The sequence below is a fragment of the Danio rerio genome, chromosome 15 (assembly GCF_049306965.1).
Source record: "Danio rerio strain Tuebingen ecotype United States chromosome 15, GRCz12tu, whole genome shotgun sequence".
NCBI lineage: Eukaryota > Metazoa > Chordata > Actinopteri > Cypriniformes > Danionidae > Danio > Danio rerio.
In genome coordinates, this window is record NC_133190.1 from 21,893,988 (window position 1) to 22,150,000 (window position 256,013).

The 256,013-nt window shown below is 36.4% G+C and overlaps 4 protein-coding genes across 6 annotated transcripts; 3 read left to right on the plus strand and 1 right to left on the minus strand.

Moving 5' to 3' along the window:
- Nucleotides 1-5,662: 5,662 nt before the first annotated feature.
- On the plus strand, nucleotides 5,663-162,091 carry zgc:77784. Of its 3 annotated transcripts, XM_073922898.1 has the most exons (29): nucleotides 5,663-5,789; nucleotides 16,359-16,422; nucleotides 16,620-16,799; nucleotides 41,244-41,570; nucleotides 72,986-73,143; nucleotides 77,342-77,462; nucleotides 77,553-77,691; nucleotides 80,096-80,223; nucleotides 104,677-104,801; nucleotides 114,662-114,833; nucleotides 118,264-118,469; nucleotides 121,844-121,925; nucleotides 123,313-123,481; nucleotides 135,499-135,665; nucleotides 135,804-135,922; nucleotides 137,432-137,648; nucleotides 137,768-137,886; nucleotides 137,967-138,138; nucleotides 141,924-142,139; nucleotides 142,232-142,274; nucleotides 144,711-144,850; nucleotides 144,942-145,211; nucleotides 145,365-145,479; nucleotides 150,152-150,355; nucleotides 156,702-156,856; nucleotides 156,959-157,057; nucleotides 157,169-157,318; nucleotides 160,991-161,115; nucleotides 161,442-162,091. In XM_073922898.1, exons 3-29 carry the CDS (start codon nucleotides 16,658-16,660, stop codon nucleotides 161,451-161,453), a joined length of 4,092 nt encoding a protein of 1,363 aa, XP_073778999.1. In that variant the 5' UTR covers nucleotides 5,663-5,789; nucleotides 16,359-16,422; nucleotides 16,620-16,657; the 3' UTR covers nucleotides 161,454-162,091.
- Nucleotides 162,092-214,135: 52,044 nt separating this feature from the next.
- Nucleotides 214,136-220,889, plus strand: lim2.3 (lens intrinsic membrane protein 2.3). The gene is given in 5 exon segments (NM_001002587.1): nucleotides 214,136-214,238; nucleotides 215,980-216,170; nucleotides 218,956-219,105; nucleotides 219,400-219,534; nucleotides 220,712-220,889. Coding segments are annotated over 4 exon segments (519 nt in total). The 5' UTR covers nucleotides 214,136-214,238; nucleotides 215,980-215,995; the 3' UTR covers nucleotides 220,771-220,889.
- Nucleotides 220,890-222,803: 1,914 nt separating this feature from the next.
- On the minus strand, nucleotides 222,804-238,822 carry hspa8b (heat shock protein family A (Hsp70) member 8b). Its single transcript, NM_001200012.1, has 9 exons — nucleotides 238,538-238,822; nucleotides 235,930-236,139; nucleotides 230,445-230,650; nucleotides 230,041-230,193; nucleotides 229,406-229,961; nucleotides 225,422-225,624; nucleotides 225,141-225,339; nucleotides 223,351-223,583; nucleotides 222,804-223,273 (listed from the first exon to the last, which is right to left on the minus strand). The coding sequence occupies exons 2-9, from the start codon at nucleotides 236,132-236,134 to the stop codon at nucleotides 223,085-223,087; spliced, it is 1,944 nt and encodes a 647-aa protein (NP_001186941.1). The 5' UTR covers nucleotides 236,135-236,139; nucleotides 238,538-238,822; the 3' UTR covers nucleotides 222,804-223,084.
- Nucleotides 238,823-240,578: 1,756 nt separating this feature from the next.
- si:dkey-4p15.5 lies at nucleotides 240,579-249,454 on the plus strand. Its single transcript, XM_021466394.3, has 12 exons — nucleotides 240,579-240,928; nucleotides 243,024-243,188; nucleotides 243,332-243,445; nucleotides 244,925-245,151; nucleotides 245,808-245,992; nucleotides 246,083-246,155; nucleotides 246,242-246,339; nucleotides 247,004-247,084; nucleotides 247,178-247,349; nucleotides 248,241-248,337; nucleotides 248,997-249,014; nucleotides 249,116-249,454. Exons 1-12 carry the CDS (start codon nucleotides 240,880-240,882, stop codon nucleotides 249,220-249,222), a joined length of 1,386 nt encoding a protein of 461 aa, XP_021322069.2. The 5' UTR covers nucleotides 240,579-240,879; the 3' UTR covers nucleotides 249,223-249,454.
- The last annotated feature ends 6,559 nt before the right edge of the window (nucleotides 249,455-256,013 follow it).

The following is a 256,013-nucleotide window of genomic DNA, read 5'->3' on the forward strand; positions in this document are numbered from 1 at the left end:
ATTTGCTTTTCCTGATATGTATGTTAATGGTTACAAGTTTTCAACTTTCTTCAAAATATCTTCTTTTGTGTTCAACACAAGAAAGACACTAATAAATGTTTGAAACCACTTGAGGGAGAGTAAATAGTGACAGATTCCCATCCCTTTAACACATTGGTGTTGATTAAAATGAGAGGAAGGTAAGGCACTATTTTACCTCAATAATTTTTGTGCATGTGATTTAATAAGATATAATGATTTATGGTTCTAAACTATGTTTAGGCAGAAGTTAGAATACCTTTATAGCAGATTTTTTTTATTTTTTATTTAAGGTTAATGATGTAGATGTAGGTGACTTTTTAGCAGAACTTTTTAATAATTATACTATTATTTGACAAATGGTGTTCCTTGACATGAGAGTAATGCACTATTTTAATTCAACAATATTTTTATTTTGTGATTTATTGATTTTTTTTATATTAATCATAAATCCATTTATGACCGGTAACCAGGGGCGGACTTAGTAATTTGGGCGCTCTAAGCAATTCCAGGTATAGGGCACTTGCATTGAAATTTGAAACATTCTCTTTCTCTATATATATTTTCTCTGTAGATATATTTTCAGTGAAACCTTTATCGTTTTAATGTAAAATTAAATACAAATACACAAATAAAAAACAAATTGACATACTAACCATATGTACAGTTAATAAACCACATTTGTGATTACATTTTAATATTTGCATGTGCAGTATAGAAATAGGGTTTTACTATTCATGAGGCCCCCCAGTTTAAAAAGAAGTAATAGCGTTAAAATCTTAATGGTTATAGACAGATTTTTCAACATAAGATAGAAAATTTATACATTTTCTATACAATTAATTTAAGCAATTCGTAGCATTGGTTGTGGCCCTCTAATTTCCCAGGGCTCTAAACAGCTGCTTATCTCACTTATTGGTTAGATCCACCCCTGCCGGTAACAGCTATTTGAATGTTAAAGATGTAGATGATCTTTTTTAGCGATACTTTAAAGATCATAGCTGAACTCATCCTTGGTGATTCACAAGTCTACACTTTAAAAAAAAGAAAAACACGTACAAGCAAATCAAAAATGAATGGCTCCTTAACTTTTAATATCCTTTAAGTATTTATTTGAATGTTTTTTTAAAAAAAGATTCTCACTCAAAAACAAAACATTTTTCATGCATCAATTTTGATCACATACAAAAGAGTTTGATTATTTATTTTCAGACCATTTCAGCTTTTTAAATCTTTTAAAATCTTAATTTTTTAATGGTACTGTAAGTGCCAAAATCTTAAGTAAATTTCATTACATTTACATAAAAATGTATTATTGCAATAACAACAATCCAAACCCTTACTTAAAACAATATTGCCTACAAAGATTTTCCACGGACAGTCAAACTATGTGTACACCTTTTGTCTATGTACTTGTCTATCTGTGCGTACATGTGTGTAATGTGTGTTTTTCTTAACATATTTATTGTCTTTCACATACTTATTGTCTTTCAAGTATTTATTGTTAGAATTTATTGTTGTGTTTTTGGAGTATGCTGTTTGCATTGTCTAAATCCAGCACCTAAGCTTTTCACTAATAGTACACGTGCTGCTGCTGATGTGACAAGAAAAGTAATTTTGAACACAACAGTTCTGACTGAAATCTGACTTCAAATAGAATCTCATTAGTACACACGCACACCATACCCAATTAATTGATCATATATATATATATATATATTGGAGTCAGAATTATTTGCCTCCCTTTTTTATATATTTCCCAAATGATGTTTAACACAGCAAGGAAATTTTCACAGTATGTCTGATAATATTTTTCTTCTGGAAAATGTCTTATTTGTTTTATTTCGGCTAAAATAAAAGCAGTTTTGAATTTTTTAAACAATATTTTAGGGACAAAATTATTAACCCCATTTAAGCTTTATATTTTTTCGATACTCTACAGAACAAACAATCAGTAAAGACTTGCCTGATTAACCTAACCAGCCTATTTAACCTAATAGTTAAGCCTTTTAATGTCATTTTAAGCTGTATAAAGTGTCTTGAAAAATATTTAGTCAAATATTATTTACTGTCATCATGGCAAAGGTATAATAAATCAGTGATTAGAAATAAGTTATTAAAACTATTATGTTTAGAAATGAGTTAAAAAACCTCTCTGTTAAACAGAAAATGGAGAAAAAATAAACAGGGGGGTGAATAATTCAGGGGCTAATAATTCTGGCTTCAACTGTTAATTCAAATTTATGAATAAAACAAAGATAATTGGAGCACATTTAAGAAAAACAATACGCGATATTTGTTTTTCTCTTTCTAGATTTCCCATTTAATTGAATGTGTTATGTTTCTTTGTAAATATGAAATTTGCATTTTGAAGTTGGTACATTGTAACCGATTTTTATTTTTTCAGTGATAGGACAGTGCAGCATCTAAGTTAACTCAGACTCAACTTCATTACAAGTTTATGGAAAATAAAATTGAAGCAAGGTGCCATAACACAGGCGAAGTTCCATGTGCACATTACCAAATTATTATTATCACAAAACATACAATACGTCATTTTTACATTTATTTTATTAATGCAAGAAAGACACATACAAAAAAAAAAATGATATATATATATATATATATATATATATATATATATATATATATATATATATATATATATATATATATATATATATATTGAAAAGCATAATAAAATTATATAGAAGTGCAAAAACTCAATAGGTAAAACAAAATAAAATAACAAATAAAGAAAACAAATATTACAAATAATGCTAGGTCTTGCTTATTCACAATAACTTAAAAGTGTCAAACAAATAAATGGTTAGCTTTTTTGTACTCTCCTTAATGGTATTTATATAAATATAAAACATTTTAAGAACCTCTAAAATAAGAGGTTTCTGATAGCTAAATTTACATGAAACTTGGTCAGTATAATCAAAAGATTTATAACATAAGCTTCATTTTCTTCTTATCTTAGTTCAGAAAAAACAAAATAACATATTCATACAGTAAAGAAACAGCAGTATATCATTTGTATATTCACCATACCCATTTTGTATACATTTGTATACATTTTTAGATGCATCTCCCTCCCCACTGGACTCATTTAATGACCTAATGTCCACCATTATAAAATAATTTCTAATTTTGTTTGTCCAGCATATAGGAACTCTAAAACGACGTCCTGATAGCAGCAGCTGAAACACAGAATACAATGGGTAATCCAGGGTCCATAAGATAACTTGAGCTCTCATTAAAACATTACAGTAAATTACCAATGGACCAGTTTGGTTAAACTGATCTTGCCGGCCATCTTCACAAGTCTACTCGGCCATGTTCTTATTTGACAGACTCAGATTACTGCTACAATGCATAAAGATAAAACAGATTTAATAAATTGTTTATAAAACAGTGACATCATAGAGGTACCTTTCTTTTTTATAGACAGTCTGGGTACTGTATCTACTGGGTGTATATTCCTGGTTGGAATATCAACATGTTGTCGATAATGATATTTATGTGTCAACAATTTCAATGTTTAAACCTTTTAATAGCACTTTCCTTCCCGATGTGGTCTTAGTTGTCTTAGTTTATTATCTTGTTAGTTACAATCTAACAAAAATAAAATTAAACAGACTACACCGCATAAAAAAAAAAAAAAAAAAAAAACACCATTCCTATTTCACATTTCTGGGAGTTTCCCAAATATTAATAAGATCAAAACAAAATTTTCCCCCTCCTACAGTTATTTCACCTACAAGAATCATTTTCAGTGTTTCCATCAGCCTGATTTAGTGCAGCCAATTACCGTCTGGCGTGTACATTGTGACACGGTTTGGTCTGTGATATTAGACTAATCAGGAGCTACAGGAGGAAGCAAATGCAGACCCCGATCTAGGCTCATTCGCACCCTCTCCGATCGGCCAGTTGCCATAGAAACACATCAGAAGTTCATGCATTAGGGCTGCTCAATTATTGGGAACTGGTGAGCTCAGGTCTTTGATTGTCTTGTCTAAGCTTAATGTCTAACATGAAATACAGGTGCAACATGTCTGGCACAAAGACTGCGATTAAGAGAAAATTGTCAGCTAGAAGTCGTGGTGGTGTCAAGCTATTCAGTTATCCGGTGTTAAAATGATAGCTCTTTTCCTGAACATAAAAGTATTTTGAAGTATGTTAGAAACAGGAAGCCACTGATGTGCATAGAAGGTTAAAAAAATACTATAAATGTCAGAGTTTCCAACTGGTTTTTAACATTCTTCAAAATATCTTCTTTTTTGTTCAAAATAAAGATAAAAATGTTAAATAAGTTTAAATTTAAACTAAATTTACACTGTTAAAATTAAACTAAATATGATGGGTTGTATTAAACACTGGTCAATTATGAACAAACCCAAATGCTGGGTTATTAAATGTCATTTAAGTGAAGTTTATTTATAAACAAATTTCGAAAGGATCACATGCTTATGTTTGATCACAGCTGGTCCCGCATTAGCTCATGCTCATGCATGACCAATCGGATGATTTAATTCACCATAAATAACCAGAGTCCCTCAGGTTCTCCAGTTTCCTTCCATAGTCCAAAAAACTTGTGGCATAGGTGAACTGACCAAACCAAATTATCCCCATAGACGAGCCCTTAATCAGCAGTATATCTCTCGATAGCAGTGCCTAATTTGTCAATAGCCATAGATCGCAGGGGAGTTCTCGAGATCTACCTGAGCTTAAATTCCCCTCTCGCACTGCAAACGGGAGGGAGCCCAGGGCTCGAGGATCTTTTGAGCTCAGGTTTCTCTCCCTGGACAGCATGCCAAACATGCTTTATAGTCAATCATCAGCTAAGTGTGAACTCTTGAAATGTAATTTTAAAAAGATTACCCAATGTTGGGTTTGTCCAATACAACCCAGCATTTATTTTACAGTAATTACTTTGAATGTATTTCAAGTATTTACATGTTAAGATTAAAATATATACATTTTTAAAGACTCTGGGCAGGCTAAACAGTACAATTATAAACATTTCTATACTCAGATATTACAGCTAAACAAATTTAGACTTGCGACTAGCTGCTTGAACATTTTTGGGGTGTCTGTGGGTGTTACCAATAAAAATAGAGAACACTGAGAGGGAGCTGCTGTCACCACTGTCACCAGCAAAATCATGTCTTAAGGTTGTTGATTGATGAAGCAGTGACAATGTATAAAAAAGATTTTATGGGCTGTCAATGTTGTGAAAGCAGCACAGAGAGAGACAGCACAGCCTGCACATAAAGAGTGAGCAGAACGAATTTTGACAGACACATTTCACCATGACTTAACATTTTCTTCCTATTCAGTAGCATAATATCCAGCAGGATTTCTATGTCACTGAGCAGTATTATGGGAATACCTGCATTAAAGAGGTGGTTCACCCAAAAATAAATCAAAGATTCTGTCATTATTTATTCTCTGCTTGTTCCAAATTTGTTTACATTTTTTTTCTTTTGTAGATCAAAAATATATATTTTTAAGAATGTTGGAAATGGATTAACATTTCCTACTATAAATGTCAGTGGCTACCAGTTTGCTTCATCATATAACTCATTTTGTGTTCAACAGTCTCAGTATTTGTTAATGATGTTTCTTTGTTTGTTTTAGGATGAAAAAAGCTGTAACAGTTAAATTAGGCTGCTGTGCCTCTGCTCATATAGAGCTCATCCGCTTGTGACGTCACGTGAAGAGGCTTACGGATATGGTATCAGTATAGGAAGACTCATCAAATGGTAATAAAAACGTTTACAAAGTGCTGTAATACTTTCGAAATCATAATTACAATATATATATATATATATATATATATATATATATATATATATATATATATATATATATATATATGAAGTCAGAATTATTAGCCCCCCTGTTTTTATGTATCAATCATTCATTCAATTTCTTTTTCAGCTTAGTCCCTTTATTAATCTAGAATCACCACAGCAGGATGAACCGCCAACTTATCCAGCACATATTTATATGCAGCAGATGCCCTTCCAGCCACAAACCATCTCTGGGAAATATCCATCCATACACATTCATTCACACACACACTCATACACAACGGACAATTTAGGCTACCCAATTCACCTGTACTGTATGTCTTTGGACTGTGGGGGAAACCAGAGCACCCGGAGGAAACCCACACACACGGAACATGCAAACTCCACAAAGACCTTCTTTCTGTGAGGCAACAGCACTGCCTACTGCAACACTGCATCACCCATATATCCATGCCTAATATGGCCAGAAAGTGATACATTTTTTCTTAATTGAATTAAAATTTTGGTATTTGTGATGCAGCCAGAGACTGTTGTGTCCACCATGATTTTATATAAAATTCCCTTTGATGTTTGATATGACTAAAAAGACCATAAACTTATATTTTAGTGGTTGGACCCAGAAACCGTATTTCATACATCACCGATACATCACGACTTAACAAGCGGATAAATGTCAAAATGGCTGAGATAGCCTATTAAATCAAGGAAGACGGTTACTTTTCACAGGCACACATTAACTTAACCTGAACACTTCAATTTTTAATGATGAAAAATGTTGTTTGTTTAATAATTAACATTGATTTCCAGAGTATTTTTTTATACTCTGGATGTCTGTTGGGTCCATGTGCGATGCGTTCATTCGATTTTCGTTGTTATCATTTTCCTGCATTAAGTAACTTCTTTTGTGTTCAACACTCTCGATATTTGTTAAAATTGTTGTAACAGTTAAATTAGACTTCAGTGCCTCCAGTCAAATAGAGCTCAACAAAGTCAAAATAGCTGAAATAGAAAAACAGATTTTCCTTTTGGAGTTTCTTTTACTTTTCATGTCAACTCAAGCTCAACACTTACGTTTTTAATAATGCAAGAGTGCAAGGTAAGATTTTTGCTGTTTAATATTTGATATTTGTTTTACAATAGAAAATGTCAAATGACTTAGAGTGAAACCTCTAATGCAAACTGCTGACTTTTCAACAGATGGTAGCTGTTTTGAGTTAAAAGTATGAATTAATTTATGTTATTCAACTGTATGTGACATGACAAAAAGATTATGCCTTTTTTGCATTTTAGTCTATTGTACATGCAAAATATTGCTCTTTTTAATTTATTTGACAAAAAATTCAAATCAATCTCTATTAGTTTTCTATATATATTAGTTCTTCTATATATATATATATATATATCTACTGTATATATGATTTCCCAGTGTTTGGTTGTGGCTGGAAGGGCATCCGCTGTGTAAAACATATGCTTGATAAGTTGGTGGTTTATTTCACTGTGACAACCCCAGATTAATAAAGGGACTAAGCCGAAAAGAAAACGAATGAATGAATATAGGATATTTATTATATATTACTCATATAATACATTATGGTATATCAAATAAGATATAGCTTATACAAATAAATTTTTTTGTAATTAATTTCTTTATTTTGTAATGGTAGTCACAGACTTCCATAGTCATTTTTTCATGTATGGTAGGCAAGTTAAAGATTACAGTTTTCTGATAAACTTACATTTTTACTTATATGAGGTAAACTATTATACAGTAGCCCCAGTTTTAGCATTCTTGCATTTACTATTTTTCATTATTTAACTTAAATTTTCTGTTTTCTAGAGTTATCATTGATAAAATAAGCCAGGTTTTGTTTTGTCTATGCTTGCAAAGTTCATTTAATGCAAAATAATCTGCTAGTTGAGGTCATATAATTTAAGTTTTCTAAACATGAAGCCAAGTACACACAACCTATAGCTTTAAACTCATTCTGGCTTCAATAGCACAATCGCCTCACAGAAAGAAGGTTGCTGGTTCGCGCCCTGGCTGGGTCAGTTGACAATTCTGTGTGGAGTTTGCATGTCCTCCATGTGTTCAAGTGGGTTTCCTCTGGGTGCTCTGGTTACCCCCACAAGTGCAAAAATCAAGTGGTATAGGTGAATTGGGTAAGCTAAATTGTCTGTATGAGTGTGAATGTGTGTGGGGATGTTTCCCAGAGGTGGGTTGCGGCTGGAAGGGCATCCGCTGCGTAAAAACTTGCTGGATAAGTTGGATAAGTTGGCGGTTCATTCCGCTGTAGCGACCCCGGATTAATGAAGGAACTGATATCTATAGGCTGCTTGTTCACTGTCATTAAGCTAAATTCCGTTTCTCTTTAAAGTATTCTGTAGTTGTGGTTGTGTTTATGTGTGTGTGTAAATATATTTTTGTTTTTAAATAGACAGCTAAACAAAACTGAAGTATCAGCATAGGTACTGTATATGTGTATATATATATATATATATATATATATATATATATATATATATATATATATATATATATATATATATATATACATATATATATATATATATATATATATATATATATATATATATATATATATATATATATATATATATATATGCCAAGTATTTTGTATTCCATGTTGTATTATGGAACATGGAAATAAACGCAATTAAAAATAAGAGAACATAAGAATTAAACATTTTTTTTAATAACATTAATAATAATAATAATAATAATAATAATAATAATAATGCAAACCTATTTGGCTCATATATTCAGTACATTATTATTCTGACACTTCTGTTTTGTTTAGCTGTCCAGTTAAAAATCAAATTAAATAGCTTGTCATCTAAATGAAAATGCCGTAATATATTTTAATCTGAGCTTTCGCATTTCTAAACATGTATAAAGAAAAATAATACATGAGTCTTCTCTGCCACCTAGTGGTCATGAATGGGTGTCAAAGAAGTCAAAACGACTTGCTACTTCTGGCAGTTTTATCAAATTAATCTTTTAGGAGAAATGTTCATAAGTGCAGTTCTCAGAGAAAGATATTTCTAAAAGACTTAACAAGTGTTTGACAGCTGTAATGTGTGTGTACAATTTCAATCCGTACATATAATAAATGGATTTAAATCCGTTTTAAATCTAAGCCAAACATACACAGATTTACTGGCCTATATAACAAACTCCATATTGTACAAAACTCTACTGATGTAAACTATCTGCCAGAGGTATTACACAACCATTAATCCAGATATTTCACTCAGAGAGGTTTTGACCCAGTACAGCTCAAGTACACAAAGACATATGGGGCATGAGTGACTAAAATAGCATCTGACCCTGTGAGAATCACACCAGTTCTCTACACTGTGAACAATGCTCTCGAATGTAAGTGCCAACCTTTGTGTTAAGAGAATAATTATAATTATATTAAGGATACACAAATTGGACCCGAATGGTTTAGATGCCATATTAGGTGGATTGACATTTTGCTACAGTAGCTAATAATTTTAAGTCATTGTTTGGGTTTGTCGTGGTTTTCAAAAATGTCACTATTTTAGGTCATTCCTGCTGCATGGAGAATTGCAAATATTTCACATTTCAAGCACAAAACTGATGAACTTACTTTAATCAAGCATTTCTATGTGTAAAAAAACAAAACAAAACCATGAAACAAGTTAATGTTAAAGTTAGTGATCATTAGTTAGTTGGTTAGTTGGACGTGTTTTCGATGGGCTCCCACATTTCTTAACAGCACATGTTAAGAAAAAAAAAAACAAGTTAAACGTATATATATATACATTCATACATACATACATACATACATACATTCATACATACATTCATACATACATACATACATACATACATACATACATACATACATACATACATACATATACACACACACACACACACACAGTGGTGCCTGCAGCAGTACAGCACTGTGCGTACCTACCATGGGAGGGCGTCAATTAATGCCCCTTTTTGATTTATTTATTTTATTTTTTTTACATAATTTCAGCTGATTGTTAAACAGTATACACTACAATACATTGACAAATCAAGAAAGAATGAGAATAACTAAAGGTGTGCGTTTGTGTTTAAAGTGTGTATGTACTTGCATGGTGAAAGATGGGTAAAAAGAAATCTATTGGCTTTAGTTTTGCTAGTTGTTTTTCCCGCACATTAAATATTATAATTCAGATAGCTATTGTTCAAACAAGGTTCCAAATAAGTAAGTATATCGTTTTAATACAGCTAAACTTAATTGTGACGTTTGCCAAAAGGCCTAAAACTGATGAGACAAACATTGCTTCCCTACACAAGACTGCACTCATATCAGCACTTGAGCCGGGGGAACTCCAGGCCCAGCCCATGTCTGCGCAGCATCATTGCATGAAACCACTATCATTCAAGGTGTTTTAAACAATCTTATCTGACAGAATGGCATCAAATCCTCAGCAAAGGCCCACCATTTTTCCCTCATTGTCCATGTCAAGCTCACCAAGATGCAGCACATCCCTATTTGACCACAGAAAGATCTTCTGGCAAGGCTGCTGTCACCTCTGTTGATGCCAGCTAAGATTCTAAGCTTCCAGCTCTTCACATTTCTGCCTTCCTTCTGACTTTGGATCTAGCACCCATGTTGTGCAGGATTAACTCAACCTGGGAAAAATGGTGTATGCAGTGTCCGGCCAGGCAAACCAATACAACAGCAGCCACAACTCCAACAACAAGTCCCAATCACAGTTGATCAGTTGATCAGTGTTAGGGTCCTGGATGACCTCTTTCTGTCCGGCACTTACCTAGGTTTATCTTCCCAGAGGAGGGTGACAACGACAGATGAGGCCAACTCAAGAAGGCATGCTCTTTTGCAGGGCAGACAAGCATCCAGCCCCTGGAAATCCCTGGGGCAGCACCTACACATCAACTGCCTTGAGATTATGGCAGCTTTCTTAGCCCTAAAAACATTCATGTTATCCCTGCAGGGATGCCATGTCTTAGCCCAGTCAGACAACACAACTGTGGTGAGATATAAACAACCAATGAGGACATAAGACTTAGCTGTTTGATAGGATGGGCAAACTGAACATCAGAGAAGATATGCTCTCTAGAGGCAATGTAGCCTCAGGCAAATGGATGCTACATTCTGAAAGAGTTCAGCAGGTCTGGACTGTCTTTGGGAAAGCAGAGGTTAACTTTTCACTTCAGAAGACTACTCTCACAGCCCAGCATATTTTTTGATTTAGTGAGATGCAGTGGCCTAGTGCTCACCTAAATGCATTTCCCCCAGTAATGCTGATACCCCAGATTATCAGGTGAGGCAGAGAAACGAGATGCTTGTTTTCCTTCTAGTGGCCCAAACCCAAATCCTAAACCCCTCTCTGAAAGCTGGCCAACTCAAGTGGTAAGACTGACTTAGTCATTAATCAGTTTAACCCTCCTCATTCTCAGTCTGTATCATTGCAGGACCTCTCTGTGTGTCTGAACGTTTCATTTCAGGCCACTTTTGGTTATCTTGAAACTTAAAATATGCTCCTCCTGGAATGAAGCGAGATAAGTGAGTCAGTGACATGCAAGCACTCTCAATCAGTACTTCCTGTCTCTAGTTTGGACCTGATCTGCTTTGGTGGTGGTGTAAGGTGCTGTCAGTCATGACGAAGCAACTTTCCCACCGGATAGTCATTTGATTGGACTCGTACATGTTAAAAAGCAATGAGAGTTAACGTTTAAAAGGGAATGTTCTGGTAACTGATATAACCTCGATTCTTTGAGACATAAGAACGAGCACTTCATCACTGGCCATGCTAATTTCGACAAGTTATTTGACCGTAACTTAAGCTAAATAATGTGATGAATGGCTTGATAGACTGACTTTTAAAGAACCTGGCACTGCCACATCCGGCAAGCTAAAGCTGTGTTTTGATTTTCAAGTAAAACAGGAGTTTTCCCCTGAGATTTGTCCAAAACAATACTTGTTTACTTTTATCAGATATCTGTATTAACTTCAGTATCTGTACAGTATAATTTGTCCTCAGTAAGTTGAAACTGAAAAGTTTTCTGCAACCTTGTTCTCTTGTGGTTCATTTGGAGGGATGTTAGTGCCGAGAACATTGGGCATTGTTGCAAGTTGATGTCTATTTATGGTTCTATTCTTTGTTTGGTGTTATATGTCTGTGTGATCATTTTAAAATTACATATAGACTCTGAATAATAAGCAAAACATGTCAAAATACTCACCATCCTTCGGTTTATTCTCTCTTCAATCGGGGGTCACCACAGAAGAATGATCCGCCAATTACTCTGGTAAATGTTTCACACTGTGGATGCCCTATCAGGAACATCCCAGCACTAAGAGTGCAACCCTCAGTGCTTGCAAACACCCACACGGTCTCCTATTTACACACTATTGCCAATTTAGTTTATTCAAAATCTCATATACCTCATGCATTTGGATTGTGAGCATGTCAAAATATTTATCAAATTGTGTCTCAAAATTATTTCTATATGTGCTTGACCACACATGTTTTACATGTAACCACCCCTGTATTACATTCAATGCTTTGCTGCTGGTTTTCAACTCAACATCTCAAATGTTTTTATTGTAAATGTGTATAAATTGACTTATGGGCTTAATTGCATTCTGTTTTTCAGTGCTGGTATTCCCTATTTTATTCAACAAAATACCAACAGTCAGGCTGGTAGGATTTAAAGTATCGTAATGTACATCCTTAAATACAAGTATATTTTCAACCGATCTATTGAGTGTGTCACAATGGAATAAACATATTAAACGTAAACACACCAGGGCATATAAAAATTCCCTGAGTAACAAAAATAAATGTGTAAACGTCTTGAACGATCTAAAGCTTGTATTACTGCACTGAAAAACCCAACAGTAAACATTATTAAATGGAATGAGTGTAGGTTTAACTCAAAATTTACTGAAAGTTAATTCTACTCGTTTAAAAAGTTTTGAACTCAGTGTTGAAGGTAATGAGTTAGTTAAATACCTCCTTACGTCAACTTAAATGGAGTAAGTTTACAGTACTCATATAGATATTTTTTTTAACTCAAATGGTTTAAAAATTGCAATCGGTTTCCTCAAACAGTTTGAATTGACTTAAAGAGCCCATATTATACATGAAATAGGGTCATATCTTGGTTGTAAGGGTCTCCAACAACAGTCTAATATGCATGCAAGGTCAAAAAACACTTTCATGGTCTTATAATCTGCATTTATTTTTACCTAATTATCCCAGCGACTCCTGTATGAATCGTCCAGTGATTCATTTGTTCCCAAACCCCTCCTTAGCGCGAAGCTAATCTGCGCTGATTGGACCGATGACAGTCTGTCGCGATTGGTCGACTGCCTTCAGTCAGAGAGTGAAATGGCCAATAGCTAATCAGCAATTTAAAAAGTAATCACAGTTCATACACGCTAGATAGTGTAGGCGTGGATTTTAGCTGCCACACACACACAAACACACACACACACACACCTCCGGACGAGAACGCTCCCGCTTCCTCCCGCACCCGCCAGGTTTTAGCCTTAGAACCCGCCCCGTATTCTGCCCGCCGCGCCCGATCCCGCTAAAGAGCGGGGGAGAACAAAACCGAAAATCTGTATAAACACACACACAGCACCAAGCATAAAGCTCTCGCTCGCTCGCTCGCTCGCGCTCTCTCTCTCTCTCTCTCTCTCTCTCTCTCTCTCTCTCTCTCTCATACGCGCGCGTGCGCACTAACACACAAGCACCAAGCAGACACATCTTTCTCTTTCTCAGGCAGCCCGCTCCCGTCCCAAATCAAACCCGTTACCGACCGCTCCGGCGATTTATTCGGAAATTTATTCCCGCGCCGCAGAAATCTGGCGCGGGGACAGCCGCGGGTATGCATATACCTCTAACGTTACCACGGAGCTCCATAAACAAAGCACCACGCGTCGCGTTTTTAACGTGACTTTGCACGCGATAAGAGAATATAGCCAGTTAACCTGATACAGTACACTCGGTTACAAGTAACAAATCACAACTAAATACATTTGCAAGCTAGAGTCAACGAGGCAACAACTTTAACCGCACGTACTTACACTTGAGAAATGGAAGAAACCCATCCTGATGTCCATCAGTAAGTTACTGATCCTTCCTTTAACAAACGCAGATGAAGTATTCTTTGTAGCATGTAGCTTCCAGAAGTTTCCAGTAGTTTCCAACTGCTTGGCTATAATGCTGAGGTTTCATCTTTGGGTAGAGACTCAATATATCCATCTGCAATGTGACTTCAATCGACCGGCATGTTTGTGTGCGTGTGTTTGTGGGTGTGTGTGTGTGTGTGTGTGTGTCTGGGTTACTGCGTCAGAGGGCGGGGCCTCAGGTTTGAAATCTCCCGGGTTTGCGCGTGCACGTGAAAAACTTTGTTTCGTTCGTACGTCATGGCGAAACACCTAATGAGTCGGTATCAAGGCGACTCGTTTGAAGCACTATGAATCGACTCTTTTATAGATGAATCAACAGTTTTAAACACTGTATTCTTACAGATTTAAGCCTTAGCTGGATACTTCACTTCACTTAGAGCTGTGTTACACACTACATGGAGGGGAATTTTCAAAAACCCATAATATGGGCTCTTTAACTTGTTGGGCTTTACAGTACTCAGTTGATTTGAATTCTCTTCATTCATTGGGTTTCACCGTGCTCAAATTGCTTCATTTAATCAAATAGATTAGGTTCACAGTACTCATTAGGATTAGTTTTTAATTTTTTTGTTTGTTTGTTGGTTTTAATGAACATACAAACATACAAAAAAGGGCAAAGGCAATTGTATCAGTAGAGAAGTATAGCAGCAAAAGGCGATGAGAAAAAAAATCAATAATTAAATGAATAAAAAATAATAATAAAGAAATAAACATACAAACAAAATACAAAAATCATAATACACACAGTTAAGCTGTGATTAAGGTCACACATATTATGAAAATACATCAGATGTGTTCATAGAGGCTCATTAGAGGCATCCCCTTTGTTTTTTAAGTAGTATGTATATTGTTCCAAGAGCATTGTTTCATTCAAGAGTTGTATGAAAAGTTCAAATGTTGAAGGTCTTTGTTGGTTCCAGTTGAGCAAAAAGCATTTTATTGGTAGAAAGGAGATGATGCCAAGTCTCTTTGTAAAAGTAGGATCAAGTGTCTTGTTCAGTTCTGTACCAAAGAGGTATAGTGTTAGTGTGTTGTCCAATGGAACTTGCAAAGCTTTGGCTGTCCTGTACTGCTTTCCAGAAAATCTTTTGCTTTTTGCATCTCCAAAAAATGTGCATGATTGATCCTGAATAGGTTTTACATCTGTGGCACCTGGATGATACATGAATGTACATTTTGCTCAAAGGAAGTGGGGTCAGATACATCCTATGCATAAATTTATAATTTTGTTCAATTATTCTGTTATTGGAAAGGGTAATGAGAGTATTCTGGCAAATAGCCTCCCACTGATTGTCATTAAAATTATATTCAAAATCTCTTTGCCACACGTTTTTTAAGTGATCCCAGTGAAGAGTTGTATAAGAGTGCAGAATATATCTCTGAGATCTTTCCTTTTAAAGATTCAGAATTCACCAAAATCTCCTCTATATTGGACAGCTTTAGGCATAGTAGACCTTACTTTTCATGACTAATTGTCAAATGGCGAATTTGCAGATATTTATAAAAATCTTGTCTTGGTATCTTGAACTCTTGTCTTAAGTCGGTGAAGGACTTAAGTGTATAATTGATAAACAGATCTCGAAAGTGGCATATACCGTGTTCCTTCCACTTTATAAACAAAGATTTCCCAGGTGAGGGTGGCAAATCTGGGTTAGGGGACAGAGGAGCTAACATAGATATTTTAACAGAGGAGCCACAAAACCTTTTTGCATCTTTTTGATGCAATCAGTTTCTTAAAATGGTTTGAATTGAAATGGTTTTTACACATTTGGCATGTATATCATTTTTATTTATTTTTTTGCTTCTGTGTTTCTGAGCACTGTATATGAAAGCTCTGTTTTGTAAAAACAATATTTAAATATTTTAACAGCAGCTAGACTAGATTGAATATCTATTTTGAACGCACATGTTCAACAATGAACAGTCCTCTCTTATTCAAACATCTGCTAGGTCGCACAGAGATCTGTGTATCTGGAATTCATCAGATAAATCAATATGTCATCAATATGAATCATTGCAGGGGGGGCAAATGTCCAATGTTAACTGCCCCTTGGCTTTTTAGACTCAACAAAAGTAACAAAAGGGAACAATGAAGTGAACCTCAGCTGTGAGAATGCACCTCATCACAGAGACAAAAGACTCACATATTCTGCCGTCATAAACACATTCTTTGGTTTTATTTTTGTTCTTTTATAGTGTGGTGCTCTTTTCTTTGCCAGAGGTGCTGGTTTAATTGCATAGAGTTAAAAAAAAAGAAGCGATCTGTTATTAAGCATGTGTTGATTCTTTGGTACAATCTGTTGAACAGGTTCTCTAGGGAATCTTTCGAATCAGATGATGCAGATGGGCAGAACAAGGAACAGAGATTGAATGTGAGTCAAAGACAGACAGAGACTGTCCACACTCGGGCCTAGTAGTACTCTCAGAAGCTGAATCAGATGCATTTGTTTCACCTGTGCTTTCAGACCAAGATATATATATATATTTTTTTTACCAGTAAGGCTATCTTGGTCTTGCCTGAATGAATTTATTTTAATGCAAGATTATTTTTTTCAACTGAGGACTATAGGAGATTACAGTGGAAACATTCTGCACTTAAGAAGAAAGATGCTGCTCCATCTGCTCAGAGCACTTCTTCAGCTGAACATATTTACTCAATCTAGAGATGCAGATATAACACCAACCTTCACTTCAATCACGATGAAGAGTCTGCCACACCTGGATTTGAGGCAAGCTGTTGATGTGAATGGTGAGTTAATTTGCCTTTGTCTAAAATATATTTTAGAAAATGCATTTTTGGTACGTTTGCATGACAAAGGGCAGTGAAGGCAAGCTCTAGAAATGAAGTTGCACATCCCTGACACAGATGGTCAAATAGAAAAACTCTCATTTAAGTTTCACATTTTCAGAAAGCATTAGGATTTCCTTCATACAATTTTACTAAAATGACAATCTGATGCATACCAAGCCAGTAAATGATTTCACTTTATAAAGAAACACTATAGGGTCCACACTTTACATATTTTGGATGCCTTGTTTAACACAGCTTATTTAGATAAACAGTTAATTAAAAGAGTGGTCCATGAAGAAACCGAGTTCTGAATGATATGTTCCCTACATAGTGTTCGCTGATGTCTACCCCCTGGCCACTGAACACTGAAAACCGGTTGAACTAACGAATAAGATTTGCCTTTCACGGTTTGCAGTGTCTTTGACAAAACTTATTACAGAAGCGGTGAGGGTTTTTAACCTGTAATCATGAAATCTGCATAAAAGTACATCTCACACAGTTTATACCCCTAGAATGAAGTCTTTTCTTGAACTGGAATCATGGGAGGTAGCATTTATGGTTGAATGGAACAAAATTCTGAAGTGATTTATAGAAACAAAACAAAATGTGCAGAGCAGGGAGTTGTGAGGACCAGGATTGAGAAATAGAGGCGATAGCGGTATACTTTACGAAACGTTTACTAAGAAAACACTTTGCATTATCAGGCAACAATTCATGCTTATTAAAAGTTGTGTTTTTTTGGTTGAAAGCAGTGTCATGTAATTGGCCCATTAATAACTCATTTGGACAATTTTGTCTGTTAAATACAGTACATTATAATCATACATTTAGATGCATCCCAGATTGATTCCTTCATCCATTTTCTTATCGCCTTAGTCCTTTTATTAATCTGGGGTCGCCACAGCGTAATGAACCACCAACTTATCCAGCATATGTTTTACACTGCGAATGCCCTTTCAGCTGCAACCCAAAACTGGGAAACATCCATACACACTCATTCACACTCATACACCTTGGACAATTTACCTTACCAAATTCACCTACAGCGCATGTCTGAGGACTTGTGGGGGAAACCGGAGCACCCGGAGGAAACCCATGCGAACACAAGGAGAACATGCTAAACCCCACACAGAAATGCCAACTGACCCAGCCAGGGCTTGAACCAGTAATCTTCTTGCTGTGAGGCAAGAGCGCTACCCACTGTGCCACCATGCTGCCCGCATCCCAGATTATACACTCTGTTTTCATAAGTAAAAATAGTGCAAGTAGTGTGCTTACTTTAAAACTTCCTAAATAAAAAGTGGGTATTGACATACCCGGATGACACTCTAATTTAACTGGAAAAATAAAAGTTGAATGTTGGATAATCCTTGGTGTCACAAATTTAATTAGTAGGCTACTTCTAATTTTGGTTTGGTGTTTTGGCACTTTGATGTGTTTAACATGTTCCCTTCAACCATCGAGTGCCTTAATGTTTTCACTTCTAACTTAGTTAAAGTTAATACATTATATGGTTGAATTAGTGAATAAGTACAGGCTGTTGAATGCTTAATACTGATTGGTTGCTGAACAATCTAAGTAGTGAAATCATTTTCATAAAAATGCACAGATAGTTCCAGGCAGGTCTTTATTATCACTATGCCTACAAAAGCCTATGGCTCAGTGGTTAGCACTGTCGCCTCACAGGAAGAAGGTCTCTGGTTCAAGCTCCAGCTGGGTCAGTTTGCATGTTCGTGTTAGCGTGGGTTTCCTCAAGGTGCTCCTGTTTCCTCCAAATTACAAAGACATGCTGTACAAGTTAATTGAAAAAGCTAAATTGGCCATAGTGAGGGTGGGTGCATGCGAGAGTGTATGGATGTTTCCCATTGATGGGTTGCGGCTGGAAGGGCATCTGCTGCGTAAAACATATGCTAGAGATAAGTTGCTGTTTCATTCTGCTGTGGTGATCCTGATTTATAAAAGTACTAAGCTGAAAACAAAATGAATGAATGAATAAATCGGCTGTAGTGTATGTGTGTGAATGATTATATAGGTGTTTCCCAGTGCTGGGTTGCAGCTGGAAGGGCATCCGCTGTGTAAAGCATATGCTGGATAAGTTGGTGGTTCATTTCGCCATGACCTCAGATTAAAAAAGGGACTAAGCTGGAAAAAAAAAATGAATGAATGTGCTTGGGTATGAACAATGTGCTTATGTGTCGTAACCATAATTTATGCATAATAATTAACTCTGGTCCAGAGAATTATTCCTTACAGAATGTATAATGTGTCATTTGGGACACAACTAAGATCTTGCTCATATAGTTCAGTATTTGTAAAAAATGTAATCTGAGAAATGACTTTTATTCACCTGAGTGCTAAAACAGGTGCAGCCTCAAGGGGCTTCTCAGCTGTTGCCATGACAACCGTAGAGGAGTGGCCCCTCGGGGATTAGAGAGTCAAATACCTTTGGTACATTCGCAGAGTGTAAAACCCTGGGGCAATGGAGATATGACTTTACCCTCCATCTTCATCCCACACTGAGCCTTTGTCTGGTGCTTATTTATAATATCCTGAAGTCTGGAGAGTTGATAAATGTCATTGCTGTTTGATGTTGAATTATAAATAATGAGTTCCAGAGCAAAGCTCCTTCATCCAGTTCATAATCATTTGAAAGGCAGAAAGTTTTGCTTTCACCACTGTGCTGTTGCTTCAGTCCATGATAATGTGGACTCTCTACTTTGGATAATTATTTGCTATATGGTTAGGAATTTAGTAAAATAATATGTTTCAATATATTATTAATATAAAGTAAGTCTGAAGCTATAGCATTTATAAAGCATACAGTGCTCAGCATGTATAAGTACAGTACACCCCTCACAAATTTATCTTTTAGATTCATATTTTAAATATTAAGCTATACAATATTATATTTGTGCATATACATTAGATAAGTCAGTACTGAAGGCCAGTCTGGAGCTTATCTAACAAAATAACTTAAGATAACAGTCCAAAAACTAGAACACCCAAATAGATATGTTAGAGAAAAATATTAAATACAAATAAATCAAAAATTAAGAGAAGCAAAAAAATGGAAAAGTTTAGTTGAAATTTTGTAGGTTGTAATTTTTATTGTAATTGCAATATTTTGCTTAAATGTAATTGTTTTATCTTTCAATTTCTAAATATGTTTGGTGACTAAAATATTATTTGAATAAATAAATCTGTTTAATCAATCTGTTTTGTTTAAATGCACCAAACTACATTGTCTATATTCACTGAGAAATGGATAAAAATCTTTATTTTAATGGGGTGTATTCAATCATGCTGAGCACTGTAGGTACAGTAAAAAGTACACAGATTTGGAAGTGTGCATAAGATAACCAAAACCTTAATCTCTGAGAGTAAAGGAGAGTACTGTATTTGTAAGTGAACTGACACAATACGTCTGGTATATACTGTATAGTGTATATTCACATAACAATGACAACCTGGCAGATGTAGTTTGGAGCTTAGGCGAACTACACTACACTAAACTGCATTGTAGTCTGTTGAATAGTTTGGAAACTTTAAAGGAAAATACAGTATATACACCAGTAGCCCAAATAAAATGCAAAAATGAAAATGTAAATCAAATCCTTTGCCGTATGATAAAGTATACGTTTTGACTTCAAACTCGAAAATAAAATAAAGAAAAAGCAAAATAAGGTCAAAAATCTTGGTGTGATTCTAGAGTCAGATCTGAGTTTCCACATGCATGTCAAAGCAGTAACTAAATCAGCACACTATCATCCCCAAAACACTGCAAGAATTAAAGCTCTTACACACCGGGACGCTTTTTCCGTTTATCGCCAGCGTTTTACGAGAAGTGTTTACGTATCCAAGCGATTTTCACTGGCATCAAGCAGAAGAGTATGCAAAATCACTCCTTGATGTTAGATGGCGCTACACAACTCTAAGCATCTAACACCCACTTGTAAAACAGAAGAAGAGGAAGAGAGGAAGTTCACATGCTTGTTATTAAAGTTACTGGTGACTCGAACAAGGATGGATGGTTCAAGCAGCAGTTCCAGCTCTAGCGATGAAGAAATGATTGTTCAGTGCAATAAGCAGCTCCACGTTCATATGGCCTCTGGCAATGACTGTAAAAAATATGGACGACGCGACAGCCCCTTTTCCATTGAACGCCTTGAGGGCAAAACGCCTGCTTGACGGGCACAAACTGTCGCAAAAGACTGCTGAAATTGGAGCCTTGACATGCGCAGAAGGACTGTCTGATGGAGCCAGAGGAGGAGCCGCGAAAATGAGCGGAGTCGAGCTTCCAACCAAACGCTTTATGTAAAATCAACCACGCCCCCCGAACTTCTCAGCATGCGTTTGCTGTCATATCAACACAAATGGATGTAATAACGTTAACAAATATGAGGGTTTTATATATTTAATCGCGCAAGCTCCGGGCCGCAGCGCATAACCTACTCGAGGCGTCGCGGGCTGATTCCGGCTCGCATGCAGCAGCGCCGGCTGGAACTGGCTCGAGTGTATTTTGCTATCTGGGTGGTTAGGCGTGTATCAGCAAACTGATAACGCCCGAAAAAACCCCTGACCTTAGCGAATAAACAGTGTTCCACCAGGATCATGTATGTCAGAAACTGTAGTTTACTGCTGAACTCATTTTGTCATGGTAAAATAACACAGAAATCGAAAAATAACACTTCAGTCTTCTGCCGAAGCTCAGACGCGCTGCTTTGAGAAACTGTCAATCACAACTGTCAATCACGATGACACGCCCAGCATTAAATTACTGCTAAAAACAAACTGTTTACAAAATTGAAGATCTACACCTATTTCAGCACAATAACCAGTGCCTTAATCGACCAGAACCATCTTTCGGAACATTTTATTGCAAGTGTAATACATTTTTTTTATTTGGGCTCAAGTCTCCTTCATTAACACGGAGGAGGCGGGCTTTATGACTTGTACTGCAGCCAGCCCTCAGGGGGCGATCTAACGGCCGAGACCTTCACTCAAACGCAGGCTTGCGGCACACTTGGCCTCTGGGCATCTTTTTCAATGTGCGCTTGCATTGACAGTTTTGTGCTGGAGCGCCTCCAAGTGCTGTTTACTGTAACTTCAGCAGCTCTGTGCACGTGAAGAAAAAGGCCAATCTGATTGGTGGAGAATGTTTTGAAGCGGCGCGTCAAAACAAAAAAACGAGCATGAGGCGTTTTTTTTTTTTTAAATGACGCTTATGCATCTGGGGTTTTGCACGTTGGTCTGCACGATCACATAGGCGCCCTTTATTTAGTTACGAGGAGTTAAACGTTGAAGGAAAACGCAAGCAAAAAAATGTCTCGGTGTGCACGGGCCTTAAAAGGAAACTTGTCCATGCATTTATGACCAACAGAGTGGATTACTGTAATGGACTCCTCACAGGCTTTACCAAAAAGAAAGTCAGACAGTTGCAGTTCATCCAGAATGCTACTGGATTCTGCCAGGATTCTGACCAGAACCAGAAAATCTGAGCACATCACACATGTCCTCAGGCTCCCAGTTACATTCAGAACAGATTTTAAAGTATTTAGGCTTGTCTACAATTCACTAAATGGCATAGGACCTCCATACATAACAGATATGCTTACTGAATACAAACCTAACAGATCACTCAGATCATTAAGATCAAGCAAATTAATTTCAAGAGTCAAAGCAGGGTGAATCCACCTTCAGCCACCATTAGCCCTACTGCTGGAATCAACTTTCAGAAATGATTAGATGCGCTCCAACATTAGGCACATTCAAATCAAGACTGAAAACACATTTGTTTAGCTATGCCTTTACTAAATGAGCACTGTGCTATGTCTGACAGATCACACTATTATATCTTTCTTTTCCTTTTCCTTCTTTTATAACCTGTTTTAGCACATTGTAATCTGTTTTAAACATTTTTAATTATTTTAATTTTATTTTCTTGCTTCTTTTATTCTTGTTTATGTAAAGCACTTTGAATTATTATTGTGTATGAAAAGTGCTATATAAATAAACTTGCCTTGCCTAATAGCATGCTTACAAATCAAACTGTACTTTGAAGACTCAAAAACGTGAAATTTGTTAACATTTAAACTCATTCTATTGCCATTTTTTAAATGAGACCCTGATTTTAGTTCTTCTCATCACTTAACTGTGAGTACTGATATCTCCAGCAGGTGGCAGTAAATATATATTTATTTGAAGCACAATTATCAACCCCTCCAGCGGTAACTATCAGTTTCCCAGACCATTTTCATCATAATCCTGCACAAATCCCTCAATAGTTTGTACTTCTCTGAAATCACTTCCCCTAAGTGAATTAAATAACCAAAAGTGCATGTACCACAATAGTCCTGCTATTCCCAGCTGAGGTCACAGTTGTGTCTATTAGAGGTCAAACTGTGAGGTTTTATTGATGTTGCCAGGCAGGTGTACACCCTGCTCTTTTATTCCAAATGACCTCCCCAAAACACCCCTCACAACCATGCTCACCCTAACCTATACATTTATCACCCTGCGTGTTTATGCTCAGATCAACGCCCTCACTTCTGTCATGCTCTTATGTAGGCTATTGTGTCCTCACAGTACGCGTGTCTACTTGAACACACGTCCTGGGAGCAGCAGGCCCTTTGTTCTGAGAAGCTCGCCCCTGCCCCGGAGTGACCCGCAGTCTGTGCCTCCGTCCCCCACCTCTCCCACCCCTTTCCTGAATCCGGGAGAAATACAGAGCCAGGGCCATATGGCACTGCCACACCACTGACAGGAACTGTAGACAGCAGAAACAGAAACATGGGCTATAGGCCAGCTTAGGCCATCAAGAACCCAAATACGTGTTTGTGGTTCGCAGCGGTTAGGTTATTTATAGCGCTGTGCGTTGTTGATTCTTCAGCGTGTGTTTACATGGAATCGTACCTGCAGGTGCTTGGCCTAATCAAGAGTACTCAAATGTTTTTGCGTCAAGAGTTCTCTTCAAACGTCAACCGTCGTTTCTGTAAAAGAGCACGGATGAGTCAATGTTTACCATCACGTGCCGCTTCAGTTAAAGAACAGGAAGGCAGTCACAGGAGGAGGCAGACGCTAACCTGCCTCACCTTTGCACTTCGCTTGTTCTGCTCTTTCCATTTGCTCGTGTAGTGCGTCATGTGTGGCGAGAATTTAAAGAGTATTTACAACGGAAGAAAACCGGCGATGCGCTGTCATGCTCTTGCCGAGGAAAATGCATTCTAGAGGCCCTGTTTAAACCTGATGTTAAGAAGCAATTTCATCCATCAGATTACAAGTGGATGATGCTACAGTACATATGAAACATTTTGAGTTAGTCCACTTTTGACCACTTTCAGGGGTAGTTGGAAACGCATTCGTTCAGATTGCTCTGCTCTCTCATGTGGTTGAATGCATTCAAACAGCCACAAAAGACCACTTACTCTCCTTCTACTGATTGTTATGGGATGTGCTGTGAGAAAGCGCACCAAAACAAGGAATTTATTTGCTACATTGCTGCAAAGCACACAGATCGCAGTGGGGATCAAAATTAGTGAACAATTTATGAACACTTGGTCTTTTGCATGAATATTATAAGCTTAATTGTTCAGAATTAATTGTTCAGAACAGTTTTGGCTATAGTAGAACAACAAATTAATTAAAAGGATAGTTCACCCAAAAGTGAAAATTATGTTACTAATTATAGACCCTTGTGTTGTTCCAAATGACCTTCATCCATCTTCAGAACACAAATGAAGATATTTTAGGTGAAATCTGAGAGCTTCTCATTTTCCATTGACTGTAGGGTTTCAGCAAGTCCAGAAAGGCACCAAAAACATCCTAAAAACAGACCTTCAGTGGATCCATCGTAATATTAACAAGCTACAATCTTTGTGAATAAAACAAAAATTACGACTTTATTAAATATAATTTTGTACTCAGTGTCAGTATTGTATGCGTTGATGAGAGTGCTGTGTATTGATGTATACACAATGTAATACACAATTTAATAAGTAATATGATTAATTTTCTTTTTTTTTTTTGGTTTGGAGTTGTATCCCTTTTAAAGTCATGCTCTATTACACCTAGTAGGATAACTACAAATAGTCAAATTACAAATAATAAAATTACAAATAATATAATTTTGATTTCCACTGTACGATAAAATTGTAGCAAGCCCTGCACTCTTGCTTTTTTGCACACTCATAATTACGAATATAATGTAGAAACTGATAAAGTCAGAGCAAACCCAGCAGGCACAGAACATTAGCACGATGTCAGATTGACGTTGTATCCCAATGTCGTGGGTTGTTGCATTTTGTTTGGAAAGAAAAAATTGGGTAAACAATGTCCAACGTCAGACAGACATTGCATTTTGGTTAGTTTTCAACGCAACCTAAAAGCAACAAAATATCAACATCCAATGATGTTACAGCTTGACGCTGTGTGGATGTTACCAATATGACATCTATTAGACGTTGCCATTTCGGACAAATAAATGTTAGTATTTGACGTCAACATGATATGAAGTTTATTTTAAACTAATTTTGAGAGAATCACTTATGATTGACTACGGCTGGTTCCCCATTAGCAAAGCATTATTCACCAATCAGACGATTCTTAACTCACTATAAATGACCAGAGTTTCCAGCCTGATCTTTTGGTTTGAAAATGTACGATTTTAAAAAGGATGCTTGGCACCCAATCCCGCCCCAAAACCCAATTAGATCGTACAAATTCATATAAATTAGCCACTAAATCAAAAAATTATGAATTGCCGTGCAACTGTGTTGGAGTTTCTTACCTCAGTTATCTTTGTCATGAAGAATCCCCCCTTCCACCCCTACTCCTCCTCCCTTTTTCTTGATAGGGTGGCATGGCGGCCAATGGTTAGCACTGTTGCCACACAGCAAGAATATCACTAGTTCAAGTCCTTGCTTGGCCAATAGACGTTTCTGTGCAGTTTACATATTCTCCCTCTGCTCGCCTGGGTTCCCCTGCATTCTCCGATTTCCTTCCACAGTCCAAAGACAAGCGACATAGGTGAATTGACCAAACCAAATTGGTACCATTGATGAGCTCTTAATCAGCAGTAATTTCTCCAGACCTACCTGAGCTCAAATTCACCTCTCACCCTGCAGACGAGGATCTTATAAGCTCAAAGCTGTCTCCCGGTACAGCATGCTAAACGCTTTATATTCAATCATCAGCTACCTGTGAACTCTTAAAGTTGGTTTAAGATATTGGCTTGGCGTTGGATTTTAGTTAATTTCCAAACTTAAAATCAGCAAAATATCAACATCATGTGACTTCATTATTGGACTTCAAAATAGCATTGTCCTGGTGGCCTAAATCTAACTAAATCTGCTGGGAATGTTCCTGACAAAATATGAACACAAAAACCTCAAGCCTAAGGACTAACATCTATTTTCAAAGGATCCACAATGAAGGAAAATCTAAAATTGTAGTTTAAAATCAGTAAAAACCTTGAGAAGATGAAAATGTAGTAATATAGGACATATTTGTTCGGCTGTCAAGTTTGTTTGAAATGTGCCACAAAGTGTTCGGAGACCATAGTTTATGTGGCAGAAAGAAATTATGACTCATTCTGTTTTTGATTACAGGATAGCAGGGCGATAATTTGTTTGTGGCGGCACTGGTCTGAATATGTCTAAACACATAATTGTGTGTCATCTGCAAGACAATCATTGCTGACATCCTCCTTTTACACGTAGGTGCATATTGGTGACAAGTGTATCGCTGAAATTGCCAGAGAAAAGGCTGAAAGTAAACGAGCACTTCTGCGTCTCAATCTGAGAGAGTTATTATATTAATTAACTGTTTTATTTATGGATCGGGAAAAAACATTACTGTTAGAATACTGACAGGGCTGTCAATTTTGACAAGAGCAAAGAAAGCATAAATCTGTGGATGCCAAATTCATGCTTTCAAAATACTTGTTATTGATGCAGTGAGATCTTGATGAAGGTTTTCATTCGGATCTTTCAGACATTGTTTGCTATTACTCGGAGCAATTTCTCAACCGAGGTGAGGAGAATTTCAATTTGTTGCACAGTTGGTTTCCTTAGAGCTCGCAACTGTTGTCTGTCCTCTGATTCCCGGCCCATTTTGGGCTTCAAAGAGAGACAAATGTTGGCTTCTCACTTCAATAATGGTGGTCTTTCACAACAGACACAAAGTCAATGCGGTAAAGAAAAACGGCACATGGCTTAAGGAAAGCCCTGGAGAACAGCACTAGTAAATCTCAAGAAGGCCGATCAATGAGGGGTCTGATTGCATTGGAAATAATGTCCGCTTAATGGTTTGCTGTAAAATATAGCCGCATATCTATTCATCAGAAGTGCGTCACTGAAAAGACATGGCCAGACAGTTTAAACAAAGATCATTTCTGCTTCTGAATACACTGACATTTGTTGAAATCCCTGCTGACAGGAAGGGAAACAAACAAACGTCCACAGGCTACAATTTAAGCGAATAGCCCTCAAACATAAACGGCTAGCTTTTTGATTATATAGTAGGTCAGCCTGACATAAAATGACAAAATGCTATTGTTAATATTATTGTTTGGAATTTGTCAACCTTCGACCAATATTGATAAAAATCAGGATTTATGTAGGATTTAATGTGAAATATTTTCTGTAATATAGAATATCTATAACATTTATTGAGTACGTTTACATGGAGACCATCAATCTGATTTTAATAGGATTTAGACAATATTCTGATTAAGAGTCTACCATGTAAACAATGATTTTTGATTAATTTAATATGATTAAGATCATAATCGAACCAAACAGATTGGATCAAGACATGTGGAGTATGTCGATTTTAGTCGTATTATTGAAGTGCAGTACAGTCATGTAAACACCGCAATCAAACCATTACCAACATGCATTTTGTGAAAGGATATTCCAAAACACACACACACACACACACACACACACACACACACACACACACACACGGATCATGAAAGGAACATTCAAAAAGCACACCTTCAGATTAAGGCAAACAATTAAATTACTCATGTCCATTTAAATGTAGTCACTGAAATTAATGGTATAATGTTTTATACCTTAATATAAGAAAAGAAATATGTACTGTACATACATATTAACCACAAACACATTTAAAAAGATTGTTTTTGCTGCTAGTTTGTACTATTTATTTAAAATAAGCTTAATAAACACAATTCTCGAGGTTGGTTTGGAGCAACTTAATTGTTTTATGTTCATTCATTCATTTTCTTTTCGGCTTAGTCCCTATATTATTCTGGGGTTACCACAGCGGAATGAAAAGTCAACTTATCCAGCATATTTTTTTCGTAGTGGATACCTATCCTGCTGCAACCTATCATTGGGAAACATCCATCCACACTCATTCACATACACTGCGGACAATTTAGCTTACCCAATTCACCTGTACCGCATATCTTTAGACTTGCGGGAAACCGGAGCACCCGGAGGAAACCCATGCAAACAATGGGAGAACATGCAAACTCCACACAGAAACGCCAATTGGCCCAGCCGATGCTCGAACCAGTGACCTTCTTGCTATTAGGTGAACGTGCTACAGTGTATATATATATATATATATATATATATATATATATATACACACACACACACACACACACACACACACACACACACACACACAGTATAAAGTTATGTTAACTCAAACTGTTTGAGCAAACTGATTGCGGCAAACCATTTAAGTTTTAAAACAAAATGGTTTGAGTGCTGTATTTATTGTGCCACATACAAATATATTGTTTGTGTTGCTATCATTAAACTTGTAAAGCATTAGTAACTTAAACAGCTAAGGTATCAAATCACTATTAGTTCAATTAACTTAAACTTGTCAATTAGCCTAACTTAAATGAAGTCCAAGAACTATATAGCAACTCAAATGGTTTGGTATTCCTTGTAGCATTGGTGTTAACACACACAAAAAATAATTAATTCATTCATAACTCATTTGATAAGAGCTGTAATTGATATAATAGGTTTATGAGTTACCATAACTCTTTTGCATTGAGTCAAAGTAACTTTTTTTTAATTCTAAGTTAACTTGATATACTCAGCCTCATAGGTCCAAACATTGTTACATTTCTTTATGCTGGTCAACACTAAAGAATGTATTTTAAAGAAAGTTAAAAACCCATAGATTTCAGAAATGCAAATACTGTGTAAGTCAATGGTTACAGGTTTTACAACATTCTTAAAAATATCTTCTTTTGTTTTCAACAGATTTGGAACAAGTATAGGGTGAGCAACTGATGAAATAGTTTTCAGTTTTATGTGAAATATGCTTTTAATAATAATATGTGACTACATATAGCATATTTCGAAATATTTTATAATATCTTGATATACTATAAAACTAGCCATATATAGTCATACAAACAATTTTTAAGCATTATTAATAAAAAAAAATACAATATCATTGATTAATTTAACTGTGTCTGCTATATTTGTATTTCTACCTTTGTTATTATAAAACAAAATTAACCTATGAATTTAAGTAAAAACATATAAAATACATTTATATAGAAATAAAGATTTCCCCTATGGCGAAAACCCAGTTTACGTTCAATAGCAGCGACAGTCAGCGACAGCGATGCAAACTGTCGCTTTAAGATTTGTTTGTGAGGCGCGCTCTGGTCTCGCGGACACACTATACTGACGCTCCGCTCCACGCGCTTCATTCCGCAGAGCGCGGACACACTCCAGCGTCTCATTCAAGCGCCTCACACTGAACTGAATGGACGAACAGCTCGTGAACTCACTGTACGACATTCAGCGCTTCAGAGGACGGACAATACGGTCAGATGAGTGACGGAGGGAGTGAACAAACTAGTGAGAGCTCGGAGTCCTGCAGCTCCGCGCGCCTCTCAGCAGACATCACTCACACTTTATCGTAATGCGCGGCTGTGGATTTCTCCAAGAGAGCGGCTGAAGTGCTTTTCAGCTCTCATTTTTATTTCATGAGTTCAAATTGTTTCGCCTGACATGCTCCAATGAGAATATATTTTGGCTGAAACTATAATCTATTCTTATGCCGTAAAGAAGAGCGCAAGTCTTGTTGGAAGCCGGACAAATGGCTTCTGTTGTCATAGGAACCCTGTTATTGATGCTTTACAACATCTGCAGCTCTTCAGGTGAGTTCAAAGAATGACTTCAATATTGCACTTTGAAAGTAAGTTCAACATTTAAAGGGGTAGTTCACCTAAAAATAAAGTTCTGTCATCATGTTCTTATCCTCAATTTAATTAAAACATATTTTAGTTCCTTACTTTTGATAAACGCACAAACACAAAAAGATATTTTGAAAGACGCTGGTTGCTGATTGACCTCCAGCATTCTTCAAAGTATCTTCTTTTGTGTCCAACAGAAGAAAGAACATCAAAAAGGTTTAAAACCACATGAGGAAGAGTAATGAGGTCATTTTGTTTATTTTTTTTGTGGGGGTGAGCTAACCCTTGAAGTTATACACGTAATATCTGACTGCAACAGACTGCCTGATGGCTTTCACTTAGATAAGTAACTTAGTGGATGTGAATTATTTAATAGGCTACAGTAGATAAAACTATCTATTATTACAGCAGAAAATCATGCATGGTGAATTACATCAGATCGCATCTAGACAAAACATCAACACAAAAACATTTCTGGAATAGCTTTAAGTTCATTACTACTTTAAAATTTGGTATTTGCAACTATTTGATGATAAAAAAAACTCTTAAATTCAAATAAAAATGACAGAGGCCTCTGTGTCAAGTTAAATAAATGAAAACAGAGATGTTTTTGTAACGTAATTAAGTGAAGCATGAGACAAACTTTCTTTTGAAAGATTAAAAAGTCACTCTGGATACAGCAGAAGACAGCTGTGCTATAAAATATTCATGTTCAGGCACTCATCAAAGCATATTACAAGGAAGTCTATTGTGTTTGATTTCTTCATTTGTTCGCTAATGATACCAAACAAGTACAGGAGTGCAAATTCGCATTTCGTGCTGTGAATGAAAGGCATTTCTTCTAGAAATGCAGTTTCTTTTTCCCTTGGCTTATTTGATTGTTTTTCAACCCTACACACAGACTCTGAAATCAATAGTTTATTCGAAATCGAAAATTCTGTCATCATTTACTGTTAGAGTTACTTCTTTTAATCTTCCTTGAGTCTTCATTTGATGCAAAAGTTGATATTTTGAAAAAGATTAAAAACCGGTAACCATTGACATATATATATATATATATATACATATATATATATATATATATATATATATATATATATATATATATATATATATATATATATATATATATATATATATATATATATGTGTGTGTGTGTGTGTGTGTTTGTGTGTGTGTGTGTGTTATTTATTTTTTCTAAATATCTTTGTGTTAAACAGAAGAAAGAAACTTATAATTGTTTGGAACTATTTCAGGTTGAGTAACTGGTTAGTAATTTTTAATTTTACAGTGAACTTTCCATTTCAATCTGAATTTAAACGGATAGTTCACCTCACCAAAAAATTCTGCCGTCATTTACTCATTATTGACTAGTTTCAAACCAGTTTGAGGATCTTACTTGTGTTGCACAAAATAAGATATTTTGAAGAATTTGGGAAACCTGTAAACATTGATTTCCACAGTATTTGTTTTTCCAACTATGAAAGTCAATGGTTACAGGTTTTCAGCATTTTTCAAAATGTCTACCTTTGAGTAAACTGAGGGTGAGTAAATAGTGAGTAATTTTTATTTTTGCGTGAACACAGCATCAATGAAAACAAATTAAACAACATTTAACAATTCACATTTTACATTCACAAAATCTATTTGAGATCTAATTGTGAAAATATTCTTCACATTATCAAAAACAATGTCCTTGTACAACTCTTTGCTTATTTTAGAGTGTAAATATTTCTACAATAAGCGCTTCCATGATCATACACACCCTGCAGTATGTTTACTGTGTTTGATTGCGGTGAAATGACCTGTAAGAGACTGACCTAATGCGTTTGGCAGGTGCAAAGAGGGATGCCGCTGCTGTATCATCAGTCTGCAGGGCGGCATGATGTGTCCCCCTGCTGAGGCCAGCTTAATGGCCTTCTGCATTAAAGGAGACAGCGGCTGCTGTACACGGCGAGCTTTAGAAATAGACTTTATGAGTTATGCATCTGTCTTCCCATTGTGGGGGTGCCCAAGCTGAAAGGGTGCTTAAAATAGAACAACGCTTGTATTAATATGCAGCAGGTTTATCGATTCGACTGTCAGCTGTGAATATGAAAGGCATTATGTGCTGTACGCTTTGAGAAAGTTCGAGAGTTAAAACATACTGTATAATGTGAGAGATGATAGATAATGCCAGATAATAGCAGACTTTGTAGTGCCGTTGCTAAGAGACATCTGTACCACACAAGGATGGATTCACAAATTGTTTTCAAAGGTGCCCTTAGTATTAGTTTCACCAAACATGAAGTAGCTAAAAGATTAAACATTTTTTTTTTTTTTTTTTTTTAAGTAATCAAATGCATTGTTCATAATATGCAGTACTTGGATTAACCGCAGCTCTACAGATGATTGTTTTATGACACAATTGATCACATCAATTGATAGCATCACATCAGCTTAATTTCTCTTAAGACCAATGAGTTATTCAGCTTCATGTTTTTCATTTAGCAAATAAATGATTGAGGTTCCATTTCTGTAAGTGAATGTGCTTGTTCCTTAAATAGTAGACATGTGGGTGTGTTTGTGTTTGTATTTATTAGCGGAGAAAACGGCAGACTGCAAAATCTCCCACTGGTGTCATTAATGTAAAGTCTGCAGCTTAGAACAGACATAATGAATGTAAGATCCATCCGACCATCCATCTGTTTGTCGGTTCATCCATCCATCCATCCATCCATCCATCCATCCATCCATACAATACATCCATCTATTTATCTATTGGCATATCTATTGGTATAATTAATTAATCTTTTTACCCATCTATCCATTGGTCCATCCATTTATCCATCCATTCAACCATCTTATTCTTTTAAGCCCTCCATCCATCCATCCATCCATCCATCCATCTGTCCGATTAACTATCTTTTCATATGTTTGTCCAACTGTCTTTCCATCTATACGTTCATTATTTACCCATTCCTCCATCAATCCATCTTTACCTACACTGTAAAAAGTGAACACTTAAAGAAATAACTTCAACTTTGACAAACTTTATTTCTGACAGTTTTCAGTTATAGATTCATTTAGTTATTTTAGGTGCAACAAGTTTTAGTAATTTATTTAAGAAAACAAGAAAGGAACAGTACATACAGTACAAACATTCAATATAATATTTTAAATATAATAATTCATTCATTCATTCATTCATTTTCTTTTCGGCTTAGTCCCTATCTGGGGTCGCCACAGCGGAATGAACCGGCAACTTATCGAGCACATTTTTACGCAGCGGATGCCTTTCCAGCCGTAACCCATCTCTGGGAAACATCCACACACACTCATTCACACACACACTCATACACTATGGGCAATTTAGCCTACCCAATTCACCTGTACCGCATGTCTTTGAACTGTGGGGGAAACCGAAGCACCCGGAGAAAAACCCACACGAACGCAGGGAGAACATGCAAACTCCACACAGAAATGCCAGCCGAGGCTCGAACCAGCGATCCAGCGACCTTCTTGCTGTGAGGCGACAGAACTACCTATTGTGTCGCCCCGTAATATAATAATATTAGTAAAAATACCTTTATTACAGTACTAATAATTTCCTTCTTATGTTAATATAATAATACTTAAATGTTTTGTGGCAAGTACAAGTATTCCTCACTATTAATAGTGAACAATACTTATACCTGCCATAAAATAAATTACTAAAACTTGTTACACCTAAAATAACTAACTTAATTTATTACTGAAAACTGTTCTAAATTAATATTGTCAAACTTAATTCATTTAATTGGAACAAGTCAAAGTAATTTGTAATTTGATTAAGTTTTCACTTTTTACGGCCTATCTATCTATCTGTCTATATATCTATCTGTCTGTCTGTCTGTCTGTCTTTCTATTTGTCTGTCCATCCGTCCGTCTATCTATATTTACACATCTATCTGTCTGTCCATACAGTACATCCATCTATTTATCTGTGTAATTTACTCTCCATTCATATATTTATCCAACTGTCCTATCTATTCACCCCACCATCTATCCATTCATTTATTTACCCATTCTTCCATCAATCCATCTATCCTTCTATTCATCTATTAGTCTCTATCTGTTTATCCTTCCGTTCGTCCATCCATCTGTCCGCTCATCCATCCATCCATCTATCTATCCATCCATTCTATCCATCTGAACATTTTGTCAATCCATTCAGTACATCAATCTGTTCATATATTGGCTAATAATTTATTGTTCTTTTTATCCATTGGTTCATTCATCCATCCATCCATCCATCCATCTATTTATCTATTGATCTATTCATTAATTTATCATCTTTTTACCCATCTATCCATTCGTCTGTCCATCTATTCATCAAACCATCCATTTTCCTAACCCATTTGTCAGTCTGTCCATCCATCCATCCATCCATCCATCCATCCATCCATCCATCCATCCATCCATCCATCCATCCATCCATCCATCCATCCATCCATCCATCCATCCATCCATCCATCCATCCATCCATCCATCCATCCATCCATCCATCTATCTATCTATCTATCTATCTATCTATCTATCTATCTATCTATCTATCTATCTATCTATCTATCTATCTATCTATCTATCTATCTATCTATCTATCCATGAACTTAGAATTCATTTAATTTATTTGATAGGTCAATCCATCTATCCATCCTTTCATCTATTTATCTCTATTCATTCATTCATTCATTAATTCATTCATTCATTCATTCATTCATTCATTCATTCATTCATTCATTCATCTTTCCGTCCATCCATCTGTCCACCCATCCATCTATTCATCATCCGTTTACTTGTTCATCTATCCTTTATCCATTTACACTATCCTTTTGTCCATCCCTCCATCCATCCATCTAGTTGTCCATGCATGTACTCTGTGTTTTTATTTTTATTTTTTTCACAGACAGCTCCAGACTGCAAAACCTCTAGTAACTGTTATTAATGTAAGAGGTCTGAAGCTTAGACCTGACGTAACAAATGCTGTTCGGTTTGTGTTACTTCGCAGTTTCAGTCACGTTAGGGCAAATGGCCAACTACGAGAGGTTGAACGGGGTTGACAGAGATAATGGCTTTTCTGAAATGATGACAAATGGCCTGAGATGGATCACCCAGCGGAGATGTAAGCTGTCACAGTTAGCCGATAAGAACAGTTTTTGTGGTGCTGTGAAAAGCTCTGTGCCTGGCGTAATAATGTGCCTAGGATTCGTACCAGCACATTCTTTCATGAACTTCTGTTTGTTTTGTTCTTTGAACATTGTTCACTCGTATGCACCCATTAGTAATGTCCATTGCGAAAAGCATTAGATCATCACTGATCCCGGGGAGCCAGGTTGATGATCATGTTATTTGAATATGTTTGAAGCAAACAGCTTTGAAAATTCGTCTGGGCATGAGGTCCCCGGTCCCTGTTTTTCATAACATATTAGCATTAGTGATGGTACATTTAAGCCCTAAGGAAAAAGAGGGTGAAGCATGCATGTCTAATATTTGTAAATATTAATTACTGTAATGCGTTACATAACAACATAGCTTGTAGCAACTGGCTAAATATAACTTACGTCAACACTGTTCCAGAAAACATGCTAACCTAACATTGGTCTATCTATCCATCTATTTATCCATCCGTCCGTCCATCCATCCAACTAATAATCCAAAGGTCTATTTTCAAAGTTTGTATAAAACATATTGAACCAAAAAGGCTTTTGTTAATAAAAAATAATTTGATTAATATCTTACATTAAAAAATAAATTACTCATCTTGTGTTCAGTTTGGACTGGCTCACACAACTGTGCTCTTCAACAATTTCTGCACTGCTCTGTCATGAGCCGTTACTGTGACCCCTGTATTAGCTGATGCTGAATATTCATTTACCAGCATATTACATTTCTTTTCTCCCAGCTCAGTTCTACTCCGACATGTGGGCTGCCCAGCATTGAAAAAATGACGTTGCAATATTATTTTTTTCTGCTGCTGTATATACATTCACTGGCCACTTTATTAGGTACATATGTCCAACTGCTCATTAACATACATTTCTAATTAGCCAATCAAATGGCAGCAACTCAATGCATTTAAGCATGTAGACATGGTCACGATGATTTGCTGCAGTTCACACCAAGCATCAGAATGGGGAAGAAAGGTGATTTAAGTGACTTTGGATGTGGCATGGTGGTTGGTGCCAGATGATCTGAGTATTTCAGAAACTCAGTGAGCAGCAGTTCTGTGGGTACAAATGCCTTGTTCATGCCAGAGGTCAGAGGAGAATGGCCAGACTGGTTCCAGCTGATAGAAAGGCAACAGTAACTCAAATATCCACTCGTTACAACCGAAGTGGGCAGAAGAGCATCTTTGAAGGCAAAACACGATTAACCTTGAGGCAGATAGGCTACAGCAGCAGAAGACCATAATGGGTTCCACTCCTGTCAGCTAAGAACAGGAAACTGAGGCTACAATTTGCACAGGCTCACCAAAATTGGACAATAGAAGATTGGAAAAGCGTTGCCTGGTCTGATGAGTCTCGAATTCTGCTGCGACATTTGAATGGTAGGGTCAGAATTTGGCATCAACAACATAAAAACATGGATCCTGCCTTGTATCAATGGTTCAGGCTGGTGGTGGTGGTGTAATGGTGTGAGGGATATTTTCTTGGCACACTTTGGATTCATTTGTACCAATTGAACATTGTGTCAACACCACAGCTTACCTAAGTATTGTTGTTGAACAAGTCCATCCCTTTAAGACCACAGTGTACCCAACTTCTGATGGCTCCTTCCAGCAGGATAACACGTTATGTCATAATGCGCGAAACATCTCAGACTGGTTTCTTGAACATGAAACCACTGTACTCAAATGGCCTCCACGGTCACCAGTTCTCAATTCAATAGAGCACCTTTGGGATGTGGTGGAATAGAGCACCTTGGGATATGGACCCAAACCTCTGAGGAATATTTCCTGTACCTTGTTGAATCTATGCCACAAAGGATTAAGGCAGTTCTGAAGGGGGTCCAACCCGGTACTAGTAAGGTGTACCTAATAATGTGACTGTTGAACGTATATACAGTAGTGAAAATTATTTCACTAGATGACTTCATTATTTTATTATGACTTGATTGGGATGTTTTCTAGGGGAGTGTATCTTCATAAAACATAATGAGCATATGACTAGAATAGATAAATATAATAGAGCAAAGATAAAAATGAAATGAACAGTGCTTTATGGTTTTTCTGGAGTGGAGGCGGGAAGTCTACCAGTATTTTATTAAGAATCAAATATAAAATAAAATTGTACAGTCTTCATTGTGTTAATACAGATTAATCTCGAAATTGCAGATCTTGTAATGTAACTATTACATATTTGCACATTGCAATATTTAAGCTTAAGTGATAAAGTATATTGTGCAGTTCTGTGTCAGAGTAACCATGTTTTTACATTCAGGAATATGTTGTGAGGGCATGCACGTAATAAAACACATCCAGAAACCCAGTTTTCCCACCAGTCAGGGACTCACTGACAGAATCTGTGCAAATTAGCATCTCACTTCTATTTCTCCTGTGATTTTTGTGCGTAAATATTTAACACCGGTATGTGTGACTGTATGGCAGAACCTTCATCCAGTCCTTTTCTCAGTTGATTGCAATTATGTCGTGGGACTAATTTGGTTCACATATGTAACCTGCTTTCCCGTAAGATGTGAACCTATTAATGTAGCCTTATACCTCTCGTTCGCACTTTCCAAAAGAAGCTGTGACTGTGCATGCCGTGAAATCACTGATAGATAATTATCCTTTCAAATCTGCGCAGCTTTTCATGTGTGATGGGACTGAAAGCACAGGCTTTTCTCCTCTCCTTTCATTCTCTCACAAGGACCAATTAGCTTGCCATAACTTTAAAAACGATGATGCCTCTGAGTAGTGGGGAGTTGTAATCTTGACTGTTGTAAACGGTTGGAAACATGCTGTAATATGCAGTGGGAGCCTGATGAACTACTTAGGTGTTCATGACCAAGTTTTTATGAAAGTCATTAGTAACTACACTGGAATTAGTATTAAAAAGAAAACATCTTATCCCATCTAAGGCCTGTTGTCTTCCACTAGAGTGCTTTCAAACAAATTAAGCTTTTATCTGTCATTCCAGGGGTGCTATTATTCGATGCTAGCACACGCACACACACACATGTCAAGCATAGAAATTTTCTGTCCTTTTAGCATCAGTTAAAGCCCAACACATGGCCATTGCTGTGCCTTGTACTGTAAGTATTTCACCTCTTAAAAGCTCCAGCGGACAAAGAAGAAGCCCTCTCTGTTAGTTCTGTAGCTCTGGATGGAGCAGAATTCAGCACTAATGGGCAGTGAGGTTTGGAGCCGCATTCAACAGCCGTAGCCATGCTAGACTCAGCCTTCATGTCAGCTTCTTTTAACTCCGCGCTGATTTCGTCTGGCTTTCCGGGCTGAAAGCTTAATAGGTGCTGAGTCATCAGCCTTTGAGAGGTTCATCCCCAGCTCCGTTTCCCCGCTGGCCATTAGAAGGCATTCGCCCCTCGATCCTGCTTTTGACGGATGCCGCTAAACACTGTAGTTGTGTTGTTGAATGCTGCACCCCAGGCACTCGGTTTTGTCAAGTTTTTAATACAGAAATTTTTGTTAATTTAATTTGTCGCTAGTTTAAGGCAGTTTGTTTATTATCTTTGTTTGCTGATTAAAATAGGGGAAACCATCTAAAACACAGTGGGACAATATTTAGAGAATTAACAGCTAAATACTACAAACTAAAACTGCATTAGGCAAGCATTTAGCTAATGCACTACTTGTGTTCAAGGTAAGAAATAAGATGTAGCTAAGGGTAATTACATAAATTTGTGCATAGATTTCCAGCAAAAATGGATATCTAACCCTCAAATTAAAGGTAAAGACTTGTTCCATATGTAAATTGAACCAACAACCTTTTGATTACTAGCCCTGGATAGATAGATAGATAGATAGATAGATAGATAGATAGATAGATAGATAGATAGATAGATAGATAGATAGATAGATAGATAGATAGATAGATAGATAGATAGATAGATAGATAGATAGATAGATAGATAGATAGATAGATAGATAGATAGATAGATAGATAGATAGATAGATAGATTTAATGGTGATTATCATCAGTTATCCTCATTATCTGGTGACACTGAAGCGTGAAATAATGGTTGATGAACATTCAGCTTTGCTGTTACAAGTATAAATTGCATTAAACATGTACATAAACACAATCAAGTCCCACGAGCCTGTGTGCACAAAAGTCCCTATCGGCATATAAAAACAAGCACACACACACACTCGGACTTTCCATTGGTATAATTATTTTGATACTTGATAGACTGTATGTTCTCTCCCTCTACCCCAGTGGTTCACAATTCCAGTCCTCTCCATCACCCCTGCTTCTCCCCGGCCAAGACATTTTATATGTCTTCCTTATTTAACACACCTGATTCAAAACATTAACTTGTTAACAGAGAGATCCATCAACTGATACTTGTGTGTTCCATGTCTCTCCATAATACAGACATACAAAATGTGCTGGACGGGTGGGGGAGTAAGAGGTTTGTGGGGTAGAGGACCGGAAGACTGGACAACCCTCACAGGAAACATTTAGCATTTTAAGATTTTCAAAATAGCTTTTTCTGTGTAGTTTATGAGCGTTTTTTTTAAAGTTTTATATATTTTTTTGGTTCTCACAATGTCAGAAAAAAAAATAATAATAATAATATATATATATATATATATATATATATATATATATATATATATATATATATATATATATATATTAGGGATGTAACGGTATCAGAATTTCACGGTACGGTAATACCTCGGTATGAATGTCACGGTACGGTATTTATTGAATCATTTACAGGAAAAAACAAAACTTATGAAAATACTCCAAAAAAGTGCCAAAAGTGTCAATGACATACAAATTAGCCATCTACAGTATCTGTAAGCTTTGAAACAGGAACTTCAATTTTAATAACAAAAAATTATTAAACCATGTAAAAAAATAAAGTTTCAATTTAGTATTGTTGAAAACTCATCACATTCAACATTTAATCACTCACTCACTTAGATAGAGATGGGTTTAAAGGAAAATTATCATATAACTATAATCTGGTAAAAGCTGGTATCTCTGGGTATTTACAATGTCCCCTGCAACAGAAAAAAAAACCCTCTCATTAGGGACTGAGGTTTCTGGGACAAAGATATGACTTGGCCCATGTTGACAGCAGTGGGTAACGTTGTGCATTGTCTTTCCCCCACTTGAGAAGACAAACCATGAGTAAGATAGAGGTCTCTTTGCGGTACAAGTCAATGTCTGCATCAATCTGAACAGTGTGCTGTGTTTCTGTAGTCCCCATGACTGTTATTAGTCGTATTCCCCAACTTGCAGGCACTTGCACACATAGGGCTCAACCTGTGCAGTGCACATGCCCTTTTTAGTCTCGGATAGAAAATGCCCTTCCAAAACGATCAAAAGTGCCCCCGCGACGCGACACAACCTCCGTCCAGCCCTTCAGTAGGTGCGCGACAACATCGCTCTTGAGTATGCGCGCTCAACCCCCCCTCGGCGCTTTACAATACGCGCGCGACTACACAGCTGATCAGAACGCGCGCGGCAACACAGCTGATCAGATCTCGCGCGACAACACCGCTATTCAGTACGCGCGCGGCGACAACACCCGCTTTAGGTTCGATCATTTCCATCTTTTTTTCATCTCCGCTACTAGCAGCACACTCCATTTCCGCATTACTGGATCCGTAGCGACAACAGACCGCAAAAGATTATGGCCACGCCTGGGCTGATGGGAAATGTAGTTTCAGCTACCTCCCGTTCGCTTCATTCGCCTGAGCAAATTTTCTCAGAAGACCTATAGTTTTACCGAGTCATGCGACTTCGGTAATATCGAAAAAAATTTATATTGCGGTATGACGGTATTTACAATACCGTTACATCCCTAATATATATATATATATATATATATATATATATATATATATATATATATATATATATATATATATAATTATACCCTCACTCTCAACTGCCAGTTCAAATAATTTTATTTAATTTTTAATTTTATTTTTGAAGTGATATGCCTGATGTTGCTTTTTAACCTTCACTGTTGATTTCCCCAGGGTCCCGTCCACGTTTGGAGGATTCTCCCCCCAGGATAGTGGAGGATCCCTCTGATCTGATCGTGTCAAAGGGTGAGCCGGCCACTCTGAACTGCAAGGCGGAGGGTCGACCCGCTCCCACTGTGCAGTGGTATAAAGATGGCGAGCACGTTGAAACTGATAAAGACGACCCTCGCTCTCACCGCATGCTGCTGCCCAGCGGCTCACTATTCTTCCTGCGCATCGTTCACGGACGCCGGAGCAAACCTGACGAGGGTGTTTACACTTGTGTTGCCCGCAATTACCTCGGAGAGGCCGTTAGCCGGAACGCCTCACTGGAAGTAGCCAGTAAGTACTTTCTTGCACCTGGTTTTGTGATTGGGGCTGGAGCATAGCTGTGCTGAAATAGAAGTAATCTATCCCTCTCAGACATGGCCTGAGGTTTTGTTTGTGGAGTTCTTTGTGGCAGGCTGCTGGTGAGTTTTTGCCTGGTGTGACAGTGTGTCCTCCTGCTGTGTGACTGTGCTTTGGGCCTTTGGCTCAGCCCTAATCCAGCTCGCTGGCACCAGAATGATGCCATATCTAGCTTCTCCGCCAGAAGAAACTGGATTAGCAAAGTTTGTTGATTAGAATTGGAATGCGACTAATTAGAATCCCTAAAGTTTGCTCATTTAATACACAAAGCAATAAAGTGCCGGTGCCTGTTTTCACAGTACCATCTCATTTCCTCTTAAACCCAAAGTATACTTTGGATTTATTTGTGTATACATATGCGTATAGTGCTTATGCAGCAAAATTTGTCACCAGCACAGTGTGTGTGCGTGGAGCCCAATTTTTTTGACCATGAATGCAAGGTAAACGTACATATTTTTCAATAAAGGATGCATTTGTCTGGTTGCTAGATTACAAAAAACAATGAAAGCAAACACAATGGACAAAGCAATTTTATTTTAAAACCTTAGCTGCAAAAAAAATGAAGAGTTTACAAACTGCGGATTGCTTGCTTTTGTCATGTTAGCTCACAAGGTATTGTCTTGCAGTTGTGATTCAAAACATTTGTGTATAAATCCTGTGAACCACATTTGCTTTTGTTAATACTTAAATATAGATTATGGTTATGCGTAATTTAAACTTATGGCAAACAACTCTCATGCCATTAAACACACCCAGAACCATTTATTTCAGATTTTGCTATAATGTAATAAGAACCTTTTGAATTTCCAATGAGACTGAGTTGAAGAAACAAGTAGAAAGACATGTTAATAGTTTATAATTTCATTTATTCATCCATTTTCTTTTCAGTTTAGTCCCTTAATCAGGGGTCGCCACAGCGGAATTAACCGCCAACTCATCCAACACATGTTTTACACAGTGTAAGATTACCCTTCCAGCTCAACATATCACTTTGAAACACCCACACACTCTTGCACACACTCACATACACTACGTCAAATTTAGCTCATTCAAATCACCTATGCAGCATGTCTTTGGACTGTGGGGGAAACCTGGAGCAACCGAAGGAAACCCACGCATCCAACGGGAGAACATGCAAACTCTACACAGAAATGCCAACTGACACAGCTGAGGTAGAACCAGCGACCTTCTTGCTGTGATGCTTAATTCACACAGGGCTTCAGCGTCAATGCTTGACAGAGGGTGTGTCTAAAGTCGGGGCTAACACGATCATCATAGCAGCGTCAGCTAATGAGATTGGTCAGCAATCTGCTACTGTCAGAGCTAGTGTATTTGCATACAGCGATCTGATTGGCTGACGCTTACGTTGGAGCTTGAATAGTTGAGAGAGTCCAAACTTCTACAGCGAGCAACGCCACTTAAGCAACGTCGACTGATCCACAATGCAGTTCCGCAATGCCTGACGTCACCCATTCAAGTGAATGGGAAGCGTTGACGCTGACGCCCAATGAGAATGTGACGTGAAGCGATTGTTCTACCCACTGCGCCACCGTGCTGCCCCAGTTTAGAACTTCTAGAGATAAAAAGTGCAGACAATAGACAATAATAAATTTATGCAAGAAACATGTTAATTCATACTAGAAATATGCTAACAACATGTTAATTTGATTTGCAAAAAGACTGCAAAAACATGCATAAATCTGAAGTGTACACTGTTAAAAGTACAGTACAAACCGTAAAAGTAATTTAAAAATGTTTACTCTAAACTACTGTATTTGATTAATGTATAGTGTTAACACACCAGTGTTTTGAAGCACTAACATCTACACATCATTTCTTTTGTTACACAGGCATACATGTTAACACAGACATGTTAACACAACCATAAATACACACTACCTGACAAAAGTCTTGTCATTGATCCCAGAGCAAAAAATAATAACTTGACTTCTAGTTGATACTTTGGAAAAGTGGCAGAAGGTAGATTTTTCTGATGAATCATCTGTTGAACTGTATCCTAATCATCCAAATACTACAGAAGGAACCAGCATAGACCCAAGATTCTCACAGTCATCAGTCAAGTTTGGTAAAGGTAAAAATCATGGTAGTATGGGGGCATGTGAGAGATCTGCAGAACGGATGGCAACATCAACAGCCCGAGGAATCAACACATTTGTGCTGCCCATTACATTACTAACAACAGGAGAGAGCAAATTCTTCAGTTGGATAGCACTCCTTCTCATACTTCAGCCTAAGATAAAGGAGAAGGCATTGAAGATGAATATCTTGAAGAACTCTGGGAGTCCTGCTGGAACGCTATCTTTGCCATTCTAGATCACGTTTTCAAGTTATTTGAGTCATTGCAGAAATGTATGGATGCATAAAAGAACAATTATCATGCAGGGACTTCTGGGAAAGTCAATTTATGGTTATTCACTATATATATTAAAGAAACTTCCTTACCAGGTTACGAATTTCTACTGAACCATTTCCAGTTTGTTTTTTACCCTTGAAATCACTATAATTTATTACAGTGCAGTTTTTTAACTTTATGCAAACTGCATCTTTTACACTACAAAACTTACACTTCTTGAAGCTCTGTCTATATATAGGGACACATTCTATTCATAAATATAGATTTGACGATGAACTGATATAAACGGCAGAGGGTCAATGTCATATCGAGCCCTCTTTAATGCACCTATGCTGTCTCACCGAAAGAAATGATTAAAGTGTTTCCCCGTTCGAAATGGAATGAGATCTTAAAAATAGACATCCTTAACTGCCGAGGGAGAGTCGAGCCCTTAGAGCCATTACAGACTTTTGCTTACTGTCCCAGAGGACGCCGAGTAGCGGTGCATGCTGTGTGAAAATGATTTGCAATCATGCACTCGGTGGTAGATCTCATCCTGAAGTCTGCATACTTACTCTCCCAAATAGCTGCTCATATTTTTGTCCACCGTATAAATACCTGGAAGGGGAATACCAGCAGACTGTAGCGCAATGTTTTTAAGACCCAAATCTCATTATATCCCACTATTCATTCTAAAAACAAATTGTATTTAGGATTTTTTTTGTATTATTTCCAAACACAAGATTTGCCGAATGATTCTACGTGGCCTTTGAATCCAAGGCATATTAAGTGATTATTATTATTTACCATATAAATGCCTGGAAGGGGAATACCAGCAGACTGTACACTGTTAGACTTTGCCTCAATTTTACAGTTATTTACCACAAAATTCCCCAGTAAAATACCACACACAATCTTTACAGTGCACTACTGTAATATGCACTACATTGTGGGATATTAGGATATCAGGATGTCTGCATATTAGGAATTTGCGGTATTCTACTGTAATCAAAAAGTTCTGTTACTGTAGTTGAAGACAAAAAATGAGAAAAATGCATTCAATTCAGTATTAAACAGTAAAGAATGTGTAAAATGTGTAAAGGGCATTTTACCGTGAAAAACTTTTTTACGGTGAAGAAATTAAATTGCAGTAGGGCCCTGCTACTGTAAAACACATTTACAGGTAAGTTACTGTAAAAGGGGAGTTGCGTTAACTTGCTGGGAACAGTTTTGCCAGTAAGATACAGCAAAAATACAATAAAATTAACACTGTGGTGCAGTGTTTTAAGGACCCAAATCACTAGTCATGTCAAAAGCTCACTAGTCATTCAAAAGCCAAAATGTAGTTAGGATTTCTTTCAAACACAATTTGCTGAACAATGCTACATGCCCTTTAAATCTAAGTCAATATTACAGTTATCTACTGCAAAAACAACCAGTAAAACGCCACATTATTTTTTTACAGTTCACCACTGTAATATGCACTGCATTGTGGGTCATTTTAAAACTTTTACAGTAACTTACTGCATGTTAGGAATTTGCAGTATTCTGCTGTAATCAAAGTAATCAAGTACTGCTACTGTACAAAAAATGAGACCAAATGAGAACAAATGTTGATGAAAACATTTGTTTTTAGAAATGTATTAAAATCAGTAGTGAACTGTAAAGATAAAGGTTTTGTACTGCTAGTGTAAAATGTAAATAAATTACAGTAAAACTACTGTAAAACTGGTCATATTGTAAAATGTAAATGTTTTAAAGGGCATTTTACCATAAAATAAGTTGCGGTTAGGCTATTTTACTGTAAAGAAATTGAATTATGGTAGGGCCCCACTACTGTAAAACACATTTACAGGTAAGTTACTGTAAATGGGCAGTTGCGGTAACTTGCTGGGAACAGTGCTGAGGAATGTTTTAAGACCCAAATCTCATCATGTCTCACTAATCATTCAAAAGCCAAACTGTAATTAGAATTTTTCTCCAAGCACATTTGCTGAATGATGCCACGTGGCCTTTACATCTAAGTCAATAATACAGCTATTTACTTCAAAATGTCCAATAAAATACCACATTTATTCTTGACAGGTTGCTACTCTAATATGCATTGTGGGTCGTTTTAAAACTTTTACAGTAAATTACTGCATATTAGGAATTTGCGGTAGTCTACTGTAATCAAAGTAATCAAGTACTTCTACTGCTACTGTACAAAAATAAGACCATTGATGGAAAAAAAAAATCATTAGTAAATACTGAAAATAAAAGTTTTGTACTGCTAGTGTAAAATGTAAATAAATTACAGTAAAATTACTGTAATTTTTTTTAAACGTGTTAAAGGGCCTTTCGCAAAAAATAGGTTGCATGAGGGCTATTTTACTGTGGAAAAAAATTAAATTGTGGTAGGACTCTTCTTCTGTAAAACACATTTACAGTACTATACTGTACTGTTTCTGTAAAGGGCAGTTGCAGTAACTTGCTGCCAGTAAGTTACCGCAAAAATACAATAAAATATCTAACAATGTAGCGCAGTGTTTTAAGACTCAAATCTCTTTATGTCTCAATATTCTTTCAAAACCAAACTGTATTTAGGATTTCTCTCTAAGCACAAGATTTGCTGAGTGATGCTACGTGGCCTTTAAATCCAAGTCATATAAAAAAGTCATCTAAGCAGAGTTACAAGATGATTTATTATGAACGATTAAAGCCAGAAAGAGAAAGGAATCATTCATGGCTCTCTAGAGTCCGTGTAGATTTGTACTCAGCACTCTTGTGAGTCTCAAATCAGCCTGGATATTAGCTCATGCTGCACAATGCTCGTGAATTCAGCACTCGTCCTTGTAGAAGCTGAGACTCGGGGTCATACACCAGGAGACCTGGCTCACCGCTGGCCGTATCTTCTCCTCAGCAGTGATTAATGTGCTAATTAGAGCTGGACAGTCGCCAGCACGAGCGCGGCATGATGGCGGAGCGGGTGGTTCATGAAGACGGAGGATCCTGAGGGGTACAACAGGTGAAGGCAGAGGCGATCCTTCACACATCCTGCAGCTCAGATTGTAGCAGCAAACCGATTGATGTGAGGAGGGGGAAATGATGGTATACAACATGGGATCAGTCTGTTTGTGATGATAAGTGAGCAATATTTGCCATAACAATCGGATGTGGCCGTGTCCATCTGTTAGATATTTCAGCTTACACGACTTGTAAACACATAGAGATAGAGCTGGGTTATGAAATGCTCACTTTGTGCTTGTTTGTCGGTGAATCACTTGTGTTTTTCAGTATTAAGCCCATGTGTGAGGTGATTAACTGTTCTGGTAGAGTCATGAACGGATGTGAGGGAGAATTTTAGGAAACACATTTGTTGTTTGATTTATGCTCACACATTTTTTGTGGTCATTTTTGGTGATAATAGGTTAAATTTGTGCTGTTTTAGTATCAATTGTGTGTTTTGTTGTGTTATTTTGAATGAGCTTTTTTATAGATAGATTTTTGAGGTTATTTTTTGACTGATAGTGGTTTTAATAACAATTGGACGATTCCAATTCCGATGTATATATCAGCAGTGTTCATTTTTGTGATTGTTTTAGAACTTCCGATTCAGTTGCTTATGGGAGAAATGAAAAGGAATAATAAATCACAGAAAACGATCAAATTACTCACTGTACAATCAAGTGTGTTCATGACTATACATAAAAAGTTGAATAATATAATAAGAAAAGATCAGTTTGCAACATCAAGCAGCATAACGAGCTGTTTTTCAACCTCTAAATGTGAATGGAAGGGACTGAGACTGGAAGTCTCGAGCCAAATAGATACAAATGGCTGCTCCCGCTTATACGCGGAGAATGAGGAGAATACAGTTTATTGTTTAAAGCAATGTGTTTGCTACTTTTGTACTATTTGTCTTAAGTAAAATAACTGTCTAATGAGACAATCCCCTTTTTTTCAATGCGTTCAAAAAATGAACACATTCTCTTATTGACTGCATGATTCACTATGACTACTTTAATTTTAATTCCGCAATTTATTTTTTAAAAGCCAATCAACTCAACTAGAAAGTAACTCGCATTACATTTTCCAATAAAAAAAATTACTTTTTAAAGTAATACGTTAATTGATTGTCATGAAAAGTAATATTTTTATTACGTAACTCACGTTAATTGTAATGCGTTGCTACCAGCGGAGGAAAGAGTCCTGAAAAATCATACTTAAGTAAAAGTACCATTACTTGCCTAAAAGTGTAGTGCAAGTACAGTAAAAGTATCTGTTGTAAATATTACTCAAAGTATGAGTATAAAGTAGGTCTTTTAAAAGTATGTAGTGAGTATTACGCTGTAAAAAGCTGATGTATTTACATGTAATTTTTGCATGTGTGTAAAAAGTAACATTCTGTAGTGCATCTAGTAGTACATAGTGGTAACATCCACACAACTGTAACATCATTAGAAGTGGATGATTGATGTCGGCCTGATGTTGAGTTCTGACGTCAACCTGATTTTCATTTTCATACAAAATGCAACATCCTCCTGACATTTGGGTACCATATCAATCTTACGTCATGTTGATGTCTTGTACCTGTAGGGTGTTTAAGGCCATTTTAGTCATCATACAGTAAACATCCGTCATCTTCTCACTAGTGCATCTAAACAGTCTCTGGGTCAATGCGTGTAAAGATTTTGGACACTTTCTTGGTCACTTTCAATGCTTCCAAACAGTTTGCTGCAATTATAAATTATCCATGTCTTGAGGTAGTTCAGTATGATGTGATTTACCTTCTGTGTGCGATTTGATTGGACAGGAATCAAAGGACTGATTTTTCTAATCCACATAGACAAGAGAAAATAAAGTAGTGACTGCAGGTTTAAGAAAAGTAGTGAAGTAAAAGTACAGATACAGCACTAAAAATGTATGCAAAGGAAAGTAAAAGTACACATTTTTAAAAATACTTAGTAAATTACAATTCCTGAGAAAAATTACTTAATTAAAGTAATTTGAGTATTTGTAATTAGTTACTTTACACCACTGGTTACCCTTAACATTGTACTGTATATCAGTATTTGTCACTTGCTTGACATTTTTCATAAAACTAGTTCATGGTTTTGAAAAGTAAAAAAAAAAAACTTTATGGTACACTGGTTATTACTTTTATCACAGCTGTATATTTAAAAAATATATTTTTAGATGAACATAGATTTGTTTCATTTAATGTTAAACAGGAAGGCATTATTATTTGTTTATTTGCCTGACAAACTATATTTTGTACATATTTCATTTACTATAGGGATTTTATTGTTTATTTTACCCAGACATTGTAGAGCTCAGTGACTTTGCACTAAATAATTAGCTATTAGATTTTGTTATTTTAGTATTTTCATTCTAAAGCAGCAGTTTTTAACTGATCAAAAACAGATGATAAATAGTTTGTTATAAACTTTTTCTAAACTAAGTTATAAATAGCAGTATTTTTGTTATGTGATTGGTAGTGGGGTATAGGCACATGGTGTCACATAACCAGCAACCTGTTCCTGAAAGATCGCTGGCATACATGTCATTCAGGAACTACATATCCCAGCATGCCTTTGCACAAACCAGTCACCATTAATCACACACAGCTGAATATCGTCATCAATTGTTTGGACTATTTATACACATTGGACACACCAGTCAATGCGGAATCTTTCGGTCACCGGACGTCAAGGGAGCGAAGACAAGAGGTTGAATCCAAATGCAATTTTTAATGAAAAAGATTATTTGTGCTGGCAAAAACAAATGAGGTCAAAAAACAAGAACTCAGGTATCATGAAGGGCATTGAAAAATGCAAAAACAAAGCGATGATCAAAGTACAAAAAGTTACAAAACAATCATCAAAACATAACTAGAAAAACTATAAACAGGACGACACTCACTGAAACCATACAGGTACTGACAAACAAAGATTCCGCATTGACTGGTGTGTGCAATGTGTATAAATAGTCCAAACAATTGATGACGATATTCAGCTGTGTTTGATTAATGGTGAATGGTTTGTGCCAAGGCATGCTGGGATATGTGGTTCCTGAATGACATGTGTAGTATGCCAGCGATCTTTCAGGAACAGATTGCTGGTTATCCCTGCTGAAAAAAACAGCTTAAACCAGCCTAGGCTGGTTGGCTGGTTTTAGCTGGTTGACCAGGCTGGTTTTAGAGGGGTTTTGGCCATTTCCGGGCTGGTTTCCAGCCATTTGCAGCCTGGTCTTAGCTGGTCAGGCTGGGAGATGACCAGTTAAAACCAGCTTGACCAGCCTAGCCAGGCTGGGAGCCCAGCCAAAACCAGCTATGTCCAGCTTAAACCAGGCTGGTCAAGCTGGTTTTAGCTGGTCATTTTCCAGCCTAACCAGCTAGGACCAGGCTGTAAACCAGCCTGGAAATGGCCAAAACCCTTCTAAAACCAGCCTGGTCAACCAACTAAAACCAGCCAACCAGCCTAGGCTGGTTTAAGCTGGATTTTTCAGCAGGGATGTGACACATGGGTTTTTAATTTCACACTTTAAGGTCTCATTTCTTTAAAAATCAGTGTTCTTCACTGCCTGATAGATACACTCACTGGCCACTTTATAAGGTACACCTGTCCAACTGATTGTTAACGCAAATTTCTCATAAGCCAATCACATGGCAGCAACTCAATGCATTTAGGTATGTAGACATGTTCAAGACAGTGACTTTGAATGTGGCATGGTTGTTGGTGACAGACGGGCTGGTCTGAATATTTCAGAAACTGCTGATTTAGTGGGATTTTCACACACAAGCGTCACTAGGGTTTACAGAGAATAGTCCGAAAAAGAGAATGTATCTATTTGGCGGCAGTTCATTGATGCCAGAGGTCAGAGGAGAATGGCCAGAATGATTAGAGCTGATAGAAAGCCAACAGTAACTCAAATAATCACTCATTACAACTGAGGTATGCAGAAGAGCATCTCTGAACACACAACACATCAAACCTTGGCAATTCTGGAGGCAAAAGAGGTTGCAACCCGGTACTGAGTATATACTGTATGATATAAAGTGGCCTCAGCCTCAGATTACTCTGCGTTAAATTTAATTTCTCCTCACCATGTCTTTAAAATATGACTGTTTAATGTACCCCAGTATTTTCAATGGAGTCTCTGTGCTCGTCTGCTGATCATGTAATTGCTAGTGATGTCAGGATCTTTCATATCATTTTACGCTTGAACAACTAAATGAATGCTTTAGTCTATTTAACTAAATATATTGTAATTACATTACAACATCGATGCTGTAAAAAGAACCTTAAGAAATTGAAAATAGTCCCATTAAGCTTTCACCAATTGTTTATCATTGGCTGAAAAATACTAGCTGTGCATTTACCTCATTGTAATACAACTTTTATAAACAATCTTGATTTAGTTAGTAGTCAAGGCAGCAGTTGTGATTTTCAGTTCGATTTTTTTGTATCTATTATTAATTATATTTAATTTGATTTCAGCTTCATTTCAGTTACTAAAATAATTTAATAGATTTAATGAACGATTATATTTTAACAACGTGAGAGAAGTACATTAGGTAACACTTTATAATAACTACACACTATAAATCATTTATTAAGCATTAGCAAATAGTGAATTCATCATCTGTTAAGCATTAACTCTACATTAATAAGCGTTAGTAAGCAGTTTATAACTGCAGCTACAAATGCTCCATTCTTGACTTATAAGCACCTATATAATGTGTTTAATGATTGTATTTTCATACTCAGTTAATGATTTAGTTTTCATTACTAAATTAAGTATCGAATGATTTACAAACTGTTTGTATTTAAGAGTAGTTGAGGGTTTTTAGGATCATTAAGAATGAGTTAGTAAATGATTTGTAAACTATGGAAATCAACATGTATATGTCTTATTATTCAGGCATATATTAATAATTACTATATATGTTAATAAATTCTTTATTAACTCAACTTCATGCAGTTTTGTGATCTAAAGTGAGGACTACTCATGCTTTATAAATCCCTTATAAATGACAAATAAAGGCTCAGTTAAATTCTTAACAGGAAAATTAACATTATTCATTCCTATTCATTTAAAGATACACAAATGAAACTGTACTTCAAATGAAAAATAAATCTTTGCAACCTTATCTAAAATAAAATCACTGTAGAGTTTAAACATTGCATCTTATAATGTTAAATTATTATATTGTTGTTGTTTTATCCAGTTGGATGTCATATTTTGAAACCCCTGTTATTTGGCAATGTTTAAACGTTACAGTAATTTTACTTTTTAGAAAAGTTTGCACAGATTATCGTTCATTTGATACTGAGCCTTTATTTGTCATTCATAAGGCATTTATAAAGCATGAATAGTCCTCACTAGATAAGGTCACAAAACTGCATGAAGTTGAGTTAATGAAGCATTTACTAACGTATTAGTTAACTATTAGTTAACTATTAACTAGTATATGCCTGAATAATAAGAATTATAAATGTTGATTTCAATAGTTAATTAATCAGTTACTAACTCATTCTGAATGGTCCTAAAAACCCTCAACTACTCTTAAATACAAACGGTTTGTAAATAATTCGATATTTAATTTAGTAATGAAAAATAAATCATTAACTGAGTATGAAAATACAATCATTAAACACATTATATAGGTGCTTATAAGTCAAGAATAGAGCCTTTGTAGCTGCAGTTATAAACTGCTAACTAACGTTTATTAATGTAGAGTTAACACTTAAGAGATAATGAGTTCACTATTTGCTAATGCTTAATAAATGATTTATAGTGTGTAGTTGTTATAAAGTGTTACTGTACATTATTTTTAGTGAATTTAATTGGATACAAAAACACATTGCGACACACAAGCTCTTAAAATTCACTACACACTCGAAGGGGATTTTTAAACAGCACTCAACCACAAATTATCGGTGTAATAAACCCTGCTTTTAACCCCAGGTAAATGAATGTTTCAGAAGCAGTTTTAGCACCTCTTTTGCTCTCTTAACCCCTCATTGCTGTGCCAAAATTATAGTGGAAAGTGAAGCAGTATTAGGAGATTAATTGTTCACCCTACTGTAGGTAAAATTATTTCACCACAGGGTTAACTATAACAAGCATGAAAACCTCTAACAATACATGCTTTGAAAAAAAAGTCTGTGTTTATAGCAGCGACGTTTCAGAAAGCGACTTTATTCATGATTTAAACAGTCCTAGCACGTATAAATTTCTCTCTAAATTCAATGCTTTGTTGTTCCTGCGTTTCAAGGTGCTTTGGCAAACAAATGATCTGCATTTTCGTGAACAGCCAGAGTTGTTTTGTAATATTGAAGGAGAGAGGGTTCAATCTAGGTCTTACTCTAATATATTAATCCATCCATTGTGGAATATTGGGGGATACGGTATTATCCCCGTAACATATGTATGACAAAGGACCAACGCTTAATCTGACGTTCGTCATTATGGCGGAATGACAAGCAGAGAGATGCTATTTTATTTCCATTTTTTTTTGGCAAAAGAAGAAATTTAGCTCTCGGCTTGAATAAGAATCCATTCACGTATTTTCTCAAAATAGCAGCTTTGTGTCGAAGCTTTTATGCAAGAGAAAAGCTGTATCTATTTCAAAGCAGTGAACGTGGCAGTCTGTCTGGGGGAGCAAACTGCCGTGTTCCCTGAGCCTGGATTAAGATAAAGTAGGACAAATGAAAAATAAAACTTGCTTAAAAGGCTCTAGACCCAGCTGTCCCTCTTTCTCCCTGTGTGGGATTATAAAGTAATGATGCTCCGTGGCAGCTTTCCCCTAATACATCTTTCCCCGTGCACTCTTATCTAAACCCTCTGAAGAGCTGTTAGGGGATTTCTTGAATGCACAATATTGTTGAACACAACGTTCTTGCTTTTTATCTCCCATATCTTGTACGTCTATTTCATGTAATGCGTGTCAAATTTTCAGCAGTTCCACTAGGAAACACAATTTGCGGCTGTGTGACGCCAGCTTCTTTCTTCTTATTGATTATTCAATAACTTCTGAACGTCCGAAAGCGATGTTGAATGGGATGTTATCGGAAGTAAACACAAAAGACGTGGGGATTAACCCAGTCACCGTCTCTCTGGGTGGGTCGATTAGCCGAGTCTCGGCACGGGGAATAACGTGGCGTGGGATTAGCCCACCTCTGGGATGGATTTATTTATGTGGCTCTGAAGTGAACAATAATAACAACATCCTGTCTAGTCCACACATACTTCAGTCGTAACCCTTACGCTGCCATATAATTACATGTTAGCGCCTAACGTGAATTCGCATGTACTGCAATTGTCAAGCTGAAAGTGTAGGAGTGCTTCATTTAGCAGGTCTCCACCCACTCGCATACACACATGCACACACACACACACATACACACATACAACAGATGGCCGTTTGTCAGAGCCGACACTGATTCTTCAGGTTAGAATGATTGTCCTTTAAAAGGCAGACCTATTATACAAAGTTCACTTGTATAAAATAGATGTGTGTCCGCAGTGTGGTTAAACAACCAGCCAATAATTGTGAAAATCCACCCAGTCCATTTTTTATAATCTGCATAAATCATCAACTCTCTCTCCAAATGCACAGTTGCAGATTCCTCATCACTCTTATGTAAGTTTACTCACTGTAGCAGCTAAAGATTTACAATGTCTGTGCCAAAAAAAAGTACAAATCTCCTGCCGCTGGATTAAGCAGCATGCATACGTTTCCAATTGACTTAAGATATTGTTTTATATAATTTATAATAATTTATATAATTTTTTAAAAGAAATGTGCTAAAAAAATATCTGTTTTCATTCAAAGATGCAAATTAATTTTGGCGCAATCTAGAATAACGCATAAAAGACGTGTGAAAAAAGCAGCATTTTCATCCAATAAGTCAAAGTGAACAAAATCGTCACTTTCTGATTAACTGGCGCCAAATACATCAAGAGTAAATATGGAATTTTTTGAGGTAGGAGAAGCTGTGTGAGTCTGTTCCTTATTTAATAAGTGACTTGCAGATCAGAAAACTATTAGACACACAATGAACACATGGTGGTGTTTAAAGGCATAAGACGCAGAGCGCAGACACTTTTGACAATTCTGAAGGTGATTAATAATATAATAATACTAATACTGAAATGGTTAAGGTGTTTTAGAATGACCAAAACAACATTTCAGATGTTTTACTATGTGCTCAGCCTGCTGGTTAGTCCATTCACAAACATTTTCACCATCATATGATCTCTTATAACAAAATAACATCACTATTTTAATGCGCACCTGGAATTTTCAACAGTTCAACACCTGTATTTGCAAAAAAAGTTTCTAAACTCTAATAAATAACTTTATATCCAGAACATGTCACTTCTTGTAGTGTGTGTCCTTTCCGAGTGTGCAAATGAAAAGGAATAATTTGGCTAAAGTAACAATTGTTTATATTTACAGTAGAGCTGTGGTGAAAATACTACATCAATTCAGAGTTTTCAAAATACAATACATAACTATTCTATCTTGAATCAATTCTCAACTTAGTTTTTAACAGCAGATGGCGCTGTGTTCTTCACAAACTGCCGCACTTTGCTTGCTTCCACTTGCTACCGCTTGAAACTAAATTAATAATTACTAAAATTAGGAATCTTTTTTTGGCATTTATATAATGTTATTATTATTATTATTATTATTATTATTATTATTATTAAGATTTGTCCAGTATAGTTTAGATTTGCCCACCTGTCAGGTTTTAGAGACAAATCCATCACCATAAGAATCGTTTTTTTTCACCACTCTTGGTTATTATTGTTTATTTATGGGTTTGCTAGAAATTAGAACTGAATTTAGAAATAGTTTTGGTATATATATGAACAAACGAAACAAACGAAAATAAACGTGTAGGCTAATGGATGTCTTCAGTGGAGTCCTTAAAATAGCACATATCCTTATTGCTTCTGTGCCATGCGCTTTAGATTTTGCACCCAGATCCTTAAAGTAGAGCCCAGTGTGTCTAATAATACATTGCAAATTCTACATGTAACAGCATGTACCAATATTCTACATGAAGGTCATGTGACATCTACCTCTTTCCTTTAATCCCAGTGAACCCTGGATCAGAGCATATGATCAGAGCGTAAACATAATTAGAACTAATTAAAAAGATAATATCGGATCAGTTTATGGTTTCAAATACTCGCCAATACAGCAGAAATTCTGGCATCTGTATCAGCGAGTATTTTTTATACTAGAATCTGTATCGGAACAACCCTAGTTGTTTCTTAAGTGTCAGAACAACACAGAGAACTCCGCCCTATTTTGGAAAACATAAAAATCATGTGTTTTTGCTTATTCTCAAGCTATAATAAATGATCTGTGGGGTATTTTGAACTGAAACTTCACAGACACATTCTTGGGACAGAAGAGATTTATATTACATCTTGTGAAAAGAAGTATAATATATCCCCTTTGAGACCAGACTCTGAGTCACAACGGGTGATTGTGTTTTGGGTCTCTGTAGTAGGGGATGCAAATGAGCTGCCGTGTGTAAGGAAAGAGAGCGAGCGCGTGGTGAGTCAGTGGTGGCCTATTAATAATGTACATCCCAACAGGCTTGTCATTTACAATCATTCCATGATCTCTACAGGAGGGCAGAGAAGAAAGACTTCTGGCCTTTTGAAATGAGCCCAACCTGGGTGAGATATTCAGCTTGGCAAATGTCCTTTCACTGCCGTAATTCAAAAGCATGAGTTGTTTGAATGTGATCACATTTCGATTGGAGCACCGCTTTTGGGCGCAGTGATGAATGTGTTTAGGTCATAATTATTGCAGGGGTTTCCTTTGGCTTCACATATAACAGATTAAAAGGCAAACTCATGAAAATGGGTATGTTCTGATGATTAGTTGCTTATTTATGAAAGCAGCGGATATGTCCTAGACCCAAGACCTAGACGGTTTGTAATCGCTGAAGAGAAAGCATTTCCCGAAACTTTCGTTGACTGATGACTCAGGGAAATGAATGAATAATGAAGAATAATAATGCATAATAGAAGGCTGGCAGGGATAAATATGTTGCTGTTTTGTCCATTAAAGGCCTTTTAGAGATGTGGATATTATTATTTATGTATCATAATTATTTATCAGCTTATAAATGCGTATACATTAGAATGTGTGTTTAAGGCTATCATTCATTTTTATCTTGACTTACAAAAGGAGTAGAAGTTAAAAGAAGTCTATTTACCAAAATTATTTTTTCAGGCATATTTTGATTATTAGTTTGATTATTGTTGTATGAAAAGGCAAATATACTGATTAACAGTCATTTTAAATCTTTATACTTTAATATCTTTATACGGTTTCCTGATAAATTTACTTTTTTATATTTACTTAAATTGATAAATTGAGGCTTTATCAATTTGTCAGTTAATTTTTTATAATATAATAATAAAAAAATAAATATAAAATAAATGGTATATTTTTTTAATTATTGAGAATTATTATATTGTTTCAGAAATGAATAAATGATGAACAATAATAATGCATAATAGAGAGCTGACGGATAAATATTTTGGCTGTTTGGTGTATTAAAAGCCTTTAAGAGATGTGGATATTATTAATATATCATAATTATGTATCAGCTTATACATTTTCATACATTAGAATGTGTGTTTAAGGCTATCATTTATTTTTATCTTAACTTACAGAAGACATGCACAAAAATGTAATTACATGTTTATTATTTTGTCAGGCATATTATAATTAATAATTTGATGATGTTGTATTAAAAGGCAAATATAATAATTAACAGTCATTTTAAATGCTTTAATATCTTTATATACTGTCCTTCAAATCAGGAGGCTTCATCAATTTGTATAAAATAAATTATTTGTTTTTATAACAATTCAGAATTCAGCATGTTGTTTTATTTGTACATAAATATTTGTCACATTTTAACTAGTGCTGTCAAAATTAGTGCATTAACGAATGCGATTAATTTGAAATATTTAACGCGTTAAAAAAAATACTAAATTTACGCGGTTGCAGTTTTTCTCCTGTTTTGGCTGACGTGTGCTCAACATGCAAAGAAATATGGATAAGACCAAGGAAGCACTTTTTGAAGGAAAGTTTCAGTATAAAACAATTAATATCGCATTACCTGGGTATCCAGCATTTCATCTAATTTCATATGTTTTATTTTTAACTTTTGACTTTTGTATTAATGAAATTTAATACCGCATGGCGAACGGAAAGAAAAACCTCCACATTTCGTGACTCGGTGGTCCTTTAAAATAATCAAAAATTGCTGTTTACTTGGTAAACTCCTATTAAGAGTATTATCTTTATCATTTTAAAAGCAAAGTATTGGTGTCCAAAATTGTATCAGTAAAAAGTGCCAGATGAAGTCGCGAGCTGTCAAAGACAGTGCATTCCTCTGCCTTTCAACATGTAGCCTCAAACGTTTCATTAAGTTTGACGTGTTTCCCCCTTAACCCTCTTGGGTTGAAGACCGCGTATAGGCGTTTTCATCTGTAGTGTCATCGAACTGCTGAATTGATCTTAAATTACACTTTCAATTTTGATCGTAAAGATAAGATCAATACATCAATCAAATCTGTTATGTGTCTACTTTTTGTTGTGTACACTCACAACAAGAACAGACATGGGTGCTTTTGCAAAAACAGGAAAACAGTGTAGGCATTCTGTCTTTTCCCTCTCCATGAACTGCTTTTAGAAGCACATCAGTAAAATGTGCTGAAACTCAGCAAAAACAAAACGCACAGAGATGAGACATGTATCTCTAGAAAGCTTGAAGTGTCTACCTTTAAATGCAGCTATGCATGTTGAAAACAAGCATTGCTTGATAAAGTAATCAGTATGAAACCAACGCTATGTCTGGTTTCTCAGTCTGATCTCATTAGATTTAATGCGACCACACCAGGAGGCATTGTTATTACAAGCGTCTGAAGACGCGTGCAGACTGTGGTCAGAAAAACACGTCACTAATATGAAAGGAAACTCAGCAAATAGCCAACAAAGAGGAAGATTTATGATATCTATATATAGCTTGATGTGTTTACTTTTGCATTAACCAATTCAAGTCGAAAACAAATGATCTCTTTTGATGTAATCCGTATAAAAGGACGGATTCTCCTATATTGCCTCATTACAGCTAATGTGATCCCGCCTCTCAGTAAACACGTTGTTCATATGTAAATTTCCAGATGTGAAAACAACAATGGTAAAGGACCAGTGGCAAAGAGAGCTAAAGTAGATAAGAAGTGCTCCCGGTTTGCTCAGTAATGCGAGTAATGTTGGACTGTGTCATGCCGACAAACTATTAGCTGAAGATGTAGCCATCAAATTCACAAAAATGTATAAAAATGTTGCAAAAGTGGACCAAGATAAAAAATAAAATCCTGCGTCTGTCAGTCTCCGCTGATGTCAAGAAGGCCAGGGGTTACAGTGAAATACTGCCTTTTTCGCTTTTGTAGACTTTGCTGTTCTGGGTTCTACTAGAAGCCCTGAGTTTTGAGATCTTAAATTTCTAAGTTTCTTTCTTCTGTTTAACACAAGAGAAGATATTTTGAAGAATGCTGAAAAGCTGTAACCACTAACTTCCATACTAGGAAAAACAAATACTACGGAAACCAATGGTTACTGTTTTCCAACATTTTTCAAAATGTATTCAGTTGTGTTCAACAGAAGAAAGAAAATGTTATAGGTTTGACACCAGTAAAGGATAAGTTTTGGCTGAACTGCCCCTTTAAATGATATTGAAATGTTGCTTTAGCAATCAACTAAAGTGCAATGATTAGTTTATGTTCTACATGTGGTATTTGCTTTTATTTTAGCTTTATTTAAATGAATAACAATTATTTTCTTGTAGTATTTTAGTTAATAACCACTGCTGTGGATTAAGATGCATAAACCTGAAGTAAAACATTTAGAATTGAGTTTATATTGATTTGTGTTGTGCAATGTCGGTATCTAAGCAAGGGCACAAAAGCAGAATGAGCGGTGAAGGGTTTTATCTGTGATGCTCCAGATAAGACACAAAACTCAGCAAGCTCAGAGCACAATGCGAGTCAGGCAGAGATGAGCACAGCATCACACAGACAACACACTGGAGTAGCAGAGAAATGGGCATGACTGTGAGCAAGGTGAAGGCTTGAAGCAGGCCATTGATGAAGTGCGTGATGAGATCTCAAGCACTGGGCTGGACTGACCACTAACAACAGGACCCAGAAACACAACTCAAGATAAACCGGCAAGAACGTGAGGGAGGAGAGCACACAAGGACCAGGTGAACAAAATTAACGAGAGGTTGTGACCAAGAGAAACGAAAAGGTGGGACTAGAGGAATGTCCTTGTGATGCTGTATATCTAGGCTGCCACGTCATCCTGTCCCCTAACCCATACAACCATAAAGGTCGTTTGTCACTTTCTTGAAATACTGTGTGACCCATAGGAGCATTTACTCAAATAGCACACCTGCTGGGAGTAAGACATAATGCATTATGCTCCTTCATTTACTCTACATAACAATCTGGGATTTGTGTTGCTCGACTGTTGATCATTGTGTTAATGTAACAATCATGGGCTTGATCTCAGAGGACACACATGTGTAACTTAAACTGAAAAAACAGCTTCCAAGCCTTTAAGGGTACATTTTGTGAATGGGAAAACTATAATAATGCTTAAGGTACTGTCTAAAAAGATTCTGCATTTTGATTGACAAAGCCATTCCTTTACATCATAATTTGATTATGTCACCCATGCCGGTTATTAATGCCGTCATTTAGTTATGACACACACAGCACAACACTTATTATTTTTATACCAGCTTAAGGGCACTTAAACTTAAAACACAACTATACTGTATATGTCTCAGGGATCAAACTCAGTTCCTGGAGACCCGCAGCTCTGCACAGTTTAGCTCCAACCTTAATTAAACATGCCTGATCAAACTAATTGAGTCCTTTAGGCTTGTTTGAAATATGGGAGACTCCCGGGAAAACTCCCGGGAGTGTTGGCAGGTATGGACTTCAGTGGTTCAATTGTAATCATACAAAGTTCCAAGCTTCACTGGGCTTTGGTGCCTTGCTCAAGAAAATCATCTCAGTCTTGGTATTGAGGGTGGAAGATGCTGGTTATTTACTCATAGTTCCTACAATCCCTGCCAGTGCTGGGACTCTAAACTGTGACAATTCAATGTTTCCTCTAGGATTTTTTCCAGCTGTGGTGGCAGGCCTTTTTTTACACAGATCTACCAACTACCTGTGGCGTTATTTCAGTGACAAATGTCGTGAGAGCAGTGTTACAAGTCGAGATTGCATTTATGTAATAGCCTACGAGCATGCAAATCTTTTTGCCTGGTGCCGATTTCCTCTGCTCATGCATAAAAAACTTCTTTCTCGCCCCCTCAAATATACGCTGCTCAAGCGCAGATCTCTTTGTGCACCCTCAAATAAACGCTGCTGAAGTGTGATTTTGTGCGTTTATATAACAAGTATGTTTCCAACATTTATAAGATTTGCTAGGAATATTTATAAATGTCTCCAATAGACCAACAGAGTGGTATTAATGCGTCCTGAAGTAAAGTGAAAGGGCTATATGATGTGTTTGCTGGCATCACGCAGTAACCTTAAAGGGTTAAACGCACAGCACTACTACGGTTACAGAAAAGTTTGCGCTGTTATAATTCACTTACCTTTGTTTTGGTGCTATTATCACCTGCTATTAAAAAAAACACAACTGAATGTTTTGAATGAGAAGCTGTAATCTAGCCGTTGCAGGATCAATTTTGGCATGGCACCCCGCCATGGAAGGATGAATGTAGCAGAAACCATGCAATTAGATCACAGGTCCAAGTCTAACCATTAGGCCAAACCTAATTACAGTTGAACCACTCAAGTCTCATGAATGATTTTGACAAGGCTTTTGGTTTCAGGGCTGCATGGTGGCTCAAAGGGTAGACTAAGGGTGTTTTCACACCTGCCTTATTTAGTTCAGGTGAATTGCACTAGAGTTCGTTTTCCCTTTAGGTGCGGTTCATTTGGGCTGGTGTGAATGTAGCAATTGCACTCGAGTGCACACCAAAAGCGAACCACAAAAGCATACCAAGACATCCTTGAAGAGGTGGTCTAGGTACACTTTCAAACGAACCCTCGTGTGAACCTAAACGATCAGTTCGTGTGTGGTGAGAACATGATCTGAACTAAAACAGACCCAACCGCAAAAGGTACTGAGTCTCTTTGGACTAATCCAACTGCCATAGTCCAATGCACTGTCCCATCTTATGGGGTGTGGAGGAAAAGTATTTGTTAACAGCGTTTTACCAACAATTTTAAAAAGAAAGAGAGAAAGAGGGAAAAACATTATCTGATGGATTGTTGGTAATATTTCCGTAAGATGACCATGTTGCAGTTTAGCTAAATTAATTCATGCCCCCTCCTGAAGTGACTTGCGATGCTCCTTCACTGTTTGCAATAAATTAAAATATTTTTTTCCAGCCTAGCCGTGCTTCATTCTTGAAATGTATAGTTTGTCTAAAGTGATGTATACAAACTAAATAGTATACTATGGCCAGGGATACAATCAGCCAGCGTAGTCAGTCCTCCACGGTAAAAAGTGACATTTTATATTTTAAGGTCGCATAGATAAAATGTCACTCAGCTGGCGTTTCTGTGTGGAGTTTGCATATTCTCCCTGCGTTCGCGTGGGTTTCCTCCGGGTGCTTCGGTTTCCCCCAGAGTCCAAAGACATGCGGTACAGGTAAATTGGGTAGGCTAAATTGTCCATAGTGTATGAGTGTGTGGATGTTTCCCAGAGATGGGTTGCAGCTAAGTCGACAAGAAAATAAAAGATGAAAGATAAAATTTCAGGCACATATGCGACCAAAACTGTTGCAATTTTGAGCCCTGTAGTGTCTATGAAGGATGAGGGAGCATTTGGGTTTCATTTAAAACATCTTAATTTATGTTCTAAATATGAATGAAGGTCTCAAGTGTTTGGAACAACATTCAGGTAAGTAATTAATAACAAAATTTTCTCTTTTTTGGGGGGATGAGCTACCCCTTTAAGAACCTTTTGTAATTAATCTTTAAACTGGAAACTAAACTGTTTCATAAATGTTTCCATATGGAACCACTTGACAACAATAAAGAACCTTTATTTTAAGTGTTAACAACATCATTCTAAACTGTTTATGGGGAGATCATAGAGTGACCAAAGATTTTAGGAAATTGACTTTTCTGCAGTGATCATAGTTCATGAACTACAGTAGGCATGTGCATTCATTACACTTGATTTAAAGATAGTTCATGCAGATTTATTTCTGTACATAATTTCAGCAGATATAAAGTAATTGGCTCGTGCAGCATATGTAGGGAATGATGATGGTGATGATGATGACTTTGCATGGTCTGCTCGGTGGAAGGAAGCCAAGCAGAATTAAGAAAATGACCATAATGTTTTGTGCCGGTCACGTGCCCCGGCCGAGCTTTCAGCTGTAGCTAATGAGTCTCTCGGCTCATGTCACTCACCCCACAGATGATTAAAAATCACACTGCTTCCCCTGCATCGTGCAGGATGAGAGGGGGGGAGAATGTCTTCCCGAACACACCGCCAAGAGGGACGAACCCTGTCAGAGCCAAGCGCGTATCATTCTTTCCCATAACTAGGCATGTGGTATCGCCCAGGGCACTTACGAGCTTTGTGTGCGGGCTGGACGGCTCTAGGTAAACGGTGACACTATTTTACCCTCTCTTTTCTTAACCAGTGCTCATGAATAACACATGGCCTCGTCTCCTGAAAAATGCAACATGCTGTGGGCTGTTTGGGAACAGCCTGTCCTTGTCCTTGCTTGTGCATATGCCTCCTGCGAGTTAAATTCTGTTCAGGAGGTGACGGGCCACCACAGTGGACTGCAGGGGAAAGAGAATGTATGCACACTGCCAATTTGCAAGCTCATGCATACATATGTGTATTACACTACTGTTGTTATGTGCTGTTTGGGAGCCACCGGTCACCCTTGCATCAGCTGTCATTATTGGGGTCAATCTGCACTGGCTTGAGGGTTTCCATTGGGTGGGTTTTGTAGGACAGATGCAATGGGCTCTTTTTTTGCAACATCTGCGCTCTTTCTCTCATAAAGCGGGCTTTTATATGCCTGTGCTTTGTTTGTACACTGTCGGAGTGGCCCGAGGGAGTGAGTGGACGCTCATTTAACTGTGACAGACAACTATGATGGAGTCAACAGCTCTTTCGGCCAGTGTGGGGGGAAAGGACAACTGAATCATTTTATTGTCAGTTAGTTTAAAAAAAATAATCATTAGCTGTGGGGAATGAAATGGTTTGTGTGCATGGTTGGTAGCTTTTTCAAGTAAATGTCAAATCTGCTGTGGAAATGGCTTTTGGTTTTGGGGTGAATATATTATTTTTCATGACTGTATTTTGCGTTTAATTTGCCAATTATAAATTTGCTCTGACTCAAGAAAAAAATAAACGAAACAACTGTTGTGTTTAGCTAAAATAAACAGTAAAGGGGTGAAACACTAATAACGGTTTATCTTTAAATTAAATTATCATTTCAGTGGCTAATTATTGATTAATAAAGACTTTTTTGTGTGTCTAGTTTTTTTTAACAATGCTATATTTTGCCTTTATGTGTGTTTACAGTAGTGGTATTTTGGCAATTTTTGGTATTACAGTGGTCCCTCGTTAATCGTGGGGGTTATGTTCTAAAAATAGCGTGCAATAGGTCAAATCCAAAAAGCAGTCTGCTTTGTTTTGTACAATTATTATAGATGTTTTACGGCTGTAAAACTCCTCAATACCCTCTTTGTACACTTTTCTCCTTAATGTTTTCACACTTTTCTCTCGTTTAAACACTCGTGTAACTTCTACCTTCCTTTATCAAGTCCAGAAGTCCAAATTTTTGTGCGATGGTAAGCATCTTTTGGGTGCTATCCTCGGTTCCTTCGATGACGCAGAATGTTTCGTTGACTTTATAGTGTTTGTTGGGGATAAAACTAAAATACAGTACAGCACTTCAGTTACACTGCTTGCGATCAAAGATTATGTGAATTTGGGAAGGTGAACGCATTCTGTACTGTACAGGAGACACTGCACTCAGAAGATTGATTGACAATAGTCTACAGCCAATCAGGATGCTGAACAAAATGCGCTAAACAGGATGTAGAACACAATGCGCTGTAAAAATAAAAAAATAAAAAAGTCAAATTGCACTAAAATATAATCCTGCGAGACTGTGAAAGATGAACCGCATTATGGCGAGGGACCACTGTACATGTTTATCTCTTACCTGTATTAAAGGAAATTTGCTCAGAAGCTCACCTGGTACAGCACATCTTTACACTAGAAATGTAAGTAAGTAGGTAATGTGTGAAGCAAGCAATGTTTTATATCTTTTTTTATCTACTACTATAGGGTTTAATATATGTGGAACATTGTTAAAAGTGATAAAGCATTAATTATTAGAACCACTCATCAGTCATTTGATTTCTGCAATATGTTAGGGTGACCAGTTGTCCTTGTTTTTAGGGGGACAGTCCTGGATTTTGGTGTTCTGTCCTCAGCTTGAGCATTGGGGTTGAAGCACATTGAAAACACCCTGCAAAATAGATGGTGATAAGCCCTTAAACAAGTTGCTGCTGGTTACAAGTTGAGGCATTTAGTGATTATTTTCATCAACAGAGGGCGCTGTGAGTTACGCTGATTATTAATATTATTTATTAATAATCATATTATTTTGTGCCACTATTTTATCTAAACTTGGACAAGAGCAATATATATATATATATATATATATATATATATATATATATATATATATATATATATATATATATATATATATATATATATATATATATATATATGACAGCATATAAAACTCACAACTATTTCAAAACTTTTCAAAACATTTCTTCAAACTTTTACAAAAATATGTTGTCCTTTTTTTTTTTTATTATTAATTTACTTTTCTGTTTTAGTCTTACATTATTTACACCAACAACTGTAGTAAAAAAAAATTTTTCAGTTAAAATTTATCAGTAATCTCAAAACATAAAAATATTTTAAATATATAATGTTTAATATAATTTGTACGGGTCATACATTTTATGCTTAAAGGTGCAAATTGCAGAAACGTGCTAAGGATTGAGTTATTAGCTGAGCAGCACGCTAACCTCAGTCTGTCTAAATTTTCATGGCTAGTCAAGTACAGTTAAGAGAAATATTCATTTTAAAATGCATTTTTGATAAGAAACTCACCTGCAGGGTATGATCTTAAAATGTCTTAAAACTCAAAAAGCTAAGTTTTAAGCCTTATAAAGTCTTAAAGGGCACCTAGGTTACCCCTTTTTTCAGATTTAATATAAGTCTTTTGCGTCTCTAGAATGTGTATATAAAGTTTCAGATCAAAATACCCATCAGATTTTTCATTATACCTTTTACAAGATGCTGTTTAATACTGGTTTCCAGCAGGGGGTGGTTTTGTCGTACTGCGCCTTTAAGACGATTCTTTCCCGCCCACTTTCTCGCCCACTACATGCCTCCTTCCTCAGCTGCGTCAGACAACAGACAGACTTAAAGGAAGAAGGTCTCACGTAGCGTTTGTGAGATACTACAGTAAGAACTAACCTTTACTAATCAGTATTGTGAAGTTGCATTGATGAGTCACACACAATATCGTTACAAAGTGCGCGCGTACACACACACACACACCACAGATGACACACACACACACACACAGGCAGGCAGACAGAGCGTGCTTAGCTTAGTCAAGGCTAACCTCAAGTACTGTGTGGATATCTGTTATGCTAATGTACAAAATAAATCTGATTTAACTTCCACAAACCGGGATTGAAGCGTCTTCTTTTATAATTGTTCTGACACGCGGCTGTGCTGATGAAGTAAAGCTGAAGTAAAACGCTGTAATTAATTGATGATTGCTGATCCTAGCGAACAGAACAGACCTTTTATTTCCGGTTGCTTTGCGTATGTCTGTCTGGTCTTGTTGACATATACACGCGACTACCGGAACATGTTAATGCGCGCAGCTGTCAATCAATTCGGTGGGCGGGGGGGATCACACACCTACGTAATGGTGCGATCGATTTGAAAACAGCTCCAATTGGCCGACCCTTTTTTTTGTAGTTAAATTGAAAAAAAAGGACTGGGTGTGTTCATATCATCCCAGTATGACGGTCTATACACTATACCAACACACAGATCTGTCCAAACAGCTTGAAAAGTAGATTTTTTACTTTTTACAAACAGCATAGGTGCCATTTAAATCTACTGAAATATTGTGTTGTAGGTCTTAAATATCTTTTTTTTACAGGTCTTAAGTTTGTTCATGTAGAGCTATCCAATCTGGTCATTAACACATACAATCACCAACAATGCCAATCTCAATAAAACTTTACTGTTAAAGATACTGACCTGACCTAGATTTTTTATTATAAAATTATTATTATTGTATTATTAAATGTTTTAAATTATATACATTTTTAATAGGGCAAGCGAAAGAAAATTCCCAACAGGGACATTTAAATAAAATCCTTAGCATTGCCCTGCATAAGTCTAAAATTTCATTCACAATGGTTGTAAAAATGTCTTTAAAATTCATAAATTTAACTTGGTGAAGCCTGCAGAAACCCTGACCTAGTGATGTTGTGTGTCGGACTAATTGTTAGCTTAGCAACATGCTAAGAGAGAAGAATCTGTATTTGAAAGGTTAATAATTATTTTGGCATTTTTAAGTTATGGGCATTTTTAGAACAATCAAAGTTTTGTGAGTCGTGACACATAATATGAAACTAGGCTAATTTCAACATTAGCATGTAATTAGATTGCAGGATCCTGAAAATAAACATCAACCATTTAATGATTTGCCAGGCTGAATCTTACATGTGAACAAGGCTTGAATGTACAGTAATGTGGCAGATTGTGTTGGATAGTGAAGTGTTGAAGTTAGTTATGGTCAAGTTAGCTGCCCAGACTGACAGATGACCGCTTCAGATCCTGACGTGACTCACTTATTGCCCATAGACAGACCCGCACCATTTGTCCCAGACTGAAAGGTATGAATATTCATAAGCAGGAGATGAGGAGCATGAGTTGCGCTTACAAAAGAAAATGGAGCACTCAGAGCTCTGGATCTCACCAATAACATGACATTTCGATGAATATTTATAAGTAATTATCACAAGTCGTTGCGTTTATAAAGGTCTGCCAAGGGACGGTGCAGCCAGGACTCGGTAATTCAGCAGAGGTCATATCATAATTATGAATCAATGGCTGAACTTATTTATTTGGAATCATATTCATGCTTTACATTCGTGTGCAGCCCACGACTGCAGAGATTACACCTCATAATTGAGGTGTTAATCGAAAAATTCATTCACAAAGTGTTTAAGAGATGAGACGGGAAGATATCGCGGCTGTCAGACTTGATTAATCTGTGGACACTGGTGTAGGTTTTTATTCCCCAAATCCATTTATATTTGTCTGAGATGAGAATATGAGTGGCATTTATTCTTGTGTGTGTATGTGTGTGAGGCTGTTGAGAGTCTAGAGCCCGCAGGAGTTCACCCTTTGATGTAGGAATCTCAAAGGGCCCCCTGAGGCAGATGCCATGGGGCAGGGGTCGCATTTTTAATCTGTCAATCACCACTGGGGATTTATGGGTAACTTTTGCTGCCAAGCCAGGCAGCAGGGAATGCAGCATTCAGCCGCTCACTCTCAGTGTGAAGGGTGTAGGTACTGAAAAGAGAAGGGGCCAGAGTTCACCATGTATGCTGTTAACACTGACGCTTAGTAAGGTCAACATAAGCAGCCACCGCTGAATTTGGATGTCTGCAGAGTTAAAGAATTAGTTTCCCTGTTGGAGTTTGTTTTGCTAGGCTTTAATGTTCTGCCCAAAACCGAGTGAGACGTCAGCTGCATTCAGATCTTTTTGGCACGAACAAGATGACGAGGTATTTAGTGTGCATTATGGCAGATTTTTAACTCTACTTCTACAAAATGATGAATAAGAAAATTTGTGGGTTTTGTTTTTTATGTGGTATAATCCTATTCTATTTTATTGTGGAATGCTGTGAGATTTTGTACACTGTTCAGTATAGCTGCACAATATATAATTTCAGCATCGATATTGCAATGTGCAAAAAGAAACATCGCAGGAAAGAGTTTAAAGCATTCAGACACAAGATATTGTACCGTTTGTAACTTTAATAAAGACAAATTTTATTGAAATATATATGCAGTTTTATCTTACATTATTCAGTTTTAGTGTACTTGAATACTGTTCAAATCCCCAGAAATCCGTTAAGCATAGTTGGTATCACTTGACCTTTGCTCTATTGTTGTCATAATCACCAGCAATCTAGTCCATACAGATCACTGGAGAGCTACCAAAAGAACTAAAAATCCTGTCATGCACCACACACTTACACCTGTTCCTGTTTTACCTTAATTACACGCACACACACACAGCCGGAGGATCGTTATGAATTAATTACTTTAAAAGCAGCACAAACACAAATACCAGTTGCGGAGTCTTGTTATATTGTTTTTTTTTTTAACATTATGGCGTGTTTCCTTAGCCTTGCCGTGTTTGACCCTTGCTTTGTTCTGATTGTTTATGTTGTTTGCTGGCTGTACTGACCATATGCCTGTTTATTGACCACAACTCTGGATTGCCTGCATGCATCTGCTTGCCTTTGTTTTGACCATTGCTTGCCTGACTATTATAATAAATAAACCTGCTTTTGGACCCCCAACTCTGTTGTCAGCTTCCTTCACATAACAATTGTATTTATAAACCTGTAATTTGTTTATTATATGTTATGCATGATTGACACTTTTAGATCACTCCATATAAATCCAAATTAATTTAATACATTGCTTTCAAATAGATTATTTTGTTTAGATAATATTTATTCATTCCAAATAGACCTATTGAAGTTATCTGGGGAAATTGCACTGTAAAAAATGCAGGGTTCCACACAAATTTTTTTATGTTGTCCCAAGCACAAATCGATTAGGTTAACTTAATTATTTTTTTAACAATTTAAGTGTTACAGTCACCAGCAATCTAGCTACTACCGATCGCTGAAGAACTACAAACCAGCCACCGCAAACTACAACTCCTAGCATGCACCACACACACACTGGTTCCTTTTGCCGACTGATTGCAAACACGCACAGCTGCTCAAAGCTGCTCTTTAACTCATTACATAAACTATATACTGTATACATCACACATGCACACGCACACATTGCTGAGTCTTGTTCTACCTGTAGCATCACAAAGCATTTCTCCTTGCCTTGCTGTGTTATGATTCTTTGCGTTGCTTGTTGATTTTTGATGCTAGCCGCCTGTACCAATTTCTTGCCTGGTTTTGACTACTCTTTTGGATTGCTCATTTTGGTTCTGTTTGTTCCTTTAATCAACCCTTGCCTGCCTGACCATTCTTTGTGTAATAAAGTTTCTGCAATTTGTTCCTCACCTCCATTGTCAGCTTCTGAATGTTACATTAAGTGAATTGAACATAAAACAAAAATTAAATCAAGAGTTGTGTTGAATCGGCACATTTTAAATAAGTAGTTTAATCATTTTTAGGTTTCCATTTATATCGCAACATGTAATGCAGAAAAATGAAATATCGCAGTCAGATTTTTCCAGTATCATGCAGCACCATCATACAACTTAGCTAGTTTTTAGTAATTCAGGGATCAAGTAAACATATAGTTTTTTCCTTATTGAGTTGTTTCCTTAAAACAAGCAAAATAGTCTAAAATGGGAAAATGTTTGCATAAATTGCCGTTCATAAACAATCGTTTTTGTGCTCAAATGTTTGAAACTCTCTTGAAATGCTCAGTCACAGGCCTCAAAATACAAATGATAATCTTTCAAACTAATATGATTAAACTTAGCAGTGACTCTACAAATCATGTGATCTGTAGCAACTCGTCAACTATGATTCAGACTCAAAATTGCATATCTTGCGATGTGACTTGTAAATGTGCATGTACAGTATTGCGACATAAATGCTGAAATTATTGTGCAGCCCTACTTTAACTCATAATCAAGATCTTTCTAACATGAGTTGAGCATTGCCTTAAGATATCGTGTGTTAAGAAATTTCTATGGCAATATTACTCTATTTGCATTCGAAATCACAAACTTTCCTACTATCAGTCATGTATTCAGTGTGAGACTCATACAATGACACCATTTTCGCACACAGAATCTTGTCCATTTTCTCACACAGGCACAGTAATATTTGTCTGTATGTGTTATTGATTGCTATATTTATAACATAGAGTATAAGCAGTATTAGAGGAAATCCTCATATTACAGATTTTCAAATAATTGTATTGACTTATTCTCTCCCGTATAAGTTGGTGCAGCCATTCAAACCTTTTTTGCTCAATACTTCTGACCTCATTCTCTTTTGTTGATGTTTAGTTGTAAAATCAGTTTGTTATGCTGCTAGTTTAACTGTTTACTGCCATTTGTTATTCTTAGTCATTTCCCCATAGGCAAGTGAATCAGAAGTCCTGGAACAATCGCAGAAAAAAGCTTCCTCTGCATCAATAAATCAAAAAGTACATCAATGGAAAGCTGTTTTTTTTATTATTTTTCATATTATGTATGTGTATCTCAATATCAATATCCAGTAATTGCACTTATGACTGGTTTTGTGGTCCAGGGTCAGTATAGTCTATAACTCAGTACTCAGCCTGTCACAATCAAAAAATCGACTTTTCTCACAACACAACACAACACAACACATTTTTGGTGATGCAACATATATCGCCCTTACTTAAAAAACAATTCTATTACCATTTTAGCTGATCTTTATCTACATCTCTATTTCTATTGGTGGTTGTCAGTATGGTTAAAAAACACAATAGTATTTACTATAAATTGCTTTTGTAAATTTTCATGTGGGTGTCTGGCAACTAAAAATAGATCTGTTACCTTTTATCATGTATGTTTTTGTTAACATTCATGAATATTAATTTATTTATTGAGGACATACAGTAGGTTTTCAGATTCTGATTACAATGGCCAATTATTCAGATGACTAATTAAATGAGATATTCATAAGAGTGAAAAATTATTTGTTCTTTAGAAGGTTGTACTTGCATTGTTTTTTGCAAAATTTGACTGGATTGTGCTGCATTTTTATTGGCCCTTGTTTTTTGCCCAATAGGTCTCCGCACAGGTCACATGACTGAAAACTATCAACAGGCTGTTGTGCTGTTAGCTTAGCAACATGCTCTACCCATAGACTCAATTCTTAGTTTCACACAGCCCTTCCAGCCACAACCCAGAACTGGGAAACAATTCTGAGTTACTAGTGCTTATATAAACTACCTTACCTAAGTTTAAAGTTAATAATGTTTTAAAATATTTTTGTCTACATTTATTTGATCTAAATACAGTAAAAACAGTAATATATGACAGGAAGGTTGCAGTATGAGGAACTGCAATGCAGATGAGAACCGAGATGTATTTTGACTCACTGATAAATGGAATGACTCACTGATGAATAGAATGTTCAAAAAAAAAAAATTAGAAATGACTTTGCTGTCACTTCTGATCAATTAAAAGCTTCCTTGCTGAAAGAAAGAGTGATTTTGTAAGTATTGGGAGGACCACTTGATTTTGGAGCAGACCACTCAGGCCATGTCTCTTTTCTGCTGGTCAATTATTCAGCTGTATTTAAATGCGAGTGTGTTGTCATAAAAACACTTTTATAATTGATAAGCTGAGAAAAGCCGACAGTGCATTGCAGGAAGGAGATTTGAGGACAGTGCGCCTCATTCATCTCTGACTCACGATCACGACAAGCTCCTCAATGAATATCCATGAATAAACTTGCTGCACAGGGGAGCAGATGAGAACAAACTGAAGGAAAAACAATACATCGCACAGCTAACACTCTTCTCAATCTCCTACAGTTCTCCGGGACGATTTCCGGCAGCCTCCCAATGACGTGGTGGTGGCAGCAGGAGAGCCCGCGGTGCTGGACTGTGTGCCTCCCAGGGGTCACCCTGAGCCCACCGTCTCCTGGAAGAGGAACAATGTTCGTGTCAGTGACAAGGACGGCAGGATCTCTGTGAGTCAATAGCAGAAAGTGCGATGTTGGCTCAGGAGGGAAGGCTGTGACATCATGCTACTTCTCTGAAACCAGCATCGACTGAGACATAAATCAGTGCAGTCGCTCTCCAAAAGATGAGATCACTGACTTATAATGATGAAGTGTCCAGTCAAAATGAAAGGGTGTCGCTTACATGATTGTTCTAGTTAATTAAAAACTAAAGCCATAAATAAGCATTTTGTTATTTGCAATGGTAAGTGTTTATAAATACAGATGAAGTTAGAATTATTAGCCCTTCTGAATTATTAGCCCCCCTGTATAGGAAGATTTTTTCAACACATTTCTAATCATAATAGTTTTAATAACTTGTTTCTAATAACTGATTTATTTTATCTTTGCCATAATGTCACCAAATAATATTTGACTAGATATTTTTCAAGACACTTCTATACAGCTTAAAGTTTTATAACACATTTCTAAACATAATAGTTTTAATTAATAATTAATTTCTATCAACTTTTATCTTTGCCATGATGATAATACATAACATTTTACTAGATATTTTTCAAGATACAATTGCAATTTAAAGGCCTAACTAGGTTAATTATTCTAATATATATAGATGAATATATAGCCTAGGAGGGCTAATAATTTTGACCTTAAAATGGTTTTTAAAAAATCTAAAATTGCTTTTATTCTAGCTGAAATTCAACAAATAAGACTTTCTGCAGAAGAAATAATATTATTGGAAATACTGTAAAAATTCCTTGCTCTATATGTATTCTGGTGTAAATGTTTTAAAGTGTAAAAGGGAATGGAATTTAGTATATGCCTTGTCGAATAACTGGAAAAAAAATGGAAAAATATGTTTATTTAAAACATTTAAATTAAATTTATTAGTTAATAAAGACACAAAAATGACAAAAACACTTAACTACGCTAAATAATTACAATTAGCATGAACATCTAAAAATAAAGCAACAAACTCAATAAAATGAATAAAATATATGAATAAAAACAGACATAATGTACATACCAATTACCAACCTACGTCACACAGGTCCCCGGTTGCAAAAAAAGACAGTCTGCAAGAGCAAACATGTCGTGTTGTGCGGTAGGATGCCAAATTCGAAAGTTCAAAAATAGAAAATTTAACTTTTACCATAAACCACACTGCTTTAATGCCAACCACAGACGTCTTTGGCTAAAAGAGAGCTGAATGAAGTGACAACCTAATTAGAAATGCTTGACTTAAATTTGGTTAATTAAAAATTGCGGACACTGAATGCTAAGAATGAAACGTGAAAGTGTAAGTTATTAAGGTAAACTTAGTTTTATATTCCCACATTCAGTCAGTGACAACTTGTGACACTCTCCCTACATTGTTTACCATGGCACTTTAAATATTCAGTCTGAAATAACCTGCAAGTGTGACTTGAAAACAACATTAACGCTGCTTATTTGACTGTGAACAATGTTGTACTTAGATAGTCGTTGGCTGCAAATATGATTTCGCTATTTAGATTTTGCAAGTAATACTTTAATGAGATTATATTATTAAGGAGAAAGCCCGAATGTGTGAATATAAAACCAACTTTACCTTTATGTTTAACTTCACATACCCTGCTCTTCAGGTGTAGTTCGCTGTCAGCATGCAGTCGTTTTGCTTGTTGATGATTAATTTCCCAGGCCTTGTACAGTTCTGTCTTCTTTCCTTGTCTTTGGCTAGGCAGAATCTCGGTTTTTAGCACTACATAGTGTTGAATCTGGTAATCATATGACATTTTTTCTTGCACATGACCACACAGAACAGCATTTTTGGCATCCAAAGCCTTGTAGGCCTTTAACTTCTCTCTCGAAAAATAACTTGGAGCTTTAATGAGATATATATTTGCGGCTGGATGCTTGGTCATTTCGTCTTATCCAATATTCATTGGGAGGGTGCCATCGCAAATGGAGATGTCAGATGAACGCTGCTAACTCTAATGTTAATTTTGCCGAATCACTGTGCTTATCACTGGATGACAAGCTATTATAACACGCTGAAAGCATTATTTAAATAATATATATAATATGTGATCAATATATCTTTTATGTAATTAATATATCTTAATATAGTTTCAAAGACAACAACAAACTCTGTACCGCATCGGATGTCATTCCCTCGCTGTAAACGTTAGCGCTCCCTGTAAGCATCCTAAATGTTTACAAACATGGTAATAGGTCTATAGTGTATTTGTAATACACTACTTCTTTCTTCTATTGTTCATTTACGAACAATAATTCATTCATTTATTTATTTTCTTTTTGGATAAGTGCCTTTATTAATCTGGGGTCCCCACAGCAGAATTAAGCGCCAAATTATCCAGCATATGTTTTACGTAGCGGATGCCCTTTCAGCTGCAACAAAGCTCTGTGAAACAAATAATAATTTATAGAGGTAAAATGAATAAACCCAATATAGACACATTTGTTTAAACAAGAAAGAATATTTTCAAATTGTCAAAAACACAGCAAAGTAACCAAAAGTAAAAAAGTAAAAAAAACTTAAAATGAAACCAAAATGTCATTAAAACTAATAATACATAAAATATTTACTGAGTCATACTAAATTAACACATAGGGCTCTGTTTGAGTGATCTACACGCAAAGTATAAAGCATTTAGCATTAAGGCCATGTCCGAATCCACTTTTGCTATTTTAAGTATGGAAATATATGCTTTGCGCTGTGCTGCATGATCAAACAGTGTTGTGCCTATTCTCTTAATGAGTTATGGGTGTGTTTTAAGAATAAACCATTAGAGTCTCATCTCCCATCCCCTTTAAAAGTCGGTTGCATCGTGCCATTTTGCATTTGCTATTTACATTGCTGGCTTTGTAAAAGAAAAAACAGAAGACTCACTAGCGAGAGAACAGTTAAACAGCCCATCTGCAGCACGAGGATAAAGAACGAGCCTCCTCCATTCAGCCTTTTTACTTTCTCTTTAATTTTCCACTTCACTCCTTTACTTTCGTAGAGTAAGGAAATGGTGGAAACTCACCTCACTTCACCAAAGACATCCATTTGCCTACATAAATAATTTTGCTTGTTAAGCGCAAAGATGGTCTCAAAACTATTTCTAAATTCAATTTTAATTTCCAGCAAACTAATAAATGAACAATGATAACGAAGTGTTATCCAAGTTATATCCAAATACACATGCTATGCCTCATATTGTTCAAAACCTGACAGGTGGACAAATCTAAGCTTATTTTTAATAAAACAATATAAATATGCATAATAATAATAATAATATACAAAAGCAAGTTGTCATGAGTAAACTAAAAAAAAGCTCACTGAAATGAAGAAGGCATGGAGGCGGTAGTTTTTACATTTACGTAGAAAGTAAAAAATGTTGTAAAATTTTAATCTTTTAATTTTTTTTTCTTCATTTGTAAAGATATCTGCGTATTGCTGTACATCCTGTGTGTATTAAGCAATGTGTGTGCCTTTAGTGTGCACAACTAACGCACTGTGAGCTGGACTTAAGACCTGCTTTCAGTTCCTCAAAACAGTCAAAAATGTGCCTCAACACACCTCCTTTCTAGATCAGAGCACCCATGAGTCCACAACGTGGTGCACAATAGGAATAGTAGGGTTGCTCTGTTCTGAAAATAGTAACAAATCTTGCCAAACACGTCTTGCGCCTTACTGCGTCGGGTGTATGATAGGGCCCCTAATGTTATGTTTTGCTGGTTACTGGTGGTGTAATGTAAACCAAAAGTGAAACTATATATATTTTTAATGTATAGTAAATATAAAATATAAATAAATGTAAATATAAAAGAATATCAGTATTCAATGCAAAACTAAAACATTAAAAATGCCAATGAGCAATCTTTGCCAGTTAACTGAAAAAGTTTTGAGATTTTACTTTTTTCATTAAAATAAATATCATCATACAGGCAATTAATGAATAAATCAAATCAAATATAAAATTAGAAGTAATAAAAAAATAAAAATAAACATTATAATGGTGTTAATTAACACGTATGATTTCTGAAAAATCAGTTTGGTTTTGTGAGCTCATATATTTGTTAAATAAATGTAAAAAATCAATAGTTGAGTGCACCCTAATCTAATTTCTTTTAAATCAAGAAGAGATTCAATATTACTGAATACTGAAAATTCAAAATCAACTTGAATAGTGATAAGTGTGATTTTTCTCTTCTTCAGATGCGTGGTGGCAAGCTGATCATTTCTCACACCCGGAAAAGTGACGCAGGCATGTATGTGTGTGTGGGCACCAATATGGTGGGCGAGAGAGACAGCGATCCAGCCGAACTGGTAGTGTTTGGTAAGTCTAGTTTCTGCCTCATTAATTTGCTTTTAACAAAGTGGTGAAAATAAAAGTGTGTGTGTGTGTGTGTGTGTTTTGTGTGAGCAGAGCGGCCGGTGTTCATCCGCAGACCTGTCAATCAGATTGTTCTGGCTGAGGAGAGTGTGGATTTCTTGTGTGAGGTTCATGGAGATCCGGCTCCGACCGTCCGCTGGAACAGAGACCAGGGAGAATTACCACGCGGGAGGCAAGAGTCTGCTTACAAACACTCGTGATGCTGTTACTGCAGTTCAAATGGCAGTTAAATGGCATATTACACAGTGACAGATAAGAAAATCAGCTTTCTGTTCACATTATCGTTGAATTAGAGAAGAAGAAATTTCCGTAAACATCAAACTGAGCATTATGTAACCTCATATACTCCATTAAAATAGAGCAATAACATTTGATTCTATAATACAACAACAGAAGCTTAAAGGGACAGTTCACCCAAAAATAAAAACTTGATGTTAATTTATTCACTTTCATGCCATCTTAGAGGTGTGTAGGTGGCTACTCTTTGGTATACTCGCATGAATTTAAATCTGATTTTGTTTTTATGAAGTTATGGTTTTTGGTGATAAGTGGGGGTGGTGACGCTGGGGCACTTCAGATCATTTTGGAAGGGCACTTTCTATCCAAGACTAAAAAGGGGTTGTGCACTGCACAGGTTGAGCCTTATGTGTGCACGTGCCAGATTGACCTTAAAATGAATTTAAAACTGCTTTTATTCTAGCCAAAATTAAATAAATAAGACTTTCTCCCAAAGAAAAAATCAGATCCACTGTGAAAATGTCCTTGCTCTGTAAACCATTATTTTGGAAATATAAAAAAAAAAAAAAACTTTAAAAATTCAACTTTATATGTACAGATGAAGTCTGAATTATTAGCCTCAATTGTTTTTTTCCTCAATTTCTGTTTAATGAAGAGAAGATTTTTTTTCAGCGCATCAGGAGGGCTAATAACTTTGACTTCAACTGTATATGGACAAAACAGCTTTATTGCCTGTGAATGAAACATTCAGGTGTTATGAAGAAGAACAGTCTGTGTGTACAAAAAATAAACTTATTTACAACATTTTTAGAGTTCATTACAGTCTAAAATAGTGTTTCTCAACAGGTGGGGCACCCGTAGCAGTGTTTTGAGTGGGTTGTGGAGAGATTGTGTGATAAATTAAACAGAAAGAAAACAGTATCTAATTCAAACTATTATTAGAAATATGATGGTAAGTCGGTAATGATAAAAAAAAAAAAGTTTTTTGTTTTTAAAAAAATTTTTTGGAGGTTTTCTTTCGATATACATGAAACCAAAATATAAAAAATAAAAGAAGAATAAATTAAAAAATAAAAAAATTATATTGATGCAAAGCGAGTTGTTGCTGGCTGCACGGTCACTTGTTTGAGCCTCGCCTGGGTCAGTTGGCGTTTCTGCATGAGTTCTGTAGAGTTTGCATGTTCTCCCCGTGTTTGCATGGGGTTGCTTTAGGTGCTCCGGTTTCCAGCACATTACAATGGCATGTAGTATAGGGGAATTGGGTGAGCTAAATTGTCTGTAGTATACAGTATGTGTGTGAATGAGAGTGTATGGATGTTTCCCAGTGATGGATTAGAGCTGGAAGGGCATCCGCTGCGTAAAGCATATGCTGGATAAGTTGGCGGTTCATTCCGCTATGGCTACCCTAGATTAATAAAAGGACTGAGCTGAAAAGAAAATGAATGAGATGTCGCATACAACCAGAACTTTTCCTATGCTGGGATTTGTCTAGAAATCCCTGCTTTATCCTTATTGTGCAGTTTGTAAAGCAAACACTCATGTGAGGACATCCTGATCATTATGTTGACCCACTCTTTTAACACAGGAGCGTTAGAAATTTTTCAATGCTTTAGAATTACTCAGGCTATTACAGAAACCCCCCACCATGATCACCGTAAAATCTCCCCTAGTTGTGTTTGGCAGTTGTTCCCTGTCCTCCAACAGACATAATCTCGATGAGAATGGTACAGTATTGTTGTTCCAAGCCATTCTCTCAAAATATTTTCAAAGTTTGATACCACATACATTAGGCCGAATAATCAGACATTCTCAAATACAGTGAATAAAACAAGTACCTCTTTCTTGTTGGCATTTCCAGCATAATATAATGTCATTATTTAACAATAAATGCAAACCTAATAAATGTAAATTAGTCATTTTTATTCAAGTGCTAAAATGAGGAATACTGAAATGACAACTCTGCTTTTAATACTAAAGTAATGATGAAATAAAATACATTTTGTTAAAATTAGTAAATTTATATATATATTTTTAAAATGAAAACAAGTTTGTTACCATTCGAACAGATTGTTAAAAGACTCGACTTGTCCCATTATTTCCCCATACTGTCTCCTCTCTATAATGTCAAATAAAAATAGTTGATAAGCTCCAAGAGGAAAATATAATTAGTGTTTTAGAGGGTTTGGGCCACAGTGCAGTGCAGTACAATGCTATATACAGTATAATGGAGACCCAGAGAAATGTCCACTGAGAAAGCAGAGGAGCGCAGACAGGCTGTAGGAGGAAGGTGAGAAGACTGTTCAATCTGCTCTCCTTTTTTCACCTTCTTGGCTCAATAGATTCGAGATCCGCAGTGACAACAGCCTGCATCTGACAAGGGTCCGAGCGGAGGACGAGGGCACTTACACGTGTGTCACCGAAAACAGTGTGGGCAAAACCGAAGCCTCCGCCGTGCTGCAGGTCCATGGTAAGACATGCGCATATGCATGATTTCCTAGCTTTTTAATATTGCTTTCAGTGTTGCTAGTAACTAGTTACTGTAACTCAATTGCTTATCAATTAAAACAAGCAAAGGAAGAGATTTGATCTTGAGTAATTTAATTACAGTTCATTTTATTTGCTTTAATGGGATAATTCAACCAAAAATAAAAATTATGTCAATTATGTTTTGTTCTGTGATATTTTGAAGAATGTTGGAAATCTGTAACCATTGACTTCCATTGTAGGAAAAACACATACATTGAAAGTCAATGGTTACAGATTTCTTTCTTCACAATATCTTCTTTTGTCTTCAACAGAAGAAACTCATAAATATGTCATGTTTTTTTTTCTTCATATTTGATGAATTAAGATCAGAGTCCAAAAATTAGTACAGCCTTAATTAATAAATTAATATGTTGAAGAAAATACAAAAAGACACCTTTTTTACCACTTTTTTAAGATTTAGATAAGTCTTTTGTGTCTCCAGAATGTGTTTGTAAAGTTTCAGCTTAAAACACTCATCAGATTAATTATTATACATTTCTGAACATCTGGACTTTTCTGCTTTTAACAGTATGTAGTTGTTTTTGTTGCCTGCAGCTTTAATCAATCCCATGTGCCTATCAGAGTGTGCCTCAATCTCAGTCTCGTCTGCGTCAGATAAACAGGACAGTGACAGACATGAAGAAAGCAGATCTTACATAATGTTTGTGTGAAACTGTTAAAACTTATTAAACATCCACAAGCCAGGATCGTCTTTTATTATTGTACTGCCATGCGGCTGTGGTGATAAAGATGGTAAAATTGTTGTAATTCATTCCAAACATGCACTTAAAAAAAAAAATGATTTAAACTTGTAAAACTCACTCTTGATCACATTTGATGATGACTGATGATCACAGCGAGCTGAACAATTCTTTTAATCTTGGTTGCTTTGCACACGTCCTGTCTTGTTGGTATGATTATATGCGTTACTACGGAGACATGTTAATATGGGGCTGTCAGTTGATTCAGAGGGCGGGGAGAGCATACTCCTACATCACCTTGCGGTCAGCCTCAAAATAGGAGGGATTTGGATCCAATTTTACCATCAGGAAATTAAAAAAAGAGACTTTATATCATCCAAATATGATTGTGGACACACTATACCTACACACAGTTCTGTAAAAACAGCTTCCAAGAGATGATTTTCATTATAGGTGCCCTTTAAATACAATTTTGATAAACAAGAGAAACATAAAGATTATTCGGTAGTTTGTATTATTATTGTAACGAGAGGACGCTGACAATGGAGTTCAGGATCTACATGCAGTTTATTAATAAGAGTATTCAGACAGACAATGGTCAAATAGGTCTAAACAGTATCATAGAGGTAATCCAGAACAGTAGTCAAAGTCACATGGAAAGAAATCAATTCAGGCGGCAAGCAACGTACAGTACATAAGGAAACAAGGCTAGGATCAAACACAGAAAGACTTAGACAAAGAAGTCTTTCTGAAATGCTATGTAGAAATGCTATGAAACGCTATGTATTCTTACAGATAAACAGTAAACAAGACTCAGCAAAGTGTATGGGAATGTGAGGTGTAAAAATAGTCCTAGTAATAAGTCAATTGTGAGCTTCAGCTATGTGTATGTCAGTGTCTGAATAATTGTCAGCTGTGGCAGGAGTGATGAGAGCAAAGACTACATGGAGTTGTGGTTCATATCAGTGACATATGTATAGTTCCCCAGCGATCTGCACAGGCTAAATATCTGGTGATTGTGACAATTATTATTTGAATTTAAATGTACTATCTTTTATGATGTTATTAATTCTTTTTGATTTGGTGACCATGCACTTATTTTAATGTGTATCACGGTTTTCCTTAAATACACCAAATATATTGGCTTTATTCGCTGAGAAATGGATCAAAACATTCATTTAAAAAGGATATTTTCATCAAAATGATAAACTGCATCAGAAATTATATGCGATATATGGTGCTGACAAATGCTGTCATTCCTTTGATAAAGCTAAAAAGCCGTGACTTAAATGTTAAGAGTTTTCTTCTGTGTGTTGACATTTGTAGATATACTTTAAGTAGTATGACTACAAAAATTTCCTATTGAATACAAAAAATGTCCTATTGAATATTAAAAAAGCTTTAATGACATCAAAATTTGAAATTTTGAATGACATTTTTATGGTGTATTTTGTACCCATAAAAACACTTTAAATGTAATTAATAACTTTTTTGAATTTAACTCTTACCCAACTCATAAATCTCAAAGAGGCAAGCTGATATTCTTAGCGTCATGCAAACTGTACAGCATATTGTGGCTCATCTCTATTAAATAGTCCTCACCATGGCCATTTGAACATGTCAGATGCAATCAGCCTATTCTGTGTGAAGTCAAATGCAAGGATTTATCAGTTCCTCTGCTGCTGCTTAAATGTTAGGTCCATTCTACCTGGTAGCTCTGTTTTGATGGAGATGTTTAGAAAATGAGCATAGCCATACACGTAGCCTATTTAAAGTATAACCAATTTGATAGTGTGTGCTAGACAAAAAAAAAACAGTACAAAATGAAAGGTTCATACTTGTCTAGTGAATGCTCATTTTCTGTTTTGAGGTAACTTTCTGTTGTACTTTACTTTTTAAAATTATTATTAGACTATATTGTGTGCCAGTGGCAGACATGTCCACAGAATTTGATCAAGTCTTTAATGCAAGCATCGTAAACATGTTGTGTGTGTGTGATGTATGTTTTGTGATGTTATTTGAATTGCAGCACAGGGAAAAAGGCATAAAGTACTGTAGCTTCTTTCTTGTAAAAAAAAAAAAAAAACAGCTCTGGCAGTGAGAGTGGTTGAGCTTAAGTGCATATAGCAATAGTGTACTCAAAGAGGGGAGGACTTGTCAGATCCTAGAGAGCATTTGATTGTCTGATGAGAAACTGATGTATGATATGATATCAAAATAAATGTTGAATCATTTATGTATAAGTGACAAACTACTACAAACTTTGGATTCTAACTACGAATTTTGTCACTAGCTATGTTTCCATCCACCTATTTTATGTGCATTTTGGATATGTACAATAAGGAAATAAAAAAGATGCGCATAAATTTTGAAAATGCACATAAAAACATATGCACAAAACTAGGATAAACTTTATATCAAATAAGAAAACATGCACATAAACTATGATGAAAGCATTTTTACCACACAAATTCCAGTCTGCGGATTAAAAAAGCTCATGTGGTTTTCTTATAAGAGATCACGTGGTGATAATCAACACAATCTCGTAACTTTTTCATTTAGTGGCTAATTCGTACAAATTCGTACGATCTAATTCGTACATTTTAGTACGATTTGCATATCCCCCAATGACGGTTGGGTTTAGGGATGGGGTTAGGTGCCACGCCTCCTTTTTAAAATCGTACATTTTCTTACGACTGAACTCGTACGAATTCGTACGAATTAGCCACTAAACTGCCAAAACGTAAAATACTTACGTTTTCTCGTGAGATCAGGCTGTGATAATATATTGTGTGATTGGACAATCCAGCAGGCTGAGCACACTGTAAAACATCTAATTGTTGTTTTGGTCATTCTAAAACACTTGAACCTTTTCAGTATTATTGTTATTATATCATTAATGACCTCCAGAATCAAGAGCGTCTGTGCTCCTCATCTGACGCCTTCAAACACCACCATGAGTTCATTGTGTGTCTTCTGAGACGCAATAATTTATTGAATAAAGAAAAGATTCATGCAGCTTCTTCTGACACAGTAAATACATTTTATTTTTAAAATTCGGTGCCAGTTTATCACAAAGTGATGATTTTGTTCTCTTTGACTCATTGGATGGAAACGCTGCTTTATCCACACATCTTTAATGGGATATTCCAGTTTTGTGCATAAATTTAATTTGCATTTTTGGATGGAAACATAGCTACTGTTATAGAGCACATTAGCTTATAGATAACATTAACATTTATTAATTACTGTATAATAATAACATTCATGTCCACAGTTGTCGGTTTAGTTGTTTAGCTACAAAAACAAGAAGATGAATGCTAAAAGCAGAGCATGGCAATCTGTTTCATTATGGCTGCATCTAAAAGCTTTAAAATCCTGCCTTCGGAAGACCAAATCCAAATTCTGCTTCACCTCCTGTCTCGGGAGGTACCTTCTTTTCACTGAATATTTTTGAAGGCAGTATCGATGTGCTGTTTACTGCCTTTCATTTCTAGTGGTTGACCTAAAATACAAAACGGGCGTTTCGAAGTGCTTCTTTTGGTGTGGTTTTGTATGGAAATGTTTGTTGGACCAGCATTTTCCACTTTCGATGACATTTCTAGAGAGAAGTTTGTATGGTAGTAAGTGAATTTTCCATTAGCTATCATTAAAGCTATCTCTGTTTTGTTGTACATTCAAGAGTTCACACTTAGATAATGCCATAATAGACTATAATAGCAGGGTTGGCATGCTGTCCCGGGAGAGAACCCTGAGCTTGGAGAGAGATGAGCCCAAGGTTAACACCTGGTCAATGAGCATTAGTAGGGATATAAGATCAGGTATTTCTTGAGAGCCCCCATTTATAGTTAGGCTAATATGGTGGTTCTGATTGATTCAGAATGTATGCTTTAAGTGCTTATGATTGTTATTACAATTCGTTTATGTACATGTTTTTAGACTGTGGGAGGAAACTGGAGTACCCAGGGAAAACCCATGTGAACATGGGGAGAACATGCAAACACCACTCAGGGAGTGCTGACTGGCTCAATAAGAACTTAAACCTTTGCCCCCCCTGCTGAGTCGCCGTGTCGCCCAATCATAGAATAAGGAGGAGGGAGAAGGAAAGGATAAAGGGGTGTTCCAAAAAGGAAGAGGGAAGGAAGTTTAGGCAGTATATTTATAGTAGTTTTAGAATGATCTAATAGACTAACTAATAATTAGCGGAAAAGATCAACTGTAGTCGATCATATCACTCTTGAAATTAGTTTGTAAAACTTCACTTATTTAACTGTTACTGCTGTCTCAGTAGTCTAAATTCAGTTTCAACCTGTAAAGTAGTTTTTAACAGGGCTGCCATCTTTTCATCTGTGACATCAGCAGTGTCATCTATACATTTTTGGCAGATTTTTCTAACCTTATTGAATTTATGGATGTTTAACTCTAGCCAAATCATTATGCATATATGCATTAATGCATATGCATTATGAATCAAAAACAGACAATGTCTACATTAAAAGTCACCAAATATTAAATTCTTGTTTCTGAATTGAAGTCAATGTCAAGAGAATGACACTGTTCTCCCTGACATATAAAAACTACACTGGATGTTATAAATATAACAATCAACTCTCATACAGACAAGCATGGCGCTGTGTGAGAATGGACGTGTGGTGTGAGCATAGCGTCATGAGTCTCACAGTGATTGCATGACAGTTGGCAGCCCTGTTTTTAGTGATGCATCGGACACGACTCATGCTGATGATATTGGGATATCATGAACTATAAAGCTAAAAGGCAAAGAACAATAAAAAAAACTAAAATCAAGGAAAGACTGTTATTTTGAGAGTAAGTTTGCTTTTCATTCAACTTGTCTGCTGTTTTTTTTTCAGATTTGTTTAAAGTGATCAAAGGTTTCACTAAACTCACTTCAAATTTCTGAATTATACAGGCTTATTTAGACAGAAATCTGCTCATGTTGTGTCCTTGTTTGGATTATGATTAAAATGCAGTGGTTTTCTTTAATCACAACTGGAAATAGCACCGGCAGAACTTTACTTTGTATGAAGAGAATTATTTTATGTAACTTGATTTGTGATTCATTTTAAAAGTTCAATTTGTTTTTTTTTTTTATATTTAAATTTTTAAAAAATAAATATGTAGCAATATCCTTATAAAAGAACATTGTTTCATTTACTGTGCAAGTCTTTAATTTTATTATTATTATTTTTTTACAAAAATGTTGAGAAAATGGAATCAATTATTCATTTTTTTTCGGCTTGTGCCGAGTTCAGACTGCATGATTTTGACCCTGATTTTGACTCATCGACAGGTTTTGAGAAATCACTGACAAATGGCTAAAATCACAGGCAAATCGGTGCTCGCTTACATGAGTAACAATCACACAGCGTAAACTACGTATCAAAGACGCGATCTAAGAGAATCGCTGAAGAGTTGCCAACACCCGTGAGATATTTGGCATACCTAATATTTGGAGCTGTCTGCGATTCAAAACCATGCTGTGTAAAATGTGTTCTGATTGAAAATAACATTGCCGATTACCTACAGCCAATGAGAGAGCAGCATCCACTAGTGTGGGTGGAGGATGAGGGAGATGTTAAGAGGGGTACTTTTCAGTCTATTTGGAGCCCAAGAAAATGGAGGAAAAACAATTGGAAATTTGGCAGGAATTTGGAATTTTGGCTAATATCACAACTGGGTTGAAAATGAAAAAAAAAAGTTAAAGAAAAATTGTTAATTCCCTTCAAAACCCAGGTGAGCAAAATAAGTAAATTTTCTACCTTACTAGCTTCCTTTTCTACCCTAAGGCTTCTTTCTTATCATATAGCTTTATTTCAATGTGGTGATGTCATTAGCCCATGAACAATTCATTCTTGTCATCAAACTATTTCATAGCTGTAACATAAGGCATTTCAATAATAACTTGTGTTCATGTTAAAACAGCTATCATGATATTATTGATCAATATGGGACTCTTTTTGAATTCTCGGAAACTACAGAAATTAAAATTGTAAAACCGGACATACGTTGAAACAATTGTTTTTGTTTACATCTCTCAAAATGGTCTATATGATGTGACCTTGCGTTATTTCCATGTTACTTCTCACGTGAGTTGGTTGTGAAATTTAGTTTGCAGACCAAGACAAAGTTGTCAGCGATTCTTCCTATTGTAAAGCCATGCCGTGTGAACCCCCTTGTCGCCGATCCATCTTGCAGTGTAAACAGCAGCAATGAAACGCTACCCCAGATAGTCATGCAGTGTGAAAACATCTGTGTCAACATTATTTTGAAAATCGTGCAGTCTGAGCTCGGCATTAGTACCAGATTATTATGAATTCAAAATTGTGAATCAGAATGTTATGCCTAGTTAGTTCAGTCACCCAATCACATTGGGATTCCATTATGTTTTTTATTTTATTTATTTTTTATTTTTTACTTTACCCTCATCATAGGCAGGGCGAAATTAAGAACATACTGGACCCTGGGGCTATAGCTAATCCAAGGGCCCTGTTCATTTCATCACCTCACATAAGTATCTTTTTTGCTCCTATTATATTAATATTATTAATTTGCTAATTTATATCATTATAAAATTTAAATTTTCCTCTTGATTTATATTTGATCATTTGATCGTGTTTTCTATTTTGCTAAAGTAGGCAAACAAGCATACAAAATTAATCACATAACATAAACTTTTAAAAATGTAAAAAAGCTGCCAAAATAAAAAATAAAAAAAGCGCATTTGCAGTACTTCCTAAATGAGTGCTTTACAATACTTTAAATGACCATTAAAAAGTTTATTTTAAACTTCAGCTGAGCAGAAATGCTAAAATATCTTTAAAATCCATGCTTTTATTTTCCCATTTGGTCTTTGGTCAGCCAAAATACTGAAGATTAGCATGTTTTATTTTTTTCCAGATATATTGTCTGATGAAAGATAGAGCCTACAATCCATTGCTCCAAATTCATTTTTATAAAAGAGGAAACTCATAAATTCATAATTCTTAAAATGGCTTAACTTGAAGTGCTGTAAAAACATTTTGTGGGAAAAAAAATCTTTTAAGGTACTTTATGAAATATTGCCATATGGCAACATTCAACATTCAATTTCAAATGTAAAACTTTCCTTATAATTAATCTTTTTTTTTTATAATTTAATTGATGTTGCAGCATTATGAGCTTTAACACAAAACATATAAATGACACCTTATACATACTTTAACACAACTCATATTCCAACAGCTTTCATTCATTCCATTCTTTTTTGCTGAATATTATTGAAAACAATCATAATATTGTATTATCATCTATACAACATACAATAAATATAAACATTTTCTCCGAGAAATATTGTAACAAATAAATAACTAGTCGGTAACACTTTACAATAAGATTCATGCATTTACTAACATAAACTAATCATGAACAACACTTGTACAGCATTTATTAATCATAATTGAACACTTACTAATGCATTATTAGCATCCAAACTCATGCTTGTTAACATTAGTTAATGCACTGAGTTAACATGAACTCACAATGAACAACTGTAATTTTATTAACTAATGTTAACTAACATGAACAAATACTGTAGTAAATGTATTGTTCATTGTTTGTTCATGTTAGTAAATGCATTATTTAACATTAACTAATGAACCTTATTGTAAAGTGTGACCAACAAGTCTAGTATATCCAGATGCATCAGAATAATGTAGCTACTAGCTGACAATGTTTATATATATTATACTATTTACTATACTACGCCTGTCTTATCTGCATCTGAGCTAACTTACCTGAACTGTCTCTATCAAATGTCCAGTCTGCATCATTCTCATGGTCACTAAAATCCATCTCATCCTCATTTTCATCTGCAGGAAAAGCCAGTTCTGTCCTTTTCTTCTTTCACTTACCATAGAACATGGTGGTGCTTGCTAATACACTGTTCCCTGTATTGATATCTATTCAAAAGTTGTATTGCTATTAAATCTAGATTTTATCCATAATGCAAATGCAAATGCCATTAACACATGACTAATCAACATTATATTACTAGCTTTCATGTTGTTATTGTTACAACTTAAAAGTTCACAGCTGACCTTGCTAGCTAGCTTACCCATTGCAAAAATGCATGTTCCATTATTGCACAGTGTTGCCATTTTATAACACATACATTTGATCGATTTACAAAAAAACGAATTTGATTTTAAAAAATCTGAATTGTGAATATGTCATCATAACTTACTGGAGGTGATATTTCAGATTTTTTTGTGGATCTGACATAATTTGATCCTTTGTTTTTAATGACGTTTTCATTTGCATTTAGCAACTACTCACAATAAAGGCCAGTCTGTCAGAAATTGCGCTACAGAAAAACACTGCAAGTCATGTGACTTAACCAAAGCACATCATTGGCTACTCAAATGTCTTCTCTTTCCAACAACAACAAAGAAAATTATTGGTCTTAAAGAAATTAACCTTTCATGTTGTCATATGGTTACGCCATGCAGTAGAGGGTTAAAATTTTGCTTTCTAACTGGTTAGACTTAAACCATGTATTTTCTTGAGTTAGATACTTCGCAACCATGAACATTTTGATGTCTGTGTGTAGGCTATTTGATTTGGGCGCACATTGTTGCACATTCGGTTATGAGAGGTCAGTTCAGTTATGAGTCCATTATGCACGATTTAGCCTATCCCGGCTTCTCTTAAATTGCCTCATTAGCACCGCACCATTCGCGCGAATAGCACCGCAGGGTATCTGTTAGTGTCTTTGCATTAATTAACATGTAAATAATTTGTACTTGACGCTTCATCTGCGTCTGGTGTGAATGCACCATTACTGCACATTACTAATGCATACTGTTGGAAATTTACTTTCTTGTTTTATGGTTCGCTTGGTTAGCCTACTTTTGACTAGACCGTTCTCACGATAGAGCTGCAATAAAGAACTGTCCTGGAAAACAAGTGACTTTCCTGAGAAAAAAACAGGACATCTGATCATCCTTAAACAGCCTTTTAACTGCACGCGACATTCAGACATGACTGTTGAAATATACGCCCCCTTGTGACAGTCATTATTAATCAGAATTTTCTGTTTTGTCGTGTACCATGGGAGAGAAGCTGATTCTCGCAGTGTCTGAAATAAAGGAATGCAAAAGCAAGAGCATTTATTCTCTGTGTGTTTACCATAGTTGAACGAATGAATACTATAAACCAGGGGTGGGCAAACTCTGTCCTGGAGGGCCGGTGTTCGCTGCAACACTAATCAAACACCTAAACATGCTAATCAGTGTCTTCAAGATCATTTGAAATCTATAAGCAGGTGTGTGTGATTAGAGTTGGAGCTAAACTGTGCAAGACACTGGCCCTCCAGGACCGAGTTTGCCTCCCCTGCAGTAAACTCATAGACCGCTAAAATTTTTAGAGGGAATGTAAAGACAACATTAAAATTTTATATTTTTATTACTCATTTATTAATTGATTTTTTATATAGACTTTTACCTAATTCAATAAGTAGCCAAAAAACTTCTATTTCTCATCACGTGTGCACAGACCTGCTTGGACAACACTGGAATACATCACATCCGGTCGCATACGGTCTAGACGCTGGAATTCAAATATTTTAATGGATCTGCAGCTCAAATCGGATAAAAAATTTTAGCATACCATGATGATGGGAACTCCACACAGCTCCCAGACTACTCTCCATTGGAAATGAATGACTTCTGGTTTGTGTGCAGTGAAAAGGCGGCTTTACTGGGGTATAAATAGGGCTATTCAAAACTCTGATTGAGCTGCAGCCACTCCCAGTCACTGTTTTGAACAACAGCGAGCTGAAAGGAATAGTTCACATTACCGACATGCGAAAGCATAACACAAAGAAGCGTTTCCCACATCATCGCGCAAAATTATTTCATCAGTAAATGAAGGGCCCCCTCTTCTTGTGGCCACTGGAGCTTCAGCTTCGCCTAGCTGTTATATTAATTCAGCCATCTTCTTCCAGTGTCTTTTAATGCAAAATGCCCAAATCTGTTTTCTCACCTTGTATGATTTGCATCATTCTGTGGAAGATAAAACATAAGTGCTTTTGTTATTGTTTTGGAGTCCTTTGTGTTACACTCCATGGCTGAAAACAGTTTTTCATCCTTCAGACAAATCTTCCTTTGTGATCCACCGAGGATAGAAACCCGTTCAGGTTCAGACCGACACACACAAGGACGAGTAAATGAAGTCAGAATTTTCTACTTCAGGCCGCTCACTGTGTTTTTTGGAACAGAGCAACTATGTGGAGCTTATGTTAAAGCGTGTGGATTACTGTATCTGACAGCTGTTATAGAGAGACGGTGTGCTTCAGCAAACTGCCGGAGTGCAGAGGCAGTGTTAATAGAACGTGGCAAAGAGAGTGTGTGTGAGTGTGTGTTTGCATGTGCGTGGAAACGAGAGAGGGAGAACTGGATGGGAATCTAACTGGCACAAGCCGGGGGAAGCAGCTGTAGCAGACCTGATTCAATTCATCCTCCAGTTATTTTGCCAGTCTGAATTAAGATGAGACCAAGCAGCTCCTTCCCACCGCCTCTCTCTCTCTCTCTCTCTCTTTCTCTCTCTCTCTCCATTTTCTGACTCAGGGCCATTTTCTTGATGTTTCATTTGTGAATTTTCTGTCTCATTTGCCTTGATGTTTTGTTGCCCTTCATCATTTCATCCTTACCAACCTTTCCTTCCTCTTCACTGCGTGTTGCCGTATCTCACAAGGTGGCAAAGCAGACTGTTTTATGTCTGCTGCTTTGCATTGTGGGGACGTGTGTAAACGCTTCAAAAAGACATTTTAAGTCATTACTCTGATCCTGCCATTAGACTAATGGGGATTTCATAGCTCGTGAAATAAGAAGTTTAAAGCAGCTGCTCAGCATTAATAACACTGAAACATAAAACCAGAGAGAGACTATAGCACGTTTCAGAACTCAAATGATTGCTTACATTTTTAGGAATCGCCAGAGAGTTTTATATTTATAATCGTGCATGTGGCGTGACCTTGTGTCATCCTCTATTAGTTGAGCTACAAGGATTTTGTGACTGAATTCAGCTGATGTGCCATCATCCTCGCTCAGATTATGGAAATACGGAGTAAAAATAGGAGCTTTTGGATGTGACTTATTAATTAATGCACATGCTTTGACACATTTAATTGTAGCACCCATGGAATCTGACTTGAGACCATGACTGATCCTGTTAACACATCTGCACAATTTCTGTCCTCTGTCACTGTAAAAGCAATTAAAATCAAGTTTACTTTAAACTATTACATTTGTAGCATATGCAATTAGGAGACAAAATTGCTGTTTGACGTACCTGCTAATTAGAGATTGGCGATTTCTTTCAGAATATTGAACCGATTAAAGATAATGATGTTGGTGCAAGTGAATTAACTGATGTTATTTAATATCATAGTCACAAATATGGACATACAAACAACTCATCCTTATACAATTACGCAAATTTAGTTCACAGATGACTGATGGATATAAAATATGATGCCTTAAAGGGATACTTTACCCACACATTTATTTTCTGTCATTATTAATTATGTTTCCATCCAACATTGTGTGTTTAACTAACTGTATGTGCAAATTCGAAATATTGCATAAAACATTTGCGAATAAAGCTAATCAAAGTTGTCACCCAAATCAAAATAACTGCAAATCACAGTCGCTGCACATGACTTCAAATGTAATCTGCTCAACACATAAAATGCAATGAAGATTGTCGTATTATAACAGTAGCTTATGTTCGGAGGCGGATGCCTGGTGTTTGTGAATGCAGTCGTGCGGGACCATTCTGGGAAGGAATTAAACCAAATAATTTTCATGAAAGATTTTAGATCAGGTTATTTTTTTTCCTATAACTAAAACAACATTTAAGATGACGTACAATGAAATTGTTCAGTCCATGTATCTAATTACATCCACTGTTAAGAGACTTCATTTAAGTCCTGTATAATATAATTTTTTCTAAATACTTACTACAGTGTATGGTTAGGGTTAGTTAGGGTTAAGGTTAGTCATGAGAGAGTCATGACTATAATTTAATTTACAAAAATTTGCAACTAATAATTAATAATCATTTGAGTCAGTTAGTCATTAACTGTAGACTTGCTGTAACCGGATCATTTGAATCAACCAGCCCTCGACTAGAGACTCGGTCTAACTGCATGATCTGAATCAGTGAGTTTTCATTAGTGTCTCGGTTTGATCAGACCATGTGAATCAGTGAATTGTTGACTTGAAACTTGCTCAGGCCAAATTATTTGAATTAGTGAGTCGTTACCTGGTGACTCACTGTGACTGGATCATTTGATTCAGTGAGTCATTAACTGACGAATTGCTCTGACTGAGTCATTTGAATCAGTGAGTCATTAGCAATTTGCTCTGACTGGATTATTGAATCCGTTAGTTGTTAACTTGTAACTCGCTATGACCAGATCATTTGAATTAGTGAGTCAATAGTTGCGTTCGACTTCATGCAACCCTGCGCAGATCGATCAAAATCTGTCTTAAAGCAGTGCATGTCGGTTAGAAATGTTGTCTGGATTGACGCTGCGCAGATGCCACGTGACTGTTACATGTGGCAACAAAGTACTGCGATAGCGCTTAAAGATCAGACGATTGATTCAGCCAGTGCAGCATTTGAAGAGCGGCTTCATGAGCTGTGATGATGACACCGATATTACACAATTGGCCAAATTCACCGGATGACAACAACCACATGTGTTTTGGGTTTATTATTGCACAAATTCCGATTCACAAACTTTTCATACCCTCTCTACCTTGTAGATTTAATGCTTATTAAAAGAATATACATATTTGACTGCAGTAATCATTCTTGTTAAATTATCTGGTTATAAAGGCTAGATTGTTTGCACAGGTTTATTTTCGACCTTTTTATACAGACTATTTAATGCACTTGGCTTCATGAACAATTTAAATGATATATTTCAGTAAATAACCTAAATATTAAGTCAAATAAGTCTTACAGACTTAAAATAAAATAATTATCATCATTAATCCTGACACGCTAAAGGTTTCATAACAAATTAAGTTAAAATGTATAAAGTATAGTTATAAGTATAAAATGATTTATATATGTTTATACACAAGTTTTAAAAGTAGAATTGATGTATTTGCTCCTTCTGGGAAACTTCTACTTAAAGTCTAGCTCACTTATTTTAGGAATGCCCTTTTGTTCAATCTTCTTAGATTAAAATGCTTTTTTGAAAATGCTTTCATTATCTAAAAAAATCTTAATCATTGTTTAAAGCTTAGTAAAAACACCTTGTTTTGGGTTTTAGACTAATATAAATTGGAATGTTTATATCTATAAATGTAAATAACTGTAAAACCCATTTTAGCATGTTCAAACAAGAGGTATTAGCCTTAAGAAGGATGTTTAAACTTCTAAAACGTGAACTTATTAATTTTAGTTTAAATTACCCTCTCGTTTACCCTTATTTCTCTCATGTGTTTGTTATATAGTTAATTGATAACTCCCTTATTGTTTAAAAATGAACTATAGTTTGCAGAGACTGTATTCTGTTTTATTTGTACTGTAAATCTTTTGTTGTTATAAGTAAAAAAAAATTTAAAATTTTGATGACGGCATGTGATCAGTCATCATGACTCCCACAACTTTGAACCCCGAAGTGTCCGGCTGTCAGGCTTGACGGCACTGTTTTCAACTCTGCCACCGCCTGCGCTTGGCTAATCATTGGCTGCAGCCGTACTTCATGTCGAATGCATCTATTAACTGGTGACTCGGTCTGACTGGATCATTTGAATCTGTGAGTCGTTAACTTGTGACTCACTCTGACCAGATTATTTGTATTAGTAAGTCATTGACTAGTGACTCACTCTGACTAGATCATTTGAATCAGTAAGTCATTAACTGGTGACTCGATCTGACTGGATCATTTCAATAAATAAGTCATTAACTGGTGATTCACTTGGACTGGATCATTTGAATCAGTGTGTCATTAACTGGTGAGTCGCTCTGACTGGATCACTTGAATCTGTTAGTCATTAACTGGCAATTTGCTCTGACCGGATCATTTAAAATATTGAGTCATTGTCTGGCAGTTTGCTCTGCTCTGATTTGAATCAGCAAGCAATGTCTGCTAACTATAGACTCACTCTAACTGTATTATTTGACTCAGCGAATTCTTAACTGAAGTCTCACTGTGATCAAATCATTTGAGTCAGCAAGTCATTGACTGGATCTAACTAGATCATTTGAATCAGTGAGTCAGTGCTGCAGACTAGTCTGACCAGATCATTTATACAGTTGAAATCAGAATTATTAGCCCCCTTTTGGTTTTCTTTTTCACAAATGATGTTTTCCAGAACAACGAAATTTTTACAGTATGTCTGAAAGTATTTTTTATTCAGAAGAAAGTCGTGTTCATTTTATTTTGGCAAGATAAAAAGCAGCTTTTACTTTTTTAAAAAACATTTTAAGGTCAAAATTATTAGCCCCTTTAAGATATATATTTTTTCAATATTCTACAGAACAAACCATCAAACCATCATTATAACTTGCCTAATTACCCCAACCTGCCTAGTTAACCTAATTAACCTAGTTATGTCACTTTAAGCTGTATAGAAGTGTCTTCAAAAATATTTAGTCACATATTATTTACTATCATAAAAAAAACAGGGGGATAATAATTTAGATGGGCTAATAATTCTGACTTCAACTGTAAATCTGACATTGTATGACTAGTTTGAATTACTCTCTTATTTTTGCACGACCCTCCAACACATTAACATTACAGTACAGAATAGCACTTTCTGCATTATCCTGAAGATCATATAATTGATTAATATAACATTTTAAGCATTTGTTTGATGTGTCAGAACAAAGACGAGCCACTTGGGAGTGTGTAAAACATCACATCCATTTCATTTCTCTGGCAAAAAGGAGTCCTTCACATGTTCAGTCGACAGGCTTTCATAGACTGTCTAGGAATTTGGCAATAGAAAATCAGTTAATAGATGAAAATCACCCATCCCACCTGTCACTCCTGATAAAACTGAGAAAATGATACATAGAAATTAAATAGCAGTTTTTTTCTAGCATATTTGTGACAAACACTTGCATATTCTTCACATTGATCCACCAATAACTAAAACATGAGGAACAAAATCCCAGTGAGTTTTTTTTTTTTTTTTTTTTTTTTTTTGTCACTCACAGCATCACTCCCGACATGAGCCAGTCTCAGTCTCTCAGTGGAACTCCACCTGTCACAAAAATCAGGATTTCACACCTCACTTTTTTCTTTTGGTGAGAAAGATTCTGGCTCCAATTCTTAAATTTATGAATGTTCTGTGCTGCAGCATTATGCATAATTCCATTCACTGGTGAGACACTCATTTCAGCCAGTTTCCTTATATTTGCACTTAGTTATTTTTCAGTTTAGACCCTCTTGTGCTGCAGATTTTCGGTCCCATATGGATGATTCTACAATTGCAGGTGCCCAAAATCATTGGTTTTATTCAGCTATTTTCAAATAGGAATATTTTTCAAATTTTAAACATTTGTTGCTTATTGTTATGGATCACATGATGTTACTTATTGTCTTGGATCACATGATGTTACAGCTCATAACAATATAATATTGTTATATTAATATATTTATATTATTTTATATAACAATATAATACAATATGATATTTTTCTGCAAAAAAAAGTGTCTAATATATAGCTGAAAAACATTTATTGTTGTCATTATAAACTGTTATTGTGTTCTAAAATTATAAACTATTATTGTCATGGTGGCGCAGTGGGTAGCACGATCGCCTCACAGCAAGAAGGTCACTGGTTCGAGCCTCAGCTGGGTGAGTTGGCATTTCTATGTGGATTTTGCATGTTCTCCGCTTGTTTACGTGGGTTTCGTCCTGGTGCTCCAGTTTCCCCCACAGTCCAAAGACATCTGCTATAGGTGAACTGGGTATGCTAAAAATGTGTATGTATGAGTGTGTATTGGTGTTTCTCGGTAGGGCATCTGCTGCGTAATACATAAGCTTGATAAGTTGGCAGTTCATTTTGCTGTGGCGGCCCCTGATTAATAAAGGGACTAAGCCAAAAAGAAAATTATTGAATAAATGAATGAATATTTCAGTTTTCTATTCATAAAAGTGAGTAGTTGACTTTATTTAAGAAAGAGTGTAAACTTGTTCTCTTTACTTATTAAGTAAACAAACTATCTGCAAAGTTATAAAAGTTAAGTCAATGTGTTTACTGACTTTTTAAAGTAAAATAAATGGGTTTACACTCTTTTTTAAAAGGGATGGTCCAGAGTGTATTTTTAAGGCTTGGTTGTGTTTATAAAAAAGCAATGTGTGTCCATGCTTCATTTGTAGAAAATCATGTTCATTTTTCATACAGATGGGGCCTTTAGAAATGCTCAAGAACAGAATGCCATGACTAACCGCGGTTCGCCACAGGGAAATTCTCTGACTCAGGAAAAAAACATTACATTTAGGTGCAGCTGAGCTTCATTCTCAGTAGTGGCCAATACTGAAGGCGAAGGACTCATGTCATGGGTGGCTGTTTCTCATTGTAATTATTATTTTTCTTTCTTTAAACTGATGCGGATTGTTATATCTTACATATATGTCCGATATTTTTACCTGATTACCTGTTATTACCGGAGAAATTCTGTGGTTTTATATTATGTATGGTGTGCTGGGTCATCTCTCTTTTCGTGGCAAGACCACTCGATGTACGATGCCAACAGTCAGTCAGCGAGTTAACTTAAATAAAAAATGAGGCAAATAACTACACAAAGGTTCAGTTTTCAAAAAAAAAAATAACCACCCCTTTCAATAAGCTGGCTAAGGGCCTGATAGTGTAATATTAAAAGAATGTATATTAACTGATAAAGAGAGATTTCAATAAAGACTTACATTTATTTTAGCCATAGTGCAAATGAAACATGTCTCATATATCAGTATTGATAAAAGATTAAGTGTTTCAACCGAAATTGGACATGCTACTCTGGGGTGCACTTCCCAAACAACGGCAAAACTAGTGGTTTAACAAGTATGATGCATCGCTTGGGAAATTAACGATGTAGTGACGAGTGTTTCCCCAATACCGTAGATACAACATTAAACTGTAAGCACTTCTCTCCTTGTGTCGTGTCCTTTGGAAGCCCAAATATCGAAACAGAACTGAGGAAATAGCAGCGTTTGGGCGACATTTTAGTTTAATTAACATTTCAACTTAATTACAGCATTACAGTGCCTTTGGCCACGCCCCTTCGCTGCGCAAGGTGTATGTGCATGGTAAATCCACGTAACTTGAAGCATTTGTGATCTCACTAGTGCGGATGTCTTTTAGTCCCCAAACTTGTTTCGATGTAGGCTTTGCTAAACTTACTCTGTAAGGGCCGATGTCTCTCCTTGCATTGAACTTTGAGCGTCTTACATTCAGAGATGTTGTTTATGTTCACACAGCTACATTACACATCAACCAAAGTTTAAAATATGATATCGTAGTGGACCACCCCATTAAAGTAACTAATCATTTTTAGCAGATTCATTTTTTTATAACTCTCCTAAATTAGATTGTTTTAAAATAATGTTGGAGCGACGCGGTGGCGAATATAATGCTGTCGCCTCACAGCAAGAAGGTCGCTGGTTCGAGCCCTGGCTAGGTCAGTTGGCATTTCTCCTTGGAGTTTGCATGTTCTCCCCGCGTTCGCGTGGGTTTCCTCTGGGTGCTTCAGTTTCCCCCACAAGTCCAAACACATGCAGTACAGGTGGATTTGGTAAGGTAAAATTGCCCATAGTGTATGAGTGTGGATGAGAGTGTATGGTTGTTTCCCAGAGATAGGTTGCGGCTGGAAGGGCATCCGCTGTGTAAAACATTTGCTAGATAAGTAGGCGGTTCATTCCACTGTGGCGACCCCAGATTAATAAAGGGACTAGATGAAAAGAAAATGAATGGGTCAGTATGATTTTTAAATGTTTTAAAATAAGCTTATCCTGTTCACCAAGGCTGCATTTATTTCATCAAAAATACAGAACAAATTGTAAAGTTGAGAATTTTTTTTGCACTATAAAATAAAAGTAGTTTATAATTTTAGTAATTTATTCCAGTGATCTTAATGATGAATTTTCAGCTTTATTACTCCAGTCTTCAGAGTCACATGATCTTTCAGTTATCTCTCAAATAGTAATAATAATATTAATAATTATTAATACTATTATTATTTTACGTTGTTGTTGTCATTGTTGTTGTTGTTGTTGTTACTATTTTTATTGTTATTAATAATGTTTATAGTAATAAAATCAATAATGACTTGAGTAATAATTTCATTTGAAACTACATACAATAAGTATTTAACAATTAATTTTTTACAATAAATGGCGCCTTGATGAATAAAAATATTTTCTTTAAAAAAAAACTGAAAAAAATCTGACCCCTAACTTTTTACCAGTACTGTATGTATATACTGTGTATTTATTTATTTTTTGAATGTATTGAAACTACAGTAAATAAAAGCAATAAACTGGGGTTTAGAAAGCACTGTTTAATAAAAACAATAACAATTGTTGTCAATAAGATACTATAAATAATTTCTTATAGTCTTTGCTTAAATTTTAAAAAGCAAAATGTATTTATAATTATAGAATCTCCAATATGTACAGCTGAAGCCAACATTATTACCCACCCATTGTTTTTACTTTTTTTAAATAGCTCCCAAATGATGTTTAACATATTTGTTTTTAATGATAATAAAAAAAAAAAACATTTGATGGTCAATATTATTAGCCCCCTTAAGCATTTTTTTTTTTTTTTACAGAACAAACCATCAATATACTATGACTTGCCTAATTACACAAGTTAGCCTAGTTAAGCCTGAATACTAGTATCTTAAAAAAAATAAAAATATCTAGTAAAATATTATGAACTGTCATCATGGCAAATATAAAATAAATCAGTTATTAGAGATTAGTTACAAACGTAAACTACTATGTTTAGAAATGTGTTAAAAACATTCTCTTTCCGATGAAAAGAAATTGGGGAAAAATATGCAGGGGCTAATAATTCTGACTTCAACTATAAATACACTGTCATGTTTCCAGGAAGTTCGAGTGAGATTAGTTCTGTATTCAGTGTGTTAACATTCACCTGGGCTCATATGGAGATTGACAAGGCATGTGTTAGTCAGGGGAAAGTGGTGTTTTCTGATCCTCTCAGCAGATGTTTTCTGCTTTCTAGAATAACACTCTTCCAGCATACCAGAGAGCAAAGCCATGGCATCAGTGACTTAACACTTTAAAGATTACGACTGACCACACACATCTGCTGTTTTTACACTTGTCAGACGAAGCGCGCACGATGAGCGGCCATGTGCACGAGAGCTTTTACCAAGCCCAGAGGATGAGCTGTGAGTCAAACACATCGTCGTTCACTGGATCATGTCAGACACGGCCTCTATTAAAAACAGGAAATGGTGCGTTTTTAATTCTGTATGTTTTAGAGGGATATTTAATGCGGATGTAAACATTCTGTTCTCATTTATTTACATTAATGTGGTTCAAGTCAGTACAGTCCAAGTGAAAATCAGTCATTAGATGCATTGGCTTTAGTTTGAACACAAAAAGCTTCTGATTTTGTGCTCCACAGAGGAAAGAAATGTTGCGATTACTTTCAAGACTCTTGAGATTACAAACCTGTTTGATTTATTTCCTCTGTTTGCCATTTTTTTCCCATTAAGACTCTTAAGAATATTAATAATATTACATTTACATTTAATCATTTAGCAGATGCTTTTGTCCAAAACAACTCACAATTGAGGAGGCATTCAGTGATTAAACAAAAAGAGGTAATACACTCCAGAAGTGCTTCTTATACAAAGGAGCTTGTTTGTTGCTCAGAGAATTTAGTGGTAGAGTAATAGAGTGGTGTTTTGTTTTAGAGAGAAAGAGATGGAGATAGTGTTTCTACAAGTGATTTGTCAATCCCACTCACCTGTGTGAAGCACACTTCATAAATGCTCTTAATGTCGACAACTTAACAATGTTAACATGCAATTAAATTGTAATTTTTTATTTTATTTAATTATTTTGTATTTATTATTATAATTTATTATTATTATTAATATTATTATTATTATTAAATAATACACCTATAACATAGATCTCAAACTCAATAGCTGGAGGGCCACAGCTCTGCACAGTTTTGCTCCAAATGTAATGCCTGATTTAGACGGGGCTTCAGCGTCAACGCTTGACAGAGGGCATGTCTGAAGTTGGGGCTGACGCGATTGTCATAACAGTGCCAGCCAATAAAATTAGTGATCTGATTGGCTGACGCGTACGTTTGGCTATTGAAAAGTGGATGCCACTGAAGCGGCGCAGACAGATCCACAATGCAGTTCAGCACCTTTTTAAAGTGAATGGGAAGCAATGACGCCCTGTGTGAATCAAACACAGCTGATCCAACTAATCAAGGCGTTCAAGACTACTAGAGACGATTAAGCAGGTGTGAGTTAGAGGTGGTCGTAGCTAAACTGTGCAGTGCTGTGGCCCTCCAGGTATTGAATTTAGGACCATTGACCCACAGTTTTATGGCTTCTTTATTCAAGTCACCATTCATTGATGATGTTTGGAAAAATGTAATACATTTTTTAAATCATTATGAGGGTAAATAATCAACACCACATTATTATATGTGTGAAAAGACAAATAAAATGTATTAAAATTTGTAAAAAAAAAAAATAAAAAAATCTATCTTCTGTTTCTATCAGGGCTCCAGAATTTTATTCTGTACTGATTTGTTTCTTTCACTCATTATTTCAGTCCCTAAAGCTGCCATACATACACACAAGTTATGCTGTCACATGGGAGTTGTCACCTGCAGAAGTGAGGAGTATCTCCGTCAGCCCCGAGCCACTTCTCTCTATTATTCTCCTCCGCTTTAAGTGATGTTTGTCGTCTTCTCGTCATGAGCTGTTATTTGTGTGGGAGCTTGTAGCCCCGTCAGAAAAAAAGAAGTGAAAATGGAGAAACAACACGGATGAGTCAGATCTCGCGCTTTCTCCCTGTCTGCCTTTCACGCTTTCATACGCCTTCTCTCACTTGAGTCTAGTGTACAAACCTACTGTGAAGTTTGTGAACAGCAGGGTAGCGGTCTGCTTATCTAAACAAAGACACACAGCCTTGAGCCCAGTGCCGGACTCCGAAAACAGGAGAGAAATGGCTGCTCATATATGGCACCAGTGCTTTTTTGTTTGCTTTCGAAATTACAAACCAAACATTCCGTGCTGGAAACAGATGTTTTTTGATACCGCCAATCCTCTGATGTCCCAGCATGAGCCGAGAACTCCAGCGTCGGAATCAGCTTTGCAGTCACAACTAATTACTTGCTTTAATCTGGGCTGAGTGGAGGCTCTATATGTTTTAATCCGACGGCCTTCACGCTAATGTGCAAATCACAGAGCTGAAGAGCCTCAGCGGACAGCACTTAAATGATAAATGATTTAAAATACTGGAGAAATCGCTTCATTTTTTTGTATTGAGTGGGCGATCCTAGATGGTGTTTGATGAGGGTTAACAATTCATTCCCAATGGAAAGACACATTATGAATGATGGCTCTTTAGTAGCTCAGTTGCTTTTGCTAGAAAGAGGATAGATTGGAAGGATTTGTATCACAAAAAAAAAAGAAACCGCAAACAGGTGGGCCAGTAAAGTATACCAAACCTCAGTGTCCTTTTGAATTGGAAACAATTGAAATAGTCAATGCAGTCTCCATCTCCTAACATCACACGATGCAACTAGATTCCAGTGACAAAAAAGGTCATGACATGACTTAACAGCAACAATTCAGTGCAGAATAATGCACTGCAAACATAACAAAATAGACAAGTTTAAAATCTAATTAATAAATTTTAGGCCTCATTAACATTATTAAAAGTGCATGGTGAGTGGCTGAAGTTGTTATTGATAATAATAATAATACAATTCCTTACATTTTATATAGCGCTTTTCTAGACACTCAAAGTTCTTTAAACATTTTTGAGGAGGGGGGGGGGTCTCCTCATCCACCACTAGTGTGCAACATCCACCTGGATAAAGCGATGGCAGCCATATTGCACCAGGCTGCACACCAGCTGATTGATAGAGAGGAGACAATGAAGCAAATTATGATATAGGGATGGTTAAGAGGCCAGTGGGTAAATTTGGCCAGGATGCCGGAGTTAAACCCCTACTCTTTTTCGAAGAACATCCTGTGATTTTTAACAACCACAGAGAGTCGGGACCTCTGTTTCATTTCTTATCCAAAAGATGGCGCTCACTGAGCAGTATATAGTCACCATCAATATACTGGGCATTAGGACCCACACAGACCACAGGTTGAGCTCCCTCTGCTGGTCTCACTAACACTACTTCCAGCAGCAACCTAGCTTTCCCATGTGGTTTCCCATCAAGGTACTGACCCGGCGCAACCCTGCTTAGCTTTAGTAAGTGATCATGTAAGTGAGTTGCAGAGTTAGCTGCCAGCTTGTTGAGTTACAGTCTAACGTTTATGTTTATATGTTTGTTAGCTATTTTAGTTTCTAAATCTGAGGTAAAACGTATGCTGCCAATTTCAGTATAGCAATAAATGTCTCATAAAACAGGTATTCAAAACTCATTCTGCCAACATTTATGCTGAATAAAGCACATAATTATCACCTGAGGTGATTAATGTCATAGTAGTATATGCTGTTGTTCTGCAGTGACATCGCAGAAATAGAAACCCTTTCTTAAATAGAAAAATCGCATATCGATGTTGAGGGTGGTTACAACAAAAACAACCTTTAACATGGAAAATACACCTTTTATCACGTTGCAGTGTCATGTCATGTGTAGCTAGGACACATTAAATGTTTGCTGAGTTTAATGCCACAATTTTCTTAATTTTCTTTTTTTTTTAATAATCAATAATGCCACAGATTAAACACTTTATAGAATGTAAGATATATATAGAATGTTATAGCTACTTAATTGAACCATCATTGTCTATAAGGAACAATAAATTTTTAATGTTTAAAATTAATTATTTAATTGAAAATTTGGCGTCGGTAAGATTTATCTTGCTTCTTCTCTGAAACAAGTCTGCATTTATTTGACAAAATACAGTATACATAAACATTTGAATTCCTTACAAACAAGTAATGTAATCTGTTTGGAGCTTGAGATCCAGGAGGAAGTGTGAAAAAAGACATTGTGATATTGATAAGCCAAATATCTCGGCGGCTTCAGCTGTGGATGGCTGCCTCTCTTAGATCTTGTCTTTTTACAGTACATTATTTTTCCTCCAATGTGTCTCCCGTTATTTGTATTTGTTGAGGATTTCACAAATCTGTTGGTGAAAATCCTTATGTTACAGTGCAGAAAACACAAATAAATATGTGCTTGTAATTTGTTTTTTGTGACAGTTTTTTTGTATAGTGGCTCTAAATAGTCCAAATGCACATTAAATGATACAACCTGATATCTATATAATTTGTTTCCAAAATGTTCTTGCAACATTACAACTCTTCTGCAGTCAGTTTTTTGATCTGTGACCTGATCTGTGTTTGGAGAAGCTAACAAAGCAATGAATCATTTTACTCTCTAAGCAGTTCTTCTCTCTGCGGTTTCAGTGCCCCCACAGATTGATGTACGACCCCTGGATCAAGTTGCTGTCCAAGGACGAACAGTGACTTTCCAATGTGGCACCCAGGGAAACCCGCTTCCTGCTGTTTTTTGGCAGAAAGAAGGCAGTCAGGTGAGTGTCCAACTTATGCATTCTCCTCTGATACCTGTAACAATACATTACAGACACCACACCATTCTTTTTTGCTCAAATTTGAGATGGAGATATTGACCATAAATTTTAGATCAGTGTTTATGCACGTTCACTCAGAATTATTCTCTCTTTTTTTTTTTTACTTTTTATTCAGCAAGGTTTCATTAAATTGACCATAAGTAACAGGAAAGACAATGATAATATTGCAAAAAATTATCATAATTAACACTGTTATTTTAACTTTATATTCAAAGACTTAAAAAAAATCTAGATCTACAAAATCTCCTGACAAAAGTGCTTATGAATTTGTCTAAATGACGTATTTCAGTATTATGTTTTATAAATGTTACTAATGCATATGTATTAAGCATTATTATTTATTGAACATCATGCAAACCGTAACTGAGTTTTGTTGTATTGAATTTACAGTGGGAAATTTACAAAGTATTTTTACTTAATATTCAATTAATTTGTTTTGCCTAAAAGAAAAATCATTATTTTTAACCCATACAATGTATTTTTGGTTATTCCCAAAAATATGCTCATGCTCTTTAAAACTGATCCAGGGTCACAAATATTGAAGTAATAAGTGTGGACTCTAGAAAAGTATAAGTTTTTTGGATGTTTCCCTGTATTGGGTTGCAGCTAGGAGGGCATTCGCTGTGTAAAACATATGCTGGATAAGTTCAGTCTGCTTTGGCAACCCCTGATGAATAGAGGGACTAAGCTGAAGAAAAATGAATGAATGAATGAATGAATGAATGAATGAATGAATGAATGAATGAATGAATGAATGAATGAATGAATGAATGAATGAATGAATTTAGGACAGTTTTTTTCTATATTCAGGTCAAATAAATGCAGCCTTAGGCTACGTTCACACTGCGAGGCTTAATTCTCAAATCAATTTTTTTCTCAGATCTGATTTATTTGCATAGCTGTTCACATTGTTGTTATAAATGTGGCCAATATCAGATCATGGTCCTGACCCGGATACACAAAAGTACAACTACGCACAGCACAAAATGTCTCAATATGCACATAATATGTGTACTGTATGAAGTGAATTAAAGCCCACTGTCAGATTATGTTTAATATAATTATTTCACAGACAACCATTGGGTTTTTATGAACTGGAAATGATTGTTTTGCTAGTTCTAATGTGCATTTCAGTGATTGAAACCTAAAATATGCTTGTTTTTTGATTGAACACACTAGTGATTTGTCATTTATGAAATACGTCTGAACATGGGTGTAGTGAACTCATCAAGGGTTAATGAGCAGTCGCAGATTCAACTGTGAAGGCAGGGCTCACACCTGGTTCATTGGTGTTGAAATTTATATTGTTTGCAGAGTTTGAAAACCTAGCCTATTGTTAAATCATTTGTTATAAACAACATAGACTGTATCCAGTCAAAACTCGAAGTGAAACTGAAAGGTTGCCTACCACCATATTGAAGGATTTTGTCCTTAACAAAAAAAAGGTTTATTAAAGAGCATTAACCTGTTTCATTTGGTTTTGTTAATATATTAATTATTTAAGTGAAATATAGCTATTTCATGTTTGCAGCATGAGCAATACAGAGTGAAGTTTATTTATAAACTAATTTCGAGAAGATCAAGAGAGCAATTATGTTTGTTGTAATGCTGTTTTTGACCACTTGGTGGAGTGTGGGTTTTGAGGAGTATATGGGTAGGCAAAGATTTAGAACAGCAGGTGTGTAATTAGAGGGAATCACATTTTTTGACCTGTTTGGAATGAACTTTTTGGAGGCATTCAATGTGATTTTATGAGCATTTATGTACCAGACTGTGAGTGGAAATTGAGCCATAAGAACTGTCTGTTAAAAAATAATCCTGATAAGCAGTATTTGGAAGATGATTCGTTTGTTGCGATCTCACGTGTCAGAAACAACCCAACAACACCTCAAGTGACAAAATGATCATTAGTGTCACTACATCACGTGCTATAGGATTGCTTGCAGCCGGCCCCGCAATATTTAATTTCTGATTCAACAATCAGACGGTTCCTAAGCCACTAAATACCCTAAGTTCCATATGACAGTCATCTTCGTTTTGAAGAGTCCCCCCTTCCACCCCTACTTCTCCCCCTTTCCTAGATGGGTGGCACGGTGGCCCAGTGGTTAACACTGTTGCCTCACAGCAAGAGCGTCACTGGTTCTAGTCCTTACTAAGCCAGCCGACATTTCTTTGTGGAGTTTACATGTTCTCCCTATGCTTATGTGGGTTTCCCCCGGGTTCTCCAGTTTCCTCCCACCATCAAAAAACATGCAACTTAAGGTAATTGACTAATCCAGATCGACATCATAGACATGCTCCTAGTAAGTAGTTATCTCTTAAGAGCAATCACTATCTGTTCATTAGTTACTATAGCAGAGGAGTTCTCGAGATCTACCTGAGCTCAAACTCCCCTCTTGCCTTGCAAAAGGCAGGCATGCTGTCAAACAACTGTGAACTCTTGAAATAATGACATGTGTCGATCAAAAATAATGTAAAAGTCACATCAATTCCTACATAACCTTTCACACTGTGGTTGGATTGCAAAACATCAGAGCTGAATGTACCTGATTTAATACCACAGTCACATGAATTCCAACATATGCTTTCACACTGTGGTCGGATTGCGAAACATCAGGGGCCTCATGTATCAACGCTGCCTATACGCACAAAAACTTTTCGTACCCCAGATATCATACTTATATTTGGATTTACTAATGATAAAATTAACATGAGAATCTGCATTGGTCCGCGCCAACTTCATGTCTGGCGTACGTGCATTTCTTGTGTGTGTTTGTTTTATTTCCATTGGCTACTCCTAGAGACAATTATGTTAAATTGCACACTACAAAGTATCTCACCAACACATGTGAAAAACATTGCTATTAATTTATAATTGATAAAAAGGGTTGATTGACACAACTGCCTCTTTTCATCTCTCATCTGAATCATTTCATCATTTCAATACAGTAAACTTTAGTGAAAATAAACAGTAAGCTCAAGTGACCAATAAATATTTTTTTTTTTTTTAGAAAAGGAACGACAGAACAGGATAAATACGACTCATAAACAGCAAAACACATAACTCTAGCACGTGCAATATGTAGCATGTGTGCTACTGCTAACAGAGAACATCACAAAAAAATAAATAAACATACCTGAGACAAACACAGCACCAAAGGTTTAGTTGGTTTGCAGCTCTGGTGATATTAATATCTTAAAGTGAAATAAACAAAAATTCAAAGTCCATAAATGCCTATTAATTAATAATTTATAAGACGAGCGATCACCAAAGCAGCTTACCAGCAGAGAGACTTCTTTGGACTGCTGGTAAATAACGTAGCACCGCCCCCTATTGTGATGGACGCGATTGCAGGTAAAAACCAATGGTGAGTGCTCCCAATTAAACCATGAATTAACCCATTATTTTAACTCCGTTACACACACACACACACACACACACACACACACACACACACACACACACACACACACACACACACATATATATATATATATATATATATATATATATATATATATATATATATATATATATATATATATATATATATATATATTCATTTTGTTTTACCAATTATGTGATTTAGAACATATAAAAGCATTTGCATACAAACCTTAGTCTATGGCAATGAGAGTGTTGGCCTTATTAGAGGACTTTGTCAATGGTCGAATCCAAAGGCTCCAAGGTAGCAGGGTGCGCGATGTGTGGCTTCTTGGTGAGTGATGTATTTAAAGATATTACTCCAGATAAGTTTTTTTTATTTTTTTTGTTTTTTTATTTTATTGAGCGTAATTATTTAACTGCATATCAGGATGTAGCTGTTAACCCCCCTCAACAACCCACAAACTGACCAAAAACGCAGATACAATGATGTCCATTCTTTCACTCGGTCAGTTGAAAAGCGGGCGATTGGGCAGCTTAAATACTGTCGGTGCTACCTTGATAAAAGCGGAGGGGTGCTGCTATACCGCTCTAACAAAATATTCCTCTAATACATCTGTGTCTCCCACAGACACAGATACTACTCCAGACAGTAAAGTGTCACCCACAACTGAGGCAACTCTCTCCTCAAAGGGTATTAGTTCAGCACAGTTTTTCTCCAGTCTACTTCCGATAGGAGCACCTCCAGTTCACATTCTGTTCAAAGTTTCTCTTCTTGCTTGCTTTTGCGATTGCTTTTTCATTTATGTTTGCTAAATTGGAGTCATTACCATATTCATATGGGGAAGGAGGCAAGGAGGGGTTTTGCACTTGTCGATGTTGCCCTCAGTTTCATTTACATTTACATTTAGTCATTTAGCAGACGCTTTTATCCAAAGCGACTTACAAATGAGGACAAGGAAGCAACTTACACAACTATAAGAGCAACAATGAATAAGTGCTATAGGCAAGTTTCAGGTCTGTAAAGTCTAAGAAGGAAAGTATTAGTACTTTTTTTTTTTTGGGTACAGTTAGTTTGATATCCAGAGAGGCAATTGCAGATTAGGAAGTGAAGTGGAGACTAAATAGTTGAGTTTTTAGTCGTTTCTTGAAAATAGCAAGTGACTCTGCTGTTCTGATGCAGTTAGGGAGTTCATTCCACCAACTGGGCAGATTGAGCGTGAGCGTGAGCGAAAGTGATTTCTTCCCTCTTTGGGATAGAACCACGAGGCGACGTTCATTCACAGAACGCAAGTTTCTGGAGGGCACATAGATCTGCAGAAGCGAGAGCAGATAAGAAGGAGCAAGGCCAGAAGTCGCTTTGTAGGCAAACATCAGAGCTTTGAATTTGATGCGAGCAGCAACTGGCAGCCAGTGCAAACGGACTAGCAGCGGAGTGACATGTGCTCGTTTAGGTTCATTGAAGACCACTTGTGCTGCTGCGTTCTGGAGCAGCTGAAGAGGCTTGATAGAGTTAGCTGCAAGCCCAGCTGGAAGCTGGAAGTTTCAAATTATTTCGGATGTACAAAGAGAATAAGTGTGAAATTCCACATACGCAGTGTTTCATACATCAGATTTTTTTACTGCAGACGCAGATTTACAGCTTTGTCCGTATGCAATGTTTTAGTATTAATTCAACGCAAGTCCTTGTACATGAGGCCTCAGATCAGAAAGTATTTGATTTAATACCACAGTCACATGAGTTCCGACATAACCTTTTACACTGTTTTCGGACTGCAAAACATCAGATCTGTATCTGATTTAATATCACATATGAAAGTGGCACAAATCAAAGTTGAAAAGATCAGATTCCATGCGGTTCGGGTTGTTCACACTGTCATGACAAAAACAAATCTAAGTTGTACATGGGCATTTACCTGCAGTGTGAGCGTAGCCTAGTGAGCAGGATGTATAGACCATTTTAATGTGGTGATGTCTTTGGCCCATAAACATTTCATACTTGTTATCAAACTCTTTTATAACTGTAACAAGAGTCAATTCAATCATAACTTAAGACAGCTTTCATAACATTATTTATCACTATGTGTCTCTTTTTGGATTCTCGGAACTATAGAAGTTAAAAATGTAAAACAGGAAATATGCTGGGACCATTGGTTTTGTTTACATCCCTTAAAATGGTCTATATTTTGTATTACAGTATGCAATCACGTAAATTCTACACAATTAGTAATGCAGATTTTTAGATGGCTCAGCATTGTCAGCCGGTAATGCAATATTCTCCTTATATTATGTGTGGGCTTAAAGAGCCTGATTGGAGATCAAAGGCAGATCTCTTTACATGAAGATGTTTTATTTGCATCTCAAAGCATGTTTATCAGTGACTCATTAGCTTGAAAACAAGCCTAGAGTCTCTCTCTGTGATTATATTTACCCTTGTTGATGCTGATTAGTGGCGTATTGCTGATTGCATTGAAGAGATGATTCAGAGAGCTGAATTGCCGGAGACGTGGAGCCGAATGTTTTCAGAGCCATTACGGGAAAGCGCCGGGCCTCGTGAAGGAGTAGCAAGAGAAAATTTGACACAGAGGAACATCAGGTGTCAGAGCAACTCCCGCCGGCCAGTAAAAGCACAGCGTTCGTTCGGTGTGTAATGGTGTGTTTTCCTGCTAAAAATAGAGCTCGGTCAGTGCAGAGAGACCACTCAGCCCTGATGGCTTCATCGTTTTGGAGTCATTCGGGGTGTGGTCTGCATTTTAGAGCATGTTTTTCAGGCATTTGCAGCTCTGTGTTCAGATTATGTGCTGGCCTTTTCACCTTCGTCCATTACTTGACTAGTTTAAGCCTCTTAAGGGATGTGGATGGATTCCCCTTCATTCCATGTACATGTGCAGTGTGTACCCCTGTCATGCCAACTCAAGCACTACAAAGAGACAAGCTGCTTTTGACAGCAGATTCAGCTGCGTGAAAAAACACCAACCCAATCACAGCAATTTGTCATTTTTTGGTTTACAGGCTAATTCGTATTAATTTGTACGATCTCATTCATGCATTTTATGATTTGCTCATCCTCCAACGAGGGATGGGTTTAGGGGCATGACTTTTTTTGAAAACTGTAAGGTTTTATACAAATTAAATAGCATAAATTTGTATTAATTGCCTACTTTTCTGATGTTTTCCCCAAACTTTGGGGTGAAAATACACATAAACAAGTGCTCAAATTGTTTAATTTGTTTACAGTTTTGGATGTAGAGGAGATTAATAATCCGCTCAGAGACATTTTGGAAGCATGCTCAAACATTTCTTTTTTGTGTGTGTATTTGTTGTTTATTACATTTACATTTTTGAAATGTTTTGAAATATTTAAATATTTTTTTAAAATTATAATAAAATTGAAAATTCAAAAATATTGAAATATAGTTTATAATAAATTTAATTTAATAAATTTTACATTTGTCGGGTGAAGTACAGTATGTTGATCATAAATTAAAAATAGTTGAATTAAATTGCAATAGCATTTGACAATATTTGTCTTTTATTCTATTTTGTATTAAATAAATGTCTTTTTGACTCTTGAGCATTAGAAAAACCAACAAATATTTCTCTCAACCCCGAACACTCATTGTATATGTACAGTAAATGCATTGTGGTTAAAATCATTTACTGTACATTGAAGATCAATGATTATTAATTTAAATTATTAAAATACAGATTTTACAGCCATTTTGTCTCCATGAATTCTATAAATTCTAAAAAAAAAAAAATTAAATTAAATTAATTATCTTAAATGATCATTAAGGGGCGGCACGGTGGCTCAGGGGTTGGCAGCTAGAAGGTTGCTGGTTCGAGCCCCGGCTGGGCCAGTTGGCATTTTTTGTAAGGAGTTTGCATGTTTTCCCCTTGTTTGCGTGGATTTCCTCTGGCTGCTTCGTTTTTCACCATCACCACAGCCCAAAGACATGCGTTATAACCTATTGGAATAGGTGTTTCCCAGTACTGGGTTGCATCTGGAAGAGCATCCGCTGTATAAAACATATGCTGGAAGAGTTGTTGGTTCATTCTGCTGTGGTGACCCCTGATAAATAAGCTGAAGGAAAATGAATAAATGAAATACTACTTAAACTGAATTCAGGCATTATAACAATATAAGTACATCATGAAAAATGTCTATTAATTTTGATCATTTTAAAGATTACTCTTAACAATATTTATTAATCATTAGTGTTCAAATATGGACCACAAGACCAGTCATAAATATCAATTTTTTCCTAATAAACAAGCTTTCTATTGATGTACTGTATGCTTTGTTAGGATAGGACATACTTGGATGCATCTATTTGAAAATATGGAATTTGAAGGTTAAAACAACAGAGAAAATCACTTTTAAAAAAGTTTGAATTACTCAAAATTTAGTATCTGATGTGTGTATGTATACAATAGTGAATTTACAAAAACTCTTCATGGAATATTGTCTTTACTTAATATGATAATAATACTTAATAGAAAAATCCATCATTTTGATCAGTATTCAGTGTACGCTCAGACATTACTTGAAACAATATACTTCTTAAGATTTTGGGGGAACAACTTAATTGTTTTAGGTAAAATCAATTTGTGTTGGGACAACATGAAGGAATCAAGGGGAACCCTGTATTTTTTACTGTTTAATTTTGACTATTGCTTATGCAGCAAAAGACTGGTTTTGTAGTCCAGGGACCCATAATAACTTTAATGAGTGTTCAGATCTAGATGCAATTAACAATAATGAATTCTAAATGATTTGTTATCAACTAACTTTACTCATGATGGCTGAGTGGACTTCATATGGGGCTAGCTCTGAATCGACACAAAACTGACAAAGTTTTAGATTGTAATTTTTTTTCACAGCATGTAATCATTGCTTTAATCATGTTCATTTCTGCTGGAATACTGTCAGAATCTAAATGATTGCTACATGTGTGCCATTAGAGAGAGCGAGAGAGAGATACTAGCTACCAACATTCAAATACTAGCTCTATATTGATGTTGGTGAATGGTTTCTGCTGTTCTGGGGTGCAATTCCAAAAACCATTATTAGCCAACTAAGGTCGCAAGTTTCATCATTACAAACATAGTTCGTTAATCTGGCGTTTCCCAAATCCATCGTTCCAACGAACGTTCGCAAACCTCTCGAGCTGTTGTTAAAAACATAGTTTCTGGTTTTGTTCTGTTCCCAGTTATCCCCCCAATGCCCTATCCGTTAAGAACATTCTAATATTTAAATTTGTAATGATTAAAAAAAACATTAAAGTCATCTCTTGTAGGTATAATTTGCTTTCAATGTATTTTTACAGTTCAGTTTTAGTGAAAATTATTATTACTATTATTATTATTATTAATGTCGGATTTTTCATTTCTTATTAAATAGCTTACTGTAAATTACGCCTACAACCATTAACGATTTCAAAGATTTATATATGAGCTAAGAATACATGTTAGATCAGTGACTTTAAATGTTGAATATTCTCATTAATATTTGTTAAGAAAACATGCTGTTTACATATATTTCAATTAATATGAAAAACAAGTGCAACAGAGAAACTAGGTTTTTTGGAAACACTCGTCACTACATCATACTTTTTCCAAACTATGCATCGCACTACGATGGTACAGCCGCGAGTTGTTTGTCGTTGTTTGGGAAATGCACTCCTGACCGTCAGCTGCAGATGTGAATGAATGGCGGCAGAAAGTAGTTCCTCGTACAAAAGGGTTTTTGAGACTCTCCGTTTTTGATTTTCTTTTTTATATACATGATTATGCTGTCCAATTGTTGTGTAAATGCAATAAAACACTCATAGCAGTGCGATATGGCTGTATAGCATCACTGGTGGGACACTAAAGGCAATTGGCCTGCAGCCTTGAGCCAACACATGCCTCCCACCAGAGCCGATATACAGCCATATTGCACTGCTATGAGTGTGATATTGCTCATATATTATAGGAAATACTGTGAAATTTTCCTTGCTCCATTAGACATAGCTTGGGAAATATTTCAAAAAGAACAAAAAGTTCAAAGGTGAGCTGTCTTTAACTGTACAACTAAGCATGAATTAAAGTAAACTGAACTGAAATGTACTGATATAATGTGGACTCCTGTTTTTTTTTTTTAAAGCTTTGCCATTATATTTCACCTATATTCATCCATCCTGACCTTTAAACAAAATTCAATTAAACAGGCTGTTTTCACCTTTCAGTATTGATAAGTGCTGCATTGTGAACATTAGAGTACGCCTACATGCTCTACTTCATCAGGCTCTTTCAGTGCAAAAGAACAAGGACAGTCCTGTTTTCCATGGCCATTTGTAACTTGTAAAACAGACTTTCAGGCTCTGGGTATTTTGCCCGTGGTGTGAACTCAAAAGTCTGTCCTCTTTCATAGATGCTGCTTTTCCCCGGCCAACCTCCTTCCCAGTCAGGCCGTTATTCAGTGTCCATGAGCGGAGAGCTGTCCATCTCGGATGTTCACTCGGAGGACTCGGGTTATTATATCTGCCAGGCCATCAGTGTGGCAGGGAGCATCATCGCCAAGGCTTTGCTGGAAGTGGAAGCCGGTGGGTATCTGGGATTACTGTTTATCCCACCCAGCAAATGGCGTCTCTGGAGATAATTGTGCAGAAAACCCCTAGTATTAGCAAACTGCCTGCAGTGAGTACACACAGCTCTTCATTTTGATGTGCGTTACTTAAATGGTGAAGCTGGATTTTAATTAATGGTGCTTGCTGAAGGATCACTAAAAGTGAAGTGCGCTTGAACGCTCTTAAAAAAATAAAATTGCTGTATCTCGTACTCCATTCTCCTAAAAGTATGTGCGTTTTTTAGTAAACAAGTTCAGGACTTTAATAATCAGCTACACTGAAATAACCAATGTTGAAAGAAATTGCTGGAATTTTTTTATAAAAAAGAAACACACAAATGGAATGGCCTTTTTGTGTAAAACATAATCTAATAATCAGCTTATTTATTGTACATTAAAAATATATATATGTATCGGCTTGTTTTTTCAGTAAGAGTAGATAATAGATAGCATTTGTAATTAATTGAATATTATTTTTTATTAATATTCAATACACAAATCATACCAATCAAATTAGTCCACACAGAAAGACCCTTTATAAACAAATATGATTCAGTATATATAGATGATTCAGTGATATAGGTTGATAATATATTTAATCAATATATTAAATTAATTTATTAAATTGGTTGCCAATTTTATACTGTATGTCACATACTACAACCTAAATCAAAACCTTTATTAAAACATATGTTTACATAGGTTCTTTCCGTGTGGTATTTCTCACTTATTTGCCATAGTAAAATTGCAAAACATGCCAATTACATGTGATACCAATTTTAAGTGTTTGTACAGTAAATCAGTTTTTGCATTTTTTTTTGTTAGTTCTTAGTTTTGCCTTGATAATAGAAAATATGATCAAGGCATCATGTATGACAGTTGCCAAAGTGAGATATGAGATATTAAGGAGACATGTCTTGTATTTACATATATGTGGATATTAGGAAGCAATACAAGAGACCTATATGGCCTGTATATGCACATATATGTACCTCAATTTTGCCTATATGTGGCATATGTACGCGTATATAGTATCATATATGTGCATATATACTGCATATAGGTTTCATATATGTGCATATATCCTCATATAGGCTCTTTTAATGTGTGAGGGCTGCATGATAATGGATAAAAATGACATTGCAATATTTTGTGTTTTTGCGATATGAATACAATTTTACCAGGTAGCTTGAATAGCTCTATTTGGAAAGAATTACTTAATTTAGATTGATTGAGAGGATTCTGTATAGGAGTGAATCACACATAAACAAAATAAAAGCATAGATTAATACAATAGAGCAAATATAAAAGTCATATAGACAAAAAACATTACATAATAATGTCTAACAACTTAATAATCAATTATAAAAACAGTGTAGTTGTCATTTAAAAAACAATTCACTAAAATAAATCTTTATTATAGATACAAACTGTGCAATTTCTTTGCCCTGAACACAGTTACAGGCTTTAAAAACATGCAAATGATAAACCTTCATTATGGTTCAATTCTGGAGTGACTCTACAAATATCATGTGTTCTAAACTGTGGCTCCAGTGGGCCATTCATCATACCTGAATTACTCAATAAGCTGGAATTTGTTATTGATGAATTGACATGATCCAGAATTGTTTAGTTCTTCAAAACTCATTCAAAAGTTGTTGTCATGGCAATAGGTCTGGTTCATTTCAGTTAAACAGGATAAGATTGGGTCATTTCAAGCAAAGGTAATACTGAAAGTATGTACCGAATGATAATAATTTTTTTTTTCTTACAGTAGATTATATCTGGAATCTACAGTCCGAAACAAAAGTACAAAGACTGTAATGGGTGGTTCTCCACAAGGGGTTCAGAGAGGACAATTATTATTATGGATTTTTTTTAGATACAAACGCGTACTATTATAAGGTACAGACCCTTAGTACAATTAGTGAAAGATAATAGACATGGCCAATATTCTCTTCAGGAAAGGAATAATAATTTATGCAGTGATGCACATGGTTTGATAGCTAATATGCCGGTGATTTGATGCTTCGCAAATGTTGCAGACACCTTTATCAAAATATAAAACATCTTTTTTGATGCAAAATTCCAAAAATTATTTCAAAAAGCCATTTATTAAACAACTTGAATAGGCTACTATAATGAAGAAAATTCACTCTAAACGTAAAACTAAATGAATTGCTAATTACTCTTGACACATGAAAGTGTAAAGTCTGCAGCCCACAACAAATGTGGAAAGTTATTGCACATCATATTTAGCAAACCATTTACTAAGAATTTTATATAATTATGTCATTACGCTGCCTTCAACCAATCATTGCATTGCTGATCATGATTTCGAGGATCGATAGATCAGTTCACAACACACAAAACAATTTCAGATCAGACATCCAGACATCTGATTTGTGAATTTGTTTGAAAAACCATATTGGCCAGAGATCAGTTATCAAGATTTAAAGATCCAGGATCTGCCAAATCTTCTTAGATCATTTAAGCGAGACATGAAGAACGAACCCCAGGTCAAATAATCCTAATATATAAACTCAACATTCCTGCGATGTGAGGATTCTGTAACAATATAGAAACATTTTACAAAATTTATTTATCAATATTTAAAAGTAATAGAGACAACAAGTTCTGAATTCCCCTAAAAACATGTTTGTTTCTTTTAATAAACAAGTTCTGGACTTTAATAATTGACTACACTGAAAAAAACTGATGTGGAAAGAAATTAGTGGAAATTTTCATAAACAAGAAACACATAGAATTAAGTATGAAAGTATAAATGATGGAATGACATTTTTGTGTGAAACATAGTCCAATAATCTATTTATTTATTGTGCATTAGACAAAAATATTGACATGTTTCCTGTACAAATATCTAAAAATTAAAAGATATTAGGATTAAAATTGCCTAAGAAATTAAATGAATTGTTTCCTCATCATTTACTCAACCTCCAAACTTGCAAAAGAAGATATTTTGAAGAATGCTGGAAACTTCTGCAGTATTTTTTTCCCAATAATGAAGTCCCAGCTTCTAACATTGTACAAAAAATCTTCTTTTGTTTTTAGGAAACTCTTAATAATTTGAAACCACTTTTGAGTAAATTATGAGTGAACATTTCCGTTTTAAAAATAATTTTCAGACATTTCCCCCCCCAAAAAAGACTTTTTGTAGTGTAATCATCTAGTCAGCGATCTTTACCTCAACAGTTCAACAATATCTCCATATTTATACCCTTGCGTTCTCAAAAAATGTGATTACATTTGACTGCCAGTTGCACTTGCATAGCCATACGAGTGAGTAATAAGTCAGCCCGATCTTCTGACGCCAGAGGCGGCGTTAGACAACTGGACAGATGCAAACACACTCCTCACACAAACACACTCTGCTGTTTATCCTCCAGGCCCATCAGATCTAGTCCCTCCAATTATCCGCCGAGGTCCAGCCAACCAGACGCTCGCTTTAGGCTCCAGCGCCCAACTGCAGTGCCATGTGATGGGCAGTCCGATGCCCGGCGTCAGGTGGGAGAAGGACGGGCGAAGCATCCCGAGCGATGACATTCACATACGCCTAATGGAAAACGGCACTTTACACATCAGCGGAGTGAAGGTATTTGACTGACGCCTCGGACAAAGATGTGAATTGTTTGCTTTGATTAGAGCCGTGAAAAGCGAACAGAGAAAACATCTCAAATGGAGAGAGAAGAGAGAGAAGCGCACCTGAAATAATGGTGTCCATTTGAGCGTTTCTTATTCCAGACAGGCCTTCCATCAACGCATGCAAAACACTTTTAGCCGCGCAATGTTCATAAATCAATAAGCAACAGATTTGATTGCTCGCCGTACATTTAGGTGGAATGTAATTGTTCGTACAAAATTGCACTGATAAAGTGGAAGTGACACTAATCTGTGGTTTCCTTCCAAGATCGGAGCAAAGAGGAAGATTTGTTTTAATTGACTTTGGCGTTCATTCATCAAGAAGGTTCAGTGGAAAAATGGCTCAAGACTAAAAGTTCTCAGAGCGATATATCTGAAAAAGCAGGTACATCTGTCATGTTGCGATATAGAGTTTGACTTAATAGATGCACTGCATTAGCTTACCAAATGAAGATGCAGGACTGAAACTACAAGTAGAACTCTGTAATATTAAAGCAGCCTATATATATATATATCATACACAGCCTCATATATCATTACATGTATGAATCATGAATGTGCTCTATTCAATATTTAGTTCTTAAAATGTGGATTTTATTTTATTTTATTCATTCATTCATTTATTTTCTTTTAGGCTTAGTCCCTTTATTAATCAAGGGTCGCCACAGCGGAATAAACCGCCAACTTATCCAGCATATGTTTTACGCAGCGGATGCCCTTCCAGCTGCAACCCAACACTGGGAATTATATTATATTATATTATATTATATTATATTATATTATATTATATTATATTATATTATATTATATTATATTATATTATATTATATTATATTATATTATATTATATTATATTATATTATATTATTCCAGAAAGTTCCAGAAACATTTTACACTGTTATTTATCAATATATATATTTTAAGTAGTAGAGCTAACAACTTTGCTGAAAAACAATTCTTATTTTATATTTTTTATGATCTACAGTAGAATTTTTCAATTGCCATGATGTGTGCAAGCGATTCAAGGACAACAAAAGTAATAATCCAAGTGCAGTTTTATAAGATTAGTAATACAGGCAGGCAATGGTCAATACAGGAGCAAAACAGGAACATACAGGTCATCCAAATCGTAGTCATCAAACAGGTGTAAGGTCAGTACAAGCAGTGAAACAGCATACAACAATAAGACCAGGCTTGTGTTCAAAATACGGCCGGCAAAACATACTGTACAAGAAATACTTGATACAACAAACAGTGACAGCAAACAAAGACTCAGCTTTGATCTGGTGTATGTGTTGTGTATAAGTAGTCTAGATGATCACCATACCTGTCAACATTGGGATGTGAAAATAAGGAATATGGATTTTTTTTCGTTTGATTACATTAAATAACAGGAGTCACTTTAAAAATGCCCACATCTAACAATACAATGTAAGAATCTGACTGCTTTCTTAACTTTTTATGCTTATTCAAGATAAAATTAAAAAAAACACCAAGATCAACATCTTTAGATATTATTATTATTAGTTATCTGTATATGTCTGTTTGAACACACACCCAAAAGCCAGACTTTCACTCCACTTCAAATCACGTGTACAGAATCCGTTTGGGAAACAGCATCTATTCATCACTATAGAGTGCGTCAGCTGACAGTCATGCACCTCTATATGACTGTTTTGAGGATTGCATAGGACGGGTGATGGCACCTGTAATGAAATGGAAGAGGATTCGCACCGTTTTTACATTTATTTCTAAGTTTTCTTTCCTGAACAAAGTGAAAGCACAGAACAGACTCGCATTTAAGAGCAAAGGGCGGCCCCTGGTGGTTCGGCAGTATGAATTGCGTATAGGGAGGCTTGGCTCTTTAATGTTTCTTGCCACCCTTCATAGAAACACTGAAAATACAGGAGAAATACCGGAAAATACCTTTATGGGATGATAGCAGGTTAGAACTGTAAAATACAGGCGAATCCCGCAAAAAAACGGAGTGGTTTACAGGTATAATGATCACTGATGATGCCATTTAGCTTTGTATGAGTCATCAGTGGTGACCAGCAACTGGTGTGTGTGTGAAATGGCATGATGGGAACTGTAGTTTGTTAGTGTAATATGTGTAGTTGGAGTGGATCGCTTGTTATAATGACATTTAATCTCAGAGTAAAAGGCCAGTCTGAATGTAGAACAGATGTTTATTGTGATTAGGTTTAACAATGCAATTAGTACCTTGATTCTAAATCAAAATTTATTTGTGTTTTTATTTATTTATTTTTTTGCCCATGCAGCAATGAATACTGGATTTTTTTCAAAAAGTCATCAGAATATACAGAATGTGCTCAAATTCAAGATATTAAAGAAAATGTGATGTTTTATTTTATTTAGCATAATTAAGAGAGATGCCTTGACAAAAATAAGCATGATGTTAAAAATACATCATAATGAGGAATATATGATGACGAAATGGCGAAAATAGTTCCAAAAAAATCTATAGCAAAAACGCAGTAGTGTTTTCTTGCTCAATAAATGGCTGGCTAAATTCTTGCTCATAGTTGAATATTTACATGCTTCTTTCAGTCTTGTATACTAACAACTTGCTACTTTTTATCCTTACTTATATGCTTACATACTTATTCACATCTCATCCTTTTCAAATTTATTTTTCCATCACATTTCCATGAACAAAATGTAAAATGTTTAACCTTAATTTTACAGGATTGTGTAAATTTTGTATTTTATCAACTCATTTCAGCACAGCACTAGTAAACAGCCATAATTAGTTCAAATGAATGATATAATTACTGTCTTTTAGGAACATTCTAGTGCTGACCCATTCAAACTGTTTTCCTATTAAAATTTCATTCAGAGAAACTCATTAATTCCTCTTCTCAAATTCCTGTAAATTCATGGTCAGTTCAGGTCAAGTTCACGCTAAAAAGAAGCCTTCCGTTTTTCAACCTTGATTTTAAATAACACTCAAGAGCTCAAGAACGACTAAAGAGAAGCAGCTGTACATTGTGCAAGTTTTATTCGCTTCAGAATCCAAGAACATCGAGATGAACTGAATGCCATCTGCTCTACAAGGTCCGCATATCTTTAATTGAGACATTTGACAGATTGCACCGCGCTATTCAGAATATAAAACAGCCATTGAGAATGTCAGCGGAGCTTCAACAGTCACGACCTCAAACTAACAGAAAAACAAACCGATCGGCTGCGACAATACATTTGATGGAGGGAAAGAGAAAGAGCACACAAACTACTTCAGAAACATCGCATGTTAGCAATTATCTTTGTCATCTTTCAGAGATGATTTTTGTCTCCTGTTGCTAGGATACAGATTCGGGGACGTACACCTGTGTGGCATCCAGTGGCACCAGTGAGACAAGCTGGAGCGGGACGGTGACAGTTAAAGGTAGATTCAAGCTTTCTTCTTTCAAAAGTCTGACACTTCATGTCGGGCTGAGCCATTAATTGCATTCGCGATAATATTGCAAAATTAAAAATGTGATTTTAAGAGTAAATCTGCAGGGGGAAAATCTCTAGAGGAAGCATCAGGTTACAAATTTCCATGTTATTCAAAATCTCTGAGGTGCCCTTTGTTTATAACATCTAGACCTAAAGAATAGGTGTCATTGAGGGTGAGTAATTGAGACCTTAATACATCATTGCAACACAAATTTAAATATTTTAGATAAAATCCAGGAGCTCTCTGACCCTCCTTAATGTGGCCAAATGCAGGTTTATTAAACAGAGATGGTCAGGCAAGAAATGGTCAAAACAGGGGCAAACAGATGTACTCTGGAAATCCAGAGTCGTAGTCAAATACCAGGCGAGTTATCAGAAGACAGGCAGCAGACAGAAGTAAAACAAGAAAACAAGGCTAGGGTATGACACAGCAAGACAAAACAAGAGAAAAGCGTCATAAAACTTGTCATTGTTTTTTCGTAAAATTTGTGCAATTGATCTTTGTCAAACTAGGGGCTCTTTTTTGACAATCCTTGCGCAAAGTGCAAAGTACAGGGCGCAAAAGCATTAAGGGCGCTTTAGAATCCACTTTTGCCATTTTAAGGACGGAAAAATACACTTTGTGCCCTTACAGTGTTGTACTTATTCTCTTAATGAGTTATAGGTGTGTTTTAAGAATAAAGCAATCAGAGTTTCATCTCCCATTCCCTTTAAGAGTCAGTTGCGCCGGGTCATAGCGCATTTGCTATTCACATGGCCGACTTTTTAAGTGGAAAAACTGAACCCTTTACTTGAGAGAAAACAGTTAAACAGAGCATCTGCAGCGCCAGAATCAGAGATGAGCCTCCTCATTCTTTACTTTTACTTTTAATTCCTGTGGATAGGGAAACGTGTTGTATGCACAGACATCCATTAGCCTATACTTAATTAATTTTGTTTGTTAAGCGCAAAGATTTGTTTCAAAACTTTTTCTAAATTCAGTTCTAATTTCCAGCAAACTAATAAATGAACAAAAATAAAGTAGTGTGTTCAAAAAGACTGAGTTATATCTAAATACACATGCTATTCCCCATATGGTCTAAACGCTGACAGGTGGGCAAATCTTAGCTTGTTTTTAATAAAACAAATATCAATATAAATATAATAAATAATACTGCTAATAATAATAACATTACACAAAATCTAATTATTATGAATAAACTTTTTTTTTTTAAGTTGTTCAGCCCTAATTTCTAGATACACATGCTGATGATTTGAATGTACAGTCAAATGTCCTGGGTCAGGAATGCAATCTTGACGAGCAATGTGTTTGTTTGTTTGTTTGTTGTGTTCAGCATCTGGATCGTCGTCTGTCCAGCGGGTCTCTCAGTCGCTGCAGTTGCCTGGACCTCCGCTGAAGCCTGTGGTGACGGATGTGACCTCCAGCAGCGTCACTCTCACCTGGCAGCCCAATCCTCATGAGGGTGGAGCAGCTGTTACTTCATACATCATCGAGGCTTTCAGGTTTTTCATGATTCTCTTTATCATAAATAAACCTACTGCTTACTTATTTACATTCACTTAAAAGCTTTCAAGTCAATATTATTTACTCCTTAAATACATACATGTCATTTCAGGTCAATTTATTTTTTATTTTATTAATTTTATTTAGTCTTTTATTTATTTATTTTTTATTTTATTCATTTAATATTACTTATTTTTATTTATAACAGTTTGTTATTTTATTTTATTTTTTTAAGTTTGAACGTTACTGATTTATTTAATTTAATTGAATGATTTGATTTACTGTATTTTATTTAGCTTTGTCAACTTAGGCTACCGATCTATGGAACTATAGCCCTGCATTTAAGCATGAGTCCATTGGCGCCCGACTTTTTTATGTACCAAGGACCGGGCTTTGGGCCAATTTTCACATCATATCTTGCACACTTATCAGGCTTTTTGCCTGCTTTAGAAAAAAAAAAGTTTGATGACATCTAATGTGTGCAGTTGGGAAGCACCAGTGATGCCTTGCGTATAGAGATTTCCAGCCATGTGCAATGGAGAACATACAGAGAAAAATTGCCAATGATGCCAACTTCTGGTCAACTTTTCAAATAGTGACAACTATAAATGATGAGCCAACTGGTTATGCACAATATACAACTTGTTAAATTAAGTAAACTTACTGTGGACAACATACTGTACCGCTTGGATACAATCTTACATCTAAATCTTACATTTAAAAAACAAATAATAAGCTGTTTGGTGGGGAAAAAAAAAGCTTTGGATTGAACTCAGGCCAAAAATTTGAACAAGTGGTTGGACAAGGGCTGGGCCACAGATTGTGCGTCTCGAGCCAGGGCCGGGCTAGGACTTAGATTTAAGGCCCGTGGAACAAGGCATTTTGTAGTACTGAATACAGTAAATGTGCAGCAGTAATTTTGGGTAAAGTACTTACATTTTGTACTAAAATAATGTGTGTTATCTGAGAAGTGATCTCTGAATTGTCCTTGTAAGGTGCAACTACTTTTCTAGCAGGATGAACTGGATATGTAATTCCTGTGGGATTTTTTTTTTTTTCTCAGAGTAAACAACCCTGTTTTGGTATCTTTATGAGCATCATGAGAAAGTTGCAAGGTTTATTTGAGCGCAGGGCATTGCCTTATAGACGTCTATTTGTAATGCATTACCTTACACACTTCCAGTGTCAGAAATCCAATTTTCCATTAAGGGCCGATATTGGCCCCCTGGATTTGATTTTCTGTGGCATTTTTTTTTTACCTTTATGAGGTAAAGAGGTGTTTATTTCTGCCCATATAAAATCACTCTGTGTCATCTTTTTATATCTTTTATAATTGGATGTTAGGGTGTCAGCAATAAAACAAAATCAATATTAACTCTCATTTTCTGTCATTTCGTGTAGAACTTGCCCTAGAAAAATATATCACTACATAAACTACAGAGCATTTTACACACAGAGGAACTCATTACAAAGTAATTTATACCCCATTTTTAAATTCTATTTTAAAAGTTCATTCATTCATTTTCTTTTCAGCTAAGTCCCTTTATTAATCAGGAGTTGCCACAGTGCAATAAACCGCCAACTTAACCAGCACATTTTTTTAAGCAGCGCATGCCCTTTTAAGCGGGCCCAACACTTCAGAAACACTCATACTGTACACTCTCATTCACACACGCACACTACAGCCAATTTAGCTTATTCAGTCCACCTACTGAATGGCGCATGTCTTTGGACTGTGGGAGAAAACGGAGCATCCAGAGGATACTCTTGAGAACACGCAATACAGAAATGCCAACTGACTCAGCCGCAGCTCGAACCAGCGATTGTGCTAACCACTGGCCATCGTGACGCTCCTAAATTTTTAAAAATACATTTTTTTTAATGTTTTGCATTAGGGATGCAATGATTAACCAGTTTCACTATTGACCGCGCTTAAATTAATCATGGTTAATTAACTAGACTTCTTAAACTGTGTGCTTTAAAGTTTAGAACTTGTACACCGAGGCTAAAACGCATACAGACTGGATTAACTATGGCTGTGGCTATTAACTAAAGACCGTTCACATATGGCATCTTTTGCAGGCAAGTTTGTTTATTCCAATGGAGGAGTGCGGCTTGTGAATGCATATTGTACCGCAGCGTGCTTATGCTTTCCAGGCACTCCTGGTTGAAAGATCTAGCGCACTGCAAGTCACATGACAAGAACTGACCATTCAGCTTCATACTTTGTATGGAATATACACATTTCTACTCCAAAGCGAAAAAAATACAATATGAAAATACCAAACAAGTTTATTATATTGTTGATCTTGAGTGTCTTTCAGGCAGAGGTCCAGCAGCCTTTGAATACATGTCTATTTAAAGAGAAATGCTTGGCTAATATGATGCTTTGATTTACATTAGAGAAATATATATATATATATATATATATATATATATATATATATATATATATATATATATATATATATATATATATATATATATATATATATTTTATCAATTCTTAATTTTGTGCATTTATTTATTTATTGTTCTCTTATTTATTTTCAGTGTAAAGTAATAATAAAGTAACAAAGTAAAGTAACTTTTTTCACATATTTTAAGTCCAAAGAGAAATGGACTATTGTTTGTTTTTATTATTATTCTGTGCTGTATTATTTGGTGAGGCAGTGGCGCAGTAGGTGGTGCTGTCGCCTCACAGCAAGAAGGTCGCTGGGTTGCTGGTTCGAACCTCAGCTCAGTTGCCGTTTCTGTGTGGAGTTTGCATGTTCTCCCTGCCTTCACGTGGGTTTCCTCCGGGTGCTCCGGTTTCCCCCACAGTCCAAAGACATACGGTACAGGTGAATTGGGTAGGCTAAATTGTCTGTAGTGTGTGGATGTGTGTGTGGATGTTTCCCAGAGATGGGTTGCTGCTGGAAGGGCATCCGCTGCGTTAAAAATTGCTGGATAAGTTGGCGGTTCATTCCGCTGTGGCGACCCTGGATTAATAAAGGGACTAAGCCGACAAGAAAATGAATGAATTATTTGGTTAGTGAGCAGCAACAAATACTTGTTTTTCACTTGTTTTTAAAAAACTAATAGGGTTTTAAAATTGATGCATGCATAGTAATCGTGATTATCCTGAAACCATGATTATTTCCTCAGACTATAATTGTACAACCTAAAATCTGTATTTGCAAATCTTTGCAACCCTATTCTGCATAAAATACTAGTTGCATATTTGTGTGGACAAAAATGAAATGAAAATTCAGTAGAAACAAAACAAAATACAGGACCCGACATGACTAAATACAAAATAAAAGACAGGACAACATGAAACACCTTACACTTATTTTTATCCGCCAATTTATTACTGGCCTGGTAAAACATGTTAAAATTCAAGGGCATATCTGATCATGTCTGCTTTAGCATGCAGTACATATTGTATGATTCCCGATTGTGTTTACAAACTGAATTTTGTGATAATCAAAAACACATCACAATGCTGTCAGTACAACTAGCATTGAGCGTTCCCCAACTGCACTTTATCTGCGTTCAGTCAGTGCCAGCATTTAAAGTCTTCTGCACTGCTACATATTAAAAAGAAATACGCGAGGAAGGGGTTTAGACAACCTCTCCTGTGGCCTGATGGGTAGAGCGAGTGGCAGACGCTCTCATTACCGTGCCGGGTTTGCCAGAGACGTCATTCAGCGTGTCAGAGCGAGCGAATGGAGGTTTACGGTGGAGCGAGGCTGGATGTTCCCTCAGGCTACAGTCAGATTTCAGCAGAACTCGTCCCTCTGGGCCATGTGGAGGTCAGATGAACAGAAGCCTCTATTATTGTCCCGCCAGGAGAGCAGCGGGGAGGAGGCAGAGAGTAGAGGCCAAGTCGTTATTTAGCTCTGCTCTGACACCTTGTTAAGGAGACACTGGGATTTATGGAGCAGCTCGCTCTGTTTAGGGGTCACGGTCATGTGCACAGTCCGACAAGTCAGCCGGACAAACCTTATGTGCTCACGGTGCATGGAGGCGAGGCCAGATCCTCACCGTCGTCCTTCACACCCTTGCTTTTTTTCTCATTTGCGAGGGCCAATATATTCAGCTCAGCCTTTTTTTCTTTACTCTCAGTGCTGAGGAGTATTGAACTAAAAGTTGCAGTGCTACAGATTTTTAGGGGAGATTATGCTGATTTTCCTATGGATAAGACTGTTATGACACATTTAATGATCATCAGTGTCTTAAATCTTTAAAGGTTTTAGATATTTTGATATTTACATAAGAGCATTTAAATGTATTTACGTATTTATCATATCTTTGCATTAAATTACAAAAAAACTAAATACCAATTGTGTCAGGTGTTTGAATTGCAGAGTATATGGACAGGACAGTAAATTCTCTCTTCTGGCTGCCATTTCAGTCTCACACAATTATTTTCATTTTCTGTAAAAGTAAAAGTCCTTTACAACTTTTAGACTAACACCATCATGGAGTTTTTCTTTTATTATTTCAGCATATACACTACCTGACAAAAGTCTTGTTGTTAACACTAGTTGTAAGAGCAACAGATAGTAACTTGACTTCTAGTTGATCATTTGGAAAAGTGGCAGAAGGTAGATTTTTCCAGTAAATCATCTGTTGAACTGCATCCCAACCATCACAAATACTGCAGAAGACCCATTGGAACCCGCATGGAGCCAAGATTCTCACAGAAATCAGTTAAGTTTGGCAAAGGAAAAATCATGGTTTGAGGTTACATTCAGTATGGGGGTGTTCGAGTGAGCTGCAGAGTTGATGGCAACATCAACAGACTGAGGTATCAAGACATTTGTGCTGCCCATAAGTTACAAACCACAGAAGAGGGCAAATTCTTCAGAAGGATAGTGCTCCTTCTCATACTTCAGCCTCCTCATCAAAGTTCTTGAAAGCAAAAAAGGTCAAAGTGCTCCAGAATTGGCCGGCCAAATCACAAGATATGAACATTATTGAACATGTCTGGGGTAAGATAAAGGAAGAATCATTGAAGATGAATCCAAATGATCTTGATGAACTCTGGGAGTCCTGCAAGAACACTTTCTATGCCATTCCAGATGACTTTATTAATAGGTTATTTGAGTCATTGCAGAGATGTACGGATGCAGTCCAAGCTCATGAATCATACACAATATTAATTATTTTTCCACTGCACCATAATCATGATCAGATTTTATTTTGTAATCTAGAGGCCTTTGCCTTTCATATAAGCTATTTCTGATACCAAATGATCAACTATAAGTCAAGTTATTATTTGTTGTTCCTAAAACTTGGATAGGCGACAAGATTTTTGTCAGGTAGTGTATGACTGTAAAAAAAAATTGGTGTCTACCATTCATTGCGCCCTAAGTTTACCCAACTATTGATGACTTCTACTTCTGAGAAACTCAGAAATGTGTAAAGGGTCCATTACGTAATATAATTATCCGGTGTCTCCGGATCATGACGCTTCAGCTCACAATTACCTACAGATTTTTCCTTAAAAGTTGTTACATTTGCCATTATTTGGGTGTGAGACATTAAGTGTTTGTCTCTTTAAATGCAAATTAGCTGCTGCTTTCCAGAAGAGGATGAAGCCTTTACTATCCTGACAGAAACAACAAAACAAGCAAATCTCATGTTGTCAAAATAGAGGATCTTACTTGTCTAAACCAAAATCTGCCAAAAATGGAGAAGAAGAGACTACAACTTTTAGACGTCAACAAGATGTTTCTTAACAGTTGGCAAACACATTTATGTAGTTGTTGTGAAATAAACTTGATTCAGCTTCTCTAATGTGTTACTGATCCGTTCCAAAATTTCACACTATTGAAACACTGTTAAAATACTTTATACATACAGAAAACATATTATGCATGGTACAGTTTTACAAGGACACTTACCAATTTTTGAGAGTAATCTAATGACCACTAGAGTCTCTGTGAATACAGTCAGAGAGCAATGGTGACTTGAGGCATATTATTAGCCATACAGCAGGTTAACAAGCACATTCAGGAAGGAAATTTGTATTTGCATTGAAACATTCTCAAAATATGAAGTGATGTGTTTGTTCTAGATTAGAAGTATCGAGTCTGTCTTCAGAAACAGTGTTGAACTGATCCTTGTTGGTGAAGTAAAGCAGTTTAGCATAAAGTTTGGTATAAAAAACAATATTATTTTGCATAATTCACGTTTTGCAATGCCAAGCCTCTGGAAAGAAATGGCATACTGATTCCAAACAGAAGCAGACATAAACGATTGCATATGAGGGGGATATTCGAGATGTGAGCAGAACTTAAAATGAATAAAAAAAAGATTGAAGCTATAGCCTAGTAATAGGTAGTAATGGCTAAAATAGAAGTTCTGAGTTTTTTTAAAAAATCATTATTTATTGTATATAATATATATATATATATATATATATTATATATTATATATAACAAACAACCAAACAAACAAACAAACAACATCCCCAACACTTGTTTTTCTTTCATGGCAGAAGACATAGTTTACAGTCTGCAAACATCAATGTTCAAGTCTTCAAGCATCATATAAATGCACAGCAAGTTTACGTATAGGGTGCATAAATAACACCATTACAGTAGTAAAAAAAAATAATAAAGAAAAAATGTAAAAAAAAGAAAAAACAAAAAGATATGTGATATAAGCAAAAAACGAATTATTCAATGTATAATAGCAGAAAGATTCTGTATAACTTTATTACAAACAAGCCAATTGTGGTTAATGTGAAAGGCATTACAAGGTTACAATGAGAGGAAAGAAGATGCAAAGAAGATTTTAAGATTTTGTCTATTGTATTAAATATCCCCCTGCTCTAAGAATTGTAAATTATCAACATATGTAAGAAATGGAGACCATGTTTCCAAAAAAAAATACTTTTAGCAGCAAAATAAAGTGAAGTAACTTTGATTTTCTTTTCAAGCTGAATAAAATACATCACATCTTTGATCCATCTACTATGTGTTGGGGGCTCTTTTTTTTTCCAATAGAGGAGAAATAAATGCCTTGCCAACAGCGTGGTAAAAGCAATTACTCTACATATTTCCTCTTTAAGCCCAATGTTTTCAGGACTTATTCCAAAAATTGCCAACAGTGGTTCAGGTTCAATAAGAAAACCGTACTTATAAATGTAAGATTGAAAAATGTCTTTCCAAACCCCCCTAGCATTTGGCTAAACCAAAACATGTGGGCGGTAAGTTCGGAACATTTTAATATAATTTTAATATAATTTGGTTCCCTAACACACAATTCACAAACTTGTGCAAATGCTGGCTTTTCAAACCAAACAAATCAATAATGCATCTATTAAATTATAACAGAGACCATAAAGATCAATTCATTATTTACATGGGTCTTCAGACTTTGCAGTATAGGTTAGCTCATTACATTTACAGTTGAAGTCAGAATTATTAGCCTCCCTTTGAATTTTTGTTCTGTTTTAAATATTTCCCAAATAATGTTTAACAGAGCAAGGGAATTTTCACAGCATGTCTGGTAATATTTTTTCTTCTGGAAAAGTCTTATTTGTTTTATTTCGATTAGAATAAAAGCAGTTTTTCATTTTTTTAAACACCATTTAAGGACAAAAACTTAAGCCCCTTTAAGCTATTTTTTTTCGACTGTCTACAGAACAAAACATTGTTATACAATAACTTTCCTAATTACCCTAACCTGCCTAGTTAACCTAATTAACTTAGTTAAGCCTTTAAATTTTACTTTAAGCTGTATAGAAGTGTCTTGAAAAATATGTAGTCAAATATTATTTATTGTCATCATGGCAAAGATCAAATAAATCAGTTATTAAAAATGAGTTTTAAAACTATTATGTTTAGAAATGTGTTTAAAAAAATATTTGTGTTAAACAGAAATTGGGGAAAACATTAAATGGGGGGGATAATTCAGGGGGGCTAATAATTCTGACTTCAACTGTACATTTAGTCATTTACAACTGAACAGGCATTCAAAGATTCAACAAGAAGAAGCAATACACACAAAAAGTGCTAACTATACAAAGCAACTGTTAGTGCTCAGAGAATTAAGTGCTAGAGTATGGAGGAAGGAGTTTTCATAGAGAGAGAGAGAGTTTCTACAGGTTGTTTGTTAAGCCCACTCAACTGTGTGAAGCACACGTAATAAATGCACAATTATTATTTTATTTATTTATTTATTTATTTTTTAGATGTGGAATGATTGTAAAAAAAGTGTCTGGTGCAATTTTTCATTAAAGTGTCAACAAAATGAAAGAGTGTTTTACAGGTGGTTTGTCAAGCTCACTTACCTGTGTGAGGCACACTCAGACTTGTATTGTGTTTTGAGGTTTTTGTGTGGTGTGGTGTGGTGTGGTGATGGGGTAGAAAAGGGGTGTTCTGGTTTTGTTCACAGGGTGTTCAAATGATCGCAGAAAAGATGGGTTTTTAGTTGTTATTAGAATGACACTAGTGAATCAGCTCATCTCATCTGTCATCTTCCAAGTCCTCGGGTAGTTCAATGGTTATATTGTCACATAACAAGTCACACTGAAGCTATGCGGGTGTGCTGGTTCAATTTCAGAAAAGATTAGTTCATCTGTCTCAAGTCCTGATGTTTCAAATCACTTGTTCAACTAGTAACAGCCCCCTTGATCCACACAAACATATTCATTTCATACACTTCTCTAGGTTTTGGGCAGGTTTTAGGAAAATATTAAATATTGCTTTGCCTTTTTTTCTGTCTGCTTTGCAAGTCTCAAATGAGCTCATTTTCACCATTTTATGTTAATTACAGATGTTATTCTACCACGCTTGGTTTGTTGGACAAACAACAGGGGCCTGTTAATTAATCTGCTGATGAAGGGTCAGTTCCTTCAGAAATGATATTTAGGTATATCCTTAGTGACTCAGATGTTTGGAAGGTATAAAATTCCCTTCCGCCAAAAATAAGGGAACAAAATCTGAACAGATTACCCACATACTTGCAGAAAAAGGCATACCAAAAACAAGTCTTTTTTTATGCTGTTTGTGTTGGAAGATACATCGAAAACCCGATTACAGCTATTAAACTCAGCAAAGGTCAGATTTTCCTGTTGTGTGCCCATTTAACTTCATATTCCATTTGCTTAACAAAAGCTCCACTGTTTTTGAAAACTGCAGGTTTTCAGGTAACATACTATTTTTTTTTTTTTTTGACAGACAGCAGTGTACTTTGATAGACATTGTGTGTTTATATTGTTCAGCTTCAGAACTGAGAGAATAAACAAACAGGCTCTACTGGAACGCCTGTATCTGTCAAATATATTGGGAAGTCAGATTTGTTTAGTAGTTCAGTTTAAGTTCAAAATCATTTTGAATTATTACTTGGCTGTTTGTCACTGTTGCATGCTGTCTGTATACTAGTGATATAATGTAATTCATTAATATTTTATATAATTTTGTAAACAATAAGGTATGATGCAATACATTTAAATCGATATACAATAGTTTGATTTAAGTGCAAATCTGAAAACTAGCAGAGGACGCAGAACGAGCTGCAAGGAAAATGCATAATCCAATTTGTTCTAAACATGAGTCATGCTCTGTGTTATAAGGGCTTAAAAATAACAGTCTGAGGGGTTTTCCTCCAGCAGATCCTCTGACGGATCCACATGTTGCTAATTGGCTATGCGCTGTTTAATGTTTGAATTGGGATCTTTTCTTCAATGCATAATTTTATATTTGCAATTTTATGTGTAGCAAATTATTAGAAATGTGTAGCATAGACTGCAGGACATTCACTATTTTTATTTTCATTAATTTTTTTTTTAAAGAAGAATCCTAATAAGCAGTGCACAATAAGTATCTTATTCTAAATTACCTGATGTTAAAATAGGATCCAAATCGCTTCCATTTTGAGGCCCACCACATCATGGTGTAGGAGTTCGGTTTTCCCACCCACCAAATTGATTGACAGTTGTGTATTTACATGTATTCATAGTAACACATATAATCAAATCAACAAGAAAGGACGTGCACAAAGAAACCGGGATCAAATGTGGTCAAGAATCAGTTTTACAAGTTTAAAAACGTTTTTAAGACAGTGCATGTTTGTATTGAATTACAGTGATTTTACACCATAGCCTCATGTCAGTATAAAAGAAGACGCTTCAATCCTGGCTTGTGGACGTGGGAACGGTGGGTGGGGAAACTAGCATTAAAGGCACAGACCAAAAAAATAGCTACTCTGTGTTAGAAGGAAAAAATTATAATATTCTGAAAGGTAAAGTTAATAATTTGATGGGTATTATGAGCTGAAACTTTTACAGACACATTCTGGAGACACAAAAGACTTAACTTAAATCTTGAAAAAGGGGTAAAATGGGTGCCATTTAAGGCTGAGGAAACCATTCAGTTCTTTTTTCCATATAATGGACTTCAACAGGGACTAATGGGTTGAAGGTCCAAATTGTAGGTTCAGCGTAGCTTCAGAGGGCTGTAAATGTTATCAGCTGGTGGAAAAGAGTCTTACTGAAGTGTATTTAAAACTAAATAAAAAAATAAAAGCATGTTGGGTGTTTAAAAAAAATGGCTTTCAGTGAAGTAAGTGCTGAAGTCAGAGAAGAACTAGATGTATAAATGATGGTATCATCAGGTATAGATGTATGTGCACTGTAAAATCCAACAGTCAATTTTATCAAATAAAATGAGTGTAGTTAACTCAATTTTCTGAAAGTTAATTCTACTCATTTGAAAAGAGTTTTGAACTCAGTGTCGAAGGTAATTATTGGGTTTTACAGTACTCAGTAGTTTGAGTTCTCTTCATTTATTGGGTTTTACTGTGCTCAAGTTGCTTCCTTTACTCATATGGATTAAATTCACAGTACTCATTAAGATTAGTATTTGAACTTAAATGGTTTGTTGTAATCGGTTTCCTCAAACGGTTTGAGTTACCTTAACTTTTTGTGTTTTTACAGTGTAAGAATCACCTGCAGTTGAAGCAATATTTTTAACATAAATGTTAAAAAGTGTACTGTAGGCCTCAATACCCCTTTATGAAGCAACAGGGGATATGAATGTCTTTGTATAAATGTATGTGTATATAAGTGTTATTTTATTTATTTATTTTATATTATTTTATTTAATTGCTTTTTTTAAATTATCATTTTGCTAGATAAAGCCCTTATTCCTCAGCTGGGATCATGCAGAGCTCTTTAAAGCGACATTAAAATTGCAATATGGGCCTTCAACCCCATGCAAAAATCGTGCAAAATCTTCCTCAGAAACCTTTCTATTTAACTAATAAAGAAAGAAATCCATCGGAAATCATTATAATATGATGTTTTGCTGCTTGACAAATATTGGTTATAGAGTTATTAATGTTTAAAACAGTTGTGTGTAGCTTATTACATTTTTATAAGTCATTATTTTTTCAGGGTTCTTTGATGAATAGAAAGCTCAGAAGAACAGCATTATAAATGTCTTTACTGTCACTTTTGATCAATCTAACACATTCTTACCGAACAAAAGACCTCATTTCTTCATAAAGAGAAAGAATATCTGACGTCACTCCCTTATACAGTTTCAGATTCTTTGTTAGTAGCTTTTAATGAAGCTACAGTACCTACATTTACTAAAGAGCAGCTTTAAATTACTGTATTAATAGCCCATGACTTGTCAAGCTACAGTTTCAAAGTAGCTTCAACACTGAATAGAATCAATAATATGGAAATTCCTTGAATATTCAAATGTGTATCCACTGTTGCATGATTGAACCCAGTCATAATACACGGATTTTCTTTTAATGTGTAAAACTGAGCATCACAGTGACTTTACTACGATTAAGAGATCTTATTAAGCCGCTCTGAATGATTTAGTCTTTCTATACAAATTAACTCAACAGAAAATATTAAACACAGACATCTTAAATAACTGAGTTTGTTAATAATGGAATATAGTAACATGCACAGCTCTTTGTCACATTAATATCAAATTCACTTGATATACAGTTGGAGGCTCATCTATTCTAAATGTTCATTTTCTCTGTCTTCTTCCAGTCAGTCAGTGGGCAGCACATGGCAGACAGTCGCTGACCTCGTGAAGCAGGAGAAGCACACTGTTTCTGGGCTTTACCCCAACACTGTGTACCTGTTCATTATTCGAGCAGTCAACTCTTATGGACTCAGCGACCCCAGTCCCATCTCAGAGCCAGTCCGGACGCAGGGTTGGTGTAGTTTTTGGTTTTAATGGATGGTTATTATGGTTTATCCAAATAATTGTGTATTTAGATCCCCTAATAGCTATTTTTGTTAGCTAACAACCCGCTGCATGTCTGTATGATGTTGTGTGTGTTCGTTTTTAGATGGTCCAGAAGGTCAGGGAAAAGACCAGGCTCATGTGCAGATGGATTTAGGAGGAGTGAAGGTTCGCCTGCAGACACCGGAAGTCTTGAGTCCGACTAGCGTTCAGATCACATGGACTGTGAGTGTATGATGTGGTGTGCATTTTGAATAGGACATAGGATATATATATATATATATATATATATATATATATATATATATATATATATATATATATATATATACAGTATATGAGCAATATCACACGAGTAGCAGTGCAATCTGGCTGTATGTCAGCACTGGTGGGAGGTGTGCGTTGCCTAAGCGTCCCATCAGTGCTGATATACAGCCATATCGCGATGTGATATTGCGTTTATACAACAGTTGGATGACACAATTGTGTTTATAAATAAGAAAATCAAACACGGAGAGTCTAAAAAGGCCATTGTTTGTGGATAGAAAATGTCAACCGTGTTTGGTCTACTACACTATGGCAGGCTAATGGCCGCCGACGAGCTCTCTCAGAAATTGTAAATATTTTTAAATAGGCACTATTCTTACAAATATACTGCATAGTTGCAATCTAAACAACTACATTCTTGACTAAAAAAGCCTCAAAAGTTCATTATGGTGTCTAACTGCAGTAATATTTGTCAAACTGTAGACCTCTGCTTGTTGCTGACTGTGTGTGGATGAATTAGCCAATCAGATTCAAGAACCAGACCGAACTGTTGTATAGATATACAGTATACAGTATATGCATAATAAGTTAAAATAATATAAATATAATGAAATGGTATGTAATATAAAGTACTATTAAATTAATTATGAAACTTTCATTTATTTATATTACTATTATTATTTTATGTCTTATAACAAGTTTATATAGATACAAATATAGATTTATTCTATCTATCTATCTATCTATCTATCTATCTATCTATCTATCTATCTATCTATCTATCTATCTATCTATCTATCTATCTATCTATCTATCATCTATCTATCTATCTATCTATCTATCTATCTATCTATCTATCTATCTATCTATCTATTTCTCTCTTTGTCTCTCTCTCTCTCTCTCTCTCTCTCTCTCTCTCTCTCTCTCTCTCTCTCTCTCTCTATATATATATATATATATATATATATATATATATATATATATATATATATATATATATATATATAAAGTGACATTTAAAGGCTAACGGTTAACTAGGCAAGAGAAAGTAATTTGGCAAGTTATTGTATACTGATGGTTTGATCTGTAGACTATGGGGAAAAAATAGCTTAAAGGGTCTGATATTTTGACCTTAAAATGGCTTTAAAAATATAAAACTGCATTTATTGTAGCTGAAATAAAACAAATAAGACTTAATCCAGAAGAAAATATATTATCAGACATACTGTGAAAATGTCCTTGCTCTGTTAAACATTATTTTGGGAAATATTTAATAAAGAAATTAAATTGAAAGGGGGACTAATATTTCTAAATTCAACTGTAATAAAAATATCACATTATCAGCCATTGATTACTTTATCTATCTGTAACCTGCAAACTGTTATTTCATCTGACAAAACTGACAATAAAGGGCCTTCCACAAGGTCTGAAACTCATGATATTGTATATATTTGTTGGCTATTTCAGCTTGACCGTCACCCTCGCTATATCCAAGGCTACAGGCTGTTTTACAGGCCAGTGGGGAGCACCTGGATGTTCCAGGACATAAAAGCTGGTCCCCTTCACACTGCTGTCCTAACAGAGCTACACGGAGGAAAAGAATATGAGCTCAAAATGAGACCTTACTACAATGAGTTTCAGGGGATTGACAGCGAAATCATAATGATCCGCACTCCTCACGAAGGCAAGGCTTGTGTTGATATTCAGACTTCAGCTTTTAGTTCAACTGACTTTCATTTTACCCTCCAACGTTCGCAGTAATGTTAATGTTTTGACATTTGCCCATCATATTTCTGCTTTTAGTGCTGTGTGGACCTCCTCAGGGAGTCAGCGTGGTGCAGTTAAGCAACAGCTCAACCGTGCGAGTGTCCTGGCAGCCTCCTCCTCCTGATGTGCCTGAAGAGCTCATACTTGAGTACAGGGTATGAACGCCTTTTATATAGAGAGCCTTTCAGTGACCGCTAGGTGAAACTCTGCTAAAGTTCATCTCTGTTTGGGTCAGGTGTGGTGTGTGGGAAATGAGTCTCAGCAGGTGCTCAACAGGACTGTGGATGGAGATATTCTGTGGGTGATGCTGGATGGGTTGATGGCTGAGTCAGGGTATCGTGTGCAGGTTGCAGCGGTGACTAGTGCTGGAGTGGGTGTTTACAGTCCGCCTGTCTTTATCTTCCTCAGTGAGTACTATTATGAGTTAAGTGTCATATTTTGAAACATACTAGCTGCTTTCTTGCTGGTCAACGATTATCAGTTATCAGATGGTAAGATCCATGATCTACTAATGACCAGTTTGGTTGGTCTAATCGCCAGCTTCAACCAACTACTAACAAACTTGTATTGTCCAACAACCATCTTGGGCAACTAATAGACAGACTAAACTAAGTGGTAATCCTCTTTCCTGCTGAAAAAAAACAGCTTATGTGGATAAAGTAGACTGAAAAAGCAATAGGTTGTTTTCACTTGATGTCATTGATGACCCGTGAAATTCAGATGGAGGGCAGGAAGTGGTTCTTCTACATAGGAATCGTTATTAGACCATCAAAAATGTTTCTGTTTTATGTTGTTTAAATTGTTTAAATCAGCTAAAATAAAAAATGCCGAACAGCTTTTACAGAACTCCAAAAGTTTTAGCTCATAAAGGGGGGGGGGGGGGGGGGGGGGAGTTCAAGAAAACGGCTGAAAAACGAAAGAAAAAGCAGGGTGTAATCAACATTTTTTATTAAATCTAATAAAGCTATGTGTACAAACTTTTTTGAATGAGATAATTCGGTTGACAGCAACAAAAAAGATTATAAACAGGCAGAACTATGTGTTCAAATATGGTAATGTGTTATAAAAAAATCAGATACAAACATCACCACACTATCCAGAAGAATATAAATAACACACCCTGCTGTGTAATCGCTGCAATGAAATATTCGTCTTGTTTTGCAACAATCCAAGTCTTTACTGGCGTTTCGACAGAATATATAAAATAAATAAATGAAAATGTAGACTATTCATCCACATTCTGTATGCTTTTATCCTTTATTTTGTGATGTCTGGAGGTAAACCGCAATGGGGGAAAACTGTCGTAATTTAAAATAGACATCTTTTTGAACCACATAAAGTGTATAATGTGTACAACTTTTTGTTAATGAATGCTACCGAATACTCCAGCATAGTAAACTCATAAACTGTAAAAACTACTGTAGTGTTAGTGTAAACTGTGATACGTTGTGATTATAGCGTAGAAAACTGAAGCCTATTGAATAATTTGTTTACTACTACAGTTGGATTGTACCAAAGCAACAGTATAATTACTATGATTTTATTTCAAGTAATTATCTATAGTATGCTTCCAAACACTATAGTATTTTTATGTAACATAATTATACAGTATGTACCGCATCGATCACAGGCAAATATATTTTAGTAACTTGCTCCTCTTTATGATATAAGGATCATGCCCAACATACAGTTGGTCAGAATTATTAGCCCCCCTGAATTATTAGCCTCCCTGATAATTTTTCCCCCAATTTCTGTTAAATAGAGAGAATATTATTTTCAACACATTTCTAAACATAATAGTTTTGATAACGTATTTCTATCAACTGATTTATTTTATCTTTGCCATGATGACAGTAAATAATATTTTACTTTTTAAAATAGTATTCTTCAAGACACTTCTATTCAGCTTAAAGTGACATTTGAAGGCTTAACTAGGTAAATTAGGTTAACTAGACAGGTGAGGGTAATTAAGCACCTTATTGTATAAGGATGGTTTGTTCTGTAGACTTAAATAAAAAATATAGCTTAAATGAGCTAATAATTTTAACCTTAAAATGCTTTAAAAATAAAAAAAAACGTATTTTAGCCAAAATAAAACAAATACTTTCTCTAGAAGAAAAAATATTATCAGACATACTGTGAAAATTCCCCTGCTCTGTTAAACATAATTTGGGAAATATTTAAAAAAAGAAGAAAAATCAAAGGGGGGCTAATAATTCTGACTTCAACTTTAAATGGTAATTTTTTTATTATATCTCCTTTGAAATATGGTATAAATTGAAAAAATACAGACTTTCCTTTATGTCTCCCATTTATATTTTTTGTACTTCCTTTTTTTACTTCCTACTTTTACTTCTACTTCCATCTGAATTTTCCATGTCACCAGAACCACATGATTAAAAACAACCTATTAGATATCTTTTTTTTTTTTTTTTTAAAGAGCGAGTAAACCGATTGCTTTTAAAGGACATAATTATAAAATGAAGTTGAGCCAACTCAACCGTTCCAAGTTACAATGGATTTACTCACTATTTAAAGTGAAGTCAACTTGTTACTCTAAAGGCAACAGGTTTACTAACTTTTTATAATGAATTAATCACGTTTTATATTGTATGTTTTGATAGTTTATACTGGTTCTCACTGGTCTTTTTGCTGGTTTTTAATGGCTGTTTGCTGGTCATGTGCTGAACCAGCAAAGAACCAGCATAAACCAGCATTAAAATTAAAACCTTTTTTAGCATGGTTGGACTGCTAATGCAGATTTGATTTAACTAATAACTTATTTAGATACTATTATTTACCATTTTGAATAGCTAAAGGACAAATTTCTCACCTGTTGACAGGTTTGATATAGCTATAACTATCTAAACCAGCTAATGGCTAGATAGGACTAGCTATTAACCTGCTTGGACCAGCTAATATTTAGCCAGCGGAGCAGCTAGATCGAGCTTAACAAGTTTAGGCACATTAATAATAATTTTACTAACTTTGCTAGTTGCTAACAGGCTTGATCTAGCTATAACTATCTTGATCAGCTAATGGCTAGAAAGGACTAGCTAATTACCTGCTTAGACCAGCTAATAATCGATTTAACCAGCTATTGAGTAGCTAGATCGAGCTTAACAAGTTTAAGCTCATTAATGATAATTTTTTACCAACTTTGCTAGTTGCTAACAGGCTTGATCTAGCTAATAACCATAATAACTAGTTAATGGTATGACTGAACAAGCTAATACGATGTTTGGACCATCTGATATCTATCTTTGCCAGCTATTATCCGACTTAATCCAGCTAATAGCTGTCTTGGATCACCCTATTACTTGTTTGACAAGCTAATACTAATTTTGGTACACTAGTTATTAAATTGTTCCAATTATCCTTCTTAGACAATTAAATGAGGTTTGGACAATGAGTAAGATTAAATTAGAGTTAGATTAAATTAATAACCTTAATACAGTTGAAGCCTCTTTTCCAGCTAATAACCTGTTATGTCAGCTTCTGGCAGGTTTGATCTACTAGTATACTAATATAATTACCATCTTAGCCAGTTAAGGATTTGGCTAGCAAATAACCTGCATAGACGAGTTTATAACCAGCTATTATCAGGACTGATAATCATCTTGAATCAGTTTATTAATAGCTTGGACAGGTTAATAACTGGATAGTATCTAATTACCAGCTTGGACAGAAAATTACCAGCTGTATCAAAGTAATTGAGTTTAGATCCTCAAATAGCTATTTTTGTTAGCAAATAACCAGCTTGGCCAGATGTAGATAAGCTTGATCCAGATAATAACCATGGCCAGATTGAATAAGCTAATAACCTGGCTTGTTCCAGCATTCCTGCTGCCCTGTTCCAAAAACACGTCTACCGGTTTCAGCTGGATTTGTCCTGCATGCTGGTTTTGAAAAAAAAATGTTTCGCACAGCTCTGATGGTGACATTTATCCACCTGACAGTATCTTATCTCAGCATTTACTCGTATTTTATGTTAAGGAATCGAAAATGTTAAGGTATAAGAAATCTTATATCCACACCGTGTGTCAGCTGAAGACAGATTATGTGGGGGTATATATTTTAATAAAGTGCTTCCTATATAAGACAGCAAGCATTTACTCTCATGTCTCTTTTCCGCTATCACCTGATTGCTCTTATACACTTTTTTCCATTTCCTTGGTGTGTCTTCTATCAGAAGTAGCAATAGATCAGTCGTTGTCAGTGGTGAAGGATGACAGTGTCAGCCTATCAGAGCAGATCACAGGGGTGGTCCGTCAGCCTGCCTTCATCGCGGGAATTGGTGTATCGTCCTGGATGGTTCTAATGGGATTCAGCGCCTGGATTTACTGCAGACATAGAAGGAGAAAAGAACTTGGACACTACACTACTTCCTTTGCATACACACCCGCAGGTAACCTTCTGTACCATACTAGCACAGATCTACCATTGTGTGCTTTCAAATGAGCTTAAAATGATTTATTTCTCTTTTTTCTTTTATCTCAGTTGCTCTCTCTCGGGGTGACGGGTCAGATCTTATCAATGGAAGGTCTGTATTATTTCGCAACATTTATTCAGTCATTCACCAAGGACACGTTACATTGAAAGTGAAAGCAACAGTAAAGATAGTTATAGTGTTGCAGAATATTTCTAGTTTCCTTGCTTGAGCTATCTATTCATTCAAGTATCATGAACAAAATGCAACAGTTTCAATTAATAACTGTTTCTCAAGCAGCAAATCAACATGTTAGACTTATTTCTAAAAGATCACGTGACACTGAAGATATGAGAAATTATGGTATACCATCACAGAAATTAATTATGTTATAAAATATATTCAAACAGCCATTTTACGTTGTATTACAATTTGAAAATATTATTGCTGTACTGTATCTTTCCTATAAAAAAAAAATGCAATCCTGGTGATCATAAATTTTTTCTTGTACAGGGTGTCCCCAGGTCTTTTTATACATAAAAAGGGTCATATTTCAGTTATATGGTCTCCAACAACATACTGATATGCATGCAAGGTCAAAAAACACTTTCATGGTCTTATAATATGCATTTATTTTTACCCAATTATCCCAGCGACTCCTATATGAATTGTTCAGCGATTCATTTGTTCCCAAACCCCTCCTTAGCGCGAAGCTAATCTGCACTGATTAGACCGATGACAGCCTGTTGCGATTGGTCGACAGCGTTCAGCGCTAAACAAATGCCCAGCGCGAGACAAATGCCCAGCGTGGTTTTTCAAGCCCCCGGCGGACGGCCCGCGCGATAACCCTGTGACCGTCATAACCCCCCGCACGGGAAGTATGAACGGCACTTAGCAGTGAAAATGAAACTGATAGCGTGCACATCATTTACTGAGCGTGATTTCCGTGACCGAGCTTTTCTCCCTTCTCAGCTGTAACTTAGATCATTTCTATTTGCAATTATTGCTGTGGCACCTCTTGCGTGAAGTGTTCTATGTTCTCAGGGCTTACCTGTACTCTGCTTTGCCCAAAGATCCCATCCCCAGCCAAGGGGTTGTAGTGCTCACCAGATTGTAGCAGGCTGCCTTTATGCATAATAAACTGGCCTTATTTTGCACGCACGCCTGGTGTATTGTCTGCTCATTCTCACAAGTCTCATACACCAGTCTTTTCTGATCCTTCCTTTATCAAACGGATGAATCGCCCTCTGTAAGCATGTAGACTGCTGAATCAATTATTTCCCCTCACACTTCCAATAATATCCAGGCAAGCACAGCGTCTTCTTGACTCATGACTTCAGGATCTGTTTGTCTTCGAGGCTGTGTTAGTGGGCGGGACGCAGGTTTAAATTTTCCTGGGTTGCGCCCATAGCAACTATGTTTCGTAGTCACGTCACGTTAAAACGGCTAAAGACTCGTTATGAAGACGATTCATTCTAACCATAATGAGTCGACTCTTTTTTTTAGATGAATCAATAGTTTTAAAAACTGTCCACTTTCAGATTTAAGCCTTAGCTGGATATTTCACTTCACTTAGATCTGTGTTACACACTACATGGAAGCTCATTTTCAAAACCCACAATAGGGGCTCTTTAAAAAGTATTAGAAGTTGATAAATCAATTATGGTGGTGGATGAGGAGATCCCCCAACCCCCCCCCCCCCCCCCCCCCCCCCCCCCGCCACCCCCCCCCCCCCACCCCCCATTGTGTAAAGCGCTTTGAGTGCTCAGAAAAGCGCTATATAAATGTAACGAATTATTAATATTATTATTATTATTATTATTATGACAAAAATAAGGCCCTTAAAAGGTATTAAAAAGTCTGAATCGCGTTTTAACGAGGTTTAGTTTAAGCGTTGTCCAAAGTGTTTGACACCACATCCCAAAGGTGCTCTATTGGATTGAGATCTGGTGACTGTAGAGGCCATTTGAGTACAGTGAACTCATTGTCATGTTTAAGAAACTAGTTGCTGCCATGTGATTGGCTGATTAGAAATTTGCATTAATAAGCAGTTGTACAGGTGTACCTAATAAAGTGTTTGGTGAGTGTATTATATTATTTTCATTCATTTATTTTCTTTTTGGCTTAGTCCCTTTATTAATCTGGGGTCGCCACAACTAAATGAATCACCAACTTATCCAGGAAATGTTTTAGGCAGTGGATGTCCTTTACAGCTGCAACCCATCTCTGGGAATATCCATACACTCATGCACACACATATACTACGGACAATTTAACTTACCCAATTCACCTATACCACATGTTTTTGGACTTGTGGGGATAACCCGGAGCACCCTGAGGAAACCCATACAAACAAGGTGAGAACATGCAAACTCCACACAGAAACGCCAACTGACCCAGCCGGGGCTCAAACCAACGACCTTCTTGCTGTGAGGCAATTGTGCTACCCACTGTGCCACAGTGCTGCCCCATTATTATATTAAACACATATTTCACATCAAATGTTTTACAGCTTTCATGTTTGTTAACAGTAATAGCCTTTCTTTACAGGCCATGTTTGCTGGAGTCACACTTGGGAAACTACCCCTGGCTGGCAGATTCATGGCCCACTGGCAACTTCTCTCGAAATGGAAAAGACTCGGTCAACTGCTGTGCCGGCAGACTGGACTCCACAGATCAATACTACAACAGTAAGATCTCTGTCATGGGCGTTCCACCTGCATTATTCTACTGTCACACTAACAAATCAAATCTCCTATAACTCATTAATCTGTTTTACAGCTTCGGGATTCTCAAATTATGTGAGCCAAAATGGGAAGTACAGCCCATCCTCAAACGAAGGTGCCATTTACTGTACCATCAACCCTGCCGATGCTGATGGACATGACCTGTGCAGTATGTACTCTCAGGGTCCAGACCCTTACACCAGCACTCCAGTACTCTCCAAAACTGACCTGTACAGCATGGAGCAGGACCTGGACCAGTGGAGCCTTCAGTCCAGCCACAGCGGAGCAGAATATGCAAAACTCCAATACCCAAGAGGCCCAAACGGTAGGCGTGACATTGGTTTCAATCATGGGGGTTAAGGGATTAATCCTTGAGAATTACTATGCAGACAGATTGGATCAACAAGTGCTGCACCAAATGCTTATGTCAGTTTGATGCAAATGGCCTTGAGTTCTTTCTTTTCATGCTGTTTTGCAGGCAAACTGGTGAAGCAGAAGTCTCCAGGGCAAAGCTCCTCACCCACATGGTCTGATGTGCTGTCATTGCATTCAGCACAAAACAAGGAGGTTCAAATCCCAGACAAAAGACACAGGTAATGAAAATGAGCATCACCATATTGTGAAAAATCATTGGTAGATGTACCAAAAATCATGGTATTTTATCATAGATGTTCAAAACTATTATTGTTATGCCCATAGTACAGTACATGTTCAGAAAGCTATAGTAGCTACAGATGCACCCAATTTTTGGCTGCTGAAAACAATTAGGGCTGAAAATGGCTTTTTTTGACCACAGCAAAGTGAACCGTTGACTAGCTTGCACACACACTTCAGTAGAGATGAGTACCGAAACTCTGTACTTTATCGGTGTCGTACTACATTATGAAATGCTGAAGTATCGTTTAGCTCTGACGTTAATGCTTCTGCTATTGGTACTGGAGAAATATTGCTGAATAAACATTACTTACTGTAGCATAATTTAACTGTCCAACCTTTTCTAATTTGCAATATTTGATATTCGTCTGCACTGCAGGCAATCTCACATTGCGAGCGCTTCAAGTATAAAAGCTTTCACAAATCTTGGCTGAGCACGCACACTCAGAGGAGGCTCGCGCCAGACACACACACACATAGTTTGCGATACAGACACACGCACATACAGCTCAAAAGCTTGCGGAGTGAACCAAATGGGTTGTATTTCCTGAGTGGACACCAATAATGTCCATTGCAACAAATGCAACAAGTTGTTTTCTTGTATAAGCAGAAACGCAAGCAACCTGGCTAAGGGAAAGTATCTTCAAAAGTGCATTACCTGCAGTGAAAAGTTTTTGACTGCCTAGCTACTAATGGTAACGTTACATTATCCACATTGTTATGCCAGCAGTCAATCACCTAAATTAGTATAATATCAATAGTAAAATAAACACATTCGGTTACATTGAAAACATTTTTATTTTTTTTGCAGTAGCCTAAAAAAATTCTAAGCATTAAAATTCCTTTAACATCAGCTGTATTACAAATATAACCTATGAATAGCCTAATTGTAATATGGGGATGTGACACAGACAACTGAATTCAGATCCACATGCAGGTTTATTCAGGATGTCAGGCAAGCAGTGGTCAATACTGCTGCAAACAGTTGTAGAAAAGACAATCCAGAATCGTTGTCGTAATAAAGCTGTGATCACACTGGGGTTTTCCTCCCATAGACTTCCCTTCATACGCACAAGAGTGCGTCAGACCGGAAACGCAGGGTCATGCATTAAGTTTTGTAGGTTGCTGCGGTGCAAAGTTCGAGCTTAGTGAACTCTGACCTGCGAAATCGCATCACTTGACTGTGTGCGACCAATCAAGGATCAAAACATGATCTCTCTGGTCGCTCTCGCTCACTTTTTAAATGTCTAATAATCTTGTTTATTCCTGCCCCTTTTCGCAGCACCGTAACACAGAATTTTACACACACAAACTCTAGTGTTAAAGCAGCTTAACAGGCAAGAAGTCGGAAGGCAGACAGGAACAAAAAGACAAACTAGGCTAGGGTCAAAAATGACGGGAAAACAAGACAAGGAAACCGAGTTGTAATGTCACTTACATAAATAAGACTCGGCAACTGGAGTAAGTGTATGTGCTGCTTAAATAGTGTGTGTAATTTGTCCTTGACAATCCTCCGGTAGTGTTAGTGCAATCAGTCAGGATGCAGAACATGTGAATGTATGAAGTTGTAGTCCATGAAATGGCTGTTTTGTAGTCCATTAGTGATGGTGCATGTTTTCCAGTAACGGTCGCTGGTGATCGTGACACTGCTAATAAATTATATTAATAAATTATAATTAACAGCTTACTTTTACATTGCATTGCACAGTTAACTCCCAAAACACTGTTAACTCATATATTTGAATGGGTTAATGAAAAATCATAAACATTATCTCATTTAACTGCATTTTGCAACTCAATATTTATTGAGTATTTTTAACTGCAGGGAACACAATAAACAAAGAAAGGTCCTGACTTCAGCCAGAAAAGTCAAACATGAGTCATTTTCCTTAAAACCCTTGTGCATTCTTTTACAGGAAAAAAAAATATTTGTTTTACAATTATTGGTTTTGTTTTGTATTACAATTAAAACATAATAATAAAATAAAGTGCTGTTAATTATGTTCAATTTGTTTTTTGTGTTTTTTCATTGAAAAACAAAAACACTTCAAAAAGTACAGATAAGAGAACTGTTAAAGTACCGAACCGATAAGGGGTATCGATAAAAGTAGTAAATCCATTAAAACCTTAACAATACCCATCCGTACACTTCAGTCTGAGTACAAAATAGCGCTATGGATATTTCACTCATGTACACATACTTAGATGAGTTTGAATGTCATGCTCACCAGATAGCAAAGTTTGCTCAAATAATGCTCCAACAGGACAGTTTGAGCGTAGTATAATTGTTCCTGCTGCTTACAATAGCACTGGACTGCTGTACTGTCATAGCAATGCTGGTAAAGTGGCCCCACTTGACTATAAAATTTTATTGTCAATTATTTATGTTCTGTAAATAAAATGTGATTATTTTGTTGACCTGTGTTTTTTTATTAGTGTCAATAAAGTTAATGATGCTGGAATATTTAATCAATTCTATGTGTGTTCAATAAAAAAGGTTAGGAGAGTTTTTTCTTCAATGTTTATCATATTAGTAATTTATTGGATACAAATGAATAATTCGAATCACAGAATTCTGGTGTCCTCATTGCAATGCAAGAGTTACATTCAGGAGGTGCGCAACAAATTTCAATTACTGATTCATGCTTTTATATGTAGCTGATATTAACAGGTGGAGTTTAGTGGAATTCGTCACTTGTTAATCATTCTCGAGTTCTCCATTGGCTGTACCCATACATACGTCCCCTTTTTCTACTAATTCTCTGCACAGCATCAAAAGCACAAGAATTCTCAACTGCAAATTCTGTGCTCACAGGATGTTTTGCTAAAGAGCTCAAGTTATTTTAGACAGTCAGGCCTTTGCATTTAAATTGTTTAATGAAAAGAAAAAGAGACAAAAATAATAAAAAAAAATATTCCTTTTTCCACAATGAGTTCAAATTAACAAGTCTTGAAAATGTATTAAGATTCATTAAGATAAGACAAAACAATAAAAACATTTTTGGTGGGATCCAGAAGTTTCCAGAGCATCCAGAAGTTTCTGTTTCAGTTTTTTCAGTTCTGTTTCAATTTTAATTTCAGTACATACCGAATAGTATAGCATGTCAAAAACATTTAAATAACTAACGGGTGACTTAAAAAAAACAACAATTAGCATGCTGCATGTCCATAAAAAGTGGTATATTTCAAACAAGTGATCAAAGATGTGTTCAAAGTTGTTCAAACAGGTGAAAAGTGGAATACAATATCCTAAATGGTACCTTGTCAAAATGTTTTAAATAACTACAAAAAATGATAACACCATTGTACTTGTCCAAAACTGTGGTGCCATGTCATGTACAGTAATTTAATGGTAAATATTCAAAAGCCAAGATATCATGCTAGAATGGTACAGGACATGTTCAAAAATCATTGAAATACAAGCCAGTAAAGTACTTGATCAGAAGATTGTGTCAATGCCATTTTTAGACTCATGATCATGAATCTATCAAAAACATTATAATTATAATGTCCAAAACCATAAAGAAATTAATACCATGATAATGACAAAAGGTCATTGTTTTATTTCAAAATGACATTATTTATGATTAAATGCCATCATAATACATTGGAACACGTTCAGATACCATGGCAAAAGACCATATTACTTGTTCAAATGACAAACAATCAAACAAACATGTGGATACCTTTTCCAAACACATGATGTTATGTTAAAACATCATGATACTGTTGGAAATATCAACAAAACATGGAATAAGCATGGTACAAGTGGTTGTACCATGATTGCATTTTATGAAACCATCGTAAATGTGGTAAATCTAAAAGTTATTATACATGCAACATGTCAATAGTTAATTATACAGTAACATATAACATAACATCAATTTAACAATAGTACATGTCCAAAAACTATGGAATGTGTAACTTTTTTAAAAGTGCCTGTCAACAAATTTAGGATTTCACATGCTTATAAATGTGCCATTTCGGTAGCTTTAAATCCCATGTTTTTTTGTATTTTTGAAGTTCAAACATTGCCGGATGTAATTCTCCACCTCAGAAAAGTAATACAGAACCTGTGCGACATGGTAAAATGTAGTCTGGGTGATAAATTGAGGTCTTATCTAATCTTATTTGATGTTTCAGCTCAAAGTGACAGGGGCTAATGATGTTAGCGCTTACAGCCAAGCCTTCTTAGGCTGTTAGAGACGGGGCCGAGAGGCAGGTCACCAGACATGGCTTCTCAGTCTGAACCTTCAAGAATAGCCACGGCTGGAAATAAAGCGGAACCGCACAAATCAACCTTTGTCCTCGATGCTTTCACATCATATTTTTATCATCACCCACCATGGATGAAACTGCTTTGACAAATTTTTGATAAGCTTTTTTACGATGCTGTCTTTGTACCCGACATTGGATTCTCTGTTAAATTATTTATTTACACTGTCTGGTTTTATTTACCAGTCTTTTATCGTTTGCAATCATTTCTGCAGTCTGGAGTCTTTTCACATGCGTTCTGTTTATGCGTGTGTATGATGCTTTGTACGCGTTTGCTTTTGTGTTTTAGTCGATTTTAGGTTTAACGGGCATCCTAATCTGTTTACGTCCCTATAGCCCTGAGGATGATGGAGAGTGGTGTCCTCCTCTGCCTGAGCGAACTTATCTGATTGAGGACGCAGCCACTCTGCCTTTAAGAGGAGAGGAATCCAGCAGAGCCACAACCTACAGCCTGCAGTCCACAGTAACCCTCACACCCTCCCCGAGTGATGAACAACACCCGGCTAACCCACGCCAGCAGCATCCAGACCTGCTGCCATGGTAAAAATACACACACAGTTCTTCAGTTCACATTGATGTTTTATTCACCTTTCTGTAATGCCAGGATTTTTTTGTTTTTTCTATGGAAAACAAAGATTTTTGTTAAGAGTATTTTGGCTGTGTTTTAAAAAATACACAGTTAAAGGGATAGATCAGCCAAAAAAATGAAAATTCACTGATGGACCATGCTTCATTTAATATTAAAAACAGATTTTTGAAGTCTACAAATACAATTTTTTACCGAAGAAGCAGGTATCTGAGAAGAACCTCAGACAAACACACAACACACCATTACAATGAGAAAATGGCGGACAGTGTTGCCAGATAAACAATCTCTCCAAAACCCTCTCAAACACACCAAAAAACAATTAGGTTGTTTCTTTTTAAGTATTTAACATGAAATGCACGTTTAAAACATCCAAACTAACCCCAAACCCACCCAAATTTTGTCAACTTACTTAAACTTTTTTTACCAGCACAATCAAATTCTAAGCCTTCAGAAAGATGTTCATCAGCTGACGTCATCCAAAAGGAAACAAATATAAATTTTAATGAAAGTTTGCATTAAATTAAATTGTTATACAGGGTGGGCCATTTATATGGATGCACCTAAATAAAACAATAATGGTTGGTGCTATTAACGTCCTGTTTGTGGCACATTAGTATATGTGAGGAGGCAAACTTTTCAAGATGGGTGGTGACCATGGTAGACATTTTGAAGTCAGCCATCTTGGATCAAACTTTTGTTTTTTCAATAGGAAGGGGGTCATTTGACACATCAAACTTATTGGGAATTTCAGAAGAGAAACAATGGTGTAATTGTATTTTAACGTAACTTTATTCTTTCATGAGTTATTTACAATTTTCTTTCCACTTATAAAATGTGTTCAATGTGCTGCCCGTTGTGTTGGATTGTCAATGCAATCCTCTTCTCCCACTCTTCACACACTGATAGCAACACCACAGGAGAAATGCCAGCACAGGCTTCCAGTATCCGTAGTTTCTGCTGCACATCTTGTATTTTCACACCATTGACAACAAAGATAGTGGGGCCATTCTTCATCAATGGAAACCTCAAGGCCACTGGATATTTAAAACTGCTACATGATGATGTGTTTTCCTCTTTATGCACTGAAGCTGGCACATTCCCTGAGTTTTTCCAGCAATATGGTGCACCACCACATTATGGGTGTCAGGTCTGAGCATTCCTTGATGAACAGTTTCCTGAAAAGTGGATTGGTTGTCATGGGCCAGTTGAATGGCCCCCTTAGATCTACCAATCTGACCCCCTTAGACTGTTTATCTTTGGGGTCATCTGAAAGCAATTGGTGTGATGATACAAGATGAGCAGCACCTAAAACTATGGATACTGCAAGCCTGTGCTGGCATTTCTGCTGGTGTTGCTATCAGTGTGTGAAGAGTAGGAGAAGAGGGTTGCATTGACAATCCAACACAATGAGTTAGAAACTTGTGAATAACTCATGAAAGAATAAAAATAAGTTGAAACAAAAGCACGCCATTGTTTCTCTTGTGAATTTCCCAAAAACTTTGATGCGTCAAATGACCCTCTTTCTACTGAAAAAAACAAAAGTTGGATCCAAGATGGCCAACTTCAAAATGGCCACAATGGTCACCACCTATCTTTTAAAGTTTGCCCCTCACATAGACTAATGTTTCACAAACAGGACATTAATATCACCAACCATTCCCATTTAATTAAGGTGTATCCATCTAAATGGCCCACCCTGTTTATATAAAGTTGCAAAACGCAAACAAATACAATGTTAAAGTAGATTTATTTAATAAAAAAAGTATTCATTTTCAATTGCACATATTTGTACTATTTAAAGCTCATGTTTAAGTTAACTAATTTATAGTTCAGCTGACTCATTTTTTAAGTATAAGCTCAGCCAAGTAAAACATTGATATTTAAGTTATGTCAACACATTCAATCCAGATAAGTTAACATAACTCAAAATATTAAGTTGTCGTAACTAATTAAAACAATAATTTTTTACAGACCATATTGTAAAACATCTGAAATGTTGTTTTGGTCATTCTAAAATGCTTCAGCCAAAGTCTGTCATCAAAGTGGTTCAGTATTATTACGTCAAGAACTGTCTTGAGCATCTGCACTCATTAAGAGTAGTCTATCACGCCTCCAAAAGCCACCACACATTTAATCTGTTTTGTCTTTGTCCTCCAAGGCAGAAGTAATTTATTATATAATGATTTATTATATAAGACAAAAAGGCCCATGGTGGCTTCTCCTGCCGCAGCAAATTCCATTTTTCTTTTTGATATTAGGCCCCAGTTTATCAAGAAGTGTCGATTTCATTCTCTTTGACTCATTGGAGGGAAACTATATTTGAATACAATATTTAAAGGAATCTTCAAACTTTAGACATTAATCTAATATGCATCTTTGGATGAAATTATAGCTAATGGCTGTTTTTTTAACCAACATTCTTCACAATATCTTGTTTTGTATTCAACAGTAGAAATTCATGAAGATCTATCCCTTATAAATTAATAATTTAGGGGAATATATATAAATCAAACTTACTGTCCTTATGTACAATGCAAAAAAAAGTAATTAGACTGATAGAAAATGTGGGGTATTTGTAGCATACAAATCCTTTATTTTTTAAATTGAAGATACTAAAGTTTAATGATTTGGTTCAATTTAAAACAGCACAATTTATGTTTAAAGCTAGGAATAAAATACTTCCGAAATGCATACAAAAGAAAGGAAAGGAAAAGTGGGATATAATCTTAGAGAAGAACAAAATTTTGAAAACAAGGACAGCTTTAAAAAGAAAGCTTTAAAAACAACATCAGGATATTAATCAATTTAAAAAGTAGAATAAATATATATTATTAAAGGAATATAATGGTGAATAGAGGTGATTAAAAAAATAAAATGAGAAAGGTATGATGAAATTTCAATTAATGGCTGTTAGCATTACTATGCATTTTTTGAGTCTATGCTATAAAATGTAAGTGTACAAATGGTTAATTAACCATATAATATGTCAAAGATACTAAAAGGATAAAATATGTCTCATGCAAAGCTCACATGTCTCGTGCCCCCTCCCCCCCCCCCCCCCCTTCTAAAATCTGCATTACTTTATCTTTGTCACAATGACAGTAAATAATATTTGACTTGATCTATTTCAAGACAATTATATACAGCTTAAAGTAACATTTAAAGGCTTAACTAGGTTAATCAAGTTAACTAGGCAGGTTAGGGTAATTAGGCAAGTTATTGTATAACAGTGGTTTGTTCTGTAGACTAACTAAAAAAATAGCTTAAAGTAGCTAATAATTTTGTCCTTAAAATGGTGTTTAAAAAATGTAAAACTACATTTATTCTAGACAAATTAAAACAAATAAGACTTTCTCCAGAAGAAAAAATATTATCAGACATACTGTAAAAATGTCCTTGCTTTGTAATAGAACAAAAATGTATTTTTTGTTAAGTAAATAAAGTTTGTGTTCAAGTTTTTTTTTTCTGTTCAAAAATAAATAAATCAAATCAATTCAAATCATAAAAGTTTAAAATCAAACAAAAATCCTGCTGGGGTAATAAATGTCTCGGTCCTCTTTGGGTTAGAGATACATAAAGATAAACAGCAAAATTATAAGTTCAAGGTACTCAAAAAAATATTTTCAAAGCCTTTATTCACATGGCTATTCCAATAAAACTGCACCTACACATTTCAGCAAACTTGAATTCATCAGGGTAACAGAGTTCAGGTACGTCTGGAGTTTGTTTAAACACTATGGTCACATGACTCAATAGAATATCTAAGCGGTGCAAAAATAATATATTCAACACAAATTAATTAAATCAATTCTATGATTAATTATTTCAATAATGAGAGAGAGAGAGAGAGAGAGAGAGAGAGAGAGAGAAAAGAAAAAGTCTAAAAAGTTGTTTATCATAAAGAATACCAATATACAATAAATACAAGTATATGTAGAAACAAATACAGCCAGTTTTTTTCGGACTCTGTGTTGGACCTTCTTTGGTCTTCAGATCTGCCTTCTACAATTCATGCCATAGCTTTAAGAGATGTTGGTCCATATTGGTATGACCGCATCACACAGTTACTGCAGATTTGGTGGCTGCACATCTATAATGCAACTCTCACATTCATGTAATATTTATAGCAAAATGTACTGTGTACTCCATTTTAAATGATCTCATGATAGGTCAGAACATGCAGTAAGTCAAGAGAGGTGTCATTTCTCTTGCTAGAAAAATAAGGATGGTAATTTTTCTGCTAACAAATTGCTGAGATTTCAAGCTGTTTTGTAAGATACTTAGAAAATTGGCTACTTAGTTGTTTTTTAACAGCTTTTTAGTGTTTAATTATTGCTGTTGGATTTGGTGGCTTGGGTTTTATTGTGTGTTGTTTTATGTAAATCTGATGAGTTTACATAAAACAACACACATTGAGTCATATGCAAAAATTTGGCCACCCCTGATCATTTTCATAATTGTAAGCCATAGCCTGCTGGCCTTTTAAATCAGCAATTTCATTTGGATATATTTTATGTCCTAGGCAAAAAAAGGCAACATTACAGTTCTGACATAACGTTTATTAAATCAACAGATGTAAAGCAGTTTAAGTCATAATAAAAACAGACAGGTGCAAAAATGTGGGCCCCCCAACAAAATACTGACATCAATCTTTTGTAAAGCCACAGTTACTGAAATACTGTAACAGCCTGTAGACATTTCTTATGGTCAAGGATAAATCCTTGAATCCTTGCTGAAAGCATTTTGGACCTTTCCTCCTTAATTTTTTTTTAATTCAGTCAGGTTCGATAGGTACCGAGCAGTGCCTAATTTGTAAACTGCAAGGTCCCGGACCAGATACCGGGGTAGCAGATCTGCCATGTTATCAGAGGAGGGAAAGGTGTCGCGGACAAAAGCGAAGCGGGTTGAGAAATTGTGGCAAATAAAAGTGAAGAGGGTTGGGGAGTCACGGAAGAAAGTGAAGAACGGGTGGGGTGCATGTCAGTAAAATGAGGTGCTGAATCAGTTTTCAGAGGTTCCGGATCTGGCTTGTTCCAGCACAAATTAAGCCCTGGTGCCAAAGATGAACGGCCCTTTTCAAATCAATCCATAGAATTTTCAATCATGTTCAAGTCTGGGGACTGGAATGGCCATTTTAGAACATTGTATCATGTAAGAGCATGAATTTCTAGGTAGATCTGGAGCTGTGCTTTGGGTCATTATCCTACTGAAACATCTGGAGTAACTTCTGCCTCTTGACTGATTCCTGAACATTGTTCTCCAGAATCTGCTGATTCTGGGTAAAATCCATGAAACCTTTAACTCTGACAAGTTTTCCAGTACATGTTCCTGCCACTCATCCGCACAGCATGATGGACCCTCCACCATATTTTACAGTAGGGAGTAGGTTCTTCTTTTGGAATGCAGTGGGGCTTTTTTCTGTCATACAAAGAGTCTATGTGGTGTCTGTCCACAGTATATTTTTCCAAAATGATTAAGGCTTGTCCAAATAAGCCTTTGCATACCTCAAACGACTCTTCTTGTTGGCAGACAGAAAATTTCTTCTGCATCACCTTCCATTGAGCTGTTCTTTGTGAAGAGAGTGTTCTGGGCTGTGAATTGATGTAATGACAATATTAGCAGCAAGATGTTCCTGGCGCTCTTTGGAAGTGGTCAGTTGTTTGTCTGTGACCATTCTAATCTTGATCTTTGCCTTTCAGATATTTTTCTTGATCTAGCACATTTTTCCCACACAAGAACGGTTCCTGTGGCCTTCCATTTTCTTACTATATTTCTGACTGTGGAGATAAAGACCTTAAACATTTGTGATAGCTTTTGCATCCTTCTAGTTCATGTTGGTGAATTGTCCAGCTTTTATGGTCATTAGGAAGTTCTTGACTACAAGTTTTAAACGCCAAAACCAAACTTTTGCGTAGCCTATTTTTCAGTTTCAATTTAATTTCACACATCTTAATGCTGCTACACTACATATTTCTGTCTGATTTCATTATCTAGCTTTTACTAGAAACCAAATGGCATTTTACTGTGATCCTCTTTTATAGAGAAAGAGCACATTATTATTAAGCCACAGAGGGGTTCCCACATTTTTGCATAAAACTGTATTATAGGAAATACTGTGAAATTTCCCTTGCTCTGTTAAACATCATTTGGGAATTATGAGGTCTAATAATTTCGACTTCAACTGTATACATAAACACAAAGCACGTTTTTATTTTTCATTGTTACTTACTACCATGACATATAACTTGCGCAGGACAAAAACAACCCCCCTAAATTGTTAATGTGTTTATTCAACAGGAAACCACAGTGCTCGCACAACACACAGTTTGCGCTCTCCAACCCAAAGCCGTTTGCCAAAACAGAGTCTGTTAATGGCAGCGCTCCTCACCACAGCGGCCCTTGGAGAGACATGGCTGAAATGGAGGAACTCTTCTCCGGCAGCACAGCCACTAGTAAACCCTTCGCCGCTGCAAAAATAACTGCTTTTATTACACTCCCGATGATTACATATAGAGAACATCATCTTTGTTTTCTTTCCTCTGCACTGCTATCAGGAGAATATACGTCATTCACTTCCTCAATTCACAAGCCCAGGCCTAAGAAGAAATCTCATAAGGATGGCCTTGCGAGACGAGAAGTGTCCAAATCAGGGAGTAAGAGCGCACACAGTTAATCAATTATTGATCGGAGCAACTAAAGCAGTTGGGATAACGGTGTGTATCAGTGATCATTCACACTTTGTGCTTGTTTGTGTGTTTTCGCAGACCTGCCGCCTCCACCTGAACCTCCTCCTCTAACAGAAGAGCCACTCAAGCACCTGACAGACATTCTGGACACTGAAGGAAGCAGGACCACCCCGCAGCACAGAGAGAGGAGATCTGACCGCAAAACAGCCGCACAGTGGAGCACACAAGGTCAGACTTCAGGGAAAAATGCTGCTTATTTAGACTGGACACTAGTCTGTTTGTGATCCTGGCCCACAAAACCAGGCATACGTCTCAAATTGGTGAAATTGAGATTTATTCATCACCTAAAAGCTGAATCAAGCTTTCCATTGATGTATGGTTTGTTAGATAGAATAATATTACATAAAATAGGACAATAATACATAAGACTGGTCAGTTTTAGGTTACTTAACTCTTAGGTAATGACAATTTGATAAAGCTGAAATTACTGGAATTAGTGATGGTAATTGCACTTTCAATATGATCAAATTATATTTACTTACATAGATTTATTTATTATTTATTCCATGCACATAGCATATTAAATGCAAGTAAAGATATGTTATCATTAAAAATAAAGTACTTCTAATAACCTTTGTTGAAGTAAATTCTACAAAAAGTAACTACTGCTACATTTTAGTGAGTGACTTCTGAATCCCAGTTGTAAGAGCAACAAATAATAACATGACTTCTAGTTGATCATGGGAACCTGCATGGACCCAAGATTCTCAGACAAATCAGTCAAGGTTTGTGAATGAAAAATCATGGTTTGGGGTTACATTCAGTATGAGGGTGTTCGAGAGATCTGCCTGAGGTATCAAGATGTTTGTGTTGTCCATTACATAACAAATTACAGGAGAGGGCTAATTCTTCAGCCTTATAGTGCATACCTCAGCCTCCACATTAAATTTTCAGAAAGCAAAGTAGGTCAAGGAGCTTCAGGATTGGCCAGCCCCATCACCAGACATAAGCTTTAATGAGCATGTCTGGGGTATGATGAAGGAGGAGGCATTGAAAATGAATCCAAACAATCTTGATGAACTCTGGGAGTCCTGCAAGAAAGCTTTCTTTGCCATTCCAGATGACTTTATTAATTAGTTATTTGAGTCATTGCAGAGATGTACAGATGCAGTCCTCCAAGCTCATGAGTACTACGCAATATTAATTCTTTTTCCACTGCAGCATGACTTTATATTCTATACTGTACATTGTTTCTGTTAAGAGACAAGACTTTTTTCTAAGCAAAGTCAGACCTTACTGTCCTAATTAAATAATTCAAAGTCAGGGCTAGACCATATTTTATTTTGGTAAATTTGCATAATCTAGAGGCCTTTGCCTTCATATAAGCCACTTCTGATACCAAATGATCAACTAGACGTCAAGTTATTATATGTTGTTCTTAAAACTTGGATATAGGCGACAAGACTTTTGTCAGGTAGTGTATTTTGTCATATAAACTAACATAATATCTATATTATGAAAGCCTAAACAGTGAATTACTAAGTATGATTATTTCGGACTATAAACTGTATTGTTGAATACAGGTTGTGTAAGTGTATTTTTTTTTTTGCTGCCACATTCATTAATACAGTTGAAAATCCTAATAAGGTTTAATAGAGATCATTACTGAGAAGGTCTGAAAAGGTTGCATATTTAGTCACAGTAAACAAAAAAAATGTCTGTGTGAGGAAAAAGTCTGGCTCTATTACACCTTCAGGTTAGCTGAATATATATAATAACACACGCACACACATAGACACACAGACACACACATTTATGTCCAATTTACATGTTTGCCATTGTTTACTGATCATCAGTGCAGAGTGTGGGTAAAAACTCTTGACATCTGGCAACCGCAAATATAAAAGCTTGAGGAGACTTGTTAAAAGCAATATAAACAAACAATTTTCTCCTTTTTTGCCGAAGAAAATATATATTTATATATATGTAGATTGTGGTGCAGTTTTTATTTTGTTATATACATTCTCCTCTCCATAGCCAGGTTACAAAGGTTTAATGCAAATAAAAAATTATAATAATACAATTTATGCAGAAACCAATACCTACAACATTTCGATATTATGTTTATTTACATTTTTAATGTTAAAATTATTTTTTGAGGTTTTAAATGTTTAATAAATAGAACAGTGGAAGGAAGTTTTGGTGATAGAGGGGAATGCTCGAACACCCAATTCTTCTGCTCACCAAAATTCAGGTTACCATGAGCACCTTGGTGCTACTGTACTGTACATGAACTATATAAAAATACATTAACAATACTATTATAGATGTAATTACAATGTTAAAACAATAAAATTACAATGTTATAACAATGTAGTAATTACATTATTAATACAGTACAGTCCAGTCATTACATAAATTATGGAACAAAATCAATGCCTAAAGTCTTGAATTAAAAAGCTTGTTGAATATGTACGTATAATTACACAAATACTGTACATAAAAACTATACAAAGAAATATTTAAGTTTATAAACATTATCTTAGATGTAATTACAATGTAATGACATAGTAAATATGTTTGTAGTTACATGTGTACTGTGTATATTTAAGTATAGATAAGAAATTACTGTACAAGCAACATGCATGCAAAGAAACATTTACATTTATAATTATCTCGGATGTAACTACAATGTACAATGTGACAATACAGTAATTGCACACACGTTTGTAATTGCATATTACATCTCAGAAGTAATTACAGTGTTTTAACAATGTAATTAAAATTTCATTACATATAAAAGAAACAATAAAAGTTTGTAATTACATATGTACAGTGCATGTTTACATATGAATACACTACAGTACTTGAAATAAAGAAACATGTTTACAAGTATTATCCTGGATGTAATACAATGTAATAGCAATGTAATGACATAGTACTTACAATGTAATGGCAGTAATTGCACACAGGATAAAAGTTTGTAACTACATGTGTTACTGTGTGTAATTACGTATACAACTATAAATAAACAACGTACATGAAATATAAAAAGAAACATTTACATTAATGGAAAAAATATCTTGGATGTAACTATGTAATGACATAGTAATTACATCCAAGATGAATGTTCTTATTACATATTACAATGTTATAACAATGTAATTACAATGTTATTACATAGTAATTACATCCAAAATAATAGTTGGTAATTGCACATGTACCACGCATATTTAAATATAAATACACAAATACTGTACATGAAATATACAAAGAAACATTTAAGTTTATAAACATTATCTTGGATGTACTTACAATGCAATAGCAGTGTAATTACAATGTAATGACTTAGTAATTAAGCTTGTGATTACATGTGTACTGTGTATGTTTACGTTTACAACTATAGATAACCAAATACTGTACATGCAACATAAAAAATTACATTTAAATTTATAAATGTTATCTTGGATGTAGCAATAATGTAATCACAATTTAATGGCATAGTAATTACAATGTAACGACACAGTAGTTGCACACAAGATAAAAGTTTTTGAGTACATACTACATCTCAATGTTATAATATTGTAATTACAATATCATTACATCCAAAAGTTTGTAATTACATGTAATTCAACCACTAGGCTATTGGCGCAGACTATATTTCTTTACATTTCATTACCATTTAGTTTTTGAAGCTAAACATAAATTTTATAACACCTTGGCAACCATCTAAAAACTCCATAGCAACTATCCACTGGCATGATTTATCAAATCTCATTTTTTTCATAAATGTCATGATATATTTAAAACTTTATACAGTAGGCATCTTGCAAGTGTGGTTTCTGGCATTTAAGAGCTGAAATGTTTTTTTTTTTTTTTTTTTTTTTTTTTGCTGCACAGATGAAGATTTAATCCAGTATTTCAAAGCAAACCTGCTGTCCAGAAACTGTTCGCTTTCCAGAAGCTCTGCATCTCAATCATCCGCAAGCTCACGCTCCTTGGGGTCTGGAAGGAGGAGAAACGAGGTTAGATGAGTTTGTGTGCATCTTGTCTGGTCGCTCGTGGTCTGAATAAGTTCATTAGTCTCTCTCCACGCGTGGGGGCCTCGGAGCATTGTAGTAAATTAGCAATCGATAAGCTCCGGGACACCGAGCGTACAAAGCTGCAAGCGCACTAAATGAATCAGCCAAATTATTACATTTACACTTTTTTTGTGTGAGTGTGTGTGTGTGTGTGTGCGTGTTTCAGAGTGAATATTAAAAATACCATCTCACCTTTGTTGTCAGAATATTACTGCGCGTGCTAATCCAGATGATAATTTATATGTACTTTTGGGCTCGTTTGTTTTCAGAATATGATATGAGGAGAGGAAATTGTCCTGTTGCTCATCACAACGTACGCCATGCAGTGTAAATGCCGCCACGCTCTTGTCCTTCACCTCTGTATTATTGTTTGTCTGATTTTTTTAAGCGTTTTGATTTTAATGATTCATTGTTGTCCTACCTCTGTATGTATATATCTATTTTTTACGACGTTTAAGTGTGAGGAAAAAAAGGCACCTGGAAGGTATGCTGTTTTGTTATTTATTATTATTTATTGTATTTATTTGTTAAAAAAGAAAACAAAGAAAAATGTTAGATGAACATGATGTTTGAATGTATCTGGTGCATACTGTACATGTATGCCTCGATGTCTACATGTAATAGTAATAATTAAAAAAGGTGTTCCGACATTTTTTTGGTGACAAATATAGCAGATATTATCAGGCACAAATCTATGTGCACAAGCCATACAATTATACATCAGTAAGCCTGTAGAATATCAAACATTACTTGTTGTAAATCCTCACTAGGACTGTCTCCTTATGATCCTGTGCTCACTGAAAGGGGCTTTTCTCTTCTCCTTGAGAACGATTCGCACTCTGTCAGACTGTTTTTCCTCAAATGCATCAGTCATATGCAGACTGCTTATAAAACAATAAAACTCATGTTCTAAAAGGTGCGTCACTGGTATGGATTTTCTTTATCATTCTGTCAATATATGCATTTTTGTATTGATTTCATAGCAATGTGGGGTGTAAATCTTCTTTTGGTTTTCTGATTTGGTTGGTAGAGCAGCAATCAAACACCACTGGAACTTTCCACTGTTTGCATGTCTGTGTTCATAAGTAATAATGAAAGGTTGTGCTTTTTTATATGTCAGATTTAAGTTTGCTGCAAGATACTGTAGCTTCTTCTTCATGCATTGAAGCACACTGTTGATGGTGGTAGGATTCATCGATATGCAAGTAGGTGGTAAAAAGAGGAAGTCTTTCAACACGTTCTGTCACAGATGCATATTACATCCTCCCCAGGTTGGTGATAAAGTTTTAGCCTTCTACTGACTCACCAAACACCAAGTTCAGTGACGAAATAAGAACAATTTATTTAACATTTATTTTAGGAAGCAAACAAGTCTTCAGTACTTCAATATAATAATTTATTTATTTTCCTTCGACTTAGTCTCTAATTCTAGGTTGCCACAGCAGAATGAACTGCCAACTATTCTAGCATATGTTTTATGCAGATGCCCTTCCAGCCACAACACATGACTCGGAAACACCCATACACTCTTGCAATTACTCACACACAACCGGAGAAACCAGAGTACCTGGAGGAAACCCACACGAACACTTGGAGAACCGGTACTCATACCAGTAAATTCTTGCTGTTAGGCGACAGTGCTAACCACTGTGCCACCATTTCAATTTAATAACAAATAAAAGAAAACAAAATACAAAACATACACTAACTCCCTTTCTGTCCTTAAGAGAAAGGTTAGACAAAAGAAAATGGCATCCACCACCCTATAGCTTCCCACAAACAAACAATAAATTTGAAAAAATAATAATAATCTTCTTAGGACAAAAATAAAATAATAATTCTTACATCAGGTTAACTGTTTACTAACCTTTTGGTTAAGCAGATTCTTTCACAAGAGGACTAAAGTTCTACACGGACATTATCAACACAATTTTGCCCATCATAGCCTCCCCACCATTAATTGGTTTCATCACTCTGTCTCCTCTCCACCTATCAGCTGGTGTGTGGTGTGCGGTCTGGCACAATATGGCTACTGTTGTGTCATTCAGGTGGATGCTGCACATTGGTGGTGGATGAGTAGATTCCCCCTAATTTGTGAAGCCCTTTGAGTTTCCAGAAAAGCGCTATATAAATGTAAGGAGTTCTTCTTCTTATTTTTATTTATTTATTTATTTATTTATTTATTTAACCACAACACGAAATAACCCAATGGAAACCCAGCAGAAGGGACTCTTGCTCCAAAGCCTTACTCCTCCAAAGACCCTTCTCTGTCTTACATTCACAAGCCAAGCCTCTGGGGAACCAATCAGGACAGAGTATCCATCAGTACAGCTATTTAGCAAAGTTGACGCCCCCTCTTCAGTTTTAAAGCCTCATTGAGGGAGAAAAAAATACAAAAGAGACGTTCATGGAATGTAACAATGCATGAATTAGGGCTGCACAATTTTTTTAATTCTAACATTGTGATAGATATACAAAAAATATATATATTTGACTGTTTTTCTTTTCTTAAAAGGGCTTGACTTGAAGTGCTGTAAAAAATATTGGAAAAAAACGAAAAAAATTTTTAGGTGCTTTATGAAATGTTGCCAAATGGCAACAATGTCCAACAGTGGATTTAACTTAGAAATTTCAAATGTAGAACTTTTCTTATAATTAATAATTTTGTTGTTTGAAATAATTTAGTTGGTGTTGCAGTATGATAAGCTTTAACACAGAACGTATTAATTACACCTTATACATACTTTCCAACAACTGTTATTCCAACAGCTTTAATTTATTACATCATTTTTGCTGAATATTATTGAAAACAATTATAATATTGTATTATCATGTATACAACATACAGTAAATATAAATATTTTCTCCAGTGTATATTAAGTCTAGTATATCAGATCTGACATAATTTGATCCTTTGTTTTTATTGACGTTTACATTTGCATTCAGCAACTACTCACAATAAACGCCAGTCTGTCAGAAATCATGCTACAGAAAACCACTGCATGTCATGTGACTTAAACAAAGCACTTTGTGGCTACACAAAGGTCATCTTTTTCCAATAAAAAAATCAATGTTGGTCTTAAAGAAACAGTGGCAGCGAAATTGACATAAATATCATGTTGCCATATCGTGCCGTGCAGTAGACAGAGGGTTAAATATCTCTATTTGGAAAGACTTGATCATTTTAGATATAGTTAAGATTATTCTGTATTGGGAGTGCATCTGCATAAAATCTAATAAACAATCTAAAAGCATAAATAAATGCAGTAAAGAAAAAGATACAATTGAAATAAAGTGTTTTACCATTTTTCCTGTCTAACAGTATTTAGGTACAGTAATTGAATAAAACAAATCAATAAAATGATCATTATTAAAGTTACAAAAGGTAACATTTATTACGCCCGAATGTTTACAAAATCACTATACAAACACATGCAAAATTATCAGTTATAATCCACACTCAGCATTGCATATCCTGTGATGTGACTATTGCAAATGATCACATTGGGATATTGATACTGAAACGATATATTGTGCTGCCCTAGCATGAATAAGAAGTGTCAAAGCAAAGTGTCAAAAGCAAATCACCTCAGCAGTGGTATTGAGGGTAGAAGAGAATTCTGCTTATTTACTCTCACAACCAACAATCCCTGGCGGTCAAACCCATGAACTTTGGATCACATGTCCAACTCTCTAGCGATTAGGCCAGGACTGCCCCACAGTATTGGCTTTTAGTTGAAATCAGCTGACCAGTCAAAGCACCCTCATTAATTCAAAAACATTGATGTTTTCAGTACAGAATGTTTTCTTCTTTAATTGGGTGGGTTTCATTGGTGGAGCAAATACAGACAAATTAACTGGTAACAAACAGTCAATGGAATTGATTCCCTGACTCGACTTATTTTACAACAAAAAGGGTCATGAATGATACAATGATGCACGGCTCTAGCTTTCCAGGAAGTCATTAGAGAAATTTCTTTCAAACATACTTTGTAATTTTAATCCAGCCTGAATGTGCCATGTTGGCTTTTTTTACACAGCCTCTGTAATAATTCCATTGCAAATGACCTGCTGTTTTTCAGCAGTCTCAGCGATAACTTGAGAATTCTCCATTGTGTGTTTTGATCTACGTGAACTAACATAGATTCTCATACTTCACATATTCTGATTGTTGCGTGCCATTCATCCTGCAAAAACCGAACCAGGCAAATTCTTAGATATGATCATTCCATACTATATTTCATATTGTTGCACACAGGTTGCATAAGTGTACTTTTTGCTGCCACATTTGTAAATACTTGAAATCAGCTGATTAGTCCAAACACATTAATAATAAATTTTAAAAAAATGTTTTCAGTAGGCATCACAGTGGCGCAGTGGGTAGCATGATCGCATCACAGCAAGAAGATGGCTGGTTTGAGCCTTGGCTGGGTCTGTTGTCATTTCTATGTGGAGTTTGCCTGTTCTCCCCGTGTTGGTGTAGGTTTCCCCCAGGTGCTCTGGAGGAATTGTTCATAGTGAATGGGTGTGAATAGATGTTTCCCGGTAATGGGTTGCAGCTTGAAGGGCATCCGCTGCTTAAAACATATGCTGAATATGTTGGCGGTCCGCTATGGCGACCCTTGATTAATAAAGGGACTAAGTCAAAAAGAAAATGAATGAATGAATGTTTTCAGTACAGAATGTTTTTCACTTTAATTTAGTTGGTTTCTATGGTAACTGATAACAAACAGTCAATGGATTTAATTCACTAACTCAACATATTTTTTAGTGCCGCTTCTTAATGCACTGTAAAAAAAATCACTGGGTTCCACACATTATATAAGGTAGCTTATTCATTCATTCATTTTCTTTTCAGCTTATTCCCTTTATTAATCCGGGGTCGCCACAGCAGAATGAACCGCCAACTTATCCAGCACATTTTTTATGCACCAGATGCCCTTCCAGCCGCGACCCATCTCTGGGAATGAGTTAGCTTATTAGTTTTACAAATTTAGGTGGATTAAAAACAATTAAGTTGTCCCCAAATCAACCTCAAGAATTGGGTTGTTTCAGCTTATTTTAAGTAAGTAGTTTAAACTAACAGCAAATGTCTTTTTTTTTGAGTGTGTGTAAGTGGTAGCAGTTTTTAAAGAACCACTTTGTGAAGCTTTAAAACATTGACAAATCTTTTGTTCTGAATCAGTGGTTCAGACTGCATATCAAATAGTCAAGGTCACTTGATTTCAGTAAATTGGGCTTTCGCTACATCATGACAGTTTTAAAAAGTTTTGAAATTCAATGGTTCTCTGTTCTCTCTCAAGAATCACAAAGTTTCACTCAGATCGTCCCTCAGTGGTTAATCACATTTGTAAAATTCACATTTGTAAAATTATAATAGTCATTAAAAATCTCTTGTCCTGTTTAGCAGAGCCCACAGTGGAACACAAAATATAAGTCTTAAAAATTGATAAACAAATATTATCCTTAACATTTAACAATACTAGATGATAAGCTGTGTATTTGATTGGTTATACTTTCAACATTTGCAGTTATTTGAAAAAGCTTTAAGCATGCCCTTTCAGAATTTTTGTTCCATTTACATGGTTTTGAGCAGTGGGTGTCTCTAGTCTAGCATGTGCTTTTTAAACACTTCCAAACAGACAGTCATTTAGTCAAGCAATTGTTTGGAAGAATTGAAAAGCTTAGTTTTTTCTGTCACTAGCATATGTTATGATGACAAGCCAAAGACGAGAGGCAGATTAAAGTCCAGTTTCAAACATTCATTTATATAATCCAAGCACAATCCCAAAGGGCAAGGCAAAGACAATGGCCGGGAAACAAGAATGCCAAACACAAGACATAAACATTCACATTCAACAACTGATGAACACTTACTTAAAGGGCACACAGGGAAAACAATGAGCTGAGGTAACAAGAGGACTCACCAGGGGTAACCATGACACTTAACAAGGGTGTGGCACAGAGGGAGTAAAGGGAGGTGAACAAGCAAAGTGAATTACAATAAAAGACAAGACTGAAATAGAATATTGGTCTGTTAGCCTCTATAGGGAAGATATTTTTTTAAAAAATTAAATCAAGAGCCTTTTAAGACTATTGTAATATAAGATCAGGTCAGCTTACCCACCGTCATTTATGCACTCAGTTACACAATGTATTACATACTCTCACCATCCACTTTATTAGGTACACCTTACTAGAATCAGGTTGGACCTCCTTTTGCCTTCAGAACTGCCTTAATCATGAAAATACATGAAATAGGGACTTCCGGTTTCGGGGCGCATGGAGAAGGCTGCTCGTGTCTAGGCTCCAACAATCCTCCAAATAATTTATACAATCGATCCTCAGATTTAATAATTACCTGTCAAAAAGTGTTTTCAAGAGATTCAAGAATACGTTAAGGCTTGATAATGCCAAAAAACCCGAAAAAAGAAGGCAAAATACAAGAAGAAATCGACGACGTCCACGGCAAAGCTGCCAACGCAGAGGAGCTGAGGCAAGTTGTCAATAAAGGTGGCACAACTTCTCCTAATAATCAAGACATTATGGACGCTATAACAGCTTTAAATTCCTCAGTCAATCAAAAATTCGACACCTTTACACAAACGATTGCAGAATTATGTACGACACTGACAACTAACACAGAAAAAATTGCATCGATTGAAGAGGCTTGCACTGACTACGAGATACGCCTGTCAGCAGTACAAAAGCAGTGAGCAGAACTGGTGGATGAATGCAAACGCCTCAGAGAAAAAAGCGATGATCTCGAATCCCGCTCCAGGCGTAATAACATTCGACTTGTGGGAATTGCTGAAAAGGAAGAAAGCGGTAGACCCACCGAATTCATCGCGGAACTTCTCCCAAAACTGCTGGGCCCAGAAAACTTCATAAAACCAATACAGGTAGATCGAGCACACAGAGCGCAGCGAAGATTGAAGGATGATCGGCCGAGAGCATTTGTCATCAGATTACATCACTTTTCAAGAATTAATCATGAAGTTGGCTAGAGAAAAACCCCTGGAATACAAAGGATCAAAAGTGCATATCTTTCCAGACTTGACGACGGAGGTGTTAAAGCAAAGATCTCGATTTGCCGAAGTCAAAAAGACATGCAAGATCAACGGCATCAGACATGGATTCCTTTTTCCAGCGTCATTCATCTTAACCACAAAAAATGGCGAAAGTAAAACATTTGATTCACCAGAGAAAGCAAGCTCCTACCTGTCGCGTGTGGTGAACAACTGATCAGCGAATTAAAATAAGAAACACAAATGTGCAAATCTTAAATAAACATAAATAACGTTGACAATGACATTGTATGTTCTGGTGAAATAAGAGGATCATATCGAATATAATTTTGTTCTTTAATTGTACGGAGGAATACTGTCACGTATAATGAAAGTTCAGAGGGATCCAAGTGCGAGTTAACAAAAATAATATTTATTGACAAAGTCAAACAAAAATCAAGTAAGGAATGGTGCTAGTGCTAGGAGGGATCGGGCAGGAATCAGACGGGAAAACAGGGTCCAGAAAATAGTCCTCGGATCCTACGCACACAGACAGAATAGCACACCATAAGCACACATAACGAACTGACAAAGACACACAGAAAACGTGGCTCATATATACCTGAATATGAGCCTCAGCTGGCGAGCTCATCAGGCCAGCTGAGTGCCGTCATCACACGTGATCAAAACAAATACACGAGGAGAACAAAAACAAACCAACGTGATCAAACAGACACTCCGGAAAAGCGCACAAACCTGCAACCGTGACATTACCCCTCTCTCAAGAGCACCTCCTGGTGCTCCCAGAAGCGCTTACCTGGCGATTGTAATCATCGATAAGAGAGTGATCCAATATGTCCTTTGCAGGCACCCAAGTTCTCTCCTCCGCACCGTAACCTTCCCAGTCCACCAAGTACTGAAATCCTCGCCCCCTCCGTCTCGAGTCCAGAATGCGCTTAACCGAATAAACGGTCTCCCCATCTACGAGACGCGGCGGGGGGGGAACCGGAGTGGGCGGGTTAATCGCCGTATGAAAAACGGGCTTTAATTTAGAAACGTGAAACACGGGATGTATTCTCCAGTACGCTGGAGGAAGTTTAAGGCGGACTGCCACCGGACTAATGATCTTGATGACAGTGAATGGGCCAATAAATTTAGGTGCAAGTTTATTACATACGGAACGCAAGGGAATATTCTTAGTTGAAAGCCACACTTTTTGACCGACGACGTAAACGGGAGGCTTCGACCGGTGGCGATCGGCTTTAGCCTTGGTGCGCGCACCCACTTGGAGGAGGGTCTGTCTGGCCCTATTCCAAGTGCGTCGACACCTCTGGACAAAGGCGTGGGCGGAGGGAACCGCGACTTCGGATTCCAGACTGGGAAAAGCTGGTGGCTGGTAACCTAAGCTACACTGAAACGGAGAAAGGCCCGTAGCCGACACTGGTAATGAATTGTGTGCGTACTCCACCCATGGGAGCTGCTGACTCCAAGAGGAGGGATTCTGGGAAACCAAACAACGTAACATGCGCTCGAGATCTTGGTTGGCCCTTTCGGTTTGTCCGTTACTCTGAGGATGAAAACCAGAAGAAAGACTTACAGTCGCTCCCAATAAATGACAGAATTCTCTCCAAAATTTAGAGACAAACTGGGGTCCCCTGTCAGAAACCACATCCGTCGGGAGGCCATGAATGCGAAAGACGTGATTAATGACAGCATCCGCTGTCTCTCTGGCTGAGGGTAATTTGGGCAGAGGAATAAAATGAGTAGCCTTCGAGAACCGGTCCACAACGGTCAAAACAGCCGTATTGCCACCAGATGGCGGGAGACCGGTGACGAAATCTAGCGAAATGTGCGACCAGGGTCTCGAAGGCACTGACAGCGGCTGAAGGAGTCCAGCGGGAGGGCGATTAGAAGTCTTAGAAACAGCACAAACAGAACAGGCCAAAACAAACTCGCGTATGTCCCGTGCCATAGCTGGCCACCAGAATCGCTGTTTAACTAAGAATAATGTACGACTCACCCCTGGATGACAAGCCACTTTGGAGGAATGTCCCCATCGAATGACGTCAGACCGAATCCCCTCCGGCACAAACAATCGACTAGGTGGGCATCCGACCGGGGGCGTTACCCCGTCCAGGGCTGTGCGGACCCTGCTCTCGATCTCCCATGTCACTGCAGAAATACAAATCCTCTGGGGAACGATGGGCTCAAGAGACGTATTGCGCTCGGAAGAATCAAAAAGACGGGATAACGCGTCGGGCTTGATGTTTTTGGAACCCGGTCGATAAGAGATGGTAAAGTCGAAACGTCCGAAAAATAATGCCCACCGAGCCTGCCTGGAGCTGAGTCGTTTGGCGGACCTGATGTATTCGAGGTTCTTATGATCGGTCCAAACGATAAAGGGAACCCCCGAACCCTCCAACCAATGACGCCACTCCTCCAAAGCGAGTTTGACAGCCAACAACTCCCTATTACCAATGTCGTAGTTTCGTTCTGCGGGAGATAATCGGTGAGAGAAAAACGCGCACGGATGAATTCTGTCATCCGAGGCGGCGCGCTGGGACAGGATAGCGCCCACCCCCACCTCTGACGCGTCAACCTCCACCACAAACTGCCGGGAGGGATCAGGTGTCACTAAAATGGGAGCTGAAACAAAGCGGCTCTTTAGATTGGAGAATGCAGCCTGTGCTGCGCTCGACCACCTGAAGGGAGTTTTGGAGGAGGTCAAGGACGTCAGAGGGGCGGCGAGCTGGCTGAAATTGCGAATAAAACGCCGGTAAAAATTGGCGAAGCCCAGAAATCTCTGCAGGGCCTTACGAGACTCCGGAATTGGCCAATTTACCACAGCCTGAACCTTCTCTGGATCCATGCGCACCCCCTCGACTGACACAATGTGTCCTAGAAAGGGAACAGACTGTGCATGGAACACGCATTTCTCCGCCTTGACAAAAAGCCCATTCTCTAGCAGCCGCTGAAGCACTCGCCTGACGTGCTGCACATGTTCCTGGAGAGAACGAGAAAAAATCAGAATGTCATCCAGGTAGACATAAATAAACTGATCTATCATGTCTCGCAACACGTCATTTACGAGTGCTTGGAAAACTGCAGGAGCATTAGAAAGCCCGAACGGAAGAACACAATATTCAAAATGCCCCCTGGGGGTCAAAAACGCAGTTTTCCACTCATTACCCTGCTTCATGCGAACCAAATGATATGCGTTACGGAGATCTAATTTCGTGAAAAACGAAGCCCCCTGCAGACGCTCGAACGCTGAAGACATCAGCGGCAAAGGATACGTATTCTTCACCGTGATGCTGTTCAGCCCTCGATAGTCAATGCAGGGTCTAAGAGACCCATCCTTCTTTTTCACGAAAAAGAACCCCGCCCCCGCCGGTGAAGAAGAGGGCCGTATGATCTTGGCCGCTAGAGAATCAGAAATATATTTCTCCATGGCCTCCCTCTCAGGAATAGAAAGAGAGTATAACTTGCCTTTGGGCGGAGACGTACCTGGCAATAAATCTATAGCACAGTCATAGGGACGGTGAGGAGGCAGAGAAGCAGCTCGAGACTTACTGAACACTCTCTTCAGGTCGAGGTACTCACTGGGCACGTTTGACAGGTCCATGCGCTCCTCCTGAAACACAGAACAAGAAACAGCAGAACGAGCAGACGAAAGACAAGACTGATGACAGTTCTCACTCCACGAAAATATAGTATTAAGACCCCAATTAATATGAGGCTTATGAAGAATTAACCAAGGATGACCTAAAACCACCGGTGTGTTGGAACAGTCTGTTAAAAAAAATGAAATGTTTTCAACATGATTTCCAGACGTGATCAGTTTTATGGGTTTAGTGGAGTGAGTGATAGTGGGAAGGGAAAGTCCGCTGAGTGCGCGTACTGCAATGGGTTGTGCCAGAGCTATAACCGGAAGTTTAAAACTGAAAGCAAAACTGGAGTCTATGAAATTTCCCTCCGCCCCGGAATCGACAAGGGCGTGGGTGTTCTGACTTCCGGAACCCCATGTTATGGTGACAGGTAGTAATGTGGCCGCCGCAGAGGATTTGTCCAAACTGATTTCACCCATCAGTAACCTCTTACCTACTGATGGGTGTTGTCTTTTACGGGACAGGAAGCCACCCGATGCCCCGCCCCCCCTGCAGTAAAGGCAGAGTCCCTCAGTTCTCCGACGACGCTTCTCCTGCAAGGATAAGCGGGATCTGCCCAGCTGCATGGGCTCCGGGTCAGCGCTACTCATCTCCGGCGCCACCGCCGAGACCGGAAGCTCAGGAACAGGATCCGGAAATCTGTCATGCCTCAAGCGACTCTCACGGCGGAGCAGTCTGGAATCCACCCGGATAGCCAGATCCACTAATTCGTCCAGCGTCTTAGGCAGATCTAAAGAGTAGATCTCATCCTGGAGCCGATCCGAAAGCCCATGTAGAAACATGTCCCATTGAGCCTCCGCGTTCCAACCGCTTTCAGCAGCCAACGTGTGGAACTTGATTGAATAGTCCGCCACGCTCCGATTCCCCTGGCGGAGCTCAGCAAGGACTCGGGCGGCCTCTCTCCCTGAGGCGGCCCTATCAAAGACCTTCTTGAGTTCTTTGGAGAAAAGATCGAAGGATGAACAACACGGAAGCTTTTTCTCCCAAGCTGTGGTACCCCATTGGGCTGCTCTTCCAGACAAGAGGGTGATTACGAACGCCACCTTGGACTGCTCAGATGAAAACAAGGATGGCTGCAGGGTGATGTACAGGGAGCATTTGGCCAGGAAGGACCGACACAAGTGCGGCTCTCCAGCATAACAGGTCGGAGGAGGAAGGCGAGGCTCAGCAGCGCGGCTAGCGTTAGCAATAACTGGCGCAGGTACCACCTCCGGGGCTGGTGCAGGAGCCGCTTGAGCTGCTCCAGAACCCAGCTGTTGAACCTGCGTCGTCAGCAGTGAAACCTGCTCAACCAGAGCCTGGATAGCCTGTGCGGTGGTGGCCAACGCTTCATCTTGGCGATCGATCCGGGCATTGCTGTTTGTGAGGAACTCTGAAATCTGTGATGCACTCGCTGGGTCCATGGTGAAGGTCAGTTCGTTCTGTCACGTATAATGAAAGTTCAGAGGGATCCAAGTGCGAGTTAACAAAAATAATATTTATTGACAAAGTCAAACAAAAATCAAGTAAGGAATGGTGCTAGTGCTAGGAGGGATCGGGCAGGAATCAGACGGGAAAACAGGGTCCAGAAAATAGTCCTCGGATCCTACGCACACAAACAGAATAGCACACCATAAGCACACATAACGAACTGACAAAGACACACAGAAAACGTGGCTCATATATAGACCTGAATATGAGCCTCAGCTGGCGAGCTCATCAGGCCAGCTGAGTGCCGTCATCACACGTGATCAAAACAAATACACGAGGAGAACAAAAACAAACCAACGTGATCAAACAGACACTCCGGAAAAGCGCACAAACCTGCAACCGTGACAAATACGAGTTTGTATGTTTTTTTTCCTGTCTTCTTTGCTTCTCTCAATAAGGAATACGGAAGATTACGTTGCTTCGGTGGTGAGTTATCCAGCAGTAAAATGGAACTAAGCCATCTGACGTTAGATGTGGGGAGGGGGGAAATTGGGGTGTTCATCTTTGTATTTTCCTGCTTTGTCAGTTGTTCTTGGGAAGGGGTTACACTTAAAGTTCTTGCGAAAGGCCTGTTGATTTATGTTAACTTTAGTCGGACGCCAAGATGGAGATTTTTACTTGAAAACCCAGAATAGTTTAAACAGTCAGAGAAAATGTAGTAACTTTTAACCTGGAATGTCAGAGGCATGAATCACCCAGTGAAAAGACGTAAAGTTTATAATAATATAAGCAAGCTACGCGCCGAAATCATATTTCTGCAGGCGACTCATATAAAACAGACTGCTAAGGCACTTCTTAATCCTCATTGGGCAGCTCAAATATATCAATCAAATTTCTCTAACAAAACTAGGGGAGTGGCAATTATAATAAAGAAAAATGTTCCATTTATACATAAACAGACAATATCTGATAAATATGGCAGATACATAATCCTGCGTGGAGAAATAAACGCAGTCCCTATTACATTGGTTAATTTGTATGGTCCAAATTACGACTACCCTTCTTTCTTCAATAAACTCTTAGTTAAAATACCTGATGCGGCTTTACAAAATGTAATTATTGGGGGAGATTTTAATTGTGTCATTGACCCGATAAAAGATACACGGCCTAGTCGTACCTTTAAAAGCAAGTCTGCAGCTACGTTAAATAATTATTTTAGGAATATTAATATGGTTGATATCTGGAGGCATTTAAATCCATATTCTCGAGAATATGCATTTTATTCTTCAGTGCATAAATCCTACTCTAGAATAGATCTTTTTGTTGTAGATTCCAACTTAATAAAAATGGCTACATCCTCCCAATATCACAATAGATTAATTTCAGATCATGCCCCATTGTCACTAGATTTAAAACTAAAGTTGGAAAAAGGAACGTACTGTTGGAAATTCGATAACTCGCTTTTAAATTATAAAATTTTTTGTAATTATATAACTGAAAAAATTGGGTATTTTTTTATCTGAAAATGATAATGGCAGCGTTAATGAATCTGTATTATGGGATTCGATGAAAGCTGTAATTAGAGGTGAGATAATCTCCTTTCAAAGTAGAAAGAACAAAGAAGATAAAAAGAGATTAAATGAAATAGATGATCAGATTACTAAATTAGAAGAAAACTATAAAACTAACTTATGTTCAAAGACATTGAAGAAAATAGTAGCATTGAGAAGTGAATATAATTCTATTCTTTCCAAAACAATTGTTAAACAAATTAATCAAATTAAACAACGTCAATTTGAACTTGGTGAGAAGCCTCAAAAACTTTTAGCTCGTCAACTAAAGCAAGCTCAAACAAAAAAAAGCCATTTATAAAATTCTAACTGAAAACGGGGAAACAATAACTGAACCTAAATAAATAAATGAAAGCTTTGCAGAATTTTACAAAGAGGTCTATACATCTAATGGAAACACGGACATAAGTGATGTGGCGAGATGGATGCTTTAATGTTTATTTTTCTCAAGTGCCACTAGGGGGCGCTGCTCCGACCGGTCCTTCCTATCGCTTCCAGACAATACTTCCGGGGGTCGGGAGGAAGCGGAAGGGCAGGTAAACAATCGGAGATTATAAAAGAGGGAGAAAAGGCCAGAGAAGGGGTTTCTGGTTTTTTTGGTGTCGGGTATTTGGTGGCAAGAATTGGAGAAGGAGGAGAAGAACGGTGTAAGGTGGAGAGCTTGTTGGTTTCAATGACTGTGTGAGGAAAAAAACTGAGGGGTGGAAGCAATTCGTGGACGTGGTGACCAGGCGATTTCTCGAGTATTGTGTGCGAGGGGTCTGAAATTCTGATGGGAAAAGTGGACCTGTGCAGAACGGCTTCGATGTCCCTGGGTCAGTAACTTTTGTCCATTTGCACCCATACATACACCCACACATTCCACACACACATTACAACGTTATCACATAGGCTTTCTTTACATTTTTCTTTCCTCTCTTGTTTCCATTCGATCAGACACACATTATTATTGTTTGTTGGTTTGTTTGTTTGTTTGTTTTCTTTTGGGTTATCTAAACGTTATTATTGAAGTGTTTGAATTGTTTGTTTGTTGTTTCCTTTTCATTGTACGGGTTGTTAAAAATATAACAGTTGATTTAATTTAAAGTGTGTGTTGGGTTATCTTTATTTTCTTCTCTTTGTGTGTATGGTGGTTGAGTGTTTGCCGCGGCTATCCAGGGTTTTAATTTAATTTTTGGCAAGTTAATCTTGTCTGGCGCCCAAAGATTTATTAATTTTGGTAACTATTTTATTTTTTTTTTTTGTTTGAGGTCCGCTGGCAGTGGGATTAAGGGACGTGTGAAAGCCAGCTAGTGCAGTACCCACGTGGACCTGCGGTTGAGCGTTCGGCTGCGGTGCAGGAGGTCCCGTGTTCGAATCCCGCGGAGTTCAGTTTTTGAGATTTGAATTATTTTTTTTTTTTTCTTATTATAAACTGTATATAAGATTTATTTATTACAAACAACCACCGTCACATAAGTGGCGCCCGAACAGGGACCCTGAACACTTAAAAAAAAAAAAAAAAAAAAACTGAACACTTTAAAAGACATTGAACACCATTGAAACCTTACTTTATTTTGGGAAATTTTGAACTTTGAAACTCATTTGAATTGTTTGACTGATTTCAGTTGACAACAACCTTTTGACTTTTTGAACTGTTTTGCTTTACTGACAAAGACTTTGGAAAAAAAAACAATTTTGTTAAAAAAAAAAAAAAAAAAAAAGTTGTTATAGAACATTTGTGTCATTGTACAGGAATTGTACTGATTTTGTATACCTTGTGAATTTGGTACTTGTGGTACTTTTGACCTCTCTCTCTATATATATTTTTGTGACCACATTGCCTAAAAAGTCAACATTTTCTTTTTTGATTTTTATTTTTTCAAAACCCTTAGATTACACTCATACACACTATAAACATGGCCAACGTCAATCCTTCCCCTTCAACTTCCGTGGATATTGATCCACCAGATATAGCCACTCCAGTTTGGCCACCAATGCAGCAAAGACAGTTCTCATCACCTTCCAACATTCCCACATACCACTCCACACCCACTCAGTTAGACCCTTATGGAAGGACTCAAGTGCATTTCCACACCACCACTCCAGGTGTTACTTCTACAGTTCAACCTGACCCAATGCAACTGTGCACAAGTGCATCCATGGTAGAATCACCGCCCTCCACAGCAACCCAGCATGCTCTTCCTGGATACCTCCCTACACCTGGAAGAGAAATTCATCAACTTACTGCTCATGTACAAGGAAACTGGGATCGTGTATTTGACTGTCTGAAACGGCAAGATAAAGCTGTGAAGGAACTCACCGAAAAATCGTCTAAATCTTTTTCCCTGCATGAAGCAAAGCTTGCAAAAATGGAATCCACTCATCAGCAACTCCTGAACACCTTAACTGCACAACGAAAAGATGACACAGAGACAGCGGATCAACTCACTAAAGCTGTGAAGGTGATGGTGACACAAGAAATCCAAAGGAGTGAAAGTACCTTAATTTTAGAGATTCGCTTCATGGTGGAACAAGCTCAGTTGGAATTGCAGAAGGATATTCAAGCTACCAAGGAACACTCTGACAAGAATTTTGAACGCCTTTCCAGTGATCTAAATCACTGCAGCACTGAAATTAATGCCATAAAAAACCAACTTGACAATCTTCAAACAGAAATAAGTGATGTCATCCCACCTATAAAGCAAGTGTCTGATCCTCCAAGCAGTGCACCTGTATCAGTTTCAACACAGTCTTCATCTTCAGTGACTGCTCCAATGCCTTTTCAAACACCTGTTATAAAAAGTGATCATTTAAAGTTAACTTTTCCAACGTTTGGAAGACCTTCGGATGATGCTGATCCACTGCTATATGTAACACGCTGCAAAGATTTCCTGGCCTTACACCCTCTAGATGATCCAGACATCCTAGCTACCTTCCGCACTGTCCTGTACGGTACAGCCCGGGATTGGTGGGAAGTGGCTCGCTCTGCTATTTCCACATGGAGTGAGTTTGAAACTGCTTTTCTCTCAGCTTTCCTTTCAGAAGACTATGAGGATGAGCTGGCAGAGAGGGTTAGAACTAGAACACAAGCAGAGAAAGAGTCAATTAGAGACTTTGCTTTTACATACAGAGCAATGTGTAAACGATGGAAGCCCACATTAACTGAGAGTGAATTAGTAAAAATGATTCTAAAAAACATAAAACCTCACCTAGCCAGCCAACTTCGAAGCCGTGTCCATACAGTGGATGAGTTGGTTAAACTGGGGCTTCAGCTTGAGAAGGATTATGTTCAGCAGTTACATTATGTAGAACATGTGACTCAACCCTCATCACAAAGAATTGCCCCCAACCGAGTTGAGAAACCTCCAGTTTTGTGTTGGAGATGCAAAGGTCTGCATCCACCAGGTAGTTGTCCTCACTATTCCTCCTCTGTGCAAACCACTCAATCATCTAGTCACCCTCCTCCTACTGGAAATAAACGTTATTTTCAGACCCAAAAGCACGGAGGTAATCCATCTAACAATGCCATGTCTGTTACACTTCCTTCAAAGTCATTACCCAAGTCGACTGTTACTAAATCTGTGGTCATACCACAACAGCTGATAGTTCCAATTTACATTGGGGCTTGGAGAGGAAAAGCCATATTGGATACGGGTGCCAGTTACACTTTACTCCATGAGAGTTTGTGGAAGGAGATCGATCCCCAAGCCAGCCTCCATCCCTGGACACTTGGCCCTCTCTATCTGGCCAATGGAGAAGCCGAAGTTCCTTTAGGATGGACGAATTTTGAAATCATATTGCATGACAAAGTTTTTCCTACTCAAGCTGCCATTCTCACTCCAAAAGCCTTGGCTTACTCCGTAGTCTTGGGTTTAGATTTCATTTATTCAAGTGGTCTACAAATTAATGTAGTTGACCAGACATACTCTTTTAAGTCCAACCCTAATGAAGAGTACCCTTTTCAACCTGGACATGCTAGTGTTCCTGTGGGAAGATCCCAACATTTGAACAAAAATGCACAAACCCAACATTCAAGTAAGACACTATCTCTGCTCAGCTCTATTCCTCCACCATTACCGTTTCCAGTAGTATCCCAACTTGCACCCAGTAGTGATGATCAAGCTCTGATTGAGATGGTTGTTGCCGAAGCACACTTACCACTAGAAAGTAAGCCACAGTTACTTCATCTTCTCCAGTCAAACCCAAAAGTCTGTACTCTTCAGCTTGGAAGAACCACTGTTCTTCAACATTGCATTTACACCACTCACCCAGTACCCGTTAAGCAACGTCCTTATCGGTTGACACCTGGAAAACAAGCCATAGTAGAGGAACAGATTGAAGAGATGCTAAAGGCTGGTGTCATCGAACAGTCTTGTTCTCCATGGGCATCTCCAGTAGTTCTTGTTCCTAAGAAAGACAACAGTCTTAGGTTCTGTGTGGACTACAGAAAATTAAATGCGATGACAGAAAGTGATGCTTATCCAATACCTAACATCACAGAGATTTTAGAGTCTCTTTCTGGAGCATCCACATTCTCATCCTTGGACCTCAACTGTGGATTTTGGCAGGTACCAATGGATGACAAAAGCAAGTTGATGACTGCATTCATCACCTCTAGAGGGTTATATCATTTCAATGTTATGCCCTTTGGACTGAAAAATGCTCCTGCTACCTTCCAACGTTTGATGGAAATCGTCCTGAGAGATTTACTTGGGAAAATTTGCTACGTCTATATTGACGACATTGTCATTTACTCACCCACCTTGACCCAACATCTTCACGACATCCAGACCATCTTGGAGAGACTGGAAAAAGCAGGTCTAACCCTAAACCTAAAAAAATGTTCCTTTTGCCTACCTGAAATTACCTTTCTAGGACACGTAGTGAGTCACCAAGGAGTTGCAGCTGACCCCAAGAAGGTGGAGGTCATTCACGCTTACCCAGTCCCACAAAACCTTAAGGATGTTCAGCGATTCTTAGGACTGGCAGGATGGTATCACCGTTTTGTACCAAATTTTTCACGCATTGCTGAACCACTGAATAATCTGAAAAAGAAAGGACGACAATTCAAGTGGGATTCACTATGCCAGCAAGCATTTGACAATCTAAAGTTCTGTCTTACCACACCTCCCATCCTGGGCAATCCAGATCTTAACATACCTTTTACTGTGTATACTGATGCCAGTGACTCAGGACTAGGGGCTGTTTTGACCCAGCGTAAAGAGCAGGGTGGCGAAGAAGTAATTGCTTATGCCAGTAGAACCTTGACTAAGGCAGAAGTGAATTACTCCACCACGGAGAAAGAGTGTCTGGCTGTGGTGTGGGCTTTAGACAAGTGGCAACACTACCTGGAACCTAGAATGTTTACAGTGGTTACAGACCATTCCGCTCTGCAATGGGTCATGAATTCCACCAAACCAGCCAGTCGACTCATGAGATGGGCCTTGCGCTTGCAACGCTATGATTTTGTGATCGAGTACAGAAAAGGACGGCTGAATGTTGCTCCTGATGCGTTGTCCCGTATGTATTCCATCCCAGGCTGTAACTTGTACACCACGGAAAAGGATCTGCCTGATTTCCCTGTCACCCCACAAACCATCTGGGAGGAACAACATCAAGACACAGACATTATGAAGATCTTTCAAGCTCTGGCCAAAAATGAGCAACAGGAACAAGCCCAGTACACTGTGTTGGAAGACAAGCTGTATCACATCACCCACCTAGCAGATGAAACTGTTCACTACAAGGTAGTCATTCCATCTACTCTTAGACCAACAGTGCTAGAATGGTACCATGATACTCCCTTAAGCGGACACTTGGGAATTTACAAGACGTACAAGCGAATACAAGATGTTGCTTATTGGCCAGGAATGTGGACAGACATAAAAAAATATGTCAAAAATTGTGCCAAATGTCAAGTCACCAAATGGGACAACCGGAAACCTGCTGGCAAGTTACAACAAGTTACAACATCACGACCAAATGAGATGTGGGGAGTGGATATAATGGGTCCAATGCCGAAGTCTGGAAAACAAAATGAGTACTTACTCGTATTTGTCGACTATTTCTCCAAATGGGTTGAACTGTTTCCCATGCGGCATGCCACAGCACAGACCATTGCCACCATACTAAGACAAGAAATGTTGACTTGGTGGGGAGTCCCTGACTTCATATTGTCAGACAGAGGAGCGCAGTTTGTTTCTTCTTTATTCACAGAGCTGTGTGGAAAATGGAACATCACTCCAAAACTTACCACTGCTTATCACCCACAGACCAACATGACAGAAAGAGTGAATCGCACTTTGAAGTCTATGATTGCAGGGTTTGTGGAGGACAACCACAAGACCTGGGATACATACTTACCAGAGTTACGTTTTGCTTTAAATTCTGCAATACAGGAATCCATTGGGATGACGCCTGCCGAACTTCACCTAGGTCGGAAAATCCACAGTCCCATGGATAAACTGCTGCACAGACGTGTTCTCTCACCAACCAAGCCTGCATACGATATGGTACACAAAATAATACAGTTACAAAGGCAAGCCAAAGAAAATTACACAAAAGCTCAAAAACGGCAGTTAAGGAGCTATGACAAGAACAGAAGAGACGTGTTCTTCAGAGAAAGAGAGCGTGTATGGGTCCGTAATTTTCCCATCTCTAGTGCACAACATCACTTCAGTGCTAAACTAGCTCCAAAGTGGAAAGGACCATACCGCATTATCCAGCAACTAGGTCCTGTGAACTACCAGGTATCTCTTGAAGACACTGGTGAGGATGTGAGAAATGTTCATGTGTGTAATCTCAAACCATGTTTCCCCACGGCAGAGGAGCTGGAAGCAAGGGAGAAAAATTGCACAAAGATCCTCCCACAGCAGGATCAAAAAAGATTTTAAAAAGGTAAATCCTCGTGAGCATTGAACAACATGGGTTGTTCTCACGAAGGGGGGGAGAGTGTGGCGAGATGGATGCTTTAATGTTTATTTTTCTCAAGTGCCACTAGGGGGCGCTGCTCCGACCGGTCCTTCCTATCGCTTCCAGACAATACTTCCGGGGGTCGGGAGGAAGCGGAAGGGCAGGTAAACAATCGGAGATTATAAAAGAGGGAGAAAAGGCCAGAGAAGGGGTTTCTGGTTTTTTTGGTGTCAGGTATTTGGTGGCAAGAATTGGAGAAGGAGGAGAAGAACGGTGTAAGGTGGAGAGCTTGTTGGTTTCAATGACTATGTGAGGAAAAAAACTGAGGGGTGGAAGCAATTCGTGGACGTGGTGACCAGGCGATTTCTCGAGTATTGTGTGCGAGGGGTCTGAAATTCTGATGGGAAAAGTGGACCTGTGCAGAACGGCTTCGATGTCCCTGGGTCAGTAACTTTTGTCCATTTGCACCCATACATACACCCACACATTCCACACACACATTACAACGTTATCACATAGGCTTTCTTTACATTTTTCTTTCCTCTCTTGTTTCCATTCGATCAGACACACATTATTATTGTTTGTTGGTTTGTTTGTTTGTTTGTTTTCTTTTGGGTTATCTAAACGTTATTATTGAAGTGTTTGAATTGTTTGTTTGTTGTTTCCTTTTCATTGTACGGGTTGTTAAAAATATAACAGTTGATTTAATTTAAAGTGTGTGTTGGGTTATCTTTATTTTCTTCTCTTTGTGTGTATGGTGGTTGAGTGTTTGCCGCGGCTATCCAGGGTTTTAATTTAATTTTTGGCAAGTTAATCTTGTCTGGCGCCCAAAGATTTATTAATTTTGGTAACTATTTTATTTTTTTTTGTTTGTTTGAGGTCCGCTGGCAGTGGGATTAAGGGACATGTGAAAGCCAGCTAGTGCAGTACCCACGTGGACCAGCGGTTGAGCGTTCGGCTGCGGTGCAAGAGATCCCGTGTTCGAATCCCGCGGAGTTCAGTTTTTGAGATTTGAATTATTATTTTTTTTTTCTTATTATAAACTGTATATAAGATTTATTTATTACAAACAACCACCGTCACAGTGAAATAAACAAGTTTTTAAGTAATATTAATCTTCCTCAAATAAGTAAAGAAGCAGCTGAAACATTAGAGAAAGATATCACCCTTAATGAGTTAAATGAAGTAGTGAAAAATCTCCCGGTTAATAAGTGCTCAGGCCCCGACGGATTTAGTGCAGAATATTATAAAAAATTTGGGAGATTCTAGGTCCAGTCTTTCTCCACGTGATTAATTACTCATTTTCTCAATCGATACTCCCCCCAACGCTTTACAACGCTACTATATCACTAATACAAAAACCCGGACGAGACAAAATGAAAGTGACATCATATCGCCCAATCTCAATTATCCCAATCGAGACAAAAATCCTTAGTAAAGTCTTAGCCAATAAATTACAACAATATATATGTTCGGTCATAAACCACGACCAAACTGGATTTGTGCCAAATAGGCACATACATTCAAATTTAAGACGTCTTTTTAATATAATATATACGAAACATACAACTAAAGCATGTGTAATTTCATTAGATGCCCAACGTGCATTTGATCAAATTGAATGGTCTTATATGTTTGCAACTTTATCTAGATTTGAATTCGGAGACAAATTTGTTCAATGGGTTAAAATGTTATATGCCAATCCAAAAGCTTCAATCCTCACAAACTCTACACTATCACCTTCATTTCCATTGTATAGAGAAACACGCCAAGGCTGTCCCCTATATCCTTATCTTTTTGCCTTAGCTATAGAACCATTGGCTGCAAGTATCAGACAGAATAGTCAAATCTCCCCTATTTTAATTAATAATAGACCCCAATATATATCATTATATGCAGACGACGTGCTTCTATATATGACAAAACCGGAATTGTCCATTCCAACCCTTCTAAATTTATTAGAGTCATTCAAAAAATTGTCAGGTTTTACAATAAATTGGGACAAAAGTGAGTTAATGCCCCTTACGGAGGATAATGATATACATTTTTTACAATCCACTCCATTTAAAATAACTCATAATTCATTTAAACATTTAGGAATTAATATTACAAAAAGGCAGAGGCTTTGTTAAAATCCAATTGGCATGTCAAATTAAATTAGTTAAAAGATAATATAAAATTTTGGGATGACTTTACCAATTTCTATGGTAGGAAAAATTAACGCAATTAAGATGGTAATACTTCCCCGATTCTTATATTTATTTTTGTCCATTCCAGTTTTTATTCCAGTTAAACTATTCACACAATTAGCATATCAGGAGAACCGAGATCAGGTAGGTCTCGATCGCTCTCCCTTTAGAAGGGGAGAAAAAGGAGGAGATGGGGTGGAAGGGGGGATTCTTCCAAAATGAAGATAGTGCAATGGGGAGAAAGTGATCCATTTATACTAAGCTAGGATCATTCTGATTGGATTATTACTGATTACGGATGAGTGGCTAGCGGTGCACAATCATATCACGTGCTCCTCTCGAAATTAGTTTATGAAACTTCACTTCAAGAGTTCCCACTTAGATATGCTTGGCACTTATAGCAGGTTTGGCATGCTGTCCCGGGAGAGAACCCTGAGCTCGGAGATATTTGAGCCCAGGGCTCCCGCCCGGTCTAGAAGCATATCAGGAGAACCGAGATCAGGTAGGTCTCGATCGCTCCCCAAAAAATGCCTCTAGCTCGGGACAGCAGCCGAGTATTTCAAAGAATTTCCCCCAAAAAGCTAGAAAGTTTTTACTATATCCGGCTGCTGGATATAGTAATTAAGGAATGAAGAAAGAGTAGGGGGCTCCAGTTGGAGCAAAGATTGAAACTGACTCCTGTGGAAGCCAGAGCGGGGGAGGGGGTTGGGTGGAGACTAGTGAAGGGGGGCCATAAGGGGTGGGCGGGGTTGGCTCATTAAGAGTCAAAAATGCTCGAGGAACACTCCAAACAGAGATAGAGCAGGGAAGTGGCAGCGCTATATATAAATATATATGTATATATGAGAGAGTATATAAATATATATATATATAATGGGATAATCTAAGGCCTGGAGGGGGTGATCAGGAGACTTCTGAGTCAGAATGGGCGCTGCGGGAGTTGGGTGCAGCAATTTTTTATTTTGCCATCTCTAGCAGAAATCGTGAAGTGTGATTTGGGCGGTGGAGATTTCTGCTAGAGGGTGAGTGGCAAGTTTGGCCAGACTCTTGCTGGAGTCGATGCTCGTGGAACACTCCGACTGGAGATGGAGCGGGGAGTGACAGCGCTCTATATAAATATATATCTATAAACGAAAGTCCATAGATATACATATATAATGAGTTTCAGTGGCCTGGGGGGGGGCAGTGACTGACCCCTGCGGGGGTCGGCGCCCGGGGAACAGGGCAAGCTGGCCTACTCTAGCAGGAGTCTGGAAAAGAGGATTTGGACAGTGAAGACTCCTGTTAGAGGGTGACGGGATAAGTTAGGTGCTCGAGGAACACTCCGTTAGGAGATGGAGCGGGGGAGTGACAGCGCTATTATAAATATATATCTATGTACAGGTGTATATAGATATATATATATATATATAAATAAAGATTGCTAAGGCCTGGAAGGGACGGTGAGACGACCCCTGTGGGGGTCGTAGCTCGGGGTAACACTTCTGCGGAAGTCAGAGCTTTAGGGGGGGCAGGGTCCGGCAGGAGTCGGGAAATGGGAGGGGGCTGTGAAGACTCCAGCGGAAACGGCCAGGGTGGCGGGGTGACGGGGGGCTTGGATGAAACTCCAATTACCTATGTGGCTGGGGGAGGAAACTGAGTGTTACTCAGGCTAGAAGGAAGAAAAAGAAGAAGGTGGCTGGGTCACACCCTCGCCCTTGAGTGGATGTGGGATTATGGCTGACAAGAGCCATCTGGGCTTCTTTGGGGGGCCAGTGGCTAGGACGTATGTCTTGAAGGCATCAGGTGACCACCTTTCAAGGATCTGGATTTGTTGCTGCCCTTTGTACTTCTGTGATGGCTGCTCATATTCTGAAACATAGTATACAGGAATAAGAGAAGTAATTCAACACCTTTAATACTTTTCCCACACATTTAAAGACCTTATCACCATTTTCAATCAAAAAAGCTGGCGAGATTTATCTTACGGAATATTTACTAAATATTAAAATGTAACAAATGAATTCAACTAAACATTCGAATACAGACACATGTATATTAAAATCTAGCCGATTCGACAGGTTGTCACCTATAGAGCTGCAGACTGATAGTGTTGCGGTAAACAAGCGGCAAGCTGTCAAACCTTAGTAGAATTTTACTGATTACGTAACTACCTAGTATCCTGATATTCACGGCTTGAATACAGTCAAACTTTAGCATACGATGATACCTTGTTCAACAATAAATGTATTACCTTGTAAAGGAATCTAAGACTTTCTAATACTTTAAGCCCTCAAACTCCTCTATATTGACTTATCAGCCCCCAACACCTTCTGATACTCCGGAGACACCCTGTGTAAGAGTGACTGGGAGTTGATCTGGGGGATACCTGTGGAGCAAAGAACTGCTATAAGCATCTCTTAAATCAGAATCGTGTGACAGGGCGGTTGTGTCATCTATAAATGGGAAGAAGAGGGGGGGGGGGGTGCAGAAGGAGAATGAGGCTCAGCAGAGCGACTCTGCTATAGCGGAAGTACAAATGGTAGTCAGCATTGGAGCGTTATGAGTGCTAAATATTGTCAATAGTGATATGAAGAGTAAATGGGGGGGGGGGTATATGTGAATATGGTATCAAGGGTGTGGGCTGTATAGGCAGAAAGTATCTTTGCGAAGAGTGTAAATGCATTAGGAATGGATGAAGAGTGTGATGGGTTGAATGAGGGCAGTTTCAGGAGCTGGCAGTCTTGAACTCTAAAATGGAAAACAAGAGAGAATTAGAAATGAAATCTTAGCAACATGGCACATGTACAGCAGACATGATTAATTGTATTGGCTGATATTCGTGGGAGGAGTCTTCATAAGTGTATGGATGATTGTGAATGGAAGCGCCGGTAACGCTTTCTTTTACAACCCGCAAAGTACCGCGTAAGTACAGTGAAATTACAGTGTACTTTTCTGTACGTACTGTGTAAGTATAATGAACGTATGTGTAGGTATGAGGGAACAAACCGTAATGCTTGGGTAAAAAGGGGGTAACAACCAGATGTTCATCACGAAAATTACCGCGTAAGTACAGTGAAATAACGGTGTACTTTTCTGTACCTATAGTGCAAGTATAAATAACGTTTACGTAAGTATAAGGGAACAAACTGTAATGCTCGGGTAATAAGGGGGTAACAACCAGATATTTAGCATGAAAGGTACCGCTTAAGTACAGTGAAATAACGGTGCACTTTTCTTTAAATTGCAAAAGAACAAACCATAATGTTTGCGTAAAAGGGGAGTAACAATAAGATATCCATCACGCAAAGAAGTATATTAAGTTTACGATGTACATTTCTTCAAGTATTGTATACATATAAAGAATTATGCAAGGATGGTGACAACCTATTGCTATCTGCAAATGTACTGTATATGCACCTGCGTGAGTACATTAGTACTCTTATTCAGTGCTTGGGTTTTATATGGGGTGTTTAATGAATAAAAGGTTTACAACCTGTGAAATTATGAACCCTTATTGTATACTGTATGTATTTTAAATCTGCAATTCAATATAAAATATATTTCCATACACTACTTACCTTATGTTTACTCGTCGATCTCACCAAAGCCATCAATGTCTCCATAACTCACTATCAACAAATAACTTTGCATGACATAGGCCTACCGTCAGGGTTCAATGCAGATTAAAACAGGCTCGCATCTTTACTGCTGTTGCACAGGGGGGCTAACTGTTGCATTTCAGTGAACGTATAGCTGATGCTTTATAGAAAAATCTAGTAATTTGGTCTTCAATCAATAAAAACTGCTGCTGTAGTTTACTCTGTTCTTAGTGTTCAAGTATACACTAGTATGTTAAAGTTCAGCTTCTTCCCTCTTTGTTCCCTGTAGTTAAAGGGTAAATACAGTATTTGTTCCCTCCTTGTTCCCTGTACTTACAGGGTAAATACCACATTTGAGGGTTGTAAATTAAAGTGAAGCTTTGTTCCTCCCTTGTTACCTGTACTTACAGGGTAAATACCACATTTGAGGTTTGTAAATTAAAGTGAAGCTTTGTTCCTCTCTTGTTACCTCCTTGTTCCCTGTACTTACAGGGTAAATACCACATTTGAGGGTTGTAAATTAAAGTGAAGCTTTGTTCCTCCCTTGTTACCTGTACTTACAGGGTAAATACCACATTTGAGGGTTGTAAATTAAAGTGAAGCTTTGTTCCTCCCTTGTTACCTGTACTTACAGGGTAAATACCACATTTGAGGGTTGTAAATTAAAGTGAAGCTTTGTTCCTCTCTTGTTACCTCCTTGTTACCTGTACTTACAGGGTAAATACCACATTTGAGGGTTGTAAATTAAAGTGAAGCTTTGTTCCTCTCTTGTTACCTCCTTGTTACCTGTACTTACAGGGTAAATACCACATTTGAGGGTTGTAAATTAAAGTGAAGCTTTGTTCCTCTCTTGTTACCTCCTTGTTACCTGTACTTACAGGGTAAATACCACATTTGAGGGTTGTAAATTAAAGTGAAGCTTTGTTCCTCTCTTGTTACCTGTAGTTAAAGGGTAAATACAACATTTGTTCCCCCCTTGTTCCCTTTAGTTTACAATGTAAAATCTTGAAGGCAGTGAAATAAATATACAAACACACAATATATTTCTTCTTTACTTTGTAACCTTTATTTTAATAAATAAGCATTTTAAAAGACTTCATATTAATCAAACATTGTCTTGTCTATCATTGCCTATACTCATTCATTTTCTCTTCGGCTTTGTCCTTTTGTTAATCTGGGGTCGCCACAGTGGAATAAACCACCATCTTATCCAGCATATGTTTTACGCAGTGGATGCCCTTCCAGCTGCAACCCATCTCTGGGAAACATCCATACACACCCACTCACACACATTCACTACGGACAATTTAGCCTACCCAATTCACCTGTACCGCATGTCTTTGGACTGTGAGGGAAACCGGAGCACCCGGAGGAAACCCACGCGAACGCAGGGAGAACTCCATGCAGAAACCTTCTTGATGTGAGGAAACAGCACTACCTACTGTGCCACCGTGTTGCCACCCAGCTGCAACCCATCACTGGGAAACATCCATACACACTCATTCACACACATACACTACGGACAATTTTACCTTACCCAATGTCACCACATATTTTTGGACTTGTGGGAGCACCCGGAGGAAACCCACGCTAACATGGGGAGAACATGCAAACTCCACACAGAAATGCCAACTGACCCAGCCGAGGCTCGAACCAGCGACCTTCTTGCTGTGAGGCGATTGTGCTACCCACTGCGCCTGCCTATACTCAAACAGCAAAATAACACATTATTTCCTTCCCCCTTTTTTCTGGCATCTCTTGCTTGGCTTCCTCTTCTGCTCTTCTCAGCTTCCACTGAGGACTCTGATGGTGAGTGGCTGATGAAATCCCATGGGTCTTGCTGCTCTGCATTTATATAAAATATATAAACAGACAGAAAGGCTTTTAGTAAGCTATAGACATGTTTATTTTCCTGTTTAATGTGTGTGTAGTGGTTGTCCAACAATTTCACACACTAAACATTTACAGATACCATACAGACACTATACATTACTATCAAACAAAAGTACTATCATCAGATCATATGGGAGATTGTGATCATTTATAGTGATAATAATTAAAGCGCAGAGGGGAAAAGGCTTAAATATATGTGCAGGCAGTATAGACTTTGAAGTAAAGATTATTTGCAGTTCAGTGTACATATTTAAATTCTGTGTCACTCATTAAATGGTAAGTAAATGTAACGTTTGGGTTAACTACCCCTAAGGTTAGTTTTTGATTAAAGTACATGTCTTAACCCATCATTAGTCCTAAATAAAGTGAAAGATAACATAATATGGTTGATGTACTGTTATGGACCCTTTTTACATTTCAGCACAGTGAATGGGAAAGTACAACACATTTTTTTACAATCTTCTTTGCTCAAATAAAATGAAAACTTTACGATGGTGTTGTCTCGACAATTAGAAAAATAAAAAAAATAGTGTGAAACTGATAACGCCAGCAAGAAGAGAGAATAACTTCTAATTTACTCATGACCATAGACACTGTTTGAAACACCTCGCACATGTAATCATATTATATAATGCATAAGTAGATACAAATAAATGTTATTTTATAAAAAATCAAATAAAAAACTCAAGGATTTTAGATCCTGATGATCGTTAAACGCGTCATAACAGTGTTGTGAAAAGGGTGTAATTGTTAAAAATAGGTACAAACATCAGATATAAACAAAAACCTAAACAAACACTTCTATGTGCATAACGTCATAAAAATACTTGTTTTATTTACCTCGCGCTGCCGTCCTTGTACTGCCGTGAACAGGAAATTCTGGGAATGGAGGACGGAGAGTTGAGTCGATTCGTCTTCAACAAACCGATCAGTGTGACATCAAAACATCGCGAGAACAACAGACAGCTCCGTGTGCATTTGAATCCATCTCGCGATATTGTATCACTTCAGGTACGCGCCTATTGATTCGTTGATTCAAACGAGTTGTGAATCAAGAAGCCTCTAAAGATCCGAATCAAACTGCAGCAGCACGCCACGAGGTTTTGCTCAGACTTTTGGGACGTTTGGAATTGCTCCGTCTTGTCACCATGTAACACATGTGAGTAAATCGTTGTCAGTAAATAAGGCTATTGTTACGATTAGAAATTGTGCATTAACCAGATTATATTTATTTTGTTTCATTTGTTTTTAGCGTAACATTAACGTTAGTTCATGGCCGAATCTAAACGGCCAGCAGCGAATATTTACCAATGTTTACTGTCGTTTACTTTGCACATCTTAGAAATGTTGCCAAAGTTCCTATGGATTTAGTTTCTTCATGTCATTCCAGAAAGACTGGATGATGAGCAGGTCAGATCTCTGTGGCTGTTGTCATACTGACTGTGCAGACGATTTTCTCCCTTTATACGTTAATTACAGCAAAGTTTATGACAAAATTAATGTTTGGAAATGTAAATTGATATTTTCTGTAGCATGCCAGTTCGATATATCAATACCCCCCCACCCAATTACTAGTAACGTTTGCCTAGGACTTTAGCACAGTAGCCTACTATTTAAGCCTTTTCCCCTCTGCACTTTATATATTATCACTATAAATGATCACAATCTCCCATATGATCTGATGATAGTACCTTTGTTTGATAGTAATGTATAGTGTGTGTATGGTATCTGTAAATGTTTAGTGTGTGAAATTGTTGGACAACCACTACACACACATTAAACAGGAAAATAAACATGTCTATAGCTTACTAAAAACCTTTCTGTCTGTTTATATATTTTATATAAATGCAGAGCAGCAAGACCCATGGGATTTCATCAGCCACTCACCATCAGAGTCCTCAGTGGAAGCTGAGAAGAGCAGAAGAGAAAGCCAAGCAAAAGATGCCAGAAAAAAAGGGGGAAGGAAATAATGTGTTATTTTGCTGTTTGAGTATAGGCAGGCGCAGTGGGTAGCACAATCGCCTCACAGCAAGAAGGTCGCTGGTTCGAGCCTCGGCTGGGTCAGTTGGCATTTCTGTGTGGAGTTTGCATGTTCTCCCCATGTTAGCGTGGGTTTCCTCCGGGTGCTCCCACAAGTCCAAAAATATGTGGTGACATTGGGTACGGTAAAATTGTCCGTAGTGTATGTGTGTGAATGAGTGTGTATGGATGTTTCCCAGTGATGGGTTGCAGCTGGGTGGCAACACGGTGGCACAGTAGGTAGTGCTGTTTCCTCACATCAAGAAGGTTTCTGCATGGAGTTCTCCCTGCGTTCGCGTGGGTTTCCTCCGGGTGCTCCGGTTTCCCTCACAGTCCAAAGACATGCGGTACAGGTGAATTGGGTAGGCTAAATTGTCCGTAGTGAATGTGTGTGAGTGGGTGTGTATGGATGTTTCCCAGAGATGGGTTGCAGCTGGAAGGGCATCCACTGCGTAAAACATATGCTGGATAAGATGGTGGTTTATTCCACTGTGGCGACCCCAGATTAACAAAAGGACAAAGCCGAAGAGAAAATGAATGAGTATAGGCAATGATAGACAAGACAATGTTTGATTAATATGAAGTCTTTTAAAATGCTTATTTATTAAAATAAAGGTTACAAAGTAAAGAAGAAATATATTGTGTGTTTGTATATTTATTTCACTGCCTTCAAGATTTTACATTGTAAACTAAAGGGAACAAAGGGGGGAACAAATGTTGTATTTACCCTTTAACTACAGGTAACAAGAGAGGAACAAAGCTTCACTTTAATTTACAACCCTCAAATGTGGTATTTACCCTGTAAGTACAGGTAACAAGGAGGTAACAAGAGAGGAACAAAGCTTCACTTTAATTTACAACCCTCAAATGTGGTATTTACCCTGTAAGTACAGGTAACAAGGAGGTAACAAGAGAGGAACAAAGCTTCACTTTAATTTACAACCCTCAAATGTGGTATTTACCCTGTAAGTACAGGTAACAAGGGAGGAACAAAGCTTCACTTTAATTTACAACCCTCAAATGTGGTATTTACCCTGTAAGTACAGGGAACAAGGAGGTAACAAGAGAGGAACAAAGCTTCACTTTAATTTACAAACCTCAAATGTGGTATTTACCCTGTAAGTACAGGTAACAAGGGAGGAACAAAGCTTCACTTTAATTTACAACCCTCAAATGTGGTATTTACCCTGTAAGTACAGGGAACAAGGAGGGAACAAATACTGTATTTACCCTTTAACTACAGGGAACAAAGAGGGAAGAAGCTGAACTTTAACATACTAGTGTATACTTGAACACTAAGAACAGAGTAAACTACAGCAGCAGTTTTTATTGATTGAAGACCAAATTACTAGATTTTTCTATAAAGCATCAGCTATACGTTCACTGAAATGCAACAGTTAGCCCCCCTGTGCAACAGCAGTAAAGATGCGAGCCTGTTTTAATCTGCATTGAACCCTGACGGTAGGCCTATGTCATGCAAAGTTATTTGTTGATAGTGAGTTATGGAGACATTGATGGCTTTGGTGAGATCGACGAGTAAACATAAGGTAAGTAGTGTATGGAAATATATTTTATATTGAATTGCAGATTTAAAATACATACAGTATACAATAAGGGTTCATAATTTCACAGGTTGTAAACCTTTTATTCATTAAACACCCCATATAAAACCCAAGCACTGAATAAGAGTACTAATGTACTCACGCAGGTGCATATACAGTACATTTGCAGATAGCAATAGGTTGTCACCATCCTTGCATAATTCTTTATATGTATACAATACTTGAAGAAATGTACATCGTAAACTTAATATACTTCTTTGCGTGATGGATATCTTATTGTTACTCCCCTTTTACGCAAACATTATGGTTTGTTCTTTTGCAATTTAAAGAAAAGTGCACCGTTATTTCACTGTACTTAAGCGGTACCTTTCATGCTAAATATCTGGTTGTTACCCCCTTATTACCCGAGCATTACAGTTTGTTCCCTTATACTTACGTAAACGTTATTTATACTTGCACTATAGGTACAGAAAAGTACACCGTTATTTCACTGTACTTACGCGGTAATTTTCGTGATGAACATCTGGTTGTTACCCCCTTTTTACCCAAGCATTACGGTTTGTTCCCTCATACCTACACATACGTTCATTATACTTACACAGTACGTACAGAAAAGTACACTGTAATTTCACTGTACTTACGCGGTACTTTGCGGGTTGTAAAAGAAAGCGTTACCGAAGCGCCTTTGTTAATGCATGTTCCAATACTTAATGTCACAATGTGCTAGGGTTGTAGAAGTGGGCATTTGTCCTCCTGCAGGGTGGTAATTAGAAGGAGAACTGAGCGTATGGGGCGTTTCTATGCTGGAAGTCCAGGAAACCTCTTGGAGAGCTGGTGAGATGATGATGGAGTGGAGTTTAAACCCCTTACTGATATAGAAGTTTTTAAAACTCGAATGTATTTAACACAAAGTATAAGTATGAAAAGCTACTCCATGGCCAGAAATGTCCTCCTCTTGTTTGTTGCAGTCGAGCAGGAAATTGGAATAAACTGACTGACATTCAGGTGTATTGATATGAGAGTCACAATTGGCGTGATACAAAAGGGTTACTGCTTGATGTGTAGGTTGTCTATCACTTGCTGGGTAATACTCATTTCAGAATTTTATTTACTTTTTTTTTTTTTTTTTTTAATATATGTATATATAATTATTAATAAAATGTAAATATATCAACTGCCTACATCAAACTTAAAAACGATGTTGCCACTTAATAGGAACTGTGTGAATGTAATGTTTATCATGGCTTTACTCCATCCATGATAAGTAACATGTCTATAATCTCAACATGATTATTTGGCTGGAATCAAAGTCTCTGCACGCAGTCCATTCATGAATTTGTCGGGAGAGAAGGCGGGACCGTCTCCAGTTTTGGAAAGCTCATTGGACGGTGATACTTCCCCTTTAAGCTATTGGCTCCTTGGAGTCACGGTCAAGAGTTCAGAGTGCAAATGCCGGCGGCCATTTTGTAGATCAGATCGCTACAATGTTTATGCGTGAAAGTATGGCTCCACTCTCACCAGCAGCTGGTTTGGATATCAGTGCACCTTTTCATGGATGTATATCGACGAATGAAGGTGTTGTGGACATATGTTTATGGATGAGATTGCCTGGTCATTTGCCTTCGAACTATTTCAGCTGTCAGAATGTTATGGATCTGCTGACCAGCGGGAGGCTGAGAGGTGAGTTCTTCATTTAAAGCGTTCTATTCACGCTGATCTCGCCAGACTTCCCTTTAAAGCATGCACGTTACCGAAAGTGGACCGTTAACGTTAGGTGATCTGTGAGTAGGCAGCTACTGGAGTTTAGGGGAGAGCGGGGTTCTTGTTGGATAAGTTGTTGTTGTTGTTGATTGTTTGTTCTTCCATGCCAGAAGGTTGAATGATGCTGAAGCGTAGTTTAAATGCTGGAGCGTTTGTAGCGGGAAGCATTCTTCCAAATGAAGATGGGGAGAAAGTGATCCATTTATACTAAGCTAGGATCATTCTGATTGGATTATTACTGATTACGGATGAGTGGCCAGCGGTGCACAATCATATCACGTGCTCCTCTCGAAATTAGTTTATGAAACTTCACTTGGCAGAGCATTTTTAATTTTATATCTGTATACGGGATAAGTCTGTCACCAGATCCAAAATTGGGCATTTTCGGAGACACCTCAGAAATAGGAGATAAATATATATCACAGGCAGTATCTTTGTGTATGATATTAGCAAAGAAAATAATTTTACAAAATTGGAAGTCAGATTATGTGCCTGTTTTCGAAATTTGGGTTAGAAGCTTAAGTTTCGTGTTGCCCATGGAGGAAATGCGATATGGGATGACAAACAAACTAAACACATTTTTAAAAATCTGGAGCCCAACTATGTTCTATATCAGTAATGCTGACTTGTAACTCTTTATAAGTGAGATTGGTCTGGAGTAAGTCGAATTGTGGAGCCTATGCATTTCTCTGTAAATTATTTTTGTTTCATATTTAATTCTATTTATTTCCTTATGCTTTCTGGATGATGTTGTATTACGTTGTGTCTGACTATTTGTATATTTTAAAATGGCCTTTGTAACCCCCCCTTATTTTTATTTATTTATTTTTTATGTTGTTTTTTGTTCTGTTTATGTTGTTGATTTTTTGTTATGCTAAAAACAATAAAAAATATTTTTTTAAAAAGAAAATACATGAAATACCATAAGATATTATGTCTTGTTTTCTGAAGAAAAAAGTCTCAAAATTAAGTGATTGTTTGCATAAAACAAGCAAAATTACTTTTTCAATGGGGTAAGAAAAATAATCCTAATGAGATATAATCTTAAACAGAATTTGCAGCCCTACTTTTAACAGCAATAAATTATTCCTGTTGTTGCTTCTTTATATTGTCATGATACTGTAATATTTCAGGTGAAGGTAATGAGGAAATTAGGCTGGTCAAGTTCTTTCCAAACAGCTTCATTAAAGAGAAAGTTCGCACAAAAATGATAATGTTTTCCCTGTTTACTTACACTCAAGTGGTTCTAAGCATATTTTTGAAGAATGTTGAAATCAGCAGCCTCTGGCATCTAAATTAGGAACTAAAACAATACTATGCAAGTCAATGCATAGTATCAAACATTCTTTAGGATATCTTCCTTTCTGTTCAACAGAAGAAACACACTCAAACAGGTTTGAAACAAGGGACGGGTGATAGAATTCTCATTTCTGGCTGAACTATGGCTTTAAGTGTCCTGCTGTGTCTGTCCTTCAGAATGACAAGAGCATCAGGACATTCACTTCTGACTGGAACTTGTCCAAAGATACACCAGCAGGTGATGACAAGTTTCTCCCTTTTTAAATGTGTTATGATTCATTCATTTATAGAACAAGTGAGTGATTCATTGGGTCAATTTTTCTTGCTATAGGAATATATTGCAAAAAGAATAATGCTGCAAGCAGCAATGAAATATAACCACCGGAATCCAGGAGTCTTGGGAAATCAGTGATGTTGAGCAGTATCCATTTCAGTGACTAAAAATTATAAGAGGAATATATTAAAGTTTAGTTTAGGTGTTACACAGTTCCTGCTGTCAGCATGAAAATGACTATAGCCATGAGTATATCATAGTATATATATGATCCGAATGACTTCCTAATGGTTACAGATGAGTACCCAGCCACAATCAATTATGTCATGTGCTCCTCTTTAAATTAGTTGTGAAACTCCACTTTGCAAAACAGAAATTTGTCAGGCTGTCACAGTCTCCAGTATCTAGCTAGCCCATGCAGATTGCTGGAGAACTACAAATCTGCCAGCAAGAGAACTACATATGCAGTCATGCACTTCACACACACCTGACCTAGATCCCCATGATTGCAAACAGCTGAAGCTGTTCAGGACTAATTACACAAACTATATATATATATATATATATATATATATATATATATATATATATATATATATATATATATATATATATATATATATATATAAAATATCAGTTTGAAGGACTCTAAGACTCATAAGGGACAACCGTTGAAGAAGGAGAGAAGATGAAGGAGCAAAGGTGAAGACAACCATCTGACTTCAATACCAGCCAAGAGTGAATGAAAAAGGTAAGTGTTTCTAGTGTCCTTTGGTGATGGGAAACAGGTGCAAGTCGTTAGAAGTCTGGTGAAGGTTCACGGGATTAGATGGAGGTAGTATGTAAAGCTGCGGTCACACCAGACTTTGAGTTTGCCAAATTCTGTCGTACGGCTCTGCAAAAAGGGGCGGGATTAAACAAGATGATTAGACATTTAAAAAGCGAGCGATTGCTCTATGTAATAAATTTCTTTCCAGAGAGGTCATGTTTTGTTCCTCGATTGGTCTCACACAGTCAAGTGATGCAATTTTGCAGGTCAGAATTCACCAAGCTTGAACTTTGCGCCGCAGCAAACTGCGAAACTTGATGCATGACCCTGCTTTTCCGGTCTAACGCATACGCGTGCATATGAATAGAAGTCTATGGGAGGAAAAGCCCAGTGTGACCGCAGCTTAAGGGAGAACGTTGATTAGGTGAGCAGGAACGAGTTGGGGATGTGACAATTACACACACACTTCAACAAAAGCTTAAGCTCTTTACAATTTCACGTTACAAAGTCAGTTTAGAGTGATCAAATATGATAATGATTTTATTAAATTTCTGTGAAGAGTTAGTTGAAGAAAACTTCACGACTTCTCTTGAGTTTTTTACATTTTGCAGCAAGTCAGTATTTGTCAGTATTTACCCCTGAGTTAGTTTTTAAACTAGTTTAGTCAACAAACTAATAATATTTTGTCTAATAGGTAAAGTTGTTGTTTACTGAACATTGTGATTGTGGATCTTTTACACACTCTTGTTCAAACTATTTATTTAAATTGAGTTGAAACAACACAATTCTTCAGTTTTTTTAGGACCGCTGAATTGTATTATGTTCAGTCCACTTAAATGAGCAAAAACGAGTTATCTTAATAGATTTGTGTTGGGACAACGTGATGGGATTTTGTGGAACCTAGCATTTTTTATAGTGCAGTTTATAAACTGACCTGCAATGCAGAGCTCCTCACCTGACCATCCACATTATTATTGACAATCACCTATCTTTCATTTCACTGCAAATGCTACAAACTACAGCTTGAATTGCACTTTTCAAAAATTCAATTTACTCCCTTAAAAGCCTGAATCTGCAGCAGAAATCATTTGAACCCAGAAACACTGTTATTTTGGTGCAGCGTTTGCCAAAATGTAGTCTTTTTAAAGGCAAAACGCATTTTCACAAGGTCATCAACACAACTGTCCAAGGCAGAAATTTGAATTTCCAGTCGCTTGGAAACAAGTACAGAAGTAGAGGACATGTTTAATGAATACACCAGCATGCGCCGAACACATTAACTATGGCCTAGTTAAAGTAGGGTGCTTAAAGTCAGCCACAGAGATGTGAAGCAGAGGTGAATGTGGCCGCGTCTCACAAGAGACCTTCTTCTCTGGAGCTCATTTTGAAATTTTAACAAAACACCTCCCGACCTCTGCAAATCCCACATGCATCTGAATCTTGACCCCGCTGGCCTTGTGCTGCCGTGGCACATTTGAAATCAGGCAAAAAAGTGGGCAGCAAACAGGCAGAGGCTTAATTAACTCATGTGGTGTATTTAAAACCCTGCGGGGCCCTCTGGGTTTTAGTGAGAAAGGAACATTTGAAAATATATGCTAGTCTGCTAGAATTGTTGCTGGGATACATATGGCTAATGCTGGGTGGTTCAGTTAAATATGGGTCAGTCAGAGAGCCTTCCTGTCCCTATGCTAATTTCATATGGTGTCATGTATGTGTGGAGACTATTTTTGATGATATCTGAAAGGCACGTGAGACGCTAGACCTTTAAACCCTCAGCATTGATTGGAGAGCGAGTAAAGCTCCTTTAATGGAGCACTCAGGATTGATGAAGGTAGTCGATGGATTACTGCAAGCAACTTTGCTGGATAGGATTTTGATATGAAGGGCTTTTTGTTCCGATTGTGAATCAGCTTGATTCCTCGTAAACAGTGGCCTCTGAGGACTATATAATCATCATAGTTTACGGATGAAGCTGTTGTTGTGCTCTTAAATCAGATTTTCAATCTTTGTAGTGGCTTACCAACATTTAAGTAGCCACAGATCTGAATAAAAAACAAAGGAAAAACAATGTAGTGCAGAATATGGATGTATTTGACTCCATTTTGATAAAAAAATGCGAAATATTTTAGAAGTAAACAATGGACTCTTTTTACAAGACTGTTCCCAACGTCAACAGGATGTTGGATTTTGGTTGGTTAATTACACAACCTAAAACCTACCAAAGATCAATGTCTACTGATGTTGCACTTTGACTTGGTATGGACATGACATTATGACGTTGATATGATGTTGGATTTTGGGCAGTTAATGTCAAATTTAAACCAACCAAAAATCTGTCTACTGATGTTATACTATGATGTTTTATGGACGTCACATTATGACGTTAAGATGACGTTGGACTTTGGTTGATTAATTCCACATCCTAAATCAACCAAAGATCAATGTCTACTGATGTTATACTGACGTTGTATGGTTGTCGTATGCCAATAAAATCACATTTTGCTCCCCTGACGTCTAAACCAAAATATAACCAAATACCTACATCATATGACGTTGTGTGCCTGCTGGGTTCTGACACGTTTAATGTTAATCATAATCTTAAATCTTTGAAAGTTTTTAATATTTATTTTTTAACGTATGAACATTTAAATGCATTTATAAATGTATCATATCATATTTGCGTCAAATTACAAAAAAAAAAAGAAAACGATTTACCGCTTATGCGAGGAGTTGTCATCTGTTGTCATCAGTCTCTCACAATTTTTTTCCTTTTTCTGAAACCATCATGGAGTTTTTCTTTTATTATTTTAGCAAATAGGTTTTATAAAAATATTAATTGTAATATTCTTCCATTCACTAAGCTCTAAGTTTATCCAACCATGACAATTTCCTCTACTGAGAAACCATGGAAATGTAAAAAGAATATATGCAGTCAAACAGAGATAAACATTGAGAGGGTTTTTGGAAGATGGAGGAATCGAAAGGAGTAGTTCGGCCAAAAATGAACGTTTACTCACCCTCTCGAGTGCTTCTAAACCTTTTTGGTTTGCTTTTTTATGTTGAACACAAAAGATGTCATTTTGAAAAATGTTAGAAACTTGTAACCATTTGTTTCCACCATAGGAAAAACAAATACTATGGATGTACAGTGCTCTCAGCATAACGAAAATGAATATTTTTCTCCATTTCTCAATGAATATAGACAATGTATTTTGGTGCATTTAAACAAAAAAAATTATTAAAATAATATTTAGTCATTAAACTTATTTTGATATTGAAAGATAATACAGTTAAATTCAAGAAATATATTGCAAATAAAATTACAACCTACAAAATTTCAACAAATTTTTTCAATTGTTTTACTTATTTTGATTTTTTCAATTTTTTTTAATTTGTATTTAATATTTTTCTCTAACATATACATTTGGCTGTACTCATTTTGGACCATTTTCATAAGCAAATTTGTTAGATAAGCTCCAGATTAGGCTTAAGTACTGACTAATCTAATGTATATGCACAAATATAATATTGTATAGCTTCCTATTAAAAATATTAATTTAAAAGAGAGATTTGTAAGGGGTGCACTGTATATATGCTAAGCACTGTATGCTATCTTCTTGTGATATCTTCTTTTGTGTTCAACAGAAGAAAAGAAACTCAAACAGGTTTGGAAAAAGTGGAGGATGATTAAACAATGACAGAATTTTAGTTTAGGGTTAACTTGCTTTATGAAAAATAAAACCTTTATTTATTTATTGTAATTCTGCCATGTGACACTAAACACTAACAGTAAACACTTTTGTACTGAAGTATTATTAAATAGGAGTACTTCAACTAAAGCAATATTTCATGAGAATCTCTTTGATTTCTGTACTTCTTTTATTATAGCAGTGGATAAGGCTTTATATTGTGATGTTCCATCCACAATAACAAACTGAACAAGCGAGAGACTGTTTGGCTCTAAATCTGAGTAATTTCCTATTTCAATTAATGGGGATTTACTGTGCTACAGCAAGGCCTGTGCTGGATCATTGTCTAATGAGGAGAAATGACGGACAGAATGCATTAATGCTTATAAGAGAAAATGTGCTCTAGTGTTTAACTAATGTACATCATGCCTATCTGAGATGGAAATTATCATAATTTGTTTTATTTACATTGAAAAAAGGTGAAACTTAATATTCAAGTAACATTGTTACAGAAAATAAAACTGTATTTTTCCAATTCTGGTGCTGAGTTTGCTAGTACTGAATCTGGCCTTGATTATAATGAAAGGCTCAGCTGCGGCACAAATATGATTAGATTAAATCAATACCAGACATTACCATGTTTTGAGGACAAATATGATTCTGAGGAGCATCCCTTCATAAAAAGATATAAAAGCCCTGTTTATTTTAATTATATCCATGCGATTTGTTTTCATGCATCGTTTATATTGTTTGAGAAGAAAAATATACAGACCTTAAACGGTTCATTTTTTTCTGGATTTTCAATTGTGGAAATATAAATTTCTATCAACTAATTCCAAATGAACAATAATCTACGTATAACTGAAAAGTTATATTCTCTGGTTTTTAATTATATAATTTCATTAACATCCCAGCTAGGTGGGACATTAACCTTTTGTCTGTCTGATCACAGGCTAAGCCAAAGTAATGCAAATTGTCAGTTTCACAGCATGGGGTGTCTATTGTTTTCTCTTTTCGATCAAATGGTCAGGCGGTTTCTGTCTCCAGAACATGATGAGATTAGACCTGAGAAGCAGTTTACCCTGCCGACCACAACTCTTGATTTGCATACTTTGTTTAGCTATGCCCCCTCCTCCTAACAGGACAATATAGACAGGACATCTTTGTCTTAATTCAGACTAATTCAGACTTGTGTGAGACTTGTGAGAGACTTGTGAAAGAACTTGCAGACTGCGGACCTCTAGTAGGCTCTTGCAGACACATTGGAAATCTAAAAGACGCTGTATGACTGCAGATTAACCAACACGTCTCAATAAAGGAATTCTGCTTGTTTCGAGTCTCCTGGACTGGGTTCTCTCTTCTTTTTCACTCATTTATTTTTTTTTACAACACAATATAGTTCAAGCCCATAGCCAGAGGGGGTTCGGGTGGTTCAAAAGACTAAGGTGCAGTATTTGTCTCATACATGCTAATTTGTGCTATTGTGACTGTTATTCCATCATAAGTTATCAAAATAACACATTAAAAAAAGGCTTTAAGACCAAGCAGAATCTGATGCAAGTCAATTTTCACTGTGCTGTTGTTATAAAGAAGCAAGTAACTTTTATTCTGAATCTTGGACGTTATTCTTGAAAGAAAAGATGACCAATAGAAAGTTACCATGCAGGTAACAAAGAATTTTGGCCCAGATTTGGCATAAAGCTGGCACAGCAGGCATTCGTTCAACACTTGCATACAGCATGTGGGCCAAACATGGCCCAGTTTAGGCAGAGGTGGCACCATCTTACTGGCGGCACTCAAGACTTGGGCGGCCAAATATTAAATGCAGTATTTAGCAAAGATTTTAAAAATGTACTGTATATGTGAGCAACGTAAGTTTGACCTACTTTTAAAATACATTAAAATCATTTTTGAGTAAAGAAAAAAAATCTTTCAATCAGGTTGCTTCAAGAAAAAAAGCACAGCCATAAAGCAAAATGCTTCATGGGTCCATGTTTGCCTTTTGTATGGAAGCCAGACTTGGTCCAGTCATGTATTGTAATTCACTGCGACATGTGGGCCAAGCAAATGCTGATGGTGTGGGCCAGATCTGGGACAGAGAAATTTTGCTGTGTGGGTTGTGAAGCATGAAAAGTGACCTATATTAACACTTAGGCTATTCTTGTTTTCCATTATTTTCAAATGTACTTTTTTACAAGAGAAGTTAGAAAAATTGTGAAGCTCTACATTCTTATTATTATGTTTATTGATTTTTGTTATTATTCAAATGGCAAAATTTTGAGACTAAGGAAAGTTAAATGTGCGAGTGGAGTCTGGATGCAGACCTGGCGCAGTGCAATCTGAGCTGCATCCGATGCTTTTTACTATTCTCACCTAACCCCACCCCTAACCCTACCAGTCACAATGATGTCACTCACTCCATTGAGTGCAGTGTCCGAGATTGCATCGGTGAGTGAGCTTGCATCATAAAGGTTGCATCCAGATACTATTGGAATGTGCTGGCCAGTTTATTATTTGCCAAATTAATCACAATAGGTCACAGTTTTACATTTAAAACTTTAACAGATTGCTATTTCATCCCCTAGTGATAAATCATAAAGTAGCATTTAAAAAAATCTCTTGATAGTTCTGTATTCTAAATCTTTAGAAAATGTTTTTGGTACATCAAAAAGTGTGACCATCCAACAAGCTAATCCAGCAAAAACAAATCCTTAAAATCTCACTAAAAGGCAGCATCTAAATCTCATGGTTAAATAGAAAATGAGTCCACCTCTCCTAGAAAAAGAGGCTAAAGGCTACGGGCCTGTAGTTATGTGTTTGAGTCATTTTAGTTTGGCTCTGCAAACTAGCGATGAAGTTTGTTATGAATTTAAAATAAAAAATAAAAAGATATTTGGTCAAAATATCATTAAAGCTGCATTATTTCTAAAATAACAGTATATAATTATAATGGGACACTGAGCTCTGAGTTTTTCAGCTCCAAAACAAAAACCAACTAGTGGTAGATCAATGAATTTGCACCCTGCATATGGCCTGGACATGACTGGTGAGGATCAGGGTTGAGTGAGTTCAAACCAGATGGACAAAACAACAACAGAAAAGAGCAGAACAGTCTCACACTTTGTGTGTGTTATCATGAATCAGACAGTCGTGATCGCAAAATACAGACACTGAAAAAAACATAAACAACACTGGGAGAAAAATACTGACAAACAGCGAACCAGACTGATTTTCCTGGCTTGGAACAGAAGTTACAATACTGTTATATTTCTTAAATTAACACATATCTTGAATGAGTTAATAGCCTCTTTTACACACAGGCTTTTCCAGAAAATAATATTTTATTAGAAAAGAGATCCTGTGTGAAAAGGTCCTTTTTGAAAATAAGTCATTCTTGAAATTGTCCAGATATTTACTGGCATCACTGTGTGAAAGGGATGGTCTACTTGAGCAAGAAAAGGGTAGAGCTTAAATTAGATTTTGTGTATCAGGAATTGTTTGGGTGGTGGTGATTTGCTGGATTTTAGGTGACTGACAGGTTTTCTTGTCCTTGTGCCAGTAATTTTGTCATCAAGGAGGGCATGTCATCAGCAAGGGGAAGTTATACCCCTAAATTTTTATTTACTCACCCTTAAAGAGATAGTTGACCCCAGAATGAAAATTCTATCATTATTTGCTCACCCTTTATTTGTTCCAGACCTGTTTGTGTTTCTTGCTTTTGTTAAACCCAAAAGATATTTTGAAGAATGTTAGAAACCTGTAAAAATTGACTTCCATAGTATATGTTTTTCCTCCCATGGAAGTCAATGGTTACAGGTTTTCAGATTTCTTCAAAATATATTATTTTTTGTTCAACAGAATAAGACTCAAAAAGGTCTGTAACCATTTGAGTCAGGTTAAATAGTGGGCAATTTTTTGGGGGGTGAACTTTGCTTTCCTTTGCTTCAAACCCTTTATGACTTTCTTTTTTTCTGTTGAGCACAAGAGCTAAACCTTCATACTCAGTTGAAAATGAAGATATTTTGAAGAATATGGTAAACTAGTAGCCATTGACTTCCATAGTAGGGCTGCACGATATTGGAAAAATCTGATATTACGATATTTTATTTTTCTGCAATAAATATTGTAATATAAATACAGTTTCATAAGGTTGTTTGAGTAGTTGATGGTTTACTGGTGAGTCGAACTGTAATTTGGTACAAAAATGGAATATTCACAATGCAAAAAAATATATACTTTTCTTCCCTTGCTTTGTCCTTTTTATAGTCTGAATGTCTAAAAATTCTTAGATCAAGTAAAAATATTGTTTTGCTTTCACCTCAAGAAGAAATTATTTGTTTTTTCCTTAAAACAATCTTAATTATCTGCCAGTGTGGTAAGTAAAATAATCTGGTTTTTGCTTTGAAATGTAGATATTTGGACTAGAAATGATACCATTAATTAATTTTACGATACTATACCAGCTGAAGTATCATACCAAGTAGTTCTTCGATACTGTTAATCATAACTCAAATTACAAAGGAAATTGTCAGAAATGCTATATTTTATGTTATAATAGGTCTACTTGAATTTAATTTATAATTGCCTTAAGGCCAAAAAATATTATTTTATTTTCACCTCACTTAACCTAAAATTTATTCTTTTTTGTTTGTTTGTTTTGTAGATAACTGACCAACTAAACATATATTAAAATAAAGATACAAATTATACCAAACCAAATTTGTTACTAAAGAAAAAAAATAGGCTACAAGAAGTAGTCAAAAATTGTTTCAATGTTTCCTGTTGCTATTTTGGGTTTTCATCTATTGAATTTTTTTTTTTTTTTGTATTTATTTATTTATTTATTTATTTATTTTTTGTCAGTCTTATCAGGTAACAATCCAAAGTAATTCAGTTTGTGAGTCGTTCTTTTAAAGAGATTGTCACATTTTTGTAGCTACTAAATCATGAACTGATTCAGTTCGAACTGAAGCTTTTTATAGAAAACATGGAATAGGCAACACAGTTTCTACACAGTTTTGCAAACTAAAAGGGCTCCACAGACTATTAAAATAAATTGGTCAGTTGCACAAACGTGTAAGCATTTTATTGACTTTTCCCACATGCAACATTATCTAGATAAAGCATTAATTATGATCCTATCATTTACAAACTACACTGGTACCGCCAGTATTTTGGAGCCATAGTATTGCGATACTACCTTAGTACCGGTAAACCATGCAACGCTATTAGAAACAAGACAAACATTCTAAATAAGAAAAACTTTTTTTGTTTTTTGTTGCATAAATCATATCAATTCTGTATAAATAATTATAAAAAATAAATCTTTGTTACACCTCCAAACATTATAATTTTTGTGTTCAAATGTTCTAAACTCTCTTGAAATGCTCAGTCACAGGACTTTAAAACACATGTAAACTCTACAAATCGCATGTGTTCTGTAGCTCCTGGTCAACTGTATTCAGACTCAACATTGCATATGTTGTGATGTGACTATTGCAGGTGTGACATTGCAATATCAATGCTGAAACGATATACCGCGCAGCCCTGTTCCATAGTATGTTTTCCTAGTATGGATGTATATAACTACCAGTTTCCAACATTCTTCAAAGTATTTTATTTTTGTTCAAGGCAAGAAAAAAAAAATGTTTTTAAATTTTTTTTTTTTCAAATAGCACACAATTGGCAAAATGTGCCAATAAATCATGTATAATAAACTGCAAAATTCCATTTTAAAAAAAGAGTGGTCAAACTTGATTTCCTAATGAATTTAATCTCTTTTATTTTCTGGTTTAGCATGTCCCAAATCCCACTAAACAGGGATATCCCTTCCCCCGCTCCAAAAAAAAAAGAAGGTTTAAGCCACTTTATCCGCATGTACTGTATATTTGAGCAGCCTTCCAAAATTCGAGGCTTTCTTCCTTGCTGAATAATTTTAGCACTACTTGCTTATTCAGTGTTTGAGCTCATTTCTGCACTCTTGAAAAAGCAGTGGGAGAAGATTGGAAACTCAATAGCTTGAAGCCATTGTTTCAGTTGTAAAATGGATTTAGACGAGCACAAATTTAATTAGCCAATTAGCTAGCCGGCAGCACAGATCCACGGTGACGTTTAGCCTAATGAATCCGCCACACTGCGTCGCTTGCCACGCTTCCCTCACCACGCTGAACTGAACTGCTGCGTGTCCAAAAATGAGCTTTCAGCACCTCAAAAGCCATTTAGACAAAGACACAAGAGGATTACAGTGTCTGTGATCATTTAGCTATTGTTGCGTCATTCCAAAATGAGTGCCTGTGACGCAGAGGATGACGACACAATGTATTACTTGCTATGCTGAGCGCATCCCGTCTTGTTCAATTTCACCCCTGGGAACAGAGAAAATCAAGCTTGTATAATTGAGGAGAGAGTTAATACTGCATCATGAGCTCCTCAATTATACAGACTCAGTTTTCTCTCTTCTGCCCCATGGAGCTAGTTTCGATGTCCACAAATCTTTAATTAAAAAGCCCCTTTCTTTCGGTCTTGTTTTTTTTTAGTTTTAGTCTAATGTGTTTGTGTGTTTTGTTAATTATAATTAGTTACTTTTTTAATTTTGTCAGGTTTTTACAGCTCTATATATTTATGTTCACAGCAAAGTATACTGTTTTATTAGACAAAACAAATGTAGAAATAAAGTAATATAACACTGAACGGGATCTATGGCAAGACAATAACGCAGCTTTATTCATGCACCTGTCCGCTTTGCGAATGTATTGGAGTGGAAAGAATTTCTTTGTTGTTGAAAAAAAAAACACTTTTAAGTGTTTCTTTTTTAGCATTTTATCCATTTGTGTCTGCAGATTTCAATTACAATGCATATTTCTCAGACTGTTTTCTCAAAATGAGTTTTTCCTCCTGCGCTAAACCATTTATCTCGACTTCAATAGCACTTGCACACCAGACAGATTCATTCATATCTACATTCTGAAGGCTTAGAATATAAATTTGCTCATATACAATATGCCTGCATGGTTATGTACAGCATTTTATTCTTTAATTTTTTCTGCATATTTTTATTTTGGCTGATAATGATGTTTATACAGTTTAAGTCAGAATTATTAGCCCCCTCTGTTTATTTTTTTCCTGTTTTCTGTTTAACAGAGGGCAGATTTTTTTCAACATATTTCTAAACATAATAGTTTTAATAACTCATCTCTAATAATTGTTTTATTTTATCTTTGTCATAATGACAGTAAATAATATTTGACTGGATATTTGTCAAGACATTTCTATACAGCTTAAAGTGACATTTAAAGGCATAACTAGGTTAATTAGGTTAACTGGGCAGGTGAGGGTAATTAAGGTATTGTATAACGATGGTTTGTTCATAGACTATTGAAAAATATATAGCTTAAAGGCTTATATATAGCTTATACATATATAGCTTATATATAGCTTATATATAGCTTAATATAGCTTATACAAATAAAGCTGAATTGAATTGAATTGAATTGAATTAAAGGGGCTAATAATTTTGTCTTTAAAATGGTGTTTAAAAATTTAAAAACTGCTTTTATTCTAGCCGAAATAAGACTTTCTCCAGAAGAACAAATATCATCAGACATACTGTGAAAATTTCTTTGCCCTAGCTGTAAAACATAATTTGGGAACTATTTAAAAACGAGAAAAAAAAATCAAAGGGGGACTAATAATTCTGACTTCAACTGTATAGCCATAGTTCCATTTAACCAGTGTTTTTAGCAAATAAAATCTTTAAAAGAAACAAACTTTTCTTTTTTATTAAATATTTTAAATAATGTTAAAGCTGCAAGCAGCAATGAAAGGGACCTTGCACCTGGGCATACCACTGCCCGGTGGCCTTACTATGACAGAGATAATAATAATAATTTAAGCTGATGACTATAAAAAAAATCCTGAATAAAATCACTAATTTATGTCAAACTTCCTTCTGTCAGCAGGTGGAGCAAATGCTATAACTTAATATTTGAATGTAAATGTCTTCAGGAGAAGAATCTCATCGAACCTGACAATTTTCAGGCAGATTGGACTTTGTCAGTCCACCACGGACACACCTTTCAACGAAAACTCTCAATATAGGTTCATTCAAATTATGTAGTCAGAGGTACGTATGGCTGCATTTCATTTTTAAAATGATCTCTACGGGATGGTATGACGCCATTCCTTTTCGCGCGTATCAGCTGATGGCTTACCTCCATATGGTATGCTTTCCTGCTGTAACCAGTTTGTCCTGTTAGCTCGCCATGTATGTCAGTGGACTTGAGACACAGAGAGGAATTGACCACGATGACGGGGTTTGAGTCTAATGAAGAACAGTTCCAGAAAACAGGTAAGACAAAAACAGAATCCACAACATTAAATGAATAACAGGGTAAGAATGTGGTAAAATCTAAAAACGTGGTAAAAATCAGACAAGGGTTTTTCTTCTTCTGGATTGCTTTTGAAAAATGTAGATTGGGTTTAGGGAAGTGTTAGGGTGGTTCAGTCGATAAAATTGGTTAGGTTTAGGAAAGGAGGAGGTTGGGTCAGTCGATCAGTCACTCAGTCAGTCAACAGCAGCCTCTGGTGGATTTATGTGAGAACAGCAGGCGTGAATGGCACTCGCGAGAGAAATTTGAGATCACAAAAAGTGTACGTAGTACACAGTATACTCGTGGATTTGCGAAAACAAAAACTGAAGAAAAAAGTAGCTTGTTTGTTAAAGAATAATGAAAACAGCTTGTTAAAGTATACTGCCTGGAAAAGGCAAAAACTGCACTTTTTTGGCAGAGGAAGTAAAAAATACCTGACTTCCTGTTGTATTTGAGATTTTACTACAAGAGACTTTTTTGTACGTGCTGGCATGTTTGATGTATGTGCCAGTTTTCACATGTGTGCGTAAAATGTAGCTCAGGAGCCACTCCGTCAAAAGTGCATAGGTGTCGCTGTTGAGTTATTTTACCACACGCACTTCCGAAACCAATAACAAACGTAAATTTTGAAAGTTTCGTGATGTTTTTGAACATGTTTAGACCCTCAAAAATGCGATTCATTCTAGAGAAGATAAAGAAGATGAAAAAGAAACAGCTATTCCAATAGGGCCTATGCACTGCAGGTGCTCAGTCCCTCAAAATAAATATAATAAAAACTTTTTAAAAAGTAAAAAAGCACTCAAAGACAGTATAGGTTTTGCTCTACAAGAACATGTAAAATTTGCAATCTTTGCAGGGCTGTAGTCTCAGATATATTGCAGATCTGTTTAGTATGTGAGCATGAACACGGCTGTGGGCCTCAGTGGAACTTACGCCATAACTTTAGCATTTCTATCTGAAGCAGAATGTGTTTGATATGTAAATACTGCAGGACCAAACTGCTTGGAGCAACAAAAAAAGCACAAAACTACAAAAGTATCCCTTACAGAGACACTATGTGCAGCAGTGTTGGTACAACGAGTTAGTATTCAGACCGCAGGACAAACCAGTGTTGACAAGTAAGTTGCTAAAGTCAGGTCTATTTGTTACTAAAGGTTGATGAATCTTGTTATGATGTCATTGTGTCATGACGTCATTCCATGTCCCAAAACCCCAAGATGACATACATTTATTTATTTATGAAAGTAATGTAATCACCATTATAAAAAAATAACCATGGTTTATGGTTATTTTAGAAATAACCATGGATTTGTTTGGCTGTAATGGCTGTAGTAAAATATGAGGTTATACATAATAATCGCCACAGCGGAATGAACAACCAATTATCACGGCATGTGTTTTTCGCAGCAGATGCCCTTCCAGCCACAACCCAGTACTGGGAATTTTTAAAAAAGGCAGTTTACATTCAGTGTTTTATTTTTTTCATTACAGTATTATATGATTGAACAGTAAATTATTCTGAACAATTGTTCTTTTAAAGGTCCTGTGAAGTGTGCATTTGTATCAATGTTTGATGTAATCTCAACTGAAAAATGAAGAGGGGGTAGGACATAGAGTAGGCTGACCCCTTTTTAAAATAGTAGCCAATTACATATTTGTTTTTATCACAGCTCTGCCAGTAATAAGGCAAATGAGAAGTGTCATGCATGGGAAGTATGAGGTGATGTGAAAAAAAAACATTGACCCATTGATCCAAGCTGTGCATGTTTATATCAGTTTTATATCTCCTAAATCCAGATTTTGTCTCTGTTTTGGAGCACACCAACATATAGATGTTTTAAAACTAACAGACTGAAGCACCTAACATATTTTTATTTTTATTTCATGTAAGCTTTTAGCAGTGAATGAGTCATATTTTACTTATAAAAATATAGGCCTAGAGTAAAACCTGTTTACATTTGTGTACTGTATAGTAACTGAATTTTATTTTTTACATTTTTGCCATATTATTTAACATGGTAATAAGGTAATGACAAGTACTGCTCCTTAGTTCACTTCAGTCAGCCTAAACCTATAGTGACTGGGATGGGACATGTCTGGCTCACTTTTTTTGTCGTGGCCAAGACAAAATAACTTGTGGAAATGTGATAGGTCGTAGGAACATCTTATTAACTTGTGAAAACATGATCACTTGTCGTGGCCGCGTGATGTGAAATTGAACCCTCGAGATCTTATATTTAGAGAACAATATAATGTACATTTATGGTGGCCATTGCTTCTTATTATGAAGAAACAACATACATCTCTCGTGGCCACTACTTCTTAGGGCGAACTCACACTATGTACAGTTGCCTTCAACCGGGCTGAAGCACGCTTGTCCCCCTCCCGTCTTTACCCACGGCCCACACTTACATTGCATTCAGACCTAAGCACGCTGTTGAGTTTAAGAAGCGCTCTCGCTCAGCACATTGGAGATTTCTTTATATTGATTTAGTTGTTTGGGAAGCAGTAACACGCAGTCAATATTTCGCCGAACAGCCACCTTTGATGCTCAAAAACAATCATAAAGTCCTCGTGCTGTAGCAATTATGAGGTTTGCTGAAGGTGCAGCTGTCGTGCAGTGGGGGCCAACATTTCTCATAGCCACTACTTATGTTGAGGAATCGACATACATTTCTTGTGGCCACTACTTTTTATGTTAAAGGTACGACATGCATTTCTCATGGCCACTATTTATGTTAAGGGGAACAATATGCATTTCTCATGGCCACAAGTTCTTATGTTAAAGAAACAACATACATCTCTCATGACCAATACTTATGTTAAAGGGGAACAATATTCATTTCTCGTGGCCACAAGTTCTTATGTTGAGGTAACGAAATACATTTCTCATGGCCACGACTTGTTTTGTTAAGAAAATGACTTACAATTCTCGTGGCCATAAGTTCATATATTGATGGAACGACATACATTTCTTAAGTCTATTACTTTCAAGATGTGTTGGCGATCATCAACTACGGACCTTGCTATGACGGTTTAGGGTAAGGGGAGGGTAAGGGGAGGTGTAGGCTATCCTCAACTACATAGCGAACCTTGTACCGCCCACTAAGATAGCACCCATGCTACAGTGATGGTTGGGTTAAGGGTAGCGGAAGGTGTAGGCGATTGTCAACTACCACCCACTAAGGTAACGCCTATGCTACTGTGACGGTTGGGTTTAGGTTAAGGTGAAGTGTATGCGATCGTCAACTACGTAGCGGACCTGGTCGACTACGTCATTAAACTGCAGGCTGCAGCGTGGACTGTCTCACTACTTTTTATATAAATGGAACAGTATGTTTTTCTCATTGCCACAAGTTCTGATGTTGAGAGAACGATATGCATTTCTTGTGGCCATAACATATCATCACGTTCCCATGACATATTATCACATTTCCACGAGTTGTTTCTGTGTTCACGTGAGCTAAACACATCCCTTACTGGTCACCATATAAACAAGACCAGCAAGAACTGGCATAAACCAGCAAACTAGTATCAAAACCTAACCAGCATATGCTTTTTTTTCAGCAGTTACCGGACAAAATAAACATGCAGAAATTTCAGAATGTATGTTGAAAGATTGTACAACTCACCAAAATCTGCCTCATGGCTTTCATCAGGAGAAAAAGCGCAGTAAAATAACCCTAAATTTACCTCAGAAAGCCACCATCAGCTCCTTAGACAGAAAATGTACTAAAGTTAATCGTTTTAATAAATGTATGGTATGATATATGTAAATATATTAGTTTGTCTACATGCGTATTTCTTTTAAAACTACATGTTTGTTTTAATTGTAGATATACGGCCATTTAAAACAAAATATTAAACCTATATTGTTAGACTATTTTAAAAACAAAGTCATTATATTTCATTTTAATGTAGCACTTCCAAACCCATTTGATTTAATCTTCGAACCTAATATTACAATGTAGCTTTACCAAACAATACCCTGTAGTTCACGGCATTCCTTGTGCTAATAACCTACAAATTTTTGCAGCTTTGATAAGAAACACAGCCCAGTTAATGCATATTGAATTGAATTGAATTGTGAAATTAGTGTCAGCACTGAGTCCTATTTTTCTCTCTCTCCCATTTAGTCACGGAAATACCGTAAACATGTCGAAGTTCAGCTTCCTAGCCAAATGTGTCTTTTTTTTTTTTTTTGGCTAAACGTCTCCCTCTGCTGGTGCACATTCTAAAACTGGACAGTATTTAACCACAGTGCTGTTAATTTTGTTATAAAAACCTCTACACATATTTATTATAACGAAAGATTACAGCTATTTAGTTCTTTCACAATTACATTTTATTTATCTACATATATAAAGTCAAACCTTTATCTGTATACTATCTTGGAAATGAACGTGGGCCTATATCTATCTTAAAATATCCTAATCAGTGTGAATGGTACCTTTACGTAATTCCAGCTGCTATTATGTTCAATGTCCTGCAGAGGATTGATGTTTTATTTTTTCCTGAGGGCAGATGAGCTCTATTTTTATCTGTTCATTACTTTTTTTTCCGGTGCATTACCTTAATGCAAAGGCACTAGATGGCATCTAATGTCTAAGTAAATTCACTAAATGGATTCTTAACTTTTTTGGTTGACAGTTTAATTCAGCATAAAAAAAAACTACTCAAATAAAGGGCCGTCAGTAGAAATGTGCTACAGTGAATGGATAACATGTTCCATGCATATTTTATGTTTTACATTTTTGCGGTGAAATTAATCAATATTTAGAATTTTTTTCTTTCTTTTGTGCTTGACTTAGTAGTGTTTTTAAAATTTCCTAAAATCTGCTTGTCATTTTGCTGTCAACTTGTCAATTGAAAGTCCTTTGTCATCAGTATTAGTAAATAGTTTTGTATTTTCAGCAGATTCTCTTAACACTCATCGGGCCTCTCTGATTGGCTGCTGCTTTGACAGCTCTATTGTCCCTGTCCGCTCTCCACCAGACCTGTGCCCTCACAAAAAATAACTGCCAATCGCTCATGGAAATCTGCCTGCATTGGCATAATTCAGCTTCACACTATTAAATCTGACAATATTTTTGGGAAAAGATAAAAAGCAGGTAGGTTATTTATTATTTAATTGTGATTTGATTTGTTATTGTGGCTTGTGTGTTGCAAATCATTGTTCTTGTGGCCAATTTGATGACGTGGTTTAAATGCTTTAGATTTGTGTGTAAACAGTGTTCATTGTGAATTAATTGTGTTGGTAACATTCATTAGGAATGATTAATTTGATAAAACATACTCGAAACTACAAATAAACACAAAATTAATTTGAGAATTTGTTTAAATAACTGATAAGATTTGTGGATGTGTGTTTAAAATTGAGTAATTATTTATGATGTTTCATTTCATTTTAGCACAAGTTCTGTCCTTTCTGATGTAGTAAAGTATTATTTAATTCAAAATCACAGTTCTTGATGATTACTAAAATCAAAAACAAACCCAGGTATAAATAAAAAAATTACTTAACTAAAGGTTAAATTATTAGAACAGAAATAAAAATAAAACAACAAACCCTAAAAGAAATATAAAAATAACAAAAAAAATGCAATATATAACTCAATGCAATAGTAATAAAATATTAATAAATAATATAGTTGGTCCAAATAACTGAATGGCATATAGATATAGCCTAATGAATACAACAATAAAAAACAAGACTAAAATAGCAGTTTATTCATCAATACTTGTTCTAATATTATATTAAAGAGCATTTAAAAGATAATAATACCAGCATTCCTTGCTGAATAAACAGCTTAAACCAACCTAGGCTGATTGGCTGGTTTAAGCTGGTCTACCAACCTGGTTTAAGAGAAGTTCTGGCCATTCCAGGCTGGAGATGACCAGCTAAAACCAGCTTGATCGTCCTAGCCAGGCTGGGAGCCCAGCCAAAACCAGCTATGTCCAGCTTAAACCAGGCTGATCAAGCTGGTTTTAGCAGGTCATTTTCCACCCTTACCAGCTAAGACCGGGCTGGAAATAGCTGGAAACCAGCCTGGAAACTGCCAAAACTCCTCTAAAAACAGGCTGGTCGACCAGCTAAAACCAGCCAACCAGCTTAGGCTGGTTTAAGCTGTTTTTTTCAGTAGGGTAGAATATAATTAATACAAAAATCTAATTCTAACCCAAAATCATGACAATTTAATTAAATCTTAAATATTATTTAAAAATAGGATGCACGTTAACATGAAATTTATCTCTAAATAAAAAGTTAACTTCGCTAAACTAAAACAGACATCTATAAACCACATTTAATTGTTAATCTGAATACAAACTAGGCTTGAAAGGAAAGAAATACTGATTTTTAAGCTGATAAACTGTAAATAAGCAGTTCTGTAGGTTGTTGAGTTGTAAAAAAATACAAAATGCCATTGTAAAAACTTGATATCAGTTCAGTGCGACATGGTGGCACACCTGCATGTTCTCCCCGTGCTTGCATGGGTTTCCTCCTGGTGCTCCAGTTTTCCCCACAGTCTAAAGACATGCGCTACAGGTGAATTGAATAAGCTAAATTGGCAAGAGTGTATGTGTGTGTGTGAATGCAAGTGTATATAGGTGTTTCCCAGTGGCGGGTTGTGGCTGGAAGGGCATCTGCTGCGTAAAACACATGCTGGATAAGTTGGCAGTTCATTCAGCTGTGGCAAACCCTGAATAATAAAGGGACTAAGCCGCAAATAAATTAAATGAATGAATGAATGATAACAGTTCATTTTAAACCATAAATCAAAAGTGTATCAGCAAAAAATGTCTCAATATATCTTGATGCATTAACTTCAGTGTTTTCTTATATTTTGTCAGTGTGTGTAGGTGCAAGATGTACAGCTTTATGGGAGGTGGATTGTTTTGTGCAGGAGTGGGAAACATACTCCTGGTGATCTCCACTGCCACCGATTACTGGATGCAGTACCGCCAGTCCAGCAGCTACATGCACCAGGGCCTATGGCGCTACTGTGTACCTGGAAAATGCATGACACACACAGACAGCATTGGTGAGACCAGTATACATAGACACCATATGTGGACGTTACAATAAAACAATAAGCACTATGCATGGGCCGGTATAAGACTCTGAGGGTATGATAACCTTGGACATAAATATCACGGTTTCATGTTATCACGGTATTGAGATTACTGCTCTAAATATATATTCTTTTTAAATGCCTGGGTAAAAATCTAAACCTTTTTCCCCCTTTGTACACAATCTATTTTAATTTGAGAAACATTTAAAATAAATTAGAGCAGTAAACATGTGAGGCTAAATAATTCAAATTAATCATTGACTTATGCTGTCTTCATTGGTTTCTAAAGCACTGCTTTTTTACTATTTAAAATGGCATCTTTAGATTTTCTGCTGCAGATACTGTTGTCCTTAAAAACGTTTTTTAAAAAAAAATTTAATTAAAAATCTTACTCATACCTGAGGTATAGCAGAAAATTTTGATGGTTTTAAAACCTTGACTTATCCAAACCGCGGTATACCTTGAACAGGTTATCGTCCCATGCCTAATATGAAGTTTGCAGTGAATGTCTAACAGCTAATGGGCATTTAACCTGTTATTTTACAGTTATATTCATTGTAAACCACGACTTCACGGGACATTGCTTTTCCAAAATGCTCATCCGATTATTTAATACTTGCTGTCTTACATTTGTTTTAATTGCTTTTCAACAAAGACAAAGTACACAGCGCAGGTTTAACAATAAACATGGAAATTTAAACTGAGATTAAATGTATATGTGAGGTATAGTGTACATAACTAAATTGTGGATTAGTTTTGAATTTGGAAAGGAGGATTTAAAGAGAGAAGGAAATTAATTTATAAGAAAGTACAATAAAGAGAAAGAGAGAGAAAAAAACATTAATACTGACAGAAAGCAAGGTTGTGTGTGGAAGAGTATGAGGGTTTAGTTCAGAGCGGTTGAAATATATTAAGAAATTGAAGAAATGGATTCCAGAGGCTGGTAGATATGGACATTTTTATATGTGAATGTATTTTTTCTGATGTAATATATTCTTTATCCCTTTGACTGCCCCTCTACCAAACGCTTAACCATATTTTGACTGTTTTAAATAATGACTGTTACAGTCATATAAAGAATGACTGTTTTAAATAATGGTTTACACTACACATTGTGGGCGACGCAGTGGCACAGTAGGTAGTGCTGTCGCCTCAGAGCAAGAAGGTCACTGGTTCGAGCCTCAGCTGGGTCAGTTGGTGTTTCTGTGTGGAGTTAGCATGTTCTCCCTGCGTTTGTGTTGGTTTCCTCCGAGTGCTCCGGTTTCCCCCACAAGTCCAAAGACATGCGGTACAGGAGAATTGGGTAGGCTAAAATTGTCCATAGTGTATGAGTGTGAATGAGTGTGTATGGATGTTTCCCAGAGATGGGTTGCAGCTGAAAGGACATCCGCTGCGTAAAACATGTGCTGGATAAATTGGTGGCTCGTTCTGCTGTGGCAACCCTGGATTAATAAAGGGACTAAGTCAAAAAGAATGAACTACACAATGTTGGTTTACAAAAAAAAATCAAACAAACATAATCATGTTGCACTACTACACTTGATTTTGGTTTTATTCTAAAAAAAAATTTTTTAAATAAAAATAAAACTTGATTGAGCAGAAATTTTGAATGAGAATCTGAAATATTTGATGGCATACTTCAAAAAATAAAGATCATTTAGTATTAAAAAATGTTTCTTTTTTTTTTCAAATAAATTGGTCACACTTAATATTTTCAGATTTTTCATAATATATGTATCAAGTCTGGTACTTTTAGCATAAACCGACATATTAACCATTTAGTAGAGGCTGATATTTAAGAGATGTGTTGAAAAGTGTGTTAAGTAGGAGTTAAGAAATGCAGTCCAAACATTTTTTTTCTTGGTGGGGTAGTTAAAGGCATAAGCAGATTGGCCTTATTTTCTTAGTTGAATCAAATGGACTTTTCTAGAAATCTCAATTTGCATCAATCAAATTGATTAAAAATATTAAGTTTAACTCAAAACAATTTCGTTCAAACATGATTAAGTTAAAAATACCATAAAATAAGTAAAATAAATGAGTTTAAAGTACCTTAAAAACGGTTGGTCACACTTTACAATAAGGTTTCATTAGTTAATGTATTTATTAACATTAAATAATCATGAAAAATACTTGTGCAGCATTTATTAATCATAGTTTAACAATTACTAATGCATTATTAACATCCAAATTCATGCCTATTAACATTATAATTTCCCTGTGAGTTAAGATGAATAACAATAAACATCTGTATTTTCATTAACTAACTTTAACCAACATGAACAAATACTATAATACATGCGTTGTTCATGGTTTGTTTGTGTTTGCAAATGTATTAACTAACATGAAGTAATACGACCTTCGTGTATCAAGATGTTTCACAAAATGAAACCAGCAATTTAAGTCGTTTATTTATCTCAGTACTGATCGTGGAATGGTTACCAAACAGTCACAGGTGTATGTTTGTAATTATTTTGCTACATCTTAAAACCTGGCTCGACAAATCAGAATCAACACCGAAAGCAAATGATTCGTTTTATGTACTATATTTTTTACTACATTAATAATGTAGTAATGTTCAACTTAATTTGTTTGTTTAAATTCATTCCATATAAATTGTTAGCAACCACTTACCTTAAAAAAATTGTAAATGAATCATTTTTTAGTGAATGAGTTGATGAAATGACCTGTGTATTTTATAATATAAATAATGGAGCACTTTGTACTAACTAGTCTCTGATTTGGTTTGAAACAGCATACTGGGACGCCACCCGGGCCTTCATGATCCTGGCCACCTTAGCTTGTTTCTTTGGCATGATCATCGGTGTCATGGCTTTCATCAACTACTCCTCTTTTACCGGCTTTGACAGGACCTTTGCTGCGGGAATTCTCTATTTCATTTCATGTAAGAATGTCTATGCATACCTTACTGCTTATTTGCTTATCCATATACAGGGGGATTCAAAAAGAGAACCACAACAAAATCTGTAATTTGTAATTTAAATCCTTGGGTATAATCAATGTGAAGAATATTAGCAAAGTTCATAGATGTTCAACATGACCCCCTCCAGACACTCGAGTGACATCAACCCTAAAGTTGTGGTATTCTTTTTGAAGCATCCTGTATATATCTCCAAAAATGAGTTAAAGTTAAAAAAGTAGTTAAAGTGTATTTGGATGTTGTGGTTGTATCTTCCAGGCTTCTTTGTGCTGCTGGCCATGGCTGTCTACACTGGTATGACAGTCAACTACTATGGGAAACGTTATGGGAACTGGCGGTTCTCTTGGTCATATATAATGGGCTGGGTTTCTGTGGTGCTCACTTTCTTTTCAGGTAAACTAAATATAATGTGTGATTAAAAATGCCATGAAATGTTCATAAAAAGAATATATTGATTAAATGGAGAGTTCGTCCAAAAATTAAATGACCAAAAATGGGGTTTTAAACCTGAATTTTTTTTTCTTCTGTTGAACACAAGAGAAGATGTTTTGAAGGATGCTGTTTGCTGACACCCATAGAATTCCATAGTATTCCATAGAAAGAAAAGAATTACTATCGAAGTCAATGGGTGCCATGCTTCAAAATATGGTCTTTTGTGTTTAACAGAGGAAAGAAACTCAAAAAACTTTTGAAGTAAATGTGAGTAAACTATGGAATTTGTTGACTGAACTTTCCATTTTAAGCTTTATTGAGTGTATATATGTGCATTTAAAATGGCTGGCTATTGACCTTACCTAGGGTAGAGCCATGTTTAATAAATTAGTCATTTGTTCAATAGCAGAATTCTTGCATTAAAACTACAATATGTGTGATGTTGTGCAGAAAACTGAACCAATCAGAGTCTCAGTGAGCAAAGTGTGCCAAAAATATATTTAGCTCCGCCCACTACCGAGAAGCACTGCAAATTACATAATCTGTCTATAAAAGAAAGTCTGTCTCCTGACTTTTTAATTAAGTGAATTGGGTCATTCTCAAAGCATCTCGAGATTGTATTTGTTTCCCTTCGTAAAGCCCTTAGGTACATTTGACTTTTTGGCTTATTGTCATACTCTCCTTGCTGATTGGTTTGGTTCTCTGTATAAAACATTTTTTTAATCCCTATGGGAAAAATGAATGAGAAAATACTGGATCCTGAAGGAAACGTGGTCAGCCACTAATGTACATTATAGCCTCTAATACACATTAATTATGGTACAGTCACATTTACAGTTGCTCTACAAGACCTAGCAGACAAATGTTAATTATTTATATCTGCCGTTTCATGTGAGAGAATTTTTTTTTGACACAAAAATTTGCTTCTGTTTTTAATTGCACATATGCATTTTCTATTACAGTAATATATGCCATGTGTTTTTGCCATGCATTTTGTTCATTGTAAGTGTTTGGCTAATACACAACAGTATTTTCTTTGGTCAGAATCCTACAGAATTAAACTAGGAACATTTCTATTATTGAATAAGCATTGATGAAAAAACTGAAATGTTACATCATGCCGTAACTTTTTCTCCAGGGATCTTCTATATGTGTGCTTACCGGATGCATGAACCAAGAGGACCCATGTCACGCTGATGCTTTTCAGTTCAGATCCACTACAGTCTGATCATGTCATCCCTGATCCCTTCATTTTAGAACTGTCATTTATAGTTTATTTTAGAATTACAGAACTCAAATAAATGACTGATACTGAACTGCTCAATTCGTTTTTGTATATGCATACAGAAGTCTAATTTAACAAAACAACATAAATATTATACATTGGTATCAAAATATGACTTACAAAATACATAGATTTTTATCAAATATTTTTTAAGAGCCATTGATATTACTACTATAAATAATACAGGTTTAAACAAAACCTCTATTGATGTCCATACACAACTCAAAAATAAACATTCAGTCCATGAATGAAAAAAGGACAATTTATAGATTTTTTTATTTCACCCTCATCACTCATGAATGTTTTTTGAATTTATGTGCACGATGTTACCATAGAAACATAAGTTGCTTGCCCTTACACTTAAGGTCGAAACGTCCTTTTATTGTTAACAGAGTTTTATTTATTTATTTTGCTGTAAAAATTACACTAACATGGAATTGTAATTGTATTTTCAATAGGAAACTTTTGGATTTCTAGTGACGATTCTAATTTTTTAAACCGCAAAATATTATTGAAGGGATACAGTTGGATAGCAATATATTTTAGATCAAATATCCACACGTGGCTTGCCTACCACTGCATTAGCCATTCAAACAATAGGTATTGGTAAGATTTGTAATGTTCTAAAAAGAATTATATTGTATTTGATCAATAGTTCAAAATGTTATTACTATAGGGTGTTTTCACACCTGAATTATTTAGTTCAGTTGAACGCACTGTTCGTTTTTCCTTCTTGGTGCAGTTGGTATGGGCAGGTGTGAATGTAGCAATCACACTCATGTGCAATTGCTACAAAATCGGACCAAAAAGTATACGAGACTTCCTTGAAGAGATGGTCTCGGTACGCTTTCCAACGAACCCTGAAGCGATTCATTTGTGGTAAGATCATGATCTGAACTAACGTCATGAAGACCCAACCGCAAAAAGTACTGCGCCTTTTTGGACTATTGTTAATCCAGCTGCAGTGGTCCGACGCACTGTCCTATCTTATGGGGTGTGGAGGAAAAATACTTGTCAGCGTTTACCAACAATTTTAAACAGAAAGAGAGAGAGAGGGAAAAACATTACAGGATGTATCGTTGGTAATATTTCCAGAGATGAGCATGTAGCAGTTAAGCTACTAATTAGTTTGCGTCTCCTCCTGAGGTGACCTGAGATGCGCCTTCATCATTTGCAATGCATTAAAGATTCTTTTTCAAGCCGCAGCTGCACTTCATTCTCGAAATGTATAGTTTGTCTGAAGTGATGTATATAAACTATATAGTATACTATAACTAGAGATACAATTTCTTTCCATTTTCTTGTGGGAGATCCATCAGCATTTTCCCGCACGTTAATTCTGACCAATCAAAAAGTTTAGGACGTTCAATAACATCTGGCTTAAACTGCGGTCACTCCAGAGTTTGAGCTTGCAAAATTCTGTCGTATAGTGCTGCGAAAAGGGGTGGGATTAAACAAGATAATTAGACATTAAAAAAGCGAGCGATTGCTCCATGTTTTAAATTTCTGTCCAGAGAGGTCATGTTTTGATCCTTAATTGGTCTTATGCAGTCAAGTGATGCGATTTTGCAGGTCAGAGTTCACCAAGCTTAAACTTTACACCGCAGCAACCTGCGAAACTTGACGCCTGACCCTGCATTTCCCGTATGACGCATTCGTGTGCGTATGAATGGAAGTCTATGGGAAGAAAAGTCAAGTGTGACCGCAGCTTAGAGTTTGAGCATGCGATATTCTGTCGTGATGTCATGTTTTGATCCTCGGTTGTTCTCAAGTAGTCAAGTGATCTGATTTCGCAAGTCACAGTTCACCAAGCTTGAACTTTGCACCTCAGCAACCTGCGAAACCTAACGCATGAGGAAGAGTTTAGAAATTGTCAGTTTAATAAACATTTTACCTTATTTCAAATGTTTTACTTTAAGAACCAATAACACAATGTAGCATTCACTATGTGAACAGCAAAGTCTTTATTGTGCATGTTAGACACAACATATGCATATGCACTATTTCTGACAAAACATAAAAACATGCAGCTCAAAACAGCTACATATCAACCTGATAATATGCCCATATGAGTTACACATCAACTCAAAACTGGCCTGATTACACCTCTGAAATATTTGACAATTAATAAACATGCACAAACTGAAAGAAGACTTAAGTGCTTCCAGTATTTTTAGACTTTAACAATAAAGGTGCTCCAAACAGTGATAATTTTCTCAGAATGAATTAATCAACTTCCTCAATGGTTGGTCCCGAGGATCCACCTCCACCAGGAGCACCACCTGCTCCAGGAAAGCCTCCTCCAGGCATCCCCTCTGGCATCCCCCCGGTGCCCTGGTACAGCTTGGTGATGATGGGGTTGCAGAGCTTCTCCAGCTCCTTCTGCTGGTGCTCAAACTCCTCCTTCTCTGCAGTCTGAATAGACATGGCAACATGAAGTGAGTAATGCCAATGCATAAACACACCTCAGACATAAAAGCTAAGTGACATACCTGGTTCTTGTCCAGCCAGCTTATGACCTCATTGCACTTGTTGATGATCTTCTGCTTGTCCTCTTCACTAATCTTGCCTTTGAGTTTTTCGTCCTCAACTGTGGACTTCATGTTGAAGGAGTAGGACTCAAGGCCGTTTTTGGCACTAACCTTTTCTCGTTGGACATCGTCCTCAGCCTTGTACTTCTCAGCTTCCTGGACCATGCGCTCAATGTCCTCCTTGCTTAGACGTCCTGGAAGAGTTGAGACCAGTGGTTAGGCTTTCAAATAGCAAAATCATTTAGAAGTGTAGTCACTCTTCCTTCATTTCATGTGAGGGTGAAACAAAAAAAATCCCCAAACAGATCTTCCTTGTTTTTAGGCTCTTTATTGGACCAAGAGCTATAGAGAAATGTAAATCTTTATATAAAGACATCAGCAGCTAATATAACTATTTTGTGCTTATGTTAAACCTGCTTATTTAATGCACAGAGCTTGATACTTTTGACCATGCATTGAATAATTTTTGTATTACTTGGTTTGTCCACAAGATGTCAGCGCTGATCCAGGTTGTGAGTGTCAGAAAAGTAATGCAGATATGGAAAAACTAACGTTAGCAATAACCTTAGACTCGACGACTAGAGCTAATAATTAAGAGTTGAAATAGAGAAAGATGATTATTAATTTTGCGAAATATAACAGGCATTACAAGTTATTCATTGATAGGCTGTGATTTATAAAGATAAAACTCTAGAGAATAGAGTAATACCTTCTGTCAAAATGCAGTATTCATAGTAAAATGTATTGTGTACTCTGTTGTTTTAAATGGTCTTAAGGTAAAACAGGGGAGATGTAGTTTTTTTTTTTATTCCAAACATGGTTAACGTTCTGCGAAAGAATTGCTGAAATTTAAACATTTTAAGGTTCAAAATTTTATTTGTAATTATGTACTCTTGGGCTTTATTGCAATCTTTATCTCAAAACATATTTTATCCTACATTTTTTAAAAGGAAAATCAAGGTGTGGTTCTCTATAAAAAAAGGTAAAAAAAAAAAAAAACACCTGCATGTTCTGAAAGAGATCAAACCTCCGCCGTGTATGGAAAAGTAATGCAAAAGTAATAGAACGCATGACTTACCATAAAAAGTAACTAAGTAATGCACTTACAGTAGTTACTTTTTTGGGGGAGTAGCTCAATATTGTAATGCATTCCTTTCAAAAGTACCTCTATAAACACAACTGTCAAAAGACAAGACTTTCTGCTTGTGAAACTAAACTGCAATTCTATGAATACACCCTCAATTCAAAGGGTTATTTCACCGAAAAATTAAAGGTTTGTTATTAATTACTCATCCTACTGTTCCAATCCCTTGAGACCTTTGTCTACCCCTTGTGCATCAGAGATGGGTGTGCTCTGAAATGCTATGGGAAACTATGGGAAATGCAACTTATTGTCATTAGGGTCAACAGCGCAACATGCAAAAATCTTACTACCCCTAGGAAGCACAACCTAATCTGATCTTGAGGACATTGGCGAACAGAGTTGTTTTCATTATAATTGAAGCACTTAAGTCACATGGAATGTTTTGACAATTTTTTTAATTCATTTTCTGGACTTTGAATGTCTCTAAACCCTTGCTGTCTATAAAGGGCAAGAGAGCTCTCACATTTCATCTAAAAGATCCTAATTTGTGTTCTGAAGATGAATAAAAGGTCTCAGGGAATTGAAATGTCATGATTAACAGGAATAACATGTCTTTTTATGTGAAGTAATGCTTTAAGAAACACCCAAGAAGCCACAAACATATTACCTTTGTCATTGGTGATGGTGATCTTGTTCTCCTTGCCGGTGCTCTTGTCTACAGCTGAGACATTCATGATGCCATTGGCATCAATGTCAAAGGTTACTTCAATTTGAGGAACACCACGAGGAGCCGGAGGAATTCCAGTCAACTCAAACTTTCCAAGCAAATTATTGTCCTTGGTCATGGCTCTCTCCCCCTCGTACACCTATACAGTAGAAGAATGCAATGAAATGTTAAACCTCGCAAAAAACCTAGGGTCAAAACATTAGACATTAGGTGCTGCTCACCTGAATGAGGACACCAGGCTGGTTGTCGCAGTAGGTGGTGAAGGTCTGAGTTTGTTTGGTTGGAATGGTAGTGTTACGTTTGATCAGGATGGTCATAACGCCACCAGCGGTCTCAATTCCCAAAGACAGAGGGGTGACGTCCAGGAGCAACAGGTCTTGGACATTCTCAGACTTATCTCCACACAAAATGGCTGCCTGGACAGCTGTGGGGAAAAAAGTATTAAGATTCTTAGTCAATCTTATCACAAGTTGACAACACTGACTAAAATACAGGTGTATACTGGGTCTAAAAAAGGTCTTTACTTGCTTTTCCACTCATTCATATGCAGCATGACATACTGTAGGCTGACTAAAGTACAAAAGTAGAAGGAAGCAACAAAATCTCAACACAAATGCACAATTAGTCAGCCGAGATAAAAACCATTTCTTGTTATTAACATCCTAAAGAAACACACTTGTAAACATAATACCAGGAACACTATCAATCCTGGAAAAGCAATTGCAATGATTCACTGAAACATGTTAGCACTGGATGAAAACAGTCAAATTCCATTCATGTTTATTTTTACAGTGCTTTTTACAACGTATACTGTGTCAAAACAGCTTAACATCAGCCAAGTATAAAACCCCCTAAAACTTATATATGCATGTGTTTTTAAATAATAGAAATAATAATTCTAAAAATAATAATATATAAATATTTGATATTGGCCACACAGTTTAAATTTCATTGTTGGATTTTTCAGTTGAAATGTTTCAGTTTAATAATGACCTAAGTAATATTTCATAGGCTTACAGCGTAACCAGAAAGTATTCATAGTGCTTCAATTTTTACACATTTTTTTAATGTTACAGTCTTATTCTAAATTAAATTAAATTCATTTACTTCCTCCAAATAAAATTTAAATTGTAGCAAATTTATTAAAAATGGAAAAACCTGAAAAATCACATGTACATGGGTATTCACAGCCTTTGCCGTGAAGCTCTAAATTGAGCTCAGGAACATTCCACTGTTTAACTTCCAAATGTTTCCACTGATCATTTTTTAAATGTTTCAGCAGCTTAATTGAAGTTCACCTGTGGTCAATACAGTTGATAGTACATGATTTGAAAAAGCATACACCTGTCTATATAAGGTCCCACGGTTGGCAGTGCATGTCAAAGCACAAACCATGCATGAAGACAAAGGAACTGTCTGTAGACCTCTGAGACAGGATTGTCTCGAGACATAGATATATACACTAGATAATGCATAGGGACCCTCAGCATGCGTCAATAGCGCCGCCACATTGGTACAGTGCTCCCAGGACAAATGTCATTCAACCGCACTAGTCAAGACAGTGTTATTACGTGAAGATGCAGGACTTTAGCGCTGTCTACGGGTGTAGTAACGAGCAAACAAAGAAAGCAAAGCACAAAGGCAGAACATTTCATAGGTAATATTAGTTTTTTTTCTGTTTTTGAATGTTCTGAACTTTTGTGCTAATCAGGTAACGTTATTGATGATGACAGTCACTTACTGCATTCACCATAAGGCAAAGCAGCTCCAACTCGCACTAAACACTCGGCTTATACTAGTTTTGTTGAATAAAATCAGCAAATAATGCAAAAGAAATATGACAACGAGATGCTGCGCTACCAGAAACTTGTATTATTGTCGGATAACGTTAGTGAAAGAGTCGTTCGGGGGATACATTCACAAACGAATCGCTCCCTCCATCAGTATGAGAAGTGAAAGCAGGAGAGGAGCTGTGTTTCAGGACACGGATTATATTAAATTTAACAGGGAGGGTGGATAGTACATTTCTGTACACACAAACACAAGCTTTTTGTCAGGAATGCCCGTGCGGTCACTGATCCATCAATGTAGAAAAGTGATGTAAAATTATAATTTTCGTAATTAGAAAAAAAATTACACACTAACATCCAGGAAAACTCCCGATCATAGATATATGTGTATATGTTTATATCTCTGGCTTTGGATGGCCACAGTCCTCCACTGTACCTTGGTCCCGCATTCATTTCAAAGGAGCGCTGCCCTGTAGCAAGATGGCTGCGCTATTGACGCATTCCGTCCAATAGACAACAATAGGCCAGGCGACATCTAGTGTATACATCTATGGTTTCGAGGCACAAGGCTGGGGAAGGTTACAGAAAAATTTCTGCTGCTCTGAATTTTCTAATGAGCACAGTGGCCTCGATCATTCGTAAATGGAAGATGTTTGGAACCACCAGGACTCTTCCTAGAGCTGGCTGGCCATCTAAGCTGAGTGATCGGGAGAAAAGGGCTTTAGTCAGGGAGATGATCAATAACCTGATGGTCATGTTGTCTGAGCTCCAGTGTTTTTCTGCAGAGAGAGGAGAACTTTACAGTGCAGCAATCCTTCAATCTGGCCTGTAAGGTAGAGTGGCCAGAAAAAAGCCACTCCCTGTCTGGAGTTTGCCAAAAGGCATCTGAATGACTCTTAGACCATTAGAAACAAAATTCTCTGGTCTGATTGGACTAAAATTAATACCAGCCCTACAGTGAAGCATGGTGGTGGCAGCATCAAACTTTGGGAATGTTTTCAGCAGAAGGAACTGGAAGACTAGTCAGGATAGAGGGATATATAAATGCAGCAATGTACAGAGACATCCTGAATGAAAACCTGCTTCAGAGTGCTCTTGACCTCAGACTGGAGCAACGGTTCATCTTCCAGCAGGACAATGACACATAGCATGGAGTGACTTCACTACAACTCAGTTAATGTGGCCCAGCCAGTGCCCAGACATAAATCCTATTGAACATTTCTGGAGAGATCTGAAAATGTGACATATGGCTGTACACCGTCACTTCCCATGCAACCTGATAGAGCTTGAAAGGTACTGCAAAGAGGAATGGGCTCAATTTCCCAAAGACAAAATATTTGTGGTAACATATTCAGAAAGACTTGAGGCTGTAATTGTTGCCAAAGGTGCATCAACAAAGTATTAAGCAAAGGCTGTGAATACTTATGTACATGTGATTTTTCAGGTTTTTCTTTTTAATAAATTTGCAACAATTAAAAAAAACTTCTCACATTGTCATCATGGGGCATTGTGTGAAGAATTTTGAGGAAATAAATGAATCTATTTTGGAATAAGGCTGTAACAACAAAATGTGACAAAAGCGAGCGCTAAGAATACTTTCAGGATGCACTGTATACTTTACCTATATATCGGGACAAATCCATACACATCTAGATGGTGCCACAAACTCAGTTAGTTCTCTTGTGTCCACAGAATATAACTTTACCTGTAATTTAGTCGATTCTTTATTTCAACGTGACAAATAAACAACTAGTCAGTCAACAATACGAACTGTAAAAATATTAAGTCTAGTTAAATTAAGTAGCCTTACATACTTTAACATTCCACCCTGAAAAAAAAAAATCATACATCACTAATAAGAGTTTATTACTTACTCTTTTCTTCAGCCCTGTTTTTAAAAGTTTAATTATAAATTATATTTTTATAAATTTGTAAAACATCTAAACTTATGACACTTTATAAGTATTAAGTTTGAGGTGCTAGGCTGTAGCACTGAATTAATAAACACATGAAGACAGATGACTAGCAGAGAATAATAACAAATGTGCTTCCTGCATTTATAATGTACATACAGTAGAGCGCATGTGGTCATTACATGCAAATGTGAGCAGGGAAAAAAATGTCCACATGCATTCATAATCTTACATATTGTCAGTGGCTTCATCACATAATAGAACTACACAATATCGATGTGTTATATACACAGTAACATAGGTAGGTCTACAATTACACCCTTGAAAGATGTCCAGAATGAAGGAGATTGTCTGCTTTGAAGATGGAGACCACCCTGCCCTCATCCCCTTAAAAAAAGTTCAGATTTGCACAAATTACAGGTGCTGCCCCATTAAACTCTGAAAATACGAAAGCACATCCCTGATGAAATAGGGCACTCAGAATAAAGTAAGTTTTAATTACCTGCTCCATACGCAACAGCCTCATCAGGATTGATGCTCTTGTTCAGTTCCTTCCCATTGAAGAAATCCTGCAGAAGCTTCTGGATCTTTGGGATACGGGTGGACCCTCCAACAAGGACAATATCATGAACCTGAGACTTGTCCAATTTAGCATCACGGAGAGATTTCTCAACCGGATCCAGCGTGCCACGGAAGAGATCTGCATTAAGCTCCTCAAAACGAGCCCTGGTGATTGACGTATAGAAGTCGATTCCCTCATAAAGAGAGTCGATCTCAATACTGGCCTGAGTGCTGGAGGACAAAGTGCGTTTGGCCCTCTCGCATGCTGTGCGCAGCCGACGGACAGCCCTCTTGTTGTCGCTGATGTCTTTTTTGTATTTGCGCTTGAACTCAGAGATAAAATGGGTGACCATGCGATTATCAAAGTCTTCTCCGCCAAGATGAGTATCTCCAGCTGTAGACTTGACCTCAAAGATGCCATCCTCAATAGTAAGGATGGACACATCAAAAGTGCCGCCACCAAGATCAAAGATCAGGACATTTCTCTCAGAACCAACCTAGTAATGGAATACCTTAATCAGTTATGTTACACAATTACTACTGTAATTTGCTGTGTAGTAAATCTAACTTTCTTACTTTCTTGTCCAGGCCATAGGCAATGGCAGCGGCAGTCGGCTCATTGATAATACGCAGAACATTGAGGCCAGAGATAGTTCCAGCATCCTTTGTGGCCTGGCGCTGAGAGTCATTGAAGTAAGCCGGTACAGTAATAACAGCATTGGTGATGGTCTGTGAACACAAATTTATGTCTTCTGTGAAATGTAACATTGGGCTGCTTTTGGATTCCCTCTACACTTTTCCCCCCACAAATGTTTTCTTGTTCAAACAGGCCTTTTTCATGCACTAATAAACTGCTTCATGTGTCAATTTTGACAGGCTGAATACATCAACCTCTTTAAACCTGCAGGAGCATAGCAGAACTTTACAAATGTAGGTGTTTGTATACAATTACGGTCTCTGAGTATTTGACAGAAACCTACTTTTCCAAGGTATGCCTCTGCAATTTCCTTCATCTTTGTGAGCACCATGGAAGAAACTTCTTCTGGGTAAAATGTCTTTGTCTCCCCTTTGTATTCAACTTGAACTTTGGGGCGCAAGTTGTCATTTATAACAGTAAAAGGCCAATGCTTCATGTCTGACTGCACAACAGCGTCATCAAACCTCCGTCCAATTAGCCTTTTAGCATCTAGAAAAACAAATGTTGAAAACAAAATCAGCAACAACATCATCCATTAAATAAACACAAGCACTTCAATGTCACAATACATGAAAACAAACATGTCATTTACACAAAAAATGCAGACAAAGACTATAGAATGCACAATTTGTGTCACTCGAAAAGTTTTGCATGGGGGAAAAATATAACAGTTGTTATGGCTACCTAGTGAACAAAGTAAATAATTTCACCATGTTTGAAACGTCTGTCAAGCATTCTCCTAGGCATTCTGTTTGAATGTTTAAGCATCAAATTTTCCAAAACTGGGGTCCATTCTTCATAAATGGATTACTCAGTTAGCTGGATTTGGATATTGACGATTTGACACGATCCAGGATCGTTTCGTTCTTCAAAGCTGATCCGAGAGATGTTGTCATAGCAACAGTTCTGCTAGGTCAAACCTGATCGGGAGCAGGTTCAATTCATATAAACCGGATTAGATCGGCTTTGTTCAAGCAAAGATAATACAGAAAGTATGTTCCGAATTCTGATATTTTCTTACAGTAGTAATTATATACACTTGGGAAAATGGTACATATTTTTTAAATATATATAAATATATATATAAAGTTATAGTCATTAAAAAAATAAATAAAATTATACATATTAATAAAACGTATGCAATCTGCACCCTAGAAATGAAAGTACAAAGACTGCCACCTGGTGGTGCAAAGAGAAAACTTATTGATATGAACTTTTTAGATCGCTTTAGTACAAATTGTGTATAATAGAAATGCACAATATGTGACTTTTTTTAAAGCAATAATACATTTATGCAGTCATAAACATGTTTTGATAGTTAATATGCCAGTGATTTGATGCTTCACAAAAGTTGCAGACGCCTTTACCAATATGAAAATGCTTTTGTAAACAACCAGTTATTCTTTACACCGATTAAAAAACGGCTACTATAATAAAGAAAATCTTTTCTAAATGTAGAACTAAATACATTTATTTGCATTGAAATACATGATGAATACTCTTAACACATGAAAATGTAAAGCCTGCAGCTCACAACAAATGTGTTAGGTTATTGCGTGTCATATTTAACAAGCGGTTTACTGCTAATTTGATGTAATTTTGCTCACATGGATAATTGAATATTAATCAGATGATGTCATTACGCTGCTGTGCCGTCAGCCAATCGTTGCATTGCTGATCATGATTTCGAGGATCGATAGATCTGTCCTTCACAACACACGCAGCGATCTCAGATCAGTTCATCTAGACATTCTAATCTGATTCATGAACTTGTTTGAAGAACCAAATTAGCGAGAGATCAGTTATCAAGATTAAAAGATCCAGGATCTGCCAAATAATCTTAGATCATTTAAGCGAGGTACGAAGAACAGAACCCTGTTTTCCAAGCTTAGGATTTAATCCCATCAGTGTTGCCAGATATAGCTGAATTTTTCCAGCCCAAAAGCTGTTCAAAGCCCACCTAAACACACTAAAAACTGCCCAAAATATTAAATTAATATTTTATTTAACTTTTCATTTATTTAAAATTAAAATAACCTGGTTACTTTAACTGTCATTATTTTTTAATCATACAGCAACCAACGCCAGCAGTGAAAGAACCACAACATAACCAGATCACATCGACCAGTGCCCTCCTCTCACTGCACATATTGTTGTGTAGATTACACCACCTACTACAGTATGTACGCCCAAACTTTGTGAACTATGCCGCCCATGCCATTTTTTACCCACAAAATCACATTCAAAACCACCCAATTCAGCAGGAATCACCCAATCTGGCAACACTGAATCCTATATTTCCACCAACAATACAATTGAATGACTGTATTTTAAATTTTGTTTCCAAATGTTTGAATCACACACGCAAATATTTTTTTAAGGTTGCATAAGCTAATGTACATCCACACTCAAAAGAACAAGATTACAAGACCAACCTTCTTTATGGCCGTTTCTGTATACATGTTAAACAATTTCATCCTCTGAAATATGCCACATTCGACCACATTCTGAATTTGAAGTAATTCCAAATTTGAAGTAATGACCAAGTTGGTCTTGATGGCAAATCTCCTACCAAAATGACACTCTTGGCACAATGCACTCTTTGTTCACGTTTATGTGGTGTTCAAGTAGTTGCTGTCATGTAATTTGCATTTGAATAGTAGAGGTGGGAGTTTATGACATTAGACAGCACCGAATGTACCTTGCTTACCTTTCATATAGATTACAAAACCAGAAAACATTTGTTTGCAAGTGAAGTTTGCTTAATGTTTGCTACAAGTAGAGATTTCAAGCTTTAGGTGGATATATTTCTCAAGAGTTCTCTCGAGGTTTTTTAATTCTTCACTTCACTTCAGGTTTTTTCTTCACAATTGTTGAAGTTTTTTCCTTGCCGCTGTCACCACTAGCTTGCATGTTTCAGGACTTGTTGAGCTGCACATCGATGGATTTGCTCTTCAGTGTTTGAACTCTCAGCAGTGAATTTTAAACCACACTGAACTGAACTTCAACACTGAAAATTGAACAGATACTGTTTCAATTTACTACAATCTTCTATGTTAAGCTGCAATGACACAATCTACATTGTAAAAGCGCTATAGAAATAAAGAAGAATTACATTGAAAAGATGCCGGTAAAGCAAGTGTTCACTAAGATTACAGTACATTAGCTGACATCAGAGAGTTCATTATAAGTACTTTACTAGAAGACAATACTTCATTTGCCATATTGACATAACACTTTTCCCCATTCAAAACTAAACGAGTTACATGTCTTGTGTATTCTACAGTTTTGGGCCCTACCTTCTGGTAAAAGAGCCAATCATCAATCAATATAAACTGATGAATATCCATGGTAATGGCTCGGTACAGACATTTCTTCTTTAAAACAGTTTCTACAGCTTTAATGTTGTAAACCCTCTGCAGTCAGCAAATGCGCTGGAATCTCAGCAAATAATTTCCTTACAGTTCCTTACAGTACTGTCATCAACACAGCTAATTTGTCTTAAATATTTATAAAAAGTTAGGAAAGCAATCAAATGCTTTCATAATAGATTTGTGCATTTTTAAAGTGACACCTCTGTTATTTAAATGTCATCAAACAAAAAAACTAAATGACAGATTAATTTGCTGATCTTTAATCAGAATGAATTATACACTGAAGATTTGATAACTTGATTCAATTTCTTTATAATAGCTATTCATTTTAATAGGCTAATTTATTTAAATTTTTATTATTTTTTTAGTGTATACTATTTATTGTGTCCTTTGTAAAGAATAATAATATTAATAAAATTACTAACAGTTTAAACTGTTTTTAACCGCTCCAGATGAATATATCTGTGTGTGTGGGGTGAGATTTTTTTTGCTGTAGAAATATATCTACATAATGTCAGGGTTCTGCCACTTTGGTCTTGTAAATTCTTGTTTTGGTGGCAGAGGCCGGACACTAGCTCTGTCTTGTCCTGTTTCTGTCATTGAATGTGTCTCTTGCTTGATGCGGGCGTGCAGGCTCTGTGCGTGCCTGGGACGCATGCTCTTGTACTCGTGTTTGTGTTTGTTCTGTCGGCATCACGCTGTTTCATTCTCAGCGTTTCCGTCTTGCATATGTGTGAGCGCACAGTAAGGTGTTTTCATCTATAGTGTGCTCGTGTCTTGCATCTGTGGTCAAAGCACGTGCCTCAGTGTTTACATTGTGATCACATGCTTTTGTCATGTGCTTCAGTGTTGTTTGACTTGTCATACGAACGCGTGGTTAATGAGTTCTCTCATTGGCTGAGTGTTCTAGTCTTGTTTTACGTGAGCGCATGGCATGTGTTGTCTCTTTGTGTCATGTACTCTCCGGTCTATTGTCTAGTCCCACCCTCCTTGTTAACCCATTATTAGTTTCTCATGTTCACCTGTTTGTGTCAATTTACTTCTGCTTATAATCTCCTCATGTCTGCTGTCCTGTGCCAGTAAGCATCGTATGTTGCCTTGTCTCGTTGTATGTTGCCTTGTTCCAGTCCTGATCCCTGCCAGTCTTTCCATCCTAGTTTGTTTTGATTGTTTATTAGTTTTATTAATGTTTTCCCCCTCTGGGTTGTTTATTTTGCATTTTATTTTATTGATAACAAATAACCATTCACTCTGCAATTGGGTCCTCACTCCTTTTTCTACAAACCTCGAACCCTGACACATAAAGCTTGAACCAACCAGACCAATTACACTTAAAAACAAATGTTTTCTGATTTTGTAATCCGTAATCGCTTATTTATTTATTTATTTTTAATTAGGTACAAAATTTGTGACAGAAGTTGTTAAATTGTATTAGTGATTCCAAAAATTGTAATTTAATTTTAAGTTCTGCAAACAGAAAAAAAAAAGTTTGAGAATTTTGATCTTTTCCCAATCAAAGAGATTAGCCCCTTTCACACATACAGACCTTTCCGGCAATTTTCCGGAAAGGTTGTATGTGTGAACAGGTCCTTTTTGAAAATACCGGTAAATTCGTTCTGGCTATTTTCCGGAAAGAGAAGTTGTAACATTACCGGCAATTTGCCGGAATGCTGCGCTGTGTGAATGCAGAAGGAAGATTCCCGTAATAAGCGCGTGCACGTCTAGAACATGCTGATGTGAGACGTCTGCTTTAGCCAATCACAACAGTCAGGCGCATTTACGTCCGCGTGGTTTGTGAGAATAAAAGCCTTTGAATATTTTTCCAGACACATTTAGCTGCTAGAAGTTAGTCAGATCACGTTTATATGTTCTTCTTAATGCCAACTGTGTAAATAATCATCGATGAGATGCTTATGATAAGCCGTTGTTTGTTTACCTTCAAGCTTTGCGTGTGCCTGTGAAACAGCCTGTGAGCGCCTGCACACGCACATATTATGAACATCTCGACATGCGAAAGTGATCCTGCGAAAGTTGTTCACAATATTGATTATCCACAGAGTTTGTAATTTAGTCAAATGTTTACAAATACAAGCGTAGCCGTTTAAAGCTCATTTGTGGTGAATGATGTCAGAATTTACCGGTATTTTGGAATGGATGTGTGAATGCTCTTTTCCGGAAAATTTCCGTAACGTCCTCGCCTGTGTGTACAGTGCTTTTTTGAATATACCGGTAAAGTCGTTCGGGAAATTTTCCAGATATTTACCGGTATCACTGTGTGAAAGGGGCTATTGGATGCATGCCCAAGAGGAGTATCAAAAATGGCCACTGAGTGAAATGACATGCCTTAAAGTACTTTGATACAGATCAAATTAAAACATATACGTCATGGCTTACCAAAGACTGTGTTTGTAGGGTTCAGCGCTACTTGATTTTTGGCAGCATCTCCAATCAGTCTCTCTGTGTCAGTGAATGCAACATAACTCGGTGTGGTCCTGTTACCCTGGTCATTGGCAATGATTTCAACTTTGCCATGCTGAAAGACACCCACACAGGAGTAGGTGGTCCCTAGATCAATGCCAACTGCTGGTCCCTTTGACATGGTTTCTGACAAACAAACAGATATAATGGCACAAGTTAATGTTCATGATGGAACACATTATGAGCATTCAAACCAAATATGGCATACAAGTTTGTTTAATTTTCTAAAGATAGCTCAATGCTTTGTTTATATGTTGCACTGTAACTGTTTACTCTAATGCGTTTCTGGCACACTAGACATCAGATGATCCTGTGGCCTACATGAACCACCACACAGAGTGCTTCAGCTGTCCCTGTGTTAAAAGATGCTTCTTCTTCAAGCAGAGAGGAAAGACTTTGATCCTTCAAGTTGATTCTTCTTTCATTTTTAGCAGTGATGACAGTTTTACTTAGAAAAATATAAATCACTTTTATATTTAATGTACTTTTATATATAAACTACCCCAGAACAACAGAAAATCTGTCATTATTTAAGAGGGTCATTTTTAGGCATGGGACGATAACCGTTTTCAAGGTTTGGAAAAGTAAAGGTGTTAAAATTGTCAAAATATTCTGCTATAACTTTCCTAAGGTATGTGTAAGATTTTTTTTTTTTTTAGGACAACAGTTTCGCCAGCAGAAAATATATCCAAAGAAGCCGTTTTAAATTGTGATTAAATCTGTTTTTGAAACTAATGAAGAAAGCAGAATTATTTAAATTATTTAGCCTGACCTGTTTACTATTCCAAAATATTTGGAATGCTTCTCAAAATAAAATATATTATGTTCAAAGGGGAAAAGGTTTTAGTTTTTTATCCAGACATTTAAAAGATTTTAAATATATTTTAAATCAGTAATTACAATACCGTGATATTTTTATCCAATACCATATCAGAATTTTATACTGGCCCATGCCTAGTCATTTTAAACCATTAGAATTTCATTCTTCTGTGGAAAAAGATCATCAAAACTGCTCACATAAAACTATTGTCATTATTTTCTCCAAGTAATACTTACACCACAAGTTAGACACTGAATCGTTTTCCCCAAACATATTCATTATCTATTGGTCACTGGAACAGCAGGCCCACTTAATATTTGACAATATTCAAGACAAGGCGTCACAGTGGTGCAGTGGGTAGCACGGTCGCCTCACAGCAAGAAGGTCGCTGGTGTGAGCCTTGAATAGGTCAGTTGGCATTACTGTGTGGAGTTTGCATGTTCTCATGTTAGCATGGGAGTTTCGTGTGTGTGTGTGTGAATGAGTATGTAGGGATGTTTCCAAGAGATGGGTTGCAGAGGAAAGGGCATCCGCTGCATAAAACATATGCTGGATAAGTTGGCGATTCGTTCTGCTGTAGTGACCCCTGATTAATAAAGGGACTAAGCCGAAAAAAAAATTAATGATTGTTTAAGACAGCTTAAAATTAAACTATAAGCAATTAAGATTTTTTCATTTTTAATCTAAGAAGATTTAATATAATCCAATAGATTTGTTCAATGTATCCTTCATCTAATGATCCCAGATGTAGTTGACTTTTCTCTTCTGTAGGATACAGAAGGTTATTTTGTATTTATTTATATTAGCTTTTCTAACGGACTTGCATACAAATCCCTGAAGACCTCCATTTCAGTGTTAAGATATATATAATGTCATGCTCTACTCATGAAAAGGGATCTAGAATGACCTCTTGATTTTTTGTAAAACTCTTTCTTTCACTGCATCCTGATAAAAAATGTATTTACTTTTATTTAAAATGCATCTCGTTTTTAGCTTGAACTTCAAACTTTGTTTCCTAACTTGAACACATTTAACTTTATTTTGGCACTGTTTTTTTTCTCTCTATGATAAATCAGTGTTATTTTCTGGTCGCTTTGGATAAACGTTTGCCCTGTTTGCTCCGAGATGAGTCCAAACTATTATGCAACATCCGTGATTTCCATAAGTATTGTAGGATTTTAAGAGTTGGAAGTGACCGATTATAGATACTGGAATGATTTTCCAGAACATTCAATGGGATAAAGTACCGTTATTAAGCGCGTGCGCACGCAAAACCTTTCGAAAACGTTCAAATACCACAAATTCTTAACGTTCGAGAACATTCCGTATAATTATTGACGGTTTGTGAGCAAACTGATTTAATGTTTGCAAACTATTTAATGTTTGCAGTGCCTGAATAACACATTAACATAAACACACATCGCTCAAAACATGAAACTTTTGTTTTCAGATTATTTTCTCGTCCTCGAGCAGATGTTGCGAAAATGACAGCGTCACTCACTTTCACTGTTTACAATGACATTAGGTTTATGTGAAATGGTGATTTTCATAGCAATTTTATAATAACAACAAAAGCCCATTAAGATGCTAAGTAACTATCGGATTGCAGCTAATTTTATGTATCAGTCAGCGTAATAGCATGCATAAATGACTGTTAAAGTTTCAATGCATGACAATAATATTAAAAATCAAAATACTTCTCACCAGTAATACTGCCGAGTCTGTGAATCACCTGTGGTGTAGCAGCTCGAGAAATGCGCACACGAGTTCTGTCTGGCAGCAGAAGAGAGCTGTGATGCGTTTTAACACTTCCAGAGAACAGTCCAGAACATGAACCGAGCACTGCAGCCAATCACATCATCGGAACTTTTCCCTGCTGAAGTCAGCCTATAAACGTGCAGAATGTTCTAAAAGAATCGATCCACGGAGTCCCAGAACATTCCAGACTGTTTAAAGAAGTGATGGGAGAAACGATGATTCAGTCCAAACACTGCATGGTATTGACGCCTGCTGGACAGAACGGTGTAATGCAACAAAGCTCAGGCCAAACCTATGGGCCAACATGCGCAAAGGCAGCTTTATTCACTGCATATAAAAAAAATCTAAATTATCCTATTACATGCAATTAAGGAATCATTTATTGGCGTCAAACAAACAAACAAACGTCTGTACAAAGTACTGAAAAAGTACAAAGTACACTGTTTTTTGCAGGGCTGCTTTATTTGTTGAAATGAAAGTTCAGCTAAATAAGCTACTTTTATTACCATTCATTCTAGTCCCAAATCAGAAAAGGTTGGGACAGTATGGAAAACGCAAATAAAAAAAGAAGGTAGGGATTCTACATTTATTTTGACTTGTATTTTATTGCAGCCAATTCAACAAACATTTAATTTGTTTGTCATGGTATTTATAGTTGTTGTTTATTTTTAGTTTAGTTTTGTTTTGTTTTCAAAATAAATACATGTTCCAATTTAGATTATTTTTACATGTTTCAAAAAAGTTGGAACAGTTATGCATTTACCACTATGTAATATTGCCATTCCTTTTCACAACACTTAAAAGATGTTCATAGACTGACATGAAGTGTTGAAGTGTTTCCGGAATAATTTTGTCTCATTTTTCTTGCAAACAAGTCTTAAAGTAGGCAACAGTACGGGATCTTTGTTGTCTCATTTTGCACTTTAAAATGTGCCACACATTCTCTATTGGAGACAGGACAGGACTGCAGGCAGGTCAGTTAAGCACCTGTATCCCCTTCCTCCACAACCAGGACTTTGTAATGTATGCAGAATTTGGTTTTGCAGTGTCTTGTTGAAATATGCATGGGCCTCCTGGAAAAGAAGGCAGCATATTGTGCTCCAACATCTCTATATTTTTCACTATTAATGGTGCCATCACAGAAGTCCAAGTTACCTTTGCCAAGGGCACTGACAGCACCCCATACCATGACGCACCTTGGCTTTTGGACTTTTTGTTGGTAACAGACTGAATGATTCTTTTCTTCTTTGGTCCAGAGCACACATTGTCCATTACTCCCAAAAATACCTGAAATACTGATTCATCTAATCACAGGCACATTTTCATTGTGTGGTGGTTCATCCCAGATTACACCAAGTCCACGGCGCTTCTGGACATGTAAGAAAATAGGTAATGGGACAAACCGACACAAAATCAAATAGATTGTTGTCAGACTTGATGCTTTGTGCAGATGTGCTGTTCTTGTCACAACCAGTTTGTCATTTCTTAATAGGTTTGTTTTTATTTACTGATTTGATGCTAGTTTTTTGATTCTTCAAAGAAGGTTCTGAGAACATGTCAAATACCCCATGGAAACCTTTCAGGTTTGTTCTAAAAACCTTCTGAGAATGCACAGATAACTTCCAAGAACTTTGTGGAAACCTTCTTTCAGGGACATTCTAGGAATTCTTCGAGTTACTTCTGGGAACGTTTTGGGTCTTTCTTGAGAAGCATGGGAATCTTCTGGGTACCTACCGGGAACCTTCTAGGATCATCATGGGTACCTCAAGAGTCTTCTGGGAGCATTCCTGGAATCTTCTAAAAATTTTCAGGATACCGTCCAAGAAGCTTCTAATTGGCAGTTCATTGATCTGTGGTGACCCCTGATAAAATGAAATAGAGTGAAAGAAAGTAAGTGAGATGCAGGTACACTTCTAAAAGTAGAGGGGTTATTCTGCACTGCAGTATGGACAAATAGCCACAAGGCGGCATAGTCACAAAAAACCCTGTCGGTCAGAGACAAAAGACCTATGTCACAGTAGTCTATTTGTATAGCGCGCATGTTAGCAAGACAAAGAATCCACATAGATTGAACAGTACATTACTGACAATACAACAAGGCATTCTATTAAAAGATGCAGACATTGTACATAGAGGGTGTGATGAGCATTACTTAAACAGAAAGCACAGCAGAAATGGACACACCCGAGTTCACCAGACAAAGCAGAGCGGTTGATCATTTCAAATCCTCTGGGATGTGATATTTTGAACAAAAGACAGTAAATAAGAAAACAGAGGAATATTATTGTATGGTTTTAGGCACAATGGATTTTGTTCCTGACCTGGAAAAAGCTAAAGGTTTGTAAAGCTAGCATGACCTGTCATTAAAATAAAAGTTGGATCCCAGATGAAAAAGTTGAAAAGTTGGTTAACCAGAACTTTGAAAAATCACTTTGTAGTTTGGAGTAATTTATTTTTTCATGATGAAATAGCCCTTAAAGTACTGGTATTGTAAAAGCCTTTTAAAAGTTGCATGAAACAACCAACAGTAATTAAAATAACATACTGTTATTATTATTATTATTATTATTATTATTATTATTATTATTATTATTATTATTATTATTATTATTGTTGTTGTTGTTGTTGTTGTTAATAATAATATATGTCTATGTGTCTGTTTCTTTTATATTACTAATTATCTGGAAAAGCCACATCTCTTAATGGTGAATATTTTAAAATGTTAATGTTAATTGATTATTTTATTGAAAATAATCAATACTATACATTTTTTCAAAACAAACTAGATCAATAAAACAATACAATAACAAAATACAATAATTAGATTAAATCAAACCAAATTAAGATGGCAAAAATGAGAACAAAAAAAGATTATTGACGCACCTTTTACAAGAAAACTTTGGCCTTTCTGCTTCAAACTTTTAATAATTTATTCTTACTTGTGATTTATTTTTATTTTATTTCATAATTGTCCTGTTTATTAGCAGTTTCTAAGTGAAAATTGCTTTTAAAAAATTCAGAGTACTATTGTAAATATCACTGATCTGTCTCTGGCTTACAAGAGGAATTGCCTTTTTTAGTCTACATATTTAACATAAACATTGTAACCATGCTTGTTTTCCTCAAGGTGTGGCTGATGAGGGAACAGAGGGTTCCTTTTAGTTAAAATAAGTGTTCAACTCCAAGTGCGTTAGTGCCAGTATTCATAAAGAGAAATTCGATCTCTAAAATCCCTTATGTGACCTGACCAACACCTTTCATTAACACCGCATGGCGACAAAGTGACTGCACCTGTTGAATATTACATACAGTATAATTAAACAAATACTGAATATTATAGTCAAATCTCTTATATAATATTTTATTCAATGCACAATTCAACAAAAACAAAATAAAAAAATAAAAGAAATACATTTTTAAAAATCTGTCATCATCGTTCACCAGCAACTTACTGTAAAATCAATTACAGGAAAAATATACTGTATTTACATTTACGGCACCATTTATCTTGCTGTATATGTATTTACAGAGTTGTATGTACATATTTAATGTAAAATATAGAGTAATTTTTACAATTCAACTTTAGTTAGTATCATACCGCATAACTGTTCTACAGTAAAATACAGAGCTCATATTACAGTTAAATACTGTTTAATTTACAAAAATCGTTAAAAGCGTATTCACACTTGTGACTTTTTATATGGATTTTTTGGAAGCTAAATGAGCCAATTTTGAAAAAAGTCTGTAACTAGAATCTTTTGGGGACTTTTGACTTCAAATAAATAAATAAATAAATAAGTCATTTCTCAGAAAACTTTCACAAATTTAACTTCCACCAAATAAATGAATTTTATAAATGTATAAACTTTAGTCACACTTTACAAAAAGTTTATATTAGTTAATGTAAGATTACTAACAATAACCAATAATGAACAATCCTTGAACAGCATCTATTAATCCTAGTTTAACAATAAGCATTATTAAAATCTAAATTCATGCTTGTTAACACTGTAAGTTAACATACTAACAACAAACAACTTTATTTCTATTAACTAACACTGAGAACGATTCATAAATACTGTAATAAACATATTGTTTATTAACTAACACTAACTAAATACTTTAACTATACAACCTTATTATAAAGTGTGACCAATTTTTTAAATTTATGTTTAACAGCATTAGGAGATGTTTACTTGACAACGGTAAGGACAACATTACTTCCCTTTAAGTAATGGCTTCAAAATGTGTGTTTATGAGCTGTTGTATGATTTTGGGCTGCTCACCTGAATAGAGAGGATTGAAATCTTAAGACTGCGATGATGGAGACCTGACATACTTTAATATCCATGTGCCAGTTTCACTTGTTGTTCTAGGAACTAGGGCCTATTCAATCAGCAATATTGACAACAAAAATGTTTTGTAAACTTAGTTACCGGATCTGAATCCTTATCAGTGGAAAGATCGCCGGAGGGGTTCATGTTGCGCTCCTCTTTGTCATCTTTTCTCTCACACCCTAAACCTCTGTATAAAAACCCAATCTGTCAAATCTGTAAGATAGAAGAAGCTTATCATCCAGACTTTGTGGATTCAACAGGTAATGTATGCTTTATTTACTCAAATGAAGAGAGTTGTGATTTGCTGCTTTGCAATATTCTGACACATATAGTCTTTAGAACTTCAGAAGAAAAAGTTCCTTTCCTCACTGGTTTGTGTGACGGTTTTTGTCTTCTTCTGCAGATCACGTCATGATGATCAGGCTAGTGCAGCTTTTGTGTCTTTCTGGTCTGCTTCTACATTGTGAAGCTCAGGGTTTCCAATCATGCCTGGCTGACCCCACATTCAGACTAGCAGGTCAGTGGAGATGCTTCACATCATTTTAATAAAATCACTGGTCGGTGTAGGGCAAAAATGTATATATGCACTCCAAAATTATGTTTGTTGTTTGTTCAAACTACTTATTTAAAACAAGTTGAAACAACACAATTCTTGATTTTCATGGGGGACAACTTCATTGTTTTATGTATAATCCACTTATATTTGTAAAAAAGTTAGTAAGTTAACTTAATTCCTTCATGTTGTCTCAACACATTGTATTGAACCCAGCATTTATACAGTGTATGAACTTAAAATGCCATTTGCTGTTTTTTAAAACTATTTATTTCAAATGAGCTGAATCAACACATATCTTGCTTTTTTAACTTAATTGTTTTAGTACAATCCACTTATATTTGTATAAACAAATAAGTTAATATAATTCCTTCATATTTTCCCAACACAAAAAGATGGTGTAGAACCCAGCATTTGTTACAGTGTGGCATAAACAACAATATGAACAGATATGGGCCGCAAGTTTTTCTTATCCATAAAACTGAAAGGAGTCCTAATTGTATACTAAATGTACACTTTTCAAAATCCTCTTAATTTTTTTGGAAACGGTCGAATGCTGAACCTTGTAATTCTAAACAAACTCTAGAACCTTGACATCAATTGAAGCAATAATAAAAGTTTACTTGTATTAGACTATCAACATGCATGATAGAGATAATCTAATGCTTTCCGGGGCCTTTTTAATGTTTAAGACAGTAGACAACAAAAGGGTCGATTTTGGGAAATTGAGATTTACATCACATGAAAGCGGGAAAATAAGCTTACGTTTGATGTATGTTTGTTGTGATTGGATAATATTTAGCAGATATACGAGTGTTTGAATATCTGAAATCTGAGGGTTCCGAACAATCTAAATATTTTAATAACAAATATAATATAGAAATAGAAAATCGTCTTTAAAGCTGTGCAAATTAAGTTCTTAGTAATTTTTGATAAAAAAAATAAGTTATCATGTAGAAATGTATGTTTTTAATTAATAGAAGATGATCTTTACTTAATATTAAAAAGAAAATCTATCATATGTATTAAAATAAAATATATATTAATATAAAAGTGTATCATTTTTTGAGTTTTCGTTCTTTTTGAAAACTTTTTTTAATAAAACATATCTTATAATTACAGATTTGCTTCTCTGGTACCCATTTTAACGATATATTTTTATATTCTTACTACACTGTAAAAATATATATGATTAAAAAGTCTTGAAGACAATCGTTTGATACTTTGGGTTTCAACAACATTTGTTATACAAAGTTAATATTTTTAGCCAGTTCGACTGATGTAAATTTAGATGACTAGAGAAGTTAAATTGATTCAAGTATAACACTTTTTTTCTAGTGTTGAAAACTAAACACAACAATAACAATAACAAAGGTTTTCACAGACAATGAATCCAGAACTATGCATATTTACATAGTAATAGAATATTTTTATATCTTTCAGATAACTCGGATATTTCTGTGACCTGTGGAACCAATCAGATGTTTTTAAGAATCCTCCTGTGTCCGATGTATTTTGGTGGATATAATGAATCTCTAATGGCACTCAATGCCAGGTTTGGCATCCCCGACTGTCGTGGAGTAGCAGACTGGTCTTCCAGTCCTCCTGTCTTGATGTTTAACTTCTCTATCTCCCAGGAGGCTCTTCTTCTTTGTGGCAACACAATAAACGTAAGAACTTTTTTACATTATAACAATCAACCTTTAAACATTTAATCTAAGCTTTTAAAAAAAGCTGTTATTGAACTCAATTTCAAAAGGTCATTGGTAAGTGTCATGCAGGGAATTCTGGTAAAGCTAATTTACTGTTATTCTTTGTATATTTTAAAGGTCCCGTGCTTTGATATGTGCAGTTTTTATTCGAGGATTGATAATCTCAGTCTGAAACATGAAGACAGGGCGGGGCATATATTAGCTCTTCCCATTTTAAAAAACAACCAATTGCGTTTTCTCTTGTGATTAAGCTCAAGTGCATCAAATGGCAATGAGCAATGTCTTGAAGTGGGCGGGACATGTCAGATACTAGAGAGCAATTGATTGGTCAGAGGATTTGATGAAGGATGAGGTGACGTCAAAAAATCGTTGATTCATATAGGTCCAAATGACAAAATAACCTTTGGATGTTTATAACTTCTAAATGTTAATTTTGTCAGTGTTGTCAGACTAAAATACTGAAACTAACATTAAAAAACTTTTTCTCAGGTTACAAAATTTTACTGTACCAATGAAATCACAGTATCTTTCAAAAAGTTCCAGTGACAGCTTTTGTATATATTCTTAGATTGTACAGATTTCCAAAATGTGTGTGTTGCTTCTTTGTTGCTCAGATTACAAGCCAAGTGGGCTCAGGAGTATTTTCAGACTTCTCCCAAATCCAGTCGGTTAACATCTCTGGATTAATTAACGCCTGGGATCCATCCATCAGCGCCATTACTTACAGACAACAACTAACCTACCAGTTCTCCTGCGTATATCCACTGCAGTATTTAGTCAACAACACTGAGGTCAAAGTGTGAGTATCATTCACAACCTTCTGTTTCTGTCCTCTGGAGTTTTCTGATGAAACTTTGATGACTTTGATGTTTCATCTTCAAATCGACAGGTCAGGGGTGAGTCTGGCAGTGAAGGACAACAATGGTACTTTCGTCAGTACTCTGAGCATGACTCTTTTCACTGTAAGGATATTTCTCATAAAATTGCACTTATTGAGTTGGTAAATGCAACTTTCTTGACATCCACCTCACATTTTGATTTTTTTTAGACTGCTAATTATACCACCAAACTCACGATACCTCAAACAGGACTGCAGCTGAAAACTCGCATATATGTGCAGGTCAAGGCAACAAATCTCACAAACAAGTAAGACTGCAACTGTTCTGTGTTCATTTAGTAAGTTATAGTTTAAGAATATATACATCATTTACAACATAAATAACATAATTTCACTCACTTACTCACTTTACTTCGACTTAGTCCCTGATTTATTAGAGGTCGGCACAGCGGAAGGAACCACCAATAACTCGGGCATGTGTTTTACATGGCGAATGCTCTTCCAGCCGCAAGCATAGATTTAACAATTTTATGATGTGTAACATCTTTTTGTTTTATTTATGATTGTTTAGTATACATGCACTAGAAAATACTGTGAAAAAAAGTTTCTTGCTCTGTTAAACATCACTTGTAAATGTTAGGGGGGCTTATAGGTTTCCCTTCAACTGTATATTTACTTGTTTTAGCTTGTTGTCAGGGTCCCAAACTCTTCATCTACTTTAGTATTTGTTATTTAAATTTATTTAAAATTTATTAAAATTGACTTTTTTTATTAAGACATAGGCTGCATCTGAAATCGCATACTTCCATACTATATAATACAATAAAATCAGTATTGGTTTATAACATACAATAAAATAAATAGCAAAAAATAAGAATAGTAAAAATATTCAAATAAAATAGTACTGATTAATAACTTGAACTGTATCTCAACTTTCAATCAAATCTAACCTAATATCTTGTGTATTTTAAGGTTCAATGTGATGCTGGACCGCTGCTATGCCACAACAAGCCCATATCCAACCAGCAGCAGCTCATATGATCTATTTCTTGGGTGAGTCATTGACAAAAAAAAGCTAAATAAAAGAGAGCAATTAAGAAGACACTTTAATTCTCAAGTGAGAACGACGTCTATTGTTGTTCCAAGGTGTACCCGTGACCCTCAGACAAAGGTCGACATGAATGGGATTGCACAGGAAGCTCACTTCTCCTTTGAGGCTTTTCGTTTTGTGGAGCATAAGAACTTGACCATCTCCACTTTCTACCTGCACTGTGCCACCCGACTCTGTGAGAACTCCACTTGCGCCTCTCTGTTGCCGGTAACTAGCGCCGATTTAATTTTTTTCATTGGTTTCTTTTTAATTTGATTGTCTTTGTTTGACTCAGGTGTTTAAGGTTTGTTTCTAAAAAAAATTCAATCTGTGTTGGCATCAGTGATTACATGAAGAAGCTTTAATACTTACAGAACTTTTTCATTCCACAAAAGGTTATTTATAATAGAAAAAGGTTATTTTGATAATGAAGTTATTTACACTACGAAAAAAAAGAAACTTTTTACCAAAAGATTCTTTGGGGAAAAAGAAAATGATCTTCTAACATTATGTATTCAGTATTCAATAACAAACTATTTTATTCAACGTGACTTACAAATTAGGACAAGAGCACTTCAAATCATCAGAGAGCAGCAATTTATAGCTGCTAAAAAAGTACACATACATATATATATATATATATATATATATATATATATATATATATATATATATATATATATATATATATATATATATATATATATATATATATATATAAATAGGCACACAGAGAGAATAGAGGACAGGAGGCTTGTCAGGCACACTCAACTGCGTGAAGTGCGCTCAAAATAGCCCAATATACAGTATATGAGTGTTAATAAGAAAGTGTCTGGTGCATATGGAAAGGAAAACAGTGTCTCCTACATTACTGTTATATATATATATATATATATAAATATATATATATATATATATGTGTGTGTGTGTGTGTGTGTGTGTGTGTGTGTGTGTGTGTGTGTGTGTGTGTGTGTGTGTGTGTGTGTGTGTGTGTRTATATATATATATATATATATATATATATATATATATATATATATATTTTACATTAATGAACTTTATTTTTAAGAGTGTTGAATGTGGATTTCATGAGACCTTATTTTTGTGTGTGTTTTGTAGAAATGTGCGAGGAAAAGAAACGTACGATCCATAGATTACAATGCTAGTGATGTGGCCACAGTTTCTTCAGGACCAATCAGGACCAGAGTTGACAACGGTACCAAAATCATCCCATATTTACTTATTTTATTATTACTTATTTTATTTTACTTATTTTATATATATTTATATATATATATATATATATATATATATATATATATATATATATATATAGAGAGAGAGAGAGAGAGAGAGAGAGAGAGAGAGAGAGAGAGAGAGAGAGAAAGAGAGAGAGAGAGAGAGATACCATATATATATATATATATCTATATATAGAGAGAGAGCACTTGGAAATTCTCAGTTTTTTTGGATTTCTTGGATTATTAAGGTATGGGTTTGGGTAAAATCAAAGGTTACTCAAAGATATCTACAGAAAATTGATTTATTACATTTCAATTTAAAGTTATATAATTGGCACCATTTATGTCATTTTATGCAAAACAAATGCTTTAAATGCCAATGCTTTTATTGTAAATTAGGATCAGTAGTTGATAAAATAAAACAAAAATAATATTTTAATCATAAATCCAGATAAAATTATAATTTTAAGTGATGTAATAAAATAAAACCGGACACATTTAAATGTTACACAAACATGTAATCTGTTTCATGCTTTTACTGTTTTAAGTATTAAAATACTTTTTTCATCTTGAAAGTAGTTACATAAAAAGAACTAAAAGCTAATAAGAAAAATCTCTTCCATGTCTTCCTCAGGTGGCCTTGCGAGTAGACGTAAGAATTGTCTTTACAAACACCTCATTTTAATATATAATATTATTATTTATTGACAAATATATTATACTAACATGAATTAATTCCTTGTGTATTTGCAGTGACCTCATCCTCTTCGATCCCTCAGCTGACGTATGCTGGTGCTGCCACTGGTTTGCTGAGTGTCCTTCTACTCAACTGGCTGTCTGGATCAGGACCTGCATGGTGATCTACAGTACATCAAGATTTGGGAATTTGTTGTCATTTAATGGAATATTGCCTTGGAAAATCTCTCATGCCTTACGGGAATGTGAGACAACAGGCTATATGTATCAGTTATCAGCATCTGTATTTTACAACTTATTGTAGGAATCTAGTCTAATGTAATTTACTGTAATTAGACTTTTTTGTAATTGTGTTGAATTTTTTGGTTGTTTTTATTAAAGTCTATTGAGCATGCAGTGCTGCTCTTGGGGTACGTTTATGCACTAAGTATGTAACAGTTTAACATTTCAACTTAATAGCCTTTGGTATTTTCTCTCATTCAGTTAATATAGATTTCGTAATATATCATTTATAAGCAGCTACATGTAATGCAAATAAAATAAACCTCTGTACAGGATTAATGCAATAAAAATGAATGCAAAAAAAATGTTCAAAGTCTTTATTAGACTCTGCTGTATTCTAATTTTACTCGGCATTTTGAATATCAAAGTCAGTAAATCACATATTTTAAATCATAGTGTCCTTTTAATTACCTTATCTGTCCGATCTGTCTGTCAGATCTTGAGCAAACATTTCCTCACTTGTAAGTCGCTTTGGATAAAAGCGTATGTTAATAATCAAATGGAAATTAAGGATCAGGTGCTTTCTTAACTGAGGGTTTCTCACTAGCCTTTTTAATTCTATTCCTGTAGTCCTACCTACCGGCAAGTTGCTGTTCACTAAACGGCCAGCGGAGTCGCTAAAAAGGGTGTGTAAATTGTACATAAAGTCCTCAGTGGTTATGGACTATTATTATTATTTCTACTTCACTCAACAATAGTTGTTTTGTTATAGTTTCGACTGTCTTACGAAAATCAATCAGGAATTCATACTGTAGCCCAAACTATGGAAATGGGTGACTGGCAAAATGAAATGAGTGTATACTGATATCCAAACTGAGATAAAATAGAAGAACAGAACAGAAAGATAAAACGGAATCCATTTATAAAATTAAATCTAAGAAAATATTTTGTGTGTGCTTACAAGAAAGCAAAAAGAACTAAGGTATGGACTCATTAGGCTTCCGTACTAAACACCTGCGAGTCGCAACAGAAAATCACGCAGGTGTGTGAAGATGCAAGAAAACTAGTTTCTGAAGGAGACGTATAGATACAGTGACGATTCAGGTAGGAGGATGTTTTACGGTATTTGCCCATTCAATGAGAACGAGCGATGCATGAATTGTTTAAGACTTAAATTAGACCATATTAAATCCATTTGTGTCCGTAACCTTTGATGAGACGCATGAGGCAAATGAATTCTAAATGTCCTAACAATGTGTTTCCGAAGCTCTTGTTAACATCATATATAATAACTATTATATTATTAAGTATTGAGAGTAACATTATTTTAAAAATATAATTTTTCATGGTTACATAAATTTCTGACTGACATTAAATTTGCTGTTAATATCACATAAGTTGCTTTTATTCAAACCTTTATTGTTTTCATTTCTTTATTGTTAATGTTGAGTTTCCTCCTAAAATTTCCTCATTGGATGATACTGAGATTGATTATGTTTACTGCTACAAATATCTTGGAATGTGGAGATGGTAAACTGTCATTTGAAACTCACATAAGTGAATTGATCAAAGAGGTTAAAGCCTGTATTGGTTTTCTTAACAGAAACAAATCTTCTCTTACGCAATCTTCAAAGCAGCATTTGGTCAAATTTACAGAATTTTGCATTATGGGGATTTAATTTTTTGATTAGCTTCAAACTCTCTTTTACAAACTGGATGTGATTTATCTTGTAGCAATTCGTTTTGTTACTGGTGCGCTGTTTAATACTCATCACTGTCAATTGTATTCTTTCTTGAATTGGCCTTCTCTTCAATCACGTCGACTAATTCATTGGTTTCTGTTTATTTACAGAACTCTTATTGGGAAAACTCCACTATATTTATTGTCACTTCTTAACATTCAGAAAACATGTCCAAATATGCGCTCTAGTAGTTTTATTAACCTTTGCATACCCCAAGTTCGCACTTCATTTGTTCGCTACTCTTTATTTTTGGAAGCATCTGCAGCAGACCTTAAAGCTCAACACTTTTATTCCACTATCATCCTTTAAAAATTCAATCCAATTAATATTACAAAATGACTGTGCTTGTTCTTAGTTTTCCTTGGTTTTGTATGTTATTATCTGCATCTGTGTAATTGTTTTATGTTGCCTCTTGGCGAGGTTGTCATTGTAAATGAGAACTGGTTCTCAATCGACTTACCTGGTTAAAAAAGGTTATTCAGGTTTATAAGTGTTTCTATTTCTAAAGGATATATTTATTAAAAAATAATCAAAATTTCTTTTGTAAAAATGTATGATTTGTGCACGCCCCTAAGTTTGACTTATTAATACCCATCACAATCATTTGTTTTATGTATAAATTATGTACTTTTGCTTTAAATCACATTACAAAAAACAAGTGACATCATATAGGCCCTGCAAAGCCCAAGAATAAAAGGAGGAAAGTTCCAAAATCTTTTTTACATTTTTGTTGCAAAGGTACAGTTGAAGTCAGAATTATTAGCTCACCTTTGATTTTTTTTTTCTTTTTTCCCAATATTTCCCAAATGATGTTTAACAGAGCAAGAACATTTTCACAGTATGTTTGATAATATTTTTTCTTCTGGAGAAAGTCATCTTTGTTTTATTTCGGGTAGAATAGAAGCAGTTTTTACATTTAAAAAAAAAAAACATTTTAAGGACAAAATTATAAGCCCCTTTAAGCTATTTTTTTTCAATTGTTTACAGAACAAACCATCGTTGTAAAATAACTTTCCTAATTACCCTATCCTGCCTAGTTAACCCAATTAACCTAGTTAAGCCTTTAAATGTCACTTTAAGCTGTATATAAGTGTCTTGAAAAATATCTAGTCAAATATTATTTACTGTCATTATGGCAAAGATAAAATAAATCAGTTATTAGAAATGAATTATCAAAACTATTGTGTTTAGAAATGTGTTGAAAAAAAATCTTCTGTCTGTTAAACAGAAATTGAGGGGAAAAAGTAAACAGGGGGGCTGATAATACAGGGGGGCTAATAATTCTGACTTCAACTGTATATCAAGCTCATGTGAAATAGATAGGGTATAACATTGAAGAGCAAATTTCAGATTGAATGAATGATTGCTAAGTGTGGAACTTAAACAATTGGTGTATTTTACATTTTGGCTAATAAATGTACATTTCTGGCCTGAACCCATCCAGGCTAAATCCGTTTATTCATTCATCAATTTCCCTTTGGCTTAGTCCCTTATTTATTAGGGGCCGCCATAGTGGAATGAACTGGCAGCTATTCCAGCATATGTTTTAAATAGTGGATGCCCTTCCAGCTGCAACCCAGTCCTAGGAATCACTCATACACTCTTCCGTTCACACATGACTACACTACGGCCAATTTTGTTCATCCAATTCACCTATACTGCATGTCTTTGGACTGTGAGGGAAACCAGAGCACCTGGAAAAAACCCACGCAAACACGGGGGGAACATATAAACTTCACACAAAAATGCCAACTGGTTCAGCCAGGACTCAAACCAGCGACCTTCTTGCTGTGAGGTGACAGTGCTAACCACTGAGCCACCATGCCACTGCTTAAACCCATTTAGTCACAAATAGCCCCACATTAAAAAAATACTACAGTAATTTATTGTAAATACTTGATTTTTTTTTAACCATACTGTAGTCATGTGTATTATATGCCTACTCTACAGTATTTACAACTATTTGTTGATGAACGCTACTGTTGTATTAACTATAAGGATCTTCATTCATTCATTTTCTTTTCGGCTTAGTCCCTTTATTAATCAGGGGTCGCCACAGTGCAATGAACCACCAACTATTCCAGCATATGTTTTACGCAGTGGATGCCCTTCCAGCTGCAACTCGTCACTGGGAAATACCCATACACTCTCATTTATACACATACACTACGGACAATTTCGCTTTTAGCCACCTAGAGGAAAACTTCGCGAACATGGAGAGAAATTGCAAACTTCACACAGAAATGCCAACTGACCCAGCTGAGACACGAACCAGCAACCTTTTTGCTGTGAGGCGAAGGCACTACCCACTGCGCCACTATAGGGACCTTATTAATACTTTATTGTACTTTAGTTTACTAAAGTTAACTGTGACATTGTAGCGTAATATTTCTAGTTAATAGTTATAACAGTTATAGAAAACTTGGTACTGTATTGTCAGTTGTTTATTTTATTTATTGTATATTACCACAGAGACTACACATTTACCAAAACAAAAAAGATCAAGTAATTTACTATTATTCTTTCATGTGGGGCACATTTGTCAAATAGAATTCATATAACGCTTTTGTAAGTAGTCATATAATCATGATAATATATTATTAATGAATATTTTTTATATCTATTTTACAAATGACACTGAACCTATCACACTTGCACTCTTTTCGTAAAAATAAAATTCAATCAGTCGTTTAAAAAAAAGCCCATACATTTAAATATGAACAAAACCTGGACTGGTTCTCTTTTTTAGGATCTAACATTATTATAATCTGAACTGTGTACATACTGTTTTGAATCCAATTGACACATTTTGACTTTGTCTCGAAAACAATGAATGTGGGTCAAGAGGGCAGACATACGGATGCCACTATTGTGTATATTGTTTGACGCAAAATCTGTGTATAAAATCTGTCTTTTTCTCCCAAGCGTACTTACATTGTGCTTACTGAAAGACTATATAGGGAACTTGTTGCTGTTCATCTAGTCTTTTGAGACTAAAAAAAATATTTTGCCGGCTACACTGTATGAACATGATCAGATAGCTCTGTTTTTCTTTGTTCAGTGAACATGACCCTGCCTCACCTCAACCTCCTCCAGAGCCTCGTCTGTCTCTTTGCACCACATTTCAACTGAAGTGCATTGTATCGTATACATGGTCAGAACACTTTTTTGACATTCGCCATTTGTACGAATCCAGGTGGGGTTCACAATTTATTTTCTCCAAATTTATTTAATGCTTTCTTGTTAACATGATTTCATTTCCTGATTATAATGAGGATGTTTTCATTTTTGTTTTTCCCTAAAAGAATGTAAGTGACAACATGTCTCATGGTTAGGGCACATTGTAAGGTTATCGTATGACAGATCAAAATGTTATCCTAGTAATAGTAGTGGTTAGCACTGTTGCAAGAAGGTCACTGGTTTGAGACTCGGCTTGGCCAATTGTCATTTCTGTGTGGAGTTTGCATGTTCTCCTCGTGTTTGCGTGGGTTTCCTCCAAGTGCTCCAGTTTCCCCCGGTCCAAAGACATGCAGTATATGTGAATTAGATGGACTAAATTGACCGCAGTGTAGGTGTGTGTGTGAGTGCGAGGGTGTATGGGTGTTTCCCTGTACTGGGTTGCGGCTGGATGGGCATCTGCTGCATAAAACGTATGCTGGAATAGTTGGTGGTTCATTCCACTGTGGCAACCCCTGATGAAATGGGACTAGGCTAAAGCAAAATGAATGAATGAATAAGTGAATAATTGTGGAGCTTGACGATAAACATATTGCAAACACGACCTCGTGCCTGTGACATTCCTGTTAGCAATGCTACACAGTTCAAAACAACATGGTCAAACAGATGAAGGCATCCATTTAAACATTCAGAAAACAATATGGGGTTAAGTAGAAGAAGAAACTCAATCAGATATTCAGAACTGTACATTAGGAAAGCATTAAAAAATGAAATGCTAAATAATCCTGTAAACATACTCGTACAGCCAGCCCAGATCAAATCTAAACCGGATGTGGCCCACAGCTGCGGGCTCTGCGAGAGTAGTCCACAGTAGTGAACAGCCCACACTAATCCCATGAAGGCCTGGTGTAGGCTATCCCATTCGGGTGCAGACGGGCAGCGAGCACAAGACCTCACCTAGCCCCCAGGAAGCCCTTACTAGACACACTGACCCTGGACAGGCAGGCACTGCATTTTTTTTTTTTTTTTTCCTGCTGGAGATACTGTTGTCCTAAAAAACAAAAACAAAAACAAAAAAAATCTTACATCGTTAGGAACGGCATTACAGAAATTTTTGGCGCTTTTAAAACCTTGACTTTTCCAAACTGTGGTATAGCTTGAAACAGTTATCGTCCCATGCCTAGTGTAAACCATTTATGGGTATTACAGATAACCTTGCATTAGTGTCTGCCCCACTCACCCCTAATACAAAGAGTATCAGCACCACCATGAGGTTGTATGGTGAATAACTGTTTAAAGTAGCAGTTTCCAGTGGGTAAAATATGAAGCTTTGGTTTTTCAAAGCAAGCTGTTTGTGGACTGTAGAATTATGCGATTACATCTTTAATGTAATAAGTGATTAGCTGAAGAAATTTTAAAAAGTGAGTAAAGCCCTTGCCTTTAAAGGCGAAGGCAATTGGACTTTTAAAAGTAATCACTTTAAAACTACAGAAACTAAAAATTCACCAAAATACGGAAACCATTTCTAAGTTTGTGTATTTTACAGTACTTTAGTAATACTCAAAAATGTCTCAGTCAATGTTTCCAAACACTTATATTTGATTTATTAAAGTCACACAAGTGGCAATTTCACATCTTTCACAAACCCCAAGCGCAGAGATGTCCATAACGACACATACATAAATGCAAAAATATTAAATTAACCCATGTTTATTTTACTCATTTAAAGTACAAAACATGTTTACAGATTGATGTTTTTCTGATCACAACTCTGTCGTTAGTTGTTTTGGAAAATATGAACAGATGTTTTAATG

Bases quoted from the DNA above. Each gene is read 5' to 3' on its own strand.
- zgc:77784 (XM_073922897.1), top strand. From the start codon at position 16,586: ATGCAAGATTATTTTTTTCAACTGAGGACTATAGGAGATTACAGTGGA. The intron at 80,224-104,676 runs GTAAGACATGCG...CTGCGGTTTCAG, and splicing joins CGCCGTGCTGCAGGTCCATG to TGCCCCCACAGATTGATGTA. The intron at 135,666-135,803 runs GTTGGTGTAGTT...GTTCGTTTTTAG, and splicing joins AGAGCCAGTCCGGACGCAGG to ATGGTCCAGAAGGTCAGGGA.
- hspa8b (NM_001200012.1), bottom strand. From the start codon at position 236,134: ATGTCAAAGGGACCAGCAGTTGGCATTGATCTAGGGACCACCTACTCC. The intron at 230,194-230,444 runs GTAGGTTTCTGT...TTGTGTTCACAG, and splicing joins CAGAGGCATACCTTGGAAAA to ACCATCACCAATGCTGTTAT. The intron at 229,962-230,040 runs GTAAGAAAGTTA...TTCCATTACTAG, and splicing joins CCTATGGCCTGGACAAGAAA to GTTGGTTCTGAGAGAAATGT.
- si:dkey-4p15.5 (XM_021466394.3), top strand. From the start codon at position 240,880: ATGGTTTTAGGCACAATGGATTTTGTTCCTGACCTGGAAAAAGCTAAA. The intron at 246,340-247,003 runs GTAAGACTGCAA...GTGTATTTTAAG, and splicing joins GCAACAAATCTCACAAACAA to GTTCAATGTGATGCTGGACC. The intron at 247,350-248,240 runs GTAACTAGCGCC...TGTGTTTTGTAG, and splicing joins CTTGCGCCTCTCTGTTGCCG to AAATGTGCGAGGAAAAGAAA.